Raw genomic sequence first — 275,935 nt, 5'->3', positions numbered from 1 at the left:
GTTGTTATTCTGGCTGGGACCTTCAAATCCAAGACTGCTGACCATAATGCTTGAACTCTGCTGAATGGCCAACTTCGCTTAACTCACATGAAATGGCTATTCTGCTAAGATCTTCTTCTCTACATGGCAATCAGTTACAACTGCATCCCCATAACGCTTTGCTTAAGACAAAACAATTGACAAGGGATCTGGGGAAGCTTGGCCGTGTGGATTCAGAATTGGCTTGCCTGTAGAAAGCAGAGGGTTGTAGTGAAGGGAGTGCATTCGGATTGGAGGGCTGTGACTGGTGGTGTCCCGCAGGGATCGGTTCTGGGACCTCTACTCTTTGTGATATTTATTAACGACTTAGATGAGGGGGTGGAAGGCTGGGTTAGCAAGTTTGCAGATGACACAAAGATTGGTGGTGTTGTGGATAGTGTGGAGGCCTGTAGAAGCTTACAGAGGGATATTGATAGGATGCAGAGCTGGGCTGACAAGTGGCAGATAGAGTTCAATCCAGAGAAGTGTGAGGTAGTACACTTTGGAAGGACAAACTCCAAGGCGGAGTAGAAGGTAAATGGCAGGATTCTGGGCAGTGTGGAGGAGCAGAGGGATCTGGGGGTTCATATCCACAGATCACTGAAAGTTGCCTCGCAGGTGGATAGGGTAGTTAAGAAAGCTTATAGGATGTTAGCTTTCATAAGTCGGGGGATCGAGTTTAAGATCCGCGAAGTGATGATGCAGCTTTACAAAACTCTGGTTAAGCCACACTTAGAGTACTGTGTCCAGTTCTGGTCGCCTCATTATAGGAAGGATGTGGAGGCGTTGGAGAGGGTGCAGAGGAGATTTACCAGGATGCTGCCTGGATTAGAGAGTATGGATTATGAGGAGAGACTAAAGGAGCTAGGGCTGTTCTCATTGGAGAGAAGGAGGATGAGGGGAGACATGATAGAGGTATACAAGATATTGAGAGGAACAGATAGAGTGGACAGCCAGCGCCTCTTTCCCAGGGCGCCAATGCTCAAAACAAGAGGACATGGCTTTAGGGTATTGGGTGGGAAGTTCAAGGGTGATGTCAGAGGAAGGTTTTTCACCCAGAGAGTGGTTGGTGCATGGAATGCGCTGCCTGGGGTGGTGGTGAAGGCTGATACATTGGACAAGTTCAAGAGGTTGTTAGATAAGCATATGGAGGAATTTAAGTTAGAGGGATATGTGGGAGGAAGGGGTTAGATAGTCTTAGGTGTGGTTTGAAGGGCGGCACAACATGGTGGGCTGAAGGGCCTGTATTGTGCTGTATTGTTCTATGGTTCTATGGAGAAATTGTTCTTTCAGTCTACTGGAATGTGCACAATATTGAATGTCTATTCACAGCTTCTCATTTAATGAATCAGTCTGTGCCCACATGTAGTAAGACCATTCAACCATGGGTTGAGGATGCAAGTTGCAGTTAAACCACACAAGTACCAGGCAATGATTGTCATTGCATTATCACCGCAGAATCCTGAGTCTAGTGGTTGGGAGGGAAAGAGGGGAATCATGACACTTAAGATTACCTGAGGACTGCTGTTGTGATTTGAAAGAATTGGGAATCATACTGGCCAAAATATTCCATATTTTTCCAGTGTTAAAACAGCGTTATCAGTCTCCCTGATGCTGTTTATTAAAAAGCAATAAAAATTTGCAATAGTCATTTGTGATAGTCCCAAATAGCTTGTTCAGGTTCCCTCACCTAGCATTTCTCTGTTTCGAGAACAGCAGGCATTAGGCATTGAATTTCCCACATCATTTCTCTGACCTTAGGAAGTTGCCCTTAAAGGGTCACATCACAATACACCCAGAAGTCTTTCAGATGCTTTAAATGTTGCATTGAAAAAATGAAGGTTCTCCGCTTTATCAGTTGGGCCTTTTTTGAATTCTGCAAGCAGCAGTGAGCAGCAAAATGTCATAGGTTGATATATATCAGCAGAGACAGCTTGCAAGGATCCTAAGGCTAGGGGCCAAGTTCAGAGATTGAGGGTGATACTGACTTTGAATTCAAAAACAGCGCAGGCACTTCTGTAAGGCTGAACTTGTGGTTTTCAGAGGTCATGGTTGTGAATGAGATAACACCGAGGAAGGGTAGGCTGCATAGATCTGAAGCAAAATATGAAAATGCTGGAAAGGCTTAGCAGGTCAGGCAACATCTGTGTCGACTTGAAACATTAACTCTGTTTCCATTTCTACAGATACTGCCTGAATTACCGTGTATTTTGAACATTTTCTGTTATTGTTTAAGATTTCCAGCATCTGCAGTTTTTTTTAACTTTCATATTCTGCACAGATATTGCTGCTGCAGGAAGTGTTGATGAGAAGGTGATGGTGAAGCCTGGGTGAAGGTTTCTATGCCATCTCTTTTATCAAATATCTTCATCCTTTTTTCCTCACGTTTCTCATCTAATGAATGTGGAAGTACTTCTCTTTTGCAGGATTTCCTCTTACATTTCTGGAACCTTCTGCAACCATCTGGTGGTGTGGTAACCAGGATCTCATTGTGGATCAGTTCATTTGAGGTTTATTTAGGAGAAAACTGTGCAGCACTCGCCCTATCTGACCCTTCAAATAATGGACACTTAAATGTTTCTGAAAACTGGGACTGAACAGAAGCAGTGACTATTAAGATCAACGTGGTGCAAAATCTCACCTGAAATGAATTTTGACCATTATGTACTCTTGATATCAATTGGACGAGCCAGACACCAAAAGAACAATGCCAGGGTATACAAAAATCTCGCAAGAAAAATATCTATATGCTTTTACAATTGGCAAAATTAGTTAACATGATGTTTGCGTAACACTTTTTTCCTGATAGATTTTCATAGATGAACTTCCAGGCCTCTTATAATGCAAGATGAGACTGGGTGATGTAATTTTATGAACTTGGGGATGAAGCTGAGTAACAAATTAAAGTAGTTTGTGTAAACCTTAAATGTTTAAAGACCTGCAGAGTCTTACTATTTTAATAGTTTCCACATAAAAGAGAACAATAAATGATCCAACCTGATTGGAGGAATTAAAATATCAGTTTTAGGTTTTGTTGTACATGTCACTTTATCTATTAGTAATTTCCTCTTCCCAGTATAGAAACTCTGAGCCTTGCTTCCAGATAAGACCATGACAAATCCAATCCAACTGGTGCACATGTTTGATCTGGGTACTGGTAAAATCAATTAGTTGCAGGCCACATTAATTCCTTGATCCAAACATTGATAAAAGAGCTGGATTCCAGAGGTGAGGAAAAAGGGATTGCTCTGGACATCAAGATGAATATGTCTAAGAATGCCAACAAGAATATCTAATCAAATTAAAATCATTGGGAATCAAATGGAAAGTTCTCCCCAGGCTGCAGGGAAAGGTAGCAGAAAGGAAAAAAAAAACTGAGGGTGTTGAAGGTTAATCATTTCAGCTCCAGGACATCACCAAGTTTTCCTCAAGAGAGACTCCAAGACCCAATTATCTCTATGTGCTCATGACCTCCCCTACCTCCCCCCCACCCCCCACCCACCCAGCTCCCCAGCCCATCATAATGTTAGAAGTAGGGAGGTTCATTAACAGCACAATATTCAATATCTGTTCACAACTTCTCAGATAACAAACCAATCTGTGCCCACACGCAGTAAGATTATCATTCAGCCATGGGCCAAGCAGACAAGTAACATTCAAACCACACAAGTACCAGGCAATGTTTCTCTCCAATAAAAGTATATCAATATCCTTGATTTTCATTGCGTTATCATTGCAGAATCCCCTGCATTAACATCCTGGAGATCTTCATTGATCTGAAACTTAACTGGGCTGGCCACATTAAACAGTGTGGCAATTAGAGCAGGTCAGAGGCTGGATATTCTGACGTGAGTGGTTCAACTCTTGTCTCAACAAACCATTGTTTCACCATCTACAAGGCACAAATCAGGACTATAATGGAATACTTTACACTTTGCTGGAGAATGCAGCTCCAAAAATACTTGAGGAGCTTAAAATCATGCTGGAAAACAGATGCTTAATTGGCACCTAAGGCATTAATTATCTCCACCACAGCATAATTTCTCTGCAATATGTATTATCCCCAAGATGCACTTCAGCAATTTACCAAGGCTTCTTTGACAAAACTTCCTAAACCTGCAACTTCAACTACCTAGAAGGACCTGGTATAAATGCATGAGAACACCGCTATTTACACTATTTAGACTTGAAAATATATTGTTGGTCCTTCAACATCACTGAGTCAAACTCCTATTTTACTCCTCCTCTGGTCTTCCCATTTTTGTCCCCTTTCCCACATACCCCCTAGCCCCCCTTCACCCATCTTCATCCCCGTCCACCTCCTGGTTCCATCCACCCACATCACATAGATGTCCCCCCTCCCCGTCCATCTGGTTTCAACTGCCATTCACCCCTCTCCTAATGGTTTCCATTCTTACTTCATTTACTTACCAGTATCCAGCACTGGTAGCACTTTGTGTTCCTGCTTATCTCCCTCCAGCAGCTGTCTCCTATCTTCACACTCCCCTCCCCCACCTTGCTCCATCTATTTTTTCTCCTTTTCCCCCTCTCTGTCTGCTTCCATCAATTATTCTCCTGCCACTGTCTTCCAACTCCCCTCTTGCTCACCTCCCCTACCTGGATCTCCCAGCCTGTCATCTTACACCCCTCCTCAGTCCACCAATCACCTCGGAATCCTTTCTCATCACTCCCCTTCTCCTCTTTATACTGGCCATTGCGCCTCTCCACTCTTAGTCCTGATGCAGGGTTTTGACCTGAAGTGTCAACAGTTCCTTTCCTCCCACAGATTCTGCTCAACCTGCTGAGTTCCTCCAGATCATTGTTTGTTGCTCCAAATTCCAGCATCAGCAATCTTTTATGTCTCCTATTTCACTCTATCCAGCATGGAGTACCTTCAGCAGTCGGAGTATATAATGGTTTAAGGCAGCTCAGCACAGTCTTCTCAGAGGCAATCAAGGACAGGTAATAGATGTGGGCCTTGCCACTGACACCCCCATCCCACAAGATCATTTTTTAAAAATCCTGATTTAGCTAACTCAGCGCAAGTCAAAGATCAAACTGGGATATTCCTGGCTTGATAGCATGTTCCTTGGTGCAATTACTATCTGAATCACAAAGGAAAGATGACAACTACTGAAGCTCTGCAAACAGAGTGATTTATAAATTAAACATTTTAATATCTAAGATCACATTTACAAACCTGTAAAATGAATGTACTATTTATAAGGTATGTAAAGCTCTCAACACATCAATTCATTAGTTAGCATTTAAATAACATTATATGAAGTTTATTAATACATTTTTAGCATTTACTGACATCAGGGGAACTGAGTACATATTAAGCTAAGTTGTTGTTATACAAAATATGAATTCAGTTGAAGCTCCTCTAAATTAATGGGGTATGAAATGAAACTGGAATATTTCAGAGCTCTCCTCTGAAACATCTGTCTTCCATATTTACTGAGTCTCTGAAAAACTGTTATTTCTCAGTGTAATCACTGTGCCTTAATTTACTGTGGTAATTTCTCCCTTGGTACCAATATTGGGGAGCTAGGGTTAATGTTGAAAAGCAAATGAGTAAACACCTGTGTCTGAGCAGCAGTCTCCAGATACAGAGTCAAACAATTAGTCCAGAATCATCCAAAATACAGCCCTTGATATTTAAAAGATTTAATTACTTTAAGACTTCAATGCCTAGAAATTGGACTCACTGGTACCTTTTTTATTACTCATAAAAAGAACTTTGGACCCTTTTCTGTTGTAGTCCCTTCTATCAGCAAATTGTAATATGCATTAAGAAACAAAGGACTGCAAATGCTGCAATCTAGATGAAAAACACTCGATGCTGGAGGAACTCAGCAGGCCAGGCAACATCCATGGAGAAAAGCAGATGGTCAACATTTCGGGTCAGGATCCTTCTTCATTACTGAAGATAGGAAAAGGGGAAGCCCACTATATAGGAGGGAAAAGCAGAGCAGTGATAGGTGGACAAAAGAGGGGAGGCGGGGTGGGCACAAGGTGACGACAGGTAGATGCAGGTAAGAGATTGTGATAGGCAAGTGCAGGGGAGGAGGGGAAAGCCGATCCACCTGGGGATGGGTCAAAGGTAAGGAGGAAAAAGGGGGATAGAAAAAAAAGATATAGGCTAAGAAAGGAAAGAAAGGAGGCATGGTGGGTGTAGGGGAGGGTTACTTAAAGTGAGAAAATTCAATGTTCATGCTGTTAGGCCGCAAGGTTGCAAGACAGAAAATGAGGTGCTGATCCTCGAGTTTGCGCTTGAAATTTTCCTGGCAGTGGAGGAGCCCGAGGACTGACATATCAGTGATAGAGTGGGAGGGGAAATTGAAGTGACTGGCAACGGGAAGATGCAGATCACGGTTACAGACGGAGTGCAGGTGTTCTGTGAAGCAGTCACCTAGTCTGCATTTGGTCTCGCCAACGTAGAGGAGGCCATGCTTGGAGCACCGAATGCAATAGATGTGGGTGCGAGCTGTCTCGACTGTCAATATAGCAGAGAAAGAGTTGAGGAATGGGGCCAGGGTAGACTTGGAACTGAGGCTGTTCAATGTAGCCAACGAAGAGGCAGGCATAGCTAGGACCCATGGCTACGCCCTTGGTCTGTAGAAAGTGAAAGGAATTGAAAGTGAAGTTGTTTAGGGTGAGGACAAGTTCAGCCAGGTGGAGGAAAGTGTTAGTGGAAGGGGACTGGTTCTGTCTCTGGTCAAGAAAGAAGCAGAGGGCAGTGAGGCCATCATGATGGGGAATGGAGGTATATAGGGACTGGACGTCCATGGTGAAGATGAGGTGGTGCGTGCTGGAGAACTTAAAGCTATGGAAGAGTTGGAGAGTGTGTGATGTGTCACGGAGGCAGGTCGGAAGGGATTGGATTAGGGGAGACAGGATAGTGTCCAGGTACGAGGATACAAGCTCCATGGGGCAAGAGCATGCGGAGACAATAGGTCTGCCGGGACAGTCCTTCTTGTAGATTTTGGGGAGTAGATAGAAGCGGGCAGTCCTAGGTTGCAGGACTATCATGTAGGTAGCTGTGGGGGTGGAGATCTCCTGAGGTGATGAGGTCAGTGATGGTGTGGGAGATAATGTCTTGGTGATCATTGGTGGGGTCATGATTAAGGGGTAGGAAGGAGGAAGTGTCCGAGAGTTGGTATCTGGCCTCTGCAAGGAACCTGCATGTCTGCCATTTCCTGCACCTCTGCTCTCACCCCCACCCCTCCCAGACCCAACAGGGATAGAGTCCCCCTTGTCCTCACATTTCATCCCACCAGCCTATGTATCCAACATCACTCTCTGCCACTTCTGCCATCTCCAACAGGACCCCAGCACCAAGCATATCTTCCCATCCCCACCCCTTACTGCCTTTCGCAGGGACAACTCTCTCTGCCACTCCCTAGTTCACTCCTCCTCCCCCCACCCATCCTGCGCCCACCCCGGGAACTTTCCACTGCCCCTGCCATAGGTGCAACACCTGCCCCCACACCACCTCCATCCAGGGATACAAACAGTCCTCTCAGGTGAGACTGAGATTCACCTGCACCTCCCTTAATATCATCTACTGCATTCAGTGCTCCAAGTGTGGTTTCCTCTACATTAGCGAGTCCAAATGCTGACTGGGTGACCACTTCACAGAACACCTGCGCTCCATCCATAACCGCGATCTGCAATCCCCCATTGCCAGTCACTTCAATTCCCTTTCCTATTCCATTCCATATATGTCAGTCCTCAGCTTCCTCCACTGCCAGGAGAAGTCCAAGCGCAAACTGGAGGAACAGCACCTCATTTTCCGTCTTGCAACCTTGCAGCCTAACAGCATGAACATTGAATTGTCCCACTTTAAATAATCCCCACACCACCTCCCCCACACCCACCAGGCCTCTTCTTCCCTTCTTAGCCTATCTCTCTTTTCTCTACCCCCTTTTCTCCTCCTTACTTTTGACCCATCCCCCAGTGGATCTGCTCTCCCTTCCTCCCCCACACCTGCCTATCACTATCTCTTACTTGCATCTACCTATCATCACCTTGTGCCCAACCCCCTCCCCTCTTTTGTCCACCTATCACTGCTCTGCTTTTCCCTCCTATATATTGGGCTTCCCCTTTTCCTATCTTCAGTCCTGAAGAAAGGCCCTGACCCAAAACGTTGACCGCTTTCTTTTCTCCACAGATGCTGCCTGGCCTGCTAAGTTCCTCCAGCATCATAGTGGAACAGGCATTTCCTGGCACAGTTCACCCTAATGGAGATTTCATTTCCCAATTGCTCTCCCTGTGAGACATGATATCATCAGCATGTGCAAATACTTTAATTGATGTCAGAAATTCAGTCAAAAGGTGGCGAGTTATATCCATCAGAGTTAATTCTTGATAAAACAAAGAGTCCACTAGGTTCTCATTATTCAAAAGGGCTAGGGGCATGGATTTACTGTGGATAACAAAAACAACTCAGATATTGGTAAGACCTCTGGCAATGACACTGAGACTACAACACCATAGGGCAACTTATATGAAAGTTTCAGCTTGAACAACCTGAAATATTCAAGTCCTCTCAACCCGTTCCAACTGCAAACCTACCCCAGTTCTTGATTCTTGCTGTTCCCAACTCGGATTCCATCTATGGCTGCACACCAATTTTGATATTTCCCTCCATTCCAGCACAAGACATCAAAGGCAAGAAGGATTCACCAGACACCGAGAAGGGCGCTGGAGGAACCCACTTGTATTCACCAACATTCCCATTTTATGCAAATCCACACATGTCAAGTCAGTGTATCACAAGGACTTTGTGTACATCACTATGAAAGTAGTGAACTATGTGTGAACTAAAGTGACAGGCACGCCTCCCCAATCCCCACTCTCCCTACGACTATGACTGGATGACACTTGTCTAAATGTGGAAAAGCATTCGTTCAGATTTTCATGAAAAGAAAAAGGTGCTAATAGCCATCGTTGTAGTTCACAGACCCCGTGATCTGAAGACCAGAAGATTGTGATCATAGGCGCTTGGGGCACCTGTGGCCACCAGGGTGCCATCAAGCAAGCATCATAGTCAGGGAGAGTCTTGACAACCATTCTCCACTGGCTCCCTCTCACAGGCTGCCATGGAGACATCTTTTTAAAAGCACATATCCAGTTCCTATGTGTCAGGACACAGCAGCTACCCGTTTAGAAAGCTGTAATATCCGTGAAACAAGTGGTCAGGTCTTAACGCTCTGAAAGAGAAGCAAATGATGATAACAAAAAAGCAAAGGGTCCTAATTTTAAGATTTCTTTTGTGACCGCCAATTTGACCTTAGTGTAAATGTACAGCACATATTTAGTGCACTAAAAATAACTAAAGTTCAATTTCTAGGCACAAATATTTAGCTTTAATACTGCAAGGCAATAGGTTCTTGCTATGCCTATCGGAAGCAAGTAGGATTGTATTACAGTAAGAAGCTTGATGGGAACATTATCTTAGTAAGGAGCATGTGCATATTCCTGAATAATTCTGATTAGATTATTGATGTCTTTTTATCACTTTATTGACCAAGCCTCTTCTGAATTAAACACCTCAATACTTTTCAATTACCTTTGCAACTACTACAGCAATTTCCCTGTATGTTCAGAAATGTGTAACATCTAGGCCATACATCACCAACCAGCATTTCCATTTCAATCAACTCTGATGTTCAATTAGACTTCTGTTTGATATATTTGATATTAACTAAGTCTGCATTGGAACTCAAATTTAATTTGCAACGCTTTCTATGGTTCTGAAAAGTATATCCTGCACTGCGAATCTTTTTTTACTTGTTTCTACATATTTTAGGATATTACTAATACCACTGCTACTATCACCACAAGCCTGGCTCTACAGGGATGCCAGTGTTCCTGTGTGCTTGTTGCTTTATTGAATTTCTCATATGGCATTCAAAAAGCAAGTTGTGGCTAATTTGGAATTTGACGATCCATTGAAAGGGTGAGTATAGCCAGTGTATTAAGCACTGGCGACAAAAGATGAATGTCTTCCCAAATTTATCAAGTGGCTATTATGGATCATAATCTGCAGTTTTCAGCCCTGCTAAGCTCTTTATTTTGGAACTATACAGAATAGCTGAGAGATCAGCTTTGTAATATCCGCAGAGGCTTCCAAGGCAAAAGATCCAACAATGAGGTAAGAGTGCAGCAGGAAACAAACTAGCCTTGAACAAGGCATGAAACAGAGCTTTTCCATTTGAGGGCTTCTTGGAAGCCTGGCATTCAAAAAGTAAGCAGAGTAAGTGGGTTGATATCATCTGCTGGAATTACTGATGTTCTTGGTTCCTCTGTCCTAGATACTAGCATTCTGTTGACTGCCACAGGATGACAGACGTATTTCGGGTGGGGATCATATTTTTGAGCACTCTAAAGAACAAAGAGTAAGTTTTAATCCTAATAAAAATGGTTCCCTTTTAAAGGACCTATATTCTCCTAACAACCACTGTAATCAGCATACTCAGATGGCCAGCTACCCTCACTGTCACACTGTCGAGGTTCACAGATGAAGTGTGTTTACTTGCAAGAGATAGGTGATTAGTATCTGCAATGTCAGATTTCACCACATCTACAAAATAAAGATGAGAGAATAAAGAAATACACCTCCGTTGTTATTTCCTGACCTCATACAACCCTGTTGCCCTCTAACCATATATTAGCTGTGCATTTCTAATTTAGAAAAAATGAATTCCCTGAATAGTTTTTTTTCTATCTCATTCCTTGGAAAGACAAATCCATCACAGTCAATGAGAAAGTATGCCTCAGTGCTCCAAGCAGCCCAGTATATCACACCTAATACTGCATCACACTGGAAAGGTATTATAGGTCTATGACCTGTACAGATGCTATAATTTATTTTGTTTTTTCTTTTGTTCAGAAGGCCTTTATATTTTCTTGCTGGTATTCAATTTAAGCAGTTGTAAAATGGCACTGGCACAAGATACCCACAGCATTATAAGACCAGAAGATTGAAAAAATATCTTCATTCAACATTTAATCTCAGCCTGTCACAGCTCTCTCGTCTTCCAGCACTGACTGAAATTAAAACTTCGCCTTTCATCCATTTCACACTCATTTCTTTGTTCCCTTGGAGGACTTCTGTCTCAAAAACAGATTAGTGCAGACATTGAAATCAGGACGGCTTCCAAAATGGAAGTTACACTGAATTTTTTAGAAAAACTGACTGTCAGAATACCTTCCACTATTGTAAACTGATGAGACATTTTTAATCATACTCTGTGGTGAAAATACAGCTGCAATGACGTTTCCCTCGGTGTCAAGTGAGGCAGCCACCATTGGTTGCTTGATAATGGAGCATGTCTCTGAGGAGATGAATCACTCTGACTAATGCTAGATTACTGGAATTACAAACATGGGCAGATTCGGAATAAAGGTTGTGAATCTTTTACTCTGATAATTGGTTTATGCCAGAAGGAATCCATGGCATAGAGCGGTAATATAGAAATCCTCTATGAAAAACATTCACTTTGTTGCCCAGTAATGAAGTGACAAAACATCTGCATTGTTCATTATGCAGCTGAATATTCAATAATGATGCAAGTTGACAGCTTTGTTTCTTGATTGATTCTGAGGAGGTATATTGGCAGTTTTGTCATTCTTCATTCAAAGGAGGCATTGTTCTAAGGAGGAAATGTTCACAAGTAACGGATCTCAGTAGTGATGGGACCTCTACTTCCAACCACGGCATTGCTGGGGCTAGGAGGTGGACTACTTAGCTCTGGGTTCCACTCCTGATTACTATTCTTTAGCTCTACCAAAACAAAATAAGTGTATAGACATTTTAACACTGTTGTTAACCATGCTGGAGTTGACTGCCCTGTTGACAGTCCCAACTGAAAAGTGACCATCCCTATGTGCCACCAGAGATGACTGGTGCTTATGCATTTTGAAGACTAATATTAGATATCTCTTCATTGTCTTCATTGGTCTCTTCATTGTCTCTGGCCACTATTTTGTTTCCAGGATCAGTGAAGGAAATGAGGTAGAGATTTGTTTCCTTACATCATTATTCTGGATCTTTGTGGCTGTTTCTAAACTTAAATCACATGGATTTGAGTAAGGATATGATAATTCCCTTGGAGAAGTAAATAAAGGGCAACTCAAAAGAACCTGGATTTTGGGGCTTGTACAGAACAGAGAACCTTTGGAAACCCAGAAGCACTACACTTGCCAACCCAGCAACACTACCCTCCTTCCTCTGACCAGTAACCATGCACAGGTGCAGCCATGAAAACCAGATTCAGTTTCTATGTCAGATACTCTGGCAACTTTCTGGCAGGGTTCACACTGGTGACTGGGTTGTGAATATGACCCAAGTTCAGGAAATCAAGAGAAAATTAATGTAAATGAGCACCTTCCCTGTTGCCTTCAGTTTCGACTTTTTCTGTAGGGATTTAATTAAAATTGGCAAGATAATATTTTAATATGTTAATTCAAATCTAACAATTGCACCTTAGAATTTTATCCTAAGCTACTGCTTTAACTGGTCACCACCCAAAGAAAAATCACACCAGTCAGCTATAGTAAAATAAATTCTTGCAATCAATGATAGATTCCAAGAAATAAAGAAAAAAATTATTGCTTCTAAACTAAAGTCCTATAAAGCCTTTAACTACCCTTTGATATTGTTCTTCACATAAACTGGATTAACATAATTAGATCAAAATTTAAAAAAAATAAGGAATGCTATTTGTTGTAAATCAGGATCTCCGGAAATAGTTATTGTGCAAATAATCAATATATTAATCCCAGCATGGAAATTAATGACGGTGTCCTCTGGAACATTTGACAATAGAGACATTAAATATTATATATTGAACTGCTGGGGAAAAAAAACATTGTAGTTTGGAACAATATCCGTAGTCTGTTGGTGGTGCTCGACGGACTAAGACATAACTTGGCTTTGGTCCAGGCACTTTTCAATCTACAATTTACCACTCTCTAATAAGTCTTTTACAATACTGGCACAAGTTTAATCTTGATCTTTAACTGTTAAAATGAGCACCAGATCTAAAGCATCAGCTAATGGTAAAGGTATTGGAGACCAACCTACTTTGGAAGCTATTTCTAATCTGGATAGAAAGTTCGACCGGAGCTTTGCCGAATTGAAATCCATTTTAAAGGACTTTGAAGACAAACAAAATATTCTTATCCAGGAAAATGCCAAACAAATGCAACTAATTGCTGAACTCGACCAAGCTGGTAAAGAGAGAGATGCCAAACTCCATTCACTTGAAAAAGCCTTAATAATGACCAAGCAAAACCTGGAAAAGCAATAACAGAGGATCATCGACCTGGAAGGACGCAGCAGGAGGAAAAATTTAAGAATCATCAATTTTCCAGAGAACACCAAGACTGGTAACCCTACGGAATTCTTTTCTAAACTTTTGGTCGATGTGTTTGATTCCGAAATGTTTCCTGTTCAGCACACTTTGGATAGGGCTCACAGAGCATTAAGATCCAAACCTGCTCCAGATCAAAAACCTCAGCCAGTAATACTGAGATTCCATTATGTCAATGTCAAGGAACTCTTGATTTGTACCGCTCGTGGACGTGGAATGATTCAATTTAAACGATGGAAGTTTTGAATAGTTGAAGATTACACCCCAGAAGTTATGAAAGAAAGGATGACCTACAAACCAATTATGGCTCGTCTCTATCAAAGCAATTATCAGCCTGCATTATTATTCCTAGCAAGGTTGAGAATTACACCGCCTGATAAATCTCGCAAATGGTTTAAATCCATCCAAGAGGCCGAGGAATTTCTTTTGAACTAGCTTTTAATTTTAGAAGCTAAGAAATGAGGAAGAGACATAGTGTTTTTTCCTTTGATTTACTACCTACTTGCTTTATTATCCAATTAATTTTTAGATTTAAACCTTTTTTTCCTTCTTTTAATATTTTTAATGTTTTGTTTTAATAATAATTAAGAATTTAACAAAATGACCGATCATTTGCTTTCTTTTCAAAATAATTATTGAACTGTATTTTTTAAACGTCGACTGTTAACGCCCTTTGGCTCTGTTTCAATCTCACAACTATGTTGTTAGTTCAATATCTTTGTTTGGATTATGTTGTTCACCTTTAGAAAAAATATGGGTGGTTTGTATATATTTCAACTTGGACTACTGCCACCAATAGAACTGGGGTTAGTTCAATTAGAGGGTAGTTTTCTGGCTGACTATTGGCCAGTTTTCGGGCTGTTGGGGAGAGGGGTGGGGCTGTTTTTAGGTTTTTTCTGTTCTGGGCTAAACTACAAATTTTTCTAAATTGTTGTCATATCCATTTCCTCTTTGAACATTTTTTTTACTTCTTCCTGCTGGTAAGACTCGCATATACCAAGATTAACCCTTTACATACCATATGTTTTTTAACCTGTTAAAATGGATAAGACTATTAATTTTATTTCATGTAATGTTAATGGCTTTAGCCCAGTTTTGTTTTTGTTTTTTTTTTGAAATTTTTCTGTTTAGCTTAGTTTGGTTTGATATACTGTTCATCATTTTTCTTATTGATTTGTTTTTTTTTCTTTCTTTTTTTTATTTATATAATAAATCTTTTTCTTTCCTTTCTTTTATATTATATTCATTTACTAAGAGATCATTGGATCTACAGATTTTTTTATATTTTATTGTTCTTTATGCTTATCTATGCCATGATTGTTCTCCTGATTTTGTATTACATGTACAAACATTGATGTTATATAGTAATCTGTATTAATTTGAAAACTAATAAAAAGATTGAAAAATAAAGAAAGGAACAATATCCAAAATAGAACTAGGAGCAAATGCATAACAGAAAGAAGACAAGATTTGAAATGAAAAATAATAAGAAAAAGATGACTTTGAGCTAGAGAGAAAATGAGGAGAGAAAGAAGAAATGTGGAGAGGTTTAGGAAGGCTTATCATTCCAGAGAGAGAAGAATGTCATAGGTTGGGAGAAGTCAGACAAGAAAGTTACAGGAGAGAGAAAAGAAGATAGGGACAGGCAGAGGGCCAAAGAAATACAAATTCATTCACTAAGATCTGGTAAAATATTGGGAATAATATTCAATATTATTGGAAAAAAGCTATATAGATGTACCAAATTCCATCCTAGTGGATTGCAATCTTTTTAATACAGTTACAATAACAGAGAAAATTTGGTAAGCTTTACTATTCTTGTGACTTAATCATCTACTCTTTAGACTCTGTGGTATATTGGTTTGTAGCTCATGTATATTGGTTGGTAAATGCATTTATATTTTTGAGGTTGTTGGGGTTACTACTACCTTAAGAATCTATGATACATATTTAACTATTACAATGTTGTATATATATGACTTAAGTTCAGCTAAGACTTGGCATGAATTAAGAAACTTTAAAGAGAGTAGAACAAGGGAGGCCATTCAGGATTGCATTGAAATGGTATCTTTAAGTGTTTCATTGACTTCAATAGAACTGAATTTCAGAACCCATTTTCAATGTGCATACACTGCATTCCATGTTTGGCATATAACAGAGGACAAATTTCTATCCTTTAGACTCCAAAGAAACCAGAAGCCAAGTTGGAGATCAAAGTATACCTCAGAAGCCTGTGGAGAAATAGATCACAACAAAATAAAAACAGGAGAACATTCAGCTTCGTATGTCTTTCAATCATTTAGTTACATAATGACTGACCTGTATCTTAATTCTATGTGTGCACCTTTGCTTCATATTGCTCAATGCCATTACCCCAAAAATCTACCAGTCTCAGACCTTCAAGCTCTCACTTGCTATGTGTGCTGGAGTTGTGTGACATTATTCGGGAAGCTGCTTGTTGTCCATCCTAGCCTGGCACCATATTATAGTGACTATATGGCAGACATCCCTGATAAATCATGAAAATGAGGTCTTTGCTGATCTTCTACTGAAGTTAGCACAAAAAATGGGAAGGAGAGTTTAGATGCCAAATGTTGTTCAGGAGTACCATGCCCTTTTCACAAAATATTATTGGAAGAACAAGATTTCTAAAACTGAAGGGTGGGAAGATGAATATGAATCTAACATGAATGGTGGAGGATGTGACAGAAGAATATAATATGAAAAAATGTGCTGTCATCCATTTTGGCAGAATAAGTAGAAAAGCAGAATATCTTTTTAGATGGTGAGAGATTGAAAAGTATTAATTTTCAGAGAGATCTGGGTGTCCTTTTACACAAACTATTTAAAGTTAACAGGCAAATGTTATGTTGGCCTTTACTGCAGAGAGATATGAGTATAAGAGTAAAGACACCTTACTGAAATTATAAATGGCCCTGACGAGACTGCACCTGGAAATGTTGTGTATGAGTCTAGTCTCCCTACCAAAGCAAGCATACTCTTGCAATAGAGGGATTGCAGCAAAGTTTTACCAGATGGATTCCTGGGAAGGTGGGACTGTCTTATGTGAAAATTTCAAGTGGACTGCCCTATACTTTTTATAGCTTAGAAATATGAGAGGTGATGTCAATGATACATACAAAATTCTTACAGAGCTTGACAGGGTACATGCTGGGATGATACTTGTTCTAGCAGTCACCATCTCAAAATAATGGCTGTCCACTGAGGACAGAAGTGAGAATAAATTTCTTTACCCAGAGTATTGTAAATCTTTGGAATTCTTTACCCAAGAGGGCTAAACAAAAAGATGGTTGTGAGGGCTGAATTGCTAAGTATATTCAAGACAGAGAGTTACTTACTTTTAGGTATTAAGAAAATAGGGGGATATAGAGTTAGTGCAGGAAAATGGCACCAATATATCTTACTGAATGGCAGAGTAGGTGCAAGCAGCTTAGTCTTGCTTCTATTTTTATGTTCTTACATTTTTATTCTTGAAAATATATTTTATTCTAGTGTTGTTGTAAGATCTTAATTCTGCCAAGTGATGGTGCAAAAGCTACAATGTCACTTTTAAACACATTTACTACACCTCAAGCACCTTTTGCATTGCTACTGCACACATTTCTGACTGTACATAACTCAGCAGATGTGGAACCGTTTCAGTCAGTTACAGAGGTCAAAAGCTCAGGCTCACTTGGAAAATTTTTCAGATCATATTTTGCTTTGTATGCACTGTATGCATTTAAGTGTTACAACATTAACCTGCAAAAATAATATTGAAACTTTTTTTTCGAAGACAAATTTCTTTTCTGCAGAAAGCTCTGTCCGATCTTGTGGCCACAGTTACCTCTGCTATCTTTTACAACTGACCAAAGTTCATATGTAAAATTTTGATTGTCTATGGGTTGTTCATCTCTCCTGTTGTGTCCTAGCTTGCAGTGCACTCCAATTCACTCTCCAGCACTTGAAGGAAATCAGGAGGCTTCTTATTTTGTTTCACTGCAACAGCAATGGTCATTACATTTAACAAATGTGTTGTTTGGAGAGGGTTCTTAATTGAACTGTTTTATAGTGCATTAAAACATTGGCCAGAATCTGTTGGAGCAGAGGAATCTTGCAGTGTGCTCCATTGGCAAATTTTATTCCTCGCTGTTCTGCTTGAAAAAAAATTGTTTTGCAAATTGTAATTGCTGGCTGATAACAGGGCATTTGGGACCTTAGTGAATGAAAGGACTAACTGCTTATCTCCTTAATGAAGGAGATTTAAAGATAGTGGGGGAAGAAGAACAAAGGAACAGAGGAGAGGAAATGGGATGAATGAGAAATAAAGAAGGGAAAATGCACATGAAATGTAGAAAATTAGGAGCAGGAGCAGGCCATTCAGCCCTGTGAGCCTGCTCTGCCATTCACTACAATGGCTGAACCTCTATCTCAAATGCAGACTAGGTGACTGTTTCACAGAACACCTGTGCTCCGTCCGTAACCACAATCTGCATCTCCCTGTTGCCAGTCACTTCAACTCCCCCTCCCACTCCATCACAGATGTGTCAGTCCTCGGCCTCCTCTACTGCCAGGAGGTCCAAGTGCAAACTGGAGGAACAACAACTCATTTTCCATCTTGGAACTTTGCAGCCTAACAGTGTGAACATTGAATTCTCCCACTTCAAGTAATCCCCACAAAACCTGCAGACCCACCCCAACCATGCCTCTTCTTTTCTTCCCTTTCCTAGCCTATCTCTCTTTCCCCCTTTTTTCCTCCTTACCTTTGACCCATCCCCCAGTGGATCTGCTCTCCCCTCCTCCCCCACACCTGCCTATCACTATCTCTTACCTGCATCTACCTATCACCACCTTATGCCCACCCTGCCTCCCTTCTTTTGTCCACCTATCACTGCTTTTCCCTCCTATATATTGGGCTTCCCCTTTTCCTATCTTCAGTCCTGACGAAGGGTCCCGACCTGAAACGTTGACCGCCTGCTTTTCTCCACAGATGCTGCCTGTGCTGCTGAGTTCCCCCAGCATCATAGTGTTTTTCATCTAGATTCCAGCACCTGTAGTCCTTTGTTTCTCTCAATGTAGATTGGATTAGAGTGAGGGGGAGAAAGAGATACTGAAAGATATGACCTGTGGGAACAAATTTAATAACTGTGGGAGTTTAACCCCACAACTTTAATTGCTTCTTGTTTGCACGTGAGGTTGTCAAGTGGTATAGCAGGAAAATACATTTCATCATTGAAGAAACGTTATATTGTTGGGACTGCGGTGAAATCAATTAGTTTAAACAGCGTATGTCCAGCAGCTTCCTGTATCTCATCCAAAAGTAAACCTGCACTAACGGTGAGAAATGTAAGTAATCCAGTAGTAAAACAGAGACACATAAGACTGCAGATGCTTGAATCCGGAGCAAAAAAACAAATGCTGGAGGAACTCAGCGGGTCAGGCAGCATCTGTGGAGGGAACTGGATAGTCAACTTTTAAGGTCGAGACCCTTCATCTGGACTGAAACAGTAGAGAGAAAGTAGCCAGTATTCAGAGGTCAGGGGAAGGGGTGGAGCAAGAGCTGGCAAGTGATTGGTGAATCCAGGTGAGGAGATGTGATAGGCAGCTGGAGGAGGGAAGAGTAGAAATAGCACAGAGGCTGGCAGGTGACGGGTGGAGGCAACTAAGGGCTGCAGATGATGGAATCTGATAGATAAGGAAGGTGGAGCATGGAACCAAATAAGGGAGGTAGGGTGGGCAGGTGGGGATAGGGGGCCCAGTGGGAGGAGCATATAGGTGATGGGTAAATGGAGTAGATGGAGGAGAGGAAACAAACAGGGTGATCAGGGGCTGGGGGGGTGAGTGGGGTTGGGTACGGGTAGGAGGAACTGGGTAGATACAGTAGTTTGTGGTGATTCAAACTTCATAGCTTGTCTCGTCATCACCACAAATTGTTGAGATACATGTACACTAATAGCAGTCATGTAAATAAAACTCAACATTATTTTACAAGAAAATTCTAGGCCATTTTAATTAAAAACAGAAGAAAGGTCATTAAAGTAAAGAACTAATAATATTTATCTCATTTAGGACCTGCAGTCTTGATTGATCTGTGATGACAGAAAGTATTTTTAAGTTAGACTAACACCTAAATATTGAACAGATGTTGGAAAGAATTTGCATTTATATAATCTTTCATACCCTCAACATCTTACCTAATTGCTGTTCCACCCAATCAATTGCATTTCAAATGTAATTAATGCTGTTTTGAGGGACAAATAATGGCAGCCAATTATGTGTAGATAGATCCCATTAAAAGCATATCAATAAATGTCAAATTAATCTTGGTTTGAAAAGGTTTATAGCTCAATAACCTTTCAATTGCAGTAACTTTAAAACAGAAAAACCTTTCTAAGAATTTCCCAGAAGAGTAATAAAGTAAAAGTGGACACTGAGCCCTAGAAGAAGATATTAGGACAGTAACATCAAAGAGTGTTTAAAAGAGAAGGTATGGAGGGATGCAACCTAGGGAAACTGCCTAACATGGGAATTAGCTGGCTGTAATTATGGCAGTTAGCCATGGGGGTAACTGAGAGGTGTCAGTGTAAGTAAAGACTGAAGAGGTTGGAGAGATGACTTGGAAGAAAGCCATAAAATTTCTTAAGCATAACTGAAATTTTAATATAAACTTTGGGCTGGGAACCATTTTAACTCAGTGAGAATACAATATGGGATAGGATATAGGCAGCAGGGTTTTGGAAGACTTGACTTTTAGTGGAGGTAGATGATGAAGTGCTGGCAGGGGATGTTTGAAATAATTGTCCTGAGACAAAGACTTGGGTGAAGAAATCTAAGATAACAGTTAAAGCTGTGAAGTACGTTGGGCTTTTTGTTGTGCATTATATAAATGCAAGCAGCTGCTGAATGCCGCAGAGGTGGAAGTGGGTAATCCATGGGGTGGAAGAGGTATGTGGTTGGAAGTTCAACTTAGGACCAAAAAATAGGTCTACTTCAAAAAGTCTAATTCAGCTTGAAATGGTGGCTTATGTAGAAACTATCAGATTTGCAGGAGTTCCAGATTTTACTTTGCAGAATACCTCTGTTCAGTTCACAAGGGTGAGTCCAAGCTTCCAGTTGCCCATCACATTAATTCTCCATCCAACTTCCCCTCCAACCGTTTTGTCCCAGCCTTTTATGTGGTTCCAATGAAGACCGACGCAGGTTCGAGTAACTGCATTTCATCTTCCAGTTAGGCCAGTTGCAGCCTTCTTCATGACTGCAATATAACAGAAAAATTATCCCAAGTGTTCCAAGAGTGGGGCACTCATGTGTTCCTTGTATAATTTCCATGTAAATGGCACAGGGGATGTCGGCGTTTTGAAAAGAACTTGGACCACACTATCCCAGGAACTCCAGTCTGTTGAAGGCCAAATGTTTCCATGTCTTTTTCAACTTTTCTTCTCTTCCATTACATTGTTCATCACATGCCTCATCTCTATTTCCCTGAACATTTACCAGTTCCAAGAAAATGATCCAATTGTACCTGCTTTGAGGTACAGTATGAGTAAATTCAAATCTTTGTTTAACATGCTGGTTTACATTCCAGTTAATTTTAGTCAAGAATCATATGCCAACCTAGTTAATTAATTTTATGCACCCATTTACACTAATCTCATTTTTGTCCTTTTGTGTCCCCATAAACCACCTCGCCACTAACACTCCAGGGCAATTTACAGTGGCCAATGAACCTACCAATCCATACCTCTGGGATGTGGGAGGAAACACAGCACTGAAGAAAGCCCATGGTCACAGGGAGAATGTGCGAACTCCATACAGACAGCACCAGAGATTGAACCCAGGCTGCAGGGCTGTGAAGGTAGCAGCTCTACTAGCAGTGGCACTGTGCTGCTCTGCAGCCACTGTGTGCTGGTGATGAAGGGGAGAATGTTTGGAGGGATGGATGTAGTGCCAGTCAAGGAGGTGATAGGTCTTAGATGATGTCAAGCTTCTTGAGAGCTGTTGATGCGACACTCAACCAGGCAACTGGAGAGTACCCCACCTCACTATTGCCATGTGCCTTGTAGATGGTGAAAATACCTTGGGTGTCAGGAGCTGAGTCATTCACCACAGCATATCTAGACATTGATCCACTTTTGCATCCAGAGTTTTAAACTGGCTGGTCCAATTGAGTTTCAATGACGACTCAAAGATATTGATTGTGGGGACATGATGATGGTAATGACATTGGATGTCAAGGGTAGGTAATCAGCCTCTCTCTTATTGGAGATGGTCATTGCCTGGCATTTTTGTGATGCAAATATTACTCCACTTGTCAGCCCATGCCTGAATGTTGTCCAAATCTTGCTGCATGCAAGCACAGACTGCTTTTCTATATTGAGGAATAGAACTAAAATTTCTATACTGATCAGCAAACATCTCACTTCTGAACTTGCAGTGGAAGGCAGCTCATTGATGAAGCAGCTGAAGAGGTATGACACTACCCTAAGGAACTCCTTCAGTGACCTTCTATCACTGGAGTAACTGACTCCCCTAACAACCACAACCATTTTCCTTTTTTCCATTTATGATCCCAATTACTTGAGTGTTTTCTTCCTGATGCTCATTCAGTTCAAGCCCAGTCAGCCATAGGGTACAGAACACATCTATCATAGCTGCTATGAAAAATTATGGCCAACTTATCCTGCAAAACATAAGGAAAAGTGATTCTCAATGTGCTGATGGAAGATAGCTGCCATGATATGTGCATGCATGTGTGATGTGTGGTGTGTTTTTCTGTGAGCTGTGTGAATGTTGCAGAAGATGGTAAGAGTGTGATTGTTACAATGCTGGATATTTCATTTGGAATTTGAGAAGTTATGGAAGCAACCTTGACCAAAATGGTCATTGACATCTGAGGATCCGGGTCACCACCTGAGGTCAAAGCATCACAAGCAGTGGTGAGCTTTAGTGATCAGGAAGCCCTTTAAGAAATGCAGCCACTCAGTTAGCACAAGACCAGTTGCAAAGCTATTCAGTATATTCACTTACAACAGGCACTTAATGTAAACCAATTAGAAAAACTGTGCCAAATGTGCTTAAATTACGCGTATACAATTATATAAAGAGCACATTGAAAAACTGGGCAGCAGCAGCATTGGGAAAAGATGGTTCAATTCCAAAACAGTACTACTTTAATCCATGTATTTCTGAGCACAGAAAAATTCCTGGTACAATGTCTTTTTAATGAAATGTAAAGTGACGTTCCATTTCCAAGACTGACATAAAATATTTTATGGCACAATTAGAAGAAGGATGGTGTTCTCACTGCGAGAACTATTTATGTCAAAACTAAAATCACAAACTAAACAGATTATTGGGTTAATATCTGTTTGTAGGATCTCACTGAGAATTCCTACCTGGCAACAGAGAAAATACTTTATTCACTACAGAACACGTTGAGATATGTGAGGATGTGAAAATACTATATAAATACAAACGCTTTCATTAGTGGCTTTTTGACCGCTTAAGAATTGTAACCTTGTGCTGCTATCGATTTTCATGGGGAAGAATATAAACTTGCTTCCTCAGACAGAAGGTCCCATGCAGACTTTCAAGTGAAGTCCCTGGGATAGTTTGAATGAATCCACAGCAGAAAGTTGAAGAGAGTTACATTGATGGATGCTGCCTGTGCCACCCCTGTGATGGATTTTGGCTGGAGGTCAGCTAGAGGTTTGCTGCACAACTCGGTTACCAAATCCCAAATAAACTGAAGTTTGTGTAAGCACTGTCTGACAGATGGAGATCTGTCAGACTTGTGCAGGGCTACTTACTGCTACATGAATTACTTGGATTTCTGAAAGGGAAGTCATGTTTGACCAATGTACTGGAGTTGTTTGAGGATGTAACTAGTAGAATAAAGGAAAAACCAGTAGATGTGGTGCATTTGGATTTTTAGAAAGCTTTTGACAAAGTCCCACATAAAAAGTTAGTGTCCAGAATTAAGCCACATGGTATTGGGGGCCGTGGGGAGGGTAAGTGAGGGGTAACATACTGGCATGAACTGAAATTTAATTGACAAACAGAAAACTAAGAGTATCTACCACAGATATTAATGCTTGGGCCTCAACTATTTACAACATACATCAATCGTTTGAATGAGGGAACCAAATGTAATATTTCAAAGTTTGCCAATGACACTAAACTGGGTGGGATTATGAACTGTGAGTAAGATGCAAAAAGGCATCAAGGTGTTTTAGGCAGGTTGAGCGAGGGGGCAAAGATATGGTAGAAGCAGTCCAACAAGGATAAATGTGAAGTTATTCACCTTGGGAGGAAAATCAGAAAGGCGGCATATGATTTACAGAGATTTGAGTGTCCCTGTGCATCTGTCACTGAAAGCAAACATGCAGGTGCAGCAAGCAGTTAAGAAGGCAAATGGTATGTTGTCCTTCAATAGTAAGAGGATTTCAGTCCAGGAGAGGGTGTTTTGTTGCAATCCTACAGAGTCCACACTTGGAATGTTGTGTGCAGTTCCGGTTTCCTCATCTAAGAAAGGATATCCCTGCCATAGAGAGATTGCAGCAAATGTTAAACAGACTGATTCCTGGGATGGTGGGACTGTCCTTTGAGAAGAGATTAAGTTCAGGAGATCTGTATTCACTAAAGCATGGAAGGATGACAGGGGATGTGTTGAAACTGACAAAATTCTGACAGAGCAAAACAGACTAGATGTTTCTCATGGGCTGGGGTGTCCAGAACAAGAAGCCACAGTCTCGAGATACAAGGCAAGAGATTTAAGATTGAGATAAAGTGAAATGTTTTCACCCAGAACTTGGTGAATCTGTGTAGTTCACTCACACACAGGGCTGAAGAAGCCAAGTCACTGAATATGTTTGTGACAGAAAAGCTTCTAGACAAATAAGGCATCAAGGAGTATGTGGAGAGAGCAGAATATGGTATTGAGATAGATGATCAGCCTTGCTAGTATTAAATGGAATAGCAGACTCGAGGGGCTGAATGGCCTACTCCTACTCCTGTTTTCTATGTTTGTAGTTGAATGGGGAATCAGATCCAATCTGACCTATCTACCCCCTGATATTGATGCTTCTGTCCTTCTCCAAAATTAATATGTTAGGAAATTAAAATTAATAAGTCTTTTCTGGAAGTACTGTAGTTACTGTGGTAAGAATTGCTACACCACATCAATTGGCACAAAATCTCAGCAAAAGGATAATAATAACAAAACAGGAACATATGTGAGAAGTCATAGGAAACTGTAGGAAAAGATCATATTATTGGGTCAGTTAAATGAACTTCCAAACATAGATCAGCCCCGAATAATTCTGGATCTCCACCTTATTCATTGGCTAACCCAATCTTAGTTATGTTGGAATAAATTAAGACTATCATCTAAGTAGCTAGATTCTTTTGTGACTACAGGACATCTCAAAATACTTTACAGCCAATGAAATAATCCTGGATTATAGTCACTGTTGTGAGAAGAAAGGGAGCAAATTGCATAAACGTCTAAACATTGTTTCAGAACCCCATTGAACGTTCAAACTATGTTCTTGCCAGTCTCAGGTTTGCACTCAACAAAACCCACCTATCACCACCAAAAAAACACTTGAAACACTAACTGGTTGGAGATTTGAAGATTCCTGTCCCATTTTCCAATCATATTTCAGGTAACTGTAATTTAGTAGTTTAAGGATTACAAGTGAGGAAAGAGAGGAATTGAAGAAAATAATTTTCTTTCAAAAAGTGATGGGTGTCTGGAACCCATTGCCTGAAAGAGAGGTGGAAGCAGTAACCTCATCACATGCAAAACTATCTGGATGATCACATGATATTCTATAACCTACAAGGACTGCTAGCTCTTAAGTTCATTAGTTTGTCTCGCTCTTTTTGACTAAAATGAACTCAATAGGCCAAAGGCTTTCCTTCCCTGCTATAAACTTCTAGGATGCTATGAACCTGTACATTGTACTCATAACTGGGATTACCAATAAGTGGTCCTGGATGCCCAAAATATTGATTATTCCATTGCTGAGCAATAACATGACTTGCATGATAAGCAAGAAATATTGTACAAAAATACTGAATAAATTCAAAGAAATGAATACTGAATTCCGGTACTGATAATGACTGATCTAACTATGAATGACTGTAACTGCTACTATTGAAAAATTATTTGACTGGAAAAACATAAATATACATGGAATACCCACATTGTTCCATATAGATGTTAATTGCAGGCTTTATTGTCATTTGGAAACTTCACTGAATATGCAGCACATACTGGCACTTGTTCTTGTGTGGGTGGCAAGCAGGCATTGGTATGGAGGAAAACAACACATGTAATTAAAGTGCTCCCTGGCCTACTTTCAGACACCCACACAAACTCAAGCTATCACGACCCACAGACCCTGTCAGAATTACTAATGTACAAGAGCTAAATCATGTTAAAGTTACTCATCTAAAAAAAACAATCTTATAAGGTGAAAATATATGCATTTACCCTTCATCTTCCTTTGTTTTATGAAATCAAAAAGAATCATTTACCTCTATATGCATGTGAATTTTTTTGTTAGTTCTTTCTGCATTTTAAAGGATCTGAATTGAAAATGAGCATTAATAAATGCAGCATTTCTGACTCATGATGAATGTTGAATTATTGTCCTGCTTTCATCTGGGAGATTCCACTGACTCACAGGAATCCCAAGACAGAAGGAAGGATTTCAATAATCTGCAGTCTCTGGAGCTCCTAATATCACTGTGAAAAAGTGAAATCCCTTAAAATTCTGATCTGGTACAATGGGGAAGTGAAAATGGTTGGACATTAACCAGCTTTTACATTTTGGGCAGACCTGTTTCCTGGGTTGGAAGTCATTAGTAATTTTAAAAGGACAAGGGGCTACTTGATTCTACAGGGGCACTTCCCTCAAGCTGGGAATGAAATGGCTGTGGTCCATTACTGTAGTAAAAGGGGGCCTGGTAGATCCAAGGAACTCTATTAAATGTTAAACATTGCAGTATTATTGAATTAAAATGTTGAAAACAGACACTAAATGGGTGCAGTGGTATTAAGGCAATTCTTTTTAAAAACTCACTTTCCAACCATGTAATTTTGATCCTAATTACTGGAAGAAAGTTAATCAGCAGTGCCAGCAACCCGGGTTCAAATCTGGCCACTGTCTGTAAGGAGTTTGTACTTTCTCCCCGTGTCTGCGTGGGTTTCCTCCGGGTGCTGCAGTTTCCTCCCACATTCCAAAGACGTACAGGTTAGGAAGTCGTGGGCATGCTATGTTGGCGCCGGAAGCGTGCAACACTTGCGGGCTGCCCCCAGAATGCTATGCAAAAAGATGTATTTCACTGTGTGTTTCAATGTACATGTGACTAATAAAGATATCTTATCTTATCAAATAATTGCTCATGTTACTGGATTCTGACTAAGGTTTTACACTTTAAATATTGTGTGCTCGCAAATGTTCATCAGATGTTGCCTAGCCCACTGAGAATGTTTTGCCTTTTATAGTATTGTTTCAGATTTTCGGCATCTGCTCCATTTTGATTTTTTTGTTTAAACAATTGCTTCCTGAATTGGAGAGATTACATGTTTAAAGAATCTAGAAAAGTGCAAAGAAAAACTTCAGGATATCCCAAAGTAGTTCACAATAAAATATTGACTTTGGAAGTGCACTCACTTTTGTTATGTAGGTAAACACAGCAGCCAATTTGTGCACAGTAAGATTCCACAACTAATGAGATAATTAAATAATCAGTTAGCCATTTTGAAGATGTTAATTGTGGACTTGCTGTGAAGACACCAAAAGTTTCCACAGCTCTCCAAGTGAATGGGGTCCTTCAATCCACCTGAACAGGCAAATGGGGCATTGGTTTAGGTCTCACGTGAAAGTTTGCACTACTGCCAATACAATTCTTTATCAGTACTGTACTCCAGTAATATTTAAAATGCTCAATAAAGAAAATTATGAAGAAAAATATTACAAGATTGGTTCAGTGGCTCGGTTGGTGAAGATAATGAACTACTGCAAAGTATTGATAGGGTACAAAGACTGAAATTTCAAACCACAAACAGGGCTGAGTTCTGATTATAGTGAGTGTAGTGGCACAACTGGATTCAGTCTAATAGAATTAGAAAGTAGAAAAATGGTAATCCTGAAACTCCTAAAGTGTCATGTGTGTGTGTGTGTGTGTGTGTGTGTGTGCGTGCGTGCGTGTGTGTGTGCGCGCACATATGTGTGTACGTATGTATGTGGATAAGAAGGCCGCAGATCTCTTCCATCTTCACCACTTTGACTTCTGTTTTCATTGGCTTCTGTGTGTCTTTGCTGACAGAATCAAGACTCTCAGTGTCATAGTCTTTCTTAATTTTGAACGGTGATGGACCAAGGATTTCATGAGTCAGTGGGGATGTTACATTTTTCCAAGGAAGATTTTAAAATATCCTTGAAGTGTCTCCTCTGGTAATTTTTTGCCCTAACAGAACTCAGGCATGAATACCTGCTTCAGGAGTCAAGGTCTTGGGTGTGGGATTGATGTGGCCTGTCTATTGGAGGTGTTCGAGTATAATTAGAACCTCAGTGTTGGCCCTGGCAAGGATGCAGATGTTGGTTCACTTATTCTGCCAGTGGATTTGGAGAATTTTGTGTGGACAGTATTGGTGACATCTCTTCATTGCTACATGCCTCTTGTAGGTAGTCCAAGTCTCTGAAGACTACAGGAGAGTGGGGATCACTGGTGTCCATAGACTATGAGTTTTGTGCCAGGTTTGAAGTCTTGCTCAGATGGCCAATGGCTGTGCTATTGCACTGCTGGCATGGTGAATTTCTCTATTCATATCTGCCTTCATCGAGCGGTACTTCATTTTCTGGATCTCACATTGGACACTTATTGTGAGGGAAAAGTGCTGCTGGACTTTTTCAACAGCAGGGGCAGGTTGACAGAGTACCTTTGTTTTGCTAATGTTAAAGATAAGGTTCATTCTATCACACGCTTCAGTTAACAAACTGACTGTGACTTGGAGTTTGGCCTCTGAAAATGTGCATAAGAATGAATCATCTGTGTAGCAGCTCAATGACTGAGGTTGGATGACCTTGGTTCTTGAGTGAAGATGATGTAGGCTGTAGAGTTTTCCATTTGCTCTTTAGATTATCTATACTCCAATAGAAGGTTTGTTGAAGTTGAGGTGTAGTGATGGGGAAAGAAAGATTGGGAGAAGTGTTGGACTGGTAACAAGACTTGCTTGACCCCAGTCTCCACCGGGTTTGGTGTACATCTGTTGGCTAGAATTGAATAATGCAGAATGGAAACAAATTTCAGTTGACTGCCAGATCTGCAAAGGATTCTTCATGGTTCCACTCAGTTGACACAAAAGACCATGTATAGTACTTGGAGATTTCTTGGCATATCCTCCTCTTCCCAGGTGTGGGAGATGAGCCCTCTGAATTTGTAAGTTAAGCTTCTCTCCACCAAGTTTTAGAAGTCGAGCAGGGAGACCACCTGCTCCTAAATCCTTCCTGTTTTTTAATTGTCAAATGGCTTCAAGCCAGTCTGGGGCAGTGGTGAGATTTGACCATTTAGTGTGCTGTGGGACGGAGCCAAGAATACTGGCACCAAGCACCGAATCTCAGCTGAAAATTTCTTCAAAGTGCTCCATCAAGTAGGTACTTACTTCCTCTCTAACCTGATAGTCTCTCCTCCATTCTTAATTCTCAGTGGGATTAGTCCTTGGGTGTATGGACCATAAATGATCTCAATGGTACCTAAGAATATCAGCAAATTGTGGATATCCTAAATTCTATTCACCAACCATCTGTAGAGCAGGTGCCTAAACTGCTCCATGTGAACTACTGAGCCATGAAGTCATGAAAGTTTGACGTTTCAGAAAATCTGTACTGCAGTAACTTACTTTAGCCACTGTAGCAGCAAAGATAGGGTAATTGGAATTACCATGCTTAATGCACATAATCATTACCTAGTGATGGGCATGGTATTTGATGACTAATACATATGGGCTTTAGCTAGGACAAGATGGAATTTTGGCTGGGAGCTCTCGATTGTCAACGATTTGATGTCATTTAAACTCGACCACTTGTGGGAGGAACTGAAGGACTGTGACTTGTCTTGGCACTAGTGATTGAGAAAAGTGGAAAACATTATAATCAATTATTTAACTAAAATTATAAGTAAGGCTTCATTTTCCCCTTTAGCAAAACAAAATGGGATGAATTGGTAATAGGTAAAATGAACCAATCCAATAAATCTGAAACTAATAGACTCTCAGTCTACACTCACAGTCCTAATGAAGGGTCTCAAGCCAAAACATCAACCACCCCTTTGCCTCCACAGGTGCTGCCTGACCTGCAGAGCTCATCTAGCAGTTTGATTTCTTGCTCCAGATTCCACCATCTGCAGGCTTTTGTGTCTCTACGAAACCAATAGTTTCAGGTCCAAATCTGTCTCTAATGCAACGCAGCACAGGTTATTTTTTCTGGTCCTATCGTTGTGCTGAGTGAGATTATCTAAGTCAGCACGGAGCGAGGATCAGACCTCGGATCCCATGCTGTATATGGCTCAGTTGTATGGTAGTGATGCAACAAATGAATTACTGGGTGAGTTGGCAAACAAGGATATGCTACAAATAGCTTTATGAAAATTTGGAAATGATTTCTGTAACATAAGAACGTGAGCTGTTACCAAATCTAAGTCAAATCTAGATTTATTAAAGAAAGGCATTCCAATTTCTGAAACTAAATTTTAAAGCACAACATTAATATTTTGCTTTCATGTAATTGGAAGTTCTCAGATTGGAACATAAATTAAATGCAAAATTTCTGTTCATAAAATCTTAATCAGTTTACCATTGAAAAGACTTGGAAAAACTTGCATTTCTTAATACCTCTTACTGAATGTTCCAAAATGTCTTACAGCCAACTATTGTGATATAGGATAGCAGACTTCTATTTGTGCACAGAAAGCTCTCACAAACTGAGATGAGATAATGACCAAAGTGTTTCAGGAATGTGGAAGTATGCAATTGACCAGAACACCAGGGATAAAGCATTTGTCCTTATTCAAAATGAATTCACAGAATCTTACATATTATCTTCACATCCAAAAGACAGCACCTCCAAAAATGTGGCACTCCTTCAGTACAACATGAGATTGTAAATCTAGATTTTTGTGCTTTAGTCACTGGATATGCATTACTCATTTCTTTTCACTAATCAGGCTTTCACCAATTAAATTGTATTGAATGGGTCCCTTTCAATGAACTTTTACCAAATAACTTTCAATTAGTATCACAAGGCTCATCCTTATTAGAACACAATAATGTTATTGCAATTTTTTTCCTTTGCTCCAAATGTGATATTTCCTTTATAAAATCAGTGACTTTTAGGGAAGGAATTATGTTTAGGGAGTATTAAATGGATGAACATACCAGGGCAAAATTTCACTTCTGTACCCTGAACTCATTTGTGGGGACTTGTTGAGACGGGACTGGAACTTTTCACACACCAGAATGACATTCAGAGGTAGTAATATTGCTGGAATACTGGTGACCAATTCAGAACAGAAGTCTGAAACTATTTGTCCATGCAATGTTTTGTCACAATTTTATAGAGGTGGGAAAAATGGGGATAGGTGGGAATGGAGAACTAGAAGATAATGTCAGTTTTGATGCTAGAACTGCCTCTGGCCAAAGAAAGCAAACAATTAGCCTGGTTTCCAGGGGTGGTTTGTTCCTATTGAAAAGTGCACATTCATGGCTATTAAGTAACAGCTGGATTCTGATATCTCACTGGTTCAAATACCATGTCCAAATTTATTGCCATTTGATGCACAAAAATAGCCACATGGTCCAGATACAGTATGACAGTCAGTGCTGTGACACTGCACTCCAGAGCGAGACACTGTCTTAAAAGAAGAAAATTGGAGAGAAAAATAAACGTTGTCTAATTTATTTATCAATTAATATTGGCTTACTTAATTGTAAGAGTTCTATTTTAAAATAAAACAGAAGTTCTCCAGTCATTCATGCAGATACATTTTAATATATTTTTGTTGTATTAAACATGCACATCGGAAATTATGATTTAAATATGAAAATGCAAGAAGCATATTTTTTGTCCAAACAACAACCAAAGCTCATGATGCAATCCATCCATTGGAGAAATCTGACATTTAATTTTGATTCATTGATGGTACAGCTGATTTAAGATGTTTTTGACTGATTTGTGGTTATCTGGAAATAAGACATTCTGTGCAAATGTAGACTACGTTGCACAGGAGTCTATGAAATCCATGCCTGGTTGCACCATGCAGTAACTATAATTAGAGGATGTTTCACATCAGGGAACATTTTCCTTTCAGTTTGTCTCTTTTTTTCTGTTGTTTGGATTTCTTTCCATCCACTTGGAGGCTCACTGCTCTCCTCTTTTCCAAATTAAGCAACTCTTGGAAAAGTTCCTGCACATTGTGGTTGAGTTTGGCCGAGGTCTCCATAAACGAACACATCCACTTGGTGGCCAGAGCTTCTCCTTCAGTGGCCTCCACTTCTCTCTGAGTCTCATCTATCTTGTTCCCGACTAACATGATGGGGATATTTTGAATGTTTCCTTTGATTTGACAGATCTGCTCATAGATGGGTTGCAGTTCTTCCACGGATTGTCTGCTGGTCACAGAGTACACCAGAATGAATGCATGCCCTTTGGAAATGGACAACCTCTGCATTGCAGGAAACTGATGGCTTCCTGTAGTGTCTGTGATTTGTAGTGTACAGATATTTTTATCACAGCTGATTACCTGCCTATATGTATCTTCAACTGTTGGAATATATGTTTCTCTGAAAGTCCCTCTAACAAAGCGGAGGACTAAAGAGCTTTTCCCAACTCCTGCTGCTCCAAATACAACCACCCTGTAATCATTACTTTGCTCCGGCATTTCAGAAGCTTATCTGTAGATATGTGAAAAAGCAGTGTCCTTTGCAATTACAGTTTGTTTTAGTGGTATGTGATTCTAGATTCTGACATTCCCACAGATGTTATGTAGCTGTAAAAGAACAAACAAACATATAATTAGTCTCATGTCCTCTCTTTCACAAATTGCCTATTTTCTTCTTTATAATACTGCCCATAGCCACTCAACATCAGCACGTCTGCTAGAAAACTGTCCTCAATATTTGTGTTAAAACCAGTTTTGACTATCCCAATGCTCTCCAGTAAAGCTTGCTATTTTCTACTTCCATGAACTTGAGCTCATTCAAAAACCTGGTGTCCATAATTTAACCTGCACCAAGTCACAATCATCTACCATCCCTTGTTGACCCACATTAGCTTCACCATCAATACCTCACACTTAAAATTCATACACTTCTTTCAAATCCCTTCATAGCTTAATCCCTTTCTTTCTGGAACTGCATGCATCCACTGCACCCTTTGCCCCACTATTGTACCATTGTTCTAGAGTTCCCCCCAAACCCATTCTCTCTTGCCAGTGTAAAATCTATTTTTTTCACAAAGTCTTTGAACCAGCTTTCCCTCTGGCTTAGTGACAACTTTTATATGATCATAATCCTGTGAAGCTATTCTTGCTATTAACTGTGAGACAGTGCATCCACCTTCCCTGCCTTCTGCTCCATTGACATGCACATATGTGCAACACACCCATACCACTAGCCAGTTGCACTATCCCATCCTGCAAATTCTTTACATTTATATCTGCCTCCCTATGGATGCAATGATTGAGTCTGCCTCCACTACTGCTCCAGCAGTACATTCTTGACCCTAACCACTTGCTGCATTAAAACACATTTCCACCTGTCACTTTTGGTTCTTTTGCTAATCACCTTCATTCTATATTTCTTATTTCCTGTCCACTCCACTAATGGGAACTGCTTCCCATTGTCTCTACATTTTATTGTTTTAAATACCTATCAGATCTTCTCACCATCTACTCTGTTCCGGGAAGAACAACCCCAGTTGCTCGAGTCTATCTAGATCACTACACTCCTTCATCCTTGGAATCATTCTGGTAAACCTCTTATGCATCCTTTCCAAAGCCTTTCAAAATCAGCTTGGTCTAATGGGCCAATTGGCCTCCTTCTGTGCTGTAACCATCCTCTGATTCTGTGTCTCCGTGGTGTCCTCATCAAAATCACTGACATCTAACCTGCATTGGAAATGGAAAAATAGCAAATGATCCAAATCCTTCTTGGTGACTCATTTATTCAGAATGCTAAAAATGTGCATTTATTTAGCTCCTTTGATGTTTTAAAACATCCCCAGTTGTTTTGCAGGGGCATAATTAGACAACAATTGACACCAAGTTTAGGAGATCTTAGATAGCCATATTTTTGGCCAAGGGTTTTAATCTGTGCCTGAATGAAGCATGAGGCGGAGATGCAAAGATAATTTGGGAGATGTCCAGAGCATACATAGATGGTGAGTGGATGGCAGCATTGGTGGAAGGAAGGGATTAGAGGAGGCACAAGTGTAAATAGATGTAAATTCCCTCTTTTTCACCAGTTTACCAAGAGAAGTCCCAGCCACTATGTCAGGGCAACTACCCAGCTCAACAAGAACAAACTGCCCAAATCACTCAACCTAAAGCACAAATAGGTCAAAAACGTACAATGGCTTTGTTATATATATATATGTGTGTGTGTATATATATATATACAACCCATTTCCTCAGAATTCAATAAAGACACATTGAATTCAAAAATGCCGCTAGATAAAATAAGACAAATAGTTGTAATCAAAATTAATTGGTTTGTGTGAATTTCACGAAAAAACATTAAAATAGCACTAATGCCCAGAACAGCAGTACAAGTTCCTGTAATGACAAGATAAAAATTGAATCCAACTTTGTTACAATAAACCAATGTCTTTAATTATATGATGATAAAATCGCAGAACGGGACTCCAAAAAAAAACTGCAGAATCCCAAGCATCGGAAAAGTAATTACACATTTTCCATCACTTGTGGCCCTTAATTATAATTTATTCCAATCAACGCCTCTGCTGGAGAGAGAGGGGGAAACTGCATATTCCTTCAGACTGCGCTGAGATCGTTACACATGATAAATTGAAGTATCAATCTACATTTAAGAGGCTAGGGACAATTAAAATGCAGCCCCAGTACAGACGGCATAGTTCCCTCATCCATTCTCGGTCTGCCGAGTCCGTCCGTGCAAATTTTGCGCAACAGTTGGGACGATTGTTCAGTGGCCCCAATAAAAGGTGGGTCCAAATCAGGCATCATCCCTATTCCTGGGCACAATCCTGCAGGTGACGGAAGGCATTCCCACTTGGATGTCAGGCGAGAACGAAGAACAAAACAGATTTCGCTGGCAGCGCGGCTCTGCGGGCGGGTACTCACCGGGCAGGGATGACCATGCAGTCGATGCCTGGCGCCGGTGAACCCACAGCAGCAACACGCACCTTCCCGAGAGCTGGCAGCTCTTCAGAAACTTCGGCACCAGCATTCCCGCCCTATCCCAGCTACTCCCAGAAATTGGAGGGGAGGGCGGGCATTGAAGTGGCCCCGGGGAAAGGATATCCCTGGAAATGATTACAGGAAGAGCGGTGTGAGGAGTGGGGAGGAGGAGCACTCGGGAGACTGACGTCAGTTGCTGAGTCCTGTCTTGGGGTCGATTCCCTTCCACCTCCCTCGCTGTGATGTGCTTCTCCGCTCCTCACAATGCTCCAAAATAGCCTCCACGTCACTCTCATCTCCGATCTCTCGCCTCCAACAACCTTCATCTCCTCTACCCCTCCTCCCGCCCACTTCTCTTCCTTTCTTTTATTCCACCAGTTCCATCCCCTTGCCCTGCGAGTTATTTTTGTCTTTTAAGACGGCCAACTGTTTGATATATTCTGCATACACAACGGTTGGTGCAAATAATTCTTCTCGTCGCTCAATATGTGCAGAAAAAAAATTGCCCTGTCTTAGCTTTGCGTTGAGTGCAGTGATGAAATATACACTGCAAGGTTCCAAACAAAATGCAAGCCGTGGGTTATACATCAGCAGTCATCCCCAGAACAGTGGGTGAAATATATACGGTATTCAACACCCGCTCGGGAGGCGGCCGAGGGAGCAGATAGTAACTCTGGAATTAGATTAGTAAATAAGAGCAAATTTAATTTCCCCCCAAAAAAGAAAAAGAAAGCGCAAGAGAGATTAGCTCTGTTTACCTTCAGCACGTAGACACTCCGAGAGCCAGGCGAGTTGACAATGATAGCTATTTCACGAGTAGTCTAGGGACGTGTTAGAATTAGAAATCGTTTTAAATCATTTGTAACTGAAACATCACCATATCTCTTCATTTGCAAACAACACCTCACTTTTTTTTACCTTTATGTTTGTACGTACCTCATGATGAATTTTTTAAAAATCATGTAAATAGAATTCCTGCGTACACTACTTGCCATGTAGAAAGCAGGGTCAGGAAAAGCCCATTCCCACATAGGGGAGAGTTGGATATATGTAAATAAAGGGGCAAACCGATCACCGTTATATCAGTTAAAACAGATTAAGACGAGTCTTATTTGCAGAGGTTTAAATTTCTTTCCAATCCTCTACATTCGGATTCTTTGAAGTCGGGGCGTCGGGAAGAAGCGGGATAGCATATCGATTTTCGGAAGAAACCACCCCGTTTTTCATTCATTATTTTGTGTGTGTGGAACAGCCCATTCATGGAACCGGAGCGCAGTGTTGAAGGGGTTAGCTGGAGAGGCACACAAGTTACACCGGGGACCAAACTGCTCAAGCCAACCAATTCGCCTCGACATGCAGAGAAATAGTGTCAATCTTATCTACACTGTTTCCACACACCTTCACCCCCCTGCCCTTCATCGTATTTCATCGAAGCTCCATTGTTGACAGTGGGGAAGAGTTACTGCCATGACTGGCGAGCAACCTGACTTCTGATGAGCGTGAACTTTGCTGAAAAGTTCTGTTAGCTCCGGTGACTTTTGGCCATATAGGAGGTCCACTTTGAACAAACGTTGAAGGCGGCAGCTGAGAAATTTGATTGCACTGGAATCAGCGCCAGGTTGAGCTGGTGCCGGTTGGTGCCAGAGTGGAATTAGCGCATAGTAAATTATTGTGGGAGTTTCCAGCACCAGCTGAACCTAGATGAAAAACAGGATGATGCTGGAGGAACTCAGCAGGCCAGGCAGCATCCGTGGAGAAAAGCAGGCTGTCAACGTTTCGGGTCAGGACTCTTCTTCAGGACTGAAGATAGGAAAAGGGGAAGCCCAATATATTGGAGTGATAGGTGGATGAAAGAGGGGAGGGGGTTGGGCACAAGGTGGTGATAGGTAGATGCAGGTAAGAGATAGTGATGGGCAGGTGCGGGGGGGGAGGAGGGGAGAGCAGATCCACTGGAGGATGGGTCAAAGGTAAGAAGAGAAAAAAAGAGGCTAGGAAAGGGAAGAAGAGGAGCATGGGGGGGGGGGAGTTTGTGGGTAATTACTTAAAGTGGAGAATTCAATATTCATGCCATTAGGCTGTAAGGTTCCAAGATGGAAAATGAGGTGCTGTTCCTCCAGTTTGCACTTGGAATTCTCCTGGCAGTGGAGGAGGCTGAGGACTGACATATCAGTGATAATGTGGGACCAGCTGAACCTCACTGAGGTCCTTCCTGCACTTTCTGAAAGAGACATACCGACTGCCTAAACCACGGCTGATGTCATTCTACAGCTTTGGTGATCTTGAGGGCAAGCAGGGCCACAGCCTTTTGAAGCCACTCTTGAAGTATCAGTTGAAGAGCTGGAGAGGAGGAGAGAGGTGCTTTAAGCCCAGGGAACCAGGAAGGCCTCCAGCTTGGCCATGAAACAACAGTGGGAGGACAGGAATGTGTCCAATAGGAAAGTTTAACACAATGGGAGTGGGAGTGAGAGGCCCCTCAAGCCTGCCCCTCCATTCAATATAATGATGGCTGATCTGCCCCAGCCCTCAACTCCTCTTCTGGGCCAGTTCCAAACAGCCTTCAATTCCCTGATCTTTCAAAAATGTGTCTACTTCCCCTTTAAATGCTTCCAGTTATCTAGCCTCCACAACCTTCAAGGAGAGAATTCCAGATTTCACCACCCAGTGTGAGAAGAAATTCCTATACAACCCAGTTTTAAATGAACACACCTTATTTTGTTGCTGTGTCCTCTTGTTTGGGAACTTAGTGGAAATCACATACCATTGTCATTTAATGGCATTACCATTGCTGAGGCCTCCACCTTCAACATGTTGGAGATGATCAGAAAGTCATCTGGGCTAGCCACATAAATACCGTGGCTACTTCAGATATGTAACTTAGTATCCTATGGTAAGTGACTTATCTCTTTCCACCATCTACAGGGCACGTCAGGAGTTTGATGGAATATTCTCCACTTGTGCAGTCACAACAACTCAAAAGAAACTCAACCCAGCACATCACAGAAAACAGCTTCCCCTCCACGGACTCTGTGTATACCTCTCGCTGCCTTGGTGAAGCAGCCAGCATAATCAAAGACCCCACCCACCCGGGTCATTCTCTCTTCTCGCCTCTCCCATCAGGCAGAAGATACAGGAGCCTGAGGGCACATACCACCAGGCTCAAAGTCAGCTTCTATGCCATTGTGATAAGACTATTGAATGGTCGATGAGATGGACTCTTCACCTCTCAATCTACCTTGTTATGACCTTGCACCTTATTGCCTACCTGCAATGCATTTCCCTATAACTGTGACACTTTACTCTGTATTCTGTAATTGTTTTTACCCTGTACTACCTCAATGCACTGTGTAATGAATTGATCTGTACGAACGGTATGCAAGACAAGTTTTTCACAGTACCTCAGTACAAGTGACAATAATAAACCAATACCAATACCAAAAACTTGATACCATCAAAAGCAGCCCATCAACCACCTTAAATATCATCCTCTCCACTGGTGGTGTGCAGTGGCTGCAGCATGTACCACCCTCAAAATGCACAAGGGTTACTTACTCAGGCTACTCCAATAGCACCTCCCAAACCCATGTCCTCTGCCAACAAAAAAGGCAAAGGCAGTAGGTGCCTGGGAATACCACTCGCTGCAGCCTCTCCTCCAAGTTACAACCATCTTCACCCTAGTATATCACTGATCCTTCATTGTGATTGGGCCTAAATCCTGGAACCCAGCAGCATTCTGGACTGTAGGAGGTTCAAGAAAGTGGCTCACCACTACCTTCTCAAGGACAATCAGGGTTGGGCAATAAATGTTGGCCCTATCAACAATGGCCAGACTCCAAAAGACAAATAGATATTTAAAAGGTCAATATCTAAAGCGAGCCACCAAAAATGGAAGGTCTGTCAAAGTTTAATTACCTTAATACACACATCAGCAAATGCTATCAACTCACACATTGTTCTTTACTTTCAGATCTTGTTCAACAACAAGTTCTGTCAATCCTGATTCCAGCTAACATTCAGGTGCTTCACCCAATGTATACACACGACCACTACTCTGGAACTCATACACACCATGGCAGACAGGTCAGTCACGCATATTGCAACACACTAATTAAGGCTCTTCCCTCTTTGTCATGGGGGAATTGTCACACAGCTGCTGCCAGCAGCAATGGACATTATACTGTAAATATGCTTGGTGGTCTGGATATGAAGATGCTGTTCGTTACTGGGGCAGTAGCCACACAGTGTGTGGGCAATGGGCGCACATAAATTATTGGGAATAACATTATGTTCACATCTCACTTTCCCCTCATGCTACAACCCCTTCAGATTTACAAGATGCAGATAGTGTAAGAATACTTTCCTCTGCCTTCAGCTTGACCCTTGTGCTTTTTTCCTTTCTCAGGATGTTGGCATCCGTCACCTGCCAGTACTTTACCACATGTGCCCTTGCTGTTGCCAATCAGCTGGCTAGTGCAGGTGGCTGTTGCTCAGGCTGAGGCCACACAGGCTGATGCCAAGTCACTTCGGCACAGAATTGCTCAAAGTCATACTTCACAGCTGCAAGGAAGCAGCCGTCCCCTAGCTTGGCTTAGCTGTTTAAGGAGGATTGCACAAAATCTGTAGAACAGGCAAGTACAAATGGGAAACAGACACTATGGGACTGCACTAAGTTGATTAATTGTTTCTTGTTTGATTTTAACCTTGATTGGATGTAATAATATGATATGGAATGTTAATTGGTAAGGTTCATGATGTGTGCTTAAGTGAATGCTGGGACAATCCGCAATGAATGGAAGCTATGATGGGAACTATGGTGCCACAGGATTTTGTTTCCTCTTTGTTTTACATACTCATATGTGGCAGGCAGCATTTAATTATCATTTCTAATTGCCCTTCTCAGCACAGTTTTTGAAGAGGTTGTTCCAAAGTGCTGGTAGGCAGGAAGTTTTAATACAGAATACAAACCTGAATTGTGCAGTTGTAGAAGCCTAACAGGGAATGTCAAGAACAAATGGTCTAGCTTAGATTTACAGATGTTCTGCTGTGTTGTACCAAACTGTTGAGAAGTTTAACCAGAATTCTGATAGAACCTGTTAGAGTTCGCTAAAGAAATGTACCGACAAGTATTCGGTATATACTTCAGTTGCTCTGAGACCAGCATGAATGCTCTCTCAGGATCCAAGACCAGCATGAGTGTCCTTACAGGGCGCAAAAAATACTTTTCCCGTCTGCTAGGATGTTTGAAGGTTCCCACACTGGGGTTCACCTCCCCATGCAACCCTGAAACCTGACCTGCCTGCTGCTTCGTAATCTGAACTGGCTGTGAGTAGGAGGTAAGAAATACCATTTAGCAGACTGGTGGCATTTAAATGAAGCCTAAATTTGACTTCTACCTGAGGTCAGAATGGACTGGCATGTGAGCTTTGCTGTATTTTGGATACAATGAATTTTCATGGAAAGAGTTTCTGCCTCAACCATTAACCCTGAAATTGAATTGAATTCCACTTCCCCAAACTTACCCTCTATCTGAAACCTTTTATCCACTGCCTTTTATTCGTCATCTCTCAACCACAAAAAGCTTGCATTATTAAGTGCCCTTGATGGAATAAAATGGCCCTGATTGTTTTGCTGCTACTCTAAATTGGCTTGATCCAACCTTGTCCCATCTTTTCATCCTTTTAAACACTTCTATTACATTTGACTGCAATCAGTTGTGTTCTTAAGAAAAACATTCATTTTTTCAAGTCTATCTTTGTATTTGTATTTCCTAAAACCAGCAGTATCTTGGAGAATGAAAGGTAAAATCTCAATAATTGCCTCGTATCCAGACTGTAATTTGATTTATATTAACTCATTATTGCTGCTTGGTTTTTATAATCTTTTACTTCTTGTTTTTAATAGTGTCCTCATCCCAAAAGGTGGCCTTTAATGTCTTGGGTCCACTATACCACAAAATCCTCTTGCACTCACTCTGGATAGAAGGTTTCAAACATAGAAAGGTAAAATAATTCTAAGGAATTACTGTCAATAGACAGGATGGAATAAAAGGAAGAAAATCATGTTTAATGAAGGGATATAGATATAGTATAAACAAAATTATGCTATCAAGGGATTTTACAATGAACCAATTACTAATTAGGAGTGCTCAAGTAGTCTATGATGTATATAGGCAAATATAGCTAAATAATTTCACCACACAATATGTCTGGAAGCCATAAATGGATATTTTCTACTTGAATTGCTGGTGGTAAATGATCCTGATAGTATGCTGAATGTTGCATGCTGATAGCAACTCAAATATGACTTAAAAGCAAAATACTATAAGATGATGGAAGTCTGAAGTAAAAATATCTAAAAAATATTATGTGTTTGAAATGTTTTTGGAGCCTGCCAATACTACTGGTCCAGATTAAATAACACCTTTTAAAAGAAAGGCAATGACAAAAACCTTGGGATTTGTACATCACTGAGAAGGTTGACTTCTACTGCTCATCCTTTCTTTCCTTAAAATTCTACTTGCTTTTGAGGGATGAAGTTAGTCTCACAAGGCTATTAGTTGGGGGATCCATTGACAAGGAAGGAACATAATATACGTCCAGATCAAAATAGAGTGTAACTTGGACGTTGATGGTACTCCCAAGCCACTTCTGGCCTTAAATTTTCCAGGTGATGGAAGTTTCAGGTTTTGGAAGTACCATCAAAGAAGCTTTAGCAAGTTGGCTCTGTATATTCTATAGATGGTGAACTCCATAGATATTCAATGCCAGTGATGGTAAGGGTGGATATTTAGGCTAGTTGAAGCTGTGCCAGTGAAGATCACTCCTTTGACTTAGATGGTACTGAGCTCCTTGAAAGTTGTTGCTGCCGCATGTCTTTGGGCAGCCAGGGACAATTCTATCACACGCCTGATTTTGCAATGCATAGGTAACTTTCAAAAGTCATTCACTGCAGATACACAGCTCCTGACCATTAGCTACTTCAGGTAAAGTTCTTCATAAATTATGCCTATTGAAACTGACATGGAATTAAATGTAAAATATAAACCTAAAAACACCACATTATGCTTTCAACTGATTACTGCAGTGTCACAGCCTCACAATATCAGATGGTTTCTGCAACAGAGTGGATAAAAAAATTGATAATGGAGGAGGCATAATTCTTAAAAGGAGTATTACAGAATATGGTGCTGCTTCCAGTGGTTTGCTAATATTAAGCAAAGCCATGGAGTCATTATAAGAGAATCCCAAGGCATTCTATACATACATCAAGAGCAAGAGGGTAGATAGGGAGAGGGTAGGACCACTCAGGGATAAAGGGGGGAACATGTGCTTAGAAGTGGAGGATGTGGATGAGGTCCTTAATGAGTACTTTGCATCAGTATTTACCAAGGAGAAGGACGTGGAGGATAGGGAGATCAGTGTGGAGCATGCTAACATGCTAGGGCATTTCGAGATAAAGGAGGAGGTAGTGTTGGATCTCTTAAAGGGCATTAAGGTGGATGTTCTCAGGGCTTAATGGAATATACACCAGGTTATTGAGAGAGGCAAGAGAGGAGATTGATGGGGCCTTGACCAATATCTTTGTGTCCTCTCTAGACACAGGAAAGGTCCCAGAGGACTGGAGAGTAGCTGATGTTGTTCCATTATTTAAGAAGGGAAACAGGGATAGTCCTGGTAACTATAGACTGGTGAGTCTCATGTCAGTGGCAGGGAAGTTACTGGAGAGGATTCTTAGGGATAGGATTTATGAGTATTTGGAAAACCATAGCCTAATTAGGGACAGTCAGCATGGCTTAGTGCAGGGCAAGTCGTGCTTTACTAACTTAATTGAGTTTTTTTGACGAGGGTGATTAATGAAGGTAGAGCTGTGGATGTCTAAGTGGACTTCAGCAAGGCTTTTGACAAGGTCCCTCATGGGAGGCTCACCCAGAAGATTAAGATGCATGGGATCCAAGGTGAATTGGCCATTTGGATTCAGAACTGGCTTACCTGTAGAAGACAGAGGGTAGTGGTCGATGGGACTTATTCTAGCTGGAGGTCTGTGACTAGTGGTGTTCCTCAGGGATCTCTACTGAGACCTCTGCTGTTTGTGATGTATATAAATGACCTGAATGAAAATGTACATGGGTGGGTTAGCAAGTTTGCAGATGATATGAAGATTGGTGGTGTTATGGATAGTGTAGAAGACTGGAAAGGATACAGCGGGATATAGATCAGCTGCAGATATTGGCGTAGAAATGGCAGATAGAGTTCAACCTGGCCAAATGTGTGGTGTTGCACCTTGGGAGATCAAATGTAAAGAGACAGTACACTGTTAGTGGCAGGACCCTTAACAGTGTTGATGAGCAGAGGGATCTTGGGGTCCAAATTCATAGCTCCCTGAAAGTGGCTACACAGGTTGATAGGGTGGTAAAGAAGGCATATGGCATGCTTGCCTTCATTATTTGAGGCATTGAGTTCAAGAGTCAGGAAGTTATGTTGCCACTTTATAAAACTTTAGTTAGGCCGCATCTGGAGTATTTCATTCAGCTCTGGTTGCCCCATTATAGGAAGGATAACAAGGCTTTGGAGAGGGTGAAGAAGGGGGTTACCAAGATGCTTCCTGGATTAGAGGGCATGTGCTATGAGGATGGGTTGGACAAACGTGGGTTGTTCTCTTTGGAGTGGCAGATGCTGAGGGGAGATCTGATAGAGGTTTATAAGATTATGAGAGGCAGAGATAGAGTAGACAGCCAGTATCTTTTCCCCAGGCCTGAAATGTCTAATACCAGAGGGCATGCATTTAAGGTGAGAGGGGGAAAGTTCAAAGGAGATGTGTGGGGCAAGTTTTTTACACAGAGAGTGGTGGGTGCCTGGAATGCACTGCCTGGAGTGGTGGTGGAAGCAAATACGATAGGGGCAGTCAAGAAGCTCTTAGATAGGCAAATGACTGTGAGGGAAATGGTAGGATATGGACACTGTGTTGGCAGAAGGGATTAGTTTAGTTGGGCATTTTATTACTAATGTAATTGGTTCGGCACAACATTGTGGGCCAAAGGGCCTGTTCCTGCGCTGTACTGTTCTATGTTCTATAAAAGTCCAATGCAAACTGGTTAAATTAATAGATAATGGTAAACTATCAAAATGAACAAACAAGCACAACCTTACAAAAGGACAACATTTGGATAACATATAAAAATGGGCAAATCAATGGCAGAATTAAATTCAAGTTAGACAGTACAAGGTTGATAAGAAAAATGGATGTTACAAGTATGCCAAGAGTTGCGTAGGTTTTAAAACTTGTAGGTGATGGAGTGAAATGTCATGAAGTTAATACATGTATCAAATTTTAATTTATGGGGAAAAATGAGGGAATAAGGATTCTTCATGCTTGAAGGGTGATGATGACTGAGATGGGGCCTCATGGAAATATACAAGATATTAAAATGGCCTAAATAAAGACAACACTAATTCAAGATGTGTCGAGATCCTGGAATGATGGTTAAGACTTGTGAGGGGAAGGGTTGGGACAAACTTCAAAGATTCCAGCATTTGGAATTATTTTCTTGACAGGCTGGTGGAAGAAAAACAGATTTATTCATAGTCAGTAGACAGAACAATAGGGATTAGGCAAGGATTTTTTTTCCAATGTAGATCTGTTAGGATGGGCCAAGTGGCCTCTCATCTGGTTCTATCTCATCATGTATCCTTTCAGTTGAATAGCCTGCCATCACTACGTACTTAGTCTTACCCACAGAAAATGAAGAGTTGGATGAATTCAGCTGGAATTTAAAAAAGAATATATCATTCTTTGATGGAGAGTTTGGAAGATGCGGGCAGTGGGGTGGAGGAAACCGGTATTGGATTCAGATTTGGAACAGTGCTGGTCTATTCACTAATTCGCCCATGATCCATGAACACTGAAGAAGAATATCACCTCTTACTCTGCGTTGTTCAATGTATTTTACTAGTCTGCTATCTGGAAAAGGAAATGAGAAGACTTATCTTTAGTTGTATGGCAACAATGGGCGAATGTTTTATGTAAATATGCAAATACGATATGTTAGTCATATGATTACTTCTCAAGTGAATAACATGACTGGTAAACTTCCTGGTATTGCTGACTAATATGGTAAATGAACAACTAAATCCGACAGAGAAACATGTTGTTCGAGATGATAAACAACTGTTTGAATTCAATGACAAACACGTTTGGGATGAAGCCTCAAAAAAGTAAAAGAAGCTACAGTGTAATCTACAAGATATTTTGTTACAGAAATTATATTTGGCTGCTCGGTTGCTTTTACCGCCTTATTTTTTAAAAAATCCATGTGAAGTTTCTTTACAGAAGTCAATTTACAAAGTCGTGTGAACATTCGCTCTGATAATAAACAGCATACAATTCGCGGCTGGTGAAATAAGCAAAATTGAAACGGAAATGTTGCAGAAAATCATATTACATTTCCCTGTCAAGTTTTAACGTCCATGATCATACCCGTCCCCATCTCTTAACCACTTAATCGGAAGCGCCCATTGATTATGCACTTTTGAATATTAGTGTTGCTCAAATACTGTATTTGGATGTAGTGGTCCTCCGAGTGCCCAGCACGGAAAAAATAAATGATTTGCAGGGAGGTGTTAACATACTCGATGTGACAGCTTCCCTTACAGAGCAGGTGCGCGCCATCGCAAAATCAACATACATTCCCGGCCGTATTAAATATTATCGTTTATAGTAAATGTTACGCGGTTTAGTCGTTTATTAATCAGACCTTTACAAATCATAGTCAGAAATATGGTGAGTTCAATACGGATTGTAAACGGCCTACAGGGTCCAACTGGGAAAAGACGGTTTGTGCCAGTGGGCATCCGAGCCGCGTACATCCGCTCAAACCTCGAATTCACCAGATCACAATTCATAAACAGAGTGTTAAGAATATCCAGAGAATATGGGAGTAAGAAATAGGTAGGACCCTATTCGCACTACTGCCTTATTGTAAAGTAATTTCTATAATAGGTTGGAAGGATTCCAAAATCAATCAGCATTTAACCAGCTGAAGTGTGTGAGGTAAATAACGAATATCAGATCTTGCAAATAATCAGAGGAAATTCCCTAAAACACTTAAATACATGGGTACCAGAATCTGGTTCCCTAAGTGTAGATTAATACATTGACAGGGATAAAGTTCTACAAAACAAAACATTTTCAAGTATCTTCCGTAGAACTGGACCTTCTTGTAAGGATTTGGGGATTTTGCTCAACAATTAAACCAGCTCTGGCCTATTTGGACCAAATTGCATTAGTATAACTCCTTAGACGCATTATGACAGCTGTGAAGCCTCATAACTTACATAAAAATAATAGAATCGATATCTTCCAAAGCAATTTCATTTTGCTAAATACAAACCAATCTCCCATTGATTTAAATAGCATCATAACAAGACAGGACAAAATCACAGATGCGCTCTCTCCCATCACCAGGAGCCCCAGCCCTTGGTAGCAATTTTACTGAAACTTACCAGACGTTAGAAATAAACGAGTCATTTATAAAACTTCGTGAAGCCTGCAATTTGCTGGAGAGGCGCTTGGATTGCTCTTTTATATGTAAACAGCGTGAAGTCTGAAAGCTCTGGAGAGATGTGCTACTTAGTGTGGGCAGTAGAACGACCAGCATGTCCATTCCAGATTAAATCACAGACGTAGAAAGCTCCTTCAAAATAAGAGTTACATTTCATCCGGAAGACCAAGTACGGTCGCATTGTAACCGAAGCAGTATCTTCAACGCAACCGCCTCTGGCTTTACTTCCTGCTGGTTAAATCAGTTTCACTTCATCACAGTGAATGCAATGTACAGATCGGAGTAAACAATGCGATTGAAGGCCCCTTGATGCAAATTAAAAGAGTATTAATTTTGAATTAAAGCGAATAATAAATAGTGCACCTCCTTTACTGCATTGCCCAGTGTTCCACAAATATTTCCGAGTAGCGCGGTGTGGGTCACGCTAACGGAGAAACAACTCCATATGTGTTCCTTGACGTTCAATGGCGTTACTATGGCCTGCTCCCCACTATCAATATCCTGGGGGTGTCCATTGACCAGAAACTCAACTGGACCAGTCACATAAATACCATGGCTGCAAGAGCTGATCAGAGGCTGGGAATCCTGTAGTGAGCGACCTGCCTCCCAAAACCCCAACATCTTTCCACAGGGCACAAATCAAGAGTGTGATGGCATACTCTCCACTCGCCTGGATGAGGGCAGCTCCAACAGCGCTCAAGGAGTTCAGCATCATCCAGGACAAAGCAGCCCACTTGACTGTGTCTGTGTATTTATTTATGCCAGTATATATACTTACACGTGTGTATATTTATTATATGTATAGTACATCTGTATACTTAATTAATATCTACATGTGTGTGTGCATATATATTCGCCATCCTAATTATTCATCCCCTGAACCTTCACGCACAGTGACTACAGTGTGTACCATCCACAAAACGCATTGCAATTACTTCAATAACACGTCCCAAATCCACAACCTCTACCACCAAGAAGGACAAGGGCAGCAGGTGCTTGGGAATATCGGGTTCATCAGGTACTGCTCCAAGTCTCAAATCATCCTGAATGGAAGTATATTGTTGGCCCTTCATCATTGCTGGGGCTATATCCTGGAACTCCATTTGCAATAGCACTGTGGTAGCACCTTCACCAGAAGGAATGCAGCCGTTCAGGGAATCACAGCATCACCACCTTCTGAACAGCAATTCAGGATGGACAATAAATGGTGGCCTTGCTGGCAAAAACCAGTTGCCAAAAAATGAACGAATAAATAAAAAATACTGCAGAGACATCGTAAATTGTCCAATCAAAAACAAGAATTTGTATTGAAATTTACCTACCTCCCATTTGGACCTCCCAAATACTATGCAGCTAATGGAGAACACTGTTGCTATGCAGGAAATGTGACAGTCAATTTATTGACAGCAAGTTCACATCAAAGCAGATGTGATTCTAACCAGAGAACTTATATTTGTCACCTTAAGTGGGAAAACTTCAGCCAGAAGTTGAGGACCAATCCCTTCTGATCATCAAACATAGCAGCTCCTGGGACACAACACATGCATGTTTATATATACACACATATAAATACATAAATATATACATATATATTTACAGTATATGCATATCTACATAGGAATCTATTAGACTTTTAGAATATCCAGTGGACTTTCTGCCTAATCTTATTAACTTGGTAGCCATATAAGATGTCTAAATGTAAACTCATCTTAGTAATTCATATCAATATCAGGCGCTGAGCTTTATACCAATTTATAAGCAGCAATCCAGTTAATACTGAATTATTTTAACAGCATTCCTGCCCTTGTGACCATCATTATTAATTATTTCTAATACATAACTAGCATTATGATAAAAGAAATTGCATTTACACACAGCTTTTCACAGCTTGTACATGACACCCAATTTGGAGAGAGCAAGACCTACCAAATGGAAAAAGTTCATGAACAGATAATATGCCTCCTCACTTATATTAATTAAGGGATAACATTGAGGCAGTTAATAAAACAAGCTCCACTGTCTTTGAATAGTGGGTTTCTTTTTTGAGGGCTTCAGAGGGCAGACTGAGCCTTGGTTTAATATTTCATTCAAAATAACGACACCTTCAACTGCCCTGCAAGTAAAGCCGTGGAAATTTCCATTTCCATTTCCATTTGCCCAATATTAGGCTTCCAGTACAATGTCTTGCCCAAGCCATCAGGGCTGTGCTCGCCCACTCACTCCCTCACACACTGAATCACTTTTACCAGAGTGAGATAGAACACCTGGTTGAGTGGTGCCGCAACAACAACCTCTTGCTCAATGTCAGCAAAACTAAAGAGCTGATTGTTGATGTCAGGAAGAGGAAGAAGGGCAAGCACGCGCCAGTCTACATTGGGGATCAGTGGTGGATAGAGTCAGCAGGCTTAAATTCCTGGCTGTTAACATATTGGATGACCTGTCCTGGGCCCAGCACATAGATGCAATCATAAGGAAAGTGCGCCAGCATCTTTACTTTCTTAGGAGGTTAAGGAGGTTCAGCTTCTCACCAAACACTCTAACAAACTTCTACAGATGGACTGGTGAAAGTATCCTGACTGGTTGCATCATGGTTTGGTATGGCATCCCTTTGCACTAAAATGAACTTCATTTTTTTTGTTCTAATTGTGTTCTTTCTTGTAAAAATAGTATATAATTTATGTTTATGTTTTTCTTGTGAATGCTGCTTATATGATGCTATGTGCCTGTGATGCTGCTGCAAGTAAGATTTTCATTGCACCTGTGCATACATGTACTTGTGCATATGACAATAAACTCGACTTTCGACTATTTTTTTGTGTCTCACACATTTTCAGTACAGAAAAAAAATAGATGATGGCAACAGCGCACAGGTGGGGGTGACCATGTGGAGGGTTAGATGTGCATAGGCCTGTGTCAGTGACCATCAGACACAGGGAAAAAATAATAGACGTGGTGGACTGCCTGCAGAGATTGCGGAGAGTTAGCCCGCCCCAGCAGTGAGGAGCAGTCAACACACTGATAGGACCTGTTTCCTGGAGTGGATCAGGCCAAATGTTGGGGCCATGCCATCCCTAGACCTGGTGTGACTGAGTGAAGCAGCCCCCACACTCCAGCCCATCAGTGCTGAGTGTGGCCTTACTCACTTGCCAGGCCCCACTGAAGAATTTTGGCTGATGGCAGAGGAAGGAGAGCAGCTGGCTTTCCACAGAAGCCATGAGACAACACCATCATTAGCGGGTATAAAATGTGATTATATAGTCTACTGACCTTTGCTAATTAACACTAATAATAAAAAGTCAATATCATTTTTTCCACAATGTTGTTTGTCTTGTCTACAATTCAGCCACGATTTCTTGAAGTTCATCCTTTAGTCTAGGTGGGGTTTTATCTCTAAGGAAGCAGGGAATGTAATGGGCCCTGAAATGACCAAGCAGGCTACTCCATGCAGGGGACAATTAAGGGCAAGCAGTAAATGCATCATCTGCTTCCTATGTATAAATAAATTTTAGTATTGGTTTATTATTGTCGTATGTACTGAGATACAGTGAAAAGCTTCTGTTTTACGTGCCATAATAATAAAAGAACGTGAACTTACAATCTTTTGCTTCTACCAAAGGACTTAAATGTTACTACTTATAATGTAGTAACTTAAAGTTACTACTTTAAGGTGTTGGTCAGACCACATTTGGAGTATTGTGAGCAGTTTTGGGCCCCATATCTAAGGAACAGATGTGCTGGCGTTGGAGAGGGTCCAGAGGAGGTTTATGAGAATGATCCCAGGGAAGAAAGGGTTAACATATGAGGAGCGCTTGATGGTTCTGGGCCTGTACTCACTGGAATTTGGAAAGGTGAGGGGGGATCTCATTGAAACCTACTGAATATTGAAAGGCCTGGATAGAGTGGATGTGGAAAGAATGTTTCCAGTGGTGGGAGAGTCTAGGATCAGAGGGCACAGCCTCAGAATAGAAGGACATCCCTTTAGAACAGAGATGAGGAGGAATTTCTTTAGCCAGAGGGTGGTGAATCTGTGGAATTCATTGCCACAGATGGCTGTGGAGGCCGAGTCATTTGGTACATTTAAAGTGGAGGTTGATAGGCTCTTGATTAGTAAGGACGTCAAAGGTTACGGGGAGAAGGCAGGAGATTGAGGTTAAGGGGGAAAAATAAATCAGCCATGATCGAATGGTAGAGCAGACTCGATGGGCCGAATGGCCTAATTCTGCTCTTATGTCTTATGATCTAGTATAAATAGCAGAATATTATTTCATGACTTATAAAGAACTTCTTCCTTAGTGACTTGGCAAAAAGGAGTTATTGCATTGACTCAGTAGCTTATATGTGCAATAGTGAGGTTGGAAGTGCAAATAATGCCTCTGAATTAGTAGTTTGCAATGAAATGATGGGGAAAAAATGATCTAGCAATCTCTGTGATGTTAACTTTCCACTTTCCGACAGGTGCTGCTGTAAAATGTTTGTTGAAAGGGATATTTGGAGTCCAAAGGCTGTGATATCTTCAAGCTGACGAAACAATCCTCACAGGGGCACTGAGGAAATATTTTGGATTTCTTTTTAAAACATCAGATTGTGCTAGATATAGATTGGAGCACATGCATATGATTAAAGTAGAAGTATTATAAATAAATTATTTTTTCCCAAAATCCTTTAGTCCTTGAAATATTTGTGCAAGGCAAATACAGATATATGCAATTAGTCTTTTAGGCTTGATAGTTTGCTAAGCAATAATAATAGCTTAGCTTGCCATTAAAGATTCACGTCAACTCAATTTAACTAAGTGTTCCAAGTTTTTTCACAGTGGGACTAGTTCATAAAACACTAAATTTGCATCAGTTCAAATGACTTCAGCTTCATTGCACTGAAGCAGGCTGCAGACAGCACAGCCTGGGATGATACACTGGATTGGTGACAGCAGGATCTTAGACTTAAGATGCACATTTGAAAACCCAGGCTGATGGAGTGACAGTGTGGATGGAGTAATGATGGCAAACTTGGTAGTTTTGTCATCATTCATTGGGTCCATATAATCCAACTGGTTCACACAAATAGTCCCATGCGTCAACAATTATTGTGGTAGAGAATTTCCTTGTTGCTGTGTTAGTAAAATTTTAAATTAATGGCCTCTCCTTATCACCAACTGGAGGGAACTTTCCAAACAAGACTTCTTATAATTTTGTGCTTATTGAATCTCTGACTCTTTGACTTTGATCTACTCCAACCATAAGTAATATTAGGCTGGGGATTTCTTTGCAGCTGCTCCCATTACCAAAGGAACCATCTAGATAAGTTGCAGCAGTTCTGATGATATCCCTTGTCCTAGCATCTCCAGCCTCTCCATTAACTATAAAATCTATTCCCCTGACAATATCTGGGCGAACTTAGCAATTGAATTCAGTATTAAGAATCTGCCCAACCATTAATTTTAATGTATGGAATGCTCAGAGCACCCTAGTAGTAAATCTCTCCCTTCATTGCCTGATACATCCATCTGTCATCACACCCCATGTTGTCAGCTGGCTTTTCCTGCATTTCACAACACCAAGAGTAATCCTCATTTTCTTAACAGCACCTCCATATTTATTTAGTGCCTTCGGCATAACAAAATATCTCAAGCTGTTATGCAGGAGAAAATAAATTAAATTTTGACACCAAGCCAAGAGGCAAGTTGCAAAGAGCATTTTAAAGGAGGAGAAAATGGTACTGAGGTGGGGACATTGAGGATTACCATCATCCTCGGGGCACCGTTGCTCAAAAACCTAAGTCACTTAAGTACAATAGTTACAAGATTGGGTCCCAGACTAGATATATTGCAGCAAAATTTTTTCTTATCATTCTCTTCGATAATAGATTCTAACCATTAATGCACTTTTCTTGTGACCAGGGAGATGAAGGAAAACCAGGCCTTGTTATATGCAACCAAGCTTGTACTTCAGAATTCATTCTCTCACTCCCTGTCTCATGCAGGGGGATTAATGGAAGAGCCAGAGGAGAAATCAGACTATGAATGAGAATAAGTAGTTAGAATGGAAGATGAAGATGTCAATGCTGACCGAAAGGAATGGGGACACACTTTTGGATCAAGAAGCTGAGGATCCAATAAGAAAGCCCCAAGAAGAGTAGGTGCAGGGTGCAATGGAATACATAGGACAGTGTGCTGGAAATACTGGGTTGAGTGAAGATACTGCAAATCAGAGTGAAAAAGGCCCCACCAGCAGGTCATGTTTACTCCAGGGATGGAGTGGAGGCCTGTAGTACCTGGCAGGAGAAACTGGTCTCTTGTCTTTATTAATGTAATTGGTACCTTCAGGTCCAGTGCAGATTGCTGACCACAAAGTGATTCCAGAGGCATGGCAGGAACAAACTGTCTGCTCTACATTACTTATGTGGGCCCTGTAAAAACTTAAGCTAGATTGCAAGCTGATGGACTCCTACTCATTTACCAAGGCTTGTCACAGTCTAGGAAATCAGTTTGAGCTTCTAGTCTGATTAGTACCACAACAGGCAGTGAATTTATCCACTGAGCCAGTGCAGACCTGTGTTATTCAAATCTGAAACAAAATCCTCTGAAGGTTTTTAGAAAACCCTTCAAAGGCACGATTATTGATGCAATACACATTTTAGCCGGTCATGATAGTTGAAGATCATTATCAGTTTTCAGTACAATGTTCCACTGACTATTTCCAGTCCCTTTTAAACCACCCACGCCATTACAAATAATGTTTGCCATTCAGTACGCCATAGATCTCAAAATTTGCTGCCCATCTCCAAGCTTTGTACAGCTCTCACAACAGTAGGATTTATTTATCCTTGTTGTCTGGGTGAACTTGAACAGAGAGGCTAAAGGCTGAGGTTCAGTGTGGTCACCTGATATGCCAGCCATTTGTTCATCCTTTGAAAAGATATGTGCTTTAACTGAGTGGTACAATATAAATAGAAAGGAAAATAGGTATGTGCCTGGAATGCCAAAAGGAGTTTGTGTTTCCATTAAACATATAACCAGAATCTGTGCAAAAGACTCACTTATTTTGTTTTTCATTGGACTTTCTGTATTTCAATCCCAGGGTTTTTCTTATCATGTTGTTCAAATTTTGATTGTCCAATTTGGCGATGCCTTCTCTGTCTGCCGCCATGCTGTCCATGATGTAAGAGTGCCATCGTGATGTCCCATGTCCTATTTTCAGTGATTGCTGCCACAGTGATGCTCGGCATAACCACACACACAGAGAACAGTTCATTCTTGTTGCTAGGCAACATACAAAGCTGACAGTGGAATTAAAGGGTGCGAGCTGTGAGAGGATTTATAAAATGTTTCTCATTTATTTCCAGATCTCTCTCTTTTTAGATGCAGATGACTGTTTCATTGTTTACTTCTGTGCTTCCTGCAGTGAGGTTCACAGTTCCCCTCAGTCCCAATGTTAAAAAAAAATGATTTTCCAATTGGAAATATTCCTGCTATTTTGTGGGTTTTGTTTTGGAGGCAAAGAATAATTAGAGGAGGAGGCCAGAATAACCAGGCACCAGGAGATGCTCAGGATGCACCTTCATTCCAAAAAAGACAAATCCAGTCCTTCATACCTCCAGCTGACTTTCCAGCATTGATTGCTGAGGTTGATATTCACCGAGGGAGCCAGCAATGCATCCTGCTTCATTCTGCAACCAAACGGATACCCATCTATGTCAATGGGATCGCATTATTTGAAGCTGTTAAAGTTAAACTTGTTCTCAAGTCTTAATGGCACAGGCAACAATGCTCTGCCCAGGAATGTAAGAAACTGCAGAGAGTTGTGGACACAGCCCAGCGCATCACGGACACCAGCCTCCCCTCCTTGGACTCTGTCTTTACCTCTTGTTGTCTTGGTGAAGCAGCCAGCATAATCAAAGACCCCACCCACCTGGGACATTCTCTCTTCTCTCCTCTTCCATCAGGTAGAAGATACAGGAGCCTGAGGGCACGTACCACCAGACTTAAGGACAGCTTCTACCCCACTGTGATAAGACTATTGAACGGTTCCTTTATACAATGAGATGGACTATGACCTCATGATCTACCTTATTGTGACCTTGCACCTTATTGCACTGCACTTTCTCTGTAGCTGTGACACTTTACTCTGTACTGTTATTGTTTTTACCTGTACTACCTCAATGCACTGTGTAATGAATTGATCTGTACGAACGGTATGCAAGACAAGTTTTTCACTGTACCTCGGTACAAGTGACAATAATAAACCAATACCAATAAACCAATACCAATACCTTAGCTGTGCCATTAAAATTTGCTTTTTTTTTCTTAATGCATAAGATTGGGCATTGCTGGCAAGGTCTGAATTTATTGTCAAAGAAAGGCTTCTCCTTCTGGTACATGTGTTTGTCAAGAAGATCTAGAAAGAGGTGCAGTGGTCTTTATTGCGGTTCATCTGATACAGCTGTGTACCACAGGATCCTGTGTTCTACAGGCTGTTCCCAAAGACAGAAGCAGACAAATATCAACTGCTGCTGGAAGGTTAGCAGCTCTGTGAAAGATGCTCCCTAAGTTGCCTGAAACTTGCTGATTTTCCAGTTCAAGATACTGCCCACAACTTAGTGTTAGAGACTGGTGCATTCCAAGGTCCAGGACCAAATGCTGAGGTACGCACTGAAGCCTGGTGCAGCCGCAGCAGAGACTCAATGGGGAAAGTCCACAGATTAAGGCCTTCACACCATTGAATGTTGTGGGGGAGTGTGAAAAACATTGGATATCCTTTACAATCCATTACTAGTCCATCAGGTCCCACATCTATCTCAACTACTCTTCATCCTACCCTACTTCCTGAAAGGAGTCTATTCCATTCTCCCAGTTCATCCATCTCATTTGCTCCAATGATGAGACTTTCCATTTAAGTGTCTCTAAAATGTCTTCCTTCTTCATGAACTGTGGCTTCCCCTCTTCTATTATTAAAAAGGCTCTTGACCACATCTCAGAGACACAAGAGATTCTACAGATGCTGGAATCTGGAGCAACACACAGAAAATGCTGGAGGAACTCAGCAGGTCAGGCAGCATCTATGGAGGGAAATAAGTAGTCGATGTCTCAGGTTGAGACCCTTCATCAGATGAAGGGTCTCGGCCTGAGACGTCGACTGTTTATTTCCCTCCATAGATGCTGCCTGAACTGCTGAGTTGCTCCAGCATTTTCTGTGTGGTGCTTGACCACATCTCATCCATTTCCCCCTCTCACTCTATGAGGATAGAGTTGCCCTAGTCCTCACCTTCCGTCCCACCGGCCTCCGCATTCAACAGCTTATTCTCTGCAATTTCCACCTTCTCAATTTTGTCAGAGAGCAGGCATTAGAAAAGTTGAAATTGGGAAGGTGGTGATTTAGACCCAGCAACAATAAAGGAACAGCCACAATTATAATTGTAATTGGTGAACCTGTGACTCAGGCAATTTTCAATTGAGATGAAGTGAAGTCAGCTGACTGGACCAGTACCAACAGTGTTTAAAAAGGAGACTGGGAGACTGAGAAACTACATCATGAGTTGTACAGGTCTGCCCACAGAGTGCAATGTGCTTCATTGAGTAGGGTATATGGGAGCTTCCCAATTGGGTTGACAGTTTGATGGTGTTGACAGCCATTTAGGAAATGCATTGTGAGTCCATTGACACTTTTATAGTTCAGATACAGTATGAGAGCAGACCCAGAGGATAATAGAAATGCAGGCTCAACAGTTGGTTAGACCATTATTCAGTTAGGATCATACAGGCATTTCTACCATGTGGAAGGAAATGCAGGAACTGGGGATGGTGAGCCTGATACTGAACCTTCAGGTTTTCTGAATGGTTGGAAAGTGGATTATCAGAGTTTTACTGTAGTATCCTTACAAACAGGCACTGGGAAAAGGAGGATTACCAGCAGTTTAACGTAAAAGTAATTCCTAACTACTTGGATTACACTTTCAGCGACTCTTCTCTAAAGTAGGATATATGGCAGGGGAACTCGGACTTGGCAGCACCAAGGGCCAAGCCAAACAGTGACATTGCTTGTCAATTTCCAATCTCCTCCCTCTCCGCCTTCTGCTTGTAGATGAGGAAAATGTTGCTCAAGGATTCTGACATGTTGCCAGACAGAAGCACGACACTGTACACTTCCAGGGCCCATCCAGTCCCACAGCGCCAAGTACAACTCCACTGGTCAGTTGTCACTTCTGGCAGTTTCATTCATCTCAAAGGAACAAGATGCAGGACAGGAGGTTCCATGAGGTTCTACAGTCCATGTTCTTCCATCAAACACACTGCATTAAAGGATCCACAGATCCTCAGTATATCTGGCTTTGAGGATACTACCAAGCCTCTTCTGTAAGTCTACTGGTCACAGCGATTCATCTGTGGACCTTTCGGAAGAAGAAGCATGAACATGTATTTCCAGAAATATACTTTATTGATAATATATAGTAAATAAAATTGGGACATGTTACTACCTCCATTAATTGTACCAGCAATTCAATCCTTTCCCTTCCAATGCATCAATGCCACTAATGTTACCTTCTTAAACTGCTCTTTCCGTGGTCACCCTCTTGATCCTAATATACTGATAAAATGCCTTGGGATTTTCCTTAATCTTGTCTCCCAGTAATATTTCACAGATCTGTTAAATATTTACTATGTAGGGAGAGATACCTCGAGTTAAATCGGCTTATGTTATCTTTGGCCTATTTATTAATGACTAAACAGAAGTAATCCTTAATTGTCATCTTCATGGAGTGTTATGTTGTCGTCGTGGCTATCCCTTGAGGTCGAGGATGATGGTCTTCATTCCGTTGATCTACTTATGGGCTCTCAAGTGGTTTATGAGTCCAATCTTGGCTCATACAGAGCGAAGACGCCTGTGCGTGTATTTGTTTAATGTGTACTTGATGTTGCACTACAAAAAGCACACGATACTTCACAAATCAACCGATTCCAATGGCATGGAAACCATGACGATTGGAGCTGATGGATTTGTTGTAGCCTTCATCTGCCTTCACAGCCGTTGAGTTCGAAGTAACTTCGTCCGCCTGTTCCACCGTTGAGGTCTTGGTTGGACTGTTCTTTGTCAGGGACCTCACCATTGACCTTACTGCCATGGGTGACCCTACCAGGAGCATAGCTCCAGACGGCATCACTCTCGGGATCCCAGGACCACACAAGCTTCTCCACCACAACAAGGTGACTATCCACGGAGAAGACTGTTACGTAAAATTAAACGACATTTTTTTTGTAGTCGGGGCCTCTAATCCCCATGGATGTGAGAGCTTTTGGGCGATAACAGTTCATTCTCGATTTATGCTGCAGAGGGCCCTGTTCAGTTTTTGTGACTGACCTTTTGAGGCCCCGAGGGCGACCCCAAATTTCCCGATCCTGAGGGCAGAGGAGAAAGAGAAGTGGGGCTGCCCGAGAGGGGAAGCAGCGCAGCGAAAGAGCGGGAGATTTTCGCGGGTTCCTCACTCCCGCCAGCGGCAACGCTGCAGAGTGCAGACAACGCAAAGGGTTAAAGCAGCAACGGGCTGAGACATTTACTACAGGTCATGCTTCTGGTAAGCAACTCTCCAGTAGGTGGAGAATAATACCTCAGCACTATTAATTCAGACTCTGAAATTGGCGGACTTTTCCAGACACACAGTTAGTCTCAGCCAAGGGTCTCTAGGGGTTGCCAATGTCCTTTTCCCGGTCATCTGATTGGCTGGAGCCCGAGAACCAATTAGCGTTGTGGAGCGGGGCTTCCCGGTGTTTAAAAAGGAGGACTGGCCAGTCTCGGTGACCGTTTCGTTGTGCTCGGTGAAGGGGGATGGGGGGGGGGACAGCTTGGATCAAGCCGCCCGGAGGGGAAGCGGCCGGCAGGGGAGCCCGGCCCGGGCACAGTGAAGAGGGAGATCCGTGTGGCATCAGCAACCCACCAGCGCCTGGTGTGGGAGGTCGCTCAGGTTTGGGATCTTCATGGCTCTGCAGGTGGCCACCGAGGCGCAACCTGGCTGGGCTCTGAGGAGACCACCTTGTGCAACGTCCTCGCCAAGTGAGTCAATATATCCAAAGACATGCAGCTGGCCCGCTGAGACTCACCCTCGGCCCAACAAGGGCTCTTCTTAGAGCCATTGACAAGAGCTGTGATTTTCTAACCGAAACTATTTTGTCTTGTTTTTATTTCACATTTGCGAACGTTTAATTACAATAAAGTTGCGATCTACTGTATACGATGTTCGCGGGGGGTAGGATCCTGAGGAAGTTCCCTGTCGCGCAATACCTGAGGAGGCGGAAGGATGGTCGACGTTTCGGGTCGGGATTGCACATCAGGACATTGTAGAGCAGAAATAGCCAGTATAACGGAGTGAGCGAGTGGCAAAACGGGCCGAAAGGTGGAACCAGCTGAGGGTGGGGATAATGGGTAGATGGAGCCAGGTCAGGGAAGGATGGAGTTGGGTGATGGTGGTGGACACATGAGGGAAAAAAGGCGGATGATGATGCAGGGCGGGGGAGGGTGTGTGAGGATGTGAAGATGCAGGAGACTGCAGATAAGCAAGGATGGTGAAAAGTATAACCAGAAAAGGGAGCAATGATGGGCAGATGGAGCTGGGGAACATTGCAAATCTGGGTTATTGGAATGAAGGGTTTTGGGAAAAGGGGTGAGAGATCCCAGGTGGATCAAGAGAAAGGAAGATAGGGTGTGGGTTACCTGAAATTGGAAAATCTAGCTTTCATAGCATTGGGTTGTAGACTACCCAGATGGCATGAGTTCTTGTTGGCATTTTGTGTCACCTTGGCATTGGAGGAGGCTGAGGACAGACAGGATAATGTGAGAACAAGGGATGTGCAACTAGGAGCTCCAGAATGCCATTGGATAGAGAGCAGATGCTCAGCAAAATGGTCGCTTAATCTATGCTTCGTTTCTCATATGTAGAGAAGGCTACATCAAGAACAATAAATGCACCTCCAACCTCATCTGTTGCATGAGATTCTGCCCAACCTGGAAATGCTGTTTAGGTCCCTGGATGATGGTGATGGAGGAAGTGTCCTGCAGAAATGGGTGGGGAGAGGAAGGTTACAAATTTGTTATATATACCAAGGTGCAATGGAGCGAACAGTATACATGATGATAAATACAGCCACGACTGCGAGCAACAGAATAGTGCAAAGATAGTACTGCAATCTGAAGTAGTGCAAAAAGAAATGTTAAAGTGACAGTAACAAAACAACTGAGTGAGGTAGAATTGAAAGTCAGAATGTGGCAGCACTACTGGGAAGGGGATGTGAAAGAAGTGATTTGGCTCAGAAGTCTGATAGCAGTGGGGAAGATGTTCATAAGCTTGGTTGTTGGGGCTTTCAAGCTACTGTTTTTTTCCTCTGAGAAGGCAGGAGAGAAAAGGGAATGGCAAGGGTGCCAGGCATCCTTGACAATACTATTAGCCTTTCTGAAACAATGCACCATGAAGATGGACTGGATGGAAGGAAGTATCAAGACTGTGATGGACTGGGCTGTGATGAAACTCATCAGAATACTTTCTAGAGCACATCTGTAGTAGTTCAAGAAAATCCTTGTGGATAAGCCAAATCTTCTTAGACACCCAAGAAACTACATACACTGTACCAGTATGGAGGGACCAGAGGTTGCTGGTGATATGGATACCAAGGAACTCAAAGCTGTCAATCATCTCTACAGCAGCTCTGTTGATAAGGACACAGTTGTGTTCACCCCCTGCTTCCTTAGGTCAACAACCAGCTCACTTGCTATTTCACAAGGCTTGTGATCTCTTTCTTGTACTCTGTCTCATCATTGTTGTTGATCCAGCCTATAACAGTGGTATCATTGGTGAACTTTGAGCTGGTGCTGTATTTGGCCACACGGTTATGGGTCTACAGGGAGTAGAGCAGGGGACTGAGCACACAACCCTGGGGAGCACCAATGTTGAGGGTCAGGATCGATGAAATGTTATAACCAATTCTGAGCAATTGAAGTCTGCCAATCAAGAAGTCTAAAAGCCACCAAAGTCTAGGAGATTAGAGATGAGCTTATTAGGTATTATGATGTTGAAAGCTGAGTTGTAATCAATGAATAACATCTTGATATGTATTCTTATTACTGAGGTGATTCAGAGCTGGATGTAGTACAAGGGAGACGGTGTCCTCTGCAATTTTCCTGTATGCAAATTGCAAAGTGTCTAGATTGTCTGGGAGGCTGGCACTGATGTGGGCAATTACTAGTGTCTCAAAGCAATTCCTTATGGTCAATGTTAAAGCTACTGGTTGGTAGTCATTGAGACAGGACACCACTTTTCTTGGGGACAGGAATGATGGAGGTTTCCTTAAAGCAGATAGGGACAGTAGACAGTTAAAATGAGAGGTTGAAGATGTCAGCAAAGATGGTGGCCAATTGATTGGTGCATGATTTCAGAACCTGTCCGGGGACTCCTTCCGGTCCAACTGCATTATGAGAGTTTACCTTCATGAAGGCAGATCTCACTTCTGCCACTGAGATGTAAGGGAAAGAGCCAGCAGCAAATGGGGGGCTGTGTATTGGTGGAACTTTGTTTTCCTGCTCAAAACAGGTGTAGAAGGCATTGGGCCGGTCTGGTACAGATGTGTCATTGCCAGAGATGGTCCCCAATTTCAGCTCATATTCTGTGATGGTATTCAATCCCTTCCACAGTCACCTGGCATCTGCCTGATTGAATTGAGCCTCCAGCTTTCTCTTGTATTCTCTCTTGGCATCCCTGTTAGCTTTACAGAGATCATACTTGGCTTTCTTGTACAGTGTGGGGTCATCCCTCCTGAAAGGACTTTAGCAGAGAGTGGATCTCTCAATTCTTCCAACATTTCTGGTTAGGATAGACCCTAACTGTCTTCATAGGAATGCAATTATATTCATTCAGGTTGGATGAAATGGTCTTGCAAATGTTCCAGTCCATTCACTCAAGACAGTCCTGAAGTAGACCCTCAGCCTCCTCAGACCACTGTTGTAATACTCTTTACATTGGTGCTTCGTGCTTCAATCTCTGTCTGTTGGCTGGCAGGAGCAGCACTGACAGATGATCCAACTAGCTGAAGTGAGTGCAAGGGATGAAGCAATAGGTGTGTTTGATGGTTGTGTATCAGTGGTCTAAAGTGTTAGCCCCCTGCGTAGGGCAGGAGAATACTGGTGGTATTTGGAGTGTACATTCCTGAAGTTTGCTTGATTGAAGTCCCCATCAATGATGAAAAGGGCATTGGGGTTTACTGTCTCAGGAGAGCTGATGGCTGAGTATAATTTGTTCAGTGCCACTTTGACATTGGCTTGAGGTGGTGTGTAGATTGCCAACCAGATGGTAGAGGTGAATTTGGTTGGTGGATAAAAGTGACAGCAGTTTACCAATTGGTATTTCCAGTCGGCAGAGCAGAATTGAGCTAAAACTGAAAAATCAGTGCACCACAAGGCATTGATTATAAAGCAGATGCTGCCACCTTTCTCCTTGCGTGAGGATATTGTGCAGTCCATGGAAAAGATAGGGAGACATACAGGTTGTACGGAAGGGTCAGGTGAGTCATGGGTGATTGGTGGTGGAATCACATTGCAGCTGGCAAAGGATGATGTGCTATACGCAGAGGCTGCTGAGGTGAAAGGTGAGGACCAAGAGAACTCTATCTGGTGGGGGGGGGGGGGGGTGGTGGTGGTGGTGATGGTGCCGTGAGAGCATGAGTCCAGGGAATGTGAGTGAGGGATCCATCAACCATAGGTAGTCATATTTCCTGAAAAAGGAGAACACTTCAGATGTCCTGGAATTGGAAGCCTCATCTTGAAAACAGATGGAGAAACTGAGAGAAAGGGATGGTGTCCTTACTAGAAACTGGGTGGGAAGAGATGTAGTTGAAATGGCTGTGGGAGTCAATGGGTTTATATTAAATGTCAGTCCATGGAACATTACAGCACAGGACCATGCCTTTTGACCCACAGTGTCTGCACCAGCCATGATGCCAGATTAAACTATTGGTATTGGTTTATTATTGTCACTTAAACCAAGGTACAGTGAAAAACTTGTCTTGCATACTGTTCATACAGATCAATTCATTACACAGTGCATTGAGGTAGTACAGGGTAAAAACAATAACAGAATACAGAGTAAATTCACTACTACAGAGGAAGTGCAGTGCAGGTAGATAGTAAGGTGCAAGATCAATAACAAGGTAGATTGTGAGGTCAAGAGTCCATCTTATCGTATAAGGGAACTGTTCAATGGTCTTATAATAGTGGGATAGAAGCTGTCCTTGAGCCTGGTGGTATGTGCCCTCAGGCTCCTGTATCTTCTACCTGATGGAAGAGAAGAGAGGATGACCTGGGTGGGTGGGTTCTTTGATTATGCTGGCTGCTTCACCAAGGCAGCGAGAGGTATAGATGAAGTCCATGGAGGGGAGGCTGGTTTCCATGATGTGCTGAGCTGTGTCCACAACTCTCTGCAGTTTCCTGTGGTCCTGGGCAGAGCAGTTGCCATACCAAACCATGATGCATCCAGATAGGAAGCTTTCTATGGTGCATTGATAAAAGTTGGTGACTGTCAAAGGGGACATGCCAAATTTCTTTAGTTTCCTGAGCAAGAAGAGGTGCTGGTGAGCTTTCTTGGCCATGGCATCTATGTGGTTGGACCAGGGCAGGCTATTGGTAATGTTCACTCCTAGGAACTTGATTCTCTCAACCTCAGCACCATTGATGTAGACAGGTGCATGTACACGGCCCCCTTTCCTGAAGTCAATGACCAGCTCTTTTATATTGCTGACATTGAGGGAAAGGTTGTTGTCATGACACCATGTCACTAGGCTCTCTATCTTCTTCCTGTACTCTGACTCATTGATATTTGAGATATTGACCACTACAATGGTGTCATCTGAAAACTTGTAGATGGAGTTAGAGCAGAATCTGGCCACACAGTCATGAATATATAGGGAGTAGAGTAGAAGGCTGTGGATGCAGCCTTGTGGGGCACCAGTGTTGAGAATTATTGTGCTGGAGGAGTTGCTGCCTATCCTCACTGATTGTGGTCTGTTGGTCAGGAAGTCAAAGATCCATTTGCAGAGGGAGGTGTTGAGTCCCAGGTCTCAGAGCTTGGTGATGAGTTTGTTTGGAATTATGGTGTTGAAGGCAGAGCTGTAATCAATAAACAATAATCTAACGTAGGTGTCTTTACTGTCCAGATGCTCCAGAGATGAGTGTAGGGCCAGGGAGATGGTATTCGCTGTAGACCTGTTTCAGTGGTTGGCAAATTGCAGTAGGTCCTGGTTTTCTAGGAGACTGGAGTTAATGTGTATCGTGACCAGCGTTGCGAAGCACTTCATGATGGTGGACATCAGAGCCACTGGACGGTAGTCATTAAGGCATGTTACCTTGGTTTTCTTAGGTACTAGGATGATCGCAGTCTTCTTAAAACAGGTGGGAACCTCAGATTGAAGCAGGGAGAGGTTAAATATGTCTGCAAATACCCCTGCCAGCTGATCAGCACAATATTTGAGGACACGGCCAGGGACACCATCTGGGCCAGATGCTTTCCTCGGGTTCACTCTCCAGAAGACTGATCTTATGTCCTCAACGGTGACCACGGGTTCAGTTGCATTGAAGGCTATCAGTGTGGGTGGTGACAAACCAATCCCCTTCTGTTCAAAACGTGCATAGAATGTGTTAAGCTCAGCCGGAAGGGATGCGCTGTTGTTGACTATGCTGCCCGACTTCGTTTTGTAGCCGTTATAGCGTGTAATCCCTGCCACAATTGACAGCTGGTCTGAGACTATTTTGAACTGGTACTGTCTCTTGGCATCTCTGATAGCTTTAAGGAGGTCATATCTCAATTTCTTGTAAAGGTCAGGGTCAGCTGAGTGGAATGCAGCAGTGCTCGACTTCAGTAGGGAGTGGATCTCCCGGTTCATCCATGGTTTCCAGTTTGGGAACACTCATATTGTCCTCTTTGGTACACAGTCCTCAACACTTGCTGATAAAGTCTGTGATGGTGGTGGCATACTAATCTAGGCTGGCAGCTGAGTCTTTGAACATGGACCAGTCCACTGAATCAAAGCAGTCACATAGAAGCTCATCTATTTCCTCAGACCAGCACTGTATGACTCTCTGTACTGGATCCTCCTGTTTCAGTTTCTGTTTGCATGCAGGGAGAAGGAGCACAGATTGGTGGTCTGATTTACCAAAGTGAGGGTGAGGGGTGGCTCGGAAGGCATCTTTGATGGTTGTATAGCAATGCTTAAGGGTGTTAGGGCCCCCGGTGTGACAGGAGACATGCTGGTAGTACTTTAGTAACACACTCTTGAGGTTGGCCTGCTTGAAGTCACCTGCAATAATGAAGGTGGCCTCAGGGTATCCTGTTTCAAGGCTGTTGACCAGATTATAGTTCATTGAGTACAGGCTTCATGTCCATCTGGGGTGGAATGTAGACTGCCATCAGGATAGCTGAAGTGAACTCCCATGGTGGGTTGTATGATTGACACTTCACCGTCAGATATTCCAGGCTGGGTGAGCAGGAGCTCGCCAGGACTGTCAAGTCCAAGCACCATGAGTTATTGATTAAGAAGCAAACCCCTCTGCCTCTGACTTTGCCCAAGGACACTGTACAGTCCATTCGGTGGATTGAGAAGCCCTCAAGTTGTATGGCACAGTCAGCTAAAGCAGGTGTAAGCCACGTTTTGGTGAGACTAATTCCATTTGCCTGCACATGGTCTATATCCTTCCATTATCCGCCTGTTCACGTGCCTGTCTAAATGCCTCTTAAGTGTTGCTATCATATCTGCTTCTACCATTTCCTAACAGAGTGTTTCAGGCATCTACCACTTGTGCATGTGTGAGATTATATAAAAACTTGCCTTGTAAATCTCACTTAAACCTTTCCTCTCTCAGTTTAAAGCCAAGCACAACTCCTTGACATTTCCATCCTGGGGAAGACTATCTACTATATCTATGTCTCTCATAGTTTTATATACTTGTATCAGGTTGCCTCTCAGCCTCCAACACTCTAGAGAAAACAATACAAGTTTGTCCAACCTCTCCTTAATACTCTTTAATCCAGGCAACAGCCTGGTGAAACTCTTCTGCAACCTCTCCAAAGCCTCTACATCCTTCCTATGTATGGCAACCAGAACAGCACACTAGACTAACCAAAGTTTTATATAGCTGCAACATATAAGACTTTAATACTCAGTGCCCTGACTGATGAAGGCAAGCATGCCATACACCACCTTTACCACCTTATACACTTGTGTTGCTATTTTCAGGGAGCTATAGACTTGCAACCCAAGACACTCTGTATGTCAATTCTCCAAATAGTCCTACTATTTATTGTATACTTTCATCTTACATCTGACCTCCCAAAATACAACACCTCACATTTGTCTGAATTAAACTCCATCTGCCATTTCTCTGCCCATATTTCCAACTGATCTATATCCTCTCTATCCTCAACTATGCCAATTCTTGTGATGTCTGTAAACTTGCTGATCAGCCCACCTACGTTTTCATCCAAGTCATCCATATATAACATATAAAACAAACAACAGGGATCCTGACATTGATCCCTGTGGAACACCATCAGTCACAGACCTCTAGTCAGAAAAACACCCCTTCACCATTTTGAATCCAATCGATTTAAGTGACTGTGGATCTCATGTGCCTTAAACTTCTGGATTAGCCTACCAAGAGGGACTTTGTTGAATGCTTTACTAAAGTCCATGTGGGATAATATCTACTGCCCTACCCTCATAAGTCCATGTTTTTCTAATGTAAATAAATCCTATCCCTAAGAATTTTTTCTTATAAAATCCCTACCACTAATGTAAGGCTAACCAACCTATAATTTACTGGATTATCCCTATTCCTCTTCTTAAACAAAGCAACAACATTGGTTATTCTTCAGCCCTCATCTGTGACCAAAGAGGATACGGAGATCTCTTTCAAGGTCCCAGCAATCTTTTCTCTTGCCTCTCTCCATAACCTGGGATACCTCTCTCAATAACCTGGGATAGATCCCATCAAGTCTTGGGAACTTATCCACCTTAATGTTCTTCAAGAGACCCAACACCTCCTCCTCCTTGTTATCAACATGCCCTAGAATATCAGCATACTCCTCCCTGATCTCAGTATCCTCTGTGTCCTTCTCTTTGGTCAATACTGTTGCCAAGTATTCATCTAGTACCTCACCTACAATTGTACACCATTTACATTAATGACCTAGAAGAAGGAACAGTACATAAGGTTTCCAAATTTGTAGATGAGGCATAAACATGTGATAAGGATACTGTTATTCGGCAACAGGATCTAAATAGACTGAGTGAGTGGACAAAAGACTGGCAAATGGAGTTGGAATAAGCAGAACTGACATTGACCCTGGGTTAGGATCATCCCAGGTTCCTGCCCCTGATTGTTACTGACTGACCCTGGGCTGATGCTAACCTAAAGTAGACCTCTTGGACAAGTTAGCATATTGGATCCGATATTGGAGCAAAGGGTGATACTGCAGGCTTGCTTTTGAGATTGAATGTGTGTGACTGGTGGTGTACCACAGGGATTGGTGCTGGCACCCTCACTTTGTTATATACAGTAAAAATTTGGGTGTGAATGTAGAAGATGATGAGTGAGTTTACCAATGACAGGAAAATTAGTGGTGAGGAGGGTAGTATTGGGTTGCAGGACGATATTGGTTAGTTGTTAAAATTGGCAGAGCAATAACAGATGGAATTCAATCCTGATAAGTTTGAGATGCATTTTGAGAGGACAAATGAAGCTAGAACATACAAATATAATGTTAGGAGCTGAGGGAATATTAAGGAACAGAGGGACCACGATGTACAAATCCAAAGGTCCCTGAAGGTGGCACTACAAGTAGATAAGGTGGTGAAGAGGCATCTGGGATACTTGCTTTCATTAGACAAGGCATTGAATATCAGAGCGGGGAGGCTATGGTTCAAGTTTATAAAATATTGGTTAGGCCACTACTAGAGTGCTCTGCACAGTTCTGACCATCAACCTATAGGAAGGAGATGATTGCACTGAAGATCGTGAAGTGGAGATTCACCAGGATGTTGCTTAGGATTGAATGTTTCAGCTTTGAAGTGGAGGATGCTGAGGGCGACCTGATAGAAGTATACAAAATTATGAGGGGTGTAGTCAGTGTAGATAGTAGGAAATTTACCCCTAAAGCACAGATCTCCAGAGCGTAAGTTTAAGGTAAGGGATAGATGATTTGGACAGGATTTGAGGAAAATACTTTTCACCCAGAGAGTGGCTGAAATCTGGAGGAGGGGGTGGTGGAGGCAGCATTTAACTATTTAGATTTGCACCTGAAACTCCATGACATGGAAGGCTACTAGCAGAATGCTGGGAAAAGGGATTAGTATAGAGAAATAGGGCAGGGAGCAATGGGATTGAAAGTTGGCAAACAATGTTACCAATTGGCCTGAACCAAGTATAGTTCAGACAAAAAGGGATAGATGTAAAATTTAAAACTCCAAACTAAATTGGCCAGTCGATGGTAAGTAAACTAGTTTCTAAGAATGCACCAATATATCCCCTGCCCTTTGGTAAATACTAAAATTCCTATAGTTCCTACTTGTAAGGACTTGTCCAATTTTTTTTAGACTTTAGGAATTAACACATCAGCAACCCTGGGAGAAAGGATGGGCAATGACTTCTTAAAAGACACTTTCAGAAAATGTTGCCCAAACATGTAGTGACCTGAGAAGCCCACTAGAGGGAAGCATTGTGCAGGATACAATACAATCCCAAATACAGAGGCAGCAAGTTCCAGAGAAACCTACTGCAGTCCCTGGACCTTTAGATCTAACAAATTCACCACCTCTTTAGAGAAAAAGGACAGAGGTACTGAGTTGAATCATGGCAGATCCATTTAACAAATAGGCTGCATGGTAGCGTAGCAGTTAGCGCGGCGCTATTACAGCGCCAGCAATCGGGGTTCGATTCCCGTCGCTGTCTGTAAGGAGTTTGTACGTTCTCCCGTGTCTGCATGGGTTTCCTCCCACATTTCAAAAGACGTACGGGTAGGTCAATTTGGGGGTTTAAAATGGGCGGTGCGGACTCGTTGGGCCGGAAGGGCTTGTTACCACGCTGTAAATGAAATTTTAAAAAAAATTCTGATAAGGTAAACAGTTCAGACATGCAGACAACAGGCCAAGTCCCGATTCAGGGTCTCGACCCGAAAAGGCGACAATTCCTTTCCTCCCACACACGCTGCTTGACCTGCTGAGTTCTTCCAGCAGATTATTTGTTGCTCCAGATTCCAGTATCTGCTGTCTCTTGTGTCTCCAGAAAACAACAAAACTAAATCCCAGTAATGAAATGGTGTATCCTCTGCCCCTACATAAATTAAAAATGGAACACATGTCTAAAACAAAACCAACACTCTGAAGTCCTAAAGAATGCATTCCTGAGCTTTTGGTCTGAACATGATATACCCCATCCCTTCTCCCCCTGCAACCCAGGCCCCAAATGCCCAGCTACCCAACCTCACACGAAAGTACTCATAGGATCCTCATCAAAATATCAAGTAGGTCTTCTCTTCAACAACATAATCCCGAACACTCCAATGTAACCCTAGTCTGGTAACAATATGGTCACATAGAGTTGGATTTTCTTAGTCATGCGGCATGGAAACAGGCCATTCAGCCCACTACATCCATGCCAACCAGTGGGGTCCCATCTGTATTACTCCCATTGTTCAGCACTTGGCCCATAGCCTTTATGTCTAGGCGATTCAAGTGCTTATCTACATACTTAAGTGCTGCCAGCAACTTTGCTTCCACCACTCTCTGGCAATGTATTCCAGGAACTCACCACTCTCTGGGTGAAAAAGGATCTGTTCTAAACATCTTACCTTTTACCCGTTGGTTTTATCTACCTCTGATATGAGGAAAAGTTTCCTGCAGTCTGTGCCAATCATGATGCCAAATTAAACTAATTCAACTTTCCTGCACATGGTCTGTACCCCTGCATGTTCGTGTGCCTGTCTAAATGCCTCTATCATATCTGCTTCCATGACCACCCTTGGCAGCACATTCCAGGCACCCACCACCCTCTGTGTAAAAAAACTTGCCCTGCACATCTCCTTTATACTTTCCCCATCTCACCTTACAGCTATCCCCAAGATGTACTTCCCCATGTCTTCATTTCATCTCACCCACAGTTGACAGGGTTCTCGACTAAATCTCACCCATTGCCTGCGCTTCTACTCTCACCCCATCTCCAACTACCAAAGTAAATGCTCCCCTTGCCCTCACCTTTGCCTCCGAATTAAACAAATCATCCTAACTTCCACCACCTTCAATGTGCTGCAACTACCAGGTAAATCTCCCTTTCCTCTCACCATTCACAAGATACACAAGAAACCAGCAATGGGAGTAGGCTACTCAGCCCTTCAAGCCTGCCCTTCCATTCAAAATGTTCATGGCTGTTCTGCCCCAGGCCTTACCCCATCCTCTGTGCCTGTTCCCCATAACCCACAATTCCCTGTTCCTTCAAAAATGTGTCTACAGTGTCCTTAAATACCTTCAGAGACCTAGTCTCCACAAACCTCCAGGATATTTGGTCATGGAAATCATGTAAAAGGAGATTGATGTCTTGCTGATATCATATACTTAAATGGAATGAAGACATTGTGTAATGTATTTGCAAATTTTATAAATGAAATACATATTTTAAAAAGCATCAAACTAGATGTTCCTGAGCTGTCTGATTCAATAACAGCTTAAAGGGACATTCAACTACATCATGTTGAACCTGTATCCTAATTTATTCCAAAAGTCCTGGAAATGTAACATACTCTTGCTTTCCAAAAATACTTTTCATGATTCACTTAAACTGCTGTCGTCAAGGAAAGAAAGACTTGCATTGAAAGAGAACTTTCTGCAATCTCAGGACATCCCAAAGGACCTTAACTCAATTAAGTACGTTTTGAAATGGAGTCACAATTGTAATACAGGAAACAAGGCAAACTTCCACTGTTCACAACGTAATAATGATCAGATAATCAGATGTAATGATATTAGTTGAAAGATAAATTCTGGCCAGGACACAAAAATAACTCTCTGTTCTTAGAAATAGTGCCACAGAGCCTTGAATATCACCTTGAGAAGGAAGACTGAACCCTTCACTTTAACATCTCATCTGAAAAACACCCACGTCAGTCCAGCAGTCATTCAGCACTGTATTAAAGCAACAGCATAGATTTTGCACTAAGCTCTTTGGAATTGGACTTGAACCCACAAACCTCTGGCTCAAGAGGGAAGAATGCCTCTTGCTGAGCCACAGGTGATACAACTCAAATGTTTCCATTTAGTCTCCATTAAACTTAGTAAAGTGCAATGGAAGAGCTCTGAAGAAAACCAAAGATTGGTTTAATACAACTGCTGGTCCATAATCTAGTGGTCACAAGAAATAAAGTGCTCTATGATCTAAATTTGTACGTAGTTATCAGACAGAAAGTTACTTCAGGCTGACTCAACTTTCAAATGACGTTTCCAAAATGTGCTGGAGTAGAAATGGTGCATAATGGAAATATGTAATTTACGCTCTGAATTATGCAGATTGATCAGTTAATTTCACACGTTTCAATTCAGATAAGGTCAGCATCTTAGATTTCTCAACTCATCCTCTGAAGCACCTGAAAGTTTAGATAGTTTCCTCAGTCAACATCACAATTCCTGTAATTGACCCCAGCTCTCTCCTGACCAAAGATAATCTTTTTGCTGATGAATGGGAGCGAGGGAATGAGTTAGAGTGGGAACGATGTAGTGCTGCCAGAGCCAAACACAGAGAGGCTTTCTTCCTTCACTCTTATTTCAGAGATGGAAGGACAAGGGGGTGGATGATGACTTAGTGCACAGGTATCAGGCGATAGTTAAATGACAGCCCATTATGCCTCTATAGAAGAGGCAGCGAACCAATCATTAGGTTTTACATTGCTGCAAAGTCAACATTTACTCCAATGTTTGAAGGCTTTCCTGAAATAAATCCCAGAGCTATGTTCCACAAGGTAGAAGGGGTATCTATTAATATAATTTGAAATTGGTTAAATTTTTCTGCAATATATGCCTTTATAAAATTCTATCTAGAATAACACATTTTTAGGCTAAGTTGCCCTAATGATATCTGTCTTTCCCTAACACTTCAGATAATCCACTACCTCTTGCCTGTATGTTCACCATCATCTGAATATCTCTCATCTTTCTTTGGAATTGCTGCTCTGTTTAGTTGGACACGTTTAGCAATGGATCTATGAAGATTCTTGCGTCTCTTTCAGACTGTACCTTCACCTTTTCAATACTATTACACTTTCTATTTTTCCTTGCCATACATAGCACATTCCACTTTTACCATTAAATTTCAATCTGTCATTGTTCCTGCCTTCTTCAACATTGTTCTTCAACATAACCTAACTGTTCTACATTGATTTTCACAACAGCTCGTGATTAATATGACAGAGGAAAGGCAAGCAGCCAGGGCTCCACTTCATGCAGAAATCTCACAGACGGACCATTTGCCACCAATAAAAATCAATGGGAAAGGGTTACAGAAGAGATTTTCAAGTGCCTCAGCACTGGTGGACTAATCCCTCCATCATTGTTGCCTATTCACATAAAAATATTAATGGCATTTAACTTTTCTCCACATTGGCAAGGCTACAATTGTGGAATCATTCCACAGCTAGTGCCTGGAATTCCTCATCTTTTCCCAAATCATTCTGCATCATTACTAATATTTTTTAATTAACTAAAGTATTTGTGCTTTTCTTTTCTATTTGTTGCTTTCCCTATGCCAAATATGCCAGATCTCTTATGTTTTTGTTCCAAAGTCCAACGTTACCAAAACGGAACAAATATTTTTCTTTGAATATCTGCTGTTGATGCAATAAAAAAAGGTAGTGGATAATGGGAGAGTATGGAGTTTGACAGTACTTCAGGATTCTGCCAACAAGTGCAGTATACAACAGCACAGTTATATCAGAGTGTAACAAATTATTGGATACATGTTCATAATAACTCAGATGAAACACAGAGCTCTAATAAAAATGGTGTGAATGTTGCCTTTGATGTGTAAAATTTGGTCTTGTCAGTGATGATTCGAGTGGGCAGTATATCTTTTAACCACAAGGTGGCATAATTTGGCAGCAAGAAGCTAGGTTCTATGTTCAAGACAGTCATCAGAGCAAAGGAATTGCTTGATGATAAAACTTAAAGGTTTGCATTCTGCATTCCAGTAGTGGGTATGATGATATTTGTGGGTGTTGATTCATTTCAGTGAGCTGTATTCATAACTATGTCTGCAACTGTTCCAGAAATGACACAACAAAACCCCAGTGCTGGACAACTTTGGGAACCAAAGGTCCTACGTTGAATTTTTTCCCCAAACTTGCTACAGTCATCACATCCAGTCATTTTACACCTACTTTCTACAATACCTTGGTGCCTTACTACAGCAAACAATTGGCTCAATATGAAATTTTACTCAAGGGTCCATGCAGTCCCATTTACTTAAAATTACCTGCTTATAGAATGAAATGCCAGGAAATTTTCTTAGAATTTTTCTATATTTCTATTTTTTTCTTCTATTTCAATTTTTCAATTCTACTGAGAAATTTTCATCCTACTTCTTCATGGATTATGTAGGCTGATCCTGGGATCTTGGTTTAGAGATACCAGTTGTTAGAAAACCTTTAGAGTGAGTTTAGCCTGGAATAGGGCCATTTGATTTTTTAAACATTTATCTTTCAGGATATGGCCTGCAGTGACAAGGCCAGCATTCAGTGACCAGCCTCAATTGCCTTGGATTGATGTGGATGGTTTACCACAACATTTGAGTTAATCATCTCTGGTGTCACATGTAGGTCCAACCAGGTAAGAATGACAGGTTTTCTTCTTTGGAAGGAAGGCTTTAGTGAACCAGATAGGTTTTTAAGACATCCCAGTAGGTTTGTGCCTATCATTACTAAAGACATTGTGTAAAAATATTCCAGATTATTTTCCAAATTTAAATTCCACAGGTGTCGTAGTAGGATTTGAACTCAGGTCTCAGGATTGAATATGGGATTGTTAATCCAGTAATTTAACTGCCGCATCACCATCACCAAAGATCTATCCTCATTGCAGGGAGCTGCATTTGCATATAGGCATTCCTACCAGGAATCAGCAGAGCACCGAAACTGATTTTTCTCCCCCACCTTGGCCTTGAGACAACGTGACCAACTGCAGCAATGGCTGAGCTGGCTGACAGCTGAATCAACAGGAATCAAGCAGTGACCTTCAGCAGTTCCTCCAGCATCATCGTGTTCTTCATCTAGATTCCAGCATCTGCAGTCCTTTGTTTTTTTCTAGTGACCTTCTAATTTTCATGTACCTGCTGAGCTACAGATGAGTTCTGTAAAGTTTACATATGAAAGGATTGTAGAATGGCAGTTCATGATTTTATAAACGCTTCACCTTTCAACAACTTTGCAAATTTTCCTATAATTGGAATTCTTCACACTTATGATCTCCCCTTGCAGGGAAACATTATTCAGTTTGGATAATAACCTTTATTTGAGGGAAATTTTACATAACTTTGTGCAAAATTCACACTTGAATTTGCACTACCTTAAACCACAACTGTATTTATTTCATGGAATTACAGAAACTTACAGCTTAGATATTTAAGATATTTATTTATTAGTCACATGTACATTAAAACTCACAGTTAAATGCGTCTTTTTGCGTTATGAGAATGTGCTGGGGGCAGCCCACAAGTGTCGCCACTCTTCCGGCGTCAACATAGCATGCCCACAGCTCCTGACCTGTACGTCTTTGGAATGTGGGAGGAAACCAGAGCACCGGAGGAAACCCACGCAGACACGGGGAGAACGTACAAACTCCTTACAGACAGCGGATGGAATTGAAGCTGGGTCGCTGGCCTCTCAGTCTATCATGTCCATACCAGACAAGAACGGTGCCATTTAGGGTACAGTACTCCCACTTCCCTGCTCTCATCTCATGCTTTGTAGATTATACCTCTCCCATTCTTGTCCAAGTACATAGAAATAATGGTGAGGGTTTCCCTTTCCTCCACCATTTCCAGCAGTGGGTTCCAGACCACTGCTACTTGCTGAGCAAGTCTTTTCCTCTCTAATTCCACTACCAATTAACCTATATCCTTGTCCGCTCACTAACAACCTTCTCGCCGAGGGAAATAGATCCTTCCTATTCACTTTCCCTTGCCCTCTCACGATCTTACACAGCTCAACTAAGTCCCTCCTCGGTCTCCTTTGTTTCACATAAACCAACTCCAACCTAGTCACACCATCCTCATAACTGTAATTCTATAACGTCTTCACGAACCTCTGCTCTCTTCTAGTACCACATGCTGTAGTGTGGTGACCAGAAGTGTACACAATACTCTAGCTGTAGCCTAACTAATGATTATATAATTGGAAAGGGATCTTCCTGTTCTCAAATTCAATTCCTCCTTACTTTTTATGTCTATATTCTACTCTTGCATTAAATATACAGAAACAAGGTTAATAGACACCAGGCAGAATTTGAAGTTCCCCAAGGTCACACACTGAGCAGGCTCATAGATTAGAAACTGTCACTTATACAAGACATAGGATGGGAGTGGTAAACTATGGAAATGTACCCAGGTTCAGTCAATGCCGTACATGAAAAGGAAACTAATTACAAAATCAATGTTCAGAGTTCTCATAGGGACATCATTGCAATCCATCTGTCTGGTTTCTTGTGTCTTGGAAATGTCTCATACCATGTTACTTCCCAGATCTTTCTATCAGTGTTTCCTTGCAATACCAGTCAAAATCCCTCTTGAATTTGCTGAAATTATCTCTTCCCATGGTCTCACATGACAATCTGTTACTTACATTCTCCCCTGCAAACATGCGATTACCCAGGATAGACAAGCCATTTGTCCCAGTCAGTCCATGCCGAGATGTATGCTCTACATGTGTTCTCCCCACCCCACCAATCTTTCCTCACCCAAACCTAGGTATTACATTAGCTCCCCACCAGTCCTCTGGCCATTTCCTAATGAATTATCAAAAATAAGGTTATGTCCATCCATTCTATCTCCTTGGTAAACAGCAAAGCAAAATAATGATTTAATGTTTCTGCCAACACCCTGTCATTACTGTGGTTTTGTCCTATCTATGAACTTATTCCAACCAAATCTTCCTTTTCTATTGACGTGTCTGTAAAATATTTTGCCATGTTGATAATGACCCTTGATAATTTAATTTTATAATTCCTCTTCATGTTCCTAATTGCTTTTTTGACTTCTCTTCATGTTCTTATCATGCGCTCCTCCGCTATCTGGCAATTAATATCTGCCTCTTTCCTTACTCTCAGTTGTTCCCTTATGTCTTTATTTATCTATGGAGTCCCATGGGTGTTTAATTTCTTCTCTTCTTTTAGAAGTATTTTTCCAGCACTCCACGGTACACCATTTTAAATGTTTCCTATTGTTGGTCTACATAATTTTTTTGCTAATATTATTGTTCATTTTATTTTCCTGTTCAATTTTTGGATCCTCAGACTAAAGCTAAAACAAAACTGCTTTATTCACCCTTAAACTAGTGTTACATAGTTCCTTTTCATTGTAGAATGTGTGACTATGCTAATAGAATTTATGTTTATCTCCTCTGTGGCCTTTAAGATCATAAATACTTCTATGAGATCACCCCAAGCCTTTTGTTCTGCAGTGTAAATATTCTGTGCTTTTACAGCCTCTCCTCATAACTCAATGCCAAAATGCCAACAATAGATTTAATTACTCTTTGTCACATGTTCCCCATTGGTTGGATGTCATTGTCAACTCACGGTGACCAGATATGTGTATGGTTTTCCAGGCCACTACCCAGTCCAAACTCTGAATAACTTCCTGAGATTTGGACTGTTGTATCTCTGGCTGTACAGATCGTATCTGTGAGCAAAAAAATAAGAATGACTCACAGGCAAGCTCCTTCTTGTTTTCCTTTAATGCTTCAATACAGTGTGCTGTGGGGTCAGTGATCTGCCCATCAGAACCCAGAAATATTCTTCAAGACCATTTCAGATCTCCAGCTAACCCACAGGAAAAACAAGAGGCAATTACAAAATTGTTTCACTCGTGCTCTCTTGAAAGAGTTGAATCTTTTTTGAGTTGGCGTTTTGGACCTGAAAAAGAAGTGTCTGTTCTCCATTTGTGGTTCAGGCAGTAAGGGGCGATAGGTTGTTTGGCAGTCAAATCTTATTCCAGTTTCAACTGAATATCCACATTCACAGACTTCCGAGGAGGGACCTTTCAAGAGTAAACAAGCAAGAGCATCAGTTGATTTCTCTTCCTCTTTTTAGTTTTGCAAAAATGACCCAGCATAGCTTCTGTACAGAAGGAGGCCACTTGGTTCATTAAGAATCTATGGCTCTTGAATAAGCAATCAAGTCAGTCCCATTCCACTGCTCTTTCCCCATAGCCCTGAAAATTTTTTTCCTTCAAATACCTATCCTATTCCCTTTTGAAAGTGTGATTGATTCTGTTTCCACTTACCTTACCAGGCAGTGACTTCTTTCTCAGGTAAATAATTTTGGAGCCACAGAAATAAGAAAAGTCATCATACTTGAATTTTTTTTCAAACAAAATACAATGTGGCATTCAATTTTACTTCAGCTAGGTTTAGCACAACCCTGGTAACAAGGTTTAGACAGCAAAATGCTTTTAAAAAATGTTTTCACAGTTGCTGGCAGAGAAATGCTAGACCTCACCAGTATACTGTCAAAGGCAAGAAAACAATAGACAATTCATGAGAGAGGTGACCTTTAGTACTAGACTGGTTCAGTGTTTGCTATGTGTCTGGTGCTTTCTCCCACAATATAAAGTGAAATGAAGGAACAGGACGGCAGAAGCAATGCTATATTTAGGGAAGGAAACATCAACTGGAGACCTTTCAGACTGGTATGCAACACCGGTGCTGAACAATGAAGAAAGCTAAATGAAGGTCTGAATTGGCCGGACTGCCTTTCTTTGCCTTACTTATCCCTTGGTTAAGAAAATAGATGACCATCTCAGCATGTTCTGGCAGCCATGGTATTGTACATATGTTCAGCCAGTTTGAGAAGGAACGAGTCAGGAATCTTGTGTGTTTGCTAAACTGCCTCCTTCCCAATAAAACTGGTGTTCAACCTGAATATTTCCTGCACTGAATATAAAAAGAGTATCGTTCCGAAAATAATATTCTTGTTTACACGAAAGAATGAGGAGAACATTTTCTTTGTATCAATTAGGTCAAGTTATAATCAGCACTCCAGATACAATGCTCAGTATATTTTAACTTTTAATTTTACTTCACGTTAATGACATTGAGTTTTAAATACACTTTAATGACATTGAGGTTTCATGACATTGTTATTGCTGGACCCATAAACCCCTCTTTCCTTCTCTTGCATATCCTGAAACTTTATTGTGGGTACTAAGTAAAGACCAGCCCAGTGATAAGTAATCTACTCCTTCATCTATGGTCCTCAGCAAACATTCAATTTCACATACCTCGATGCTTCTGTTCACACACACCTAAAGTTTCAGATGTCAACAAAGCTGAGATTCAGTCCCTTTCCCTTCTATTTCCTGGTTAGTGAGAGAAAGCTATGGAATCTTACTGGGAGGGAAAAATGGTGGCATTGGCATTGTACAAATGAACAGGGCTTAATAAAATGATAGGGTTGATAGTCTTAATGCATTTTCTTAGTCCATGTGTTTTCTTCTCCCATCAAGAATCATTTGCCTTTGATGAATAATTACTCACAGTGACATGATTAAGATCACTAAGTATCACAGGATCAGATTAACTTAACCGCAACCTGCAGTTTGTTGAAACGAATCTGACAATAGTTGTATCCTTGAAGACGGTGGTTCAGACTGTGAGCACCGGCAGAAAGGTTCTCAATAGGATTGGTCTTTGATCTTGCAGATTAACATGGCAGGAGTGATCAAAGCTCAGCCTGATGCTGCTGTCCCTTTGTTTCCCCAGGTGTGTAATTCCTTACACAGGAGGAGGTCATTTGGCCCGTCAGAGCCCTGCTGGCTCACAGTAGGGCAATCCTTTCAGTTCCATTCTCCCTGTAGTTATTTCTCTGTACCCTTGCAACCTATTCGTTCTCAGATACCCATTCATTCCTCTTTGATTCTTTCGCCGCTTAGCTACATTAAGGTGTAATTCACATCGCCCCCCTCGAGTTTTTGGAGGGTGGGAGGAAACTAAAGAACCCAACAACTTCCATACAATTACAGGGAGAATGTGCAAACTCCACACCATCAGCTCCCAACATCAGGATCAAAATTGGGTACCTGGAGCTGTGAGGCAGCAGCACTACCTGCTGATGTGCAGTCTTTGGATCATTGGATAGTGATCTGGAACGGAATCTCCAATTGTGTTTTTCTATTCCGTACTGAGTAATCCGAGACCAATAACTGCTCTTCCCCTCCAACCTCATGTGAGATGAGCAGATGGTGAAGTGGCCTTTTCCATGCGTGTATGGTTTAATTCCACTTATAGCGCATGCCCGATAATATTGGGAACTGCATTTTCTGTACTATCAGACTGGCCAGAGAGACAGCAATGGCCATTTCTGGTCTTCTGAATTTTAATATAAGTTGCTCCATGGTGTATTTATGTGCAAAAAAGATGTTGCAGCCAATATATATTTTACTTGTTGCTTTATCCTGTATTAATCCTATTGTATAGACGTGCTGTTCTTAGTACTATTGCCTCTTCGGTTCATCATTTGTAATTCAGAAATTTGCAACACCATAATCAGTTTGCATCAGCAGCTTTGAGATTTCAATTTCAAGAGCCACATAAACAATTCAGAAAGATGAAAGCTTGAATGCTTCTGTCGCATTGACATATCAGAAAAGAGAGTGCCAATTCTTTTTTCAGTATGATTGTTGACAGATATTATTCTGTCTTTCTCTCTAAAGGATGGGCAGCAATGTCCCTTTAAGTCTCAGAACATTAAACACTGGAGCAGGTGGGCACAGAGCACAAAAGCAGAAGGTGTATGAATAAATTTACAAGATTACTTGGCATTTTCATTGTAAAATTTGGAATTGTAGAGATGAGGTTCAGCTTCACTTCTGAAATAATTTAGATGTTAAGTTTGATCATTCATAGGTTTGCCTAAAAATACAAGTAAACCCTTGGAGGAAATAGTGGCTCAGTAGGTAAGGGTGAATTCAAACTAGGAAGGTCCCTTCAACAGATCTTTTTTAATGTTAAATCAGATGATCTCAGGTGTAGTGGTAATGAGGGCCTCAGCAGACAAAATCCTCCACCACTCCTGGGTGAATAATTGCGGAATCCTGGAGAGGCAGTAGACAGTGTCATGGAAAAGGGTAGGGGAAGAGATGGACAAAAAAGGAAGGTGGTTATATTTATGTTTGATGGCCCTGATACATGAAGTTAATGCAAGTTCCTGGCACTAAACACAAAGGTTGTGCTGGTAAATACTCAGCTGCCTGGGTGTTGAGCCCTAGCCTCTGATTTTATCTCCAAGCTAGCAAGTTGCAAATCCTACAATCCAAAAGCCTGTGGTGTTTAAATGTAACCAGTTGATATCCTATCCACTGGGGGTCAAATTGCCGCAAGTGGTGATAACATTAAACATCTGAGAGACCGACAACCTGCTGATTCTAGGTCAGTCGTGGGTTGTGGAGGTGTCTGCAATTAGAATAGTGGGTGTGACTGTGGCAGGGTGAGCCAAGGCTTTCCTCTTCCTCCGGGTATTTAAGTTAAAAAAAACTTACCTTTTTGAGTCTCATGTTCCTGTCTTGGTAACATCATTGGAATCCATTATTCGCAAGCTGAAAAGGACCCATCTGACTTTAGGTGGCTGTTTACATTGCCTATTCAGCAGTTTGTGAATATTGGCCCCAGGACACATACTTTTTAACAGTCCAAATGTCTGAGTTCTACTAGGTGAGCAGGATTAAAATCTCCCACAGCCTTAAATTTAAGGTTCAATCCTGGTTGGCATGGAGTTGTCTTATTCCAATCAACATGCTCCATCACTATTGCAATTGAAATGCACACATGGACATTATCTGAGGATAATACTGTGCATTGTTATAATTCCTTTATGGTTTAATGGTACCCCAAACTCACTGTTGATATTTGATCTTTAAGAACTTCAAAGATGCATCAATGAACCCCTTGATTCCAAAGAACAGTTCCAAAAGCTGAGTTGTTTGTTTTGTCTGATGTTTCAATAGACATACTCATGCTGTCAAACTTTAGACTCAAGGAACATAAAGATCTGCTTTTCTCAATTATGCATTTGAAATTGTGCAATCTGGAGATCAAATTGTTTGTTATAGTTCTGCCTAAAGTTAGCAAAATCAGAACCAGACCAACATGGATGGTTTCAATTGTTTTTGCCTCAATCAGTTTTTAAGTGTAGTGGAGTCATTAAATGCTTGGAGCAAGATTCTGGCAAAACATAGAACCATCTGCAGATTTTGATTTTCATTTACTGTTGAATTCACTGCCAATTCTCTTCCAGGTATGAAGTTCTGCTCCTCTCTCTCTGACAGGATTTCTGTCTATCATTTTTGCTTTGTTCACCGTCAGTGTCAACTTTGTTAACGTAAAACTAACCTGTTTTTTTCTCTTTCCCAATTCTAACAAAGGATCTTTGACCTGAGACATTACTTGTTTCTCTTTCCACCGCATTTTCTGTTTTTATTTCAGGTTTCCAGCATCTGTGATTTTCTTTTTGATTTTCTGAACCATTCTTGTTCAGGAATGGCTATATGATGAAGGAAATCTTCCAATTATAGTTAATTAGGTGGTGCCTCAGACTGATCTTTAGTTTTAGTTCCTGGAGGTAAAAGAACAGCAAGTATATGTTTAACAGGTTCAAATAAGCCAAGGGTTCGAGTAACTGACTCTCATTTGTTCACTTAGTGCTGCAAATCATCTCAATGACTCCGACAGAGTCTGTGAAAGTAGATTCATTGTATCATTGTTTCCAGGATTCCTTAGTTGATTACAGTTTGGAATTAGCAATAAAAAAGAACAGTGATTTTGAAACTTGATGTCCTCCTTCCCATTCCTGAAGTTGGTACTTCAGATCTGATGTACAGCTTCATGAGAGGAAACCATCCTCCATCAGAGAGGATCCTTAACAACATTGGTTGACATTTCAACTGTGGAACTCGATCGAATATTATGCATCAGTAGACTTGGATACAAAGCTGACTGGCTCACAGGTCAACAAAAACAGTGGCTTTTTTTTTATTTACCTTATCAAAACTCTTCAACATCTTGACTACCTCAATGAAATCTCCACTTGATCTTGGCTGCTCAAATGAAACAAATGTTTTTCTACAAACTCTCAGTCTTTCAATTCTGATTTATAATAGTGCATTTCATTTGCACCCTCTCCAATGACCTGTCATCCTTCCTGAAGAAGTTGTTGATGTGCTAAAAGGGATCCATGCCTTGCCCTAACATCAAATTGAGTGAGAGCAAAAAAAATGTTGGTAAGTTGCTACATCTTTAAGAATCACAGTGGTGGTTTACTCCTGTTTAAAAGCATTAGAAGCTGAATTGCGCATTCTCAAACAGCAGATGCTGCCTGAGCTCACAACTGGGCTCTTATCTAAACTTCACCTGGAAGGGTTGGGAGAAATCAAGATGGGAAAAGGATTAATTCAATTAAGGCTCCTGCCATTATGTATGATGTAATCCTCCCCTTTAACTGTGAATGAACAACGGAGGTCATAGTTTGAAAAGTACTGATCCAATTTCGATCAATAAGTCATTAATTGCACAAAATGCAATGGGGAAATATCCATGCACTGGAGCAAATCTTGACAAGACATACCCTGTCCAATATCCTGAGAGGCAGGATTTCTGTCAGAAATGGTTCAATCAATTCAAAATGTACAAGATGCTTCTTACATCTGATTTATGCATAGTCCAACACCTCGGCACATAATCTTCCTGTCACATTCTGTGTTTTTGTATTTCAAGCCCCCATTTACGAAAAATAATGTTCAATTTTTCAGTTCTATTAATTTACTTTATCAGTTTATATGAACTTATGACTCATACTAGTTCTAAATATTTGGCCTGCGCATTTCCTCGATTTCTTCTATTTACATTTCATTGTTCTAGTTAATGTGCAATTTATCCATTTCCTCTTGAGGTCATTACAGAACGCTTCAAAGAACCACCTTTTCTTCTTTTGTGCACCATTAAACCTGCCAGATACAGCATTTACAAACCTTTACCGGCTATCCTTAATCCACATCTCTCAAGGTCAATATGCATTTTATCCAATATTATCCTTAAAATTAGATAAGATGAATATTGACCTAAAAGGATGTGAATTGAGGATAGTCAGTAACAATTTATAAATGCTGTTCAAATTACCAATGTTGGGGTTGGTTGGTTTATAGTTAACAGGTTTATCTCAGTTATCCTTTGGCAGAGAAGTTACACTGGTCACAACCTCTGCTATAACTTTCATGTTCAAGATTGTGGTCAGGAACTTGCTATTCCCTCTCAAGCCTGCTACAAGCAGTCTAGGAGACACGTACCATGATTCAATATCTTCCATTGGATGGTCATATCAGCAAGCAAATACAGGTTTATTTTTATTTGTATGATCATGGGATATGGTTGTCACTGGCAACATCAGGATTTATTTCCCATCCTAAATGGCCCTGAACTGAGGAGACCATTAAGAGTCACCATGCTGGTGGATTTGGAATCACAGATAGACCAGATCAGGGAAGCATGGCAGCTGAAGGACATCAGTAAACCGGATGGATTTTAACTACCATCTGGCAGTTTCATGATTACCATTACTGAGACTAATTTTTAATATTTAAAAAAAAACCATTTATTTGGTTACTTATATTTAAATTCCTCAGTGCCATTGGTAAGATTTGAACTTGCGTTTCTGGATCAAAACTTCAAAAGTTTGGCTGCTAATCCAAATACTAAATACAGTACAACAACACACCCCTCATGTTACTTCCCATGGTGCAATAGCTTACAAATACACACTTTATCGTCTGCCTTCTTAAATAAATGAAGACTGAGTGATGTAATGGTGGGAATGCCAGCTTCAGCAGGAGAAAAATACTTTGAAACAACATATCCACATATAAACTGGTCAGTTTAGGAATCAAGTCAAATGCTGCTTCAATGCTACACTTGCACTCTTAATAAAACAGATGGAAGGAGTGGTGGTTGGGGGAAAAATAAGCTGTAAATAAATTCAGGATGAGTGGAATTTTTTTTTACAGGCTCCTGTGAGGCTGCCAAATACAATAGGCTGTTTATTTTGCCAGAAATAAAAAGGCCCAGATTGCATTGGTTTGACACATATCTCAGTGCTGACTGCTGGATTCTGACAGGTTTATAGCATTCGTGAATAAACTTACCTCTAGATAGACAGGGCTTAAAATTTTTCCTATGCTACGTTAGCAACATATTTAGCAATCCAGACTTTGAATAATAAAGGAAATACAACCATCTTGTTGGAAAGCAACTTAATATGTATACTAAATAAGCTGACTTATTTGGTGCTCCAGTTTCACCCCACCATCCAAAAGACAAGGCTGTAGGTTACCCTGTGGTGTAGGTAAGTGGCAGAAGAATCAAAGGGGAATTGATGAGCATGTGAGTGAAAATAAGTTGCTGGAGTTTAGGGAACTAGGAGGGGGAATGGGGCTGATGGGATTGTTTTGCTGGGAGTTGCACCGACCTGATTAGCAGAATAGCCCCCATCTACATTGTAATAAGTAAGTAAGACTGTTGCTTTTTGAATGTCTTGTTATTGCTTTCAGTTACTATGAACTATCAATGAAATGGGACTAACCGATGAATTGTACAAAATATCCAGTTCATCAAGTTCACTCCAGACTGATTTTTCAGCTGTAAAACTATAAAATATATTAGAACATAAAACAGTACAGTACAGCATAGGAACAGGCCCTTCGGCCCACGATGTCGTGCCAAACTAATTAAACTAGTAATTAAGTGCCTAACTAAACTAATCCCTTCTGCCTACACAATGTCCATATCCCTCCATTCTCTGCACATACATGTGCTGCACATACATGTGCCTAACAAAGAGCCTCTTGAATGCCTCTGTCTTATTTGCCTCCACCACCACCCCTGGCAGCACATTCTGGACACTCACCTCTCCGTGTAAAAAAAACTTGCTCCACACATCTCCTTTGAATTTAACCCCTCTCACCTTAAATGGATGCTCTCTGGTATTATTAACTGAACTTCTTAACTGTTCACACCCAAGCTGATAACTCTTATCTTCTGATATTCACCAATATTTGCATTTATATATATTCATGGTGTCCAAGTATATTCAAAATCCGTTATTCCAATTGTCGACCATTACAAGGAAATTCAACCACATTCCACTGATCCATACTTGAAACAGAAAACTTTTGTATTTCTATCAAGCTCCACATTTCAATTATTTTCTTCCCTTTTAGTTCAAACTCTGCTTCTCTGCAGGTTTAACAGCTGCAGTCGATTGCATCAAATCCTACAGGCAGTTCCGTAAGAGCCAGGAGGAACTGATTTCCTTCTTCAGGATGACTTGTCATTTTTGGTTTCAAGAATTGCTTGCTGATGTAGTTGCGGCAAAAGCCTAACTTGGATTTAAACACAGGATTCCAGGAACCATGCATGAAATGGTCCAAGTTCCTGGATTTTTGGAGAGGAGTTCAGTTGGAAATGAGGTAGTTTTTTTTTTACGAGTAGTTTTTTATGGGGTAGTAGTTTTTCACTGATGTTAGTAGATAGAAGGATGGAAGAAAGTATTTAAGAACAGAAAACCCTTGATTACATCAGCTCACATTAAGAGATTGGATAGGCTGAACAAAAGAGACCAAGGGGTGACCTGACAGAAGTATACAAGTGAGTGCCATAGGTAGGATAGATTGTCAAAATATTTTTCGCAGGATAGGGCTATCAAAAACAAGAGAGCATAGGTTTAAAGTGAGAGGAAGGACTTTTTAAATTTAATTTTTTCCCCACACACCCAGAGAATGGTTGATATCTGTAACAAAGGCAGACAATCAACAAAGCTCACACTTTAATCTCAACGGCTAATGACTGGATAATCTGTGCACAAAGACTCATGACTCCAAATATTTCTTAAATAGGTGATCCCTTATTTTTACATCATGACCCTTGGTTCTAGATTGTCCCACAAGAGGAAGCATCCTTTTCACATCCATCCTGTCCAGACCCCTCAGGATACCAGGAATGGCAGTAACATACGCAGCTCAGACCGGCAGATGCTAGCCTGGGCCAAACAGAGTTACCAGCGTACAACAGCTTACTCACTTTCTTTAGAACAGGAGAAAGGAATAAGCAATATAGCTCTTAAATGCCTTCAGTTTCTGCTTGGAGTGAATGTTAAGATTATAAAACGATTGAAAGAGTTTGCACAGAGACCCCTGTTTACAGATACTCCAGTCAATTTGCGGGAGTGCCCGGATATGTGAGTGACAGGCTGGGGGTCCAAAGCAGGCAGAGCAGGACTGCTGATCCTCAACAACTATCAACACTCAAGGGGCGATTTTGAAACTTTCCAAATGGCAGAAACCTGGTGGGTGAGTGTGTAGTTGAAAATCCTATTTTAACCTGCTCACAGCAGGGTCACTCTCCATTGCAGATCAGGTTCAACGATGCTGTCAGGCAGTGACAGAAGCTTGAAGTAGTGGCCTGTAAGAGGATACTGTTCCCATCAGATGCAGACAACCAGAGAGCATCCAGGACCAGAAGTGGCTCAAGCAAAGCCATTTCTTTTAACTTTACTCACTTATACCTTTGGGCTCTATCCTAGATTCCTCTCCCTCGAGGTCTGACCAAGGATGGCAGGGATTGGGTACTCTTGTCAGTAAGCCCACTGCCTTACCCTGATTTTTATGATTTCTGGAGCTGTGGGTAGGGGGCAAGTGTAGTGCACACTTGTGGCTGAAATTGGGATCTTAAGTATGCATTACCCAAATGGTTCGAAGAACTGAAGAGTTGCCGTTTCTGGCCAGTACTTAATGGAAATGCATCCACCTTAAGAATTACTGGGACCATATGGCACTGGGAACTTTTCTGCACTTGGTACATGTGCAGAGTCAACCCAGATCTTGGATCCCCATGCAAAGTACCATGTGTCAGGTGCAAGTGTTGATGTTGGGTCAACCCACAGCAATTGGAGGCTATGGCCTGGGGCCTCCCGGGTCAGAGATCAGGTGACCAGAACTGCGACACAATCTTTGCAGAGTTCCCAAATACTGCTTGTGTGTCAGATTTCCATCTTGCCTCCCAGGTGTAAAACTAGCATTGCAGTTGATTAATCATTGCCAGTTCTCAAAAGGAAATGATCTGGCTACTGCTTGAACATTTACCCACTACTTTCAGTCTTGCAGGAATGTCGAGTGTAGCAAATGCACATGCAAAGCATAACAATCTGTTAATGTATTACTGCACCAGCAGGGGTAGCTTGTTCAAGACAGTTTTATCAGTGACTAAGGCTGTACAGAATCACACTATACAAACTTTATTTAAAATTAGCATACAAGCAATCTACTTCCAAGTTTAAAAAAATCCTTTCACCAACTAAAATGGATTAATTGTACACTGTTTTATCATAAATTATCTACATCACTGAAGGAGTACAGTTTTCACCTTAGTGTTTACGTCAAAGGACATGCTACATCCCTTTTGTTTCAAAATAAAATTGGCCATTATAACAAATATTTATTTCTGAAATGTGTTGTGCAACATATTCCTAACGTAAGGTAAAGGTGTCTGATCTGTGTTTTGAATGACTTTACTAATGCATGCCAATGTCAGAAGCCCTACTTCACACTTAGAAATTGATGCCAGATTTTAACTAAGTGAGAAATGCTTTAAAGCATCAAACACAATTCTTAAGTGACTCTCAATATGTTGAGGTACTCACCCACACAAGCCAGGAGGACCCCAGTTTTTGCTAATGAGCTCATCTCAAGCTATGACAAAAGGGTGCACATGGCTGCCCAATGCAAGAAGGGAAGGGAATTTTAAAGAACATTAAACTGCCACAATCACTGACTCTGATCATTATATAGTGACCTTTGCATGGAAAACATTGTGTCCAAGAACTGCATTCAGGATAGTTATTGGGTAAAACACTGGAGTGTTGCTCACCAACTGGGTTAATATATTGCAGCAACTTTAGAAGAGAAAGGAAGAAATAGTACCAGATATCTGTAATGATAATTTCATGACTTTCTGTAGAGGGATATAACTTTAATCAGTGCCTTGCTCAAGAAGCACTCTAAGGAAGATTGCACAGAAGTGACAGGCTACAGCTCTAGTTATACACCACACCGCCCTCTTGATTGAAATGAAGGTCTGGTACTTATTTCAAAGTGAAAAATCCATACTAATCATTCTACTGAATTGAGAGAAATCATACTTGCTTTACTGATGTTAGAATAACCTTGATATATAAAATTCCTTAATTTCCATCCACAATATGTGCACTGAAGATCGAACCAGACATCATCTAGCTGTGAATGGAAGCCCAGATGATATACAGTATCAAGTCTACTGAGAGTTTCCAGGCAAAACTGGTGCCTCATGTGGATTACCCAAATGCATTATGTATACACAACTGGTTTAAGGTTACACCAGTAATCTCCAGTCTGCTTGTACACAACATAACCTTTCCACATAATGGAAGGATCTCAAATTAAGCAAAATATTCAGGTTTTCTTTTACGTTTCTCTTCCACTTTCAGAGGACCTATGCTTTTAGAATTATCTAAAATAAATGCTCGAGTACACAGATAATAATAGTTTGAGCATACTTTTTTACAATCTATATTTAAAAAGTGTACTATATGACAGTAATGTTGATCTCCATCAGGAGCTGAGTCTGCAAGTATGCATTTCTTGTAAAATCTAAATCTAAATCCATTACCTCTAAGTAAGTCACTAAATGCAAAGCGTTTTGGGGCATCCTGAGGACTTAAGATGCTATATAATTGCAGTTCTTTCTTTACCTCTCACACAGTCTCACAACCCCTTGAGCAACAGAAGTATCTGCCCACACACAGTCGCAACACTACAATACTTTATAGTTACAGAAAGTAATGCTCAGAAAGATATTAACTACAATGATGGTAATTTGCTTTGACAATTAAATGTGCACATGACTGCTTTCAGAAAAAAGGAATATCATCCCATTGTATAAAGGCACAGTTCTGGAATCTTCCACAGATTATACAAGTTGGAGCAAAATTATTGGAAGCAGGAGTTCTCTCTCACCAGCAACAGGAATTTCAACAGGCCCAAATCCCTATCACATGACCTCAGTTCACACATAACACAGCAGATTTATACTTCTCCTCTTCTGAGGGGAATTGCTTAGTTGGACTTGCGTTGCTGGCATGACTTCTCCCAATTCCAGTCCCATCATTATTCTTGTGCCTCCTTGCCAGCCAATCTGTAAATTTCAGTTGGTCCATCAGCATGGGTGATTGTGGTCGTCAGCTGCAGTTCCTCACCGCCATTCACTCCCAGATCACCTGAAGGCAAGAAAGCCATACAATATTAGCACAGCAAAACAGCGTACCTTCTTTCTTTTGTTACTTCTCCCATGAGGTGGTCATCTGTGGTTGAGGTTGCACTGTTGTGGGGTTGAGGAAGACTATGTGGAAATGTCATGTTATAAAATATTGTGGCATCCTCACTTGAAGGAAGGAATCTGACTCTTATCTGTGTTCTGGGTTCTTTTAGTGGTTGCACCAGATAATGATTTTGTTACTCGTCCCCAGATTTTTATCAAGTCACAAAAAAAAGTACCTTGCCAGGAGAGTTCAGAAGGTAATTATGCGTCAAACGCCAAAAGCAGTTGACTGGAGTGACAAACAGATTAGGCAGCAAAGATAGAACATAGAAACATAGAAAAACTACAGCACAACTCAGGCCCTTCGGCCCACAAAGCTGTGCCGAACACGTCCCTACCCTAGAAATTATTAGGCTTACCCATAGCCCTCTATTTTTCTCAGCTCCATGTACCTATCCAACAGTCTCTTAAAAGACCCTATCGTATCCATCTTCACCACCGTTGCCGGCAGCCCATTCCACACACTCACCACTCTCTGAGTAAAAAAACTTACCCTTGGCATCTCCTCTGTACCTACTCCCCAGCACCTTAAACCTATGTTCTCTAGTGGCCACCATTTCAGCCCTGGGGAAAGGCCTCTATCTACCTGATCAATACCTCGCATCATCTTATATACCTCTATCAGGTCCCCCCTCATCCTCCGTCGCTCCAAGGAGAAAAGGCCGAGTTCCCTCAACCTGCGTTCATAAGGCATGCTCCGCATTCCAGGCAGCATCCTAGTAAATCTCCTCTGCACCCTTTCTATGGCTTCCACATCCTTCCTGTAGTGAGATGACCAGAACTGAGCACAGTACTCCAAGTGGGGTCTGACCAGGGACCTATATAACTGCAACAATACCTCTCGGCTCCTAAGTTCAATTCCCCGACTGATGAAGGACAATACACCATATGCCTTCTTAACCACAGAGTCAACCTGCACAGCCGGTTGACTGCCTCTCATAAATCCTGAAAAGATACTAATGAATCAATTGGGCTTTTAAAACCATTAATTTAGTAACTGATATTTTAGTAATTCAGATGCAAACATGACGTATGGTTTAAAATTGGAACAAAATTTTAACTTTGACTAGTGTATACAATAACGAATATATTTGGAAGGTTTTTATTCCATATGATACAACTTTGGAACAATCAATCAGTTATCAAATGGGGATAATATAAAGGGAATATTAAGCACATTTTAAAATGTGGATAGATTTAACTCTTTGCAAGTTCAAACAAATTTGTTCATTTTCCTGTTCATTAACTAACAAGAATGTAGGTAGGTATATACTCCTACATACTCCTACAAAAAGGCAGAAAGATTACTAATCATGCAGCGGTGCACATCAGCTGCTGCACTTCTATAGTTTTGGTGATATCTAAATAACTTTCCTAATAAATTTTCTAAATTAGCTATGCTGTTCATTTTTTTAAAAAATTGACATAGTTGGTAACTCTACTCCAGAGAATGAAAAGCTGTTCAATACTTAAGAACTGATTAAAAAAAACGAAACCTACCGTTTGATTGATCAGCATCGCTGTAACACTTATGGGAAGGAGCATACAGAAACATGATGGCGAAGACATACAGGTTCCACATGCCATAAATGCCAGTGAAGAAAGCACTGTTCACCTGGATGGTGTATTCTCCCCACTTCCAGTATCCATCATTTACCTGAAGAAAGAATCCATGATCTTATATGGCGTTTGCAAAGCAACACAGAATAATATATAAAAGCTGAAGAGTACATGATAATTGAAACAGCATTTACGTATTTCAATGTATCTGGGTGATGTGGTTATAGTCATTTGTGAGCCAAGCTCAGAGTGGCTATTCAACTGGAGGTTTTGCAGCCAAATTTAACTTTGCCTCCCCCACCCGCCCCTGCCCCCGCCCCCTCAATTCTGCAAACACACTTTCCACTAGGAACCACTAGAGTTTAATTGGAGTGAGAGGACTGGTGCAGGATCCCTACCCAAAACGTTGATTATCCCTCTGCCTCCACCGATGCTGCCTGACCTGCTGAGTTCCTCCAGCAGTTTGTTCTTTGGGCTGTAGTTTTACCTGGGTTCCTCTGAACACACCAGCAACTTTAAAGAAGTGTAAGTTTTTATCTGGTCATAGGCTCATACTTAAGTAGTACACACTTAAGTAGTACAGACAATATTATGCAGACCAAGGGTACCTGGTTCACGTCCAGATATTTTTATTGAAGGAACCAATCTCATGCTCCTAGTTCACAATTGGTGTTGGGTCTGGTTATTCAGTGACTCCACGGAATGTTAGTATTTACATCTAATCAACTAGAATATAAAGATTTTTTTTCCAATACCATTTGAGGGACTGCAACAGAAAGAATATACTGGACCTGGAAGGAATGCATCATCATATTTACCAGAATATTAACAAAGTTCCAAGCATTAAAAGGATTTGAAGAACTGGGTTGCTAAATTCTCTGAGAGCAAAACACTGCATTTGCTGGAAACCTGAAGTAAAGCCAGGAAATGATAGAAAAGCTCAGCAGGTCATGAGAAGAGATAAACAGCGTTAACATTTTAGGCATTTCCAGTATTCCCATTTCTGCTAAATTTCCTAATTACAGTGGCAAATGAAAGGGCACCCTGTGTTCTTAATTCCACAGCATAGCAAATATATGCTGCAAGGACAAGACAGAAAATTCAGGCAATGTTTAAAAAAAATGTTACAAGAATGAGTTTTGTAGATACTTGGGTGAATATCTTAAAACCTTGTGGGCCGTAAGACCTGTAAATCGATCCTCCATTTACTTTGCAAATATCTCATGCTGCTTAAAAGATCGATTTAGGATTTATAGCAAAACAAAACCGTGAAACATCATACCTATGAAATTCAAAGACCAGAAAAACAAATGATAACTTCAATCAAATAAGAACACAAATAAAACCTAATTGTCTAGTTTATGTATCAGATTGCCAGGGGCCATGCTTTGGAACTTCAATAGAACAAGTGAGTCAGACACTCATGAGACGTCACCCCCTCCTCCCAAGTGGACACGTGTGAAGATTAAGACACATTAGATGGCACACAATAGCACAAATAGGTTAATGGTGACTAACCACCTTGAATTCTGTTTTTATTGCATTGGATTCCAAAGTAATTACTGATGCCGCAGGGAATTATGTTCTGCACATATCCATTTTCAATGAAAGCAACAAAAAAATTAGCAGCACTGACCATTTCTACATGAACTGCAAAGGAGAAAATTTACATCAAAATTGATAGGAAATGCTGTTGGCTTCATTTTTTTGTCATAGTTGACATTTAACAAGTGGGTGCCTGTCTTTTGTTCAGCTGCAATGGAACTGTTAAACTCACTATGAGAATGCAAATACACCATTCACTGGATGATGTCAACAGCTTTTAATTAGATTCAGTGTTAGATGCCCTGCAGTTCCCAGTAATCAGTGCAGTGAGGCATTAAAGCATGCATTCCTTCAGCTTGCTACTTTGACCACCAAGGTATGCCCTTATTGTACACAATTTCAGTTTCACAATTGAAATTGAGCTAGTTGGCAGGGTTCAAGGTTCTGGGGACAGGAATGGCTCTGCATCTCTGTCACCAGCGGCAGGCCAGAAAATGCCAGCATGAGAGAAACATCTCAGCCTGAGTGCCACTGTCCTGGACTGCCCCATGGAGCACAGGCTGTCTTCAGGAAACGCAAGTAAAATCCTACAGATGTTGGAAGTTTGTAATAGAAAATGCTGGAATTCAACAGGCTGATGAGCAGATGTGAAGAAACTGAGAAACTAACACAAAGAGGAGTGATAGTGCAGGTTGAACATTAAAAAAAGACAAATAAAGGTCATTCTGGATGAGCTAAATGGGGGAAGCAGCATTATTATCTGAAATTACCAGAGTAAAATACTGTGAATGCTGGAAATCATAAAATAAAACACAAAATGCCTAAAGTGCTCATGATATAAATTTGTTGAGCTTGGTATTGCACCCAAAAGGCTGTGACATGCCTTCTGATGTTCCTCAAAATTACGTCAAGTTTCACTAGAACTGTGGTTTAAAAAAAAGCCATGCTAAATACTTTGGCCAAGGCACAGAATGTAATAGTGGGAATGCCATAATAGAGCCATGTTAAAACATATGCTTCACAAGAAGGATTTAGTAGCATTAGGGAGAGTACAGAGTAAGAAAGATTTACGAGATGATGCCAGGTCTAGAGAAATACAGTTCTGAGGAAAGGTTGGCTGGCTGGAGTTGTTTACTTCAGGAAAATTGTAAATCTTTTAAATTCTCTACCTCAGAATGTTTTGGATACACAGTCATTGAATAAATTCAAGCCTGATGAATAGGGAGGGGTAGGGGTGAGGTGCTTGGTGTATTTAAGGCAAAGGATCAATCTTAATCTTACTGTATTGCAGACCAGGCTTAGTTAGCTTTATAACGTAAATATGCTTCTATTTCTTACTTCCTTAGGAAACTGAGGGGAAGGAAATAAAAGATATAAAATTTTGGAAGGCCTAAATGTGATGAAAAGGAAGACCCTATTTCTCTTAATAGAGATCAATAACCAAGAGGCATACATAGTTTAAGGTAATCAGTAGAAGACCTGCGAGGGATAGGAGGAAAAAATGAGGACACCAAAGAATGGCGAGAGTCAGGAGCTCACTGTCTGAAAATGTGGTGGAGGCAACACATTTAAAAAGTATTCTTCATGTGCCATAACTTACAAGGCCAAGGAATGAGAATTGGGAAGTGAGGTTAATTTGAGTTGGTTTTATTTGGCTGGCATGGGCATAGAATGAGAAGCCTTCCGTGGCATAAATTGTTTTGATTCTATAACATCCTTACATTTTTTTGGCTTCTTAACCATCATGTTTTATTGAAATCCTGGTGATAGGCCATAGAAACATGCAAATCTACAGAACAACCATTTGACTCATCTTGCATGTGCTAGTTTTTTCTATATTGGAGCAGAGTAATTCAAAAAAAGCAATTCCAGTGGCATACCTGCATCACCTTCAGTTAAATGATTATGTGCTTTCCTTAACAAATGCATTATTTCTAGTGGTAAAGCATTCTACATTGCCCATACCATTTTGGACACAGATCCTTTCATAATATTCTCCTCACTCTCAGTGAGGACACTATATCAATGAGTCCTTGTCACTATGTCCTTGAGCAGAAGAAATTATAAACTCCGTTGACAAATTAGAAGAACTTTCTTCTGTTCCAGTGGACATATTACCAGTATTTCAGGTTTTTTTTCCACATCAATGGCTCTTCATCTCTGATAAAATCTTGCAGAGAGCTGACCGAGGGAGTGCATAATATTGCAACTTTCTATAAATTGTTCCAGTTTCTATTCAGGATTCATTCAATTTAGACTGCTGGTTATTTTTACAGAGGAAGCAAAAAGCCTCCACACGGTGACAGGTCATTTCCCCTCTCTATTCCCATGCAGTCAGTTCAGTCAAGCTAACTCAAGAAGACAGAGGTCTCCAGACATGTTTGGGGTAGGAGAAAATGCTAAAGACAAGGCCAAAGCTTTTCTCATGGGGTCAGGATGAGCACATCTGCTCCCTCAAGAAACTTGCTTTTTTCTGACCTACCTAGGCCACTTGAAGCCTTTTACCCAACTTCAGATAGGTTTGGCCTGCTGGGGAAGCCAATCATGCTTTGGAAGGAAACTGCAGATTGGGCAACCGAGCTGAACCCTGTCCACCTGAGGCTGAAGATTCAATATGGCAATTGGTCCGAATGGGCAAGAGAGTGGATAAACTCCCACCTTTTTTAATTACTGTGCTTTCTTATTTCTGCCATTCAGTCCAAATAGGGGCAGTAAGTTATCAACTTGCATACTCTCCTCAACTAATGTTAAAACAATAACGGATATCCAAAATGGCTCAGACTGTACCTGATATTCTAGTTAATTTTACCTGACTTATAATGAAGAATACTATGGTCATGGCTGCACAGGTCAGCGTGACAAGCATCAGGAACTTGAACCGAAATATTAACCCCTGAAAAAAAAGAGAAAATAGTTATCATAAACTGATAATAGTCCTAGAGTCATAGAGCAATACAGCATGGATACAGGCCATTTGACCCAATGAGTCCATGCCGACCATGTTGCCCACCTAGCTAGCCCCAATTTCCTGCATTCAGCCCATATCCCTCCAGGCCCCTCCCCTCCATGTACCTATCCAAGTTCTTCTTAAAGTTACTACTGTACCTGCCTCAACCACTTCCTCTGGCAGCTTATTCCATATACTCACCACCCTTTGTATGAATAAGTTGCTCCTCAGGTCCCTTTTAAACTTTCCCCTCTCACCCTAAACCTATGCCCTCTAGTTTTGGACTCCACTACCCTGGGGAAAAGACCGTTACCACCCACCTTATCTATGCCCTCATAACTTTAGACTCTTCTATAAGGTCGCCCCTCATTCTCCTATGTTCCAAGAAATAAAGACCTGGCCTGGCCAACCTCTCCCTATAACTCAGGCCCCCTAGTCCTGGCAACATCTTCATAAATCTTTTCTGCAGTCTTTCTAGTTCAACCACATCTTTCCTATAACAGGGTGACCAAAATTGTACACAGTACTCCAAGTATGGCCTCACCAATGACTTATACAACTACAACATACTGTCCCAACTCCTATGCTCAATGCCCTGACTGATGAAGGCCAGCGTGCTAAATGCCTTTTTCACCACCCTGTCTACCTGTGACGCTGATAATATGGAAATTAACACCATATGCAATTTCTTCAGGTACTGTTTTCCTTTTCCCGAATTGGACTCATCAGCCCCTTCAATAAAATAAACACTGCTGGATCTTGCTTCTGTCAGTCCTTCTTTCTCACAAATCCATTTCTATTGCTTCTGCTTTAAAATGAATCCTTCCAGCCATGTTTCTGCTCCTCCCACACTATTGAAAATCACAAATGAGATTCTCTGTGACTAATAACAAGATGTTCTCTCTGCACAACAAGAACATGCTCCTCCAATTCCCAGCTCAAAATCACATTAGGTTGAGGCAAACTCTGATGCAAGTATCCATGAATCCATTTCACACTCTCAGTGCTACCCCAACCTGGCAAGAAGTTGAAAACAGTTGAAAAACAACAAAGCCCCTGTAACTTTAGTAACTCCTGCTAAAGTACTGGTAGACAAGTATCGCTGGCAGAAATTAATGCTCTCATCTACTTCAATGGGAAGAGGAAAGCATGCCAAGGGATCTCAGGGATGCCGAAAACATGACAGTCTTCAAGAAAGAGTTGAGTATATCTAGCACACCTATTTGCATACACTAGAATTTCTAGGCCTCTGTGTCTCCACCTCCTTTAAAGGCCCTCCTTGAAACATACATCTGACTCATCATCGATAAATTGTTGCTCCTCTAACCTGACATTCATTTTCTGACAAACTTCTGCAAGGAAGTTTTAAAACACTTTTATTCATAAAAGATGCTACATAAGTTATCATAACCTCCTGCTTCTGTTCTATACACATACAAATAGTGCAAGTTACTTCCTGACTAGAGCACTGGACTACTTCATCATTATCACCTCTGTTTTGTACTCTATTAGCTGCTATTCAATAAAAACGCCATCTTAAATTGTAAGGTGTAATAAAGGTGACTCCTGGAAGAGGCAGACAAATTTATAAAGTGGGTGCATAGATGAACTATAAAGAATTGAAAGAATACATTTCAGGAGAACAAAGAATGTACCCACTGGAAGCGAAAAACTAAAAGAGCAGAGAGTCTTCAGTGCTTCAATGCAGAAGTTACTGGAAAGACAATTGATTAAAAAGATATATATTAGATGTAGGATTTTTAAATGAACACAAGTAAAAAAATAAAAAGGAATTATGGTAAAATAGAAATGATTGGTTTGCTTATGGTGGTAGGGAGAAGTTATTGCATTGCTTTATAAACAAAGATGACATGGCCTCGATGGGCTGAAAGACCATTCCGTGATTGTCAAATACCAGGCACTTTAGGTTTAGGAGGAGTGAATAGAAAATTAATGGTTTTGACTTGGAACAGAGAGGATCTGATTAAAGTGTTTCAGAGTATGAGGGTGATTGATAAGGAAAACCTCTTCCAATTGGTCAGTTATGCAAGAACCAAAGTTTTAGATGAAAGAGAGAGATTAGGATTTAAAAGCACAAAACTGTTACCATATGAAGTGCCTGATTAGGTGTTGGTGGAGGCTGAATTTATAACAGCTTTTAAAAGGAAAGTGCATAAATATTTGAAAGTAAAACCTGAAAAAGGGATGGGGAAAGGGACTAATGGATAGCTTTCAGACAGTTCATGCAAACATAATGCAACCTTGTCTTTCTGTAAAGTAACAATTACACATTGCATTTGGTGTATCTTTATTTTTATACCTCGTAGTGCAGTCTCCTTGCTTTGGACATGGCTGGGAGCGAACATCTTTTGCCGCTTATATTTCGAAAGACCTGGAATACCATGAAGCAGAGAAAAAAGAAATAGAGACAGGCACAGATGCCTGCGACTATGATAAAGGCCATCTAACATGTGGCTGTCAAGGTAAACACTAATTAGGTGGCTTAAATTGTCCTTGAAAAGATTATTTCCACCCCCACTCTTCAAAACAGAAAATTGTCCATTAAGCCAGCTATATAGATAGCATATTGAATCCTGGTGTCTCATATTAGACTTGGACCTTTATACCCTACCCACTCTACATTGTGGTGAATTGCACTGGGATATCATCTCAAGTGTTGGCAGTGACAACATGTGACAACTTCAGTGTTCCTAACCAGGGCTGAACTGTCCTCATCAGTTAGTGATCTCAAATTGGAACCATGGCTTTTTTTTGAAACCCTGGCAATTAATGCAATCATAGAAGCTTGTTTCCTGATACACAAACCCCCTGCTGAAATCAACTAAGTCAGCACCTTGGTATTTTTTATTGTGTTAAACTTGAATCACTTTGGACTGAAGCTCTAAGAACTTAGTACCAGTGGTCATTCTTCACGTGCAAGAATCTGCAATAAAATAATTGCCACACCAATTAAACAGTATCAATTAGTAAATTATGTCAAGATAAGGAAAAGTACATTTGGAAAACTGAGTGAATTCCTGTGGGCATTCCAAATATACAACTGCCAATTCTGAGGAAAGGTCATTGACCCAAAACATTAACTGGCTTCTCTTCCCACACATACCGCTTGTCTGGCTAAGTTCTTCCAGCATTTCTGTTTTCGTTACACCTTCATTAGCCATGATAGGATAAATGGGAACATGGTCATTGGAGCTGGTTCTAAACTCGGAAAATTAACTTAATATCTCTCTGCTTCTGGCAAGAAAAACGGTACATTTCCAGCAATTTCCTTTCGTCTGTCTGCTTTGGACACTGTCTGCAGAAATTTGCGTGTGTGGAGCTGAATAAGGGATACACATGCTTCTTTCCTAGCCTATGAATACAGTGGGAAATGTACCAGCCCTAACCCAAAAGACCTCCCCTGTTCAAATTAAATGACTGAACATGGGACTGAACTTCCTGTTCTGGTCAGTTCTTCAGCATGTAACTACATTTAGCCACCAGTCAATGAAGAAAAAGCAAATGAATGATATATGGTGGAATTGGATAAGAAAGTTAAACAAATACATTTAAGATTGATTGTAAGTTCTGCATCCCAGAGCTTTAAAATAGAATAATTTATAAAAAATAAGCAAAGTTAAGGAGCATTGGAAGCTTTCTGCAGGTTTTTCGTCTCCCTTTCAGAGTCTGATTCCTTGCTGAGCTCCATGTATACTGAACACCCCAAAACTTTTAGTCAGATGTTTTTGAAATTTATGGTGAGCTGCCTACTTGAACCACTGCAGTCGTTGACGTTTGGGTATACCCACAATGCTGTTAGGGAGGAAGTTCCAGGATTTTGATCTAGCGATGGTGAAGGAATGGTGATACGTTTCCAAGTCAGGATGGTGCGTTGTCAATAGATGGTTTAACTCTGTGGAGAAGGAGCAGGCACGGTAGTGTAGCCGTTAGCGTACTGCTTTACAGCGCCAGCGACTCGGGTTCAATTCCGGCCTCTGTCTGTAAGGAGTTTGTATGTTCTCCCTGTGTCTACGTGGGTTTCCTCTGGGTGCTCCGGTTTCCTCTGGGTGCTCCAGTTTCCTCCCATATTCCAAAGATGTACAGGCTAGGAAGCTGTGGGCATGCTATGTTGGCGCTGGAAGCGTGGCGACACTTGTGGGCTGCCCCCAGAACACTCTACGCAAAAGATGCATTTCACTGTGTGTTTCGATGTACATGTGACTAATAAAGACATCTTATCTACTTTCTTCTGAAAGATGCAAGTGCACCTTTCCAGAAGGTGGTCACTGTAGGAACCAAAGCGTCAGCTGATTATTATGTCTCTCGTTGGCCCAGAAATGCAGATGCCAGTTTTATCGATAGTTACACCATCTTGCTTCAGTAAACTGGACACATGCAGGTAGTGAAATCAAAACCTTCTGATGTGCACAATTCAGCAACACATTACTTTGATGACTTAAGTAATCAAGGGAGCTAAAATCCAAGACATTTTTTAAATGCGGTCAGTCGCCTTGAGCTTATCACCGTAGTGGATACTCTCCTTGTTCCTGCAATTATTTTAGCCATTGTGGAATCTTAACATGTTAAGAAGCCCATTATTTCTATTCCCATGGTGTGATTTGTGAGTGAAAAATGCACACTTGCAAGGAGGAGGAGGAAGGAAGCGCCCAGAGCTGGCTCCAGTCTAAGCAAGCAGGCTCTTCACACACCCAGAACCAACCTTCCTTAGGGGTGATCTCTGTAGTAAAATTGTACAGTAACTGAAACTCTTCAGGATGCAGTAAAAAGTAAAGTCAATTCTATCTGCATATTATTCTAATACAGCCTGGACAAAACAGAGGAATCAATATGGAAATGAAGGCATTGGAGTCTTTGCCACGGCCCAAAACAAATTGCTGTGTAACGCCCAAGTGAAATATTTGCTAAGCATTTGGAATTAGATTTCAGCAGTCCAGACATGCTCAACCCCTTAGGGTGGACTGCTGATGAGATTTTTTTCTTTGTTCTAAAGAATATTCCTAAACATTCTTCAGCCCTGTACATCGTCCAATGATTCCCCTTTCTGTGGTGGTGCCGACTGCTTCTGAAGTTTAACTTCACGTGAGTGCCTCTTTGATAACATGTCAAGAGGTCATTCCTGATATGTGAGTGTTGTCAGGAAATCTGTGCAGTATCACTGTCTAGCCCAATACAGGCCTGGCATTCACATTATACACATATTCCAACAGATGTCATTGTACAGCAATCAAACTCTACCATCTATTTAAGTTAACTCTGCAGTTAATTCATTTTGCTCCAGATTCCAGTATCTGCAACCTTTTGTGTCCAGGACCTTGCTGCTCTCAAGGCTCATTAACATTCTGGTTTATTTCATATGAATTCCTCAGAAGATAAATTAGGACATACAACACAGTCCAAACTAGTCTGTGTTGGTGTTTATGCTCCACTTTAGTCCTTAAGTCCTCATCTAAATCTATCAACATATACCCTAGTCCCTTTTCTCTCGTTTACTTGTTCGACCTTCTCTTAAATGCATCGAAACTAGTCGCTGTAGTGGCAAGTTCCACATTTTCATGACACTTTAGGTAAAGAAAGTTTCTTCCAAACTTCCTGCTGGTAGTCTATACCTTGCAGCAAGACATAGCCAACATTCAGGCATAGGCTCATCTAGTCAGTAACATTCATTGACAGCATTGTAGCAGTTAGTGTGATGCTTTACAGCGCCAGCAACCCGGGTTCAATTCCAGCCACTGTCTGTAAGGAGTTTGTACGTTCTCCCCGTGTCTGCACGGGTTTCCTCCGGGTGCTCCGGTTTCCTCCCACATTCCAAAGATGTACAGGTTAGGAAATTGTGGGCTGCTATGTTGGCGCCGGAAGCGTAGCGACACTTGCGGGCTGCCCACAGAACACTCTACGCAAAAGATGTATTTCACTGTGTGTTTCAATGTACATGTGACTAATAAAGACATCTTATCTATCTTGTCTTACCTATCATGGCAAGGTTCCTCCTCAACAACATTCTCCGTGCCAAAAAGCTGCTCTCCGAATCAGCATGGATGCCAGCCATCTGTAGGCACACTGGACATGATCTTCACTGTGCAACAGGCAGGGAGCAGAATCAACTGTACATGGCCTTTTTGACCTTTTACTTAAATTGACAGGGATCACGGAGAATCCTTCTCAAGTCTGTTTGTCCTCAGAAACTTGCAATTGCACCTCACCTCTAACATGCTTCCTGCTGGCCTGGAGCTGATCTACAGGATGAGGGGAGAGGGCAAAGAGAGGAAAGCGGAGAGAGCACGAGACGAGAGACGAAATATTGACCGTTGCATCCACAGGTGCAACTTTTTGACTAAAATTTCTTCTGAATTCCCCACTAATAAAACATTCAAAGCCACAAGCAGCAATTCCTAGACAACATTTGGGCAGAGGTTAGTGTAGCATGTAATATTTTTGCCTCAACAGTGCCAGGCAATGACAATCTCAAACAAGACAGAGTCTAAACCGCTAACCTTGATATTTAATATCACTACCATCACTGAGTACCCAGCATGCACCCCCCTCATCCTTGCCAGTGGTGGGGGGGGGTGGGGGGGGGGGGGGGGGAAGCGGTCACCATTCACCAAAACTCAACTGAAGCAGCCAAAAAAATACTGTGGCATCAAGAGCTGGTCAGAAGCAGACTGTCCTCTGGAGGGTGACTCACCTCCCAATGTCCTGCATTTCAAACATTTCTAAGTACATGTCAGTGTGCTTGTAGATATGACAGAACCCTTGCCATTTGCCTAGATGGACACCTTACTGGTATTATCTGCCACCCGAGAACTCACAAGAGTTTTCGATCCTGAGAGAGGGGCTATTCCTAAAACATCCTATTTGTTTGGCACCCTACTCACAAACCAATGCAGGCACGGTAATGTAGTGGTTAGTGTAACGCTTTACAGCGCCAGCAACCCGGGTTCAATTCCGGCCTCTGTCTGTAAGGAGTTTGTATGTTCTCCCTGTGTCTGCGTGGGTTTCCTCCAGGTACTCCGGTTTCCTCCCACATTCCAAAGACGTACGGGTTAGGAAGTTGTGGGCATGCTATGTTGGCGCCAGAAGCGTGGCGACACTTGCGGGCTGCCCCCAGGACACTCTATGCAAAAGATGCATTTCACTGTGTGTTTTGATGTACATGTGACTAATAAAGATATTTTATCTTATCTTAATTCCCTTGCAGTTCCACTCCCTTCCCCTCCGCTCCCCAACTGGTGCAACCTGCCTGTCATCTTACGCCACACCTCAGTCCACCAATCACCTCGGACTCCTGTCTCACTACTCCCCTTCTCTTCTTTATACTGGCCATCTCCCCTCTCCACTCTTGATGCAGGGTTTCAACCTGAAATGTCAACAATTCCCTTCCTCCCACAGATGCTGCTTGACCCACTGAGTTCCTCCAGCAGATGGTTTGTTGCTCCTGATTCCAGCATCTGCAGTCTCTTGTGTCTGCAGTTACTCATCATGTCTACTCTGATAGTAGTTCCCAAACCTGCCTTCTCTTATCATTGAGAAGAGTCCTATGGAAACTCCACTACCTGTCTCCACGTCGCACACTATCTTGACTGTTCCTTAACAGAAGCTGAGTCTAAATCCCAGATCTGCCCACATAACAGCGTTTTGGGTGTAGGCTTGCAGTGGCTGTTCAGTGCCACCTTTCCAAAAGCAACTTTGGATGGGCAATAAATAGTGGCCTTGATGCCCACATTCGCTCCCCCCAAAAAAAGATTATGATTTGATGAAGATTTATTCTCAGGTGATCTTTGATATTCCCAGGTAACCCTTGATCTTTCAAAAGAGATGGAAAAGAAACCTAGATTCAAATGATCAGCCCTGCCAAAAATAAATTTCTCCAAGTGTACCCAAGGCAGGGAAGAAATATAAATTAGGCTGTCTCTGGTCCTGCTCACTATCCAGAACAAGCATAATTAAGCTCAATGTCATGCACCCATCAGTCACAAAGAAAGGCTATTTGGGGCTAATTGATGAATAACGGAACTATAAATCATTAGTGAGTCAGAAGCTTCTGTAGTAGAAGAGAGAGTGAAATAAGAAGGGAAAAGCTTGAATTTTCTACCAATCAAGTGTACTGGTTAAAGTGCTGAAAATGAAATATTGCAAGTAATTGCTTTGGGGCTGAGCTGAAATTGACTCCTCACAGTGAATCATGCCAGGAGATTGCCACAAAATATTGCTCATGTTCAAAGGAACAGCAATTAATCACAGCAGCTTATCTCTACTGCACATAAGAGAGACAGACACCCTTTTAAAATTTACCCTTCCAAATATTTCAATAGCAAATGCATATATCTCAAATTCCATCTCAGCGGTTTTGGAAGCAAGGAGGTGTGTTCCATGCATTTAGCATGGTATTGTGAAATAATCAAGCGGGGCCACAATTTTCCTGATACTCTTCAAATCGATTTGAAGTTCCTTTCACCAGCAAATCCATAAGCAGCAGTGTCATAAACACCACCACTGATGGGAAAAACAATCATTATTACTACTTCGGATTCAATGATGAGAAGCAGAGTTCCATCACTGGCCAGTAAAGGACTTTCTGCCAACCACAGCTTCAAGATGACCTATAAGTGATACCTATCTCTCCCCCCACCACATGCTCTAAATTATGGGCACTGAGGCCAACTTCAACACTACTATCGTCACCTCAAGTGAAATCATTTAACACAGCCCTGACAAAAGAAATCAAATGTGGTACATTTCTGGACAATGCACATCTGCTAAGGCAGGTAGCTGGCTGACATAATACCTTACCCTCACTTTGCTATTAACGACAATGATGCAATGTATTTCCTGTCATGCAGAGATAAATTTGTTGAATATAAAAAATTCATAATAAAAGGATACAGCCAATTCTGTGCCGACATCAGTGGCCCAAATACTGTAGAATGGGTTCGTCAATTGCACGCCCCTGGAAGAAATTGTTTTAAGAAATACAGGCAAGTTTTATCAGAAATTTGGTATTAAAAACATGCCACAATTACTATATTCAACCAGGAGGAAGAACATCCTGTCAGCATCCTTCAAAATACATGTTTTTATTATGTTGCTTGGGGGGGGGGGGGGGGAAGATTATTTCTTTATTAGGTATTTTTGTGTCACCATTTCCTAGTTGAGGGGAGAGAAAATTGATCTCAACACCATATCAATACTGCTCTTTAGGAAGTCATTGGGATTGCTTTCACACCACAACAGAACAGCAACAGTTACACCCTAGTGGCCTTCTGTTATGGAGACTGGGTTCGTGTTTCCATTTGCATGGATTCCCATCACAGTACTTGGTTTCTTTCTTCTGCCACTGAAACACTGTGCTTATAGTATAAGGAAGCCATTATACATACTGGGAAAGATTAACACAGAGTTAACGACTTTTTAAAAACATTTTACACAAGTAATCTTACAAATTTGCAACAGTTTACTAGTTAACACTTGCTCTACATGTACTGGACAACGAATTACGCAGAACCACACAAGTACACCCTAACCCTAACCGCAAAGTGGAATGTGAGAATGCTCAACCCAAAAATAATCCTCTAACATTGATAATCAGGAAAATTTATAATTTACAGAGCCATTTACAACATGGATCAGTGATTCAATTTAGTCAGCTCTGTCCAAGAAAAATACATATGGATTCCAAGTAAAGCCTCCCTTCTAGAATTGGCTAATAGAACTGGTTTAAGAGCTAATCTATAATAAGTCTTTACCTCTCGCATAGATCAAAAATGAAGAGGCAGAAGGAACCAAAACCAATTGGCACAATCTGCTTCAGGTAAACAGATAGTCGATTCCTTTCGTTCTGGTCCTAGAGGTAAAAACAGATGCACAAGATTTTAACAGAAGTTCATGTAAATAGTGCAGAGAAAAACTGAGGCTTTTAAGTGATAAAAATAATTTTCCCATGGTACAGTGTAGTATTGAGCCATAAAAGTTCCCAAGTTTGATTCTCAATGTGAATTTTGCTGGAGCAGTAACTGGAACAATTCCAACTAACTTAAAAAGCTGAGTTATGGACTTCACAAAGGCAGAGGATGATGCTGAGGTCGTAGCTAGAATAAAGTGGTGGGAAATATACAATAGCATAAACATTGTAAAAGAAATTTATTATCTTTGAAAATGGATAAATCACCTGGATGAAATATATTCCAGCTTAATAAAAGAAGGAAGAAAATTGCAGAGACTCATACGATAATCTTTCAAATCTTCTTTGTCCACTGGAATGGTGTCAGAGGATTGCTAGCATCATATCACTGATAAAAAGGGAAGTTGGGGTAAACCAAGTAATTATAAGCCAGTTAATTTAACTTCAGAATTGGAATCCATTCTGAGGGATAGTATGGATTTAGAATGAACTAGACAGAATTCTTTGAGTAGGGAACAAAGGAGATTGATGAGGATTGATATAATCTACATGAATTTTAGCAAGGCTTTTTACGTGGCAGGACAGTCAAAAAAATTAAAAGTCCATGAGAATTAAGGAGAAGTTCCAAATTGGATCCAACATTGGCTTAGGGACAGGATGAGAAGGCTATTGGTTGATGGGTGATTTTATTTTGACTGGAAGCCTGTTAGCAGTGAGGTTCCCCAGGATTCAGTACATAACTCTTTTAACATATATATTACAAAAAGTGAGGAGCTAAGACTTAAATGTAGGGGGTATTATGAAGCAGTTTTCAGCTGACACAAAAATTGTCTGCGTGGTTGATGCTGACAAAGAAAGCTTTAAACTTAAGTTGCAGATGGTCTGAACAGTTGGGCAGAAAAATGGCAAATGAAATTACATTCACAGAAATGTGAGATATGCTTGTAGGAAAATAGAACAGGCAAGGGAATACACATTCATGAGAGGCCCACATATCCTTAAAAGGTAGCAGTACTTTGCTTTATTAGCTGAGAATATAAGAGCAGAGAGTTTAAACTAAACAGCACTGGAAAGGGAGTTTAAACAGCACTGGAAAGGACACAAGCTGTCTGAATACCAATTCAGTTTACTGTACTACAGGAAATATGTAATGGAACTGTACTCTAGTTGTTCAGAAAATTACAACCAAGAGGAAAGATTGAGCAAGCTAAGGTTATTTTCTTTGAAATAGACAGGGCTGAGGAGAGAAGGAGCCAAGATAGTGCAACAAGGAAAGACCTATTCCTCTTAACCAAGGGGTCAAAAACCAGGTGCATAGATTTAAAGTAAATGGCAGAAGGATTATGGAGGGGAAAAGGATATCACCCAGAGCATGCAGAAAACTCACTATCTAAAAGGATAGTAAAGGCAAAAACCCTCATCACTTTTAAACAGTTTTTAAAAGTGTTTTAAACCTTATCACTTTTAAAATTTGTGAGAATTGAGCAAGAACATCTCACAAAATTTCCCCCATCATATGGCTACCACAGTAATTTAAACTCTTGTTAAATGGATTGAATTTGAAAATCACTTAAAAGTTTAAGTAACAACAGTGCCATTCTTTTGGAAATTGATTTAGTAAAACTACTTCTCGAACCAAGTATATACACTGCAGAATAAACTAACCATGAGATGCTCCCCGCAGAAGATAATCCAAAATGACAGCAACATGGCATAGAAGATGCCCTGTCGAATGTCTCCAAACAGCAGCATCCAAGTCCAGTCAAATCCAATGGAAAACCATTCCACTGGGATATTTATAAAGGTCATTGAGATTCCAAGTGCAAAAATTACTCTGCAAATAAAATATTAACAACTTATGAAATTCGTTCTAGCAGAAACATTGTGATGTAGCTTAGAGAAGCCTGTATAGCTAATCTTACAACAATATTCAGTTTGCCTGCACATGTATCCCACATGAAACACACTTTAATTCCTTAAATTACACTAATGCATTTTGAAAATTAGTGGCTATAGGATCCCATTATTCATTTTATTAAGTTCTAGAAATGTTCTTTTAATTATATAATCACAACTTTATATATACAGTCTACAACAGGAATCTTTGGTCAGTTTAAAAAAACATGATTGAAACTTTTCTTTTCACTAAAGCCTTAAGATTTCTTTTGCTACAACTAATGCGCAGTTGACATTACTTAAATAGATTTGAAGTTCAGCCTGGGATCTCCTGATTTGCGTGGGAGTGTTTCATATTGAGTTGTGCTTACCAATTGAGCCATAGGTTTATTGAATTTCTTTATTTTTTTATTCCTATTTTATTAAGGTTTTTGGTAATGGCGAGGATACTGGGTCCTAACTCAGACAATTTCCATTGCCAGAGACGGAACGAGAGAAAAAGTAAGAAAAACAATATTTAAAGCATACAATAGCTACACATTACGTATAAGAATGAAAACGAGTGAACTAAATGCTACCTAGAAACATACTATACATCCATAAGACTACATTCAATACTGGTCTTACTTCTCCAGAAGGACCGGTGGGCGAGTCATCATTGTAATTCGTCTCCAGTACCAGATCATAATGATGAGAATACTGGGAGTCAGGAAGGTTTTCATTGCAAACCAGACCCTTGTGAATCCCCCATTCTGATGAATTGACTGTTAAAAAAATCAAATGACTATCGTTAAAGTCCTTATAAAATGACAAGTTAATAGAATGTGGCATTCCCAACAGACCCTTAAAGCCTTTGATTTATCAGGTCACCTGGAAATCTTCTCTACTTCAAAAACAAGTGCATCACTCAGTGGTTCCTGATCACAGCTGAGGCACCAGGTTTTGAAGGGTGAAGGTACAAGGAGACTGTAAATGCTGGAATCGGGAGCAAAAGAGAATTTAGCGGGTCAAATAGCATCTACGGAAGCAAAGCGATCGTCGATGTTTTGGGTTGAGACCTGAAAGGCGAATTGGTTCTTAGATCCTTAAGCTAGAATCGCCGTCAGAGTGAGATCATCCTCAGTGATCTGTGAACGCATGACAGCGTTTTCAAAGTATCATTCCATGAACCTTTTGCTGCATCTGGTACTGAATGAGCAGTATTGGCAGTTGCAGTGTAATCTGTTCTTTCAGTTGTCTACAGGAGAAGAGACCCCTCTCTGTATCCACAGCATTATTGTTAATGTACACTAATAATATTGCAAAAAGTATTATCCAATTTCATGTGGACTTACTTGCCACCTCCCCTCCCCACCCCCTCCCCCCCACCCCCCCCCAGAGTCTACATCCAGCAAATGACCTTGCCCAATTTTGTCTCAGCAACCTGCTCTGGAACTTATTTTGAGGATGTGAATAAGAGAATAAGAGGAAAAGATAAGGAGAAATAGTGGATATGGTGTATTCAGACTTTCAGAAGGCTTTTGATAAGATCCCACACAAGAGGCTGGTAGGTAAAATTTAAAAAAAAACTGGGACTGAGAACTGATTGACAGATAGGAAACAGAGTAGAAATAAAGGGGACTTTTCCAGGATGCAGGTCCTTTTTCAGGTGGGGTTCAGAACAAAAAGGGATCCTGCCAGGACTCTCCTTGAGATTTCAAAAAGAGGAATACGTGATTATACTCATTTACAATTCTTCTATGCACCCATGTCCTGCTGGTCTCTCAGTCTGGCAAAGCACTAGAGGACTACCAGGTATCTTACAAAACTTAGTCATCATACATCAGTATTTTCTGGCAAGAATAGAGAAAAAAAAACAATGGTTTGCTGGGTATATAAGTGGACAATTCATTAATATTTCGCCCCCAACATTTAGTACTAAATCCCCTGGTGTACTTTCACATCAGAACAGAGTAGCAGTGACATTACCACCATCCGAATATTCTTGAGTTTTCCAATTTTCATGTTGATGTTCTTCTTCTCATTAACAGGAAGTCGAATGTTAATCAGGTAATACTTGTGCGCAACACTCCCCAATTCCATGAAGGGAAGCAGCTCACAGTCATACAGCTGCCCCTGATTGTCATGATTCTGTTCAAAAGAGGAAACAGAATTAATCATACTCCAGACCATAAGGGTTCAGAAGATTTTGTTACATAGTGTAAGTGTCACCCTCAGCTGTTTCAAAGCCATAATGTCGTTTCAAAGGAAATAATCTTTATTGCTACAGGCGCTTCAAAATGTGAACTCTGTCACCAGCATGAACAGATTTGTAAAAATGCTTTTGGAATTGGGCATGCAGTATGGATACATGGAATAAAGTGAGTGAAGTTGGTTGGTTATTGTGAAATGGCCCTGCTGTAGGCCTGAGAACTGAAAGGTTGACTATCAGAGGCATCATGATCCTTTCCCTAGTTAACACCTACACAAGTGCAAGTTTCCAGGTGGGAAATAAGCAAAGTAGTATTCATGACGGATTTTCCCCTACATTTAACTCTTTGTATTGTGGTATCTTGACCAAGTCTAACAAACTCAGCAGAGGCCAGGAATTAAACCTAAAATCAACTAATCTTATCACCAATGAGCCCAGGGTGTACTATCTACTTATTTCAAAGAAGTTCATGGAATACAGTTTACATTTGAGTGAATTAGTTAATAAATCAGCATCATAAGTTGCTGAGAAATGTATGTGCAACTTAAATTCGTTCACACAATGGATCACTATACCAGTATCCACAGATTGATCTGCATGCAGTGTTCTATTCTCTGGAATTAAAATCTAATGTTCGGAATGATGACATGAACTTACCAGATTGTTGCTAAAAAACCACATGCTTCAATTATTGCCTTCAGGAAAGGAAGGAAATCTGCCCTATTTATTCAGCCACCAGGTCTACAGCAATGTGATTGACTCTCAATTGCCCTCTGAAATCGCGTAGCAAGCCATTGGGTTCGGGACCAGTTAGAACATAGAACAATACAACACTGGAAAAGGCCCTTCAGCCCATGATGTCAGTATTGAGAATGATGCCAAATTAAACTGCACATGATCCATATCCCTCCATTCCCTGCATATTCACGTGCCTATCTTAAGGCCTCTTGAATCCTACCATCATATCTGCTTCCACTAAAACTCTTGGCAATGCATTCCAGGCACCCGCCACTGTGTAAAAAATTTGCACTGCACATACACTTTAAATTTTCTTCCACTCATCTTAAAGCCATGCCCTCTAGTATTCAACATTTCTACCCTGGGAAAAAGATCCTGGCTGTCCGCTCTAACTATGCCTCTCATAATTTTATAAACTGCTATCGGGTCTCCCCTCAGCCTCCGACACTCCAGAGATGACAATCCAAGTCTGTCCAACCTCTCCCTATAGCTAATACCCTCCAATCCAGGCAGCATCCTGGTAAACCTCTCTGAACCCTCTCCAAAGCCTCCAAGTTAGGGAAGGCAATAAATGTCGGTCTGGCCAGCAATACCCACATCTCACGATTGAACAACATATTGAAAATCATTAATATAGTAAAAACAGAAAATGCTGGAAACAGTCAGCAGCTCAGGGTTCAGCATCTGCAGTTTTTGATTTTCAACATTAAGGGGATGCTGTAGAACTAAGATTACATACTTTTGGAGATGAGAAGTTGCAGTTTAGTTTCCGTTTCTCAATCGAATGGGCCATTTCGGTCCATTCACTAATACGGTCATCACGATAGCCTAGTGAAACATTCAACGTAACCACAGCATTGTCATCTGGAAATAAAAACAATGGCAGTTATTCTCAGAAATAAATTATTTTCTTAACACGAGTAATTTCCAACAAATAAGAGAACAGTATCTTCTGTCCAGGGATTTGCTTTACTGCATTTCCCTAGGTTTTCATGCCTTAAGGTTACCTTTGATGGGTGCAATAGAAACCTCTAAGTAAGTTCAGAAATTTACCAAGGAGGGAGAAACATTAAAAGTGTGGGGTAACCATCTCTAATTAGGATGCTGTGATTTCTAAGGCACAGAACAGTCCGCCATCAAAGCCCTGGAAAATATGTCTGCAAGAAATATCCTCTTTTCCCATCCGGCACTGCGACAACGGCAGCCCTATTCAGTTTAATGGGCTTATGTTCTTTGATACATAGTAGAAGAGAATCTCAAATCATGCATTCATCAGCCTGACATTACATGCTGAGAGGCTGCTTCCCTCGCTGGAAAACCTAGAATTAAAAGGGTGAACTTCTCAAGATAGGTGAAGTCTGCCATTTAGGACAGAGGGCAGCAGAATTTTTTCAGGGCATAGGGAATTCTTTACCAGAGGGCTGGAGTATTTTTGACCACCAGGACTGTCAACTTGTGAAAAAGCAGAATCAAGGAAAGTACATACAAGGTTGGAAGGTTGAAATGACGTGTATTGATATTGGTTTATTATTGTCACTTGTAACAAGGTACAGTGAAAAGCTTGTCTTACAAACTGATCGTACAGGTCAATTCATTACACAGTGCAGTTACATTGGGTTAGTACAGAGTCCATTGAGGTAGTACAGGTAAGAACAATAACAGTACAGAGTAAAGTGTCACAGCTACAGAGAAAGTGCAGTGCAATAAGGTGCAAGGTCACAACAAGGTAGATCGTGAGGTCATAGTCCATCTCATCGTATAAGGGACACGTTCTATAGTCTTATCACAGTGGGGTAGAAGCTGTCCTTAAGTCTGGTGGTACGTGCCCTCAGGCTCTTCTACCTGATGGAAGAGGAGAGAAGAGAGAATGACCCGGGTGGGTGGGGTCTTCAATTATGCTGGCTACTTCACCAAGACAGTGAGAGGTAAAGACAGAGTCCAAGGAGGGGAGGCTGGTGTCCGGGATGCGCTGGGCTGTGTCCACAACTCTGCAGTTTCTTGCAGTCCTGGGCAAAACAGTTGCCGTACCAAACCGTGATGCATCCAGATAGGATGCTTTCTATGGTGCAGTGATTAAAGTTGGTGAGAGTCAAAGGGGACAAACCGAATTTCTTTAGCCTCCTGAGGAAGTAGAGGTGCTGGTGAGCTTTCTTGGCCCTGGCATCTACATGATTTGACCAGGACAGGCTGTTGGTGATGTTCCATGAACTTGAAGCTCTCAACCCTCTCGACCTCAGCACCATTGATGCAGACATGTGCATGTACACCGCCCCCTTTTCTGAAGTCAATGACCAGCTCTTTTGTTTTGTTGACATTGAGGGAAAGGTTGTTGTCATGACACCATGATGATGTGTAGGTCAGTCAAGGGAGATTTTGTCTAGGCATTGTGATGAGAAATGACAATGCACTTATCTTTTGCCTGTGCAAAACTTCTTCAGGGACTTTGCAGCCTTTGGAAATTAATTTTCAGGATGAGATGTAGATAATATTTTGAACCAAAAACACATGTTATCAATGGAGACATTATAAACTGCAGGTGCTGGAGGCACTCAGCAGGTTGAGCAGCAACTGTAGAGGAAAAGAATTTTTTATCTAAAAAATAAACTTTATTCATATTAAAAAATATATGCAAGTACAAAGAAAAACAGTGCACGTTCATTATATACGTTGACAGTGTTAACAGTTCTATACAGTTGTAGTATTTGCACATTGTATAGATAGCATCATTTCCACTCAGGTATCCTCCTGGTGTGATACACACTTCAAGTGTTTGAGGAGCTTCTACCCCAGACTTCGCCCCTCAATGTCTAGTGGCAGAAGGATCCTTGACTGCCATCCTTCCCCACAACGCCTTTGCATTGCCTGAACCGACCTTCAGTGCGTCCCTCTGCACATACTCCTGCAGCCTGGCAGCATTCCCTTATAGACATCTCATTGTATGGACAGACCAAAGTGAGTCTTTCACCGAGTTGATGATCTTCTAGCAGCACTTGATATCTGTCTCTGTGTATGTCCCTGGGAACAGACCAAAGATCAGAGAGTCCTCTGTTATGTTGCTGCTTGGGATGAACCGTGACAAGGCACCTAGCATCCTTCTCCAGACCTTCTATGCAAAGACACATTCCCGCAAAGAGGTGGGCAACCTAGAGAAGGCTGAGGACAGATGGATCAGTGTGCGAATGAAAAGTTCTCTACTGCCAGGGCGAGGCCCAACTCAAACTTGAAGAACGTCACCTCATATTCTGCCTGGGTAGTCTACAACCCAATGGTATCAACATTGGATTTTCCAATTACAGGCAACCCTAACCTCCTGTGTTTCCCTCCCTCCCTCCCTCCGTCCCACCCGTACTCCCCCTCTAGCATCCCATCACCCATTTTTGTCCTCCTCCCCCTCCTGGTTCCATCCATTTAATACCTACATCCTTCACCACTGGATCCTCCCCCTCATTTGGTTCCATCTGCTCTTCACCTCTTCCCTAATAGTTCCCATCATCTTCTTCCTTTCTTATCAGATTCCAAGACTAGTATCATTTGTGTTCCCACCTATAGAACTCTGGCTTTCTATAGAACTCTGGTAAGGCTACATTTAGAGTATTGCGTGCAGTTCTGGTCACCTCACTATAGGAAGGATGTTGAGGCTTTAGAGAGGGTGCAGAGGAGGTTTACTAGGATGTTGGCTGCATTAGAGGGCATGTGCTATCAGGAGAGGCTGGGAAAACTTGGGCTCTTTTCTCTGGAGCGGCGGAGGCTGAGGGGTGATCAGCTGGAAGTGTATAAAATTACGAAGGGCATAGATAGGGTGGACAAACAATATCCTTTTCCTATTACTGAGCAATCCGATACCAGAGGGCATGCATTTAAGGTGAGAGGGGGTAGGTTCAGAAGAGACGTGAGGGGTAAGTTTTTTTTACTCAGAGAGTGGTGGATGCCTGGAATGCGTTGCCTGATAAGGTGGTGGAGGCAAATTCATTGGGGGCTTTTAAGAGGGGCTTGGATGGGCACATGAATGAGAGGAAATTGGAGGAATATGGGCATTCTGTAGGCAGGAGGGATTAGCTACGTCAGCACAACACTGTGGGCCAAAGGGCCTGTTCTGTGCTGTACTGTTCTATGTTCACTTATCACCCTCCAAACAGCTGTCTCCACCTTCATTCTCCCCTCCCCCACCAAGCTCCATCTGTCCTTTGTGTTCCCCTCGTCTGCTTCCACCTATCACCCACCTGCCTCTATTTCCCATCTCCACCTTCCCTGCGCCCCACCCAAGTTCCTCCAAGCACTTTTTTGTTTTACACATGTTATTACAATGGATGTCTGAAATTAATAAAGTGTTAAAAATGTAATTAATACAAGGCTGCTATGATAATGATCCTTACTGCTTAACTTCAAAAGAGACTGAGCACAGGATTGAAACCTATAATAATGGATGCATATTATTTGAATCATCTACCCAAATTTTGAAAGTGGATTACTAGTTGAAAAAATATGTCAGGTAACAGCTGTTGTTGGTGATGATTGTTATTACTCAGCATGACCCCATAACTGGCGTCACCAACCAGAGGTAATTATAATGCCCTTGTTCCATTAAGGTGTGAATGATGCAGACATTGTAACCATTACGGTTACCATTACTAAGCTGTTGGTCACCACAATATACAATTCTTGTATAAATTTATATAACGAGGGCTTTCTAATCTCTTTACAAAGATTTATTGAAGACAGGTAGGCATATACTTTATATTCATATATTCAGTAATGAACATACTTCATTACAGGAACTGAAGGAACAAGCTATTCTCAGTCATCATCTTTAACTTGTTACTCAATTTATTCTCGTATTAAGTATTTTTAGATTTTAATACATTGAGAAAGATAGTATATAAATGCAAGTTGTTATTGTAAGTACCACTCCTTCCCTAAATAATGTCCTTTACTCAAGTAGAATCCCAAAAGAGTTATTCTTTATTCGTCACAGGAGGCAGGCAACAGTAAATTGTTTTACCTCAGGTGGGTACTGCAACAAAACCTCAAACAGACGACCCCTGTGTTACGGGGGGGGTTGGTTTTGTTCCAAGGAAAATGGGCCATATTACGCAAAGCCATGTCATCTGCACGTGTGTCAAGAGACACAAGTTGAAAAAAAATTGTAATTTATTTACTTCTTTTCTCCCCACACAAATTCATGAGAGCGAATTCTATTCCGTATCTCAAATTTTTGGGTAGAGATTAGCAAATTCTGTAAGGGCAAATTTGTGGGTGGGGAACTTGAAGAGGGAGTTCTCTAGGCTTCCCAATAAAAAAAAGTGTTGGTAACAACAATCTTAAGAAACTGCTATTGTAAAATATCTACCCACCTTTCAGTTCTGCCATTTGCGATAATCATTGTCCTTCGAAAGCAATTCAATTTTTGGAAAGCTTTTGATATTTTGACATCAAGATATGTAATCGTTCCAATGAATTATCACACGTGCAAGTTTACCTCGAGCTTGGTTCTTTCTCTGATGCTAGCAAGGTGCCAGCCAGAAAGATAAAGATATAAACAAGACATTTGTACTATGTATGTAGAAAATCCTGCAAGTGTGTAGTAGATTCATTGTTATGTAGCCAAGTCATATAAACAATGTGAATTCAGCAGGAGTACAAACAGGCATAGTTGTCACCTGCTCCTCATGGAATATGACGGAAAAGATCATAACTGATCAGACTTCCAGATAACTTAATTTTGGATGACTAGGATTAAAATGAACTAGGGACTATTGCTGGCACAAAAGCAACAGCTATTTCCACTTCAAAGTACAGAAATCAAAGACTTATTACCAGCATTCTTTCCTTCAGTGCCTTGCACTTCTTGCTTCATTTAAACTTATGTATTTTTGCATAATGGTCACTTGCAAGAACTTGATTGTAAATATTCATTAAAATTCCCTTACAAATCTCTTCAAAAACAAAATCGAGGGAGGAGGTCATACTGTAAAATGCTGAAGTACGTCGTCCAAAAGGGCACACACATTATCCACAGACCAGGGCTCTGACAAAACTAAAACTAGCTCAGTTTACCTCTCCATAGATTTAGTATTTCCTTTTGACATAGAAGGGGGCCATTTAGTCCATCCAGTCTCTGTCAGTTCTCAAAAGAAATTCCATTGATCCCACCATCCCACTTATTTCCAGGTTAAGCAGTTGCCTCTCACACACTCATCAACCCTGCCACCCATCAACACCAAAGGTAATATACAGCATGCCATTGGGATGCGGCGAGAAACCTGTCCACAGGGGAGATGGTGGGGGGGAACCCATGTGATCACAGGAAGAACATGCAAACTCCACACAGTCAGCACTGGAGATCTGGATCAAACCCAGACCTACTGGAGCTGTGCCACCCCGTCGTCCCAGGTTTTTTCAGAATTTTAGTTTTCATTACACTGACAAATCCTAGCTTAAATAGTTCATGGTCTCACTGAGGAGGAAGGCTCTTTCCCAGAAATCAAACTGTGGAGTGATGTACATTCTTCTTTTTCCCAGTTCTCCACTGCCATCCAGCAACCATTCTTGTCGACAAATTGCTGATCAGGCAGCCCAGACTTGTCGAACCTCACACTTTAAAAATGGAAGGCCCTAGCCACCTGTGGACCCATACCAGATTTGTCAGTGATTTCAGAGAACCATAGAAAGAATACAGGAACTAGAAGAAAAGTTAGTCACCATTCAGTCCATCATATCTGTGTTGGCCCTTAGCTACTACAATCCAAGACAGATCTCAAAACACAATCATTTAAAAACAAAAATAACAAAAATTTAGGTGTATCGACTTACTTTTAAAATCAAATGGCACCCACCACCTATGAAATACATTGCTATTCTTACAAACATTAAACAAGCATACTTGTTTTGTAGTGGAACCTTTCCAATACAGGAATAACTGAAGAGAAATACCAGAGGGAATTCAGTAACACAAGGTCACTTAATGTTGTTCATGTACTACGATGATATGGGATCATATTACGGAAATCTGTCAGTGAACCACACCACTCATTATCTGCTTTTAGATTATACAATCTGTGTTATCCATTTATAGACCTTTATCAGCAGTATAGACCATTTAGAAACAATGGTACTGCATTTAAAAAAAAGTCCTTTGTAGCGGTTGCTACCGTGGAATAAAACAAGACGCTAGTCGGAGGATTGCCGAACAAGAACTGGTTTATTTTCCTGCCTTGCGCGAGCCCTTTAAGGGAGACTGTTCCCACCCAATGAAACCGGCAATGACGTAAGTATTACGTCATCAAGACTTTCCCGCGCACGGGTTCTCCCCATCGCTCAGAAAGACGAGGCCCGCCGCCATCTTGGGCCTCGTCGCTCCGACGCCGCGCGACCCGACTGCCGAGCCAGTTCACCCGACTAAACGGTGAGTCGCCACAGTACTGCATTTAAAAAAAAGTCCTTGATTACAGTCCTGAAGTGATTCATGGGCACCAGTTCTCCTCCCATGAAAATAAAATGGCAATACTTGTGAGGCTGGAGTCTGATTTCACGGGCACCAGTTCTCCTCCCAATAAAATAAAATGGCAATACTTGCGAGGCTGGTCAACAAGACATTAGGCTGTGAATGGGATTGCCTCGTCTCACTGTCCACAGATCTGCAATATTCACACCACTCATGTACAAAACTACAAAATAAAAATGCCTTTATGTTATGAGATCCAATATTATAAAGTGCACAATTTTGTTTTAAAAAGCCTAATTGTTTATAGTGCTGATAATACCAAGATAGCTACCCACCAGCAGTTGGGACCATACAAAGTTTCCCTCGTCCCAGTGTTGGAATAGCCCACACAAACCATGATTAACTGTGTAATTTTCTGTCTGTGCTGATTTAGCTGAATACACACATGGTAATGGAAAGCAGTTCCTGCTCCTTCATGAGCCTACCATCCAGTCAGCCTGCTACAATGTGCAAGCACCAACATTAGATCATACAAACCCCAGCAGATAATTTTCCTTGATTGAAAACAGGAAAAATATTCTTCCAAGTTTCTTTATTTGAATTTTCAATATATGACAGGTCCATACCGATTCAAATGAAGGATTTCAACATGTCAAAACAAGTGCAATAAGAAAGATTAGAAATGTTTGAAACAAAGCCTTTTTGTGTAGTTTGCCGTTATAGAAAAACAGAACAGAAAACTTCTTGTGGGCAAATGCCAAATTAATGCAAGTTCTCCACAACCTGGGGTGCATGCCAATCTAACATACTGTCACTCCACCGTGTCTGTCACCCCTGACGACTAATCCACTTCAACAGCTGTGTTATTGCTGGACAACTGCCAAATGTTGTTGAAGTAGAGTATTTATTTCATCCCGATTGCATGAATAAGCTTCATTTCACCCACAAGGGATATGATTACTGTTTGCAGATTTTGCTAACTCTTTTCTCAATTACTTTCCAACTCAATCAAAACTCCAGTAGTCTAAGCTGTAGATCCAATTGCTCGCTAAATCTAAAGTTTTTTTTACAAGACTATTTGGTACAACTTTGGTCATACTAATGTTCTCTCCATCCACCCTTGTGACCAATAATGACAGAATGTCGTTGATGGAATGAAGAATTCAGTGGAGAAAATATTAAAGTTGAAGTCGAGTTAATTGCCATATGCACAAATACATGTATGCACAGGTGCAATGAAAATCTTACTTGCAGCAGCATCACAGGCACATAGCATCATATAAGCATCACAAAAACATGTTAAACATAAATTACACACAATTTTTACAAGAAAACACAATTAGAACAAAAAAGAACAAAGTCCAGTTTAGTGCAAAGAATATGATTATTCTAATTTTCTTCAATTTTCTCAAAATTATTCCTCTTCGACAGTCCATACCTGAATATTGTCTGTATCTTGCTCGTGTAACTAGTCATTATTTAGGCCTCAACCCTAAGATTGGTGTTTGTCTGATATTAACCAAGAAACACTAATAATTACCTTACTGATATCCAAATATGCAATACAACAGCAAGTACCACTGGATAGTAAAAAGGGATGAGAGCTCTTGCTTTTCACCAGCACACAATGGGCTCAAACAACATATATGTGGCTCCATTGGACAGCCACAGAGCACAAAATAAGATAGGTTAATAGACTAGGCTCCATTTTCCTTTAAAGTTACAAAGTGGATACAAAATCTTTTTGTCGCTATAACTTTACTGCTTTCTCTTGAACTATCAGGCTGACGAGTCTAAAAGCAATCCCAGGATCCCACAAAACATTACTTCTCCGATCAATGTGCAAGGGAAAATTGTAAACAAAAGGGAAGCCAGTTTAAAAATCAGCCAGAGTTTCTGGCCTGTTGGACGACAAGACAAAGGAAGAGATCAAACAAAAGTAATCAAATGGAAGGCAGTTAACAGTTTCTGAACTAGAGCAGATTATGCCAGGCTGGTAAAAGATAATTACCAGTGCACATGATAAATAGAAACAGAATCTCAAGATTCATTTGTACACAAAGATTTATCAACTTCCTCATCCTTGTATTGTCAGTCAAACGGACTGAGCTGCCTCAGTACATTCTGGCCATCTTGTAGGATTCCTCCAATTAGTTAACATAACTTGCCCGATAGGAATGAGTTCTCACTTCAATCTAACAAATATGTTTTACAAAATGCACAGATAGTGGTTTGGTAGTTAACAAAAATAGCCCAGAAGCAACGACACCAAAAGCAACAACGCTAAAGCAAAGTCACTGACCCAAAATTTTAACTTCTTTTTCCTTTCTACATTCCTGCCTGATTTGCAGAGTATTTACAGAATTTTCTGTTTTTAATAACACAAAGCAAAGCAACTGAATCTAGGTACTAGAGAGTCAAGCTGTGAACCAGGCAGAAAAGTATTAGTCATCATAAGCTCTAATACATATAATGTATTCCATGTGAATTAGGACAGAAAGATACTCCAGTTTCACTAACATTATGCTGAAGCAATCCTTCTGTTTCATAAACTGGTGAATCAAATTCAAATTTCATCCACATAAAGATCATAAGTGTGAAAGAATAATAATTACATTTTTGTTTCTAGTAATACAATTTTTTTAACCAAATTATAAACTGGCCACAAATTTTCTTCTCTAACAGAGAACACATAGTAGAAAACTGGAAGTAATAGCCTGGGGCCAAAATACTATGGAATAAACCATGACAACAATTTTCAGATCATTTTATGTGACCTCTAGGTGTGCACTACATTTGTGTATCTGACAAATATCAAATCACATCATTACCCCTGCAACCATCTTTTGGAGAGAGAAATTGGACCATGTTGTCCCAGAAGTGATCTTCATTCAGCACTCCTGGGACAAGATGTTCACAGCTCTACACTAAGGCTGAACCTTTCATCCTTCAAACACTCCTACAGCTATCCACTCCCAACCTCTCTTTCCACCTCAAAGAACCAAAAGCTCTGTCACCCACCATCACAATCACCCAGTGACCACTCCTGTCCCCATCCACCGATCCCTCAGGCCACTGATGAAGGCCCCAATCTCCATCATCTAACAACCATCACACTCCCAAATGCATTGAGTTGCTGACCTAGGCCCAAGCCTCAGTCAGGCCATGAGCACTCAGTGTATCACCTTATATCTTCAATTGTTAGGTGGCACATTTTCATCCCCAAAGTGTGAAGTCTGTCTAGCAGCACTTGAGAAATAGCAGACCCATGACCAAAATGGTTGCTGATGCAAAGTTGCTGAGGCCACCCAGTATAACAATTAGGGCACACTGAACTTCTATGCCAGGATCTCCACTTAAAGTCTGTTGGTGGCACTCGATGGACTAAGTCATAACTTGGCTTTGGTCCAATCACTTCTTTAATCTACTATTTACCACTCTTTAATAAGTCTTTTACAATACTGGTGCAAGTTTAATTTTGATTTTTAACTGTTAAAATGAACACCACATCTAAAGCGTCAGCTAATGGTAAAGGTAACGAAGACCAACCTACTTTGGAAGCTATTTCTAATCTGGATAGAAAGTTTGACCGGAGCTTTGCCGAATTGAAGTCCATTTTAAAGGACTTCGAAGACAAACAAAATACTCTTATCCAGGGAAATGCCAAACAAATGCAACTAATTGCTGAACTCGACCAAGCTGGTAAAGAGAGAGATGCCAAACTCCACTCACTTGAGAAAGCCTTAATTACGACAAAGCAAAACCTGGAAAAGCAACAGAGGATCATCGACCTGGAAGGACGCAGCAGGAGGAAAAATTTAAGGATCATCAATTTTCCAGAGAACACCGAGACCGGTAACCCTACGGAATTCTTTTCTAAACTTCTGGTCAATATGTTTGGTTCCGAAATGTTTCCTGTTCACCCCATTCTTGATAGAGCTCACAGAGCAATAAGATCCAAACCTGCTCTGGACCAAAAACCTTGGCCAGTAATATTGAGATTTCATTATGTCAACATCAAGGAACTCTCGATTCGTACCACTCGTGGACGTGGAATGATTCAATTTAAACAATGGAAGTTTTGAATAGTTGAAGATTACACCCCAGAAGTTATGAAAGAAAGGCTGACCTACAAACCAATTATGGCTCATTTCTATCAAAGCAATTTATCATCCTGCATTATTATTCCCAGCAAGGTTGAGAATTACACTACCTGATAAATCTCGCAAATGGTTTAAATCCGTCCAAGAGGCCAAAGAATTTCTTTTGAACTAGCTTTTAATTTTAGAAGCTAAGAAATGCGGAAGAGACATAGTGTTTTTCTTTTGATTTACTACCTACTTGCTTTATTATCCAATTAATTTTTAGATTTAAACCTTTCTTTTTCCTTCTTTTAATATTTTTAATGTCTTATTTTAACAATAATTAAGAATTTAACAAAATGACTGATCGTTTGCTTTCTTTTCGAAATAACTATTAAACTGTATCTTTTAAATTTTGATTGTTAACGCCCTTTGGCTCTGTTTCAATCCCACAACTATGGTTGTTAGTTCGATATCTTTGTTTCGATTATGTCATTAACCTCTAGACTAAACATGGGTGGTTTATATATTTTTCAACTTGGACTACTGCCACCAATAGAACTGAGGTTAGTTCAATTAGAGGGTAGCTTTCTGGCTGTCTATTGGCCAGTTTTCGGGCTGTTGGGGGAGGGGGGTGGGGCTGTTTTTAGTTTTTTTTTCCTTCTGGACTAAACTACAAATTTTTCTAAATTGTCATCACATCTGCTTCCTCTTTGAACTTTTGTTTTTACTTCTCGCATATACCAAGATTAACCCTTTACATACCATATGTTTTTTAATCTGTTAAAATGGATAAGACTTAATTTTATTTCATGGAATGTTAATGGCTTAAACAATCTGGTTAAGCACAAGAAGATCTTTATAAAGTTTTTCATAGATTAAATGCTCAGATCATTTTCGCTCAGGAGACTCACATCAGGAAGAAAGATAATCAACTTTTTTTTAAATTTTGGAGGGGTCAACAGTTCCATTCAAATTCACAAGCAAAGGTGAAAGAAGTCTCTATTTTTATAGACTCCTCAATTTCGTTTGTCCATCATGAGACAATATCAGACCCAAATGGTAGATTTTTATTAATTACTGGTCTACTTCATAATAAAAAAAGTTGTTATAGTTAATGTTTATGCACCCAATGTAGATCACCCTGAATTTTTTAAACATCTGTTTGCATTTTTTCCTAATTTAAATGAATACACTTTGATTATGGGTGGAGATTTCAACTGCTGTCTAAACCCTTCGATGGATAGATCTGTGTCAAATCCTGCACTTACAAACAAATCTGCTGTCTTTATTAATTCCTTCTTAGTTGAATCCAGAATTTTAGATGTTTGGAGATTTCTACACCCATACGATAAAGAATTTTCATTCTTTTCTCATGTCTACCATAATTACTCGAGGATTGATTATTTTTTTATTGATGCTAGACTAGCTCCACTTACTATGGACTGTAAATACGATGTAATTGCCATTTCTGATCATGCACCATTGAAATTATCAATTAAATTACCAGATGTGTCATTTGATGTCAGACAATGGCGATTTAACCCTTCTCTATTACAAGACTTAGATTTCGTCCAGTTTATTAAAGAACAGATCTCATTTTCCTTTTTAACCAATTTTACTGAAGAAATCTCCAGTGGGATAATATGGGATACTTTTAAAGCATGTATCCGTGGTCAATTATTTCATATTCCACTGGATTGAAAAAACAAACTAATAACGAAATACATATATTAGCTGACAAGATTAAAGAAATCGATAAAAAATATTCTGATACTCCTAATCTGGAGCTTTTTAAAAAGAGAACAGAACTCCAAATACAACATAGTTTATTATTAACATCTTCAATTGAAAATCTACTACTTAAAAACAAAAGTCAATTTTATATACATGATGACAAATCTGGTAAATTATTGGCCGACCAATTGAAAGCTACTTTATCTAAACGTCAGATTAATAAAATTTGTAAACCAGATGGTATCTACACTATAGATCATGTTCAAATTAACAAATCCTTTCAAGAATTTTATTCTTCTTTATACCAATCCCCTGAGGATCCTACATTAATGCATGAATTTTTAAGAGATCTGAAGATTCCCCAATTATCTTTAAATGAACGTTCTACATTAGATGCTCCCATTTCAGAGGAAGAAATAAAGAAAGTAATATTTTCAATGAACTCAGGTAAAGCACCCGGCCCTGACGGATATACAGCCAAATTTTTAAAATCCTTTTCTGATACTCTTGTTCCCTGGTTAGCCAAAATTTCAGTAGGTAAAATCAGTAGGTAAACTACCACAATATTTCTATGAAACAACTATTTCTTTAATTCTTAAAAAGGATAAAGATCCCACTGATTGTGCATCTTATAGACCTATTTCTTTATTAAATGTAGATTCAAAAATATTTTCCAAAATATTGGCCTTTAGATTGGAAAAGGTTCTACCACAAATTATCTCTGAAGACCAGACAGGATTTATTCAGAATTGTTATTTACATTTTAATATTAGGAAATTAATGAATATTATATTTTCCCCTTCATCCCAAATTCCAGAATGTGTTGTTTCACTAGATGCTGAAAAGGCGTTTGACAGAGTCGAATGGCAATATCTATTCATTACACTTCAAAAATTTAATTTTAGCCCTAAATTTATATCTGCGATTAAAATGATTTATTATACACCTATGGTTTCAATACTTACTAATAATCAAAGATCTCCTTTGGTTAGGCTATTTCGAGGTACTAGACAAGGTTGCCCTTTAAGCCCTTTATTATTTGATACTGCTTTAGAACCCTTGGCTATTGCACTCCGGGACTCTTCAAATATATATGGCATTACTCGCGAACAGAAGATTCATAAGGAGACAAGAGGGCATGGCTTTAAGGTTATGGGTGGGAGGTTCAGGGGAGATGTCAGGGGGAGGTTTTTCACCCAGAGAGTGGTTGGTGCATGGAATGCACTGCCTGGGGTGGTGGTGGAGGCAGATACATTGGACAGGTTCAAGAGTTTGTTGGATAGGCATATGGAGGAATGTGAGATAGAGGGATATGCGGGAAGAAAGGGTTAGATAGTGTGAGGGTAGTTTGATGGACGGCACAACATGGTGGGCCGAAGGGCCTGTTTTGTGCTGTATGGTTCCATGGTTCTATGGTATCTTTCTACGCAGATGACCTGTTACCTTATATTTCTAATCCGGAGGAATCTATCCCCGCAGTATTATCACTACTAGATCAGTTTAGTGTTTTTTCTGGCTATAGATTAAACCTTAATAAGAGCGAACTTTTTCCATTAAATATGCAAACCCCAATTTATAGGCAATTACCTTTTAGATTGGTAACTATTTTATGTATTTAGGTGTTAACATTACCAAGAAACATAAGGACTTATTTAAAGCTAATCTATTGCCTTTAAATGACCATGTTAAACAATTATTTACTAAATGGTCCCCACTGTCTTTATCATTGGTAGGCTGAATTAATGCGGTTAAGATGAATATGTTACCAAAATTTTTATATTTATTTCAAGCGATTCCAACTTTCGTCCCGAAATCTTTTTTTGACACTATTGATTCTAAGATTCTTTCATATATTTGGCAGAATAAAAACCCAAGGTTAAGTAAGAAATATTTACAAAAACTAAAAAAGGATGGTGGTATGGCCCTGCCTAACTTTAGATTATATTATTGGGCAATTAATATCAGATATTTAGATTTTTGGATACAAGATTCAGATGTAATTCAATGCCCCAAATGGGTACACTTTGAGCACCAATCAGTACTTGAATTTTCATTAGTTTCTATTTTAGGAGCTTCACTCCCTTTTGCACTTACCAAATTAAGTAAACATATGATTAACCCAATATGATTAAACATACAATATGAATATGGTTTCAATTTTGTAAATTTTTTGGATTGAATAAATTTAACTTGTCAAGTCCCATTCAATCTAATTTTTTCTTTCATCCATCCCGAGTTGACTCAACTTTTTCCATATGGAAAAGGAAGGGAATAGTATGTTTTTGTTATTTATTCATTGATAACTGTTTTTCATCTTTTGAACAATTGTCTAACAAATACAATTTGCCCAGATCACACTTTTTTCGATACTTGCAGATTAGAAATTTTTTAAAAGCTACTATACCCTCTTTTCCGACACCTTACAAAACTGAAATTACGGAAAAAATTTTTAGGTCTTAATCCTTATCAGAAGGGCTTGATAGCAATAATCTATGATTTAATTATGAAATTACGTCCAGAATCACTGGACAAAATTAAGAATGAATGGGAAAGTGAACTCCAGACATCTTTACCTACAGAGACATAGAAGGAAATTCTTCATTTAGTTAGTACACCTTCAATGAGTGCCAGACACTCTTTGCTACAGTTTAAGGTAGTTCACAGGACCCATATGTCAAAAGATAAGCTAGCTCGTTTTTATCACCATATAAATCCTATATGTGACAGATGTAAATCAAATGTGGCTTCTTTGACACATATGTTTTGGTCCTGTCCTCTTTTGGAAAAATATTGGAAAGACATTTTTAACATTATTTCAAATGTATTGAAGATTGATTTACAACCTCACCCTATCGCTGCAATTTTTTGGATTACCAAGGATAGGGTCTGGCCATTTATCTGCTTCCTCTAACCGTATGATTGCCTTTGTTACATTAATGGCCAAACGATCCATTTTGCTTAAATGGAAGGATCCAATACCCCCTACTACTTTTCAATCGTTCTCTCAAACTATTTCATGTTTAAACTTGGAAAAAATTAGGAGTGGTACTGTTGATCCTTTGCTTAAATTTGAAGAGATTTGGAGTCCATTTATTCAATATTTTCACATGATATAGATCCCCTTCCAATAACTTTCCAATTTAGAGGAATGGAGTTGACGACATGATATTGTTCTGTTTCTACTGAGAAATTTTAGTCCAGTTTTTTTTCTTGTTTTTTGGTTTTTTTTGAAATTTTTCTGTTTAGTTTAGTTTGGTTTGATATATTGTTTATAATTTTTCTTATTGATTTGGGGATTTTTCTCTTTCTTTTCATTTATATATATATAATAAATCTTTTTCTTTCCTTTCTTTTATATTATATTCATTTACTAAGAGATCGTTGGATCTACAGGTTTTTTTATAGTTTGTTGTTCTTAATGATTATCTATGCCATGATTGTTCTCCTGATCTCTTTGTATTGCATGTACAAACATTGATGTTATATATTAATCTGTATTAATTTGAAAACTAATAAAAAATTGAAAAAGAAAAGGATCTCCATTTAAGACAGCAAGTATTAAAAAAAATCAGAAAGTTTGCAAATTAATTCCCCAGCTATGCCAAAGTATCAGCAGGATTAGGAATATTTTATTGTGGTGTACTGAGGTTAGGGAGAGGAGCAAGAACCTAACTAATTGTTATCCAGCAATCCCTGATGGAAGGAAATACATTTTACGTACTTTCATATTTGCTCACGACACAGAAGAACATTCAACCCATCTTTGGGACTTCTTTGGGATGTGGCAGGAACCTACACAGTTGCAGAGAAAATGTGTAAACTCCACACAGATTGTGTCATAGAAAAAGACCAGTTTTGTGCCTGTCCTGTTCCTTACTGGACGAATCCAAAGCCATTTCCAATTAGAGCCTGGCTAACTAACTCGAGTTTACAATTTATGTTGGGTTTGGGTCAAGTGTACATTCTGAGAAAACATTTAGGTTCTGATTGAGTCAAGCCATGCAGTGCCAGCTCTGCTCAGTACTTTATTCAGGTCAGGATGATTTGCTAAGAATTAGCATCTTGATCAATAATTGGGAGTTTTTCCTTCACACCAATGTTTGAGATTGTTATATTTTCCATTCCCAATCCATGGCAATTAGCCCTTTACTTTGGCCAGGTTTGGTTTGGATGTTAAGATTACACCCATGCAGAGAATTCCATTTCCGTGTTCTTATCCATAGCCCAAACTGATATATTGTTTGAAACATTAATTCAATTTTCAATTAAAAGGATGCTTCAACCACTCTATTCATTGTGCAAATGTGCTAAAAGAATTTTGCCCTCTGTCCTCACTGTGATAATTTTACATTGACTACACCTTAATGACACTCTACCCAGAGGAATTAGTCATTTCCTATTACCCAATCGACCCTTTATTAATCTTAAAACCTACTTAAAGATGTGCACAGCTTTGTGCAGTCCCCACAATGTTACATTGACTTATTTTGGACAGAAGTCAGTAACATTTTACACTTGGTTTCAGCACTCCTGGATGGCAGAAGATAAAGTCGACAAGGATTTTGTTTCTGATGATTGTATTTGTACTGAGTTTCACCATATATCAAGGCTTAACACCAGAAACGCAGCCCCTTGATATTAAGGATCTCTCCAATGGCTGGAGTCAGACCTTCCTCAAAGGAAGGTAGTTGTGAGTCAATCATCCCAGCCCAGGATGCTGCCCTGGGGGACTCCTGCACCAACATATTCAACCCAACTATATTCAGCAATGACCTTCCTACCACTATAAATTGCAATGATCAGAAACACTGAAGCAGTCCATGCAAGAGCTAGACAGCATTCAAACATGGACTGATTGGTGGCAAGTAACATTCATAAAGCACAAGTATCATGTAGAAGCCATTTCCAGTAAGAATAGCTAATCACCTACCCTTGACATGCCATCATAGAGTTCCCCACCATCAACATCTTGGAGATCACCATTAACCTAAAATTCAACCAGACCAGCCACATGAATACTATGCCACAAAAGCGGACCTGGGGCTGGATATCTTGTAGTGAGTGGCACTCTCAACACCACAAAGCCCTTCCACCACATAAGAAGGCACATATAAGGAGTGTGATGGAACACTCTCCACCTGCCTGGATGAGTGCAGCTTCAACTCCATTCACAGAGCTCAATACTATCCAAGATTAAGCAGCCCACGCAATTGACATCCAGTCTACAACCTTAATACTTATTCCCTCCACCACTGGCACATTATGGTTACAGTGTGCACCTTCTGCAAACATACTGCAGTTATTCGCCAAAGATTCTTTGATCGAAACTCTCAAAAACATTTCTTCTACCAACAAGATCAAAGACAACAAACATAAAGGAACACGATCAGTTGCAAGTATTCTGCAGTTCCTTCACCATTACTGGGTCCAATTCCTGGATCTCCGTATTCTACAACCATTCCGCCTAAGGGAGGTGGTGTAGTTTCTCTGGTGGGAGAACCATCATCTGCACTGCAACCACTGTTGCAGTTCAAGGTGACTCACCACCTTCTCAAGGCCAATTAGGAACAGATAGTTACTAGGTAGCAATGTCCACATCCCACAAAATGCATAAATAAAATAAAAATTTAAGGCATCACACCACATTTAACATCAGAGGAAAAAAGGAGAAAGAAAACTAATTTGATTATCTCAAACATCTGAAATAAAAGTAATCAAAGAAAGGCTACTGTCTAGAAATTCATTCCCAGTCAGTGGTATTAAAAATGTTAAAAAGTCATGTCAGCAAGTTGCATTCTGCCTCCAAAATTCAGTTCATTCAAGTCCAGGAATGAATTTCGAGGGAGAACACTTTCTCTCCCCATAGATGCTGCCGGGCCTGCTAAGTATTCAGTGCATTTGTGGTTTAGATTTAGATTCCCAGCATTAATTGTTTTGCTTTTCTTTCAAATGTCATTTCTCATGCATACAGGCAAGCAAAATCAGACTTTAATAGTAATTTTTTTCAGGAGTTCTCCAGTACATCCTCCAATTAATGACCTACACAATTTTTATCAGTTTTGCGTGATTAACCTGAATATAGATAAGCAAGTGGCAGGATGGAATATAATAAGGGAAAATGTGTGGTTATCCACATTGGAAAGAAGAATGAAAAAGCAAATTATTATTTAAACTGAATGAAACTACAAGATGTTGTGGTACAAAGGGATCTGGGGGCTTGAGTAATTAGAAAGGCTAATAGAACATTGGCCTTTATTGCAACAGCTATGGGATATAAAACATAAAAATAAGGAAGTTTTGATGCAACTTTACAGGGTTCTGGCAAGATCACACCTGGAGTACTGCCTACAGTTTTTGTTTTTGCATTTAAGGAAGGATGTACTTGAAATGAAGATAGTGCACAGAAGATTCACTAGATTGATTCCCAGGATGAAGGGTTCATTATGTAAAGAGAGGTTAAGCAGATTGGGCCTATACTCATTGTGGGATAGAAGAATGAGAGGTGATCTTATTGAAACATGGAAAATTCTGAGGAGGATTGATAGGGGGGATGTTGCGAATATGTTTCCCACAGTGTGGTTTCAGAGACACAAGAAAGACCGCAGATACTGGAAATCTGGAGCAACACACAAAATGCTGGAGGAACTTAGCGGGTCAGGCAGCATCTACGGAGGGAAATGGCCTTTTGACGTTTTGGGTCGAGACCCTTCATCAGGACTGGAAAGAAGGAAAAAGGCAGTATAAAAGGCGGGGTGAGGGGGCAGAGCACGAACTGTGGGTGATAGGTGAATCCAGGTGAGAGGGGGAAGATAGACAGGTGAAGGAGGCAGAAAACCTGAATGATGTAAGAAGCTGGGAGGTGATAGGTGGAAGTGATAAAGAGTGGAAGAAAATGAAATCTGATAGGACAGTAGACCATGGAATAAAGGGAAGGAAGTGAGGAGGGGAACTGGAGGAATGTGTGGGTGATGGGCAGATCGAGAGGATGAGGGAGGGGAAAGAGAAGGGGTGATGGGACCAGTGGGATAATGGAAAACAGGAAGGGGAGAGGCGCGGAATAGAGAGTTGTGGTTACCAGAAGTGGTTACCAGCAGAAAATCGATGTTTGAGTTTCCTGGTTGGAGACTACCAAGGTGGAATATGAGGTGCTGTTCATCTAAACTGTGTCTAGCCTCAACTTGGCAGTAAGAGAAAGCAGTGGACAGACTGGGAAGTGGAATTAAAATGGCTGGCGACCAGGAGATCCTGGCTGTTATGGCAGACGAAGAGTGAAACAGCTCGACAAAGTGATCCCCCAATCCGCGTCGTCTCACCGATGTAGAGGAGGCCACAGTGGGAGCACTGGATGCAATAAATGACACCGATGGATTCACATGTGAAGCACTGGGAAGGACTGTTTAGGGCCCTGAATGGTGCTAAGGGAGGAGGTGTAGGGGCATGTGCAACGAGGCTCACCTGCCACCCCACGAGCCTCCACATCCAACATATCATTCTCTGCAACTTCCACCATCTCCAACGGGATCCCACCACCCTTCCCTCCCCACTTTCCGCAGGGGTCGCTCTCTCTGCGACTCCCTTGTCCTCTTATCCCTCCCCATCGATCCCACTCCAGGCACTTATCCCTGCAACCACGCTAAGTGTTACACCTGCCCCTACACCTCACCACCATTCAGCATTTTGTGTGTTTCTCCAGTATAGTTTCAGAATAAAGGGTCATTCATTTCAAATGTAGATGAGGAAGGATTTCTGCTCTTAGAGGACTGTGAATCTTTTAACTCTCTACCCCAGAGAGTTGTGGAGATGGAGTTGTTTAAAACATTTGCCAAGATTAATAAGACCTTTAAAATATAAGGGGTTTAAGGCATACAATAGAAGAAAGCAGGAAAGTGGTGGTGAGGCCAAGACTGGATCAGCCAGTTCAAGAAGTTGACTGGCCTACTCATGTTCTTTTTTCCTTTCCTCCCATTAGTCAAATCTCTGGAATCCCAGTGGAATAACATCCACTCGACTTTTTAAGTACAATATCCCCACCTCGAAGAATATCAAATTAACATTTAGCATATGACTGACATACATATATGATGAAAAAACGCATTCCTCCTTTCTTAAGCAAGCACTTACCTATTTCGTTGTCAATTTGAAATTCAATCTCAAATTGCAAAACCACCAACAGGAATTGAAACCAGGAACTCATTTCCCAATTTTGATGTGGGATGTGAATTGTAAACACAATATCATTGGCTTCAATTTGTTGTTTCATAGCTTCGGAAAACTCCTGGATTTTCTTTTCGCATTGGTTGGGACCCCAAGGCATGAACCACTTGGACTTCTGATGTTTCCTTACATCCACACATTTCGTTGCAAGGTATTGAACTCCTATAGTTGGACGTGGAGCTGAAAAATTTAAATTAGGAGCACATGATTAGAAATATATTTAAGTTTCAAATTATTTACTTTAATTTTCTTCTCAGAAGTACTCTTTGTGATCTGTGGCTCCATAAACTCCAGTGGAATCATGGAATTGTTACAGCACTGAAGGATCCATTAACCCTACATCAGCTCAGTCAAGTAACCTAGTCAGACCCATTCACAATTTCTTTGAAAGGATAAATATTTTCCCTTCAAATATTTATCCAATATCGTTTTGAAAGTCACATGTGAATCTGCATTCACAATACTATCAGTCAGTGCATTTCTGATCATTATTACACACAGCACAGAAAGGTTCTTCCTCACATCATCCCTGGATCATTAACTAATCATTTTAAATCTATGTAGCCTGGACCTTGACCCCCTCACTAATAAAAACCCCTCCATCCTAAATCTTTTCTGCCCCAGGGAGAAAAACCCCAGATCCCATAGTCTATCTTCAAAATCAAACCCTCTCATCTCTGGCACATTTCTAGTAACTCTGCTCTGTCCCCTCTCTCAGCTCTTATCATCCTTTCAGGAATGCCTCTGTTTGTCAGCCATGTGACCAATCTTCTATGCAAGTGAGAAATTCAAGATAAGGCTATACGAGGGGCATCTTTACAAAGTATCATCCAACCCTCAGCCAATGCTCACATCAAAGGAAATCTTATTTATACTAGCTGTCTCCCCTCTTTCTTTCCAGTCCAGATGAAGGGTCTTGACCTGAAACGTCCTTCCAGCAACTTTGTGTGTTCCTCCAGATTTCCAGCACCTGCAATCTCCTGTGTCTCCATCAAAAGAAACTGCAAAGCAACAACCAACCTAATTTCTCCAACGAAAACCTGGGGGCGGGGTGTTACTGGGAAAAGCAGTAATAGCTTAAATGCCACTTTAAGTAAGTTAACAAAGGTGTGATCTAATATCACAAGGATGCCTTTAGCCGCCAGCCATTTTAGGACAGAGAGGAAGAGTAAATCCCTCACTCAAAAGGCTGTGAATCTTTGGAATTTTCTGCTCCAAAGGGTACTTAATCCTCAGTGACTGTAGTCAGAGGATTTGGATTTATAAGAGATTTCATAAGGTGTTCCATAAAACTGGTTTGCTGCATCTGCTCAAGAAAAGGTATCAGTACTGATGTATTACTATGGATAATGGATTGGTTAACAGAGAAAAAACAATAAGACTAAATGGGTTATTTTCAGATTGATGCCTCAGGGATTGGAGCTGAGACCTCAGCTACCTCCAAATCATGTTAATAACAGATAAATAGATTCAAGTTTCCTGATGATACACAAGTAGATGGTAACTAAGTTCTGCGGAGGACACAAAAACTGCAAAATGGATAAAAACAGTTCACAGTACACAGGTAAGAGTGGGCAAAATTAGGGTAGATGGAATACAATGTGAGAAAGTGCAAAGTTATCCACATTAACTGAAAGAATTAAAAAGGAAAAAATTTAAATGGTGTGAGACTATTAAAAAAAAACTGGTATTCAAAAGCCCTGGTGTCTTCTTACAATAAAAACAAAATTGGCTTCCAGTTTAGGTGGGAAACTGAATTTATTGCAAAGGGAATGGAGTCTTGCAATAATAATGCAGGAATTTGGCAAGAACGGTGTCGAGCTTTGACGAGGAACGACGTATTTACCTTGGAGGCAGTGGAATCACTGGACTAATTCCTGGGATGAGGGATTTGTCCTGCAAGGAACAATTAAGAAGAATGGGGCCATACTCTTAAAGAGTTTAGAAAAATGATAAGTGATCTCAAGTAAACATATAAGATTCTGAGACAGCTGTCAGGAAGGTGTTGTGAGGATGTTTCCCCTTGTGAGGGAATGTAGAACGAGGGGAGTAGGCTAGAATTTGGGGCTATGGGGATAACAGTTGTAGGGAAGTGAGAACAAAGGTCAACCACGATGGTGGAAAGTCTCATAAGAGTCCATTTCTTATGTTCTTAAACATCTGTCTTGCTACTTCCATTTCCTCCATTAAGATATTCCTCAAACCTGCCACCTTGACTGTAGCTTTTGGACATTTGATGTAATATTTCCTTGAAGCTTGGGGTCAAATGTTTAATAATGCAAGAGTGGTGCAGATTGCAAGCTTAGCTACAGTATAAATGCTACATAGATACAGTTTGTTCATCTTCTTGTTTCATAGGAGCAAAATAATCTTGAAAATTAGTAGAACAATACGCAGAATTATAAGGAAAATTGCCAAAGTACACAAGCAGAGATGGACAGATAAGTGGTATGTGCAATTTAATGTAAAGATAATTCAGTAGATTTTAGGGGAAAAATGAAGACTTTACCATTAATGACATACTTAAATTTAGAGGGTCAAAGAGATAAGGGGTTTGAAAAAAACATATAAAGAAACTGCAATACTGAAAATACAGCGCAGACGAAGTTAGGTCACTTATTGTGCATCAGTAAGTGCTGACTTACTGGAACTATTGTGTCTATGCCACTTCCCCAAGTTTTCCTTGATTCTTGCCTTTTCTAAAAATATTTTTTCTATTAGTTCTTTTAAATGAATGGGGGATATTACAAACTTCAAATTAAAATAAAAATGTCCTTAAAATATCTTTCGAGTTGGATAGTTTCTATAAAGAGAAACTGGCATTTGGGCATAGAGCCTTTTCATCTTTCCCCACCAAAATCTTTTACATTGTTTAGCCTATTGCAGTAATGTTCTCTATGATACAATTACTGCCTTGTGTGTGATGATGGGGGAGATCCTCTAATGATGGCCCTTTCTATTCTCACTATGTTTAATCTCCACCTATTGTCTTTTGTTAAAGTTCTTGCCCAGTAACCTAGTGTCATCAGTTTTCTTTTATTATTCTTCTTGTCCAATGACAAGATTTAACGGCTACATTTTCATTTCTGATTCAGGAGTTTGAGGCCCAACTCCAGAGAAATTCACCTGATGTAGGTTGATATTATGGTGTGGTACTGAGGATATGTGACAGAATCAGCAGGACCATCTTTTGAATGAGACTTGAAACCAAAACCCTGTTTTCCCTCTTTGATGAATGTAAAAGATCCAACATATACACAAGACACTGCAGATGCTGGAATCTATAGCAAAAACCAAACTGCTGGAGGAACTAACTCAGCAGGTCAAGCAGCATTTCTGGGGGGTGGGGGGGTGGGGGTGGAGGGAGGAGGAATATGGACATGAAGAATAATTTTTTAAAAACTGAGTTGATACTAGGTTACTAGGCAAGAGGCCATAGATCGGTGATTAAAAGCAGTGAGTTTTTGGAACATAGAAAACATTACTGCAAGAGGTTCAGGAGATAGTCTAAACAATTTAAAAGGTGTAGGTAGGGAAAGATGAAAAGGCTCTGCCCAAAACACCAATAGCATCACTTTTCTTTTTATAGAAACTATCCAACTTTAAAGGTATTTTAAGGATTTTTTATTCTTAATTTGGAGACTGCAATTTCACCCATTCATTTAAAAGAACTAATAGAAAAGATATTTTTTGAAAAAAAGCAAGAATCAAGGTAAAACGGAGAAGTGGTACGGGCAATAGCTCCAGTAAGTCAGCACTTACAGAAGCACAATACGCTACCCGACCTCATATTTTCAGTAACGCCAATTCTAGCTGCATCACAGTCTTATTAGATGGGGACATACCCAAAAGTGAAATGAAATGCAAGATTCTGCATGGAGAGAAAGTGTGATTTTTTTTATAAAGAGGACATGATATTCATTTATATGATCAGTTTACAGTCTTAAGTCTGTCTAAAATGATTTTATTGCCAATGAAGTAGAGAAGTGTATTGCAAGAAATGCAGCTGCTAATCTGTGTACAAGACTTCCCTATAGACCATAATGTGGTCGTGACCAGGTAATCATTTTTATAAGTGATATTGATTGAGAGATAAATATTGGCCAGGACACCAGGGATAACTCTGTTACTCTTCAAAAGAAACTCTTACATCCACCTGAGAGGTGTAAATGGCTTGCCTAAAAGACCACAATGCACTGATGTGGCTGCCCACATATTTCTGATCTGCCCGAGCAAGAATTTGAACCCGCTGCAATTTGCCCACTGCCACAACAGGTCTACAGCAGATGCAATCTCACGGGCTTCCCACTCAGCTTTGAAGCACCTAGATCATAGCAAAACATACATCAGGCTGCTGTTTATCGATTACAGCTCAGCATTCAACACCATCAAACCCCCGCACCACCCCCCCACCCCCCACCCCCCAGTATTAATCAACAAGCTTCAAAACCTGGACCTCCCTCTGCAACTGGATGCTTGATTTCCTTATCGGGAGACCACAATCAGTGTGGATCAGTAATAACATCTCCTCCTCGCCGACTATCAACACAGGCGCACCTCAAGGATGCGTGTTTAGCCCACTGCTCTACTCTCTCAACACTCATGACAGTGTGGCTAAGCACAGCTCAAACACCATCTATGAGTTCACTGATGACATCACTGTTGTTAACAGAATCTCAGATGGCGATGGGGAGGTGGTACAGGAGTAAGATAGATTAGCTGGTTGAATGGTGTCGCAACAACAATCTCACACTGAACATCAGCAAGACCAAGGAATTGATTGTGGAATTCAGGAAGCGGAAGTCGGGAGAACAGACACCAGTCCTCACTGAGGGATCAGCAGTGGAAAAGGTGAGCAGCTTCAAGTTCCAGGGTGTCAACATCTCAGAGGCTCTACCTTGGGCCTAACACATTGATGCAATCATGAAGGTGTGCCAGCCGCTCTACTTCATTAGGAGTTTGAGGAGATTTGGTATGTCACCAAAGACTCATGCAAATTTATATAGATGTACAGTGGAGAGTATTCTGACCAGTTGCATCACAGCCTGGTATGGAGGTTCCAATGTAAGGATCGCAAGAGGCTGCAGAGGGTTATAGACTCAGCCAGGTCCATCAGGGACACAACCCTCCCCACCATTGAGGATATCTTCAAGAGGCAGTGCCTTAAGAAGGTGGCATCCATCACTAAAGACCCAGACTATTCAGGACCTCTTCTCGTTACTACCATTGGGGAGGAAGTACAGGAGCCTGAAGACCCACACTCAACGATTTAGGAACAGCTTCTTCCCCTCTGCCATCAGATTTCTGAACAGTCCATGAAAACTACTTCATTTTCCTTTTATCTTGCACTATTTATTTTGTAATTTTTAGTAATTTTATGCCTCTACACTGTACTGCTGCCGAGAAACAACAAATTTCACGACATACAAGTCAATGATAATAAACCTAATACCGATTTCTGATTCTGATTCCTACTTAAGTCTTTGGAATAGGACTTGAACCCATACCTTCTAACCCTTAGGTTAGAATGCTACTTACTAACTGGGCCACAACAGACAGTCTATACTGCATGAAAAGAAATTCAGCTTGAATACTTCTGAGCCATTTTCAAAGAATTTACTCAATTAACATCCGAATACAATAGTCTATGCTACATAGTCCATTGAAATTAGTCTTAGACAACAATGATTCTTCATTTTCCTTTGGACATTGTCTGTCCAGGAAATCAACTGATGTGCAAATGGATATAATAGCAGAGCGAGAAATATCTCTGCCAATCACACCAAGCAACATTAACATGTAAAGAAGCAAATGTAGCATAGAAGGAATTAGAAAAAGATGATTACTGGTAAGCAATAGATATTGGTATTTTAGGTAGAAATAACCACGCCCAAGATCTGAAGTTCCTTCCCCTAAACCTCTCTGCTTCTTATTCCTCCATCTGCCTGCCCTAACATACTTTGTCAACTAGGGCACTGTTGGCAGCACTCATGACTATAATTCATGTGCTTGGTTTGTTCCATTTCAAAAACTGGAGCATAAAATTATTGGCTGACTCTCCACTGCAGTACTCAGGGAGTAATGCTATTTTTCTGAAGAGACAATAAACCTATTTGGTCTCTTGAGTGAATACAAGATCCCAGGCTCTATTTCGAAGAAGATTGATGGACCTGTAACCCCAGTGCTAAAGAAAATATACATCAATTAAGATTCCTAATATGTTTTATTTAGTTATTATGTCATTGTGGGAGCTTTCTGTGAAGAAACTGGCTGCCACATTTCATTCACGTCAACATAGACCACAAATCAAAAAGTAGTTCTTTAGCTCTGAAGTGTTTTGGATGCCCTGAAAGGGGTGTAAAAGGCTACTTAAATGTGAGCCAATGAAAAGTTATAAAACTGCAGATGCTGGAAATCTGAAATAAAAACAGAAAGTGCTGGAAAAACTCAGCAGGTCAGTCAGTCTGTGGACAGAGAAACAATTAACTTTCAAGTCTGGGACGATGAAACGGAAGTCTTTACCCCACCCCCTTTTATTCATGGTTCAACAGCAAATTTGGTTTGCCAAATATTCTTGTGAAGTGTTTTGGGATGTGTCACTGCAGTAAAGGCCCTATCGAATAAGTGCAAGTGTTTGTGGTAGAAATGTCTCACTGGAAAATAGACGTACATATACAGGAAGCAAGAGACAGAGATACATACACAAGACTTGGAGAGCTGATCAAAAGCGCATACGAGAAGAGCACTTAGAAAACATGTTCAAAATGTGCAAAAAGCAGCATTATCCAAAGGAATATCCAAAGCAATGTCCAAAGGAAATGAAAAAACAGCATTGTTACAAGACAGAAAGAGATGGATAGACTTTTAGATACTAAGGGAGTAGGGATATGGTGCTAATGCATGAAACCAGCTCCAAAGTAAAAAAAAATCAGCAATGATCTTACAGAATGGCAGAGCATTCACAAGAAAATAAATAGCCTTTTCCTGGGTCTATTTCTTATGCTATACACTATATTGTCATCACCAGGTTTTGTGCACTGTAATATTAATATATTATCACAGTCAACCCAATGCATTACAACATTATGCATCAATTTTCTTACTGTCACTCTAATTCCCAGCATGATCATTTAGAGGCTAATAAACACATTATTTTCTTTCCAGTTCATGGGTCTGTTTTGGGGATAATTATATTATGAGTGTTTTTATAAAGTGCCTTTAAATGTAATTAACTAACCCAAGTCATATTAATAAAATTTGACACGGAAGGAGATATCAGGACGTGTGACAAAAAAAACTCAGTCAATCAAGTAGGTTTTAAAGAGCATGCTAAAGGACATAGATATTGAATTTCCACTGATTAGGAACTCAGCAGTTGAAGGCACAGTTGCCAGTATAGTATTAAAGTTGTGAATGCAGAAGGCGTTAGAACTGGAGCAGTCCAGAGATCTCATGAGGTGCCTAGAATGGAGGAGGATACTGAAGCAGAGTGGAGCTAGAACACGGAGAGATTTGACAAGGAGAGCAAGAAATATCTAGTATTAGCTGACGTAAAATGGAGGGAAGTAGTACGCACACATGGATCCCACCCCACTCACCCCAATCTCCACCCTACCAAAACTACATGGTATCCGAAGTAAACATAACTCAAAATTGCATCAATCTGTATCTTCCCCCCAATTTCAGTTGATGGTTTTCTCAGAGACATCAGTGTGGCATTTGGCTCAAATGGCTCATAGATCTTTACCTCCCATTGTCTCCCCAGCTTTTTGAAAGTACATGGTACTAGGCATCAACGTTAAAAGATTGTTCTGAATAGGTTTGGTGTTAAAATACAAGCTTTCAATAAGTATTCACTCATTCATGTCTTGGTCCTTCTGGCACATACTGTTTTGGCTTTTACACCAGTCTTTCTACTCAATTAACTTCACAACTGAATGGGGATAACCGCTGAACAAGCAAGTGAAAATTTCTGCTTCATTTCACTAACTTGCTGCAGGAAAGAAACTGACAATAATTTAGCAGTCGGGAAATCTAAAGAGCACTTTAGACAAGGAGCAGGAGAGCAAAGCTTTCCTCATACATTCTGCATGAAGAAGCTTTTAAAAATGACTTCTATAGTAGAAATACATCACCTTTTTCCCCCCATAATTCTGCTGGGATTCACAGCAGTAGATGAGTATTGTTTCTGGTCTACAGTCCCAAGTGCTGCATCACAGTTTTGTTGATGTATGGCATCAAAAAGTTGGTGAAATTGAACATTCAACAGCTTGAGAAGAACCCAAAACTTCCATCGCTACATACCTATTGCCCTGAGCAAGTAGGTAAATGCACAATGAGTCACAGAGATCATCAAGGTCTCCTCCTCAATTCTCAGCAAATTCAACATTGATATTCTCCGCCATTTCCGCCATCTCCAACAGGACCCCACCACCAAGCATATCTTCCCCTCCCCACCCCTTTCTGCCTTTCGCAGGGACCACTCTCTCCTTGACTCCCTCGTTCATTCCTCCACCCCCCAACCATCCCGCTCCCACCCCAGGAACTTTCCATTGCCCCCGCCATAGATGCAACACCTGCCCCTACACCACATCCATCACCTCCATCCAGGGACCAAAACAGTCCTTTCAGGTAAGGCAGAGATTCACCTGCACCTCCCTTAATATCATCTACTGCATTCGGCGCTCCAAGTGCGGCCTCCTCTACATTGGTGAGACCAAACGCAGACTAGGTGACCATTTCGCAGAGCAGAACACTTGTGCTCTGCCAGTAACCGCGACCTTCATCTCCCCATTGCCAGTCACTTCAACTCCCCCTCCCACACTATCACTGAAATGACAGTCCTCGGCCTCCTCCACTGCCAGGAGAAGTCCAAGTGCAAACTGGAGAAACAGCACCTCATTTTCCATCTTGGAACCTTGCAGCCTAACGGCATGAACATTGAATTCTCCCACTTTAGGTAATCCCAACCCCCCTTTCCCACAACAGCCCGCCCCACCATGCTTCTTCTCTTCTTCCCTTTCCTAGCCTCTTTTTCTCCCCCACCTCTCTTCTTACGTTTTACCCACCCCCCAGTGGATCTGCTCTCCCCTCCTCCCCCGAACCTGCTTATCACTATCTCTTACCTGCATCTACCTATGACCACCTTATGCTCACCCCACCTCCCCTTTCTTGTCCACCTATCACTGATCTGCTTTTCCCTCCTATATATTGGGCTTCCCCTTTTCCTATCTTCAGTCCTGAAGAAGGGTCCTGACCCCAAACGTTGACCACTTGCTTTTCTCCACGGATGCTGCCTGGCCTGCTGAGTTCCTCCAGCATCATCATGTTTTTAATCTAGATTCCAGCATCTGCAGTCCTTTGTTTCTCAGCAAATTAGGGCTCTACCACTGTCCAAAATTAGAAGACTCCTCAACCATGCAGTGCATGATTCACTTCTGGTCCAATAACCTCACATATGCACATTTAGCAGAGGTCACTGGATAATGATTTGGAACAAATACATTCACAGATTACCCCCTTCACAAGATTGTAAAAAGAAACCCTCAAAACTTCTGTGATCAATTGCAAGTTCCCGACAACCATCCCAGCCAAGATTAACATATGCTACACAGGCAGAGAATAAAACTTCAGATTCTAATTCTACCAGCCCAAGAGGCTTCTAGACAAGCTTTACTGAAAGAAAAAAAATTCATCAATCTTTTCACCCACTTCTATACTGATTGACTGCTTGGACAGTTGCATAGCCATTGGGTATTTTTGACTGTCTCAGTGAGATACTTACTATTAGGACAAGCAGCACCAATGTTCCACAGATTTCATTCTACAATGATTATTTCTATACTATTGTCGTTGCTCACCAACTCTTGAATTTTAATTACTGGCAAGTCTTTAAATGCTGCTATACAAGAAGAGAAGTGGGCATTTAGACCCCCATATCTGATCCTCTGCTTCCTTTAGGCTGTATTGAAGATTCCTGATTTGCATGCTCACTGGATAAACTCTTGAGCCTTTAGGGAAATCCTACAGTCTATTTAATCACAATGCAAATAGTTAACCAGAACCAAAAACTTGATCAACAATATCATGGAGAAAGGAATACTTGTGATAAAGAAATTATAGCCACAACACTACCCAACCCATACAATGTGCAATTCTTAACAGAAGAGTTTATTTTATAATTCAGTGAACTTCAGCACAATTTTTTGGTTATCTGATTGGAAAAGAGTGCATTGCACACTGCATAAACTCAGCAGGTGGCAGAGCAGCCAAGAAATGGAGGCAGTTGTCATTTCCTATTATATAGCTCCCTATAGATCAAGATCTAAACAAAGCAAGAGGAAGAATTGTGTGCAGATATTCTAAGCAGAGTTTGGAATAACTAAAATCTTCCAGTGCTCAATTTTCTTTTCCAAGTATCTCTCCATTTCTATAAGGTTTGGATTCTTGCAGGTCAGGAAATGCCCAAATGACAGTCCTTTCCGTGAGTTCTAAGCTAATTAAATGGCTGCAAGCTTTTCAATTACAGAGGGTATCAGAGCCAATCAAAATCCTACTCTCAACAGACCTGTAGCTATTAATTAGACAACAGTTTATCATAGTAAATACTAGAAAATGTGCAACACAGGGACAGAGTGTGATGAACATTACACATCAGTCTTTAGTTCCTAATTATCTGTCTGTAATAAGTCAATTACTGGTTCAAAGGTTTACATTTTTAATTTCCCCAATGGCTGGAAGGGTAATTGCATTGATAAGTTTGAAAATAAACCATATAAACCACAAAAGGCCCAACGTGTTAAAAAAGGTAGATCAAAGGCAGAGCTATACAAAATGGCCCTTGGTTAATGAGAGGTGCAAAAATAAAACCAAGCCTCAGATTCCTTTTATTTGTCTTCAACTAGGTGTTATTGGATATCATGTACAGACATCAGATACATCCCTCACAGTCAATGGGAAACTGGATGAGAAGTGGCGCAGTAAAGTGATCCTTAAAACAGTCAATAATAGAAAGAGTTTATCCTCACTGAACAGAAAGTATCAAGAATTCCTTAGATTTACATTCATTATAAAATGGAAATTGATCCCCAATGTTCTTCTGACCTCAGCAAGGATAACCATATTCCACGGAACAGTAGCTCCAACCTTTGCACAAGGCATACTTCAATAACAGTTGCTTATCCTGAATAACAAGACTTGTCAGGGTTACCATGTTAAGCTAAAGTTTCCAATTGCCCAAAAGGCAATACCCATAAGGAAAAGTATGCATTGGAATCATTGAATTGTTATGGCACATTTATCCATGTCATTGTTACAGCAATTCACCTCATTATGGAGCAATTTCATAGAATCATGGAGTCATAAGCAAGAAACAGGCCCTTTGGCCCACTACGTCCATGCCAACCATCAATAACCCATCTGCACTAATCCCACTTACAAGCACTTAGTCCATAGGCTTCTATGCCATGATAATTCAAGTGCTCATCTAGATAATTCTTATGTGTTGTGAGAGTACCCAAGTCCACCACCTACTCAGCAGTGCGTTCATTCTGGGGGAAAAAAATTATTCCTCAGATCCCCTCTAATTCCCTTCCCCATTATCCCAAACATGTATCCTCTGTTATGGGGAAACATTCCTTACTATCTACCCTGTTTATCCCCCTCATTTGGTGTACCTCCATCAAGACCCTCCTTCACTTCAAGGAAAACAAATCTAGCCTCTCCAGTCTCTCCTCGTAACTGAAATGCTCCATCCCAAGCAACATCCTGGTGAATATCCTCTGCACCTTCCCCAGTGCGATTCTATCCTCCTTATAGTGTGGTGACTGGAACTATACACAGTATTCAACTTGTGGTCTTATCAGTGCTTTTTAAAGCTATTCCTTAACCTTCCTGCTCTTATATTCTACGTCCCAGTTAATGAAGGCAGCATCTCGTAGGCCTCCTTCACCACCTTATCTTCCTGTGCTACCTCCTCCAGAGATCCTGTTTCATTCAGTCCCAATCCCTGCACTTTTGCCTGAAAATAGCTTTCCCTTAAGTGCATATCTAATTCCCATTTGAACCCCTCATTCTACATTGTTTCCGTTGCTCCGACAAGCAGCGAGTTTTAGTAAAGAAAACAATCCATGGGGAATAAAAGCAGAAAATGCCATAAACTGACAAGGGGTCTGCGACCCAATGTGTTAACTCTGTTCCTCTTTTTACTGGATCCTGTCTGATCTACTTAGTGTTTCCAGCACTTTGTTTTTATTTCAGATTTCCAGCATCTGCAGTTTTAATGGTTTTCACTGAGGAATGTTTTTCTTCTTCCCATCACTTGAATCTTATCTCCTGTTCTTGAATCATCTGCTGATGGAACAGCTTTCTACTTAATCTATCCAAATACGCCATGATCCAACACATCTCTATCAAATCTCCTTTTAATGTTGTTTGCCCCAAAGAAAACAGTTTCTCTATCTCTGAAATCATTCTAGTAGATCTTTCCTGCACCTTCTTAGGATCTTTCCTTTTTTGCTAATAAGCAATGACCTGAATTAGAAGTAATACTCTAAATTTGTTTTATAAAGAATCCTGCATTTGCACCCTATGCCTCAGCTTAGGAAACCTCCTTGTCTTTGAACTCAGAATCCCATATATTTTACTAACCACTCTCTTGACATGTGCTGTAACTTTCAACAATCTATGCACATATATACATACAATTCCTTCAGTTCCTGTAAATACTTCAGTATTATGTTAGTTAGTCTATTTTGTCTCTTCCATCCTGTATATCAAAATGCACCACTTCCCTGTATTAAGCATTTCTGCCACTAATTTGAGCATTTTGTTACCCTAATATCCTCCAACTTGTTTACCTCTCCTCCAAAGTTTTATCTCGTATGCAATTTCTCCTCTGTATGCCTGTATCCAAGCTCCTTCCCATCCTGGAAACACCATAGTCTTCAATATTACAGTTTGAAAAAAAAACATTTGTTTATCACAACTCTGCTTTTATCCAAAGCTAATTTCTTACCCATGATCCATAGGCTTCAATTTTTGCTAATCAGCCTTTCACATACAATTTTTGACAAATATCTTCAAAAATCCAAATAGATGACATTTATTTCATTCCCTTCATCAACTTGTTTCACCAAAAGATTCAATCAGGTTTGTCAATACAAATTGCCTTTAATAAATCAGTGCTGGCTCTCCTTATTAATAACTTCTCCAAATGCCTATTTTTTTCTCTCTGGTTATGGTTTCCAACAGCTTCTTTGTACTAAGGTTTAATCAACTATCCCACAGTTGCCAGGCATGATCACTTTGCACTACAATGGACTTTCCTTTTTTTTTCTCATTGTGTTCTTTCTTGTAAATGTGTATAATTTATATTTATGTTTTATTCTTGTGAATGCTGCTTCTCTGATGCTATGTGCCTATAATGCTGCTGCATGTAAGTTTTTCATTGCACTTATGCATACATGTACTTGTGCATATGACAACAAACTTGACTTTGACTTTAACTTTGATACCCCTGTATCTCTCTTTGAACAAGACTGTCACATTTGCTATTTTCCACTCCACTGACACCTCCCCAACCCCACTCCCATTGGTGATTGATACATACCATTGGGCTTAAGTGGCTCGCTTAAAATATTCTCCCAACATGCATCATGTTTTGTTTTCTTTTTGCTTCATCATATTTTTTTTCTTTGCTTTGTCATCTAGGGAGTTATGTATTTGGTTCCTTTCTAGGAATATATCCCAGCCTGTAACTGACATAATTCCTCCTCAAAAGATCATCCAGTGTTCCACTGCAGTTTTGGTTGCCAACTTTTCATTCCAATTTATCCCAGCCAGATCTCCTCCCATTGAACTTAGTCCTATTCTAATTAAGTAGTTTAAGTTTAGTTCAAACAAACTTCCTGCATTACATACTGCATTGGCATTGGGCCAACTGACCAGCTTCATTCAGGGATGGAGGAGGGATGGGGCACTTCACTGGCCCTATACATCCTCTGCATCTAAGCCAGGCAGCCAAGAACCAACATGGCAAAATGGTGATGCTCAATCCTCTTTGATAACAGCCAGTCAACACCACTTGGTATATCCACTGCTGAAGTTGATTCGGCGCAATGCAAAATCTTGCTGGGACCAAACTTGTGAGTATTGAAAAGTGCTTGCCATTTAAGAAAATATTACTAAGATGGATGAACACAAAATAAAGTAGGATACAAATGATAGTTTCCAGATCATTTACATGCAAAGCAAGCTCTTCAGGCTTATGCAATTTACATAATTGGGGCTGTCGCAGTTTAGAGTTTATGAGACCCCAGAGTCAGGGTTCCATATGTTTACACTACAAATAGATTTATTCCAGTATCTGGCTCTTTTTTTCTCTCTGCCATCTACGTCTCTTCTATATTTAATGCTATAAAAACCAAGCACTGTCTCACAGATGTCACAAATGAAAACGGTAGGATCAAAGCAGTTTAAGCAGGTGTGAAAGTCTGAGTCAAAGTAACATATTTATAAGAGTTTAGGAAAATAAATTTTGTATTCCAGCAGTGTTGCCATATCTAAGTCTCTGGATGTATTCACTTCAATGGTTATTAAACTGGATTTGTGATGGGTGTGAAGAAGGACTCACGTTTTCTCCTACCTCAGGTTTGTGAATAGGTTAACATACTAATGGATACTTGGAATAGAGGGATGAGACCACCGGGAAATTACAGAAGATTATCCAGCATCTTTGGGTTTATCTCTCAGCAAGAATAAACAGCATTCAGAAAAAGGAGGGAAAATAGGAAAAACTGTTTTTTTTAATTAGACATGTGCATTTAAGGAATATTTAGAACTCTCTAAAGATTTTTCTTCTCCTTTCAAAGGGCATTCACGTGTTGACAAAAAAGGTTGGCAAACGTTTTTTTTCCCCTCATTTGTCTATAAACATTGTACAAATTACAAGATTATTCCTGCGGGCCATCGCAGATTTAATTCTAGAAAAAGAGGAAGAAAAGCAGAGGAGGATTGCAGTTAAATTATACCATCCTTCTTTGAAAAGTAGAAATCCTAACAAAGGCCAGGGATCTCCTTGTCAGATCTTTGTCCCTTTTTTTGTATGGAAAAATTACTCACTGCACTATTAATCTGCCCCCACCCCCACCCCGCCTTGCCACATTTAACAAGGGCAGATTCTCATGGCAGTAAACCATGCCCCTTTTGTGCCTCCGGCCGCTGTCCCGATCAATGGTGTGCAGGAACGGCGCAGTCACCTACGACAGGGCTGCGCTGCACGACATCCCCAAGAAATGAGAACAGAGATCAAGCTTTTTTAAACTCGATGAGATAGCTAGCTGGGGAATTAATCCCGAGGCTGTGTTGAACGCGGGGGGCTGCCATGAACCGAATGCTCAAAAGCAAAACAGGCAAAGGAAGAGGAGTGGGAGAGTTCAGGGAATGCCCAATGCAAGACCCGGCTTTCCCACCGCGGCTCAGCCCGGTCTTTTCCGCGGTCTGCTTGTTCCCTCCTAACCCCCAGTGCCCTCACAGCGCACACAAAACACCCTGGTTTCTGTTGGACCACAGCTCGCCTCGATCGCAACTGAAAGCATTGAAGTGCAGCCAAAAAAGTTCCGAAACTCCACTGGAGTGGCACAGAACAAAAGAAAACTTCCAAAACTTACGATGTTTAAAAAGCAATTAAGTATTGATTTTTAAAGCGAAATTTTGAAGAGACCTTTTTAAAATAAAAAAGGCGCATTTCAATTATCATTTCTGCGTTCTAAATTTTGTATAAGTTTAAAAAAATAAATTAAAAAGCAGTGCAATCCACTCGCGCTGGTTTCAGCCCTGTTCATACAGGCGTAACTAAAAATCGACGGATAAAGTTTCTAAGGTATAGTTCCACCTCCCTCCCACGAATTATTATCCTATCCTGCCATTAATTTTCTTCTGGAAGACATTGATGTCGAGACGAGTTTAAAGGTTTACAATATTGTCTCTTGCCTTCCTTCGCCGCCTTGTCGCCATGCTTCACTTTGCCCTTTTTAAAAAGTAGTTGATACTGAAAGTAGGCCAAAAGTTTTCTTCCACTTTACGCACTAGACTGAACCGCTACAAAGAGCCCATGCAGTTCCTCTCTCCCCAAGTACAATGGCAAGACTAATTAGATCATAGTACGTTGCTACCGATACTGTAATAAATAGCTAACAAAAGAAAACGACAAGCAGAAGCCACTTACCGATCAAACCTCCTACCAGAAAGGAAATTACTTGGAAAACCAGCAAAATCCCTCCAACAATGCACAGCTTCTTCGTGCTCATATTTTCTATAATTGCGCCTGCCATCTTTTATTATCTTGTTTTCACTCTTTTCGGCCCGTAACAGTAACTAATTGAATTAGAGTCAATTTAATCAAAGCAAGGATCTTGTCGCAGCTCCAGTGTCGGGAGCTGTGATTCTGCAAACGAGCTCCTCTCTCTCTCTCTCTCTCTCTCTTCCTTCAAGCCTTTTATTAAAGGGGCGCTGTGGGAAACCGACAATACACATACAAAAAAATCAATCACATGACTTGCCAGATTCCGAGATCCTATTTAACCGATTGCTACAGTATCAGCCACATGTGTGTCGATTGATAAAATTCAATGCATTTCCAATTTAAAGGCCCGTACGCCTGCAAATGTGGAAATCTGGCCAAGTCTACTGTACGTGTATAGAGAAGTGATGCTGTTGGACACTTTAAGAACTATTAATACCCTGAATTAAAGAAGGAAATAAATCAGTGTGGAGTGCATACTTCTAATCTTCCTCCAGGGATTTCTGCTGTAAAATCCACATTTTGAAATATGCACATTTTCATTTTGCACATTTGAGCCAGGGCAGGATCTGGCCCTGTCAGTTGAATTATCTGCCACCCAAGGTGCCACTTGAATAAAAGATAAATTTGTCACACGAAGGGGCACTCTGATCATACACATACAAGCATGCAGATTTACACACGTGGATGCGCACAGCCTCTTCATCAGCTCCTCTCCCTCACCATCCTTACCCTAATCACCCCGTTCCCCTTTTCCTATACTCCTCCCTCAGTCTCCCTCCATCCCTCAAGTCCCCTCCCTCTCAACTTCTTCCTCTCTACACCCTTCCTTTCCCATCCCAACTCATCACTATCCTTCCCATTCCCCCCAGCCCTACAGCTAGAGGCTGTTCAGTCTCTCCCAGGGTGAGGCCAATTCTGTGCCAGTCGCCCTCTCCGGGGCTGCTCCCCACTTGCCATTCACTCTCCTACCTCAGTCCCAGGAGTGGTGCTGCTCAAGGTCTGTAAGTCAAGTGTAGCCACCCCAGTCCTCTCCTAGGAAACCTTGGGAAAGTCTTCAGCCACCGATCTAATGTTGCCTAATGGCAACAAATCATGGCCACCCAGTGCTCTGTAGGCTGGTTAGTGGCTCCCTGCTCACATCTTGACAACCATTGGAGGTTTCAGTGAAGGAGTCAGCGATGACTTGGAGCTCAGTCTCTGAGTGTGCACATACACAGGCATTGTCTGTGCACTGGAAATCAATGACATTTGAGTGAACGTGGTAAGAAGTTGACAAAGACTGAACAAATTCTCTTTCAACCAGTAGATTCACTCCACTCCAATGAGAAGCAGTTTGGAGGTGAGTTGCAGTATTCCAGTGAGGGAAATTAAGGTGGATGTCAGCCTTGCTTGACAATGGTCTGCACTAGGATAGGGTCAATGGTGGACCCTTCATGAGGATCACAGGTTGTATATATAGAATGGTAATAAATTTCCGAAGACAGACAAACTTTAGAAGTTTTCATCATAGCACCCCCCCCCCTTTGATTGAGGGGGGCGGTGTCATGAAGGCTTTTGTGATATTTAAAAATGCCATATACAAATGATCTGGGCATCACTGGCAAGGCCAACATTAATTGCTCCTCCCTATTTGCCATTGGAGTGACTTGCTAGGCCATTTTAAGATTCAACCACAAGGCGTGGATTTGCTGTCATACATAGGAGGCAGATTTTCTCACCTTAGTGAACCAGATGGATTTTTACAACAATCAGGTAGTTTTTGTGGTCATCAATACTAAGACTAGTTGCTGTTGCAGCAAATTCTGGATTATTAACTGAATTTAAATGCCACAGCTGCCTGGTGGAGTTTGAACTCAGGACTCTGGATTGTTAGTCCAGTCCCCTGGTTTACTTGTCAATTCAACTGCTCTGCCACCACCTCACCCACCTTCTCACCCACCTTACATTTTTCATTGCTGCTTTAATTGTGACCATCTTCAAGAAAGGAGACAAGTCTGTGCGTATTAATTATGGAGTGATCTCCGTCCTTACTGCCGCAGGGGAAGTCATCGGAAAACTCCTCCTCAACCAGCTTCTCCCAGAGTTGCAAAGAGGACTCTGTCCATCAAGAGATACAGTGGACATGAACTTCACCACACAACAAAGCCACTGAAGTACATTCAAATGAAAAACACTATGATGCTGGAGGAACTCAGCAGGCCAGGCAACATCCATGGAGAATAGCAGGCAGTCAACGTTTCAGATCAGGACCCTTCTTCGGGACTGAAGATAGGAAAAGGGGAAGCCCAATATATAGGAGGGAAAAGCAGAGCAGTGATTCATGGACAAAAGAGGGGAGGCGGGTGAGCACAAGGTGGTGATAGGTAGATGCAGGTAAGAGATAGTGATAGGCAGGTGCGGGGGAAGACGGGAGAGCAGATCCACTGGGGGATGGGTCAAAGGAAAAGGGAGGAAAAAAAGGGCTAGGAAGGGAAGAAGAAAAGAAGCATGGGGGGAGTGGTTTGTGGGGAGGGGGGGTTTGTGGGGAAGGTGGGGTTTGGGGGAAGGGGGTGGGGATTATCTAAAGTGAGAGAATTCAATATTCATGACTTTAGGCTGCGAGGTTCCAAGACAAAAAATGATCGAGAAATGCTGCCTGGCCTGCTGAGTTCCTCCAGCATCATAGCGTTTTTCATCTAGATTCCAGCATCTGCAGTCCTTTATTTCTCTCGAAGTACATTCAAAGTATAACTATTATTGTTATGATTAACTCAACGGTCAACATCTGCACATCAAGTACTGTGAGTGGTAGAGGGATAATACCCAGATATGTTATTAATATGTATTGGCCAGACAACCAAAAAAATTCTCCTTTTTTTCTGCAAAATAGTGCCATGGGATCTTCACATCCAGTTGAGAGGACACACTGGGTGTAGATATGGTGCTTCATCTAAAGGATAGCAACTCTGCCAGAACAGCACATCCTCATTCCTGAACTAAATGATGTATTAAATCCTAGAGTGGGAAAGGCACCATCTGAGACTGGTGAGAAAGCTACCACTGAACCAAAATATCTGCTTATTCTTTAGCTTGATTACTTTGTTTACACTTTAATTTGCTATTGACACCCATTTCGCAGATGCATCCTGAGGGCTCTATGAGCACGTAGTAAAAGTACTGTGACATATAAACCAGGATTCAATCACTTTGGTTGAGGTTACTCATTTCCTGTAGGAGAACAGTATAACAGAATTGGTATTAGAGTAAGGGCTTGGGCGGAGGTAATTCACATAGGGTCTCATCTTATTTGCTATCCAGTGACATTTGCATAGATTGGGCAGATATTGGAAACTTTTCCCCAATACAGAAGTATCTACAACTAGAGGTCATAGGTTTAGGGTAAGAGATTTAGAGGAGATATAAAAAAGAACGTTTTCATCCAGGGGGTAGTTGGAATCTGGAACACACTGCCTGAGCTGTTGGTGGAGGTGGGTACTCTCACAATATTTATGAATTATCTAGCACTTGAATCACCAAGAGATAGAAGGCAATGAACCAAGTGCTGGTAAATGGGACTAGTATAGATAAACACTTGATGGTCAGCATGGACATGGTGGGCTGAAGGGCCTGTTTCTGTACTATATGACTCCATGTAAAGCAGGCACTGCTGGTGACTTATGGAGAATATACACAACAGCCACCAGTGGTGAATGTGTACAGCAGTCACTAGAGGAGAATGTACATAGCTGCCCATGGTGGTGAATGTGTACAACAAAAAATAATGATGAATGTGTACAATTGCCATGGAAGGTGAAGCCATTCAACTGCTGGTGGTGAATATGAATACCTGACAATGACAAAGAATGTGTACAACTGTGACTGATGGTGAATGCATAGAACTGCAACCAATGGTAAACACAGTAAATCCAGACAACTGCCACTAATAGAGATGTGTATAATGACCCAAATGGTGAATGTGTATAACCACCAATGATAGTTCATTGCATAAAATTGAGAGAGGTAAATATGTACAACTACCAAAGATGTTGGATGTGTACAACTGCCACTAAAGGTGAATGTGTTCAATGCCACTGAAAATGACAACAGTTGGTGATGGTGAAAGTATACAACTTCCACTGATAGTGATTGTGTACAACTGCCAATGGCTTTGGCTGTTACTGCCAACACAAAGGTATTGGCAACTGACATACAGCCAGAAGAATGAAAGTTATGGTCACTACTTTTCAGTTGCACATTGCTGCATATTGTACTTGGGTTGAGAAATGCTGCCCACAACATAACTGGGTCAAGTTCCCAAAGGACTGGCCCCCAGAATATTGCAATAAAAAGGGAGTAATATTGGTCTTGTAAGTAGTTCTGAGTGGACTAATCCCAAGCCACAAACAAACATTTAAAACAGTGTCATTAACAAGATTCTTCTGGGAGCTGCAAACTGAACAATAAGATCATGCAAAACACTCAATCTGTAACTTTAATGCTGTTTTTCTTTCCATAGATGCTGCCTGACCTGCTTTTTCCATTTTTATTTCAAACAAAACATTTGTCTAGACTCTTGGAGATGATGTGACTCAAGCAGGTTGGTTGGAGCAGCTCTACTGATAATTTATTTTGTCACCATGGTCAGTGTGCTTTCAGATTCTGCAGATTATTAAATATGAAGCAACACTGAAAGTTTCTAAATGATTCAGCGAGTGAATTGATGCGTCATACTGACCATGAAGGTCTCAGTCTTCTTAAACCCTCTGTCATTAATTACTTTAGTGGATTAATTGGCCACCCCAAAAGGTGTAAATCAACAAGATTCCACATTCATTTTGCAGAATATGTTGAGTTAACTGCTGTCAACTGTGATGCTATTGGAAATATAAAGAACCCTTCAGGAGAGAATGGTAAAGGAGAATTAATCATGAAACATTCAAGGATTGAAAAATATTCTTATTCTTTCTGTAGAACGTTTGAAGATCTGCAGCTTAAAATTATATCTTTATAGCCAGTTGCTGCATACGTGTTTACTGAATCGGCAGAATGACAGTTTTATTTTCCTTTTATAAAATTTTATGCCCTTTTACCTTTAAAGCACTAGCTTGACTTGTGCCAAGATGCAATGCCCTAAGTATTACTGGCCTCTGGTAGCTCTTCCCAAATGGACAATCTTCATAGGTGAACCCAGACAGTGGGTATTGGTAGGGCATTCAATTAACTCGTTTCCTTTTGCTGTGTGACTACGTACAGCACACCATGCAGGTGAATGCCCAGCATCTCGAAAACAGTCCTCATATCCTTCATTATGTGGCAATCTGTGTCCGACTGCATTTGAGCCACTGTGATAAACCAAAAGGTTGCTCAAAGGCTGTGAGTGGTATATGTTGATGACATGCTCATGTACATACAATCCAGAATGCAATGAAAACCCATGCTATCATACAAAATGTGAGTGAGCAAACAATTGGCTGCAGGAAGAGACCTGTTTTACACTGAACAAACTCTCCATCTTGATGGTTCAGTCCACGCCATCAGCTATAAAGCAAACAACTGTGGAGCAGGAGTGGGGACAGGAGGATGAGGAATATGAAGAATCAGAAGAGGAAAGGACCAACCAAACTAGAGAGATAATTTCCGGCCAAGTTACCCATGAACAACTCATATAATTGAAAGAATACAATCACAACCACAGTTCCATGTTTACCAAAAGTTCCAAACCTTCTTTGTTGCTGAACATCAGTTTTTAATTAACTATAATGAAAAACTAAAAAAAAAACAAAAAATAAACATTCTTAGCCACATTGCAGAGAAATGACAAGTGATCACCATTATGGATTTCCTCTGTGCATGCCTTCAATATCCCACTGCCTCTTTACAGTGCTAACCTAGTGACTGCAGCATGGCTGGTGAAAATTGGTCCTTGGGAGAGGACCTTTAGTAGCTTTGGGCTGAGGAGGCTCAGACTTGGTAAGCACTGTCCTAAAGTAAATGATTAACGACTGATCTGACTGGCTCAAGAGAATTGGTGAAGGAATGAATACCATTATCTCTGAGAAAAAGGATGTTTGTATTCCCATACTCATTGCCTCTCCCTCAGACCAGATTGCTGGGCTGCTGTCAAACTTTGGAGGCCACTTTGTACAAGGATTTAATTGTGAAGGGAGGAGAGGAAGAAAAAAAAGATGCATGCCTAACCATAAACCAAAGTATTCTCATTAAATGAGCTAGGCGTTGTGTGTGTTTAAATCCAAAGAGTCAATTAGTGCAGTGATGTAAAATCTTGAAGCCCATGCTTTTTTGTAGTACCATTCTTCACACTCTTCCATATCAAAATGAATTCTCAAATGCCTGTCATTCCCTGCTGCACCAAGGTGTAGGTCCCTTTAAGAGAACATGCTGTGTTAAGGAGGGCAGGATAGATGTAAATAATCCTTGCCCTAGCCACTCATAGTAATGGCTCCCTACTGAGATAGGTAACAGATGAATAGTGTGGATGGCACTAACTGCATAGAGATATCTTATAAATGAACAGCCACTGTCAGAACCAGAGGGCAAAGGCTAATTTTCCATTGCCATCTCCACACCTGCTTTTAGGCTTTTAAATTTACTTTGCAGTGATTCGTCCTGAAAATGCAGAGTGGACGTACACAGGCATATGATTAGACAATTCACTTAGACACCACATCCCTACCCCTGCAATTCCCCACAACTCTCCTCCTCCCAGCATGATCAGATTATCTGCTGACCCTCACTAACCTCAAGCATGTGAAATGAGTAATGCATGAAGGAGTCCCATGGACTTGATCCACTACAACCATATATACATTCAAAGAGAAAATTAGAATTAAAACAATAAAGCCAACATTGATACCACTGTTGTAGCCAATGAGTTCAAGACAGAGCAGAACTGCTGGATTTAATTTACCAAATTAAAACCCAGAACTGCAGCAATCAGAGTCTCATTAGTACTGCAGGATTATTTCTTCAGCAACAAACAGCAAGTAAAGGATAATTCCATACAAATTATATACATAAAATCAATCCCAGTCATTTATAAGAATGTGGTCTCCAGACATGATTTATGTCAATTTGCTGCATCATCTCCATTCTGGCCAGCACTGGTGTTGTCACTCTAAGCAGCATTTTAAAAAAAGCAATGAAAATTTTCAGATCCATGCCACAGCTTCAAACATGCCCAGTGTCACTGGTTATTTTTCAAACCACGCCATGCCTTTCAATTTCAAGCCTTTAATCTAGAGCCTCCTCCATCTTAAATACAGCATGTAAAAGATTTGTGATGTAGGCTCATCCAAAATTAAATACATTATCAATTTTTAAAACTTGCTAGAGGCAGCTTGTTTGCACTCAGTCTGTATGGTTGGCAGGTTGGCACCTGCCAGAGTCAGCTCCATCAAAAAGGTTCAATTTAATCTGATTTTGTAACTACAATGTGTCTCAAGTTGAATTAACTACACTGGGAAAACTGCCAGGCAAAGATATACCAAATCATCTTAAATGGCTTAGAACTTTACATTTAAATTCAGTACTGAATTAGCATTATGCAAAACATACACCACTTTAATAATCATATTGTTAACTCCTGGCATTTAGTAGTTCAAGCTACTGGGGCAAATCGAATTAACTGGTAGCCAGAGGATCTTCTGAGAACTCGTGGGCGTAAGCCATTTGGACCTCAGTGTTGTGACTTGGATTTCTGTGCTTGCTTGACCACGTGTGGAAGTTTGAAATAAACAGGAGGTCAGATGCCAGCACTCCCAACTTCCTGCTGTACCACTGGATTCATCACTGCTGAGGAGCCTGGCTGGCTGCAAAACATATGCATCTCTTAGCTTTACCCCAGGAAGAGGCTGGTGTATGAACAGCAGTCCCATTCCTTTGAACAGAGTCACTTACCTTGGGGATAAAGTCAAGTGTCAGGTGGGTAGGCACAATGGTCAATGACTCCAGGTAGTGAGCCAGGTCCAGCAGAATCTGTCTCATTAAGAGAAAAAGATTTTTTAAAAATAATAGGATATTCATTGAAGCCTTTTGACTGGTTTCTCAATTATGTGATAATTATGGTCAGGTCATTAACTAAAAATAATAGAATATCCTTGGAATGCTTTAATGAGCATTGTACCATCATGACAATCCCAGCTTGGTACTGTGCTTCATGTTGGGAATGGTATTGTGAACTGGTTATGGAGTGGGTAGAATGACTCTGTGCACTGTGGCAGGGTTGAATGTAAGACAGTCACTGGTGAGTTTTTTTTCTGGAATTGATAATTTGTTATCAATCTAAATTTCACATTGTTTTTATATTTTAAACTAAAAACCTTCAAAATGAGAAGCAAAAATCACAATTTTATTTTAATTTTCTTTCAAATTTTATTATTGTCCCTCCTTTTATCTATCTGAATTATTCCCTTCAATCTCTCATGCACACTGTTCTTTTTCTCTATTACATGTGACAGACTGCAAGTTATATCTATAGCTAAAGTTACTAAACAAATGAAACCATTCCAAATATAGAAGCCAGCATTCTATTAGCCTTTTTGATTATTTTCTGTACCTGATCAATGCACATTTCTATCTACATTTCTTTGTACCTTCACTGTCTCTAACATTTCACCAATTGCATCCCTTTTGGGTTTAAAGTGGCTGACTTCACATTTGCCTACAGTGAAAGCCAAGGTGTGTAGTCTTGTCCTTTCAGTTAATATCCCTTTCGTATACACTGCTACCCCTTTCTGACTCATCAACAAACTTGGATGTGCAGCTTTTTATCCCCTCACATAAGCCATACATAAACGTTGTCAATAATTGAGTTCACGACACAGATCTCTGAGCACACAATAGCAGGACAACTTGCCAAATGAATACCTTTTAATTACCCCCACTCTCCTGCCATTCAATCCATTTCTTAGCCAGGTTAAGAATTTGCTTTCAATCTCATGAATTCCACAGTATTCTCTTGAGAGACTTTATTGAATGCCATCTGCAAGTCCATATACACAGGCTCCATAAACAATCAGCTGTCCTCTACCACTTTTTCAAATATTTCCATCAGGTTTGTAAGGCATGATGTACCCTATGCTGGCTACAATCAGTTGAAAAAATTTTAAGGTGTTGAAGACTTTAATGATGTAGTTCTGATTCCACACGCTCCGGATGCTCTTCAGTAGCTTGTCAAAATTCTTCATTTGTGATCCCAAATGACTAGGAATTTTTCCAGAACTGTTTGCTTCTTGTTGAAGTAACATTTCAATACAAAGCAATTTAAGCAATATTTCACCACTACACCTTTGGTAGATTAGTTCCATCTGAGTCAAATTCCCAGCAGATGACACTTTGACCGTGAGAGGAATCACAACCAAATCTAGTCCTGCTCTTCCCCGATGTCAACCCAGTCACATGAGTTATGCTCCAACTATATAAAACCTTGGTCAGACCTCAGCTTGAGCACTGCCTGCAGTTCAGGCCGTCATGCTATAGAAAGGATGTGATAGGGCTGGAGAGGGTGCAGAGGAGCTTCACCAGGATATTGCCTGGGATGGAGCAGTTCATTTATGAGAAAAGACCAGAGAAGCTTGGTTTTTTTTCCACAGGAGTGGAGGAGGTTAAGAGAGCACTTGACTGGGGTATGTTAAATTTTGAGGAGTCAAGACTGCAGGGAACTTTTCTCCATATCAGAGGTAGATAATACTACAGGACACAGATTTCGGGTTAGGGAAAAGAGATTTAGAGGGGATATGAGGGGAACCTTCTTCACCCAGAGAGTGGTGAGCACCTGGAATGCACTGCCTGAAAATGGTTGAAGCTGGGTCGCTGATGGCATTTAAGAAGTGTTTAGATAAGTACTTGAATTGCCTAGACATAGAACGTTATGGATCAAGTGCTGGGAGATGGGATTAATGCAGAAGGATGCCTACTGGTTGGCGTGGATGGCTTAGGCTGAATGGCCTGTTACCATGCTGTACAATTCTAAAACTATATCTCTATATGATAACTTCCACTACTCCTATTTGTACCACAGTCCCCTTCATGGAAAAAAAAGTGGCAATCTGCTTCATAATCAGGTGTAAGATAAATGTGAGTTGAGCAAGGAAGGAAATTCTGAAAGTGGGACTAAAATGAACTGTTACCGATCCAAAAAACAGACTTATTAGGTGAGATCAAATGCAGAGTGAGTGGCTGCTTATGAAATCTTTTAATTCAATTCACAAGCATAACTCCAGATTTCCAGACACCTGTCACATTAACTTTCTGTCACATTCCCGTTCACATCACTGTCCTCAGCCTTCTACACTTTTCTCATGAATCTCAATGTAACTTAAGGAACAGCAGCTCATCTTTCAACCCATCCTTATGGGCTTGCAGACTCAGTGAGTTTAACCATTTCAAGTTTCTTCTTAGCCCAATTTTTCTTTTGTTACTTGTTCCACTACCCTGACTTCTTATTTCTTATCATTTAATATTTCCAGTCTTCTATCATATCACTGACTTTCCCTTGTTCTACACATTAAATACTTCTTTTTAACTCATATCACATCAAGCTGTGATATAAAGTCATTGACCAGAAATTTTGACTCTGTTTCTCTCTCTTCAGATGTTGCCTGACCCACTGAGTAGTTTTTAGTTTTATTCCTGCTGCTAAAAGTAGTGATGGGGAATGGAAATATGCAGAAGGCTGCAATCAGAGAAACTAACATATAGGATCGGAGAAGATGGTGAAAATTGTCTAGTCAATGGTCCAGAATTGGAACGTGGATAATCCAGAAGAGATGATGGCAAATATTTGGGTGAAGTATTTTATAAGAATGGTGAAATTGAGGAGAAATGGGACAGTAGTGCAATCAAAGATATTTTGGAGTCACTAAGGATGCATGGTAATGTTGCAGAGAAAGAGGAAAGGGAAAATAAGAAAAAGTTCATTATTCCCATCTACATATATATTATGCCATTCTATATAATCTTCTGCTATATCTTCTGGAAACTGTAGATTGATGATACTTCCCCTGATTCTAATCATGGATGTCAAGGCTGTGGACTCCTTATATGCATATTAGTGTCTGGCTCAGTTGGTACTGCTGTTGTCTCTCTCAGTAGCTTGTGGATTCAGCTGCTTTCCCAGGTGGATAGAAAAGATCCAATGGGAATATTTTGAATACCAAGGAGCTTTGAATACCAAATGAATAGGAGCTTCAGTCCTATGTCAGGATCAGAGAGGCAGATTTCCCAGAGTAACATTGGGAAATCTCAACCAGACTGGGCTCCATTGTTTGACTCTATGTGGAATCCAGTGATGGAGTGCCAGATACACCATTAGCTGTTGCTCAGCACATCCCTGACATACACTGGGCCCATATAAGTTTATTGTAGAGCAGAGGAGGAACACCATGGCTTCCCTTTGGAACCACCAACCTCAATGATTTGGCCCTTTGCTTTCTATTTTACATTCTATCACCTCAGTAGTGCCCTGAACAATGGGACATTTGTTTGGCTTGACCATAATCTTTTCATTCCATTTTCAAGGTAATTATTGTATTCAGTCAGGTTTTATCTAAAATAAGAAACCTATCCACAAGTACAATGCAACAGGGGAGCTTTTTCAGAAGCAAAGTAACTAAATGAGGCCATAGGAGTGCCTGGAATGTAGCAATGCAAGTAATATTGATTGCTGTTGACAGCGATGTTTTCATCTGGCAATATCACTTGGCACCAGCTGTGAGAGATAGGGGTGCAGCTGAGTGAAAAAAATCCTCTGGAACTCACAACATTCACTTGATTATTCCCCAGTTTCCCTGCTATGGGTAAAGTAATTTCTTTCGGTACTTGCCAATTTAGTCTAGGTGAGGAAGGAATTCGGTTTTCTGTGAATCCCCTAGGGGGATATGATACACAGAATAAGTAACCACAACAGAGTTAAATATAGTCTTGTAGAGAACAGAGACCTGCCGTGGGCTTTTAACCCTCCGAAAGAATTTCAGATTCTTAATACCAGACATTCTTCTAATTGCGGATTATCAGCAAAGCTTTGTAATCATTCAGTTTAACTCTTTCTGGATCAGAAAGAAATGGGTAGTAAATGTAAAAATGCACAATTTGCACCATCAAAGTTATAACTCTGGGGAACCTGAGAATTTTTAAATGTTCTAAGCTCTGACTTAGTTGGTGAAGATATTTATAATTGAGTTGCACAGAGCAGGAAGGTCCTAGATCTAGTCCCTATTCAGGGATGAGATAGCTGACCTCTGCAATCACAGCAGCTGAGGACAATAGAGTGGGAGTTAGCCTGTTGGCTCAGGGAGCAGAAAATGCTGCCAGGGTTTCGATTTCTGAAGGTCTGTGTGTTGTTAAGTGTCAATAGAGGGCAGAGTCAAGTGAGGCTGGGATGAGAAAGGGCTGCAGATGCTGGAATATCTAGATGATAAACACTATGATGATGGAGGAACTCAGCAGGCCAGATGAACCAGCTCAAACATTCTGACAATAATCAATATCTGGGCTCAGTTATGAAGAATGAACATTGTGACAAGAGGTCAGAGAATGCCCTAGAGGAGCTACATCAGGAAAGCAGTCTGTAAAGAAAGGGAGAGAAAACAGATAATATTGTTTCTTTCCATGGCTACTCATTGACATATTGAGATAAGAGGAGATACTGAAAAGTCTGGTGGAAGTTAAAGTGTCTGACACAGATATTCCAGGTGAAATGCGTCTTTGCATGCTGATGGAAGTAAGGGCAGAAACTGTGCAGGCACAATTTTTCAATTTTTATTAGATTCAGAGTGGTGCCTAAGAATTTGAAAGTTATGCACAACCTTGTTCAAAGAGGGGAAAAGGATGGACCTGGGAAAGTACATCCCAGTTCAGGTAAATGATGTTTGATTTTTTCAGCAAGGTTGATGAAAGGGATGACAAGGACAGTGCTGTTGATGTTATACATATGGACTTTGAAAAGATCAGTGACAAAGTACTAGATGTTTAGCTTGTTAGCAATATTGAAAACCATGGGACAAACTAGAGTTGAATACACTATGAACACTTTTTTTTATATATGCATTTAAGGACCACGATCTGGCTAATAGAAGACTCAGTGCTGAAATTTGCCTATAACTTGAAACTTAGAAGTATAAGAGATGATAGTAATAGACCAATACAACATATTCAGGCTGGTGGCAGATGGGGCACTAGATGAAATTCAATGCATAAAAATGTGACATGATACAAGGAATGAAGAAAAATAAAATGAGGTAAATGATACCATTTTAAAGGGGATACAAGAAGAGGGTGTTTGGCCACAATTTTTAAAGGTGCCTGGACAAAGCAATTAATAAATTATAAGGGTATTTAGTCTTCATGAATAGATGCAAAATACTAAAACCAAGAAGTTGTGCTGAGCCTATTTTGAACACTGGTTCAGTCACAATTGGAGAACTGTGCTCACTTTTGAGGATCATGCTTTAGAAAAGACATGAAAACTTTAGAAAGGAAATGAAAGAAATTTACTGAAATGGTTCCAGGAATGAGAAATAGTTAAATGAACAGTCTGTAAAAGCTCAAGTTTTCCTTGAGAATAAAGAGAAAACATCTCTTATTATTCACTGATAACCAGGCAGTGCAAATTTAAGATGAGTGACAGAGGTGGCAGAAATGATGAGGAAAAACTTATTCATGCAATGTGTAGTTAGGATTTGCAATGTGCACCCTGGCAGGGTAGTAGACACAGATTCAATAGAAGCCTTCGAAAGGAAGTAGGTTAAAGGAGAAAAAAGTTGCTGGAACATGAGGAAAGATCAAAGTGTGGAACTGACCACTCTTCAAAAGATCCTGTGCAGTATTGAAAGGTCAAACATTTTTGATTGAGCTCTATTTTTGAACATAGAGCTCATGTTCTATGATTTTGTCTTTCTTGAGCCCTATCCAGTGAATTAATCAATATCCCCGTGATATAAAAACAGAAGATTTTCATTCGGTCAGGCAGCATCTATGGAAACAGAAAAGTGAGAAATGAAACAAGTCTTAAGTTGGAGGGAAAATGGGCAGAGAGAGCTAAACGGAAGGTGTGGCAAGGTGGGCAACAGGAGAAGTTGTTCAGTGGTGAGAAAATAGTGGGAGAGTGGTGGTGACGCTGACTGAAAGACTGTGGTAAAAGGTATGTAGAAAAGAGGTGTGGACAGAAGGAGACAACTGAAATCTGAAATTTTAGAAGGGGAGAGAATAAATTTAAAAAATTACCTTGTGAGGTCAGGGAAATCCCAGGTCCAAATCTGAATTACCATAGAACCATAGAACCACACAGCACAAAACAGGCCCTTCGGCCCACCATGTTGTGCCGTCCATCAGACCACCCTCACACTACCTAACCCCTTCCTCCTGCATATCCCTCTATCTCACATCCCTCCATATGCCTATCCAACAAGTTCCTGAACCTGTTCAATGTATCTGCCTCCACCACCACCCCAGGCAGTGCATTCCATGCACCAACCACTCTCTGGGTGAAAAACCTCCCTCTGACATCTCCCCTGAACCTCCCACCCATAACCTTAAAGCCATGTCCTCTCGTCTTGAGCATTGGTGCCCTGGGAAGGAGGCGCTGACTGTCTACTCTATCTATTCCTCTCAATATCTTATATACCTCTATCATGTCTCCTCTCATCCTCCTCCTTTCCAGTGAATAAAGCCTTAGCACCTTAAGCCTCTCCTCATATTCAATACTCTCCAATCCAGGCAGCATCCTGGTAAATCTCCTCTGCACCCTCTCCAATGCCTCCACATCCTTCCTATAATGAGGCGACCAGAACTGAACACAGTACTCTAAGTATGGCCTAACTAGAGTTTTGTAAAGCTGCATCATCACTTTGCGGCTCCTAAACTCGATCCCGCGACTTATGAAAGCCAACATCCCATTGGCCTTCTTAACTGCTCTTTCCACCTGTGAGGCAACTTTCAATGAACTGTGAATATGAACCCCCAGATCCCTCTGCTCCTCCACACTGCCAAGTATCTTGCCATTCACCCAGTACTCTGCCTTGGAGTTTGACCTTCCAAAGTGTACCACCTCACACTTCTCTGGATTGAACTCCATCTGCCACTTGTCAGCCCAGCTCTGCATCCTATCAATATCCCTCTGTAAGCTCCGACAGCCCTCCACACTATCCACAACACCGCCTATCTTAGTGTCGTCTGCAAACTTACTAACCCAGCCCTCCACCCCCTCAGCTAAGTCATCTATAAATATCACAAAAAGTAGAGGTCCCAGAACCGATCCCTGCGGGACACCACTAGTCACTGCCTTCCAATCTGAGGGCACTCCTTCCACCACAACCCTCTGCTTTCTACATGCAAGCCAATTCCTAATCCACACAGCCAAGCTTCCTTGGATCCCTTGGCCTCTGACCTTCTGAAGAAGCCTACCATGAGGAACCTTATCAAATGCCTTACTAAAATCCATGTAAACCACATCCACCGCACTGCCCTCATCAATCTTCCTGGTCACCTCCTCAAAGAACTCTATCAGGCTTGTGAGGCAAGATCTTCCCTTCACAAAGCCATGCTGGCTGTCCCTAATCAGTCCATGATTCTCAAGGTGTTCATAAATCCTATCCCTTAGAATCCTTTCTAACAACTTACCCACCACAGACCTGAGACTCACCGGTCTATAATTCCCTGGCCTATCCCTACTACCTTTTTTGAACAAGGGGACAACATTCGCAACCCTCCAATCCTCCGGCACCACCCCCGTAGACAACGAGGACTCAAAGGTCCTTACCAGCGTTTCAGCAATCTCCTCCCTAGCCTCTCGAAGCAGCCTGGGGAAAATCCCGTCAGGGCCCGGAGATTTATCTGTCTTAATATTATTTAACAACTTCAACACATCCTCCCTCTTGATATCAACAACCTCGAGAACATTACCCCTACCAGCACTCCCTTCCGCATCATCAAGACCCCTCTCCCTGGTGAATACCGAAGAGAAGTACTCATTGAGAACTTCTCCCACTTCCGCCACCTCCAGGCAAATTCTCCCACCTTTGTCCTTAATCGGACCTACCTTCACCCTAGCCATCCTCCTACCCTTCACGTACTTGAAAAAGGCCTTGGGATTTTCCTTAACCCTACTAGCCAAAGCTTTCATGTCCCCTTCTAGCTCTCCTCAGCCCTTTCTTAAGTTCCTTCCTTGCTACCCTATATTCCTCACGGGCCCCGTCTGAACCTTGCTGCTTATACCTCATGTATGCTACCTTCTTCTCCCTAACAAGTCGTTCCACCTCTCCCGTCACCCACGGTTCCTTCACCCTGCCATTCCTTCTCTGCCTCACCGGGACATATTTATCCCTAACATCCTGCATAAGATCCCTGAACATCGACCACATCTCCATGGTACATTTTCCTTCAAAAAGGACATCCCAATTTACACTCCCAAGTTCTCTCCTTATAGCCTCGTAGTTAGCCCTTCCCCAATTGAAAAACCTCTTGTCCTCTCTGCACCTGTCCCTGTCCATGACAATTTTAAAGGTTATGGAGCAATGGTCACTGTCCCCCAAATGCTCACCCACCAATAGATCCTTCACCTGTCCCGGTTCATTGCCTAAAACTAGATCTAACATGGCATTCCCTCTAGTCGGCCTGTCAACATACTGCGTCAGGAATCCCTCCTGGACACACTTAACAAATTCCGTCCCATCTAAACCTTTGGCACTAAGCAGGTTCCAGTCTATATTTGGGAAGTTGAAGTCTCCCATTATAACAACCCTGTTATTTCTGCTTCTCTCCAAACACTGCCTGCCAATCTGCTCCTCTATATCTCTACTGCTACCGGGGGGCCTATAGAATACTCCTAGTAGAGTAACTGTTCCTTTCTTGTTCCTTAATTCCACCCATACGGACTCTAGAGATGATCCTTCTACAACATCCATCTTTTCCACAGCCACAGAATTAGTTGGTTACCAAGGTAGAAACTTAAAACATAAACTAATTAAATTTTGTTTAATATTGGAGGAATATTGGACGGTTGCACCTATGGCAGGGGCGGTGGGAATGGGATGGGCGGGGGTGGGGGAGTAAACGAGGAAGTCATGGAGAGAGCGGTCCCTGCGAAAGGCAGAAAGGGGTGGGGAAGGGAAGATATGTTTGGTGGTGGGGTCCCATTGGAGATGGGGAAGTGGCAGAGAATGATGTGTTGGATACTAGGCTGGTGGGATGAAATGTGAGGACAAGGGGGACCCTATCCCTGTTGGGTCTGGGAGGGGTGGGGGTGAGAGCAGATATGCAGGAAATGGCAGAGATATGGGTGCGAGCTCTCTCGACCACAGTCGGGGGGGGGAAGCCCCAGTGAGAAAAGTTGGACATCTTGGATGTCCTTGAGTGGAAAGCCTCATCAAGGGAGCAGATACAGCAGAGGTGGAGAAATTGAGAAAAAGGGATAGCATCCTTGCAAGAGACAGGGTGGGAGGAGCTGTAATCGAGGTAGCTGTGGGCGTCAGTGGGTTTGTAGAAGATGTCGGTGGATAAGGAATGTCCTGAGATGGAGACAGAAAGATTGAGGAAGGAGAGGGACATGTCAAAGATAGTCCAAATGAATTGGAGAGCAGGGTGAAAATTAGTGGTGAAATTTATGAAACTGTCGAATTCTGTACGGGTACAAGAGGTGGCACCAATGCAGTCGTCGATATAGCGGAGAAAGAGTTGAGGAATGGAGCTGGAGTAGGCTTGGAACAGAGACTGTTCAATGTAGCCAACGAAGAGGCAGGCATAGCTGGGGCCCATGCAAGTGCCCATAGCTACGCCCTTGGTCTGTAGAAAGTGAGAGGAATCGAAAGTGAAGTTGTTAAGGGTGAAGACAAGTTCAGCCAGGCAGAGGAGAGTGTCAGTGGAAGGGGACTGGTTCTGTCTCTGGTCAAGAAAGAAGCAGAAGGCAATGAGGCCGTCATGATAGGGAATGGAGGTATATAGGGACTGGACATCCATGGTGAAGATGAAGTTGTGCATGCCGGAGAGCGTGTGATGTGTCACAGACGTAGGTGGGAAGGGATTGGACCAAGGGGGACAGGAGAGTGTCCAGGTACAAGGATATGAGCTCAGTGAGGCAAGAGGACACGGAGACAATAGGTCTGCCGGGACAGTCCTTCTTGTGGATTTTGGGGAGGAGATAGAAGCAGGCAGTCCTAGGTTGCAAGACTATCATGTTGGTAGCTGTGGGGGTGGAGATCTCCCGAGGTAATGAGGTCAGTGATGGTGCGGGAGATAATACCCTGGTGGTCCTCGATGAGGTCATGGTTCAGGGGTAGGTAGGAGAAAGTGTTCGAGAGTTGGCATCTGGCATATGCAAGGTAGAGGTCAATACGCCAGACTACCACAGCACCACCCTTGTCGGCTGGCTTGATGACAATGTCAGGGTTGGTGCAGAGGGAGTGGAGAGCAGACCACTCAGAAGGGGTAAGGTTGGAGTTGGTGAGGGGGGCAGCAAAGTCACTGACAGTTGGCTATGAATAGGTCCAGGGAAGGTCACAGGGTGGGGGAGTCCAGGTGGAAGAAGAGGGATGGAGGCGAGAGAATGGTGGGGGGGAAGAGGGCCACACCTCTAGCTTATAGGAAAAAAATAATAAAATAGAGAACAAAAGGGAAGGTCTTGATAAAGTGGAAGTCAAGTAATATAAAATGACAAAAAGGGATGACAGGTAGGACAGGTTGGAAGGGATAAAGTAAAGAAATAAAAGTTGTGCTTGGAGGAATGAAACTTGCAGAATCATAGGCTGAAATTAACAAAGAAAAGTTATAAAAAATGGAAATCAGAAATAAACAATATGTTCCTTTGGAAATTTCAGATAATAATTATTTCTCTTTGGTTCTTCCCTCCAACGCAATTTCTGCTAATCTGTAACTGCATGATTCTGATGAAAGGGCATCAATTTGAAACATTAACTCTGTTTTCCTTTCCACAGTTGCTACATGACTCATCAAATACTTCAAGCATTTCCAGCTTTTAGTTTGGATTTCTCGGGATTGAGACAATGGGAGCTATGAGGCCATGTAGATACCAAAGCACAAGGGGGGTTCCCCAAATATGGGTTGGGAAAGTTACACAGAGAGGTTTGGGAACATAATACGTTAATGAACTTAGAGAACAGAGAGCAAAGTGAATTATGAATGAGGTTGAAATCTCTGAGAATAGGAACAAGTAGGTAAGTAGTGAAGATATCTCAGTGAGAAATATTTTTGTTATGGGTAGGCAACCAGAGGGCACAATCTTAGAATTAGAGGGTACAGTTTCAAGACAGAGGGTGGTGAAATTGTGGAACTCCTTGCCACGCACAGCAGTGGAGGCCAGATCAGTGGGGGTATTCAAGGAGGAGATAGACAGATATCTAAATAGTCAGGGTATCAAGGGATATGGGGATAAGGCTGGAAAATGGGATTAGAATAGTTTTTTCTTTTTTCTTTTTCTTTTCTTTTTTTTTCCCACCCCATTTCTTTTTCCCTTTTCCTTGGAGCAGACTCGATGGGCCGAATGGCCTGCTTCTGCTCCCTTGTCTTGTGATCTTGTGAATGGAAAATGAGGAATTTAAACTGGAGGCCAGAGGTGTGGCATAGGATCAGATACTCAATGTGGCCAAAAGTGCTAGAGAATTAGGGGATGATTTATTAAAAGGAATATATTAATCTTGTCAGACAATTGCCTTTGTATTTGTACATTGGCTCAAGTTATGTATTGGTAATGATGTTAGGACTTTTCTGTTCATTGTTTGACTCCTTACTTCAAATCACCCCATTGCACCATTTAATCAATTTGCTAACCAGCAATTTGTGAGCTAGTACTAATTAGGAAAAAAAATCATTCATTATTGATAAAAAGGAAGGGAGACTCCTTTCCCAGCCACTTATCTGGTCTATATATAACTCCTGTGAGGGGTTAGTGCAGAAGAGTGGTTTTGAGATAAAATACTAGCCTTCATCTCATTGAATGATGGAGCTGAATGGAGTACTCCTGCTTTTTTCCTACATTCTTATTTTCCTTACTATAAAGTTGATGTTTAATTCTTCCTGAAGTGGCCTGACAATTGTAAATAATTTCTATAAATGAAGGATCAGACTTATCAAGAATCTGGGAATCAGGCAGGAATGTGGACAAGGTAAGCCGTAAACCATGATATTGAATGGCAGAGTCAGTCTGAGGAGCCAAGTGGCTTATTCCTGGATCTATTTCACACTTTTCAAGTTTCTAATAGCAATCTCCCAGCAACATTACAGTACAAGACCAAAGTCATATCAGTTTAGTCAATGTATAATTCCTCTTCACTAATCTTTTAGCTCCACTGGACTACACCCAACAGTGATTAAACCCCCTCAATTCACTTCCAGATCCACAACCTTTCCACAATGATTAAGCACCAGAATATTAGACATTGCAAGCCGATTCTTTGTCTGCAATATGGCATCATCTCTCAGAGCCTAAGACTTTAAATGTGGATGATTTATACTGTCTGCTCCCCACACTTTGTTTACTATGCATGTGTCTCTTTTGAACTTCAGCAAATGCAATCAGCATTCCTTTTGTGTTGATTTGTCCAGGCAATTTACTTGCCACTCTGAATCCAAGCCCATTACTTCTCTCTTTCCTCTCAACTGCTTTCCAGTCTTTCCATCCTCTTAAATAAAAACATAACTGCTGGATGCATGCAGCAGTTCAAGCAACAATTGTGGAAAGGGAAAGAATTAACGTATCAGTCAAAGACCCTTTATCAGAACTGTCACCTTCATTCTCTTTCTTGTGTCCCAATATGCTCCTATTCACTTTACCTTCTTAGAACTTTCTCCAATACTCCCAAGGACCGGAGAAGAATCAAATGTTTGTGGTATGGGGTGGTAACTTCCAAAGGCAGAAGGGTCAAAGTTTTTTTTAAATGGAGTGAGGAAATAACTGTCCTTTATGTCTAAACAGTCAGTCCGGATGACTCCTCACCGAGGGCCATCCATTAAAAGCAAAATAAAGGAATGCTGCAAATCTGAAATAAAACCATGGAATGCTGGAAATACTCAGAGAGTTAAGAAAGGAATGATATATTAATGCAAATTGCTGTAACTGTTCTATTAACTTTGGTTGAGGCAAGTCCGTTTCCTATTCCTATCTAATCTAACTTGCTCCATCCCCCAAACAAATGCAGAAGATAAAGGAACAACAAAAAAGGATTTAATCACTCTTGTGTTTATGGAAATGGCTAAACAGCTGGAATGATTTAAAAATCAGTTCTAAACACATGAAAATACCACAGTCTAGAAGGCCCTTAGTAAATTGATACAGTTGAATTCAGTGTCCATTTAACTAAGACAAGATGGATAATGTGGTCTTTTAGTTGAATTGAATCAGCATGAAAATATGTACAAGAAGTTTTCATTGCAATACTCAGAAATAGTGAGTAGTCATGATGGATAGAACTTTGTTATGAACCACAGAAATTAGGTGTGTCTGTGCATCAACAGCTGTATTTAATCTATTCACTGACTATTGCTACAAATAAATTTGAGAATTTAAATCATCCAGTCTATTGTTGAAAGGGAAGACTAACAAATAAAAAATAAATGAGCAAGTATTTATGCCCTCCAATTTTTCGTAAGGTTAACAGAATAAAAAGTAGTCCATTTAGCACATAGAATGCATGTCAGATGGAAAAGGATCAATGTAGGTTAAACCTACTCTCAAGTTCTCAAGATTACAGCTTTTCAAGCACTCATACAGATTTTAAAAAATGCACCAGGGATTTCTGCCTTTACTACCCTTCCAGGCAATTTTCTTCAAATCCCTTCCAATCAATCTACTAATTAACTTAAATTTATGTTTCCTACTTATTAATTTCTTTAAGAAAAATAACTCCTTCTTTTCATCTTATCTAGCCTTCTCTTAATTTTATTCACCTCAACTACACCTCTTTTAATTTTCTTTAATGCAGAGAAAATAAGCCCAGCCTAGCCAGTCTCTCCTTAAAAGTTTAATTCTTCAGTCCCAACAAATCCTTTTAAATCTCCTCCACATCTTCTCAAATGCTGTTACATCCTTGTTGTATGGTGGTAGCTGGAATTTACACAGTACTCTTGTTGTAGTCTAACTAGTGTTTTATACAATTCTAGCATGATCTCTCTGTTTTGATATTCTATGCCTCAGCCATTAAAGAAAATTTTATGTATTTTTTCTTGACCACTTAATCTATCTGTCCTGTTACCTCCAAGGATTTGTGGATATGCACTCTTAAGATCCCTCTGTTCCTAGCATTTAACTATAAGGTGATTGAATTACTTGTCTTGTTTGCCCTTACTAAACCTAAATCTTCATCCTGGATGCTTCTTACCACTCTGACTGGTTTATCTTCAAATAGTTGTTTCCAGTTCATTTTGCTAAATCTCAGCCAATTTTTGATACTGGTTTACCTCAGTACTTTTACATAACTGTACTAAGTTGAAACGAATTATGATTGCTACCTTCAAAATGATCTCCCATTACCGCCCCTTTCAGTTGCCCAAGTTCATGCTTAAAACTAAGTCCAGCACTGCTCTTTCTTGTTGGGCTTGCTGCATAATGACAACAAAAGTTATTTTGAAAGTATTCTACGAATTTTGCACTTTCTATAATTTTACTTTGTTATTGTTCCCATTAATGGGGGAGTGTTGAAATTCCCTATCATGCCCTTGTTATGTATGCACTTCTCAGAAAGTCGCCTTCTATATTTATCTGACTGCTCAGGACCTAGTATACTTCCAGCAAAGTGATAACTACTTTTTCATTCCAACCCAAATGTCCTCATTTTTTGATCTTTCTAGCATGTTATCATTTCCCAAAGGTGTAATTGATTTCTTAAGCAATACTGCTACACCCCTTCCTCCCCACGCTGAATTGCAGATTTCCCTCAAGGATATCAGATAACTAGATTTTATGATAATCTAGTATTTTCATGGACAATATTAATGACAGAAACATTTTAATTCTGGATTTATTTTAAAGCCCCCAGTGTGAATTAAAACTCACATCTCTGGATCAGATCTTTGGTTAGCTGTCCAGTTACTTAACTCATTATACAACATTTCTTAGTTTGCACAGTCACTTTCAATGATCTGACATCTAATGGAAGGATTTTTATTTTACTTAGTAAATTTCTTTTTTCTTTAAAACGTTGCCTCATTTATGATGCATATTTTACCAGTTGGGATTGGGCATCTCCAGCATCATGGCTAAATGGCCATTGTTTACAGGAGTCTTGACATTGGCATGCCACTAGACAGTGACACTATCACAGCTGGTTGCAGTCCCATCTTTGCCTGACTTTCAAACAGGTGCACTTCCATTGGGATTCATGGATTAATGGTCAGCAGTAACAACATTGACTCATCTGATGCTTCCCCTCCTGTGCATGCTCAGAATCCTTCACTTCCTGACCAACAGACCACAATCAGTGAGGATAGGCAGCAACCCTTCCAGCACAATTATTCTCAAGGCTGGTGCTTCACAAGACTGTGTCCTCAGCCCCCTACTCTATTCCCTATACACTCATGACTGTGTGACCAGATTCTGCTCTGACTCCATCTACAAGTTTGTAGATGATACCACCATAGTGGGCCATATCTCAAATAGCGATGAGTCCGAAGGTACAGGAAGGAGGTAGATAGTTTAGTGACATGGTGTTATGACAACAACCTTTCCTTCAATGTCAGCAAAACAAAAGAGCTGGTCACTGACTTCAGGAAGGGGGGTGGTGCACTTGCTCCTGTTTACATTAACAGTGCTGAGGTCAAGAGGCTTGACAGCTTCATGTTCCTAGAAGTGAACATCACCAATAGCTTGTCCTTGTCCAACCACGTAGACGCTATGCCAAGAAAGTTCACCAGTGCCTCTACTTCCTCAGGAGGCTAAAGAAATTTGGCATGTCTTCTTTGACCCCCACCAATTTTTATCAATGCATCATAGTAAGCATCCTATCTGGATGCACCACGGCTTGCTATGGCAACTGCTCTGTCCGGTACTGCAAGAAACTACAGAGAGTTGTGGACACAGCTCAGCACATCACAGAAAGCAGCCTCCCCTCCATGGACTCTGTCTACACTTCTTGTCTTGGTGAAGCAGTCAACATAGTGAAAGACCCCACCTACCCCAGACATTTTCTCTTCTCCCCTCTCCCATCAGGCAGAAGATACAAAAGCCTGAAAGCACATACAACCAGGCTCGACAGCTTCTATCTCACTGTTATGAGACTATTGAACGGCTCCCTAGTACGATAAGATGGACTCTTGACCTCACAATCTACCTTGTTATGATCTTGCACTTATTGTCTACCTGCACTGCACTTTCTCTGTAGCTGTGACACTTTATTCTGCATTCTGTATTGTTTTACCTTGTACTACCTCAATGCACTGTTGTAATGAATTGATCTGTATGAATTGTATACAAGACAAGTTTTTCATTGTACCTCGGTACAAGTGATAATAATAAACCAATTCCAGTTCCAGAATCACAATACAAGTGTGCCAGTATCTAAGCCAGGCTGTCTTCTTCTTGAATCTTAATGGCTTTGCAACCGGGATGTGGATAGTTTACAGAAAGCTACCATGTCGGTGATATTCGGTGGAGTGGTGGGAAGGAAGACATTCATGATAATTTCATCAGCTTTTTGTAATTCAGAAGAGGTTTTGGAATGAATGGAAATGGAAATGGTATGTGAGTAGGAAGAGTTGTACATAACATTGTGTGCACTGTCAACTCATCATAAATAGCCAGCAATCTTTCATCAGGGTTGGTGAATTGATGGACACAATATTGACTGCCACTAGCCTACTGTTGGCAGCAAAAGTGTGCCACTTCCTTCTATAAAAGAAATGGAAGTTTTAATGAATAGCCTGCTGCTTGCCTGAGTGAAGTACCTGGCATGGTTGAACAAGTGAGATGTGGGTTTGAATGCTGGAATGGTGGTATATGCATTAGGGTGTGATGAGGTATATGAACATTAGGTATGAGTCATAATTTATGGAGATTGTTATTAGGTAATGCTGAGAGCATCCAACAGTTTGTGAGGTGAATGTTGCATGTGTTGAAAGATGTGGTTTCTTGAGTCTTCCTTTGACCAGACATTCCAGATAACTAAATATTTACAGCAATATCTCCTTGTCCTGGATGCTTTAATTCTTATGTTGACTCCTTTGTGATCTGCCCCCACTCACATTCCGTGATGGACTTTGATGGTTTCATGGCTCCTGGTTGAAGAGAATCTTTCTCCTTTTCTCTGCTTAACCATCCAGTGTCACAGCAGGAACTTTATGTGTGACTTGTGCCTGGTTAAACTGGCAGAGTTAACTGCAGATTGTGATTCCAGTGCAGGTCTTCTAGTCCTATTACAGGCAATTAAATTTCAGTCTAAGTTCCAGTTCATAACTGCTACTCAGTGGTCTTTTTGAGAAAGTGTATTAGAACCATAGAACAATACAGCACAATACAGGCCCTTCAGCCCACCATGTTGTGCCGACCTTCAAACCACTCCTAAGACTTTCTAACCCCTTCCTCCCACATATCCTTCTATCTTAAATTCCTCCATATGCTTATCTAACAATCTCTCGAACTTGACCAACGTATCAGCCTCCACCACTACCCGGGGCAGCGCATTCCATGCACCAACCACTCTCTGGGTGAAAGACCACCCTCTGACGTCTCCCTTGAACTTCCCACCCATTACCTTAAAGCCATATCCTCTTGTATTGAGCATTGGTGCCCTGGGAAAGAGGTGCTGGCTGTCCACTCTATCTATTCCTCTTAATATTTTGTATACCTCTATCATGTCTCCCCTCATCCTCCTTCTCTCCAATGAGTAAAGCCCTAGCTCCCTTAGTCTCTCCTCATAGTCCATACTCCCTAATCCAGGCAGCATCCTGGTAAATCTCCTCTGCACCCTCTCCAATGCCTCCACATCCTTCCTATAATGAGGCGACCAGAACTGGACACGGTACTCTAAGTGTGGTCTAACCAGAGTTTTGTGAAGCTGTATCATTACTTTGCGGCTCTTAAACTCGATCCCATGACTTACAAAAGCTAACACCCCATAAGCTTTCTTAACTACCCTATCCACCTGTGTGGCAACTTTCAGTGATCTGTGGATATGAACCCCCAGATCCCTCTGCTCCTCTACACTGCCCAGAATCCTGCCATTTACCTTATATTCCGCCTTGGAGTTTGTCCTTCCAAAGTGTACCACTTCACACTTCTGCGGATTGAACTCCATCTGCCACTTGTCAGCCCAGCTCTGCATCCTATCAATATCCTTCTGTAAGCTTTTCATGATCCACAACATATCCAATAGATCCACTACCCACCATTGCCACTGCTCTATTTGCCAATGTAGCGTCTATGAGACGAACATCCTTCCTAGGGGGAGGAAACCCACTAACAACCTGTTCCCTTGCTGTTGTAATACAATGTTGTGCCTTTCCAGATTTTTTGTTTTAAAGTTGTGCATTAAAACATTTGTTACGTTCAATTGAAAAAGTAATAATGGGGAGGAATTACAGTCTATGCAATCAGAACTGCCCTGAATGTCCAAGACTTGGTGAGTTTACCATTGTGCTCCCTGTGTTCCCTCTCTCTCCCTCCCTCCTTCATCTCTTCCATTCTGCCTCCCCTCCCCTCTAGAGTTTCCTGGATTCATTCCCCTCCTCCCCTAGTTTCATCTGCCCAACATCCACACACCTATCAGTTCTATCTGCCCATCATCTCTTATTGAAGTATTGAAAAATAAGAACATATAATCATAAAATAGTAATTCCTGAAAGATGGGAAGAAGGGTTAATAAAAAACTAAAGTTTTAAATATCAACACAGAAAGGCCACTTAAATTGGTGCAACAGCTAAAGAAGGCAAGTTGTCCGAAAATATTGGTTCCATGGAAACCCATGGATAAGGAAATGATTTCAGCAGCTATTGAAAATGTATTTTAACAGTGAAATTGTAGAAAATATGGCCAACATTAAACTGACGGCTCTGAGAGGAAAATATGCTTTTAACTTCTTACTTAGTTATCTCAGAATGGATATATTTAGGGTGAAATTATAGATTTTGGCGGTTGAGTAGAGCCTAACCTGTTTATTTCAGAATGCTGGGTAGAAATTAACCTCTTGACTTCAAATTACCAAGGAAGGGGATACAAACAAAGCCTCAGTAAAAGGGATCGTAATAGAGAAAATAGATGGAATGAAAACTGGCAAGGAGGAGTTATGAGAAAGATCATTTGTGCTTAAATTAGATATGTCACCCATTCAGATGGATGCATTTAGATTGCAGGGGGAAGTCGGGATGTAAATTGCAGAACAGCTGAAGATATTCTTCCATCTCTGTAGATACAGGGATAATGCCAGAAAATGATAAATGCTACACCCTCATTTAAAGTGTCATAAGGACTAATCTAAGAACTTCCAAGTTAGATAGTTTAACCTTTATTGTGGGGAAGACTTTAGAAATGACAATCAGGGAAAAAAAAAATCATTTTGAAAAATCTGAGTAACTAAATTGACTGAGTCTTTTGAACAGATAACAAAGAAGGTTTAAATGTCATTGTGCTTTAAATGCATTTTCAGAAGGCGATTGTTAAATTCCCACATAAAAAGCTGATTAAATTAAATGAAGCCTATGGAATATGTAGCAGCATGGATAAGAAATTATCAGTGATGGAAACCAGTGTGGAAGGAGGTAGACAGTGGATTCCCCAGTTGGTGCTGAAACAACTGCTACTACGGTTGGATAGTGCAGAATTTCAACTTCTGAAGATAACACAAAGCTTGGGTAAGCAGTGAAGACATTAATAGTAGACCAAGAGATAGACTAGTGAAATGAACAGACGCATAGCAAATGAAACTTTAACATCAGGAATTGTGAACTGAAAGAATGAGCAGAGATTGATTAGACTAAATGCTATAATACTAGTGAGGAATGGACAGATCTAGGCATATATGTGGCTAAATCTTTGACAGTTGTGGAATGGATTAACAAAGTAATCTGGGGTCCTGTAAACAGACACAGAATTCTGCCAATAGTCCCCACCCACTGTAGTTACTATTTGCAAATGTGGGGCTGAAGGAGTTGACCCTCCAAAGTTGCTAGACATCCAATGGGCTCCAATTGATAAACAGACATTGTATCTGAGGTTCTGTCCCCAATACACCCTGACAGCCTCTGGTCAGCTCACTGGGAGTCCAGGACATCTTAACTATTTGTAAATGTCTTTGAAAGAGATAGTTAAGATTTATACAAATATTTTTTTAAAAATGAAGGAAAATCAAAGTTATTATAAGATTTTAATTTAATTAAGAACATTAACAATGAAGTGAAGTAAAATACGTTTTCCACTACTGTTTTTCCATGAGATCAGTCATACCATTCAAATGAATCTTGTCCCTGTTCTTATGTTAGCTCTCCTGATATAAAATGCATCCAGACCTTCTTCAAGTCACTACTCAGTGGTGAGTCACCAATGGAATAGACAGCCATATGCATCAGGACAAATAGTCAGCATCTGACCTCTGGACTGTCTCTGACTTCCATCTTACTCTGTACACACACTGAAGTTGGGGATGTGCTAACCTGCAAGCAGCTGATCCTTGCCGGTTCCCTTCAAAACCATCAGCTATCAGTCAGCATGAGTTAATGTAAAAACCTCCATGTTGAATTTTTATAAAACACTGGTTAGGCTACAAACTAGAGAATTGTGTCCCATTATGATGCCCATATTTTAAGAAAGCTGTGGAGATTTAGCGAGAGTAAGATAAAAATTTACTCAAATGTTTTTAGCAATAAAACTGTAAACTAGAGACTCTGGGATTTCTCAATACCTCCCCACTTTATCTTCACTCCCATTTTTGTATGCTCCACTTCCTGAGAACTCTATTTTCTGGATGCCTTCCAGATAACTGTATTTGGTGTGATGCCTGAGAATACTTTTCATATCTGTAGCCAGCCAACTCAATAATAATTAAGCTATGTCCAATATCAGGCGCTCTTTGGGCCACTCCATTCAGGCAGTGAAGCTGCTTAATGAGAAGTGCTCTAATTACTAGGCCAATTAGTGCATGAAACCTATTTTCAGCTAAAATTAGCACATGTGGTAAAAGCAAATTGTTCTAGCTATATCTCTGACTGGTCAGCATATTCTGAACAGTGACAGTTTACTTAGAGAGTGGTGAGTTCCTGGAATGCATTGCCAGAGAAAGTGGTGAAAACAAAGTTGCTGGCAGTATTTAAATATCTAGATGAGCACTTGAATTGCCTAGACATAAAGGCTATGAGCCAAGTGCTGGAAGATGGGAGTAATACAGATGGGACCCCAATGGTTGGCATGGATGTAGTGGGCCGATTGGCCTGTTTCCATGCTGTATGACTACGTAAGTCCAACTCTACATGACTATATATCTCATCAAATCATTGTTTTAAAAACTGTGCCATCTTCTGCGTGGAATTTCTAAGACATTGCTTTGATTTTTCATTCTTTTGCGAGGCCATTAGGAAATCTACATCACGATTCTGGATAGCTCTGATGTCCAAAGCCAGATGTAGTTGTTACTTCCACCACACAGGCAGAAATACCCTCATTATCTCCTTGTTACCACTAAAATTTCTCTAGCTATAGTTTCTAGCTAACAACAGCAATGCATATTTATCACAGGAGGGGAATTGCTCCCTGATTCTCCATCACCCCAACCCATTGCATCCTACAGATTTATTTTCTCCTTTATTTCTCCTAAGGATTAGCACTTTCTGGATTACAGTCCCAGATCCTTCATGAATGCTATTCATAGAGTCATATAGCATGAAAACAGTCCCTTTGGCCCAAATGGTCCATCCAAGCTAGTCCCATTTGCCAGTGTTTCGATGTGTGTTTCGATGTACATGTGACTAATAAAGATATCTTATAAACCTTTCCAATCCATATACCTGTCCAATTATCTTTTAAAAGCTGTTATTGTAAACCTACTGGGCATTCATAGAATCAGAAAATACCGGAAACATTCAGCAGATCAGGCAGCATCTGTGAAAGGAGCTGTCTGACATGCTGAAAGTTTACAGCACTTTCTCTTTTTATTTTAGATTTCCAGCCTCTGCATTTTTTTGATTTTCTCTCGACATTCACACTTTGTAACAAGAATCAATGGATAAAGATCACAAGTTTTACTCTCCCTGATCCTTGGCAAAGAGGCTCACACTAATGTTCAAACCAGTATCCAGTGAAATGAAGTAATTCAGCACCATATGGAAACAAATCTCAAACTTTACTGAACAAAAGCAGAAGATGTTGGAAATACTCAATAGGTCAGACAGCATCTGTGGGAAGAGAAACAGAATTAATGTTTCCATCAAAGACCCTTCTTCAGAAATGGGATAGAGAGAACTTTACTAGTTTCTCATTAAGCAGGCATTATGTACTCAGATCATGTCAAGGTTATAAAATACATAACAGACACATGCTAACCTTACCAAGCGGTCTTTGAGAAATAAATGAAGCAGGCTTGGAAGTCCAAATTTGGTCTGTGATGAGTTAGTTGATGAAAGTGCCCTTGAAATTCCAGGTAGAGGCAAAGAGGTGTGAATTGCCACTGACCTTGATGTAACCGGTCTGCAAAGGTTAAGAGGGTTCCATGGCACAGATCTCCCTTTCTGATGTGATTCGCAATCAGGCACTTTCTGGAGGAGATTTTCAGAATAAAGCAACAGCAGAATCATCAAGGTGGCTAAATAGTCAATCAGACTGACAAAATACTAATTTCTTCAACTTTATAGATTTTACAGAAAGTGAATTTGATTGGTTCAGACATATGGGATGACGGAGCTGTAATTTTATAACCAAACTTTAAAAATAATAAAAGAAAAATATTTATTATATTTTAAGAATATTTTGTTTCTCAGAGCCATAGGTACAGCGTTGAAAGTTCAGTTACACTGCATTCAAGAATGGTGTTTATAGTGCACAAAGAAAATGTAGATCTCACCAAGTCACTGATTCTATGTTGATTGCACTCATGAAGAATGCAATAATGTATCCTGTGAAGGAGTAGTGTATTACTACCCACATTGCCTAGATTTCTGTGTTGAATTGTGCGTACGCACATCCCAGAATTTCTTGCCAGTTTTGCAGAATAATTAAACCACAACCTCTTGGGCCATATTCCCAACTGAAGGAGAGGGAATAATCTGCCATCAGTTATGCTCCCAAGTACTATTCCAAATGAAAGTATATGTGCTTTGATGTCAGGTGAATGCAGGAGTGAGATCAGTAGGACCACTTCAATGGTTGAATAAGTTAGCATATATATGAGATATTCTGTTGAAACGTTGGAATGACCCCAGCACACAAAAACTGCATGGGGAAGTGAAGAGATACAGGGAGTAAACTGGATGAAGAAAATAATTTAAAAAAATCATTGACTGAAATCATGTTAGAGAAATTGGGGCAGCACAGTGGCACTGCTGAAGAGCTGCTGCCTCACAGCTCCAACGACCCAGGTTCAATCCTGACCTCCAGTGCGGTCAGTGGGAAGTGCACGTTCCAAAGATGTGCAGTTGGTAGGTTAATTGGCTACCATAAATCACCCCAAGTGTGTTAGTGAATGACAGCATGTGGGGAGAAATGAAATGGAATTAGTATAGGTTTAGTGTAAATGGTTGCTCAATGGCATGGACTCAGCGAGCAGAAGAGCCTATTTTCATGCTGTCTGACTCTGCACTTTATAAATGCTGGTCTACTGCTTTATTGTAGAATACTGCTATACTGCTTTATTACTGCTTTATAGAAAATTAACAAATAGCGCCCTCTAAAGATCACAGTGGCAAAGAAACTTGGGTTTGACAGCAACATACATATTTAGTGCTCTTAGTTTAGTAAAATATCACAAAGTGATTCCCGGGAGAGTTAGCAAATAAAATATGACAAAGTTAGGAGATATTAGAACAGCATTCTATAAATTTGGGGTAAAAAGGTAGGCTTTATTACTTAGGGAAAAATGAGAGGCAGAGAAGTAGAGAAGTTTAGTGAGAGATAATCTTGCAAATGCTAAGGAAGAAATGTTGACACCACATTTTGCAGCTCTTAAATTGTATTCACTTCAAGTGAACTTCATTCAAAATGGAAATGTTGAAATAATTTCAAAACAGCAAATTAAATGAATCCAACTGATATTCTGAACTACAAAGGGAACATTTATTTTTTTACAATGACACCATAACCCTGTATTTGTAGATCACAATTTTGAAATCGCACTGGGATATTAGTTGTAGATTATTATGTGTACTGTCTCCAATCTTACGTGCATTATTCTTAAACTTGGTTTTAAATTTGTGCACATGCTTGCAGTAGTTGTCAAGAGGAATGTTGTTTATGCACTCAATCTCCTTAATGTGTAATAGCAAACATCCCAAGGGATGCAAAATACTCGTGTTGGTTTAAAACTTAGTCTTTCAGAAGATTACAGGAAGGCTCTACATTGTACAGAGGTTTATAAAATCATGAGGGGCATAGATAAGGTGGATGGTCACAGTCTTTTGCTCAGGGTAGGGGACTCTAAAACTAGAGGGCATAGGTTTAAGGTGCGAGGGGAGATTTAAAGGAGACCTGAGGGTTACGATTTTCCACACAGAAGGTGAGAGTATATGGAATGAGCTGCCAGAGGAAGTGGTAGAGGTAGGTACAATTACAATGTTTGAAAGACATTTGAACAGGTTCATGGATCGGAAAAGTTTAGAGGGACATGGGCCAAATGCAGGCAAATGGGACTAAGTCAGGAAGGCATCTTGGCATGGACTAGTTGGGGTGAAGGACCTGTTTCTGTGATGTATACCTAAAGGTCGATCTTAACTTGCTAAAATTTAAGGTACTGGGGTAACAATGATCTCAAAACAGATAGATCAATCATGCCATTAAAATTATTCTCATGGCAAAAATTCAAAAGTACTGACCTCAAAATTATAAGAGTCTTCAGCATTTGTAATCTTATAGTCATGGACCTGAGACTTTGACCAATTTTATGACAGAGGCGTAAACAATGAATACAATAATTTAGTTCAAAGGAAAAGTCAGAAGGAACGATAATGTACCGGTATAAAGTGATTTGCTTTAGTTTTTCTAAAATATATGCACTTGAGTAATCACATAGATAAGTCACCACTTGTCACCATTTTATTTGTTCAGCTAATCTCTAGCTCTGTAACTGACAGTGAAATTTCACAGTCTGCTTTGGCTACTGCATCTGTGAAATACTGCTAAAATGTAGGCATTGCAACCACTTAGGGAAATACAGTTTTCACCATATTTGTGTGAGACACATCAGTTTCCATTCAGTGACATCTCACTAATACACAATGCCAACACACAAATAGATATACAAAGATAAAGACCATCACTCATGTCTACAAACCCTGGAAAACCTGGGACATATATCATGGGAACCATGCCTTGATCAATCAGCAAGGCAGTCATTTTCAGCCCTAGTTATAAATATTGATGATATTACATACACATCTGCTAAAATCCATGAAATGAAATCACGAAGGGAAACTTTGTTTACAAGCACTTTGTGCAACATTACCTTGACTTCAGCTGCCATCGGAAAAGGCAGTGAACACTAGGCAGTGTAATAAATGGTTTACAGACTTACCTTTACTTTGGGATCTCTGTTCCTTCATCTTGGCCCATAAATTCTTAATCCACATATTCCATATCAGATGTTGTCGATGGATTGCAGTGTTTTCTAAAATTTTATAAAAATGTCTGATATATTTTTATCTCTGTCCCAGTGACAGCCTTTTTAATTGTCCTCATTTCTTTAAATCTAACATTGCAGTATTTCTTTCTATCCAACTGAGTTGTGAATTATGCACATAATGATTGCACTGGAAAATTCAGTGTTATTAACATGAGATTCAGATGGTCTTAAGGAAGCGTTAATTGATTTAGAAATGACTTAAAATGAGGACAAAAAAAGTCTTGTTGTACATAACAGCAGTTAGATTGTAATGAATTATTCTCATGTAATCATTATAATCAAACCTATTTTAGAATCATTTTTGAGAGTATATCAATTTTTGTCAATTAGTGATGTTAACATATATTTACAATGTCCATAAAATGTAATTTCCCTATAACAGTGATTACATTTCAAGTACTTCACTGTCTGTGAAGCATATTGTGATATCCTGAACTGGACTGTAAACACAACATAGGCAAAAAAAAGATTTACAGGCATCTGAAGGCCCAGGTCCAGCTATAAACCTGTAAATATATGGTTGGTGGAATGACCATATGAAATCCAGCAATGGGCAGACAACCAGGAAGTGCATGGATTTTCCAGCAATATCAAAACCACCTACAATCTAAACACCCAAGGAGCAAACCTGCTGATTGCCAACAATACTGGAGAGCTTATGTGGTACAGAGTGGCAGTTAGTGCTCATTGGAAGGAGGATTTCAAAGGTCTGCATTGTCAAAACTCTGTCTTTGATGTGAGTGTTCTTGACTCTATCCCACAGCACACTATCCATCACAATCTTAGCATTATCTCCAATATGGTAAGGGTTTGAAAAGGCTATCCAATAGTTGATAAACAACAAGGCTTTTGGAGCAGATTAAGTCACTGATGAACACTAAAACCATCTTCAAGAAAGGAGACATGTCAGGTTGTAGTAATTATAGGATGGTCTCCCTGCTGCTTTCCATAGGAATCCTTCTCAACTACCTCCTCCTAATAGCCAAAGGTTCCTCTCACAGTCACAATTTTGAATCTGCCCATCAAGATGTACTGCGGACATGATCTTCTCTGCACAATAAATCCAAGAAAGATGCAGGAAGCAGCTCCAATCACAAGACATTTGCCAACTTCGCAAAAACCTTCAACCAAGAGGGAATAAGGAGAATGCTTCCAAAATTCAGATATTCTGAGAAACTCATTAATATGCTACTTCTGCCATGTGATGACATGAAAGCCGTAATGCTAATCAACGGGGCTACGACATACCCATCTTCACTGCAGACTGGAGTCAAACAAGGAAGGCTGTGTCATCGCACCAATCCTCTTCTCAATCTTTCTTGATGCAATACTCCAATTCATCTCCAAGCCTTCATCTGGAGTAAAGCTGGTCTACAGGACTTCGCTAACTGGCAGCAGCCAATAAAAAGAAGTTAGGGTTAAGCGGAGCGGCCATTTTGGAGCGTCCATCATTGTAGTAGGACAGCATTAGAGTGGGGAGCTGAGGCTTTGGCTCAAGAGGCTTCAGCGTGAAGAGGCTTCAGCGTGAAGAGGCAGAGTAAGTGGCTCAAGCTTGGAGAGTAAGAGCAGCTCTCTGGGGAAAAAGGCTTCAGGGAGAAGGCATAGGTAAGAACAGGTAAGGTTTTTATTTTATTTTGTTGTTATCATTGACTCAACTTTGGTTCAGGAGGCTACAGTAGGCAGGCGCCAAGGTGAGGTTCAAGTAAGGTCTTTGTTTTTCTCTTATTCCACAGCAGGCAGTCAAGGCAGTGGTACGCTCCTCTTGTAGGATATGGGAAATTGGGGAGACCTCCAGTGTCCCTGATGACTACACCTGTGAGAAGTGCATCCGGCTGCAGCTCCTTACTGACCGTGTTAGGGAACTGGAACTGGAGCTGGATGAACTCCGGATCATTTGGGAAACCGAAGAGAAGATGGACAGGAGTTACAGGGAGGCAGTCACACCTAGGCTGCAGGATGCAGGTAGCTGGATGACTGTCAGGAGAGGGAAAGGGGATAGGCAGTCAGTGCAGGGCACCCCTGTGGCCACTCCCCTCAATAACAAGTATACCGTTTTAGATACTGTTGGGGGGGAACAACCTACCAGGGGAAAGCCACAGTGGCGAGGTCTCTGGCACTGAGTCTGGCTGTGTGGCTCAGAAGGGAAGGTGGTGGGGGGGGGGGTGGGGGGGCATTGGGAAGAGGAGTGCAGTAGTGATGGGGGATTCACTGGTTTGGGGAACAAGTAGGAGACTCTGTGGACGAGAACACATGTGCCAGGGTCAGAGACACCTTGAATCAAGTCCACAGCATTTTTAAGGGGGAGGGTGAGTAGCTTAAGTCGTGATCCACAACGGTACCAATGACACAGGCAGGGTGACTGACAAGGTCCTGTAAAGTGAGTTCAGGGAGTCAGGTGCTAAGTTAAAAGAGAGGACCTCCAGGGTGGTGATCTCGGGATGGGGGGGGGTGGTTAAACGAAAGTTGCAGGGGGGTGGGAAAAGAGTGCCAGGGCAGCAAGTGGAGTGGCTGTGGGGAAAGTAGATGTTAAGCCTACAAGGAGAGCCTGGTGGGGCTCATGTTCTGAGATGCATCTATTTCAATATGAGGAGTATTGTAGGTAAGGCAGATGAACTTAGAGCATGGATTGGCATGTGGAATTATGATGTTGTGGCCATTAGTGAGATTTGGTTGCAGGAGGGGCAGGACTGGGAGCTCAATGTTCCAGGGTTCCGATGTTTTAGACATGATAGAGAGGGAGGTATTAAAGGGGGAGGGGTGGCATTACTCATCAGGGAAAATGTCACGGCAGTGCTCAGAGAGGACATACTGGACAGCTCGTCTGCTGAGGCAATATGGATGGAACTGAGGAATAAGAAAGGGATGATCACATTAATGGGACTATATTATAGACCTCCCAATAGACAGCAAGATTTAGAGGAACAAATTTGTAGAGAGATAGCAGACAGTTGCAAGAAAAATAAAGTTGTGATAATAGGTGATTTTAACTTTCCATATATTTACTGGGATTCCCATACTGTAAAGGGATTGGATGGGATAGAGTTTGTCAGATGTGTTCAGGAAAGTTTCCTCAATCAATATGTAGAGATCCCAACTAGAGAAAGCGCGATACTGGATCTCCTCTTAGAGAACAAGACAGAGCAGGTAACAGAAGTGTGCGTAGGAGAACACTTTGGTTCTAGGTATCATAATTCCATTGGTTTCAAGATAATTATGGAGAAGGATAGGACTCAGGTTGAAATTCTAAATTGGAGTAAGGCCAATTCTGATGGCATCAGAAGGGATCTGGCAGGCATGGATTGGGATAGGCTGTTCTCTGGCAAAGAGATGCTGGTAAGTGGGAGGCTTTCAAAAGTGAAATACTGAGAGGACAGAATCTGTACTTTCCTGTTTGAATAAAAGGCAGGGCTAACAGATTTAGGGAACCTTGTTATCGACGTATATTGAGGCCCAAGTAAAGAAAAAGGAGGCGCATATCAGGTATAGGCAGTTAGAATCAAATGTGCCACTTGAGGAGCATAAGAAATGCAAGAGAACACTTAAGAGAGAAATCAGGAAGGCAAAAAGAGGACATGAGGTTGCTCTGACAGACAGGGTGAAAGAGAATCCCAGGGGTTTCTATAGCTATATTAAGAGCAAAAGGGTAGCAAGGGACAAAATTGGTTCTCTTGAAGATCAGCATGGTCATCTATGCATAGAGCTGAGAGAGATGGGGTAGATCTTAAATGAATTTTTTGCATCCATATTTACTCTGGAGACAGATACAGGGACTATAGAACTGAGGCAAAACAGTAGCGAGGTCATGGACCATACCCGGATTACGGAAGAGGAGGTGCTGGCTGTCTCGAGGTGATTGAAGGTGGATAAATCCCCAGGGCCAGGCAAGGTGTCCCCTCGGACCTTGCAGGAAATTGCAGGGGCCCTGGAAGAGATATTTAAAATGACCTTAGCCACAGGTGAGGTGCCAGAAGTCTGGAGGACGTTGTTCAAGAAAGGCTCTAAGAATAAGCCAGGAAATTACAGGCCAGTGAGCCTGATGTCAGTCGTGGGTAAATTATTGGAAGGTATTCTAAGGGACAGGATATATGAGTATTTGGATAGACAGGGCCTGATTAGGGATAGTCAACATGGTTTTGTGCATGGTAGGTCATGTCTAACCAATCTTATAGAGTTCTTCAAGGAGGTTACCAAGAAGGATGACGAGGGAAAGGCAGTGGACGTTGTCTACATGGACTTCAGCAAGGCTTTTGACAAAGTCCCGCAGGGGAGGCTGCTCCAGAAGGTTAAGTTGCTGGCATTCAGGATGAGGTAGCCAATTGGATTCAACATTAGCTTAGCATGAGAAGCCAGAGAGTGGTAGTAAATGGTTGTCTCTCTGACCATAGGCCTGTGACTAGTAGTGTGCCACAGGGATCAGTGCTGGGTCCGTTGTTGTTTAGCATCTATATTAATGATTTAGATGATAATGTTGTAAACTGGATCAGCAAATTTGCGGATGACACCAAGACAGGAGGTGTAGTGGACAGCAAGGAAGGCTATCAAAGCTTGCAGCATGATCTTGACCAGCTAGGAACATGGGCTAAAAAATGGCAGATGGAATTTAATGCAAGCAAGTGTGAGATGTTGCACTGTGGGAGGACAAACCAGGGTAAGACTTATACAGTGAATGGTAGGGCTCTGAGGTGTGCGGTAGAATAGAGGGACCTGGGAATACAGATCCATGATTCCTTGAAGGTATTCACAGATTCACAGGTAGTTGGGTCATAAAGAGAGCTTTTGGCACTTTGGCCTTCATAAATCAGGGCATTGAGTACAGGAGCTGGGATGTTATGTTGAAGTTGTACAAGATGTTGGTGAGGCTGAATTTGGAGTGTTGTGTGCAGTTCTGGTCACCTACCTACAGAAAAGATATCAATAAGCTTGAAAAAGTGCAGAGAAAATTTACAAGGATGTTGCTGGGACTTGAGGACCTGAGTTATAGGGAAAGGTTGAATAGGTTGGGACTTTATTCTTTGGAGTGCAGGAGAATGAGGGGAGATCTTACAGAAGTATACAAAATTATAAGGGGTATAGATAGGGTGAATGCATACAGGCTTTTTCCCCTAAGGTTGGGTGAGACTAGAACTAGAGGACATAGGTTTAGGGTGAAAGGTGAAATATCCATAAGCAAGTTATCTTCGACCCCAAGGGACTGCCTAAGAAGAAGAGATCCTGTCATCAAAGGCAAAATACAAATGTTGGTCATTCTTTAGCTAATTCAGAATTGGATGGAATTAAAACTATGGCATACAAGAAATTAATTCAGAGACACAGGGCAACCATAGGCAACATCTTTAAAACCACCTGATTAGCAGTCCAAAGAGTAGTAATTAAATGAAAAGATGGAAAGAACTTTAAATGCGGGAAGTCTAAAGCAATATCAAAAAATGCTAGAAATACTGAACAGGTCAGCCAACATCTGTGGAAAACAGGCATATCATTTTAGAAAAGTACTTTCATTCAAATTGGAAAAAAATACAGATTAACAACATTGGAAGAAGTGCAGAACTACAGGATGGGAAAGCACATACAGAAGAGGAAGGAGAGAACTCCGACCTCAACAATCCCAAATTACTTAATGCACAAATGCAGATAATTATTATGCTTGAAGGGATGTTAAATAGGATAGAAAATAATTAAAGATATTTAAAAGATTCCAGAGAAAATGTCAACAGTTATCTTTTTTGCAACAGTGGTGAGGTAAGGATGTTTTTAAATGGAAACAGTAGAAGCTGACAGAGGATCAGAGTCCAGCTTGCTTTTTTTCCTATAATTTCTCTGTTCAATCCTTGGATGTCAATTGAAAGAAAGAAGATTTGTATTCCTATACTGATTTTCACATTCCTTTCAGGACATTACAGCCAATGAAGTATTTTTGAAGTGTAATGCAACAGGGATTCTTCAAGATAGTGGCATAGGATCTTTTATATCCACACGAAAGAGAAGAAAGTCTCAGTTTAATGTCTCAAGCAAAATTCACAGCAAAGCACTCTCTCAGTACAGTCCTGAGCTATCAGCCTAGACTTTTTGTGCTCAGATCTTGAATTCATAAAGCTTCTGACTCGGGTGAGAGTGCTACCAACTAAACCACAGCTATGGTAAATATTTATCTCTATTTGGGCAGCAAAGCACAAATACCATGCTGAATATATCTGAGTCAGCATTAGTTTTGGAGTCTTCCAACAGATATTATTATATATTAATGGGCAGCTGGCTGAAAATTGTGGAATGCAGTGATGTATCCACGTTTTATAACAGGAGGGTGACACTGGGTAAGAGGAAAGCGACCGTGACCCACTAACCCTTGCCTACAAAGGGAGTGAACCTCATCATCAGTGTGCAACTTAGCTAAGATATGGTTCCTGTGATATAGGAATGGATGCACATTATTCAGAGTCTTACTGTGGATCTTTATGGTTAGAGGTGCCCTGGGATCAATGGGCTGTTCCCAGGAACACATACCGGGACAAACATAAGTGTTGCTGGAAGATCATCAACTCGGTGAAAGACATACTTTAGCTTGCCCTAAACTTGATGGTCTTTCAGTATGACGAAATGTCCACGAGTAAATGCTGTTGCCTGGCATGCTCCAGGCTACAGGAATACATGCTGAGGGACGCACTGAAGCTTTGTACAGCCAATGCAAAGGGTTTGTGGGGAAGGAATGCGATCTAAGATCCTGCCACCACTGAGCACTGAGGGGCTGGATCCTGGGTAACACTTCAAGAGTGTATCGTTCAAAGAGGCCACGAGTGCCTTGTACATAGAATGCATTAAGCCGATGATGCTATGAATGTATTGTCTTGACAACACTATAGATGGATATAGGCTGGATGAAAGTATGAATGTAAAGAAAGCCACATACTGCTTTGTATTTCTTATACATATTTTTATGAATCAAGTTTTATCTTTGAAATAATAAAAAGAGTTTAGTAGAGTACCTTTCTTTTGCGGATGTTGAATGAAAATCTCATCCTCTTGTATGTTTCAGTGAACAAGTTGATGACGACTTGAAGTTCAGCTTCTGAACACGTGCAAACATAGAAACTGTCCACGGAGTGGGGTGACCCTGGCTCTTGAGTGGAGGTGACCTGGGTTGAACAGTTTCCAATTAGTCCTGCAGATTAATTCCACTCCAGCGGGAAGCTTGTTGGAGGCGAGGTGCAGCGCTGCAGTGAGAAAGAATCAGCCAGCTCTCAGAAAAGGTAGACAATGATGGTGCAATTCACCATAACCTTCAGTGCATCAAAACAGCCTTTAGCTGCATGAGGGAAATAACGTTTGAATATTATGGCCTCAAACCCAGCACAAAACATTTGTTTTACTAGGCAGGAGTTATTCCATCAGCATGGAAATTGCAGATGCTGGAAATCTGAAATAATGCTAGAAAACACTTAGCAGGTCAGGGAGCATCTGTTTAAAGAGCATCTGTTTAAAGAGAAACAGAGTTAATGTTTCAGTTTCAAGAGTCTGACAAAGGGTCTTGGATATGAAACATTGAATCCATTTCTCTTTCCACAGATGCTGTCTGCCCTGCTGAGTATTTTCAGCATTTTCTGTTTTTATTCCCAATAGTGACACCTTAATCAAATTAATTTGGCTCGCAGGCCTGACACCAGATTCTCAAAACATTTGCTCTCATCTGACCTCCGTCACAGTTCACTAAGCAAAGGAAAATATTCAAGAACATCCTCAAAATTTCCTTGAGAGAGTGCAACATTCCCTCTGTCTCCTGGGAATGGTTGGTTCATGTGCTGGAAGCATACAGAAGTACAGCATAAATGGCAGGAGTGCATCACCACTCAATATAGCCACTTGCCATCCATCATCCATCATTAAAGATCCCCACCATCTGGGCCATGCCATCTTCTCACAGCTACCATCGGGCAGGTGGTACAGAAGCCCTAAGTCTCACACCACCATGTTCAAGAACAGCTACTTCCCTTCAACCATTTGGTTCTTGAACCAACTGGCACAACCCCAATCACTACAGTTTAGCAACACGATGACCACTTTGTTCACTTCGCACTAAAATGGACTCTTTTTGTTCTCATTGTGTTCTTTCTTGTAAATATTGTGTATAAGTTATGTTTATTTAATGTTTTTATTGTGAATACTGCTTATATGATGCTATGTGCCTGTGATGCTGCTGCTAGTAAATTTTTCATTGCATCTGTGCACACATATACTTGTGCGTATTGCGTATAATAATAAGCTCGACTTTGACTTTGCCTGTCCTATCAACACCTCCTACCTCATTATACAGTAGAGTGTGTTATTCCCTCATTGGCCTCTTCAATCATCTTGGAACTCTCAGAATTCCAGTGGAAGCAAGTCATCCTCAATCCTGAAGGATTGCCTCATAAAAGAATATGTTCCATATCCCCAACCGCCAATGACTTCTTTAAAATGGCATATCTCCCTAACAACAGCTAACGTGACCGACCAGCTGAGTGTTAGTAGCTACTGTAAATTACTTCTTAGTGTACATTAATGGGCGAAATAATCCAAGGGGTGTTGATGGACGTGAGTGAGAAAACAGATTGCAGAAGTACAAGAAAATAAGGGGAATATGAATAATGGGATTGCTCTGCTGGGTGCTGGTATGCACCCGATGAGCCGAACGGTCCCCTTCTGTGTTATAATGTAATTATGTAACAGCCTTAAATCATCGCCACTGTACCAGTTAGTTAATAAGGTTTTTATGTTGTTACCTCAGTGGGAAGAACTAGTGAAGGCCTTTGAGCCTGGGCGCCACACAGGCAGAAGCTCAGGCTTAGGCTTGAGCCCGAGTTCGAGGCGCTGCCCCGGGGGAAGGGCAGGACTGGAGCCCGAGTTCGAGGCTCTGCCCCGGGGGAAGGGCAGGACTGGAGCCCGAGTTCGATGCTCTGCCCCGGGGGAAGGGCAGGACTGGAGCCCGAGTTCGATGCTCTGCCCCGGGGGAATGGCAGGACTCGAGTTCGAGGCGCTGCCCCGGGGGCAGGACACAAGCCCGTTCGAGGCGCTGCTCCGGGGGCATGGGGCAGGGCTCGTGACTGAGCTCGAGCCCAGGTTCGGGGCAAGGTTCGCGCTCGGGCTCGGGCTCTGCGCTGCTCGGACCCGCGTACAGACCGACTTCCGGCTGCTTACGGGTCAACTCACCCCGCGGCGGGCGGAACGACGGAAATCTGTCGGAGGTCGGTGGAAATGATCCGTGAATTCGCAGTGTAAGTGGCGTGCGGGCCTTCTCAGGCCGAATTCCCGCGTTAACTGAAGAGCTGCTGCCTCTGGGCTACCCTTCAGTTGGGCCCTGGCCTCGGCTGGATTATCGGCGCCTGGTAATCGAAGCGGCTTGACGGAGTGTAAACTGCTTTACACAAAAGCGCGTTGTCATTCCTTTTTACTATGAACTATTCGAGAAATATACACATTGCAGACTAAACTTGCACTGGGTAAATTTAATGTTGATACGCCAATGTTTACATTGGAGTTTTCATTCTTGCTTATTAGAGTCATGGAGACATACAGCATGGAAACGGGCCCTTCGGCCCAACTAGTCCATGCCGACCAAGATGTTTATCTCAGCTAGTTCTATTTGTTTGCGTCTGGCCCATATCCCTCTAGGCCTTTGCTATCCAGGTACCTGTCCAAACATCTTTTAAACATTGCAATTGTACCAGCCTCTAGAGCTTTGGCAGCTCGTTCTGCCACCCTGTGCATTAAGATGTTGCCCCCCAGGTCCCTTTTAAACCTTCCCCCTCTCAAATCTACGCCTTCTAGTTTTAGACTCTGCTACCCTGGGGAAAAGACTGTGGCCATCCACCTTCTCTACACCCCTCATTATTTTATGTACCTCTAAAAGATAAGCCCTTAACCACCTATGCTGTAGGGGGAGAAAGTCCCAGATTATCCAGCCTCTCCCTGTAACTCAAGCCCTCTGGTCCTCATAACATCCTTGTGAATTTTTTTTCTGTACCCCTTCCAGTTTAGTGAAAAGCTGCAGAAAATGCTGAACATTTCTTCACCACCTTGTCTACCTGTGTTGCCGCGTTAAGGGAACTCGTGTACCTGTACCCCTTGGTCTCTCTGTTCTGCAACACTCTCCAGGGCCCTACCATTTACTGTGTATGTCCTGTCCTGGTTTAACTGACCAAAATGCAACACCCTTCACTTGCCTGAGTTAAATTCCATTTGCAATTCTTTGGCCCACTTCTCAGTTCGTCTAGATTCTGTTGTAATTTTAGATAACCTTCTTCACTGTCCACCACAGCACCAACCTTGCTGTCATCTGCAAATATACCAACCATGCTAACAACATTGTCATCTAAATTGTTAATATAAATGACAAACAACAGTGGATCCAGCACTGATTCCTGCGACACACCACAGGTCACAAGCCTCCAATCTGAATAACAACCCTCCACTAACACTCTCTGTCTCCTTCCACTAAGCCAATTTTGTATCTAATTGGTTAGATCCTGTGAGATCTACCATTCCTGGCCTACCATGCAGGACCTTGTCAAAGGCCTTGCTAAAGTCCATGTAGACATCTTCTGCCATGTCCTTAAGTCATGGTTTCTTCTCTGTCCTGCTTTGTTGGCCAGGCAGCTCCTATCTGTGAACCTGATTTTTAAAAATCTGTTATGTGCAATGTGAATAAAACAAAACATTTTCATAGTCTTGCAGTTTTTTTCAGAATGGGATTTTCTTGCTCAGATTTCTGCATTCCCCCCATCCCAAGTTTGTTCCCCTCACTTGTCTTCTATATTTTTTGAAATAGTTAACATGAGATAATCATATCTGCACAGTGATCTATATATTTAGTGCTTTGTTCATTATGATATGAATTAGGAGCAGGAGGAAGCTACTCTAATTGTTAACTCTGCATTTCCTTCTACCCGCAGTAACCCTTCGCCCCATTACTTACCAAGCACCCTATCTATCTGTCTTAACAATATTCAAAGATTCTGCATCCACTGCTCATTGAGGTAGAGGGTTTCAAAAATTTACAACCCTCTGAGAAAAAAAGGTTTGTCTCATTTCTTGTTCAGATGGGCAACCTCTTATTTTTAAACAGTGATTCCAAGTTCTAGTTTCTTCCACAAGAGAGAACATCTTTATAATTCTCAGAATCTCCACTCTTTCACCCAAATCCTGTAATTTTCCCCTCGTATTTATTCAATTCTGTTTCGAATTTTATAGAATCTGCCTCCACCATCTATTACATGCAATACAGTTTAGATCACCATAATTCATTGTGTAACAATAAAAGTTTTTGGATGCATACTTTCCTAGCTGTTGCAATCTATTAAACTAATAATAGACAAGTTTTTGTTTGCTCCCCTATTTGTCTTCTGAAAAAAATATACAGCCTTTTAAAGACACGAGATTCTGCAGATGCTGGAATCTGGAGCAATACACACAAAATGCTGGAGGAACTCAGCAGGTCCGGCAGCATGTATGGAAGAAAATAAACAGTCGACGTTTTGGGTCGAGATCCTTCACCATGAAGGGTCTCAACCTGAAATGCCAACCGTCTATTCCCCCCACCCCCCCATTGATGCTGCCTGACCTGCTGAGTTCCTCCAGCATGTTGTGTGTATGGCTACAGGCTTCTAAACTTGCCCAGCCGCCTGTTCATATTATCCCACAGGTTTCTCTGCTGTTGTACCACTTATTTGTATTGGTTCTCCTCATTCTTCCTACAAATATGTAACAGTTGCTACTTTTCTACATTGCATTTCAAATGCCATGTGTCTATATCCTTGTGAAGTATTTTCCTATCCTCAAAATTGACATTTCAAGTTTTGTATCATCTGCAAACTTTGAAACTACAAAAGTACTGATCATTAGGGGAATCTACAACTATAGAGGACATTGATTTAAGGTGAGGGGGAAAGATTTAAAAGGAACCTGAGGGCAAATTTTTTCATACACAGGGTGGTGGAACATGTGTATATAGAGTGATACAAAATGGGTAGCTATAGAAAACAGATGTTTCTGACTTATGGAGAAATCGGCTTATGGACAGTTCTCAGGAATGGAAACCTGATGTAACCCAGGGACTGCCTGCATATGGAAAATAAAAGATTGGTGGTCCCAATACAGAACACTGAGGAATGCCATCCTGAAAAACATTCATTCAGCACTACTCTCCTTCCCCTCTCATAGTTTGGTGTCTATACAGCCATTATTCCTTTAACTCCATGCTTTCATTTTGCCAACATATTATGAAACGCCACATATGTAGCATCAACCACACTACTTTCATCCACATTCTCTTTTATTTCATCAGAAATACAAGTAATTGCAATACAATTTACCTTTTAATAATTGAAAACTTTTATTCATTTCCCTATATAAATGCATGCAAATTAACTGGATTATTAGCTCTAAAAGATAACTGAGCTCTGACATTGAGCTGGTTGCCATATTTATCCCTGTCCCCTTTTTAAAAAGGGATGTAGCATCAAAATAAAAAAGAGAATGCTGGACATACTCAGCAGGTCAGGCATCATATGTGGAGAGAGGAGCAGAATTAATATTTCAGGTCAATGATCCTTCAATATTATCATCTGCAGTTCTCTGGGTCTATGTATACAATGTTTAGCAATTTCCATTTTTTCCCCCATAGCCTAGAATGCATTTCATCCAGTTGGACTCTTTGGCTGTGAGACTGCCAATCTTTTTTGGTCATGCTCTTTGTCTATTTTTATCCTATCCAATATCACTACTGGCTCTTTCTTTACCACATTTTCCAGATCCTCTTTTCTAATCATGACCAATGTTAAATACTCTTTTAATATGCTTTCTCTGCCCTCTCCAGGAATATCTTTTAAATCTCCAATTGGTCGCACCTTTTATTATTTTGATGTTCTCTATTTATGCAATGATTCTGTTGATTTAAGGTATATCAATCTGGGTGTCTCTATTGTTACCCTATTTTTAAACTTCCCATAAGGCATCCTTGGTGACTGGCTGAATAAGTCATTTTGTGGGTGAGTCACATAAATCTGGAAGATGCTAGATTGGAGCTGATGAGTCAGTTAATCTCAGACAAGGTGACAGCTCATCACCAGAATTGACTCCTGTAAATCTGATTTTGGAATTGGAAAATCGCCAAAGTTCCTGCTTTTGTTTGTCCTCTGTGAACATTGAGTGACAGATTGTGCTGCCTCTGCAAAAGCCTTGAATTCTCACTACTCAGACTTGCAGAAAAGAAATGGCTGCTCAGGGGAGATTTAGAGCACTGAAATAGTACATTTAAGAACCAGTTAGTACCTTCAAGAAAAGAAATGAAAGAAACCAGCTATAAAGGAATAAAAAAAGGTTTTAGAAATATTTCATGCAGTCAATGGAAATCTAAATAATCTGTGTGTGTGTGTGTGTGTGTGTGTGTGTCAGAGAAAGTAAGCAGAACGAATTATATATTCAGTACCATTAGATGTAAACGCACCTAGAATTTTGTAGCTGTCCTTAGAAACAATCATTTTGTCTTGGAGTCTTTCTTAAGATCTAACATCAAGTTCTTTCATCAGCAAAAACTGACGCTTGATCAAAATCCAAAATGCCTTAAATAATGCAAATAAGATAATCGATATGTGGAATATTTAATGCCATTGTGTAGGAAAGGGAAGAAGGCGGCACCTGAAACAAAATCATAGTAGATTTATGACACAGAGGAGGCCATTTTCTCTTTCGTGTCTATGCCAGTTGAAAATAAGCTACCCAGCCTATCACACTTCCAGTGCTGGATCCGTTGTCTTGCAGATTGTGATCTTCAGGTTCCCATTCACATATAGAACATAGAATATTAAGCACAGTACAGGTCCTTTGGTCCACGATGTTGTGCCGACATTTTATCTTACTCTAAGATCTATATAATCCTTCCCTCCCACATAGCCCTCCATTTTTTGATCATTCTTGTGCCTATCTAAGAGTCTCTTAAATGTCCCTAATGTATTTGCCTCCAACACCTTTGCTGGCAGTGCGTTCCACGCACCCACCACTCTCTGTGTAAAAAACTTACCTCTGACATCCTCTTTTACTTTCCTCCAATCACTTTAAAATTATGCCCCCTCGTGTGAACCATTTTCACCCTGGGAAAAAGTCTTTGACTGTCCACTCAATCTATGCCTCTTATCATCTTGTACACCTTTATCAAGTCACCTGTCCTTCTTTACTCCAAAGAGGAAAGCCCTAGCTCGGTCAACCTATCCTCATAAGACATGCTCTCCAATCCAGGCAGCATCCTGGTAAATCACCTCTGCACCCTCTCTAACTCTTCCACATCCTTCCTATTATGAGGTGACCAGAACTGAACACAATACTCCAAGTGTGGTCTAACCAGAGTTTTATAGAGCTGCAACATTACCTCACGGCTCTTAAACTCCATACCCTGACTAATGAAGGCCAACACAACACATGCCTTCTTAACAACCCTATCAACCTGTGCGGCAACCTTGAGGGATCAATGGACGTGGACCCCAAGATCTTTCTGTTCCTCCACACTGCTAAGAGTCCTGCCATTAACCTTGTATACTGCCTTCAAATTCAATCTTTCAAAGTGTATCACTTCACACTTTTCTGAGTTGAACTCCATCTGCCACTTCTCAGCCCAGGTCTGCATTCCATCAATGTCCTGTTGTAACCTACAGCAACCTTCTACACTATCCACAACATCATCAACCTTCATGTCATCTGCAGACTTACTAACCCATCCTTCCACATCCTCATCCAAGTGATTTATAAAAATCACAAAGAGCAGGGGTCCCAGAACAGATTCCTGCGGAACACCACTGGTCACTGACCTCCAGGCAGAATACGCTCCATCTACAATCACGCTCTGTCTTTATGGGCGAGCCAATTCTGAATCCACACAGCCAAGTTCCCCTGGATCCCATGCCTCCTGACTTTCTGAATAAGCCTTCCATGAGGAAGCTTATCGAACGTCTTACTAAAATCCATGTACACCACATCCACTGCTCTACCTTCATCAATGTGCTTTGTCACATTCTCAAAGAATTCAGTCAGGCTCACGAGGCACAACCCACCCCTCACAAAGCTGTGCTGACTGTCCCTAATCAACCTATGCTTCGCCAAATGCCCATAAATCCCGTCTCTAAGAATCTTCTCCAGTAATTTGCCCACCACTGAAGTAAGATTCACTGGCATGTAATTCTCAGGGTTACCCCTACTCCCTTTCTTGAATAACTTAAAAGTAATGAGGGTTTCTGCCTCTGCCACTCAGACAGAGTTCCAGAGCTCTCCCACACAATCCTCATCTACTCTTTAATCCTTCCACCAATTATATTAAATCTAGGCCTTCTGGTTTTTTACCTCACTGCTAAGGGAAATAGGTTTTTGTTATTTGCTCTATTTAGGTTCCTTATAATTTTATATGATTTTCTCCCTTCAGCCTTCATCGTTCTGAACAAATAAACATCTCTAACTTATCCAATTTTTCCTCACAGCCACAATTTTCCAGTCCTAGCAACATCTTTGTAAACCTCTTTCGCACTCTTTCCAATGCAATCACATATTTTGTGTAATGTGGTGACCAGACCTGTATGCAGTATTCAAGCAGTAATGTTATTGGAGTTGTATATTGTTCTAGTTTAACCTGTCTGCACTTATATTCTATGCTTCATCTAATAAAGGAAAACATCACACATGCCTTTTTAATCATCTTATTGACCTAACCTTCCACCTTCAAGGACTTGGTGACATCCACTCCAAGGTCCCTCTGTTCCTCCACATCACTCAATATCCTCTTACTTATTGTATATTTTATCCCCTTGATACATCTCCCCAAATACATTAGCTCACATTTCTGTATATTAAGTTCCATTTGCAATTTTTCTGCCCAACTGACCCAGACCACCTGTGTCTTCCTGCAGTATAAATTTTCCCCCTTCACTGTTAACCACATGGCCATTTTTTGTATTACCTTGCAACTCCTTTATCATGCCTTTGGCATCTAAGTTTATGTCATTAATATATATAACAAAAAAAGAATTGAACTGAGGACTGTGCCCTGTAGAAGTCCACTGGTAACAGCCTTCCAGTCATAATTACACCATCAACATTTGGTTCCTGCCACTTAGGTGATTTTGGAATAGCCTGCCATATGGGTGAGAAGTTCACCTCTTGTTGCAAATGGGATAAGTCATTTTTGACATTGACCATCATTACATCCACCCTCCTTACTGCTAACAATTTACTGCAGATTAATTGCAATATGGATCCATCCTGGCTGGTTAAATGGTCAAACTAAATTAAAGCCTCCTTTAATCCCAGAAGGCTGGACTGGGTTTAAAGGCAGGCTCTGCTGAAAAATCTATAGTTCCCTAATACTTTTAATACTTTATGCATCCAGACACAAACCATTTGCGATATAGATCAAGAATTTTGACTGTGAAATAGTAACTCAGTCTAAACTTCCTGTAAGTTTTTCTATCAGGACATATTTCTGGTATATTTAGTTCGTCTGGAACATAAACATAAGAAATAGAAGCAGGACCCTGTCATTCAGTCCCTTGTGCCTGCTCTGTCATTCTAAAGATCATGGCTGATCTTCTACCTCAGTGCCACTTTCCTACACTAACTCCATATCTCTTCATTCCCTCTACATATAAAAATCTATCAATCCTTTTTTAAAAACTGTAGTGTTTTGCTCGATTTGGAAATCATTTCCAAGGCCAGCTCTCTTATTGTTCTTTTTAATGATGAAAAACAATTTTTGGTATTATTTGTTAATTATGTATAGATTTCTTATCAACTAGAATCTTACAGTTTCTCAAAGAGTGATGAAACAGTGGTCCATCCTCTTACCGGCAAAGACCAAAAAGCTAGTCAGGTGAATGAGTTAAAGGGAAATAAAAGTAAAGGCAATGGACAAAAGTCTGTATAAAAAGAAATATAGCTACCTGCAGATTTTGTATAGTTGTAATTCTAATATGTTACTGGGATACTTTCTTGAAAAACTGTAATTTCATTGTTGAATTAAAAATATATATATTTACTAGTTCTTTTCTATCTGTTGCTAGGTATAGGTGGGTTGCAGGTCGATTTGGTTCAGGATCTAGGCCAAATGCCAGCTTCATATTTAAAGAATGTCTGAAAATACAGCAGGAAACATGCAATAGCTATAAAAGAAGACAACCCTATTATGCTCCTGATGAGAGAAGATTATGGACAGCCAACACCTGTTTCAAAACACATATTCTTGGGAAAAGAATTCTGTGGACGAAGTTACTTTCCTCCCCTGATAATTTAATGTTCAATAATTTGGTAAGAACTTATGTTACAAAAGCATATCCTGTTTTAAATGGGAAACTTCATCCAATTCATCAACATGTCTTTGAATCGAATTTACAAAACAGTATGATCCACAGTAAAAGGTAAGGCTATGTTTTGTTAAATAGGCATTTTATTGAAACTGTCAAAAGATGTTCCGTGGGTGAATCCATCAACATAAGATTATGACATTGAGCTATATATCAGTATCTCTAGCTTGTTCCTTAAAGGATGCCAAGTTAGCTCATCACAACTAAGTCAACAGTTGCCAGCCTTCACTTGGTTTTGCATTTCTTGGTGAGAGATTTAAAAAGTTATCCTTGTTGCTCCTGACCTTCACACATTAAATTCTGCTGGAGTGAAATGATCTGAAAGCAAAAAAACTGCAGATGCAGGAATCCGAAATAAAGACCGTAAATGCTGGAAATATTTAGTAGGTCCGACAGTATTTTTGGAGAGAGAAAACTGGATGAAAAAGATTGCCCAAGCCAGTGCTCTTTTCCTCTCAGTCCCCCTTTACTCTTCAAGTCTAATATGCAGTTATTGCGCGTCACACTATGTAAAATCATTAACACTTAAAGTACCTATCATAAATCTATGTTCTCGATTAACAGGTGCCACAGAAACATAATAAATATATGCAAGCTATGTATTCTGAATGTAATATATAACTAGCATGTCTCCCTTGGTTCTTCATGGGCAGATTAAGAATTAATAAGATTAGGAGGGTTATACAAGATAAATAATACTACTTATGACATTGACTCACATAAACTACCTCTCAAATTTAATTTCTAATTGACATTATCCTAATGGTACAATATCTAATTGGTAAAGGAAGTTTTTTTTGTGAAACTGGAAACAATGGTAGACAAATAGAAATAAGGTATTAGAGGTAGATGTAAGGTATTTCATTGGCTTTTAGAGGCCTCTAGCCAAGATTTATCTCTGTTGAAACTTCTCCCCCTTCAAACAGTGCCTTCTGCATATTTGTAAAATAGGTAGCATTGGTGGCATATTCTTGATAAGGTTTTTGTGGGTGGGATGTGGGGGGAATTACACTTAGGGCAAACTCACTTAATGCGGGTTGAGGTACTGTGAAGTTTCATTTTACATGACTTCTGCACCTACATAGTATATAAAGGCCTTCTTGACCCTTGTGTCATTTTGTTTCTCCTAGCAGTAAACAGTTAATCGTCATTGTCATGATTTAAGAAAAGTTGCATTCTTCCATTCTTCTCACTCTTTATCTGTCCCCGCCATTCATCATTACCAAATTTTAATCAGAAACAAACTGAGTAAAAGTGATGGCCTCTGCTACTGCAGGCTAATATTTGAAAAACCTTAATGCATTACCCAGACAGCAATTATCATTCCCTTGAAAGCATGATATCAATTTCTGTGGCTTTTGTCTGAATTTTTTTGCCTACAACAAGGAGGGTTCATTTATTTCAGAGATTGTTCCCTGTCCACATCAGAGTCAATGTCACAAATTCACATCCGTGTCCATAATTTTTTAAGATGTTCTGTTAAGCTAGCTAAGGTAATAAGTCAGGTCTATGAAAAGTTAATGCCATATTTTCCACCTCTATTCCGAGGACTTCTCTGAAGAACTAGAGACCTTTTTAATATGTCTTTAAGGTATGATGGACATTCTTACAAAGAAGGTAACTGTAGTTCAGTGATGGCACACTCACTTGTGAGTCAGAAGGATCCAGGTTCAAGTTCCAATTCAAAGACCTGAAGATAAAAGTCTCGATTGACACTCCAGTGTAATACTCAGGGAAGTGATCACGCAGATGAAAATTGCCATTTTTAAAGATAAAGAAAGTTGAGAAGCATGCAGTTTTGGTTATGCTGTCTTTTGGTTGAGTCAATAAATGGAAGCCCTGTAACACTATTTAAAAGAAGAACAAGTGAGATATCCCCAGTGACCTGACCAATATCTGTCCCTCACTCGATATTACTAAAAGTATGTTATCAGGTCTTAGCTTCATTGTTGATGTCGGGGGCTTGCTGTGCATAAGTTAAGTGTTGCCTTTCTTATATTACAACAGTGACTACACTGCAAGAGTGCTGCAATGGCTGTTGAGTACTTTTAGGATGTCCTGAAGGCGTCATAAAAGCACCATAAAATGCAAGTCTTTCATTCGTTAGGAAAAGCTATTGGATCTTTTCCTCCATTAGCCATTAGAGGTAGCCTGTGAATAATAATCTCTTGATCAGTTTCGCATTCTGAATTGCAAACTCAGTTCATAAACATAAAACCTGTGCTTCTTTACCATTATAAACAAAAGTACTAATCTCTGAAGAAAGAAACTGGTCTAGGGACAGGAAAGGTATAGTAAATATGTTTTCTTCTTGTTAAATAAGAAAACAATACTTTGTTGAACTGGTAGTTCTGACTATTGAAATTGAACTAGGTAAAAATATGCTTTGAAATCAGGCTTGTGTATTTCACAAGCTCGTTATGCAGTCTTGAAACAATCTGTCTTCCTACCAAACGTGACTATTTTCATTTTGGATGAGCTTATGACACTAATTTTTTTCATGAACCACGCATTTTTATTTAGACTTCATCTAGTTTATCTTTTGGTGCTTGGAGTTTCCATTTTCCATCAGGAGTCTAGTTTCTACTGATCTTATGTTCTCCCAGATGGTCATAAGTAGAGTCTTAATAGCAAAATCCAGGTTAATGTTCCAGTGCAGAACTTGGGAAAGATGCCATAAGCTGATGAAGCATTAAACTCTAAGGATGACAATTTGTCTTCCATAGCACTGTTTGGAAGAAGAGTGAAGAGATTTCCCAGTGTCAACTAATATTTATCACTCAACCTGCATCACTAGATTATCTATCCATTATCACATAGGGTATGTAGAATCTCATTTTACATCATTGGGCTGCAATATTTCCAATATTACCACAGCATTACAAACATAATTTGATTTTGGGGTGACCCAAGGTCATCATAGATGCTATATAAATTCAATTCTTTTATTTTGCTTCTGTATATAGGAACAGGGTTGAGTTTTGAACAGGATTGAGTTTCCATCAGTAGCTGGGCTGAGAGATCCAGAATCACTGGGAAAAGATTTCCTTAGTTTGAGAAGTACTCAAGAGGGAAGACCTGTGATTTATGGCAGATCTTGAGATTGAAGATTGGTAGAAGGGGGAATTTCAGAACATGGGATACCAGGGAAAATTCTTAAGGTCTCGGAACAATAGAAATGATTACAGGATTAGGGAGCAATGGAAGTGTGATTGCAAGTTCATGAGCACTGAAAAGAAGATTGCAAGATGTTGGAATGTTAAATGGAACTATCTGAAGTATGATCAGGATCAAATAGCTCATTGGTTTCTTTTAAGCTGTAAGTTGTTTTCACATGTGAGGATTCCCACTATCATTTTAACATCTGCTGGTCTCCTTCTTTATTTTTATTTAAACATTTTAGCATAAATTTTCTGCTTGTTGAAATTAATTGACATAATTTTTTAGCTGGGTTTGTTCAAGTTTATGATATTCATTTTCAGCATTGGTGGATTTGCTAAATTGCAGTCTTTATAAGCTAATATTTACATTAGTTAAATCATATATTACAACTCATAGGTTCATCATTTATATAATTGGACTGCAAATGTGAAATATTGTTCAGCCTTAAAAATAATGCAGGAGATTAAAAAAATCAAATACATGACTCCAAAATTAGTGTTTAACATAAATATCTATTCTTTACAATAACAATAATTTCCTTTTTCAATATTAAAAACAAAGTGTTGCTACTACAATATTTATATTGCTAACTCTCAGCTGATTTCTGCTTTAAATTTTGTGTGGATTTACTAGAAAACAATAATATATTTATATAAATACAACACTTGCTTCACCTATGCATTTTTCATGCTGTTCATGACAATATTCGAAGATGGCTGGGATTATATGATGACTCTAATAGAGATCATTGGGTGATGAAATGGATCAGGAACTTTTACTGGCTTTCACTTCACTTATACAAGGATATCAAAGCCAATATTGGGACCAGTAAGGTTGTGATTAACTAATTGAGAACGTATTGTTACGGACTCAGTGAAAGTCCCTTTAAGATAGAGAGTGTGTGTGTATGTGTGTGTGGGGCGTGCTTACGTCAATAGAAGATAAAGGACGTAATGACGTTGTTGAAGAAGAAGAAGAAGAAAGAGAGAGAGAGAAGGGAGAGAGACACCAGCCTGCTTGTTTTTCTCTATCGATGGATGAGAAACAATAACTGTGTTTACCACTGAAATCCATGTATGGAAGTTGGAAGTAATCCGGTGGAGTTCACTTTGTTGCTGACCTGTAGAAGGAAACAGGTATTTGTATGTGGACGACCACGGTTCGGATGCTTTTCGGGGTGAGGAAGTCACTACCGAGTAAACACTGAAGTGTCGTTTGGGTTCCATCGTGGAACATTTGGATTTCGTATGTACTCTCTCTATGTTTTTCTACATCTACATCTTATCTTCAGACAACGGTGGTTGTTGAAGAAGCCCTTGCTCATGTTTCACCTTATGGCTTGCGGAACTGAACTTTAAGAACCATTCCGGAACTGGGAGTTTTGGACTTTGTCACACACACACACGAAGAGTTTAGTTTTGGGGTTAACGTTCGAGGTTTAACATTTTTGAATTCTAACATACTAACATTTTTACTTTTATTTTACGTATTATCATAAGTAGTGATTAATAAAATAGTTTTTAACACTAAATCATGCTCAGTGTGTTTCTTTTGTTGCTGGTTCGTGACAAAATTTTTCGCCACCTCCCACCTAAAAAAAAAATTTTCCCAAGAAAATTTTAACCGCGCATAGAGTTAGTAATGTTAATAATTATCATGCTACACAACTACAGACTATCAGATTAGTACAGATACATGTTTCCCATTTAACATCGGGAAAGACAATCAGCAATCACATTATCTTTGCCTTTAATGTGAGTTATCATGAGATCAAACTCTTGCAAAATTAAACTCCAGTTTAACAGCCTTCTGTTCTTGTTTTTGACTCGGCTCAGAAACACCAATGGGTTATGATCTGTATACACAGTCAATGGTTTCTGAGCGGTGCAAACATATACACTGAAATGTTGCAAGGCTAAAACAAGCGACAGTAATTCTTTCTCTATGGTGGAATAATTCTTTTGATGCTCATTAAATTTCTTTGAAAAGTAAGCTACAGGATGGTCAATATCATCAAGGTCACCCTTCTGCAACAACACAGCTCCTGCAGCTTCATCACTGGCATCTACTGCTAATGAAAATGGCTTTTCAAAGTCAGGTGTTCTGAGCACAGGATGGTAGCATAAAATGGCTTTCAGCTTCTCAAATGCTTCTTGACAAGAATCTGTCCAAACAAACTTTACTCCCTTCTTCTGAAGATTAGTTAGGGGAAGAGCAATATCAGCAAAATTTTTACAAAATTTTCGATAATATCCAACCATTCCCAAAAATCTTCTAACAGTCCTCGTACCTGTGGGAATAGGGAACTCAGATATTGCTTGAACTTTTGCCTGAACAGGAGCTTGCTTGCCTTGACCTACAACATAACCAAGATACGTCACAGTGGCATGGCCAAATTCACTTTTAGCCAAGTTAACTGTAAGGTTAGCCTTGGAAAGTCTTTCAAACAACCTTTCTAATGCAGAGATGTGATCCTCCCATGTATCATTCCCAGTCACTAAGTCGTCAATGTAGGCATCTGTATGTTTTAACCCATGAATCACTGAATTAATCATTCTTTGAAATGTTGCCGGAGCATTTTTCATTCCAAATGGCAAAACATTGTATTCATACAATCCAGAAGGGGTTACAAAGGCTGAAATCTCCCTTCCTCTATCTGTTAATGGAACACACCAGTACCCTTTTAATAAGTCAATCTTTGTAAGAAATTTTGCCTTTCCCACTCTGTCTATGCAATCATCCACTCTAGGAATAGGGTAAGCATCTGACTTTGTTACAGCATTCACTTTCCTGTAATCTGTGCAAAATCTAACAGTTCCATCAGGTTTAGGTACAATAACACAGGGCGAACTCCAATTTGAAGTAGAATGTCTAATAATATCATTTTCCAACATGTACTTTATTTCCTGATCAACAAGTTTACTTTTTTCCACACTCATTCGATATGGGTGTTGTTTGATTGGTTTTGCATCCCCAACATCAACATCATGGGTAATTATCGATGTTCTGTTTGGAACATCTGGGAACAGATTTTTAAATTTTAAAATTAATTCTCTCATCTGTTGTTTTTGTGAAACTTGTAAATGGTCCAACTTCGTTTCAAGGTTCTCCAGGATATTTTGGTTTTTCAGTTTCGATGGAACAATATTTGGTCTAAATTGGCCTTCCTCAACATCAACATCAGGCATTCTAGAAACAACCTTTTCACCATCCACCAAGGCCACAACTGAATCCCTCTCATAATAAGGTTTTAGCATGTTTACATGACAGAGTTGTGTTTTCTTGCGTCTATCTGGTGTTTTGATTATATATGTTAGATCAGTCACTCGAGATTCAATAACATAGGGTCCAGAAAAACGAGCTTGCAAGGGATTATTTTGGCTAGGGAAAAATACCAACACCTTTTGCCCCACTGCGAATGTTCTAGGCCGAGCACGTCTATCAAAATATGTCTTCATTCTTATCTGGCTTGTTTTCAAATTCTCTCTCGCTAGCTGGCAGACTCTCTCCAACCGAGTTTTAAATTTTTGGACATAGTCCAACAGACTCAAGTGAACTTCCTCATTAACCCATTGCTCTCTTAACAACTCCAAAGGTCCTCTCACCCTATGTCCAAACACAAGCTCAAACGGACTAAATCCTATTGACTCCTGGATCGATTCTCTAATGGCAAACAAAAGTAAATGGATACCTTCGTCCCAATCCTTGGTGTTTTCAAAGCAATAAGTCTTCAGCATATTTTTGAGAGTAGAATGAAATCTCTCCAGAGCTCCTTGAGATTCTGGGTGATATGCAGATGATACAATCTGCTTTGCTCCCAGCTCATAGACTATTTGTTGAAAAATTTTTGACATAAAATTACTACCTTGATCAGATTGGATTTCTTTTGGCAAACCAAACAAGGTAAAAAATTTTACAAGAGCCTTTGACACCGTCTTGGCCTTAATATTTCTAAGGGGTATTGCCTCTGGAAATCTAGAAGTGGCACACATGATGGTTAACAAATACTGATTTCCAGTCTTAGACTTTGGTAATGGACCAACACAGTCCACAATCACCTTCGAAAAGGGTTCACCAAAAGCAGGAATTGGTTTCAAAGGAGCCACAGGGGGTTTTTGATTTGGTTTACCTACCATCTGACATGTGTGGCAGGTTCGACAAAACATCACCACATCTTTTCTCAAACCAGGCCAATAGAATTGTTTCAAGATCTTCCCTACAGTTTTATTCACACCAAAATGACCACCCAAAGGCATACTATGGGCCAGGTTTAAAATCTCATCCCTATAAACTTTTGGAACAACAACCTGATGAATAACTTCCCATTCCTCAGTAACAGGAACATGAGGAGGTCTCCATTTCCTCATTAACACTCCATTTTTGACATAGTATCCAGTTGGCACCTTTTCAATCTCCTCACATGAGAGTGCTTTTTCTTTCAATTCTGTCAACTCAGGGTCCTTTGTCTGTTCCACCATAAAATCCTTCCTTGACAAAGACAAATCTTTAAATTCAGGCTCACTATAAGGATGTTGATCCTCCAGTGAAGACAGAAAAGTCTCAGATAAGGCATCAAAATTTTCTTCCTGTTTAGGACTGTCACAAGGAACTACATCAGACTGCATCGGACTGTCTGTCTTGGCTAATTCTCTAGCTCTAGCTCGAGTCACCGCACATGATGGGTAAACATCTGAATCATCCTCAGACTCATCAATCCTTGGTTTGGTTGTTAACCGTACCACAGGATCACTTTCTCCATTTGCAAGGTCATTTCCCAATAACAAAGAAACTCCTTCCACTGGCAAATTAGGTCTTATCCCTATCTCGACTGGTCCTTCTACGAACTTTGACTTTAAAATCACCCTGTGAAAAGGGACAGACATGGTCTCACCTGTAACGCCTCGTACTAGATTTACTTCACCAGTGTCACTTTCTTCACCAAAATTTAAAACACTGTCCAGCAAGAGAGATTGACTAGCCCCAGTATCTCTAAGAATTTTCACTGGCACCTGGGGTGACTCATCATTCAGTGAAACAAAACCCTCTGATACATACGAACGGAATTCTTTTCTCACCTCCTCCAACTTTTCCGCTTTTCCCTCTTGCAAGGACTGATCTTTAACAGCATCTCCTGAACCTTTTTGATTTTTAATTGCCTGAAAGCAAGCATTGGGCCCAGCTTCCTTCTTTTTCTTCAAAAGGGCACAATTAGATATCACGTGGCCAGGTTTCCTACAGTAATAACAAGTACGCTCAACAGGTTTCTCCAGCCCTGGCTTCTTTACATCTTTTCCTTTTTGATTACCTCCCAATTTAATCTCCGGTTTACCTGGATTGTCTTTGTAACTCTTTTGAAAGGTTTTAGGTTGTCCCCATTTGGATTTATGGGTTAAAGCATAATCATCTGCCAACCTAGCAGTTTCTTGTAGTTTCCACTGCCTTTTCATTTAAATATGTTGTTAATTCAGCTGGAACACATCTTTTAAAGTCTTCCACCAGTATCAATTCTGTCAATTTATCATAATCCCCATCTACATTTTTAGCCAGGCACCATCGTTCAAAACATATTCTCTTTCCATTGGCAAATTCCATATAAGTCTGATCTGCAGATTTCCTCAAGTCTCTGAATTTTTGTCTATAAGCCTCAGGGACCAATTCATAGGCCTTCAAAATAGCTTGTTTTACCTTGGTATAATCAGCTGCATCCTCAACAGACAAAGCAGAATAAGCTTTTTGAGCTTTACCTTTAATCACACTCTGTACCATAAGAGCCCATCCTTTCCTTGGCCAGTTTGAACTCACAGCAACCTTTTCAAAATGTTGGAAATACTGATCAACCTGATCTTCTTCAAACGGAGGGACTAATCGAACCTCCCTGCTGGCTGAAAAACCATCATCAGAATCAGATTCCGAACTCCTACGCTTCATTTGTAACTCATGCTGCCTCTGTTTCTCCTTCTCCTCACTATCCAGCTCCATCCTCTTCAATTCCATCTGCTTCATTGCTAGATCAGCCTCTATCTTCATCTGAGTTAGCTTTTGTTCAGCCTCTAATCTCTTTTCCTCTCGTTCAGCTTCTATCTTTAACTGGGTTTGTTCTCGTTCAGCCTCTAATCTCTTTTGTTCTCGTTCAGCCTCTATCTTTGCCAGCTGCACCTGTGCCTCAGAAATTGCTATTTCACTGCCAGGAAACTGTTTTAACACTTCCTTCTCAAACACCTTCTTTTCCACATAATGGCCAGCTATCAATCTCTGAATATCTGCCTTTCTCATAGACTGCTTTACTTCTGTAAGGTTTAGCCTTGTAGCAATCTTTATCAGATCATCCTTTTTCGCCACCTCCAATCCCTTTTGGGTTGGTGACTCCAAAAATGCCTTAATATCCATTGCTGCTGGTTTCCACACACACAAGCCAATTAAAAAGAATTTATCAGACCTCCCTCAAAAATCTTTGGATTGAATCTCGAACAAATTTCGTCAATCTGGGGTACAATCCCAGACGACACTCGTTAACCTTGGGAACTATCCCGGACGAGCCCCCAATTTTGTCACGAACCAGCAACAAAAGAAACACACTGAGCATGATTTAGTGTTAAAAACTATTTTATTAATCACTACTTATGATAATACGTAAAATAAAAGTAAAAATGTTAGTATGTTAGAATTCAAAAATGTTAAACCTCGAACGTTAACCCCAAAACTAAACTCTTCGTGTGTGTGTGTGTGACAAAGTCCAAAACTCCCAGTTCCGGAATGGTTCTTAAAGTTCAGTTCCGCAAGCCATAAGGTGAAACATGAGCAAGGGCTTCTTCAACAACCACCGTTGTCTGAAGATAAGATGTAGATGTAGAAAAACATAGAGAGAGTACATACGAAATCCAAATGTTCCACGATGGAACCCAAACGACACTTCAGTGTTTACTCGGTAGTGACTTCCTCACCCCGAAAAGCATCCGAACCGTGGTCGTCCACATACAAATACCTGTTTCCTTCTACAGGTCAGCAACAAAGTGAACTCCACCGGATTACTTCCAACTTCCATACATGGATTTCAGTGGTAAACACAGTTATTGTTTCTCATCCATCGATAGAGAAAAACAAGCAGGCTGGTGTCTCTCTCCCTTCTCTCTCTCTCTTTCTTCTTCTTCTTCTTCAACAACGTCATTACGTCCTTTATCTTCTATTGACGTAAGCACGCCCCACACACACATACACACACACTCTCTATCTTAAAGGGACTTTCACTGAGTCCGTAACAGTATGTAGACCAAATCTGAGATCACCTAGCCTGTCTCATTCTACTATTTGGGGTCAAAACATAGCCATTGGGTGACTCAAAAAGATTAATTTGTAATGAATGATTTTTTGAATTGTTTTTCTAATATTTCATAGTTCTAACCCTATTTCTATTTCATTTATTTTCCTCTTTTATCTCTACTTTTCCATGATTGAGTTCAGTGGATGCCTGAAGGTCTCCAGAACTTGAAAAAAGTGTCTATTATTTGCTTAGTCATTTAAATAGTGATTGTGGCAAGTTATTTAACCTTGTGGATGTTGTGGTTGGACACAATTTTAGCCCTCCTGATATTAAATGACTTTATCTAGAAAGTGGAAAAAAATCTAGATGGGAACCCAGGCCAATCATTCTTTCCTGTTCCATATCCCCACAATTTTCTTTGCACTTCTATTCTGATGTGGGATACTTTGTATCAATAGTATGCTTGTTGAAACAGGTATTTGGAGCTGATGAAACAGGTACAGAAAGGTGGAGATGAAAAAGCGATCCTGAGGCACACCCAGAGGAATAAAAAACTGTTGGTCCGAGAACGTTTACGGTTGCTTCTGGACACAGAGGAGATCCTGGAACTGTCTCCTTTTGCTGGAATGGGAATGCCATATGGAGATATTCCTGCTGCAGGCTGCATAACTGGTATTAATATTTAGGTCTAATTTTTATAAAGGAGCATTATAGAAGTCTGAAAGCCATTTTTATCTTGGATTATAAAATAACATTATTTTCTCCACCACTAATTACTGGCATTCTTGCTTTCTGGTAATGTCAAAAACCTATTTCTACCATTCTACAAAAATTCATTTGTATTAATGGTACAGTATTTATGTTATATTGATTTTGAGAAATAGTATTTACCCTTTCAGATATATATTGATTAACGCCAACCAACCACTGAATCTAAAAGGATGAATTTCTTAAAGTTTCACTTTTAAACTCTGAACCGTGTTGCCTTTAGGCCTTCATTTGCCATAATACTACTGCATCTGTCAACACTTTCCTCACTTTCACCCATGTTGTTCTTGTTGCAGTGATGTTGGTTCATTTGCCCTGGCCCTGAACCCATGCATTTCTCCATTTTCTTTTGTGTCTCTATTTATCCTTTCTTTGAGCTCATGAAACTCATCTTTGCTCCCTTATCCTGATTCCCTTAAAACTACAGATCACCTAATGTCTTTTCCTATTCAAAAATGGTTCCTACATTGTTGGTTCAATCCCACAACCTTTCCAAACTGCCACTTTCACTCCCACACTGCAAATAGTCTGCCTTGATACCCTTTGTCCTTACAATCTAACATCTCTTTGCCCACCCTTTCCTTTCCAAAGGCCTTAAATGTATTGTCTCAGTCACAGAGAAATATTCTAAAGAATTACTTATATTTAAAATGTACCTTTCCTAACTTCAAGATATTCCAAAACATTTCAAGGCCAATTAACCACTGTGGATCAGTAAAATAGGAAACCTCCACGGTCCACTGTCTTCCTTTCTTGACCTCTCTGCAGCCACTGACAACTTTGATCACATTATCATTTTTCAATGCCTTCCCTATGATGTCCAGGTCAGTAGGAACCATCCTTCTCTAGCTTTAAATCAAAGACAAGATATTTCCAGCAGTTGCTTCTCTCCTTACTGCTGTTGCATTCTTGCTAGAATTGGAAGAAGATATCTTAGGTATCTTCTTTCTCCCCACCCTCATGCTGCAAAATAGTAACATGGGGTTAAGTTCCATATGTTGATGCCGATAGCAAACTTAATGTGTATCACCTTTCTCAATCTCTTCATAGCCAGTATTTTCAGTTAACTTGTCCAACTTTCATCTCTACTTTTGTCACTGCCAGACTCAAGTATTACAATGCTCTCCTAGCTGGACTCTATTTCCTCCAATTATCAATAAAATTCATCTCATTGAACTGATTCAACTGATTACACACGGGATATTTTTCATAGTGGAGATGCTGCGTGGGTGCAAATTGTTATCTTTGAATCACATGAATAATACATGGAAACATTTTGTTTTCTTCAGATCATTTCTGCCAACCTAAATATACATATTTTATTCAGAATTATTTGGGAGTTCTGTTGTGAAATGCATACTGAACCCCCGATGAAGTGAGGGAATTGAATTACCATGCAGTTGATGAAAATTATTTCTAGTTTCATGATTGTAGTCCTACAGGCATTAGCTTGGGTTGCATAATAGAGTTTGATGATCTCCTTCAACTCAGTCCCCAAATGATATCAACATTTACTACTGAAATAAAAAATAAACAAATATTAACAGGACAGATCAAAAGGATTTTGTAATATTTTGTAATTACATTTAAAACAAAGGTAGTAATTTTCCTTTTCCATGGTCATAAAGGTCATTGCTTAGCATATTTCCATTATACAGATCAAGAAAGTGTCTTGCTTCATTATTAATCTGAAATGAAGTTTTTGGTCTTAGGGAAGGAGTAACAGAGTCAAGAATGTAAGAAATAGGAGCAGAAATAGCCAGTACAACTCCTTGACCCTTCTCTGCAATTTAATAAAATTATGGCTGAACTTCTACATCAGCTATGCATTCCTGCTCTGTCTCCATATCATTTGATTTCCTGAACGGCCAAAACCTATTGATGCTGATTCAATTAATCTGTGCATCTTCAGATTGAGGAAGGGAAAGTGTCAGCAATTTTGCTTCCATTTGTAATTTTCTGACTCCTGCTGATGAAGTGTGTGTAAATAGGCATGGGTTTGAACTGAGCTGCAGTGCCCCCTCATGATTATGAGAATTCCTTTTCAGACAGTTGTTCAGTGAAGGATGGTAACATTATTGCACTCATAGATATATATTGTTCAATGCTGAAAAGGAAATAAAATTTAATAAAAACAAAGTTGTCAACACAAACAAGAACAATAAATAGTAAAAGAAATAATCAGCTTTTCCCAAAGTTCACAGGTGCAACTCCAGAATATCCAGTGTTGGCAATATCAAAATTGGTTGCAAATTTTGATGAAGCACAAAATTCTTCAAAAATAATTTTAGACTACTGTATATCAGGAGTACATGAAGTAATAAACGAATGGGTTGGGCTAAGCCAACATGTTGGGCTGCACCTGAGATCAAAGTGCAAAGTCTAATATTTCATATGAACTAATGCTTGAATGTCCTTTTTAAAATGGGCAAAATAATTACATGTCAGGGTGATCTTGAGAGAATCTCGTTCTCTGGGTGAAATGAGGAGTAGGCCAGAAGAAAATTGTTTGATGTTATTTCTGTGAAGGTCAAATTAAAAAGAGATGTGTCCCAAAAACTGAAACACAGACCACAACTTCCATTGTTGCAACAAAATGGTTCATTGTGATTATTTGTCTGAAATTTCTTAGCTCTTAAATTTATGTCTTGGTGTTGAATTTAACAAAAGCAAGAAGAACTGTATTCGATTTTCTTACCTAAAAATTGTGTTTTCATATTAAATGTAACTGTTGCCTTGTCCGAGAGAATATTCTACAAGACTAAACAGGATCACCAGAATATTGGGATAGTATCACAAGTCGGTCTTTCTTTGATATTCACACATCAGCATTTGTACCTGGAGACAAATGGTACTAAACACTTTGCTTATTTTAGCTTCTCTCTGTTTAGACAAGGATCTCATTATGGTAAATGGTTCAGTAGATCAGCCTTAACATCAATATGGAAACATGATAATTTGACTTCTATCAGCTAATTCAGTTTTATTATCTTTTATGCTACATCAATTTCATGTAGGAATAGGTAAAGTCAATGGAGTTTGGTGTGTCTTCATTGCTAATGATGCAACAGTCAAAGGAGGGACAGTGTACCCAGTTACAGTGAAGAAACAGCTGAGAGCCCAGGACATTGCAATTCAAAACGGACTGCCTTGCATATACTTGGTGGACAGTGGTGGAGCATTTTTGCCGCTTCAGGTAGAGTATTTCATGGATCGCACACAGTCAGGAGCCTTTACAAGACAGTATCAAGATTAAGAAGATACTTTCTTAATCTTACTTTGTTTTAAATATACTCTGAGGAACATTTTTGGTCACAGGTCTCTTGCTTTAGGCTACTGTATCTCAGAGTGATAGGATTAGATTTTACACCCACAAGTCCATAACGTGTTCCTTAGGCAGTTGTCAAGTGGAGGTTAGCCAAAATAACCACACAACCTGAAAGAAGAAAGTGTGTGGGTTATAATGCCAATTATAGCAAAAAAGTGTTTAAAAAGTGAAAAGATGTCCATGAAGGGTTGATCTGTCAGCTGTAGCTTAGAGATGAACTTATTTGTCACTGACGCAGAAGGCTGTGAATTTAAATCCCATTCCAGAGTTTTGATTGTGAAAACCTAGAATGGGAAGTGCAGTGTAGGAAGAGATACTATCTTTCGAATGAGACAACAAAATGAGGCACCATGTACTGTCTTGGGTGGACATTAAAGACTATGGCATGCTGTCCTCGCCAATGTTTAACCCTCAATCAACAGAGTATCCATCATTATGATATTGTTGTTTGTGGGAACATGCATTTTGCAAATTGACTGCAACTTTTCCTACATTATCAGAGTGACAACATTTCAAATGTACTGTACTGATTGTAAAATATTTTGAATGTCCTGAGATCTTGGTTGATTCAGTATAAATGGAATTCTTTTTTTTCTGGCTGTTCCTATCAAATGTTAAATCTGGATAAAATACATATTGCTTTCAGATTTAGAAGTATCATTACTCCCATTGATCCTCTCCTGCTTTCCCTTGAGCAATGGATCAAGTGCTGAATTGCTGCAGCATTCCACAACCAGTGAGAAGTCCAGGGACATAGAATAGCAGGAATGCTGGGGCCCACAGATGGATCACACCACAGATAGGCTTTGGGCTGAGTTCTGGAGAGTATTCTTCAGAATACATTGACATTGTGATATTTGTTTGAACAACTTGTTGGAGCTTACACATATTAAGGAAGTCGTGCATGTGTCCTTTTCAGGCAGAGATATTTCCAGGTGAGAATCATGGAGGTAGAGCATTCTACAATGAAGCGATGATGTCTGCTGCAGGCATTCCTCAGGTAAATCATTTTTCATCCCTGTCCTCTTCTATCATAGCTAAGTAGAGGAATAAGATTCTTTTGAGATTCGGGAGATTATTTCAAGATTGAGAGCAGGAGATTGCTCATTGATATGGGAGGCTGGGACACCTCAAAGGGTGCTTGGGTCACTACCGCCAACAAAGCATTGAAACAGAAAGAATTTTTTTATTCTTTAATCATGATCTCATATGGCCTGTAGTTTTCTTCCACCATGGATCTTTTGCCCCACAGTAAAATTTCCTGACTTGACATTAAACTTGACATTGAATCATAGAAAATTTATGACAGAAAGGCCAGTCACCCCATCATATTTATGCCAGTCAATGAAGCAATTTTGTTTACCTAAAATAAATTTTTAAATGATATAGTTATACAAAGCATTACCTTCATTCAGTATGTCAAGTATTTCCTTACATTCCATTACAAAATTCTCAAACATTCCATCAGTACTACACAGGGCTCATCCCTCAGTCTCCAGTGGTGGGATAACCCTATATGATGACTTCTCCCCACAGAACCTTTGCGGAGGCTATATCAAGCTTCAGTGTTTCTCCTCAGCATGTGCTTCCGCACCTTAGAATGTGTACTCAGTTGAGAATAATACGCTGGAGGACCAACAAGTTTCGGGTGGACCAAATTGCTTCTTTTACCAAGTTGATTGTCCAGCGGCGGTCTACGTTTGCTATGGGAATGGTCCGTAGAGCATAGAATTCTGTATTGTGCAGGTGCTTGGATGAGCCTTAATAAAGACCACTTTTTCCAGACCTTCTTGGCAAACACATAGTCCACCAAGAGGAGTACGAGGGTCTCATAGGCACAACCACCTCAAGGCCAGTGAGTGGTAGGATTGAGACTCCTGCTGTGCATGAAAGATCCGACCTGGAGGGCCTTTCTCACAAAGGCATAGCAAGCTCCTGGAGCTTGTTTAAGAGTTCTGGTGATGAGACATTCCACCAAATCATCTACTCAGGGTAGCTGAGCAGGATCCTACAGGATCCACCATTTCCTTCTCACAAAGGACCTCGAAGGCATTCCACATAGATCACTGCCTGACTGACTTGTGGTCAAACATCGTTATCTTCAGAAACCTTTCCATGAGGGACAGGTGGTGCAGCACATTCCAACTTAATGGTGCATTTTATGGCAATATGGCCAGGCTCATTCTTTGCAACACCAGGCGTAGATAGAACTTCATCATGTGATGACACTTGGTCTGTCAGTACCCAGACTAGACACACAGCTTGATACAGTCACACACAAAGATGACTATTAGGACGAAGGCTACATTGGATATATTTTACCCTCTTTCTCTGGTTCCATATTCCCAATTTCTATTTCACCTTGCCTACTCACTCCAGCCAGTTGTTGCTTTATGCCCCAACTCCCCTGAACCATATTCCCAGCACCTTCGGGTAATCTGACATGATGGTGAAAAGAACAAAGGATCAGTTGGATTAGTCGCCAAGGAACATGCCCTCACTTTTGCTGCAGTTGATTTTTGCTCCAGAGACCAGTTTAACTGGCCACAGACACTCATCAATCAATTGTGGCTCCAAGCAGAAGCTGGCAACATTGTTCATGTACAGGGGGGCTTGACGAGTTCCCTGCCTGCTTGGAATAACCATCACTCTTATTCAGCAGAAGACTCAATACAGCAAACATCCAAGACAGAGGAGAGAGCTTTGGCTGACTTCAGATTCGATCAAGGAGCTTTCCATTTCCCACCTATTAATTTGGATTGTGCTACTGATGTCTTTTTAGAGCAGTTGTATTAAATTGCAGACTCCCTAAAGCCCATTTTGGAGAGCACATCCACCATGCTTGAGCATGATGTCCTTCAAAGGCCTTCCCCTGATCTAAGCTCATGAGGCAATTGCCTACCTCTCGTCCTGCATGTAGGTAATCATATCCCTAATTAGCTCAAGGCAGTGAGAGATCTTGCCAGGTACGATATTGATTTGATCAAGGTAGATTATCTATCCCAGAGCAGACTTGACTTGAATAGCGATGGCCTTGGACAGAATGTTGTAATCCACATTTACCATGAAATGGGTCACTAATTACTGATCTCTTTTCTCTCCCCTGAAGCAAGGCTATAAAGAGATCCATCTAATCCCATCTATCAGTATTTAGTCTATAGCCCTTCAGGTCATGGCTCTTCAGATACACATCCAAATGCTTTTTAAATGTGATGAGGATTTCTTCCTCTACCACCTTTTAAAGCATTGAGTTTCAGAGCCCTACCACTTACTGAATTATTTTGTTTTGCCCATTTCTATTCTAATTATTTTATCTGTTTATTTAGGTCTTTTATTTCAACTCTGAGTCAATGATGCTAAAGCCTCAGGCCACTGTTTTTGCAGCTTTAAGTAGGTCTTTGGCATTCTTATCTTGATGAATTGAATAATTGTGGTTATATTTTGGGTGGCTGGGAATGTAGCACAATATCAGCTTTCAAGATTTTAACCCTTTGACTAAGACTTTCAGACATGTTGTTAAGAGTTAAAATCAAGATTGGAATTATTTTAAGTTTCTATGGGAATAAAATGACTATTCTTGTGGTAGTGCAAAGCAGGTATGAATCAGCAATCAGTGACTACATTGACTTCAAAGTACTTTCCAGTCAATAGAGTACTTTAAACATTGTCACTCTTTATAATGGAGGAAATGTTGCAGCCAATTTGCCCACTGCAACTATGTCCCATATTTTTTATAGGAACTAATCATTGGAAAATAAAATCGGACAGGATGTTAAACTAACAAATTACTAACAATGACTTTTCAGTTCTGACCAAAGGCACTCTCTGTATCTTCAGGAAAGGAAGAATATTTAGAAAAGGAGTAAATAAGAAAGCAGAATTTATTTGCTGTTTATGCATTGTAGATTGAATGCAGTCATTGCAATTTCTCAATGTACTCTATAGGTGGCAGTTGTGTGTGGTTCATGCACAGCTGGTGGGGCATATGTGCCAACCATGGCAGATGAAACAGTAATGGTGGACAAGATTGGGACAATATTTCTTGCTGGACCTCCACTAGTTAAAGCAGCAACAGGGGAAGATGCCACCCCTGAGGAGCTGGGAGGTGCAACCGTGCATGCAAAGTAAGTACCAAATACAGGCTGTCCCTGGATTATGACCACCCGAGTTACAAATACCTATATGTACTAACAAGTTCCCATTATGTGATCAAATTCCAAAGTCTGACATACGTACATACAATCGGCAGAACTAGTTTCTGCTCTCTCTCTCTCCCTCTCTTTACCTTTAATAATTTTCTTTCTTATCAGTCTTTTGTGCATTTGCTGCCATTCATTACAATACTGTGGAAGTATGGTTACCATATTGAGTGATTTTTGTGTATTTTCTGACTTATGGATGTCTGTAAAAATGGAACCTGTTTGTTACCTGCATATACTATATCCTGAATATATATTTGAATATTATTTATGAGCAGGCAGGCTTTTTATAATATTTGTATCAAGAACCTTAATTTCTGCTTCAATTATTCACTAAAAAGTAGATTTCCAAACATGAATTTCTCACCAAAATTATGTTAATAAATCATATAGAGAATGGATACGATTTTCAAAAATATTGATAGTAATTTTGTAGAATTTCTAGTTCAATCACGTTCACAAAATATTGTGTCTTACTTTTAAAAACATCTATTTGCAGACATTGTGCAAATAAAGCACCCAGACGTGTGTCATGGGTTCAGTTTTTGATCTGACGCTGTCAATGTTCACACATTAGGAACAGTCATCTGATATGATAGGCCAGAGGTCCTTAAGAAATGGGAAGAAGATTAAAGGAAAGTGAGTTGTATTTTCTAAAAATAATCAACTGAAAACTATTCAGATAAACAAATAATTTTGAAGAAGCAAGTTTAATAAGTCAGTCCGGCAGTCCTTTGCTTTTGTGAACCATGGTCTTAGGTACTAAGAATCTCACTACCACAGAGTCATAGAGTTATACAACATGGAAACAGGTCCTTAGGCCCAACTCATCTGTGCTGACCAAGTTGTCTGCATTGGTCCATATCCCCCTAAATCTTTCCTATCCATGTACTTATGTAAATAGTGTCTTTTAAACATCGTAATTATACCTGCTTCTACAGCTTCCTCTAGCAACTCTTTCCATATACCCACCAGCCTCTGTGAAAAGGTTGCCCCTCAAGTCCCTTTTAAACCTTTCCCCTTATGCCCTCCAGTTTTAGATTCCCCTACCCTGGAAAAAGACTGTGACCATTCATCTTATCTATACCCCTCATGATTTTATATTCATCTATAAGGTCACCCCTCAACCTCCTACACTCCAGGGAAAAAAGTCCCAGTCTATTCAGCTTATCCTTATAACTCAAGTCCTCTAGTCCCAGCAACATCCTTGTGAATCTTTTCTGCACCTTTTCCAGCTTAATGACTCCTTCCCGTAGCTGGGCAACCAGAACTGCACACAATACTCCAAGTGTGTCTCACCAACGACTTGTACAGTTGTAACATGATGTCCCAATTCCTGTATTCAATGCCCTGACCAATGAAGGTAAGCATGCCAAAACACCTTCTTCGCCACAGTCTACCTGTGACTCCACTTTCAGGGAACTATGTACCTGTATCCCAAGGTTTTTCTGTTCTACAGTTATTCTCCAGGGTCCTACCACTTATTGTGTAAGTCCTGCCCTGGTTTAACTTACCAAAGTGCAACACCTCACACTTGTTCGAGTTAAATTCCATCTGCCATTTTTTGGCCCACTTCCCTCGCTGATCCAGATTTCATTGTACTCTTAGATAACCCTCTTCACTGTCCATTTTAGCTGGTGGGATATTTTTAGCATTGTGATAGAGCAGAACCTGATAGAGGAGATTCAGACATGGAGTTGGGGGAAAGTGAGGTGACAATGGATACAGGAGATTTGAAGAGATTTGATGGGGTGGAGTGTAGTGGTCAACGGTTGTTATTAATCTGGTGTGGTAATGAAGCCAAGGAAAAGGAAGAAAGGAAAGAAAACCTCTGCTAAAATTGAGAACAAGCTGGACAATGGCGTGATCAGCCACTTAATTAGGATCAAGTTAAGGGAGCATGAGGTGAACCTGAAGAGAATGTGGGACATGGGAACATCAGTGTGTTGGATGAGAGCCAGTTTAAGTGTTGACTGAGAGAGGTTTAACTAGAGTTTTGCTTGGTGGGTAAGAGTCAGGGTGGATGTAGCAGAGATGACTGAAAAGGTCATCTCAATTTTATTAATAGATAAGTTAATAAGCTCCATACAGTTGTTGGTTAGGATAGACAATCAAGAAAATGATTTAAGGAAATGGTTGACAATGGTGAAAAAGAAATTGGAGGGCGATCATTATTTTCTTGGATGATTCAGATGAAGATGATTTTTGCAGATTGAGAGGGTCAAGCCTTTAGTTGATTATACCTGAGTCTGAACATGAATAGGGGAGGAACCACAGCTGATTATTGAGGCGATAATTGAAAGAAGAAAAGACTTGCTTTTTTATTACACCTTTTATAACCTTGGGACACTTCAATGCACTTCATAGATTGTTTAGTATTGTCGCTACTGTTATGCAAAAAATATGACAACATTTTCCACACAGCAAGTGCTCACTAACAGCAATGTGATAATAATCTGGTTATTGATTTTAGCATATTGATTGAGGGATAAATGTTGGCCAAGAAACTGGGGAAAATTTCCATACTTCCCTTTAAAATCATATTCATTTTTATATTCACTTGAGAAGGCAGTCAGGGTCATCACTGACTCATCAAACATTGCAACACATCTGTGACACTGGAGGACAGCCTAGACTTTTGTGTTCTAGACTCTGAAGTAGGACATGAACCTTTTCATACAGCGCTTGTCTGCTGATTTCAAAAGTGAAGGTCAACTTTAACAATCCTTCTTCAATTGATGAAGAAAGAACAAAATGGGAAAATAAGGGTAATGTAGTAGAGATAATATACATTATCCATATTTTGGTAAAACCCTCATAGTAAACTCATGTGTCTGAAGATGTGGAGTTAACAGCATCTGTCACTCACTAAATCTCTGACTTATTTGCATGAGAATGGCCGAACACTGGCACTTCCCTTCTAAACCACCAGGCACGGACAGCATGATTCTGCCTGTTATTATTTCACAATCCATTCTCTTCCCCATCCCATTATTATTCTGTTGCTGGCATTTTGAATTTAAGTAGCCCTCCTCAGTCCACCATTCAAATTATACAACTGGTGATTTTTCTGATTTTCAGGGTTAGTGGTTGCATTGATCATTTTGCAGCTACAGAGGAAGAAGCGTACAAATGTACCAGGAACATCATAGCCACGTTAAATCTTGAACTTCCACCAAACATGCCAACTGACTTTGAAGAGCCTCTCTACGCAGCTGAAGAACTAAATGGTCTTGCTCCAAAAGATTACACACATACCTTAAATATCGAACTGGTGAGTTTGTACGTGCCTGAGCAGTTGGAGGTTACAAGTACTTAAAGTCTTCAATAAAATAAACACCAGAGGGAGCCAGATTCAAGCTTTGATTTGTAGTTAAGTTGAGTTAAGTTGAATTAGCAGTTTGAGCATCACTGCCCTGGACTGAGATTTGTTAAATTCAGCGAGTACCTGCTCCTGACAGGTACTTAGTGACACTCTTCTGGTAATTGTCAATATAGAAGGTGAAAATAGAATTAGACAGACAAGATCCACGTGCATTTGGAAAGGCAATGACGATTAGGGATAATTAGCTTAACTTTCTGCAGAGGAAATCATATCTCATGAATTTAATTCAGTTTTTGAAGATGTGACCTAGAAGGTTGATGAGGGCAACACAGTAGATGTTGTCTACATGAATTTTAGCATGGCCTTTGACAAGGTTAGATCACATGGGATCTAGTGTGAGCTAGCCAATTGGATACAAAATTGGCTTACCAGCTGTTAAACAGTCACCTGCCTCCACCTATCCATTTTGCATGTAGACCATGATCCAGCTATTGAAGTGCACTGCTTGTTGAGGTGTGGAGCAGGAACTTATGGCATTCATTAGGTGTCCTGCAGCTGAACTCAGATTAATAGGCAAAGATTGAGAGCCCAAATCAACGAAGATTTCCTTTCCTGACTGGCATTCAGTGATTGTTTTTGGAAAGTTTGTTAGATATCAGGTGACAAGATCAAGTGGAAACTGGAGAAATTTCCCAAATGGCCTGATATTTCCATAGCGCTGGATTGTTAGACTCATGCCTTTTCCATGAGCATCCAGTGCTCTCTCAGTGGCTTCAATCTGCCCTGAAACATTATACTGTCTTTTTTTTCTTTCAGTTGTTGCTCTTTGTTTATTAGAGAAAAACCTTTAGGTATGCTTTAATTTCACCATGACAGGTGAGGAAGAATGGGTAAAAAAAGGCAACCACATGACAAAGAAAAGACTTGAATTTATCCAGGGCCTTCTACACTTTTTAAAAAGTTTTTTAGTCTTTATACAATAGAATTTTTAACCTCAAATGCAGTAACCCATTTACATTTGTTTTGTCAGTGCAGTGGCTGGAAGACAAGCTGATTTCATGACCTTAATGTCCCTTTGCTTACAACCAGGAAGGCAGGGAAGTAGTAAGGTGCACAAACAAGGCCACAACAAAGAGGTATATCATTCCTTCTTTGGCATCTTTATTCTGCTCACAGATAAAAAGAAGTCAAGCCCCTATTACATACGAGAGTTGAGGAACAGGACTTTAAGCATCCACTGAACACAGCCTCGCAGAAAGTAGTCTTTAATCAGTTTCTTCTTCATGATGCAGTAATAAATACAGTTGATCACATCCTCATCCGACATCTACAAACACAATATCCAGCAGGGGTCAGTGGTTTCACCTTTTTGGGTAGAGGAAATGGGGATAATAAGTTTATCCTTTGCTAATTGTCAGAAGGGTTTTACTGTGTAGCGAGAAAGTCTTGCATTCGTTTTCCTGAGAGAATCTAGAACTAGGTCACTGTTTAAATAAATAATAAAAATTTAAGACCAGGATGAAGTGACCTTCTTTTATTTTAGTAGATTGTGAGTCTTTAGAACTCTCTTCCTCAAAGAGAATTAGATGCAGTGTCTTTAAATATTGTTACAGCAGAGGTAGATAGATTCTTTCTAAGCAAAGAGGTGAAAGGCCACTGTGAGTAGATTGGAATAGTTGAGGTTATAATCAGATCAGCCGTGATCTTCTTAAGTAGCTGATCTGATTATAACCTCAACTATTCCAATCTATCGATACTTGTTCTTAATTGTTTTATGGTATTTATGAAAGATAATTGTCAAAGGTGCAACATCAAACAAGATGGGGAGATTTTATGAGAATATGAACAGATTATGTCTCTAGACATCAAAGGACAGGGCAGGAAAGCAAATAAGAGGGAGATCAAGAGATAGACAGGATTGGTAGCAAGATAGGTTTGGGAAGATAGTTGCTGATTTAAAAGTAGGAGAGCCTGCAATCTCAAAGTGGGGAAGAAGCATTTAGGATGGTATTAAGATTCTCAACTCCATGCAGCAGGAGCATAGGAGCGCACAGAGCCCCTGCATAAAGGGTAGAGGAAACTTTTCACCCGAGTGTCACATCTCACAGGTTACTTCTATAGAGGCCAGAGGAGAACTTTATTTTTATTCATACATGGGACCTGACCAATCCTGACAAGGTCAGCATTTTATTCCCAGTTACCTGTGAGGAGATGATGGTAAATTCCCAAGATAAATCACTGTGGTGCATGTGGAGAAAGTATTTCTGTGGTGCGGTGCAGTGCAGTTAGATAGAGAACTCCAGGATTTTCACCATGGAATGGATATGTATTTGTAACAATGATGTGTGATATAAGGAGTAATGTGAACATGGTGGTATTCCTGCAGATCTGCTGTCTATATCCCAGTAGGTAGTAGAGTTCTTCGAGTTGAGAAGTGCCATCTAAGAAACCATGGCAAGTTGCATCAGTTCATGTTGCAGAAGAAAAGCATTACAGCCATGGTGCTGCAATTATGGAGGAAGTCAGTGTTAAGTAGTGGTTGGGATACCAATCAAGCTGGATAATTAAGGAATGGCAGTAAATGGTGGCCTTGTCAGCACATCCCACATCCCAAAAAAAGACAGGTGTTGAGTTTCTTAATTGTTATTGGAGCTGAATCATGTAGGCAAGTGGAAAGTATTCCATCAATTTCCTGACTTGTGCCTTGCAGATGATGGAAAAGCTTTGAGGAGTCAAGGCATGTTCCTCCTAGCCCAACAATTTTTTTTTCTTATCTAACTTCTCTGGGGCTCTATTCTGTTATCCAGACAGTTCAAAGGGACTGAGCTTATATAGCGAACATTCCATACACTTTTCCCTCAGCCTTTCAGCAAGGCAATAAATTTATCAGGGGACACTTTTGGGGTTGGTGTTTGCTGATTATTTCATTTGGTGAGGTATGTTGTTCAGTTCTCTTTTGATTTCATTCATAAAAATGTTTTCATATTATTTTTGATATGTTAATACTGCAGGATAATTAGAGACAACAATGAGACTTTTGCCTGATTCAGAAGGGTATCCCAGCAGTATGCATGGGGCAGAAGTTTAAGTAATGCATAGCAATCTAACTTTCTATTGTCCTATTTCCATAAAGGCTGCTGAGTTAAGATCACCTGCAGTGTTTACTTCCCACATTTACATCATCATTCTCTGTTGAGTGACAGATTATTTTTGTTACCTGATCATGGATGTTTGAAATCAGCTGCAGTCACACTAGGGTCATGAGCTTTCAATGTTTCATTATATGCCTGGTTATTTCTGGAGTGGATTTTAGTATCCCTTTTTACTGCATTTTCACACACCATATTCTAACTGTGATTGGAACTAACCTGTTCCCTAGTCTATGCAGTTTAAAAATGTATATGAAGATTATGAGGTATTACAAATTTGGTGTCATGATTTTAAATCATAAGTTGCATAGTAATAAATAGTAAATGTCCAACATGATTTGGGGCATCATTGCAGTATCTACCTTGACTCTTAATCGTTAAAAATGATATTGTTGTAGACTGAGTTGGTATGTATGTATTGGTTATTATACCGTGAGACATTTCCATTTTCTTTGTAAATTCATATTTGTTGAGTCTTGCCCAATATTTATCCTCTGGATCACTAAACTTGGATTATCTGGTCATTATTCCATTACTTTTTCTGCGAACACTGAGTTCCACATTTTCAATACTACAATGGTGACAATGCTTCAAAAAAATGCTGATTTGACCATAAGTATTTTGGGATGTTCTAAGGTCTTGAAAGTGCTGCAAAAATGCAAGTCCTTCTGTAATCCCTGTACTCTAAAGTGATCAGAGACAGCTGTGAGTGTACAATCACAGAAAAAAAACACTCATTAGTTTCATACACCTTCATTAACCTTTGGTCTGATATCTACTATATTCAGAATGAGTTAATCACCATAGTTCCTATATCTGGTTCTCCAATCTTGGAGGGCTGATGAGGGAGAAATATTTTTTGTACTTATCGTTTTGAAAATGTGTTTTACACTTTCAGTGGTCCTGGATTAGATTATCTATCTCAGTTGTTTTCCCTTTCAGTACTCTGCTTTTCAAGGCAATCAACTACATAAATGGTTATTTTTTTAACAATATATAACCATATATTATTTCATCTTGGAGAATACTGTATATGAACTAAATGCTAAGGGTTATTGGGTAATGATCAAGAGCATAACTCAACAACAGCCTTGAGGGATCAGATAACTTTACATACCAAGGATTGAACATGGGTCTCTCCTAATCTAAATAGCTCAGAAGCAGCTGGGAAGTATATTTAGAAAGTCGTTTGTGGAAGCATCTATTGTGATATTTGGCTCAGGGTACACAACCTGTAAAAGATTTAAATTCTGCAGATATTTGCTGTGGTGGTATGAAGAGACCACAAATACTGGAATCTGGAACAATAACCAGAAAGCTGGAAGAATTCATTGGATCGAGCAGAATCCGTGGAGGCAAAGCATTCAAACAGAATGGCCAACCTGACTTTCAAAATAAAAACAAAATAACATAATGTTGAACTTTTGCAAATTAATTATTGCTTCCAATTTGATTTGTTTTCTGCATTTAAAGTAATGAATAGAAAAAAAGGCATGGTTTTTTCACTATTATTTTAGATCAGTTAACACCCAGTTCCTTGTATGATCAATTTTGCTACATGCATTTTAGAGGAATGAAATATTGGATGTTAAAGATATTTAATATTTTATAGGTACTGAGTCGTTTGACAGATGGAAGTAAATTCTTGGAGTTCAAAGCTTTGTATGGAACCACGCTGGTAACTGGCTTTGCTCAGATTAAAGGGTAAGAAATAATAGATTGCAGTTTTCTTCTTTTTTATTTAAAATAATACTGAATTTATCCAAGCATTATATACTTTATATTATGCCTATATTATTCAATATTGCTGACATTTTCTGAATAATTTTATTTTACTTTTAATGTATCTGATGGCTCTACATCTACTTTTCTTCCTTTAATATTTTGTCATTTGATGTTTTGGACTACTGGATTTCACTTACTGTCTTACTGAAAAAAATAATAATTGTATTTAATGGTCTTCTCATAGCACAGTGCTGAACTACATTATTTAGTGTATCTAAACAAGTGAAGAGAAGAAGATTATTAATCAAGAAGATGAAGCAATCCTTTCACTTGTTCAGAAACAAGGGCTGATTATTAACGTTTTGAATAATAGAAATAGGGCAGTAGTGGAAATAAAATCATTGTGCACCATTTGCCACTCCATTCTGGCTTAACTGGGGCACTCGTCTGAGTGGTTTCACTGTCTAAATCACTCTCCTATGAATTATGTAGGACCTCTGAGTGACTTAGATGGACAGCTCTGCAGAATATGCAGACAGGAGAGACTGCAGATGCTGGAAATCTAGAGCAAAATGCTGGAGGAATTCAGCAGGTCAGGCGGCATCTATGGAGGGAAATGAACAGTTGACGTTTCGGGCCGAGACCCTTCATCAGGACTAGAAAGGAAAAGGGCAGGATCCAGAATAAAAGAGTGGGGGGAGGGGGAGAAGCATGAGCTAGCAGATGATAGGCGAATCCAAGTGAGAGGGGGTAGGTAGGTAGGTGGGAGATGGGCGGGAAAGTGGGAATGATGTGAGAAGCTGGGAGGTGATAGGCGAAAGAGGCAAAGGGCTGAAGAAAATGGAATCTGATAGGAGAGGACAGTGGACCATGGAATAAAGGGAAGGAGGTGGGGAACCGGAGGGAGGAAAGTATGTGTGATGGGTAGGTCGTGAGGGCAGGGGAGGGGAAAGCTCGTGCTCCTCCCCCTGCCCCCACCCTTTTATTCTGGCTTCTGCCCGCTTTCTTTCCAGTCCTGATGAAGGGTCTCAGCCCAAAACATAGGCTCTTTATTTCCCTCCATAGATGCTGCCTGACCTGCTGCAGCATTTTGTGTGTGTTGCTTTACAGAATGTGCACAGTGAATGTACCCAATTTCCATTCTGCTCAGTTGAAGCTGGGGTGGGGGTGTGAGGAAGAAGGTGACAACTTGTATCAGAAATGAGTAATTAATTTTGTGATGATATGTGGTGTTAGGAATAGCAAGAATGCCAAAAGAGTAAAGGTACCCTGGTGCCCAACCTTCCTTGATCAGCTTCCTCCACACCCACAGGACTAAGCTACCATCTTTCCATCTAGACAACAGTGACATGTAACATTGTGCCAGCTTGAAGTAAGTGTGCTGCTATAGAACATCTGTTCAGGGTGTGCAGCGTGATGTCTGTGTAGTAATGAGCCACAGCCCTCAAAATAAACTAGAACCTTTTGCTGCCAGAAACAGATGGGTTATCTGCCTGCTAGAGTTTCTTCACACCTCCTGCAAATCTAACCAACAGCTTTCACATCTAATTTTAATGGCTTCAGTTATTGTCTTTCTTCAGGCATTGAAATTCTTGATATTAGAATTTTGAAATGTTTTTGAAAAGACCCAGTATAGGAGGTTGGTCAGTAAAAATAGTACAGTCGCACAGCTAGTGGAGCCACAGCCTCACAGTACAGCAACCTGGATTCAGTCCTGAAATTGACTGCTATCTCTGGAGTTTGCACATTCTCCCTGAGACCATAGTCATAGAGCAATACAGCATAGATACGGACCCTTCAGCCCAACCAGTCCATGCCAACCAAGTCCAGCCAGCTAGTCCCAATTTCCTGCATTCAGCCCATACCCCTCCAGGCTCCTCCCCTCCATGTACCTGTCCAAGTGTTTCTTAAATAATACTATTGTACCTGCCTCAACCACTTCCTCTGGCAGCTCATTCCATATACTCACCACTCTCTGCATGAAAAAGTTGCCCCTCAGGTCCCTTTTAAATCTTTAACCTCTCACTCTAAACCTATGCCCCTTGTTTTCGACTTCCCAACCCTGGGGAACAGACTGTTACCATCCACCTTATCTATGCCTCTCATAATTTTAAACACTTCTGTAAGGTCGCCCCTCATTCTCCTATGTTCCAAGGAATAAAGACCTAGCCTGGCCAACCTCTCCATATAACTCACACCCTCTAGCCCTGGCAACATCCTCGTAAAACTTTTCTGCACTCTTTCCAGTTTAACCATGTCTTTCCTATAACAGAGTGACCGCCAAAACTGTACACAGGACTCCAAGTTCTCATCAACGATTTATACAACTGCAACATAATGTCCCAACTTCTATGTTCAGTGCCCTGAATGATGAAGGCCAGTGTGCTAAACGCCTTTTTCACCACCCTGTCTAACTGTGATGCTTCTTTCAACAAACTATGGTCTACCCTTTTGATTACCTCTTCAAAAAACTAAAAGATTTGTCAAATATGACTTCCCACACAGAAAGCCACGCTGACCCCTCCTCACCAGGCTCTGTCTATCCAAATGCTGGTAGGTCCTGTCCCTCAGAATTCTCTCCAGTAACTTCCCCACCACTGATGTCAAGCTGACTGGCCTGTAGTTCCCTGGCTTGTCCTTGCTACCCTTCTTAAACAACGGACTGACATCAGCAACCTTCTAGTCTTCAGGAACTTCACCAGTGGCTAACAATGAAGCAAGTATCTCCGGAAGGGCCTCAACAATTTCTTCCCCAGCCTCCCTCAAAGTCCAAGGATGTACTCGGTCAGGCCCTGGGGGTTTATCCACCTTAATGCGCTGTAAGGCTGCAGATACCACCTCCCCGGTAATATAATGTTCTCCAAAATATCTCCACTTGTTTCCATTATCTCCTGACTGATCATGATTTTCTCCTCAGTAAACACCAAGGAGAAATATTTGTTAAAAATTCTACCCATCTCCTGTGACTCGAGACACAGGCGGCCTCGCTGATCTCTGAGGGGACCTATTCTCTCCCTGGCCACCCTTTTACTCTTAATGTAGCTATAGAACCTCTTGGGATTTTCCTTAACCTTACCTGCCAGATCCACCTCATACCCTCTCTTTACCTTCCTGATTTCCCTCTGAAGCATATTTTTAATCTTTTTATAGTCATCAAGGGATTCACTCATTCCCAACTTCCTAAACCCAATGTATGCTTCCATCTTTTTCTTGACCAGAGCCTCAACATCTCTCATCAGCCAAGGTTCCCTAAACTTGCCAGGTTTACTCTTCACCCAAACAGGAACATGCTGCTCCTGGGCTTTTGATGTCACACTCTTAAAAGCCTCCCACTTGCTATCCGTTCCTTTCCCTTCAAACAGGCTCACCCAAACAACCTCTGCTAGATCCTGCCTAATTCCCCCAAAATTAGCTCTGCTCCAGTTTAGGACCCTAGCCTGTAGGCCTGTCCTATCCTTTTCCGTCACTATCTTAAAACTAATGGAATTATGTTCACTAGAGCCAAGGTGCTCCCTGACTGCCACTTCAGTTACTTACCCTGCCTCGTTCCCTAAGAGAAGGTACAGTATTTCACCCTTCCAAGTAGGGCCCTCTATATATTGACTCAGGACACTTACCCTAACCCTAACCCAAATTCCACCCTGTCCAGGCCCTTAACACTCTGGAAGGCCCAGTCAATACTGGGGTAATTAAAATCTCCCACTAATACAAACCTCTTATTCTTACAACTATGAGCAATTTCTCTAAATACTTGCTCCTCAAATTCCTGCTGACTATTGGGGAGGGGTCAATAATACAGCCCACTAGAGTGACCCTCCCGTTCTTGTTTCTAAGTTCTACCCATATGGCCTCACTGAATGATCACCCAAGAATGTCATCTCTAAGCACTGCTGTTATGTCCTCCCTTATCAAAGAGGCAACACTCCCTCCTTCCTTACATATACCTCTGTCATACCTGTAGCATCTGTATTCTGGAACATTTAGCTGCTAATCCTGCCCTACTCTCAGCCATGTTTCTGTAATGGCTATAACATCCCAGTCCCCAGAGCCAATTCATGCTCTGAGTTCATCTGCCTTATCTGTTAAGCCTTGTGTATTGAAATAAATGCAGTTTAACTGAGTATTCCTTTCCCTCCCTTTACTGTGCTCCTGGGTATCGTGATTACTAAACTTGCTCTTGCTGGCTACTGCTTTATCCCATGACTTGGTCCTGCTCAGAATCCCACCCCCCTGCCAATCTAGTTTAAACCTTCCCATGTAGCATTAGTAAATTTTCCTGCAAGGATATTGATCCCTCTTTGGTTCAAGTGCAACCCATCACTCTTGTACAGGTCACCTCTACCCCAGAAGAGATCCCAGTGGTCCAAGAACCTGAATCCCTGCCCTCTGCACCAGCTCCTCAGCCATGCATTCATCTGGCCTATCTTTCTACTTCTGACCTCACGAGCACGTGGCACCAGAGGTAATTCAGAGATCACTACCCTCGAGGTCCTGTTTCTTAACTTCTTACCTAACTCCCTATCCTCATTCTACAGGACCTCATCCCTTGTTCTACTTATGTTGTTTGTACCAACATGTGCAACAGCCTCTGGCTGTTCACTCTCCCCGTCGAGAATGTTCTGCAGCCACTCAGAGACATCCTTGACCCTGGCACCTGGGAGGAACACACCATCCTGGTGTCTCTTCTGCGGCCAAAGAATCTCCTGTCTGTCCCCCTCACTATCAAGTCTCCTATCACTATCGCCTTTTCTGACTGCACCCTTTCCCTCTGAGCCTCAGAGCCAGTCACAGTGCCAGAGACCTGACTGCTGATGATAGCTCCAGAAATATCATCCCCCCCCCCCCCACAGTATCCAAAGGGGTATACCTGTTAGTGAGGAGAATGGCCACAGGGGAACCCTGCACTGTCTGTCTACTCCCCTTACTTTTCCTGGTGGTCACCCATCTATCTGAAGCTTGCACCTTAGATGTGACTACCTCAGTAAAAGTCATGATGCTGTCAGCATCATGGATGATCCTGTGTACATCTAACTCCAGCTCCAGTTCCTTGACCCAGTTTGTGAGGAGCTGCAGCTGGATGCATTTCCCACAGATGTAGTCATCAGGGAGACCATGAGATTCCTTGACTTCCCACACCTTGCAGAAGGAGAATTCCACTGCCCTAACTGCCACCCTGCCTACACTGAGTCAAATGCTAAGGATGAACAGGAAAATAAATCCTTACCTGTTCCTACCTGTGCTTCCTCGCTTAAACCTCAACTCCCCACTTTTACACTGGCCACTCTCACAATGGCTGCTCCAAAAAATGTGAGTTTTCTCCAGGTGCTCCAGTTTCCTCGCAAAGGCATGGACAGTGTTAGCTTAACTGACCACTGTAAATTGCCCTAGTGTGTCGGTCAGTGGTAGAATTTGGTGGGAGTTGATTAGAAGTGGGGAGAATACAATGGGATTAGTGTAAATAGGTGCTTAATGGTGGGCACTCATGGGCTGAAGGTCTGTTTCCGTGCTGTATAATTCTGTGACTCCAAGGTTAGAACACATAGGATTGGGAGTAAAATACTGACATGGATTGAGAATTTGTTATTGGACAGAAAATAAAATGTGGGAATAAACTGAAATAAAAACACAAAATGCTGGAAATACTCAGCAGGTCAGGCAGGTTTTCATTTACCGTGAGAATTAACTGAGCCTTCTTTGGCAGGAAGGCTGTAACTGCTGAGAGATCAGTGCTTGGGCCCAACTACTCACAACCTACATCAACCATTTGGCTGAGGTGGTCAAACATCATATTTCTAAGCTTGTTGATGATACTAAATGAGATGAGGACAGAGGAAGATGTGAAGAGGCTTCAGGGGTATGGCCAAGCTGAGTGAGTGGGTGAGAACATGACAGATGGAATTTAATGTGGAAAAGTGTGAGCTATCAAAACAGTGTGTTTTTTTTTTGTACAATAAAACACTGGGTGGTGTTGACATTCAAAGGGACCTAGGTATGCTTGTACATAAGCTACTGAAGGTGCAACAAGCAATTAGAGTCATAGATTCATACAGCATGGAAACAGGCCTTTTGGCCCAACTGGTCCATGCCGACCAAGATTCCCATCTAAGCTAGTCCCACTTGCCCAAGTTTGACCCATATCCCTCTAAACATTTCCTATCCATGTACCTATCCAGGTACCTCTTAAATGTTGTTAATGTACCTGCCTCAACCACTTCCTCTGGCAGCTAATTCCAGTTTCACCCTCTGAGTGAAGAAGTTGCCTCTCAGGTTCCAATTAAATCTCTCCCCTCTCACCTTAAACCTATGCTCTCTAATTCTTGATTCCCCAATCCTGGGAAAAAGACTGTGCATTAAAAATATGAAGGCAAAGCGTATGTTAGTCTTTATTACAAGAGGATTTGAATACAGGAGTAAGGATGTTTTACAGCAGTTGTATAGCCTTTGGTAAGATCATACCTGGAGCATTGTGTAGAGTTTTGGTCTCCAAACTTAGAAAAGGATGTACATGCCATAGAGGGAGTGCAGGCTAGATTCATTAGACTGGTTCTAGAGATGGCAAGTTTGCTGTACGAGGAGCAATTGAGTAGACTGAGCTGTACTCTCTAGAGTTTAGAAGCATGAAAGGAGATCTGATTTAAGTTATCTGGCTTGACAGGCTGGATGCAGGGAGGATGAGGAGAAATTTCTTCGCTCAGTGGGTGGTGAATCTTTGAAATTCTCTGTGCCGGAGGGCTGTAGAGGCTCAGCCAATGTTAATTCAAATATAGATAGATAGATTTCTGGATATTAAGAGAATCAAAGGACAAGGGGTAGTGCAGGAAAATGGCACTGACATAGAAGATCAGCAATGAACTTGATGAGTGGTGAAGCAGGCTCCAGGGGCTGAGTGGTTGACCCCTGCTCCTGTTCTAATGCTATGTTTTTATGTTCTCACTACCTTCTCTGCCCTCAGATGTAGGAAGCTTGAGCAATGAGAGTGATCCTGAAGTTCCAAGTCCGTTGTCTTTTTCTGAAACAAACAGATCCACAACTTGAATATTATTCCTACCTGTGGGGTTATTTATAGCAAGTCTCACATAATCTTGGATGGAATTCAAGAAAAAGATTGTCACTGGGGATAAAATGTCTTCCTTTCCACTCCCTCTTGTCCTCATCAGAATTGAATGTTAGGAGGGAAATACAATAGACAGCTGATACTCTGGACCTCTTTGCTGACAAATGACAAATTTCTACCAACTCTTTTTTCATATTGACAACATTAATATTTTTAGAGCTTTTTTTTAATAAATTGCAAATGTAGCATGTCATACCTGCACCTTTTTCCTATAACACTACTCTGCCTAAGGAAAGACTTACCATTCAGATTCTTACTGCAACTTATTTCTTTCCCAGGATTAATTAGAGCTGCTTATTTTCTTCCTTTTTTTAATATTTCTAATCTTAAGGCTTTTATTGCACAAGCTAGGTATCCTAGTCACTCTTCACAGTTTACCTTGCCTTTTCTTCTGTTTCTCAGCTTGCAGGAATTCTGTCCTGCAGTCCTTGGTGTTTCACCTTGATTTCTCAATAAATAAAAGCTTTTGTAATAGTTGAGGATAATCTGTTTCATAACACGAAAATCCCAAGGTCATGGACATTTGCAAATTATGAAAGGATCTGACCACCAGAGTTGAGTGCCAAAATTCATGAACCTTTTTTAATTAGTTTAAACTGATTATGGCTTCTAGTTGCAAACAAGCACATATTGAAAAGAATCACAAAATGAGTGAATAGGATTATACAGGAACAGATTTGTTTCTTCTAACAGAAAAGCAAAATACTGCAGATGCTGCAAATCTGAAATAAAAGCAAAATGTGGGAAATATTCAGCAGGTCATATAGCATCAACAGAGAGAAAAACAAGTATTTCTCTTTTTTAGTGTGTTGATTTCTTCCTAGGATGTAGTTTCACAAATGATATACTGCATTATTCATACAAGAGCTTGGCAATGAGAATCAGTAGGTCATTCTATCACATTCGGGGATTAAGGGTAGGTACTGTATAGTGTGAAATGTTTCAGCTAAGTTTTGTCCTAACACATTTAACCAAAATCAATGCATGTTGATCAAGAATGGAAGCACTGGCTGATTTTTCCCTCTGATGTTTTGTTGCACTCAGAATATATCCTATGATTCAGGATAATGGGTGGGAAGTTCAAGGGAGATATCAGAGGGAGGTTTTTTTACCCAGAAAGTGGTTGGTGCATGGAATGCGCTGCCTGGGGTAGTGGTGGAGGCAGATTCAAGAGATTGCTAGATAAGCACATAGAGGAATTTAAAATATGGGGATATGTGGGAGGAAGGGGTTAGATAGTCTTAGGCGTGATTTAAAGGTTGGCACAACATGGTGGGCCGAAGGGCCTGTATTGTGCTGTATGGTTCTATGGATAGCTTGTACAAGTCAGGCTACGGGGAAATTTCTGCTTTAACATTTAATTTTTGCCAATTATTTTTCTGACAAAATCTGTATATTAATAATACTAATTCATTCACATCATAGTTACAAGAAAATGTAATATTTTTTGCTTCCTTAGGTGAATCCATTACACTCAACAATTATCATAATTATTTTGTTTGCTTTCTTAAATAGTCTCCTGAAAGTGCTGACTCTCTCTGGAATGCAATCCAATCACTCTTCTTCAGTAACCAACCATGTGTGAATTAAGATAATGAGCATCTGGAGGCCATTCAATCAGAGAGTATGTTGCAGCAGAATGTGATTAAATCTTCTCTTGGCAACATTAAATGCACACTTTTCAGTTTGAATCATTAAATAGCTGCCCAGAGAGGTGTCTTTGGTTACTCTTGCACCTCCCTAGCTCTGAAGCAGTAATCAGAATGGCCACACTAACCCAATAATCTAACACAAAACAGTGATGGAAATTGGAATGTACTGTTCTAGTTAGTGCAATCATCATTTAAGTCAAAGCATACCAAGAATATAATTTCAAAACAATGAGAGATGAACTGACATCTTGATCTTCCAACTCAAATTTCTTGCTTTGAGTTCAGTGTAAAGTGGTTGGATTATCCTCTTATAAACATATTATAGTACATTAAAAAATGATATAATTTGTCTTAAATAAGTTGTAAGATTGCAAGAACAACCTTGTGAATGGAAGCCTTCACATTATGGAAGTAGAATATAGTATTTTGAAGTTGAACAAAAATTAGTTTTTGCTTTACCTTTTATCAAAAATATATGCTCACAGCAGTGAGGAATGCCAAAATTGAACATGTTTTGCTTTGGCCATCTAGTATCACTAATCAGAAAGAAATATAGCAGCCGGAAAGCAATCCACGTTTATTTAGTTTGACAAAACTCCCTTTACTAACACAGTATTATAATTTTTTTCTCATACCCATTGTAGCTGGTATTAAAGCTTCTGTGAATGTGAATGGCAATTTATGCTTTGCATTTAAAGAATAGAAGTTCATCCTCAGTCCTATACAGTAAATATTCAAATAATAGCAGGTGTGCTTATAAAATTTGGTTTTATGTATTTTTAACGTCCTGTTTTTTTAGTGTAAATGTTTTCCTGAAATTTCTTCTATGGCTGTAAAAGTCTATTTTTGTGTGTTTTTCAAAAATAAACACAAGTAAATACACTTCATTTTTTCAGAAAATGTATGATTTAATGGGAACTTAATTCTTAATATGAAGCAATATACTTAATTGTTGGGTGAGCTGATTATTGATGCCTATAATTTGCTTGCATAAGAATGCAGAATCTAGTAAAATAGACAAAAGTATTTAGTCCAAAAACTAAGTAATGTACATCTATTAATTCTTTAAGTAAACATTCCAGCTTTTTTTTTATCCCACACTGGAACATGTAGATTCAGTTACCTTACATTTTCTGCCATCATGCACTGGTAAATATGTGGAATATAATGAGAAAGTAGTGTGACATGTTCATATTTACACCTATATTTGCTGATTTGGTGAATAACATTGCATTTAAATACAGTTTTTCAAAATGATTTGATAAATGAGTACATTACTATTTAATGAGTCTAGTATTAATCCCTGTGTGATATATAAAGAATTGATTCAATATGAGAAATATTATGCTGTTTAATCAAATATTCAGTTAGCATCTTTATTTTAGGAAAATAGTCAAGTTGCCCAGTGTATCAAAATATGGATTGGGCTTGAAAGGATCACTTGTATCTGTGATCATCTGGTCTCAGCCAGAGCAACACAGAGCACCAGGAGGCAATTTTCTTGCCATTGCTTGTGGATTTGTTGATGTTAGAAAGAAGTTGGAAGTTTTTGTATTTGATGTAATGTTTTTTGCACTGGATTTTGGATATCCAGCATTTTGTAGATATTTCTTAATGGAGGACCTCTCCTCTAGGAATCCCAGTCTGGGAGAAGCACGGGAACAGCAGTAATAACCAGGGGATGGTTTGGTGCTAAACCATATGAAGCAATTCTTTTATTTATTCATTTTGCAGAATGTGGGCATTGCTGACAAGGTCCGCATTTATTGGCAATAAAGAAATGAGGGAAATGTTACTGAAACATACAAAACGAATGGGAACTTAAAAAGATAGATGTGATATTTGTTTAGCCTGGTGTCCAGAATGGGTTCACAGTCTCAAAATAAGGGGTCAGTTATTCGAGACAAAGTTGAGAAGATATTTCTTCACCCATAGAGTAGTGAACCTTTGGAATCAAGGGGGCTGTGGTGGCTTAGTTACTCAGTATGAATCTACCCAAGATTCCTTTTCTGATTTTGCAACCAGGTGTTAACCATTATTACTTATGCTGAATATTTGTGCACATCATGACGACTGTCTGTAAATACAATGTGTTCTGTTTTCAGTTACCTTGTTGGAATTGTAGCTAACAATGGAGAACTCACTCATAATGCCTCACTAAAAGGCAGCCATTTTGTACAACTTTGTGACCAGAGAGGCATTCCTATCATATTTCTTCAGAATACAAGACCAAATGTTACAGTGACAGGAACATTACCCAAGGTACTGGAGAAATATTTGATGTTACTGGATTGCAGTTCAATGCTATTCCTGTATTAAATCCAAAGTAATGCAAGAGAAATCATTTTTGGTAGTTAGCAAATGTGTAAGTATCAAGAGTTAATCTGCATGGTTTTATTTATTAATGCTTTGGAAGATTTTTTAAAGTTAGGCTCATTATTATTAAAATTAATCCAGTGATTTAAATGTATTTAGTATATACCTGAAGTGCAAAGACCAAGAAGGGCCTGGATTAATCCAATGGTCTGCAACAGCAAGTGATCTCTGCTAGAGTGGCATTAGAACACTTGAATTGGACTTGGGGATAGGTACGATTTTCTGCCTCAGTTGAGAAAAGATTTGGGTTGCATGTTTGGTTTCCAACCTTGGAACAGGTGTGAGTTGAAAATACCATTAAATTCAGTGGCCTTTTTGCATTTAGCTGAGATTCCCTCCACAGTCAAATAACCTGACAATCTTTACCGTCTGAGCTCACAACTAGGCAATGATCACTAGGCAGATGTCAAAGATGTGTCGAGCTGCATCCAATCTTGAGTCAATGCCTTCAAGAGAGGTTTGAGAAAAAACTGAATGGTGAAAAGATGAAGGAAAGGAGGCTTTTACTGTATGTATGGAAGTTTGAAAGTTTTGTAACTTTTTTCCAACCCAGCAGTTTCTCCTCTATAAATAATGTGCTTGTGCCTAGTTCAGCTTTAGGATAGCCTAATATAGCTTGGGTTACAGTAGAGAGACAACCACCAAACTAGCCTATCCTCAGCAACAAAAAGGTGTGGAAAGCTGCAGCTAAGCAGCAGTGGAAGCGAATGGTCAGGTGGTTGGAGGCTGTAGACTGGCCCTGAAGAAAAGATTGCCATAATAAATGGGCTTTGGAGTTTTGGCACAACAAACTCATGCTGAGACACTTAACTATTCCTGCTACACCAGGAGCACAAAAATGTGCACCCATCCAGACCCATATTCTCTTTGCAATGTCTTCACCTAGTGGGAAACCTGCAGTAGAACAGAAAATACAAGACACCAAGATTTGGGTGGGATATTATAATGGGGAAGTTCAATAATAATGGGTAACTGACTATCTTTCCTGTATTTACGTACAGTTAGGATTGAAGTTATTTCTTTATGAATCTTTGTTCTTGGGTGCAAAGGCAAATTATGATGCTCCTTTAGCAAGCTGTGCAGAGTATACATTATAGTTTGGTTAACTCCCCACTTCAGTACAAAAGCAGACTTGGGGAAAGAATTGGGACACATGGTTTGATTGCTACCATTAGAGCTGAATATGGACCTGTCTAGTAATGAATTCAGAAATGGGGCACAAATCAAAGAGTCAATCATCCAATTAGATTCAAACATCTATGTGATTAAAGCCTGAAAATCTGTTACAGTAGTGTTCAAGGTTGCAACTTGGTCTGGTCTGTGAAGTTAGCAGGATCATTATGTTTTGTAGTCCCTTTGATTGACAGCTCTATGTCCAGCAGCTTCTGATTGAATATTTGGATGAGGACACTGAACTTATAGCCAATATGAAGTCAGCAGACCTCTGGGGTTACTGAATGGGTGGCAGAGAGTTAACACAGGAAATGTGTGGATTGAATCCTTGTTTTTCAGTAATTGGAAATCAAAGACGTATAAATACTGAAAATTCTCATTTTCCAAGCTTGTTTTCCCTTGAATTGAAGGATAATCTAAAAATGTTAAAAGTGATAATGGATTCAATCCTTTGCACAATGTGGAAAATATACATTTCTTTATGTCTTGTTAGAGGTCTAAAATAAAGGATATTAAACATCGCAATGACTATATCATGCTTCAAGAAAACATTAATTTTATATAACATGACAAATTCCCTTATGGTTGTCTTTGCAGGCTGAAGATGTTACGAACCAACTTAAGGCCCAAGGCTCCATGATGGCATCTGTGGCATGTGCCTCTGTTCCCAAGATAACCATTGTAATTGGAGGCTGTTATGGTGGTGAAAGTTTTGCCATGGTACATTCTAGAAGTTTTACTGTGTCACATCTGTAGAATATAATAGCTATATGAATTTAATTACTTTTCTCTATGGAGAGATGATTTGCCTTGTTGTGGTATATGAATATATTGGCAATCTAATTGGTTAAATGTTTAAATTCTGTTTCTGGATTTCCATTTGGAGTTAGTGTCTCAGTGGTTCAGAAGATGTAGAATATTTGGACTGTACAATACAGAAAGAATCCAGGTTCAATGCCTGGTCAATGCTCGGTTAGCTGCTCATTGTAGTGGTATGTATATTTCAGTTGTTCTCAGACCAACTAAGCTAGAAAGTAAACAGAGCACAAATTATTTCTCTTGATTTCTATACAGTGACTTCTGCTGAACAGAGCACACATATAGGTGTAAGATCAAATTATCTCACTAGCTTGGTGAGCACCATGGTCAGCATGGATGAGTTGGGCCGAAGGGCCTGTTTCCATGCTGTATGCCTCTATGACTGTATTATTTGGTTGTTCTGCAGTGCCTCCATGGCCTGAAACCCTGTACCTCTCAGTAGGAGGTATTCCTTCTTTGTTTGGTAACAGTGAGGTAGGATTTGGTCTAACATTGTGGTTTTACCATTATGTTAGCCCATTGTTACAGATTTTTTTTCTGCCAGTGTAAGATAAGATATCTTTATTAGTCACATGTATATCGAAACACACTGTGAAATGAATCTTTTGCATTGAGTGTTCTGAGGGCAGCCCGCAAGTGTCGCCACACTTCCAGCGCCAACATAGCATGCCCACAACTTCCTAACCCGTACATCTTTGGAATGTGGGAGGAAACCGGAGCACTTGGAGGAAACCCACGCAGACATGGGGAGAATGTACAAACTCCTTACAGGCAGTGGCCGGTGATAGAAAGTTAGATTAGCCATCATCTGATAGCAACACAATGTACACTCTGGCTCATGGATAATACTTAAGTCAAGATTTTTATTTTATGTTTCAGTGTGGTAGATCATTTGATCCAAACTTCCTTTTTCTATGGCCAAATGCCAGGATCGGACTAGTTAGCCCAAATTACTGCTCAAAGTTCCTGGAAAGTGATGGAGAGATCCAAGATGAGGTACAACTGAAGATCATGAAGGAAATGTTAGTATTGGTGTTGTTTGAATAGAGAGAAAATAATCTTGTCACTTACATTGAAAACAACAGCAGATATTTTACTTAACATATGAATAAATATGCAGTTTTATTTTTAGGCAATCAAATTTAATTTAGTTTTAGTTTCATATGAGTGCTCCTAAAGTAATATTTTGTTCATATTTTTAGGCACATATTAGGCATTTATTGCCCATGCCTAATTGCCCAGAACAGTGTTTTGCAAGTTCATTTCAAAGGACACTGTAAGAATAAACTGGGAAATTATAGGCCGGTGAGCCTGATGTCAGTCGTGGGTAAATTATTGGAAGGCATTCTAAGGAACAGGATATATAAGTATTTGGATAGACAGGGCCTGATTACAAATAGTCAACATGGCTTTGTGTGTGGTAGGTCATGTCTAACCAATCTTATAGAGTTTTTCAAGGAGGTTACCAAGAAGGTCGATGAGGGAAAGGTGGTGGCCGTTATCTACGTGGACTTTAGCAAGGCCTTTGACAAAGTCCTGCATGGGAGGCTGGTCCAGGAGGTTAAGTCGGTTGGCCTTCAGGATGAGGTGAGATAGCCAATTGGATTCAACAATGGCTTAGCAGGAGAAGCCAGAGAGTGCCAGTAGATGGTTTTCTTTCTGACTGGAGGTCTGTGACTAGTGGGGATTGGTGATAGGCCACAGGGATTGGTGATTGCTGTTGGGTCCGTTGTTGTTTATCATCTATATTAATGATTTAGATGATAATGTGGTAAACTGGATCAGCAAATTTGCAGATGACACCAAGACTGGGGGTGTAGTGGACAGTGAGGAAGGCTATCAAAGCTTGCAGCGTGATCTTGACCAGCTAGGAAAATGGGCTGAAAAATAGCTGATGAAATTTAATGCAGACAAGTGTGAGGTGTTGCACTTTGGGACAACAAACCAGGGTAGGACTTGCACAGTGAATGGTAGGGCTCTGAAGTGTGCAGTAGGACAGAGGAACTTGAGAATACAGGTCCATAGTTCCTTGAAAGTAGCGTCACAGGTAGATAGGGTCGTAAAGAGAGCTTTTGGCACTTTGGCCTTCATAAATCAGGGCATTGAGTACAGGAGCTGGGATGTTTTGTTGAAGTTGTACAAGATGTTGGTGAGGCTGAATTTAGAGTATTGGGTGCAGTTCTGGTCACCTACCTACAGGAAAGATGTCAATAAGCTTGAAAGAGTGCAGAGAAAATTTACAAAGACGTTGCTGGGACTTGAGGACCTGAGTTACAGGGAAAGGTTGAATAGGTTAGGACCTTATTCCCTGGAGCGCAGGAAAATGAGGGGAGATCTTATAGAGGTATACAAAATTATAAGGGGTATAGATTGGGTGAACGCATGCAGGCTTTTCCCTGAAGGTTGGTTGAGACTGAAATAGAGGACATAGGTTTAGGGTGAAAGATGAAATCTATAAGGGGAATCTGAGGGGAGACTTCTTCACTCAGAGAGTGGTGCGAGTGTGAAACGAGCTGCCAGCGGAAGTGGTAGATTCAGGTTCAATTGTAACATTTAAGAGAGGTTTGGAGAGGTACATGGAGGGGAGGGGTTTGGAGGGATATGGTCCAAGTGTAGGTATATGAACTAGGCAGAAGATCAGGTTGGCATGGACTAGGTGGGCCGAAGGGCCTGTGTCTGTGCTGTAATACTCTATGACTCTAATAAACCACATTGTTATGGGTATGAAAACATAGGCCAAATGGGTAAGGATGGCAGATATCTTCCCTCAAGGACATTAATGAACCAAATGAGGTTTTATGAGTTTTGTGGTCATTATTACTAAGACTGATACTTTTTATTAAATTCTAGATTACTAAATGCACTTATTAACAGCTGCCTTGGTGGGAATTGAATCAAAATCTTTAGCACAGGTTAATAGCCCAATAATTTATCTACTATGGACCAATGTGTATTAAACATCCATCAATTGAAATTCAAACTTAGTATTTTGCATTTTCATAGAATTTAGACATATTAGTTTTCAATAGACTAGATAAAAATGGATACTCTGCACTATTGTCAACCTAATTTAGAAGCTTCTGATTGGACAGTTTTAAACCATTTCTTTTGTCTTTAGGCTGGAGGTTCAAAGCTCTGCTTTTCACTCCTCTTCTCGGATTTGGGATGACGGTGTAATACTACCTACAGACACTCGAACGGTAAACTCGCACTTTCATCTAAGTTTCTATTTCTTTAATTTTTTTTTGCATTTCTCTTCTTCCTTTGCTGATACATTTCTGCAGCATCTGGATTCACTCTGTAGTGTCGCCCAGGGGTTATTTACAACATGCATTTTTATCTTTAAGTATTAAGTTGTAAAATGAGCTGCAGGTCTCATATTTACCAACTTTTCCAGAGTCAAGACTCTTTCAAGATGATTTCTGAGATGTTTTTCTTGAGAGATTTTTTAAATTCTAATGTAACTTCATCCATATCACAAAATAAATGTTTTGGTGAACTGGAGTAAATCTCACATTGGTTCTGTGTTTCTGGAAATAAATAAGCATGGAATTCAGCAGTATAGGCTCTGACAATTTTCCCTTCTGCTCTCTTCTGAAAGCACTGCTGTGCTTGGGAAATTATTCCAAGGGCACCAGTGGCCCTCCTACAACCAAGTAGCTCATTCTTCACATGTCAGTATATGTCGACCCAAAGAGTAACACACTCTTCAGTTGTGAGAGGTAGTAAAACTAAGACTGATCCTGCCCACTTCACCCTACACGTAATCCTCCCAATGGGACTCACCTCAGAATGGCTAATTATTCTCCCCTGTTAGTCAAAGGTATTGAGACTTGTTGTAGTACTATTGTTACCATTGCAGCTTACATAAGCTATCTAAGCATAAACAGAACTTTAATTCTACTAGCCTGGATGAATTATTACTGCCCTGCACATTATGATTCAATTGAACGTCCTAGTTCACTTAGGTTCCATTGAGGCAAAGTAATTTGAGACATTTGGAAAGGAGAAAGATGAACATGGTGATGCACTCTAACAAATAAAGCTTATAGATTGTAGCTTTATTGTTTCTTTTGCTGAATTTCTGCGTAATGATATTCTCCCCATGTTGGAATCCTCCCATCCCCTATTAGGCTGTAAATGCAAGGAACTCAACAGATTTCATACCAAAATAAAGATTGCTTGCAAAATTGTTTCCTCTGAATGTTCCAGCTAATTCAATTCTTCCACAAGCATTGCTTGCCTGACATGATCCACAGCATTTACGTTTTGTATAGTTTTCATCATGATTTGTGCTTCTCCTGTGTCCTGTGTTTGCGATAACACTTCCCTCCTCCTGCAGTAAAAGGTGCAATGATCTGTAAACATTCTGTTTCAAAATCTTAACCATTCAGCTGACCAATATTAGATTTAATATGGATTCACTTTTAGAAGGCTCTCAGAATTAGTAGTAAATCTTAAATCAGTTATGTTCTTTGCAATTTAAGAATGTCATTCTCCTTCTGTTATGCAACCTATGAAACTACTAAAAATCTGCAAATACACAACAAGTCTATTTGCAGCTTGAAAAGGTGGCCTGATGTAGATTCTCTGTCACAGGAACCTTTTAGTTGCTACTGTGTATTTCCAGTTTTTAAAGATTTTGCTTTGCACATCTATTTGTTTCATTTAACTACACACCATTCTGTAGAATGTAAGATGCTGCCAAATTGAAAGCACTTGTTTCATGACTAAGTAAACAAGTACAGGGCTCTGAAAGAAATGTAATATTATGTTGATGATCAGTAAATCTAATTGTGAGCTGTTTGTATATTATAGGTAATTGGTCGGTGTTTAAATATCTTCAAACAGAAACCTCGGTTTCATTCTCACTTAGAAAGGCAGGTTATATTGAGGACATAAACACAGAACTTGGCCCAATGAAGAAAGCAATGGACTTGGAATTAATTATGCTTTTGTTGATTAAGGATGGCTGAGCAGACTCAATTTTCAAAAAGGCATACAACAATTAATATGGCTTAAGTGCCTGGTTAAAAAATAAATGAATCATTGTGATTCTGCAGAATTCCTATTTTTTACCTGAGATGCACAAGTAATAAACTAGTTGGTTCAGGTTGCTCAAGGTTTCATGTCCGCAGACTGCAGTCATTTCAATAAACTATATGTGGTGTGTATCAATCATCTGCGTCTTAGGCAGAACATAATTGTACTCAGTTGTAACAAATGCCTGAAGTGAACAGCTTCTGCATCCTGCTGTGGCACTTCCTATCCTCAAACTAATCGTCCTTTCTTGCTGACCTGAACAAAGAGACCTCGACTGGGTTTGAGACAATATGCATGTAAAGATGAAGTAAACCAGCCCAATGGTTGTTTGGCAGAATTTCTGAATATTTCCATACTATTTCTTATGTCTTTTAAGTTAATTTTATAATGAACCTGGATAATACTAAAATGATGGTAAATGCTATCACAGCCATAACGAAGTGCCTTAGTTAAGAGTCATTCTGAAGTATTCACAAATTTTCTTCTGTATAGTTCAAAACTGTTGGGATTGTGATCTGGCTGAGGAAGGAATTCTCAGTAATACAGAAATGATGGGTTATTATTCCACTAAAAGCCGAGGCACTAATGCTTAAGTCAAAGCTGTTGAAGACACTGACTCAAAGTGGCATTCCATGTCGAATGGTACTTCACACAACTGCCATTCTTCCTTGATTTATTCTCTGGTTATGGACGGAGCATTCATAGTCGTACTGTTAACTGAGTGGCTAGCCTACCCATTGAAGAAAGTATTAAGAGTCAATCATTTAATTGTGATGCTGTGTTCCCCTTATGGAAAGACTTTGGTGAAGCAGGTGGAATTTTGAGAGTCTAGAAACTTTTATGTAATATTTCCTGGTAGAACCCCAGAAAATGATCACATCCAGATTTATAGCTTGCCACGTTGGAATTTGAATTCAACGCACCAGAACTGGTTCCACAACTCCACTACGCTACTTTATCCCTTATAACTGAGTTGTAATTGAATGATCTGTCCACATTCATTCGTCAGGCTTGTATATGTAATGACAACGTGAATGAGGTGGCGAGGGCAGCCAGAGCTTCTGTCAAGATAGATTTCAGAAGACTGGAGAGAAACTTGTATAGAGATATGTATAATCAAACATTTGTATGTTTTCACTTTTGTGCAATGTGGAATATTTGTTAATGATGAATTCCTACATGTTGTATCGCTGAAGGAAAATAAAGATTTAATCTCATATTTTGAGGTGTGGAAGGGAACTTTTATCCTAAGTAAAAAGGCACAAGTTAAGGTCATGATAAGTGTAAATTAAAACAGAACCAAATGTTCTGAATTGGAGACTGGAGACCAAATTGGAGACTGAATTGTGCTGAAATGGCTAGATGAATGTTTGAAAAATGGTGTAGTAGGATAGGATTTAAAAAAAGTTTTATCACTTGGTTACAACAATCTAATGAGTTTGAAATTCAATTCAGTACAAAGGGCCTTGTGTGCACATCATGATCAACATTTTTATAAATGGGCAATTCTTATCCAAGGACAATTTGAGGTCTGATATGGTTCTCAAATGAAGTACAGGTTAACTACATCATAGAGACCACCTTTTTCTGTCTAATTGCACTATATCCAAACTAGTGTGTATGAATGAATGCTGATATGAATGCTCAGAACAGATAATACATTTCTCAATCTGAGTTTTTAAAATTGGGATGAGCACAAAATTCATTTGGCAATGCTCCACTATGTAAATTGGTTTCAAGGATACATCACTAACAATGGCTACACCCCAATATGTAAAGCAAACAGAGTATGAATTACTGAAGAGTTACTTTAGTAACTTGTTTGAAAGCCATATTGGTGGAGGCCTAGGAGCATGCAACTTGCCTGACTTTGAATTTTGATTTTGTTCAAGGGTGATCCAGAAACAGTAGGGGAAATAAAAGCAGCTGGAAACAAATGAATTAGAAATGAGAACAAGCCAGTCAATTACCTAATGAACAGGAACATGTTAATTGTTTTAATACAGCAGATTATAAAATTACTAAATGAAATGGTGCTTACTTGACACACGGGATGTACAACTACATCCATTGGGATATAAGCACGTATCACCATGCTTGAGGACAGCTTCTATCCCACTGTTATAAGACTATTGAATGGTTCCCCAGTTCGATAAGATGAACTCTTGACCTCACAATCTACCTCGTTATGATCTTGCACTTATTGTCTTCCTGCACTGCACTTTAACTGTAACACTTTATTCTGTACTCTGCTATTTTACCTTGTACTACATCAATGCACTATTATAATTAATTGATCTGTATGAATGGTATGCAAGACAAGTTTTTCCAATGTACCTTGGTACATGTGATAGTAATAAACTGGTTTACTTATGTAGTCAGTTTCAAATCAAGATCATCCCTAAACTTTGACTTAAAACTTGTCAATGATAATGCCAGACTGAAAACAGATTTACCTATTTGTTCAATGGTTGAGAAAACTAGAAATGTGCATCTTTTAAAACATTTGTACTGTACACATAATGCAATGACAACAAATTCACAATTAGGTGGAAAAGATTTTTTTAATTGGTTTGTGAATCATAATTTATAATTCCAAACACTACAGCAAATTAATTTACAATTTTCAGTCAAATGTAGTTTTCTCTTTTTTCCTCTGCTTCCCCTGTTCCCCAGGAGATGATTTTTATCCAGGGAACAAGTACATGGCAACTAGTAGAGAGCCATTCTTAATGTTTGCACATAAAGACCGAGTAGAAAGAGACTAATCAAATGTGGATAATATCACATCTTTGCTCAACTGCCACCTGCTTGTATATGCTGCCACTCACTAGCTGGCAATGGAGAGCAGGAAATGCAGCTGGGTTTAATTCTAACCTGGCTTCACCGAGTTGAATTCCAGCCTTTTGCCCACCAGCACATGCTAAAATTTAATGGCTCTATAATTTAAAGGACTCAAACAGATACTGTCTGTTAATTTTGTTTCAATTGTTAGTACCAAGAACTGTCGAGTTTGTTACTTGGTTTAGTAAATTTAATGTTCACTTTCAGGACAAAATCTGTAAAGGATTCCATATTGTGGGACTTTAATTTGTTGACCTTTTCCACTTAAATGGGTCATAGTTTCAGCAGCTTCATTTTTAACACTAGATTTAATGAGCCTTAATCACACATACCTTATTTGGAAAGATATCTTAAGATTGCTAGGCCTTTTGTAAGGAATGATTGTGCAAGAAATTACAAAACAAGCAACGTGTGGCACATACAGAAGTAGGTCAGTGGAAACTAGCAGTGCACCATCTGCATAAGAAGAGCCTAATCTTGGTGATCCTCAACAATTAAAACTCTGCAAAGTATTAGGTTCTTGAGTAAAGCTGCGTTTAGTAAAAAATACTGTGTTGAAATGCTTCCAATTGTTTTCAAAATCACATGCTTACTGTACTTCTTTTATAAGTTTATCCTCCTGACATGTCTTAACATTCACTGTTCGCATTTATCCTCTTAGTTATATGGGGGAAAATTTTGATGATTGCCTTGAACTTGTATTTTTTTGTAGCAAAATTTCATAAGGGAGAAATATGGACATAGATCAATGTGCAGGTTTTGAGAGATCAGAAAAGAGAACGTGAAGAATTGAAGTAAGGCATGCAAGAGAGTAGTGGCAATGGTCACCGAGTTCTACCCTTAAAATTGAGGCAAAGAAAAATGGGAGGGAAGAGATTAGGAGAAGGCTACACAGCCCAGAAATGAAGAATAAAGCACATGAGAGGATAAATTGTTTTCTTCATCAATAATCATTGTTGTTATAAGGTCTCCTTGTGAAATGCACATGCACAATCTAAGTTGCACAAATGATTGCTTCCTCCACTAGGTTTGACGTTGCAGATAAGAGCTGGGATACATACAAAGGTTTTCACGTGCTGAAATCCAGTGGAATGGAAATGGCATGACTTGAACAACATGAAATTCTGGTGTCATAATATTTTGCTACCCACAACATTAAAAATGAAGCAACTGGCAATCCAGCCTTTTTCTGAGATGTTAACTTTTTTTGCTCTGTTAAGCTGTGATGTCAAAAAGTGAATGCTTGGTGTCATACAGAAACCCAATATTGGCTTAAACTAATTTAAATTTATAGTACAATTTAAAACTATTAAGTGGCTAGGACATATTTACTTTCATGCCTCTTGAACAAATCAGAAAGGGATAGTGTGTTAGCATATTTTTGCTCTGTTCCACATACATTGCTTTATTTCACATTGCAGCATATTTGAGTTACACCAGGTAACATGCCATCAAGGTTTATACATTCCGTGGAAGGTAACAGGGATATTGATCTCCACCTCTGCTCTTGCTACCTCACTGAGATCCTTAGCATCCAGAATTAGAAGGAAGGCAGGTCTTTGCCCTGAACCTGGGCTTACGACTGATGTCAGCAACACTCCTGTCAACAGAAAGTAAATAGTCATTCCACATAAAGGATGAAAGAATTCTCAAACAAGAACTTCTCCCTGCATCAGGGCATAGTTCAAACAATCCCTTGCACAACTTGCCCACCTGCCTGCCTGTAGTTGTGAATTCTAAACTCCCATGCAGAGCATCACTCTAGTCCTGTCAAGACAAAGCTCCATACTAAGCAGATAACTTATCAGGTGAGATGTATGAATGTTTGGTTTTAATTTTCATTGATCACTTTTTGGGCTATTTTATTAAAAGAAACGTTTTTAAAATTCCACAGCAGCAGACTCACCCAAGCGAGACCAAGTATACCAAGGAAGCTAATTACGAACAGGCCAACATTGCAAACAGGGGCATTATACAACAGTTCAATGAGGAAATCTATCATTACACCCAAGGCTCTAAATACAGCTGCCAAGAATCTATCTTGGATTCTGTTTGCCATCATGCAGAAAAGCACATGGGCACCTCTTAAAGAACATTTACAGTTACGCAAGCCCACAGAACTTAGGTGCAGGTTCAAGAGACCCAAAATATTTCCAAAATCTGTGTGCAGATGTGCTGTGGAGCTTAGCTAATTAAAACTGCACAGATGACCAAAACACAAGCTCACCAATTTTTGCCTAACTAGAGTCAATTCTGCCTGCTCAGATTCTCTTCTTCACAATAACCTGAAATTAAAAGGCAAACTTCCCAGGTCACAGTACAGATTACACTGGTTCTCTCATTTGCTCAACTTAAAGGGAAGCAAAGTAGAATTGGAAACTTCTGCTTCCACTCAAAATTTTAATCATAAAATACAAGGCATGCACCATCATACACCCTACTGCCAGATCTATCATTTATTTCATACCATCATCTTCATCCAATGCATCTGGATGTGGAACGAAGATGGGTTCTGATGGATAAGTATCTGGTTCTTGCCATATCCAGTGCTCCTTGGTTTTCACATTTAATTTGTATATCTATATGGAAGGAAAAAACATATTTATGAAATTCAATTTATTTTTAAGTTAGCCTGCTAGCTATAACTGCCTTCCAACCCAACCCAATTTCACCTTATCTGGAACAAAATGGTTCAGTCCCAGTCCGTAAGCAAATGTGTAATCCTTTCCACTGAATTTCTTATAGTTAATCTGAGGAAATTCAAAGGCTGTAACACAGAACATATGTTTTATGCAAATTTCAAGCATTCTTTCAAAACAAGTTTTGTCATTGAGAAGTTTCTTTGCAGATCTTTAGTACTAAAAGAGAAATCACCTTGCCGAGGTCCTGAGAAAAGTACTTCTGGTTCCAACCAAATTGTCCCATCTTGCCGAACTGTAGCAGTGGCAGTTGTTGTGTTGAGAGAGATTAAATTTTTTCCATGTTCTACCTGGATGAAGCACAAAAACAATTTACTGTATGAAATACAGTAACAGCGGCATGGTAGCGTAGTGGTTAGCGTGGCGCTATTACAGCGCCAGCGATTGGGGTTCGATTCCCGTCGCTGTCTGTAAGGAGTTTGTACGTTCTCCAGTGACTGCATGGGTTTCCTCCGGGTGCTCCGGTTTCCTCCCACATTCCAAAGACGTATGGGTAGGTTAATATGGGTTTAAAATGGGCAGCGCGGACTCGTTGGGCCGGAATGGCCTGTTACCACACTGTAAATAAAATTTTTAAATTTAAATTTTAAAAAAATTAAAAAATTAAAAAAAGACTTAAAAAAAAAATTTGAATTTAATTTAAAAGAAATCTACTGCCTAGTGCTGCCGGTACAGAGGATAAGGCGGCTTCTCAGAGATTCCTAGAAGAGCATTTTGCTGAAGAGCCAGAACCAGGTTTATCATCACTGACATATGTCATGAAATTTATTTATTGTGGCAGCAGTACAGTGCAAGGCATAAAAATTACTATAAGTTACAAAAATAAATAAATAGTGCAAAAAAGGAATAATGAGGTAGGGTTCATGGACAGTTCAGAAATCTGATGGTGGAGGGGAAGAAACTGTTCCTAAACATTGAGTCTGGGTCTTCAGGCTCCTGTACGTCCTCCCCAATGGTAGTAACGAGAAGCAGGCATGTCCCGGATGGTGAGGATCCTCAATGATGGATGCCGCTTTCTTGAGATACCGCCTCTTGAAGATGTCCTCGGTGGCGGGGAGGGTTGTGCCCATGATGGAGCTGACTGAGTCTACAACCCTCTGCAGCCTCTTTCGATCCTGCACATTGGAACCTACAATACCAAGCGGTGATGCAACCAGTCAGAATGCTCTCCATTGCACACTTGCAGAAATTTGCAAGAGTCTTTGTGACATACCAAATCTCCTCAAACTCCTAATGAAGTAGAGCTGCTGGTGTGCCTTCTATGAGATTGTATCAGTGTGTTGGGCCCAGCACAGATCTTCGGAGATGTTGACGCCAGGAACTTAAAGTTGCTCGCCCTTTGCACTGCTGACCCCTCAATGAAGACTGGTATGTATGTTCTCCCAACTTCCTCTTCTTGAAGTCCACACTCACTTCCTTAATCTTGTTGATGTTGAGTGCAAGGTTGTTGTTGTGACACCACTCTTGTACACCTGCTTGTCACCATCTGAGATTTTGCCAACAACAGTATTGTCATTGGCGAATTTATAGATGGCGTTTGAGCTGTGCCTAGCTACACAGTCATGAATGTAGAGAGAGTAGAGCAGTGGGGTAAGCACGCATCCTTGACATGTGCCTGTGTTGATTATCAGTGAGGAAGGGATGTTATTACCAATCTGCACCAACTGTGATCTCCCGGTAAGGAAGTCAAGGTTCCAGTTGCAGAGGGAGGTACAGAGGCCTAGGTTTTGAAGTTATTGATTAGTACTGAGGGGATGATGACGTTGAACACCAAGCTGATAAACAGCAGCCTGACGTATATTTTGCTGTTGTCTAGGTGATCCAAAGCCATGGAGAGCCAGTGAGATTGCGTCCGCCGTAGACCTGTTGTGGCAGTAGGCAAATTGCAGTGGGTCCAGGTCCTTGCTCAGGCAGGAGTTAATTCTAGCCATGACCAACCTCTCAAAGCACTTCATCACAGTAGACATGAGTGCTATTGGGTGATAGTCGTTGAGGTAGCTCACTCTGCTCTTCTTGGGCATCAGTTTGATTGATGCCCTTTTGAAGCAGAATCCTTGGACAAAAGATACTGACTGAACTAAATGAGTGATGGGTATTATGTTATCTCAAAAAATGGGTGTGCCTTGCTTCCACCTGTGAGATCCAGGGTTGGCAAATAGCTTGGAAAATAAATGATGGGTCCCTTACTTTGCACCAGTTTGGTCCAGTGATGGGGGTTGGGTACAAACCCACACTCTTTCTCCTGACCCAAGCACAGGTATTTGTTGGCATTGAGTAGGAGATCTCTTTGTGACCACTATTCTTTCAAAAGAGGATAATATTTATTCACAATCTGACAGTAGTCTACTGGCTCCAGTTTGTGCATCATGTGAATTAAGTTAGCCTATTGTGGAGTGCAGTGACCATTATGCAGACAAATATATAGTAATTAGAACAAAAGGCACATGATCATTCAAGTAGATATTTGAATTTTGAATACATTCAATTATATTATTTAATTAGTATTTTTGATGAAATAGCAGTTTGTTCAGTTATTCTGTTTGATTCATTATGTTTTGCATATCAATACTAATCTTCAAGAATTTCCAATACCCAAACTTAAAAATAATGATTTTTCTCCACAGTTGGTTGTTAATTCCCCTCAAAAGTTAGTGTTGGAGTATATTTCACAAAGTATTTAGTCCATTAAGTGAATAGTCCACCAGCAACCGATTCAACCCAGATCATCTTTTCCTCAGATATGTTAAGGCCAATTTTTCAGGAGTACCTTTATGCTCGATTGAGTGCAAAGGGCTTTCCCAAAGGATGAAATAGGGCAAAGCTGGCTAGATGAGACAAAACATTATCTTGCAAATAAAACTGGAGGCTGCATTTTGTTGCTCTGGATCTATTTTCCTGGCATTTCACTAGTTGGCTACCCAATAGTTGAATACCTAATAGCACATTGAATAAGCAGTGTTGGGCCTGCTCCTTTTGGATCATTCAATCTGAGTAGGATAGATAGTTACTGCAAGAAGTTCTGAAAGATTACCATCTTTTCCGGAGAGCATTCCTAGTCATAAGGTCCCAGAGTTGTAAAACATTTTCTGTTTCATCTCCAAGCACAAAGACTTCCCAGAATGTTGGTCAGTGTTTGGTGTGTGATGGAGCTATTATTAGTTATAAGGCCTTAAACAGGAGCAGCACCCCTTTCCACATGCAGGTATGGGAACCTGAAATTTCACTAGATAGGAATCATTAAAAAAAACAAGTACAGTATTAAATAAGAACCCAGCTTCTCCCAAGATAAATACATTCAAACTGCATACTCCCTAAATATTTACCTAGCAAAGATTGTGATTGATTATTAATGCCAAGGCAAATCGGCAGCACCAAAACTGTCACCCCAGCAAAAATCAACTAACCTAAAATTATATTTCAAATATTCCTAGTTTATATGATTCAGTATCAGTCATCAGATGATCTATTAGCTTACTTAAATCAGAATTTAAAAACCATCAGAAACATTTTCTTTTATCCAAACTTTTGTGCAGAAGTATTCACTTTTTAAAAAAACTAACATAGTCTCTTTGAACTATTTTGAATGTCAGTTTGTTAGTCTCCATTCACAGTATCAATTGCTGCTGAAATATAAACAGACAATACTGGAATTATACTCTGTCCCTCAGCACCTAAAAAATGTAGACAGGTTCATGTGATGAGTAAGAATCTTTTCATCAGAATCTCACATAATCTTTTCTATTTAAACTCCTGATGTGCACTTTCAGAAGCAATGTTTTGATTTCATCTTTTCAGGATTTGCCTGAACTTGAATCATATTGTATTCTTTGAAGTTTAGAAGACTGAGCAGGTGATCTTGTTGAAACGTACAAGATTTTAAGGGGGCATGATGGGTAGATGTTGAGATGTTTTCTCTAGTGGGAGAGAATCAAAGGGATATAGAAGATGAGGGGTCATTATTTAAGACTGAGAGTGCATAGAATTTCTTCTTGTAGAGGGTGGTGAATCATTAGAATTTTCTAGCTGGGGAATCACAGAGCTTGCATAATTGGAGGTATTTAAAGAGTAGATAATTTTTTAAACAGGTCGGGGAATTGAGGACTACGGAGCACTTGCACAAAAGAGGAGTGAGACCTAGGGCAGATTGGCCCCATGATCACGTGGAATGGCAGGTCAGGTGTTCGACTAACTCCTATTTTCTTGTGTCCTTCTTGTATTGGATTTGTCTTTGACTATTAACCATTATTATAGCCTGTTTGTGATGGAAGTAAATACCCTTGGCTCTTAACATTCCAACAAAAAATACTCACGTTGTTTATGTCCAATGGTAGAACATATCTCCTAACTTCTGGCTGAGGAGCTTTTTTTGCATTCAGTTTTAGTTCTTCCCAGTTTTCACGCAAATTGGCAAGCCACAGGTAATTGTATATAAATTCAAACCTGTGTTTGGGTGGGGGGGGGGCGGGGGAATTCACAAGACAGAAATTGGATAAAATATGACCAAACTGATTTGATTTAAAATAGATTTTGTACTGTACTTTAATCATTTAGGCTTTTAAAATTAACAAATATTAATATCTGGAAATAGTTCACACAATGAGAATTAGTTTATTTCTCCACACTAAGTTCCTAATTTTATTACCACAGAGGATGCACATCATATAAAGTTGGCACTTTATTTCACAGGTCAGGAAGGGGGAAAAAAAGAATCAAATGGAAAGTTGGTTTACTGTTGTGAGCTTTCAATTGCTGACGGTAGTGTTAGGAAATGTAATAGAGTAAGTAAGAAGAAACCATTCCTTTACAGAAGAGTCAATTGCCAGAGGAAACAGATTTATGAATGACAAAAAAAAACAAGGTGATATGGAGAACCACTTTTCCCCTCAAAGAGTTACTGTGGTCAGAAAGGCTCAGCCTGAAAGGATGGTGAAGGCAGATACATAGTAACTTCCAAGAGAGAACTGAATAAATATGTGAAGAGAAAAAATTCACAAGTCTGTGGGAGGAGAAGAGTGGAGATAATGGGATTATTTGTAATAATTCCCTCAAAATCCAGGCTGGATGGTTTTTAAATATTTTGTATCATTCTATAATTGCATAGATTGCTGTTATTTATGTCCTGGGCTCAGACCCCAAAAATGGGAAGAAAGAAAGAGGGAATGGAAAAATGAGAAGTCAAAGGGATCATGAGTCTCTACGTCAGCTTCTTGGGTTATTGGTGAAAGATTTGAAGAGGTATAAATCAACAATTCTTATTAAGCAATTTGTACTTACCCCTTCCAGGAGCAGACATCAACAATAATAAAGCCGCTGTCTTCATAAGTATTAATATGATGGAAAATATTAAATGCTGAAGTCCTGTAATTGTATTTATGGTATTCACCAGTCTTCTTGTTTGCAACATGGAACCATGTCTGGGGGGATGGTAAGAATGTTTACTGACAAACTAGAAATCTTATAATGTTCCTGTTCAAACATAGCCATATGAGCAGGGCAATGCCATTCTATATTATGAGGGCCCATTAAGGATTGTACATGCCCCATGGTGGGATGGAGAATTTTAAATTACCACCAACAGAGATACCGAGTTCAGAAATAATTTATTTACGTGCAGAATTACAGACAATCAAGTGCATCGCTGCAGCAGAAAAATTGCATCTTTTTAAAGAGAAGTTGACAAACATTTGAAGAAGGAAAAGATATAGGTTGAGAGGAAGATAGCAGGGCAACAGGATTAATGTTTTACCTAGTAAAGCAGCTCTCGATTCTCCTTACTGGAATAAAATGTTAACTTTTCCACATAATAAATCATTACTTACTCCCATGGAATCGTTTGATTCAAAACAGTCCATGTACGTAGCACTTCGCACACTCCATGATGAGAGAAACTTCCACAGGTTAATTTTGACAGGTTGTTCCACAAACACAATGTAGTTTTCACACAAACCAAAACTGCATGGATGAAGATAATCAAGGTCTTAATTAACACTGAATTCAACAACAACAATTTGCATTTATATTGGAAGTGTTAATATAGATAGGTTTTGCAAGATGCTTTATGGAGCTGTAATCAAATTAATTTTCTTTTGTCATTGTGTTTTAGGAAAAAAAGGCTATGATATAATTCATAATCATGATGAATTGACACATATTTCTTGTGAATGCCAAGAGTCTTAACAAAATGAAAAATTTGAGCCAAATTAGCATTAAATCTTAAAACAATCCTGTAAAGCTTCTGACCACATTTTAAATAATGGAGCTGCTGAAATATTTCCTGAGCATTTGTATTTTAGCTGTGAAGAAAAGTAGTTGTCTATTACAAGCTTATCAACTGACTGCTTGCATTGTGCAGATTGCATAATCATGGGAGCATAGCAATAACACTGTGCCCAATCCTGTCCTCATTCACAATCCATACACATTTGCACAGGCAGTATCTGGGGAGAGGGAGCCAGAGTTATATCAGCTGGATGAAGCTTCGGCAGAAGTATCAGCACGATCTGATAAAACGTCTTGAACTGAAACAGTAACTGTTTTTTCTCTCTAAAGATACACTTTGACCTGCAGAATATTTCTTGCATTTTGTGTATTTTTAAATTCAGATTTCCAACATGTGTAATATTTTGCTTTTACAATCAAATAGACTTCCCCATAAGGGAGAAAATGATCAGCAGAAAATGTTGTTTCTTTTCCTATCTCAGTAATGCAAAGTGTCAGATCTATTGAAAGTCAGTAAAATCACTACAAAAATCTCTGAAGTTAGATTCTTGCTAAGTTTGAGTTTTTAAAAAATTAAGTACTATGCTGGTAGTTTTGTATTCCAAAACAATCTAGGATTATCAAATAAGACAAAACTTACTCCTTTGAAAATAAACAAACCTGTGTACGTAGGAAGGTTTGAACCTGTCACTGCATGGAAACTGCACAACCACCTCTGTTTTTCTCAAGGGATCTTGCCTATCTGCAATAATAAGCATTTGTATGTTGAGCCACAGCATTTAATCCCTTAAAAGTTCCTTTCAGATGTTATCTTTTTCATCAGCAACATATTTGATAGATACCAGAACTATAATGGTCATTGTGAATTCCATACTCGTAGCATAAGAAATGTCATTGTATTACTCTAGAGAAAGAGTAATCTGTTGGGTGGCTCCCGGAAATTGACCATGAAAACTGATAGGTTGTTGTAAAAAGCCAAAAGTTTCACTAACGTTAATATTTTTGTTTCATAATTTTTTGAGAATACAGGAAAAGCTACTGCGTAACTTGCTGTTACGGTGCTGTCCAAAAGTAGTCAACATTTCCTCCAAAAGGTCAAGATGCAGATCCCACTCTATAAAGCTGCTCAGAGCTGGCTCTGAGTTTTTTGCTTGGTTCTAGGAATGTTGCTCCTATAAATGCATTTTGTAGGGAATTCCTGGATTCTGGCCAAGTAAATTCAATGGGTGCTCCACTGAAGAAATACAATTAGTTATCAAAAAATTCTCTGATAGGACACTAGCACTAACTATTTGCCTTTTAAGATGATAAATATTTTAAGATACTTGTATCCATTGTAATACAGCAGCCTATATGATCCTCTGGACAAACACACCAATGTGCAACTGCCACAGTGATGCGGCAGATAGTATTGCTGTTTCTCTGCTTAAGGGACCCAGGTTCGGTGCTATCTGTATGGAGTTTGCATGTTCTCCCTGTTACCATATGGGTTTCCCTCTGGTACTTAAGTTTTTTCCCCACATTCCAATGACATGCTGGTAGGTTAATTAGTTCTGTAAGTATACCCAGAGGAAAAGAATTAAAGGGGAGTTGAAAGACAATAGGTTGCAGCACTACAGGGAAAAAAAGGGAGTGCATTAGGATTGCTCGATTGGGAGCTGGCATGGATTGGATGGGCCAAATGGACCCTATGCAGTAATAAGTAACAATTTTTTTTGAGTACAAGAAAAAAAAACTGACTCAAATATCAGTTGTTGACATTGAAGTTTCAAAGCAATCTAGAAATGGTGGGTAAACCTTTTCGATTGGTACTCTTCATAGCATCTACGTGTAGACTACAACACATGAAAATGGTAAGCAATAATCAAGCAGAAAGTCAAGCAAAAAGTTTGAAGAATCCAGAATAAGGATTCGTGTACTGGCTTTTAGCATTTGATTTTTTGTTTAAAAAAAGCAGGATAGAGCTGTCACTGAGGAAAGTGGGCGTACTTCCAATAAGGTCAATTAAACTTTCCAGTGTTGAGGAAAAGCTCATCTGCAACTATAGGCAGCATTTATCAGTGTTGGTTGACCATCAAATGCAGGCCAATTGCTTTAGGAATTGCAATTATTATAGAACTGAAGCAGGTTTGATTAACATTTTTGAAGAACTACGCTATCCACGAGGCTATATAAAACATGCTGGCCAAGAAACTCCATCACGCAGTGTAAGCTTTTTTTTTGATTCTTTGGTTCCCGCCTTAGTCCTAGATGGCTTATATTCCTTTGTGATCTCCACAACACACAAATAAAGATGTGCTACACCAATCAATTCTGCAGCAGTTGAGTCCTTGGGCACTAAAGTTTAAAGTCATAGGCATGGCATGCAATGATCATATAATAGTGCACTATAGTTTTTGTCTGTTGTAAAGTGAATTCAACAATAGACAATCATTTGCATCTGTTCCACACCACTCCCTCCCCATTCAAGTTTTTGATTATACCTATTGCTGTAATAGTTCTAAAAATGACCATGTACCTGGCTGCAGTGGAGGTATTTTGATAATGTTGTAGGCAAATGCAAATCTTTTCCCAAAGCAATTGCCAATGTTGTAGACCGTTCCATCACATTCAATGTGAGGGTGGGCTGTTGCACCATTGATTGTACAATAGTTGCAAAGATCAACCTGTACCAAGAAAAAAAACACATCACAGAATGTATACTAAAATTTGAAAGTTTTTGGAAACAATTTTCATATCTAAATTTAACTTAGTTGCATCATTTTTTCAACTACATAAATTTTGTAATTTTTTTCCCTGATTCTGTGGTTTATACATTTTACCATGTAGTCACTACCAGTATTATATGACTGTATGGCAGAAAATTAAGGCCATAATTGAAAATGTAACAAATAAGACTTTGAAAATCTTGACACATCAACAATAGTACTGTATATTCTGTTTTCCTGTTACTATTTTCATGCAATGATCATTAAGCAAATGTGCACTTATTAGGTGGACAGCAACTACCAGAGCATTAGAAATGGTAATAATAAGCAAATGTACACTGCTGGTGACCTCCAAACCACACAACAAACACACACAATAAAACCCACTAGTTGCATGACTTTAAAGAGTGGTTTTAACTGTTTCCCTTCCCAAACCCTAATCATTCAGGCTTGGATACATTAGCATGTTTCTTTTGTTAGCAGCTTTAGCTAGAAGACTCCATGCCACAATGGACACTCTCCTTTCAAGGCCATCCAGCATAGGCCTGTAGAGGCCAGAACCCTCCTATCATGCAGCCACTCTTTTATGCATAGATTGAGCTCATTGTTTAGTTTGAACACACCACATGAGACAGTGGAAACACTTTTAAGCCAGAAAGGAGAGCTTTTTGAACAAATGCCATGTACAAAGGTCTAATGTGTAAATTGGTAAAGGCCAAGTACCCCTTGTCTTCTCAGTATGATTCTTAATCTTGGCCGACCTAATGAATTTAGGAGACTAGGAATGAGTCACACTTGTTAAAGTTAAATAAAACATAGTACCAATTCAGTAGTGACCCAGATGCCAGCATTGAATAGTTATGGGCCTGTAAGAACATGAGGAAAAAGTAGACCATTCACCTTGTGCCTGCTCAGCTATTTGATAAGATCATGACCTTTAACCTCACTGCAACATTCCTGCAATAATACCATATCTTTTGATTACTGTAAATATACAAAGATCTATCCATCTATCTCCACAGTCTTGCTGGGTAGTGAATTCCAAAGATTCTCTACCCTTGAGGTGTAGAAATTCCTTCTCATCCTAGTCCCAATTGTTTCAATCCTTATTTTGCGATTGACCCCCTTGTTTCTTAACATCCTAAACAGAGGAAACATCATCAATGCATCTACTCTATCAAGCCTCATAAGAAGTTAGTATGTTTCAATAAGATTACCTTTCATCTTCTAAATTGTAGAAAGAGTAGGCTCACTCTGCTTAACCTCTCCCCTCAGGACAATCTGTCACCCCAGGATTTAACCGATGAACCTTTGTACTCCATCTATCACAAGTATATAGTTTCTTTGGTAGGAAGACTACTCCTGTGTACAATATTCCAGGCACAGACTCACCAGGGCCCTCTATAACAGCAGTAAGATGCCTTTACTCTTGAAACCCAAACCTATTACAATAAAGGCTAATATACCTTTTGCTTTCCCAATTGCTTGACTAGCTGCATGTTAATTTTTGGTGATTCATGTATTGGGACACTGGGGTCACTTTAAATACCAATACCTTTCAATCCCTCAATCATTTAAAAAAAATCCCTACCACTTTTTTTTAAACCATCTCCTCCCCTACTTAGTCTATTCCCCCTGACGCCACCCATTCTTCTCACAATTTACATAGCCACCCAGCTTTGCATCAGAAAACTTAACTATTTTGCATTTGTTCTCTTCATCCAAACCATTCCTTTAGAGTGTGATCAGCTGGACACTAGTACTGATCCTTGCAGCCCTTCAACAACCTCCCAATCTGTTTATTTCTGTCTGTCAAGACTTTTTTTCCTGTCTGTTAACCAAATCTCAATCCAGTAAATTATCTGAAACTTCATGCTCTAACGTTGTTCAGCAACCTTTTGAGGGCCATATTGAAGATCTTTTATTAAGTCCAAGTGCACCACATGCATTGGTTCCCCGTTATATTTTCAGCTAGTTATAACATCAAACCAATAGCATTTGTCAAACACCATTTTCTTTTTGTAAATCTATGCCAATTCTGACAAAACCCTGTTGTTATCTTCTGTAAAAACAGATTCCAGTATATGATGTCAACTAACTGGTCTGTAGCTCCCTGCTTCCCTTCCCTCCTTTCTTAAATACTTGTAGTTACATTTGCTATATTCCAATCTCCATTTCCAGCTCTTTCAAAACTATGGAATGCAGGATATCAGGTTCTTGGGAGTTATCAATTTTAGGTAATAGTAGTTATTCCAATTTTTTTTCATTAATGGTAATTTCTTTCAGCTCCTCAGTTACTCCTGAGCTGTTATTCACTTACATTTCCAAGAGATTTTCAGTGTTTTATTACATGATGACCGATTTTTGTTTTAATTTCTCTGCTTTTCTTTTATTACCAAATGTAAATCTTCCTGTCTCAGTCTGCAAGGAACCCACACAAACTTTTGTAATCTTTTCCTTTTTACAAATCCATAAGCTTTTGCAGTGTATTTTTGTTTGTCCCTGATACTTCTCACTTCTACTTTCTCTTATCAGTATTTTGACCCCCCTTTGCTAAATTTGGAAATATTTCAATGTCTCAAGATCATGGAGCTTTTCAGCAACATTATAAGTCTTTTCCTTTCATGCTATCTTAAATTCTTTTTAGCCATGATTGTTTTTTTTGTTGTAAACCACAATTAATTCTTTAAATATTATTCATTGCTTGTTTACTGTTCTACTTAACTAGATACTATTGCATATGTTTTCCATGAGAGAGCTGATGGATTCTACAATAGCAATGCACAAAACTATTCATCTCTCAAAGTGAACTTGGGTGCTCAATGCTGTTGTTCTCATTGAGATGGCAGTACAATGCCAAAAAAGGGAAATATAGCAATGTTATCAATTATGCTGTTCTTTATAACTATGTAGAAAGCTTTGTACCATGAGACAATACGTATTAAGAATTGCATTTGGCTTGGACAAGCAAGCTTACGTATGATTACACAAACTGGTGGGATTTAAAATTATTAGCAAATCCATCTCAGTTTAATCTGAACCCAGGTTCCTAAGGATAAAAGGAATAAGTTCACTCATCCAAAGTAGTGCTGACAAAAGCTTTCACACTTCAGCTGATGGGATGACCTAAGACGTATATACTAGAGGGCAAATCTTTAAGGTGAGAGGGGGTAAGTTTAAAGTAGATGTGCAGAGCAAGTTTTTTTCCTTATGTAGAGTGGTGGGTACCTGGAATGCGCTGCCACGGGTGGTGATAGAAGCAGATACAATAGTGGCATTTAAGAGGCTTTTAGATAGGTACATAAATATTCAGGGAATGGAGGGATATGGATCACGTGCAGGCAGAAGCGATTAATCTAACTTGGCATCATGTTTAGCACAGATGTTGTGGGCCGAAGAGCTTGTTCTATGTCATATGGATTAAAACCATGTTATGATCGTCCAATCAGTTTATGGTGCTATGCTTTAAGATTTAAGCATGGAAGTCTAACACTGATTATCACCATTTGTGATTGACCAAACTCTTTAAACCAACCAATAATAATGCATCTACATGTAGTAGTTAATAACCTTTTGTATAGTTTCCAGTGTCTCTGGATTGACTTTTGTAATGTAGTTTGTTTCTGTGCAGGCATAGAAGTCTTCTCCAATTGGATACACATTTACCAGAGCATTATCGGTAATTTCTACTCCTTCGAAATAGGAGAAAAACCTAAAATAAGGAGAAATTTAAATAAAAATTAAGAAGGCAAAAGAACACACGATTGGAAAATTCTGGACTAACTACTATTTATCTTAATAATTAATTCCCTATTACAAGAACAGTCCTCTGGGTGCACGCAGAAAAAAAAAGTAGACAAGACAATATTTATTTTGTGGGAATTATCAGATCCTATAATATTTTTAAATTTATATTTACAAGTTTTTGAATATATCCACTTTGTTGCTTTACAATGAAAGTAATTGATAATATGTGCCCTTGGAAAACCATTTTTTTCCAATTCTGAATAAAATTAGCATTTCTATCTCATTAGGAAGTCCTAGTTCTCTTTCCTTAATGGCAGAAAACTGCAAAGATGAGATCATAATTTCAAACACTAACAATAGGGTTTATTTTCAAATTGTGTGATGAGTTAACTTGATACTGAGCAATGAAGGTGTTTTGCCATTCATAGAAGGTACAAGGCCTATTAATATATGTGACTAGTGATGCTGAACACTGAAGAGATGTGTGAATTGTAACAGTGAGCTAGTAGAACAGGAATCTAGGCAACTAGTAACCTTGAGCAGAGAGGTGAGAGCTGTATTGAAAAGGCAGAAAGAATCCTTACAGTCCACAATGTCTCTCCCAATGAAGGCTTCAAATAAAATCATTTATAGATGTGCAGGAAACAAAATTAAGTGAAAAGTTGCCACATTGCCCTCTTCCTTCTTCAGCAGTTTTTGGGCTTTCTCAGCAGGCTGCAGTGAAATAGGAGATGATGGGTTGAAAATTGGCTAGGGATCCACGCAGCAGTTTCATGTGGAGGGTTAGGAGCAAGCAACCAGCAGTGGTCAGTTAGTACGGGGGGATGAGAGCTTGATTTCATGGTGCGACTTCCATATCATTCTATAGGTGTCTATGGGACTGCGTCAGAGATTTAATCAAAAGCTACCCGAAACAAAGGTAGAAATTCCTAACTCTTGATTATTGCATGAAAATTTTGCCATGTCTGCAATTTTATTTACTGTATTTATGTATCTATTTTACTTGGAGGTAAACAAATGTTTTGATTTTTTGCATTATTTTGATAATGTTAGTTACCACATTTCATTTTAGTTCGAAGCGAAGTCTGAATATCCTATGTGGCTTCTGGTGCATTATATCATGAAGAGCAACTGTTAGTCCTGTGCCATACTATCCCAGTTATGTTATGTTCAAAAATGCTCGTTCTGATTTACAGAAGATGTAGTTTCCTTGAGGAAACTGTCTTTTTATAATGCCCACAGATTAAAAGCATTGAAGTAATCACAATTAAGATAAAAAATAGTGTTGGGTGGTAAAAAAGAAAAAGTTTGCAACTCTGTGGGGTCTTATGACCTCAATGTCCAAAGTGCTTTTCAGCCAGTGAATATTTATAAAGTGTAATTACTGCCACATAATAGGGAAGTCTGGGCAATAAAAACATTGCTGGAGGTGTCTTTTGTTATAATCATTATTACTATCAGCATGTCTATCACCAAGTAAGATCGATAGAAGCAGAGGTGGACTACAAAAGGAAAGATACTGGAAATAATTCCAAAATATGGAGACCTGGTGTCTCTGTACTACAATCAGAAAAGTAAGGAAAAACACAGATGCAAAGTAATGAATGTCTCTCTTGGTATTGCATAACTTGTTGATTAATATCAGCTATGAATAAGCATTCTGAAAGGAGAAGTGTTCTGGTATTAAAGATGGAAAAATTATGTAAATATAAAAGTGACATTACTTTAAATTATCATATTGATCACAGATTCAAAAAAAGTTAAAAATTCACCCATGTGCCATATTTTTAACTCCTGCATTACATATAGTGGTGTTAGATTGCTTCCGGACAAGATGGGATTGTGATCTTGGGGGAAAATAAGAAGCTAAGAACAGAATCCCTTCTATTGAAAAAACTTGATGGACCAAATATGCTTTACTCATTCCAGTTTGTGATGTACGTTGATCGCACGAATTATAACTATTTGACAGTTAACAGAACAAGAATCAATATAAAAAAATAACTTGTCTTTTCAACCTTTCAGCTTGTTTGGTTTTGATTACTTTCAAATGGAAATTCCTTTAACAAAAAAATTCAACAAAGCCAGTAATACACATAACTAACTTCTTTGACATATGGACACTCTTATTTAAATTGTAACATGTATTTTCATAACCTGGAGAAGATGTTCTTGCATGGATCAGGGTAACCAAAAGTACCAAATTCAGTGATCACAATTCGTTTCTCAGTCATTGCCCTCACATAGGCATCAGTTTGAATAAATCTGCAAAAAAAAATAAAGTTTTTACTGATAAATAATAATTTTACAAATTTTATTTTTCAGATTAAGTTTGTGCATTGTCGGCAAGAGTCTCGTTAATTGCCTTATGAAAGTAACTGCAACTCATCAAGTCAAGAGGCAAACATATTGCTGTGGGTCTGAAGCCAAACTGCTCTAAGAGAGCAAATTTCCTTCCTTGGAGAATACCCTGAGTGAACCAAGAAGGCTTTAGCACAGTTGAGTAATTTTGTGAAGCCTTTGAGGATTCTAGCCTTCTAGTCCAGATTTATTTATTTACCAATTTAAATTCCCCACCTGCTGTCATGGGGATTGTACTCTTATCTTTGGATCATTAACTCGGGCCTCTGGATTCTTAATCTAGTAACACAGGCAATGTTACCAGTCCTATAATTGGTGAGAGCAGACATGCAACAGATTAGTAATTACCATTACCAGTATTAATGAACAAAACTTTAATGGACATGATAAATGTAACATTATACTATAATGCAGAATTTAACTTATTTGTTTAAATTAGACTAACAACTCTACTGATATAGCAGTTAAGAGATCAAAGAATGCAGTAAGTATTTGTGTACTGTTAATGACAATAATAAAATGTACTTTTAATGTAGGATAAAATTTCAAGGCCCTTCCCAGAATCAAAAGGGAAAATAGGAATTATAACCAAGGAACAAGACGTTAGGAAGTATGAATTATGGCTTGGGCAGAAGATTAGAATTAAAGGATTAAGTGATGGAATGAATTTTGATGTCAACTGTGCTGGAATGGGAGTTGAATTTGGTGGGGGAGGGGTGAAATAGAAATTCAAGGGATTTAATATCAAAAGCTTCCACATGTTGATGATGTGCAGCTGTCTCTCTGCACCTTTCACTGCCTGTCTCTTAAGCAGAACCACGTTGTTTGTGAGTTCGGAATCAGGAGCTGAAGCCCTAGAAGGTACTGAAAGAGGTTATAGAAATAAGATTCATGAAAATAATAATGATGGCCAAGTAGGATCTGGTGAAGGGTAGGATATAAGTTTTAAAACCACTTTACAAAGGATTGAGAAAGTGAAGCTGGCCAGGAGATCCTTGAATTGAGTTTGAGGTTTCAGCAATTGATGGGCTGTGATAGAGTCAGAGGCAATGATGCAGAGAGAAATTCTCAGAGAGGAACTGGATTTGTAACTTCAGCACAATGCAAGTAAGAATGCTGAACTTGTAAACAATGCGGTTCTGCTTAAGAGAAAGGTGCTATGTTGGCGCCGGAAGCGTGGTGACATTTGCGGGCTGCCCCCAGAACACTCTACCCAAAAGATGAAAGATGCATTTCACTGTGTGTTTTGATGTACATGTGACTAATAAAGATATCTTGTCTTGACTTTTAGTGAGAGATGTGACGAGGCAGAGCTGCACAACAGCACCGATGTGGAAGTTGATCCTGTCTCTACAGATAATGCCATAAAAAGGACAAAATATAATGAGGAAATGGGGAGAACCAAGAATGTATCCTTGGGGGATTCCCAAGATGATGGTACAGGATTGGGAAGACAAACCATGGTTAGAGATGCATTGATTTCAATCTAATACCTAAAGATGAAGCCCAACAAGGTAGACCCACTAAGCTGAATAAAGGGAGGTGCGTTGGTGTGAATGTTCAGGATAAGTGGCTTTCTATGGCCTCCTACACTATTTTAATGAGGCCGAACACAAGTTTGAGGAATAGCATCTTCTGCCTGGGGACATTGCAGCCTTCTGGATCTAATATTGAATTCTACAACTTTGGGTAACTCACTTTCTGCCTATATCAGAACAGACCATATGATCCACCCGAGATATTGGCCCAGTTTTATTCTCTCCATGACCAGAATTGGACCTGCCAGGCACATCCTACATTTTGCAGTGCTTGTATTCCTTTGCTTTCTCAGTCTCTAAGTTCCTTTATTCAAAGCTTTTATGGACAAAAACCTGTTCTCTTTCCCTAACTGCTGCTGTTAATTATTTGTTCAGATGATCTTATTTACAGCTTTTTCCCAGTGTGACCCTGGCCTTGGCCTAGCAAAGATATTCACTTTGTCCTATACATTCCCCACCCCTGACAAGCTGTCCTCAACCTAAAGCTAACTCTGTTTCTCCATCCACACATACTGCCTCACCAGCTGAGTGTTTCCAGCATTTTTTTTTGCTTTAATTATGAAATAGAGAATTTAGAACATAACAGTATAGCAAAGGAACAGGATCTTTGGCCCATGATATTTATGCCGACCATGATGCCGATTTAAATTAATCCCATCTGCCAGCACATGGTCCTTATCCCTCCTTTCCCTGCCTGTTCATGTGCCTGTTTAAATGCCTCCTAAACATAGTATCTGCTGTCACCACCTCCCCAGGCAGCACATTCTAGGCATCTACCATTTTGTGTAAACAAAAAAAACTTGCCTTGTAAATCTCCTTTAAACTTTCCACCTTTCACCTTCAAGCTATGCCCTCTAGGATCCTACCATGAGGGACATTGTCAAAGGCTTTACTAAAGTCCATGAGATTGGATAAGGAAAAGTTCAAGGAAGTAGTCAGAGATGGCCTTGTTGAAGGAGTGTCAATGATTATATGTAGACTTAAGATACAATGACATGTCTGGGGTAAATGAGAGAAGCTAGCTTGGAGGAGAGGCATGTTATTGAGATTATATAATTAATCATGCAGAATGAGAAATTACTTATTTGCCAAAGTAAAAATATTTTGGGTGAAAATTCATGGTGGGACTTGGAGGCCAACAGAAAATAAAGATTTTAATAATGAACTAGATCCTTGAAAGAGAAAGTGCCAGAGGACAAGGAAGAATGGCCAAGATTAGGGATAGTGATAAATGTCACATCCCACCACAACAGTTTGGGCGTAGCAGGTGGTGAAAACTTTAACCAGAAGCAAGAGAGGCTGTGGTCATCAACACCCATGAGCTAAGTTTCAGTAAAAATCAGGATGTCAATATGATCATTCAGAACAAGAATCTTGTAAGACAGAGAACAGACATCCTGGAAGAAACTTGTGGATGGGGTGGTGATTATAAATATATTGTCAAATCCACAATGGCAGTGAGATATTCTAAGCTCACAGTATAAAGTAGAGAAAGGAGAAACAGATGTAAAGAAATACCAACCATCAATGCTAGATCACACCACTTGGCATTTTTAGCTTTTATTTTTCTTGAAACATTTCAGCATGTTATATAGATTGGATTACAATTTTATCGACAACTTGGGTTTCCTTGGAATGCTTTGCAAGCTTCCAAATACAAGGTAAGATTCCTTTTGAGCAGGCTAACAATATCAGAATTTCTCCTCTTCTCAAGGTAGTAAACAACTGTGGATCAGACTAACGAAAGAATGGCTAAGTATTCTCTCAGAAAATAATCAAGCATGTTCAAGAAAGAGATGCTTCTGTGACTGAACAATTGAAAATCAGGCAGAAATAATGGTTAATTTACAGTTGGTGGTGCTGGTTTACCCCTTTGAAACATCTCAAAGTTTTATTTCTCCTAAAGCTGCTAATCCATTGTGAAGTATTTTCTACAGATTTAACAATATTCCACAACCTCATCTATGTGCACCTCCAACTTGATTATAAAGAGTATCACAGCTGAGCTCAACCCCATTCTCTTCTAAAACTACACATGTAGACTCCAAGCAGGAGTCACTTGGTTAAACCATTAGGAACAGAGGAACCTAACTGACATTCTTCCCTGCCTTGTGTTATCATCCCAAATGTTTCCTGGCTAAGGTCAGCTGGCACAACAAAGGCAGCTAAATGAACCTAAAATTGTGTTTCCAGTATAAATTCCATAACTTGGTTGAAATATGAAGATAATATTGTTCACATGAGCTAAGGAGGACACAAAGTAACATTGTTCCAAAGAATAGGTTATACTTAATCAGAAATGACGGCTGTATTTTGTGATGTTTGATAGTCTGATTCTTTCTTCAGATTTATTCAGAGCCATTGTAAAATAATTGAACAACTATCTGGAGAGGAACTGAAAATGGAAAAAAATATTCTACATGTTGAACAATACCTTCTGTAATAAGTGACTTCTCCATTCTTGAAATCAAACTTGTGAAGGAGGGCTTGTCCATCAAATAGATGATAAAATGGTTCTGAGCCAATCTCAAATAACCCAGGTCCACATCGTAACAGGCTACCCTTTAACCATGAAGGAACTGTGCCTAAAAAGAAAGTTAGAAGCATTGGAGTAAAGTAACCTTATCAATATGCAATGCTCATATGATTTCTAAGACTGGTTGTTTTGACACTTGGTATATATACACAAATTGTATTTAAAGAGAGTCATTTAATGGGAGTGATATCACTCTTTTATGATTCAGTAGAGCAAGTTTACAACCTTTTCTCCCATTCTTAGCACATAATTTAGGCTAACACTTCCGAACAGTATGGAGGGCCACTGTAGTTTGAAATATGTCATCTGCACATAACATTACTCAAAAATTCTGGCTGCCTCATTTGAGAAATGTTAAAGACAATGAAAATAAAATAAAATTAGCACTAGATTGGGAATTCTGCAAACTGCAAGCAATTATGTCTACTTTGAGAAATTTCAACAATGGAAACAAATTGTTGAACATACTTTGGTTGCATTGCACGTCCCTCTAGTTTTCACTGCACCATAGGCTACATTCATTTTTCTTTGCATATTCTCTATGACCAGGAATGTTGGTAGTACAGTACCAGTACTGGACCAGTAATCATATGAGCTGGCCATTTGCCATTTTGTCACCTGAAATACATTGGGAAGAAAGTTGCTGTGCTTAAAAGAAACACTTCCACACAGAGAAGATGTCTACTACCTTCCACTGCATTCTCTCTTCATGGGAATATTAGAAATATCACAAAGATGTTAGAAAAGATTTGGGTATCAGGAACTGAGTCACTTGCCAGAGCATATGCAGCCTTTGATCTGTTCTTGTAGCTACAGTATTTGTGTGTTTGGTACAGTTAAGTTTCTGGTCAATGGTGAATCCAAACCTGCACCCCCCACCCCCCAGATATTGCTTGTGGGTGGGTGGGGGGGGGGTGCAAATTAATAATGGTAATACTATTTAAATATCAAGGGTAGGTGGTTAGATTTGTTGGAGATGTTCATGCTACGTAAGTGCTAGGCATTGACCATTATTTGCCACATCAGTCTATGCCTGAATGTTATCTAGGTCTTGCTGCATCTAGGCATGGACTGCTTCATTTGCTGGGGAACTGCAAGTGGAATTAAACATGGTGTAATCATCAGTAAACTCCCCACTTCTTATCTTGAGATGCAAGGAAGGTCGTTCATGAAGCAACTGAACGTGACTGGGCCAAGGACACTGCCCTGAGGAATTCCTGCAGTGATGCCCTTCCAATAACCATAACCATCTTCCATTATACAACTGAACTACTTCCAGTGCATAAACATCTTTCTTCAATAAGGAGACCAATAGTGTACACAATACTCTAGATGTGGTCTCATTAATAATACCTTATGTAGCTGAACCATAACCTACCTATTGTGCATGTCCAACTTCTTTCCCCTAGGCATGCATGTAACCAGCAGTATAAGTTGGGTTGGCTGGTCCACTAAGCCTTTATAATAAACAAGTAGTACTAATTCTACACGATTCCTGTGATAAACGGATGGCTGCCTACAATGTCTATCTTCAGGTACATTTGCATTTCTAGACCTTCATCTTCATGAGATCCACCTCAGTAAGCAAATCATTAACAAAATGACTACTTGTACAAGCATTACATATTGATTAGACCATCATGATTTGATAATGCCTATTAATAATAATTGAGAAATGTTGAATAATCAGAATTTTCATCATTATATAATGAAACAACAAATAAGATATTGTCCTTTATGCCCATGCCAGCTCTTTGAAAGCACAATCCAATTTCCCTCACTTCTTTGTCCTTTCCCCATAATGCTGAATGCATTTATCTAATTCCCTTTAGAATCCACTTCTACCACACTCTCTCCTAAAGTGTAATGCAGGTCACTTACTGCACAAAATAGATTCTCCTCATATTGCACCTGGTTTTTTATTCCTCGGTTACTTAATCTCTGCCTCTGGTCACTTCTCTACTGGCACTTTAAGAAGTTTCATCTTATTCACTCTATCAAAAGCCTTCATTATTTTGAATGAAATCATTACTTCTTTACTCAAATATGACTAATTCCATTTTCCCACAATCTCTCCACAGAGTAGTCTTTCATCTTCTGTATCAGACTATAAGATATAGGAGTAGAATTAGGCCATTCGGTCATGGCTGATTTATTTTTCCATCTCAACCTCATTCTCCTGCCTTTTCCCCGTAACCTTTGACACCCTTACTAATCAAGAACATATCAACCTCTGCTTTAAATATACCCATTGACTTGGCCTCCACACGTGTCTGTGGCAATGAATTCCACAGATTCACCACCCTCTGGCTAAAGAAATTCCTCCTCCTCTCTTTTCTGAAGGGATGTCCTTCTATTCTGAGGCAGTGCCCTCTGGTCAGTATAGTAACTTGCCTCTGAAACTTCTCCAATAGTTTGATATCCTCCACAAAGTGTTATATCCACATACTCAAGAGTTTTACGAAGATTTAGCACAACTTTCTGGTATTTTTAACCACACTCTCTGTTCATAGACAATTTATGAGTGACATTCTATGCACTTTTCTATGCCATCTGGGAAGAAAGGCATGTATCACAGAATTTGAAAATTACTTCAAACAAAACTGAAGGGTACAACAGACTGTAAAGGAAAATTTCTGTTCAGTATTGTTGGTGAGGGTCCAGGTGAAAGGCAGTGTAGATTCAGAGTGGGATGCTCCACAACCGATGTGTCCTTCATACTGCTGTAAGGAAACAGCTGTGAACTTCAGAGACTTCACTATGTAGCATTCATTTTCCTATAACAGGATTTTGACATGGTTTGTAGGGATGCCATCTACAAGATCATCTTGGAAATTGCTGTACGCGTGAAATGTTTCCCTTATTTATGGAATTCCATGAATTAACAATTGTAACCATCCAACATGAGAACGAATTATCTTCCAAGTTCAGTATTGACACTGATGTGAAGAACAGCAACCAACCAGCTTTGATGTCTTCTATTTTCCAAGTTTGCTTTTGGAAGCAATCATTCTGATGTGCCAATTGAATCAAGGATGTGTGACAGCTCAATCAACTTTAGATGACTTCAGAGAAACAGACACCACTCAGTTCACTATTCAGGATCTGTTCTTCGCAAATGGTGCTATATTTATCTCTAACTCAGCTGATGAATTGCAGATCATATTGAAAATGTTTAGTGTGGAAATTGATAAAGAAAACAATTATCACGTCACAAGGAACCAACATCCCACTCAAAATCCATATTGATAAGGAAGCTCAAGGCAACAGGGATCACTTCTGCTATTCTGGCTCAAATCTCACAGCCTTAAAGGAGAACTCAATACCACAACTGGCAAAGCCTCCATCATTTTCTCTGGCTTTCCTTATATGCCCAAGAAAAATAAGTTACCAACACTGAACACAGGGGCATTTATCCATTTGGCTTGTGTTCTTGGTGTCATTCTGTGCAGTTTGAAACAGTGGTCATGTAATCCAAGCAGCAGTGAATACTGAATGGCTTTCTCCATCACTGACTCAAAAAAAAATCCTTGGTGTCATTTGGGGCCAACAGATCACTAACAATGGAATCTTTCAGATAACAAGCTTACAATGTATGTAGAATATAGAATAAGCAGGGCATTTGCAGTCTTTACTGAGTTGGATGAGTGTAGCAAATGCCTGAATATTGCTTGGGTAAGCCTGTGCCCCATGGTCACTTCAAGAACTAAATGCAATGCAGAGAAGGGCCAAAATACATTACAATGTCAAATACTCATTAATCCCACCAATAACTGGAAGAACCCAAGACACACCCATTCAGTCTGGAGAAGCTAGGTCAAGGGTGGTGCAGTCACTACAGACTGCCCAGGATGAAACTTGCTGATGAGCCAGGGAAACTAATAGCCACTGTGCATTGGGCTCTTCTCTTTCTCTGTATGCATATACATTTGACTGAAGGATTTCATTTCATTTGTCAAAATGTTGCATGACTTCCTCCACTATTTAGAAAGTCAAGGATCCCATACACCCCTGTAACAACTTTCTCAAAAGATTAATGTATGTACACCCTTAAGACCCTTTTGTGCACTTTAAAATTGTTCCATTAGCTTGTATTGCCTTTCCTTATTCTTTCTCCTAAAGTGAATTACCGGCCTCCTGTAATAAATTTCACTGGCTTAGTGTGTATATCAGTATTGTCAATCCTCCTGAATGAAGTCTGTTTCCATAAAAGAATCCTCATTGTTTACTGCATTACTGAATTTTAAGTCATCTGCAAACTTTAAAATTGTCCATAATATAAAAAAAGGTGCTAAAGGGGACCACCAGAGGGCAGCACTCTATTTTCCTCCATTTTGGAAAACAGTTGTTCGCTCGCACTTTGTTTTCTGTTCTTAATAGATTTATTACCACTTCAATCTAACGGACTTCAATTTTTAGCAAGCCTATTATGTGGTGTTTTTAGTGAGGATGTTGAAAGTTAATACACATATTATGGGTATTTTTCTCATCAACTGTCCTTGTTACTTCATTAAAGTTAGTCAACATGCCTTTAACAAATATGTGCTGCCTTTAATTATCAATCCATATTTTCCAACACACTAATTAATTTTGTAGTAGGTTACTATTTCTAAGTTTCCCCTCCATTGTCTTCGGGTAGTTGTTGGGGTTGCCAATTTGGACAAGGCAAAATACATTTCTACAATTGAATTAAATCTACATCAATGAAACAGAAAAATATTTTCTAGAATCGATAATAATATTGTGTGACTGTGGAATGCTGATGAATGTTAATGAGGCTGATTGTGAAGACTACAAAAACTAAACTCATATAAACTGCTAAAGCACAAATAACACACCAGAAGAACCTATTTGCACTATATTTTCAAAATTAAACTTCTAAAAACGGATATGGTTAAATTTCTAAAAACAGATAACCTTAAATAGTAAATAACAAACCTCTTATGCAGGTTGGCAATGGCTGAGCAGTTTCCTCTACTGTCTCAAACAACTTCCTATACCCAGCACTTGGATGTTCGATTCTGAAATTTTAGTACATTATTAAATATTTCATTGTTAATTGCCAAACTACAATTAACTCATCATATTTGAAACATATAACATTAAAATATTTCATTTTTGTGTTATGGAAGTTAATAAACCAAGAGATCTTTACTTACCGATTTGCCATTGAAGTGGTTCAAGTTCAAGGCAACTCCACTTTCAGCATACCAAGTGTGTTTTTTTTGAATGTAACAAGAATTATATAGAACAATGCTTAATCACATTGCAGACTTAAGAGATTTAGACAAATATTTTGGCTAGTCACCGAGTTTTAAGAAAACAAAAGCTGCTTTCAGCTTGCAAATCCGCCTGCTTTATTTCACTAGTTACAAGGATCTCAGAATTTTCTTGAAAGGTCTATTCCTTGTTTTATCACAATCAGATTAAATAACAAAGTACATCGCCACAAAGTAGTTTACATTCCCACAACAGTAAAGCTAACAAAATTCTGTTCTCAGATCAAAAATCTCAAAATCTGTCTCAGCAATGATTCACCATTTACATTCCTAGGACTGGTTCTGAGCATGTTTTCCCCCAGCAAAATGCCATGACAAATGATGTCTTTTACAAAAGAGGAGGAAGATGGTAATTTAGAAATATCTCAAAGTATTTTATTCCATCCATATTTGTTTTAGAACTTGCAATTAAACTATAACAAAATAAAAAACTGGTGTCAGTTATTTTAGTTATGAAACTACCAGGTTATTATAAAAAGCCATCTGGTTCATAGAACATAGAACAATTACAGCACAATTCAGGCCCTTCGGCCCACAAAGCTGTGCCAAACATGTTGCTACCCTAGAGTTACTAGGCTTACCCATAGCCCTCCATTTTACTCACCTCCATGTACCTATCCAACAGTCTCCTGAAAGACCCTATCGTATCAGCCTCCACCACAGTTTCCGGCAGCCCATTCCACGCACTCACCACTCTTTGAGTAAAAAACTTACCCCTGACATCTCCTCTATATCTACTCCCCAGCACCTTAAACCTATGTCCTCTTGTGGCCACCAATTCAACTTACCCCTGACATCTCCTCTATATCTACTCCCCAGCACCTTAAACCTATGTCCTCTTGTGGCCACCAATTCAGCCCTGGGGAAAAGCCTCTGACTATCTACCCTATCAATACCTCTCATCATCTTATACACTTCTATCAGGTCCCCCCTCATCCTCCATCTCTCCAAGGAGAAAAGGTCGAGTTCCCTCAACCTGCTTTCATAAGGCATGCTCCGCATTCCAGGCAGCATCCTTGTAAATTTCCTCTGCACCCTCTCTATGGCTTCCACATCCTTCCTGTAGTGAGGCAAACAGAACTGAGCACAATACTCCAAGTGGAGTCTGACCAGGGACCTATATAGCTGCAACAATACCTCACGGCTCCTAAATTCAATTCCCCGATTGATGAAGGACAATACACCATATGCCTTCTTAACCACTGTCACAAACCAGCAACAAAAGAAACACACTGAGCATGTTTCAGTGTTAAAAACTATTTTATTAATCACTACTATTGATAATACGTAAAATAAAAGTAAAAATGTTAGTATGTTAGAATTCAAGAATGTTAAACCTCGAACGTTAACCCCAAAACTAAACTCTTCGTGTGTGTGTGTGTGTGTGACAAAGTCCAAAACTCCCAGTTCCTGAATGGTTCTTAAAGTTCAGTTCCGCAAGCCATAAGGTGAAACATGGGCAAGGGCTTCTTCAACAACCACCGTTGTCTGAAGATAAGATGTAGATGTAGAAAAACATAGAGAGAGTACATACGAAATCCAAATGTTCCACGATGGAACCCAAACGACACTTCAGTGTTTACTCGGTAGTGACTTCCTCACCCCGAAAAGCATCCGAACCGTGGTCGTCCACACACAAATACCTGTTTCCTTCTACAGGTCAGCAACAAAGTGAACTCCACCGGATTACTTCCAACTTCCATACATGGATTTCAGTGGTAAACACAGTTATTGTTTCTCATCCATCGATAGAGAAAAACAAGCAGGCTGGTGTCTCTCTCCCTTCTCTCTCTCTCTTTCTTCTTCTTCTTCAACAACGTCATTACGTCCTTTATCTTCTATTGACGTAAGCACGCCCCACACACACATACACACACACTCTCTATCTTAAAGGGACTTTCACTGAGTCCGTAACACCACAGAGTCAACCTGCGCAGCTGCTTTGAGCGTCCTATGGACTCGGACCCCAAGATCCCTCTGATCCTCCACACTGCCAAGAGTCCTACCATTAATACTATATTCCGCCAACATATTTCACCTACCAAAATGAACCACTTCACACTTATCTGAGTTGAACTGCATCTGCCACTTCTCAGCCCAA

The 275,935-nt window shown here is 40.2% G+C and overlaps 4 protein-coding genes across 13 annotated transcripts; 1 reads left to right on the top strand and 3 right to left on the bottom strand.

Annotated features, from left to right (window-relative positions):
• Positions 1-31,376: 31,376 nt before the first annotated feature.
• Positions 31,377-46,858, bottom strand: LOC127568449 (GTP-binding protein Di-Ras2-like). 3 transcript variants are annotated; one of them, XM_052012195.1, is made up of 3 exons: positions 46,343-46,858; positions 35,606-35,668; positions 31,377-32,459 (listed from the first exon to the last, which is right to left on the bottom strand). In XM_052012195.1, exon 3 carries the CDS (start codon positions 32,349-32,351, stop codon positions 31,755-31,757), a length of 597 nt encoding a protein of 198 aa, XP_051868155.1. In that variant the 5' UTR covers positions 32,352-32,459; positions 35,606-35,668; positions 46,343-46,858; the 3' UTR covers positions 31,377-31,754. The 3 variants fall into 3 exon arrangements, with proteins under 3 accessions (XP_051868155.1, XP_051868153.1, XP_051868154.1); XM_052012193.1 differs by lacking the exon at positions 35,606-35,668; XM_052012194.1 differs by lacking the exons at positions 35,606-35,668; positions 46,343-46,858 and adding an exon at positions 34,791-35,063.
• Positions 46,859-86,948: 40,090 nt separating this feature from the next.
• Positions 86,949-190,767, bottom strand: wls (Wnt ligand secretion mediator). Of its 3 annotated transcripts, none has more exons than XM_052012842.1 (15): positions 190,627-190,767; positions 188,427-188,654; positions 181,339-181,431; positions 178,290-178,372; positions 131,302-131,574; positions 110,660-110,784; positions 108,960-109,121; positions 107,619-107,755; positions 106,761-106,929; positions 104,941-105,038; positions 104,081-104,144; positions 97,497-97,640; positions 95,039-95,122; positions 90,625-90,781; positions 86,998-89,023 (listed from the first exon to the last, which is right to left on the bottom strand). In XM_052012842.1, the coding sequence occupies exons 5-15, from the start codon at positions 131,492-131,494 to the stop codon at positions 88,914-88,916; spliced, it is 1,443 nt and encodes a 480-aa protein (XP_051868802.1). In that variant the 5' UTR covers positions 131,495-131,574; positions 178,290-178,372; positions 181,339-181,431; positions 188,427-188,654; positions 190,627-190,767; the 3' UTR covers positions 86,998-88,913. The 3 variants fall into 3 exon arrangements, with proteins under 3 accessions (XP_051868800.1, XP_051868802.1, XP_051868801.1); XM_052012841.1 differs by lacking the exon at positions 190,627-190,767 and adding an exon at positions 190,200-190,327; XM_052012840.1 differs by lacking the exons at positions 178,290-178,372; positions 181,339-181,431; positions 188,427-188,654; positions 190,627-190,767 and adding an exon at positions 147,620-147,887 and having other exon boundaries at positions 86,949-89,023.
• On the top strand, positions 190,550-248,170 carry si:ch211-198n5.11 (methylcrotonoyl-coenzyme A carboxylase 2). Of its 6 annotated transcripts, XM_052012837.1 has the most exons (14): positions 190,608-190,691; positions 192,369-192,493; positions 198,513-198,866; positions 209,708-209,904; positions 213,018-213,196; positions 214,248-214,328; positions 217,274-217,452; positions 220,609-220,801; positions 225,614-225,705; positions 236,598-236,754; positions 238,639-238,761; positions 239,740-239,882; positions 241,979-242,060; positions 243,679-245,098. In XM_052012837.1, exons 3-14 carry the CDS (start codon positions 198,742-198,744, stop codon positions 243,760-243,762), a joined length of 1,635 nt encoding a protein of 544 aa, XP_051868797.1. In that variant the 5' UTR covers positions 190,608-190,691; positions 192,369-192,493; positions 198,513-198,741; the 3' UTR covers positions 243,763-245,098. The 6 variants fall into 6 exon arrangements, with proteins under 6 accessions (XP_051868795.1, XP_051868793.1, XP_051868796.1 ...); XM_052012835.1 differs by lacking the exons at positions 192,369-192,493; positions 243,679-245,098 and adding an exon at positions 247,775-248,170 and having other exon boundaries at positions 190,550-190,691; XM_052012833.1 differs by lacking the exon at positions 192,369-192,493 and having other exon boundaries at positions 190,550-190,691; positions 243,679-245,121.
• Positions 248,171-248,192: 22 nt separating this feature from the next.
• LOC127568745 (retinoid isomerohydrolase-like) lies at positions 248,193-273,760 on the bottom strand. Its single transcript, XM_052012843.1, has 14 exons — positions 273,715-273,760; positions 273,494-273,576; positions 268,454-268,604; positions 264,278-264,385; positions 261,944-262,085; positions 258,184-258,331; positions 256,326-256,407; positions 255,266-255,398; positions 254,721-254,860; positions 253,757-253,886; positions 249,622-249,736; positions 249,420-249,514; positions 249,215-249,326; positions 248,193-248,347 (listed from the first exon to the last, which is right to left on the bottom strand). Exons 1-14 carry the CDS (start codon positions 273,723-273,725, stop codon positions 248,199-248,201), a joined length of 1,599 nt encoding a protein of 532 aa, XP_051868803.1. The 5' UTR covers positions 273,726-273,760; the 3' UTR covers positions 248,193-248,198.
• Positions 273,761-275,935: the final 2,175 nt, after the last annotated feature.

Source organism: Pristis pectinata, chromosome 3 (assembly GCF_009764475.1).
Source record: "Pristis pectinata isolate sPriPec2 chromosome 3, sPriPec2.1.pri, whole genome shotgun sequence".
Taxonomy (NCBI): domain Eukaryota; kingdom Metazoa; phylum Chordata; class Chondrichthyes; order Rhinopristiformes; family Pristidae; genus Pristis; species Pristis pectinata.
This window is presented reverse-complemented; position numbering and strand designations above follow the sequence as displayed.

What these genes read in the sequence shown, in the direction of transcription:
- LOC127568449 (XM_052012195.1), bottom strand. Translation starts at nt 32,351, where the DNA reads ATGCCGGAGCAAAGTAATGATTACAGGGTGGTTGTATTTGGAGCAGCA.
- wls (XM_052012840.1), bottom strand. Translation starts at nt 147,725, where the DNA reads ATGGCAGGCGCAATTATAGAAAATATGAGCACGAAGAAGCTGTGCATT. An exon ending in TCAAATTGACAACGAAATAG is followed by an intron (nt 110,785 to 131,301) that starts GTAAGTGCTTGC and finishes TTTTATTTCCAG; the next exon opens with ATGACAATGCTGTGGTTACG. An exon ending in CGATGCTGATCAATCAAACG is followed by an intron (nt 89,024 to 90,624) that starts GTAGGTTTCGTT and finishes TCTTGCCTTCAG; the next exon opens with GTGATCTGGGAGTGAATGGC.
- si:ch211-198n5.11 (XM_052012833.1), top strand. Translation starts at nt 190,672, where the DNA reads ATGATCCGTGAATTCGCAGT. An exon ending in GGTGCAACCGTGCATGCAAA is followed by an intron (nt 217,453 to 220,608) that starts GTAAGTACCAAA and finishes TCTGATTTTCAG; the next exon opens with GGTTAGTGGTTGCATTGATC. An exon ending in ATACCTTAAATATCGAACTG is followed by an intron (nt 220,802 to 225,613) that starts GTGAGTTTGTAC and finishes AATATTTTATAG; the next exon opens with GTACTGAGTCGTTTGACAGA.
- LOC127568745 (XM_052012843.1), bottom strand. An exon ending in AATCAAACGATTCCATGGGA is followed by an intron (nt 254,861 to 255,265) that starts GTAAGTAATGAT and finishes CCATCCCCCCAG; the next exon opens with ACATGGTTCCATGTTGCAAA. An exon ending in ACCATTTTGTTCCAGATAAG is followed by an intron (nt 249,327 to 249,419) that starts GTGAAATTGGGT and finishes CCTTCCATATAG; the next exon opens with ATATACAAATTAAATGTGAA.